Genomic DNA, 234,791 nt, shown 5'->3' on the forward strand with positions numbered 1-234,791 from the left:
AAAGTGTTCCCCTGCGCTCTGAGAGTAGAAATAGGCAGGGAGGTGCAGGCAGAAAGATGCAGCAACCCATCTTCATGTCCAAAGCCACTAACCAGCAGGTCTAAAACAAGAAGGGATGGCTAACAATGATTTCAGTCCCAAATACTACATCACGCGAAAGATCAGTGGACATCCATATAGAATTCTGGTAGACTGTGAGGCACAGGTTTCCACTGCACAGTCACAATTGTGGGAAACAGCCACCCAGGGAGACCAGAAGAAGTTGAGACCTTTCAATGGGGTGGTTCAGGCTGCAGACTAAACTTGTCTCCAGGTGATGGGAATACAGCAAACCACTATAACTCTAGCCACCCTCCGTCTAAGCTGTGAAGTCCTAGTAGTAGAAGAAGCCTAACAGGAAACCCGAATTGGGACTGATTTCCTCAGACTGTAGGACGTCTACCTCAGTTTCAAAAGAGGCCTTTTTATCGTCAACAAGAGACAGCATGCCACAGCACCTGGTGGGGGTGAAGCAGACCTTGGGATGTCACCGTGGAGAGGAATGTGACGCTACCAGCAGGGAGTGAGATGGGAGAAGGGGACTGACAGAAGGTCTAGTAGGCATGCGGGGACCCCCACCAGTAGGTCGACATGAATTCCTGGTGGACCACAAGATCAGAGGCAATAGAAAAGGAAGGAAGGGATAGCTCATCCAAAAGGTACGGGCTTCCCTAGGGCTCTAGCTGGTAACTCAGGCTACGTCCATGCTATGAGCAAGAAGCATGATTCCCCTGCTCGTGTACACATACCCACGCTACCTCAGTGTGAGCTAGTGCAAATAGAAATGGCAGCGTAGCCGCGGTAACCCCGGTGGGGGCAGCGAAGGCAAAGCTGAGCCCTGTCAGGTACATACCCACTCATGCCTGGTGGGTTTGTACTCCGCACGACTCAGACATGCCTCTGCTGCAGCCACCCATGCTACCAGAGCTACATGCTACTTATACTCGTGCTAGCTGGATGAGCACTAGTGCGAGCAAGTGTAGACAAGCAGGAGAATCACACCCTTAGCTCGTAGTGTGGATACAACCTCCCATTCTATCACATCATCTCACACCATGAAACAGAGGAACAATTCTTGTTTTCCGTGATACTATGGCAGCCCAGGGATCGAATTCCAAGGCACACTGCCACTGCAGGACTTAACCTGTTTTCTTTAACCCCAGAAGAAGGAGATGCAGAACGATGTGTTACCTGAACTCCCCTTTCAGTAGCAGCCCCTGGGATCTCAGCTGGGCTTTCTCCACCCTCAGCAGTTTGACATCTAATAAGCGAGTGGTTCAGCTTTTGTGGATCCTGGCCACAGCTGGGGAAGAAGCAACACACGGCTTCATAGCTCTGTGCAAGGACTGCCCTCCCCGCGTGCATACAACGGGCACTCAGGATTTCCATTAAATTATTGCTGGCAGCACTACACTGTACTGTCTACAGATGGTCTCAGTATGCCATGTGTTATAGAATTCATTGATTCATGGATTCCAAGGCCAGAAGGGACCATTGTGATCATCTCGTCTGACCTCCTGCAGAGCACAGGCCAGAGACCTGCCCCAGAATAATTCCAAGAGCAGATCATTCAGAAAAACATCCAATCTCTATTTAAAAATGGCCAGTGATAGAGAATTCACCATGAGCCTTGGTGCTTTGTTCCAACAGTTAATCATCCTCGCTGTTAAAAAAGTTACCCCTTATTTCCAAATAATAATAATAATGCTAGAGGCTGCAACAACTTGACCTGTTCAATGGAAAATAATATGTCATGAAACATCAAGCATTGATTTGATTTCTCCTTCCTAGGCACTGGTGGAAATAGCCATCCTTCACAATCCATGGAATAGCTTCTTCCCCTTTGTCACACAGGTAGCTGAACAAAACGAGCACACAGTCAACCCCATGAAAGGGGAATCATTGACCGTGCCCATGGGTCATGGGGCCCTCCCTTCTGGACTCACCTAGCTCTGTTGTTCCAATCCAAACCCCAACTGCCTTAGTATTAGAGCTGCTCATATTTTTTTCCCAGTGGAACAGTTTTCCATAAAAAACGCTGATTCCACAGAATCAGAATGTTGCGTGGGACCATGCCAATTCCACTGGAAAGAACTGAAAGTAGCTGCTGGCCAAGTCTATTCATAACGGCCTCCCCGTAAGCTGAGACCCAGCAATGTCCGGCATATCCACTGCCATTTTACACACACACACACACACCTTTTACATGCTCATGTCAGGAAGCTTTGGGGATGAGGCAGGGGCACAGCTAAAACTTCAGCATCTTCTATAGAGACAGATGTCAAGCGTCACCTGCTCCCAGCCTGTTAGTAAAGCGGGGAGGGGCTGTCTGTGTTGGGTTCACGAGAGCAGGCAAGGTATGGCGGGAGTGTGGAATCCAGCCTTCTGTTCTTCCCACACCTTGACCGACCTCAGGACTGTGTCACATTAGAGCTTCCCGTGCTGCCCTCTACTCCCCAGCTGATGGGTGGGTTCCAAAATGGATTGTCCTGTTTTTCCAGAAATTCCACAATGGCCACGTTTCATACCGATGCGACACAAAATGTCAACAACCCAGAAATTCCCTTTCCCTGCCAGCTCTTTAGCATCTGTTCACTGCAAATCCTAGTGAAAAGCATCCACCTCAAAAACACTTTAAGACCTGCACCAACTTCCTCAGACAGCATCAGCCAGGAGAGGATGCGCTAGGATCTGTACAAAACAGAACACAAAAGACATTCCCTGCCCCAAAGAGTTCACAGTTGGGCTTCAGAGAGTGGTTTGTTTTCACAGGGCCACAGAGAGACGTTCAGGACCTTACTCCCTACGTCAAATGGCACAGACAGGGTTTAGCATTCAAGGAAGTAAAGTGATGAGAAAAAGCCACCGAGGTGTGAGAGCTATCCCAGGCCCTGGTCTGATGGCCCGTTGTGTGACAGGGTGGGACTCACCACTCTGGCAACTCCTGCTGGCTGTCATAGGAATTAGCTCTACTCCCCAGGGCGCTCTTCTGTTGGTGCCTCACCAGGACCGATGCCACACCCAGGACTGCGGCCTCCTCTTCAGTGACACTGCCTTCCAGCTGTGCCACACTCTGTGTTTCCTGCTTCCGGGGGACCTGCAATCTCTGTCCAGCCACTTCCCTGAGTGGCAACTGCAGTTCATTGTCCCAGGGCCACTTCCCATGCAGCTCCAGGACCCTGTTCTGCCCTTACCTCAGGGCCTCAGCCTGCAGGCCCTAGCAGCCAGCCAGGACCTCTCTCCAGCTCCGCCAGTCTCGGCTTGCGGCACTGCGTTGTCCCAAGTGTTGGTGCTCCTTCTTCCTTCAAGGAGCCTGGTCTTCTCCCCTCAAGCTCCAGTCAGCTACCGGACTCTGCTCTGCCCTGCGGCCCTTCTTATATGAGCCTGCTGGGCCATGATTGGCTGCTCCTCTCAGCCCCTTTCTAATTCGCTGCCTCTGGCGCAGCCTCCCTAGGGCTGCTTTTAACCCCTTTCTGCCAGTGAGGGGCAGCCGCCCCATCACACCTTGTAGTTTGCTTTTTAGTGTATCAACTAATATTTAGGTGAAACTGATTGTACTGATTTTAATTTAGTCTCAAGAGAAAAAAATTGTAAAAGGTGCCTTAATCTCTAATGCTGAAGCACCATTACTAGTTCTTGATTCCAGACTTCACAACTGCACCCATTTTTAAAGCTCTGACATCTAAAGTCTAGTACCTCGTTGTTTTTATTTGATTCTTTATATTCCACCCTTGACTGTAAATAGGAAAAACTGCTAGACTTTTGAGTAACTCGGTAGCTTTAACTAGAAGAGTCCTTATACTAGACAGTTTACCTCGGGTTTTAGTACCAGTATTGTTAGAAAAAAAATCCTTTAAAACTTTAGCCTTTGACGAACCACTGTAGGCTTTAGCTTCATTTTGAATGCACGGAAAATAGGGCCAGACCCATGTCTGTTTATAGAGCTTCTAGCCCAATGGGGTCTTGAACCTTACCAAGGCCTCTAGTGGAGACAAGTCTTCCCATATATCAACTAAATTGTATAATTTATGCTCTGAAGCAGCATTTTTGGTAAGGACACTATAATATACTAAAAACTGGATGCTGTTATCTCATTCATCGTTGAAATCGCAGGAGAAATGTATATAGTAGCAGAGCAATCTATTCCCCCAGCTACTGGAGCAGGGCTTCATGTACTTCTAAAGTCACAGAAATCATCCTTGTGACCATCACCTCCTGTCAGTGCCTGGCCTCCTCACAGTAGCTGGTAAATCTGCTTTCATCGAGGAGAGGAAGTGCAGCATAAGTGAGAAGAAGAGCTGGTTGAAAATTCTCCATCAAAACTTAGTTCAGACAGAAAATACTTTTTCAATTAAAGGTTCTCTACATTTTGGATTCAGTCTTTCATGAATTCTTTCTACTAGCAATGGCGGTTTGCATGGTACAAGCTATTAGTGATGGGCCAAAAACACCCATGTGAACACACACCTGCCCTGAGATTCTGAGGTGGGGCAGGAAACACTGGGTCCTAGCTCCAAGCAACCTGCGTTAACTCCTTTTAGGGCTTTATCTTTGGCTTACATGATTTTTTTTAACCTTAAATCCCATTTGAAGTATCTGAGTTTATCTGTTCTGGATGGTAAAGGATGAAGGAAATACTCTAATTTTGTATTCAGTCCCAATATGTCTTTTGAAACCCTCTTCATCCTTGTGAGCTGATTGCTTCTCTCCCTTTCCTTATTTCCTTACCAGCTCCCTCGACTCGAGATCTACTTTCCTTTGGTTGGGAGTTGGCTTCCTGATCAACAAGACCCTGTAAGCTGTGATAATAACTCTCCTAGTGAGAAGAAGAAACCACCTTGGAGGAAGCAGCCAGACACCAATAAATCTTGAATTCATGGTGCGAAAAGACAGCTTGTCTCTTAAAACCAAACTATCCGTCATATGGGCCCACTAGGAAGCAGGGAATTTCTCACAGGACTTTGATTATGCTGCCAGATAGGGAACCAGGGAAGCTCCATTCGTGATAGCTTATAAGGCCCAGACTTTTTATCACCACGTCATCTAGTCCTGCTGAAAGCAGGGCTAGACAACACAATGGGGAAAGGCCCCACTACAGCTTCTCTTCTGGCTAGCACCACAGCAGCTCCATCAGTGGTGAATTACAAGTCCCATTTCTGCCAATGTAGATATAGCCCATGCCAACTGACTTGGATTCCGGTAGCAAAGTCCTGCTCATGACATGAAATCCAGGAGATCAGAGCATTTGGTCAGCTTCCTAAGCCAGGACTCACTAGAAAAAAGTGGACTCTAGACCAAACTCAAGGGATCAAGAGTGCTAGAAAGGAACAATATCTCATCAAAAAGCTGAAGGAGATTGTTGGTAACTTAGAGTGAAGTTTTCAAAACTTAGGTTTCTAAGTCCCATTTTCAAAAACTGACTTACATTCTTAGGCACCTAAGTCCCATTGACTTTTGAGAAGATGTACGCTCCTAAGGCCCAAGTCAGTTTTGAGACTAGAACTTAGAACTTTTGAAAATTTTACCCTTGGAATTTTATTCTCTCTCTCTGAGACCCTGGAAAACTGCTTCTCCTCTTCGATGTGCAGTCACCAGAATAGATCCGATTAAGAGGCTCAAATTAGAACTCAGCGGACCTTGAAATAGAAAGACATAATTTTCCTGCTAGTGGTATAGCTGGTCAAAAACGGCCCATTTTTCAACCAAGTTTTGTCTTTCTCGTGAGAAAAGAAAAAAAGACATTTTCCATATTTTTCAACCAGCCCGATTTCCAGTCCCAAGGCACATTACCTCCAGAGAGCATGAAGGTAGCCCAACCTCACACCATTCCATGTTCATGATGTTCAGCACTTAGAGCACCCTGCCTCCAGGGCTAAGTCTGGAATCCAGGCAGACTGTGTTTCTCTCGAGAAGCAAGAGGCCTCTCCTATAGCCCAAAACACTTGATTTTAAAAGGCCCTGCACTTCCTTCAGGCCCACCTGACCTCCCATGGGCATGACAGTTTGTGCAATCCCTTTGGGTGTGGCAGGTTCTTTTCCTCCTTCAAGGAAGTTAAGAACATAAGAACGGCCATACTGGGTCAGACCAATGGTCCATGTAGCCCAGTATCCTGTTTTCCGACAGAGGCCAGTGCCAGATGCTTCTAAGGAACTTATTGGATTGATCCATCTTCGGTAATTTTAAGTGATTAGGTATCATCTGCAAGTTTATTAACCCTTTCCTCCCCTTGTTGAGACAGGCTACATCCACCTCACTGCAGATAAGATTCTTTCAAAGAAAACTGTTCTTTTCTTTCAGGGCAACGGGGCAGCTGAAGCAAGCACTGGAGACCGGTCTGAGGGGGTGAGGAGCTGATACAAATCTCCTCTGTACTTGAAGCATCTCTGTACTTGAACTTGACAATGTCATCCCTGCCAAGGCTCTGAGCAGAAGCGGGTGCCCATTTCACACATTGTATCCAAGCTTCGTCCCTAAATAGACCACCCCTTCTCTACACTGCGTACCGCAGACTTCATACACAATAGCATGGAGAGAGGATGCAGAAAGATGTAGCTCCTTACCTAGGCTCCCCTTCCAGTTGCAGACCCTGGGATGTGAGCTGGGCTCTCTTCCCCCTCAGCAGTTTTACATCTAATAATGCAGTGGGTCTGTTTCAGTGGTTCCCTGATATCCAGGAGGAAGAAGCAATCCACCACTTTCTTTCTGAGCTGCTCTTCCAGCGGGGTGGGAACGCCCTCCCCACCTGCACACACTTTGACAATATTGAGTCGCTTTGCGAAATCTGGCTAGGTACAAATTATGGATTCCAGTTTGATTTTATGAACGGTCTGTATCCTTATGTCTTATGACTGCCTTTGACTGTGTTCTGCCTCATGCTCCTTGTGCTAAGAGGAGAGAGGCACCGGCATGTCCATGGACAGGCTGATTATTATAGACTAGCAGCATGAGAACAGACCTTACTCGGGGAGACAACAGGAGTAACTGCATCATAGATCAAGCTCGCTTTCTACAATTTCTCTGCATGGGCACTAGGGGCCTGAAGGAATGGAATTTTCCCAGAAGCAAAACAGAGAGATCCAGTGTTAGCACGGGGTCTTAAAAACTACAGCAGCTTAGAGATTCAGGAGGGACTCAAAGGAAGCTTGGGCAGCAGAGAATAACAGAGGGGCATGCTTTCATAGCTGGGGGGGCAGTGTTCTGTTGAACTGTGGGACCAGCTGAGGAAGAAGGAAGCTGGCTGAAGAGGAGAGAGAGATTGTGATTCAGAGGAGAAGCCACATGCAGGAGAGGGGATCCTGGACTCATAGCGGGCTCCGACCTAAGCCCAAAGAACGTTCAAGAAAGGTTAGCAATTTGAAGCAGGGAAATGCACACAGATGTCATTGTTTGGACTATATCTCTATATGTCTTGAGAAATCTAAAGACATAGAGTGCTTGTTTTGGAAACTTTTGCAAAGTCAGTGTGTTATGTGCTTCTTCTGTCACATGTCGCAAGAGAGGTAACCTGTAACCCAGAGCACCCACAAAGCTGGAGCTCTTGGAAACGGTGAGCTTAAACTACTGGAATGGTCGTGGGGTCCTGGAGGTGTAGAGCAGCTGGACCACGAGCTCCCATTTCCATGAAGAGTGCATGAGAGGCCAAGGACAGAGACAGTGCTGGGGCCTACTCAGCCTTGGAAAGCTTAAAACACATGGCTCTAGTGTGATGGACCCATGCACAGTAGCCTGGTGAGTGTCCAGCAGGGAGAGCTTTAGGGGGCTGTGACAAATATCCACAGAGGCTCTCTGCTACACTGGCTGCAGACGGGCCCAGTTTCCCTGGGTTGCCAACAGTCCCATATCTTTAGAGATGTCCCTTATTTAAATAAATATTGCCTGTCCCAAACAAAATCAGTACTGAGGGCCTTTTATCATCCGTTTCAATGTAGAGTGTTTCCGGAGGAGTCCAGAGCATGGCTCTGGCTGCCAGTCAACTCAAATGTGGCCAGGCCTCCCCTTTGACATGCACGGAGGGGCAGCCAGGTCAAATTTGAGCAGCACTGCCAAGAAACTGCTCCTCTATTTTTTAAATACAATGTTGGCAACCCTACTGTTACTCCATGAGCTGTACAATTCTGAAGGCTGTAACGACTCTCTTTAACTGAAAATACAACGTATGAACACTGAATGGTGTGAGTTTGATTTCTCCATGCCAGGCTCCTATGGAAATATCTGTCCCATTGGTCCTGGCCCTGGCTCTTTTCGATTCCATGGAATGGATCATTGGGAGCAACCTGGGGGCTAGTTTGATTGTTATAAGGCCTGGAACTTATATAGTGCCTCCTATGGGATCTCAAAACAGATGCAGGACTGGCTCTCTTTTCTCCTCTGCAATGTTGGGTTGATACTTCCTCTGCAACACAAGTCCTGCACTCACTGCCTGCAAAGCTCTTTGAGATCCACACACAACGGTGCTAGGGAAGTGAAAGATATTAATAATTCACCCTCTCCACTGCCTGCTCCATATCAACCCGATGGCAGAACCAGAAGGAGCTTTTGGGGGCAAATTCACACCACAGTGAATTCAGAGTAGATCAGTGGCAGTCAGTGGGGTTACACCAGGGTAGATGAGAGTAGAATCTGGCTCAATGGCTGACTCAGGTGTACCGTGACCAAAAGTATTTATCAAACTGTTTAATGTCCAATGAGGTTGTTGGATCTCAGTCAAGTTCCCAGAAGGCAGGAGCCCAAACACTGCCCACATCCGAAAATCACCATCAGAGTGAAGAGTAGATGGCAATCCCAGCAGAGTTGCTAAGGACAGAGATGGTCATGGGTACAGACTCTTCTCTCAACAGCTAGACACGGTCCCTACCATTCAGATTAAAGGCATGCTGGCAAGGGGTGGAATGAGAAAACCTTACACTGCTGCTCTTCATGCTGCTTCTGCATGGGAGATATACAAAGGGTGCATTTTCCCCCTGAAATAATGTATAAAGTGCCCTTCTCCAAAGCAACATCTGGGTCCATTACGTGGAATATCAAGGTTGGAGGGCCCCTCAGCATGAACTCTCACCTTCCAGTGCACAGGTGAGAACAAGGAGCTATGGAGTTATAAATGGAATGGAAAAGCTTTGCACATTCTCAGAGGAACTCAGAGTGGCCTCCTCCATGGGAGAACTGCACAAACAAGACCAAGCAACGAGAAGACTCTGCCCTTGGCCAGATCCAGATAAGGCTTATCTGCCCTCAAAAATTACTTCCTGCTGGAAAACATCTTAACTAACATGATTTATCATTCAGTGTAGTGATGGACTGTTGGGTTTAACATAGCCTCATCTGGTCATGGTTAATCATTGAGTGGATCAGAGGGCTAACTGCAATTTGCTGACACAGTGTTAAACAGGACAGCCCTTGGCTAAGGCTGATGTTAGTTCTAAAATGGAAGAATCATACGAGGCCAATCTGGCTCCATCAGGAGCCCTTTAATGACCTGAAAATATAAAAGGAATCCTACAAAAAGTGGAAATATGGTCAAATTGATAAAGAGGAATGCAAAGAAACAGCATAAGTATGTAGGGACAAAATCAGAAAGGCTAAGGGACAAAATGAATTACACCCAGCAAGTGACATAAACGGCAATAAGATGTTCTTTAAATACATTAGGAGCAAGAGAAAGACCAAGAAAAGTGTAGGTCCTCTACTTAGCGGGGAAGGAGTGCTAACAAATGATGACATCAACAAAGCTGAGCTGCTTAGTGCCTAGTTTGCTTCAGTATTCACGAAAAAGGTTAATGACCACCAGATATTCAACATAATTAATATTGACAACTAAGGGAAGGAACACAAGCCAAAATAGGTAAAGACCAGGTTAAAGAATATTTAAATAAGTTAGATGTATTCAAATCAGCAGGGCTTGCTGAAATTCCTCCTTGGACACTTAAGGAACTAGCTGAAGCAATCTCCGAGCTGGTTGCAATTATCTTTGAGAACTCCTGGAGGACAGGAGAGGTCCCAGAGGACATAGTACCGATCTATAAAAAGAGGAACAAGGAGGAACCAGAGAATTACAGACTAGTCAGCCTAACTTTGATACCTGGAAAGATACTAGACCAAATTATTAAACAAACATTTTGTAAGCTCCTGGAGGATAATAGGGTAATAAGGAGTAGTCAGCATGGATTTGTCAAGAATAAACCATGCCAAACCAACCTAATATCCTTCTTTGATAGTATTACTGAGCTAGTGAATAGGGGGAAGCAGTGGACGTGATGTACCTTGATTTTTTAAGGCTTTTGACACATTTCCACATGACATTCTCCTAAGCAAACTAGGGAAATGTAGTCTAGTTGAATTCACTATGAGCTGGGTCCACAACTGGTTGAAAGATCGTACTCGCAGAGCAGTTATCAACAGTTTGCTGTCAAATTAGAAGGGCATATTTAGTGGGTTCCTGCAGGGGTCATTCCTGGATCCAATACTATTCAATATTTTCATTAATGACTTGGATAATGGAATGGCGAGTATGCTTATAAAATCTGCAGATTACACCAAACTGGGAGGGTTTGCAAACACTTTGGAGGACAGGGTTAAAATTCAAAGTTGGTCTGAATCCAACAAGATGAAATTCAATAAGGGCAAGTGCAAAGTATTTCACTTAGGAAGGAAAAATCAAATGCACAACTACGGGGAATAACTGGCACGGTAGTAGTACTGCTGAAAAGGATCTGGGGGTTACAGTGGACCACAGACTAAATAGGAGTCATCAGTGTGATGCAGCTGCAAAACAGGCTAATATGATTCTGGGGTGTATTAACAGGAGTGTCATATGGAAGACACAGGATGGAATTGTCCAGTTCTACTTGGCACTGGTGAGGCCCCAGCTGGAGTACTCGCTCCAGTTCTGTGCACTACAATTTGGGAAGGATGTGGACAAACTGGGAAGAGTCCAGAGGAGAGCAACAAAAATTATCAAAGGTTTAGAAAACCTGATCTGTGAGGAAATGTTGAAAAACCTGGGCATGTTTAGGCTTGAGAACAGAAGACTGTGGGGTGCGCTGATAACAGTCTTCCAATATCTGAAGAGCTGTTACAAAGAGGACAGTGATCAATTGCTCTCCGTGCCCACTGAAGGTAGCTCAAGAAGTAACGGGCATAATCTTAGGCCAGGGACATTTAGAAAGTTTTTCCTAGTACTTAACCTAACTCTAAGGATAGTTAAGCTCTGGAACAGGCTTCCAAGGGAGGTAGTGGAATCCCCGTCACTGGAGGGTTTTAAGAACAGGCTGAACAAACACCTGTCAGGGATGGTCTAGGTTTACTTGGTCCTGCCACAGTGCAGGGGGCTGGACTTGATGACTTCTCAAGGTCCCTTCCAGCCCTACATTTCTGGGATTCTATCATGCAGTTTGCCAGCAGAGATGAGGCATAGTAGCAAAAACAAACGAACTGGTCTCCACTGCCCTGGTGGAACCTGAGTCAAAAGATGATCCTCAGTTCTTGATCACATGAGCTGTGGGAAAGGGGAACAAGATGGTCTTTCAGGCTCCAATCATACCACAAAGCAAAAAGGGGTGCATTTTAATGCACCACATTTCCATGCTCAGGAAACCTGTCTCTTAAAATATGCCCCTTTTTTCTTTGGGGTTTGATTTGAGCCTGAGACACCAGCTCGTTCCCGCTTTCCCACACAGGGAACTTAACAAAATGATCATTTAGCCCAGTCTGTGAAAGATCAGACAGTGACTGTGCCCAGGAGGGATGTGGAAACCATTCCCCCTCCCCCCAAACTCTTTTGTTGCCATCCACTTCCCTAAATACACAATTAAATTATCTTAATATGTTTCATTGCAAAACATGGTGAATAATTTCCGTGCTAAGGCAAGACCTCAGCCACTTCCTCCTGCAGCTTCAGTGTCGATAGGAGAGAGCTCAGAGAGAAGACCATTTCACGTTCCAGAGTACATTCCAGCAATGCCCCTTCTGTGGGCTTGAAGACAGGCATGGAGCTGAGATTCCTGCTGCTGCTGCTGCTGCTGCTCTGCATCTCAGGTAAGTGGAAGAGTGAAGTGATACTTGGGAAGTTACATGGACAGTCCATGTCAGGGGCAGGTGGGATCTGGGGCTATATTTTCCCTGCTCGGGAATCAAGCCTCGATCTTCTGAATCTCTGGACACTTGCATAATATAAATATGAAATAACAGCTACAAGAATTCTCCCCAAGTGTAGGTCTAGTTTTAACCACGACTCAGGCAATTCCTTTTCTTTTGGGTACTTGTTTCCGGCTCAGTACAGAGTTCCCCCTTCTCTCTGATTAAAACAAACATTATCTCACACACCCGTCCAGAAAACGGCACAGCAGCCATAGGAACTCAGCTGTAACTATTTAGGAACCAATTCTGATCTCCCATCTGCATAATTATTTTGACATCAAGGGATTGACTTCAGTTTTATGCCAGAGAGAGAGGGAGCAGAAATAAACCTTCACTGCCTCAGGCAGTTCCCAGGCACCGTGACACAAGCAGGGCCAGATTTTCAAAGAGTGCTGAGCATCCACCAGTAGCACTGTTCAAAAATTTTCTATCAGCACTGTTTTTGATGGGAAATTGGGTTTTCAACTAAAAAAAGTGTTTGCTCTTCATGGAAATTTCAACTTTGCACACACACACACACACACACACACACACAAACTCCCAAAACCCAAATATTTTCCAGCCAATAACCAGCACTTTTGGGTTTTCAATTTGATAAAACGTCAATATTTTCCACAGAAACGTTCCCATTTTCTGAGCAGTGCCACCCAGCAGCTCCATTTGAGAACAACTCGGCGGATATGGGAGGGATGCAGAGTTCTCAGTGGAAGCAGCTGAATGCTGAGCAATTTTGCAAATACGTCCCTCAGTGTTCTAAGAGTCAGACTACAGCCCAGTGAAAAGCACCAAACCCCCATCGTAGGGCACGTCACACCTGCTCAAACAGCTTTCAGATCCTCTGAGCTACCATTTAAAGCCACAGTTTCTCCTTTCCAAACCCGCCTGTTTAACGACTATACTTTCCTAGACATAGCAAATACGGATACTGAACAGAAGCCCGTCTTGAGTACATCACATAGTCACTCTCCACTATTTGCAGGATATGGACCGGATCCTGGGATGAAAGCTCGCTCCTGGCCCCACTTTTTCATTCAACACCTCTACCTAGGGAGCTATCGATACTGGGGATGTGTGTTGTTAAATCAATGTAGCTGCACCAGTGCAAGCCCCCAGTGTAGACATGCATCACAGGGGCGATATCCAGCTATCCTGGTAGATTTCAGAGTAGCAGCCGGGTTAGTCTGTCTTCGCAAAAAGAAAAGGAGGACTTGTGGCACCTTAGAGACTAACCAACTTATTTGAGCATGAGCTTTCGTGAGCTACAGCTCACTTCATCGGATGCATACCGTGGAAACTGTGTATATTAAAGTCTGCTGCAGTTTCCATGGTATACATCCGATGAAGTGAGCTGTAGCTCATGAAAGCTCATGCTCTAATAAATTGGTTAGTCTCTAAGGTGCCACAAGTCCTCTTTTTCTTTATCCTGGTAGAGCTACACTGGCAGCGATGTCCCCTGTGGAGACAGGCCCTAGCTCCATACAGCTCCAATCAATCACCTCAATCCTCTTGTTTCTTAAAGCATTCCGACCTGTGCACCACCACGCAGGGCTCTGCAGACCAGCAGTGGTCCATGGATTGCCCCTGGAGAACTGCTGAGGGCTTCATTTTGGCAGCCATTGCATTGTTCGCTTTGCTGGGGCATTATATCCCTTTCTCTTCCCACCCGTGGTTGTCCTTGTGTATTTAGATTGCTTGTAGGACTGTCAAGCAATTAAACAAATTAATTGTGATTATTCGCACAATTAATCGCACTGTTAAACAATAATAGAACACCATTTATTTAAATACTTTTGGATTTTTCTACATTTTCAAATATATTGATTTCAATTACAACACCGAATACAAAGTGTACAGTGCTCTGTAACAAAAAACCCTACATTCGTAAGTGACATTTTCACAATAAAGAGATTGCACTTCAGTACTTGTATGAGGTGAATTGAAAAATACTATTTCTTTTGTTTATCATTTTTACGGTGCAAATATTTGTAATCAAAACTAATAATATAAAGAGAGCACTCTATACTTTGTATTCTGTGTTGTAATTGAAATAAATATATTTGAAAATGTAGAAGAACATCCAAAAATATTTAATAAATGTCAGTTGGTATTCTATTGTTTAACAGTGTGATTAAAACTGCGATTAATAGTGATTAACATTTTGAGTTAATTGCGTGAGTTAACTGCTATTAATCGACAGCCCTAATTGTATGCTCTTTGGAGCAGGGACTGTCTCTGCGTGACAGGGTGGAATGACCAGGAAATAGCTAAGGGCTGTCCCACAGGGGCCAGCCAACTCCTGAGCACCCTTTCATGGCCAAAGCTTGCTGTTCAGGGGCCTGCCTCAGTTTCCCCTTTCAAGGGACTTCTTCAATAAACTCCACACTGGCTTTAATGAATCCAAGGAGAACAGCCCTACTTAGAGTTTTATTAACACAAAAAGCCCTTCCCGCTGCAACAAGCTAGACACAGCCCCAAACTCTGCTTGTGTCTCAGGCTCTTCCCAATGCTTCCTAGCTGGAGTCACTCTCTTGGTCTCAGGATCTTCCCTGCAGAAGCCTTTCTCACACCCTGCCACCTCTCTACAACTTCCTATCATCCCCTCTCTGCAGAGTCCTGCTGATCTTTATAGATCAAAAAAATCAATGGTTTGGGCTGTTCCCTTTGCACTTGATCATTCCAAAGTCTTGCAGAGCGAGGGAAGCTACGGATCCTCCACACCCAGCAGGTTCTACTACTTAACCCTCATTCCCCCTCCCCCGCCACTCCCCCAGGTGTGGCAGGTGGGGCTAACTGGACAGGCTGGCCAACTCCAGGCCTCTGGCCCTTAAAGGATCAGACCATGCCATAATGGGCTGCTTGTCCCCTGATTCAGCAGGGTTTTAAAGGGGGGAGTGTCCTTTTACAAGGGCAGAGGGGAAGTTCTCTGGGTCTTGCAACCCATTTGCCAGAGGGGGATATTTTGTGTTATCTTGTGAGAGTCCTAAGGAAAGGGTCTAAAAAGAGACTTGAGTGTGGCACCCAAGTCTTCCTGGGCAGTTGCAGAGTGCCTAGTACAATTAGGCCCCATTCTTGCATGGCCTTTCTGCATTACTGAAATAAATAGTATTTATAAGGATGAACAGAATAAAGGGATGAGCAGAAACTTTCTGGCTAGTTTCATTTTTCTCCAGTTGTGGAGCCGTAGGCTTCACCCATCTAGAGATGTGTCCTAAATAAGATATTGAAAAGATCTACTGGAACATCCAAACCATCTCCGTGTTAGTGCAGAGAACTACCCAGCTCAAAGATCTGTGCTCAGCTGTCCAGCTCCTTAGTTGAGGAGAGATTTTTAAAAAACAGGCCTGATTCTGCTTTCACTTATACCAGGGTAAATCAAGTGTATGACATATCTTCTATGAGATCGGAATAGCTAATGTGACTTACCACTATTATTATGTCTGATGCTGCAATGAATTCAAATTTGGGCTGGTTTATTGCCAGCTACCTACATGTAAATAGGCGGAGATGACACAGGGACTTTAAACCACCAGAGAGATTGAAATGCTGCAAATAAACAAAGAACATGAGAATACACACTTAGAAAATGGACCGTGTGCAGGGGACAGTGCAGGATATGTTGCTGTCTTTGAATGTGCTCCAGGCAGGTGTTAGGAGCAGGGCTGCATAAACTCTCCTGTGAGCCTGGAGCTATTAGATTTTGTGGGGCCCCTGTATACAAGTCTTGTTGCTAATTTAAAAGAAAATGATCACAGTTATGGCATCGAGGCTATTAACACTATACTAAACTTGCCTTTTAAGTAACATACAGCCATTCTGTGGTTACATTTCAGTCTTAAAACATGTCAAATATAGTTACATTAATTGAAAATAGCCTACTTCTTACCTTAGAACAGCTGTTATATTAGTTTCTTTCTGGGAGGGAGTTTGGGTGCAGGAGGAGGCTCCATGCTGGGGCAGAGTGTTGGGGTGAAGGAGAGGGTGCGGGGTGTGGGCTCTGGGAGGAAGTTTGGTGCAGGAGGAGATTCTGACGTGAGGCAGAGGGTTGTGGTGCAGGAGAGGGTGAGCGGTGCGGGCTCTGGGAGGGAGTTTGGTGCAGGAGGGGATTCTGACCCAGGGTAGGGGGTTGGGGTGCAGGAGGGGGTGTGAGGTGCAGGCTCCGTCAGGGAGGCTCTTACCACAGGTGGCTCACGGCCAGCGGCAAACCAGGGCTCAGGCAGGCTGCCTGCCTGCCTGCCATAGCCCCACGCCACTCCCAGAAGTGACCAGCTGCTGGTACATCTCTGTGCACCCCCGTGGGGAGGAGGACAGCATGTCTCCATGCACTGCCCGCACCTGCAAGGGCTGCCCCCACAACTCCCATTGGCCGGGGCCCTGGGCTGCAGCCCCTAGAGCCCCTGCATTAATCCGGCCCTGGATAGGAGAATGATTTGTAATTGCTGCTTTTACTGATTCATCTCCATTCTTCCCAGCCTCTAGTTCTTGGGCTGCGTTTCGTCCAAGCACTGGAGTGCAGGACAGTCGGGGGGCAGCTGGCAGCCCTTCTCCAGCCCAGCTCTAATTGAGCAGGTCTGGTGTCTTCCAGGATTCCAGGAACAAGAGTTTGACGCAGTGGAGAGCAGAATGGAGGGGCAGCGTCTCGTTGTTAAGTGTCTTTACAGTTCCACGGATTATAGTGCAACACTGAAAACCTGGTGCCGGCTGAGAGACGAGAAATGCTCTCCCTTAGTTAGCACCTCTTACCCATCATCACGTAGACACCCAACCAAGTTTACCTTTGGAAGAGCCACAATAGAGGATGACACCCATAATGGGATTGTAACCATCACCATGGAGAAGCTACAGGTGCAGGACTCCGGAGCGTACTGGTGTGCGCGCTTTGAGCCGCCCAATATAGTGTATCGACTAACAGCAATTAAACTGGATGTTTCCAAGGGTGAGTTCATTTCCTTTCAGGAGAACTGTCTTTTCCACTGACTATAATCCCAATTCCTTCCCCCACTTTATCATCTCTCCCCTGCCTGTATAGATTCCTCCTGCATGGCCCCAGAATCTGTCACCCTCCACAAACCCTTGTCTCCTCTCTCCTGTCTCACACTGGGAACTGCTTGGAATCACCATTTTAAAGTGCTCAGTCCCAACAATCAGGGCCAGATTTCCAAGAGCTCAGCACCCAGACTGCACCCCATACACTGAGCTCTTTGGAGAACCTGGCCTGGAAAGGATCCGTAGCTTCCCTCGCTCTGCAAGACTTTGGAATGATCAAGTGCAAAGGGAACAGCCCAAACCATTGAGTTTTCTGGCAAACAGGACCAAATACACCAGTTCACATTCACCCCTCCTGTAACACAGCTGAAGCCAGTGAATGGAGCTACACCAAGGAAGAATTTGGCCATTGGGTATATGACCCACTCATGGGAAATGTACATCATCATACCTCTCAACCAGATTGTACTGACCAGGTTTTGTGTTTTCCAGAATTCCAAGAATACGATGCTATGGAGGGGCAGAGTCTCTCTGTCCAGTGTCCATACAACACACAGGATTACAAAGAGGAGAAGAAAGCCTGGTGCCGAAGGACAGTTCAGAATGAGTGTGATGTCTTGGTCAGCACTGATCACGGGTACTTCACATATCAAAACAGGGCTCAGAAAGGCAGAGCCAGGATACATGACGACACCCAGAAAGGGATTGTTACTATCACCATGCAGAAACTGCAGGTAGACGATGCAGGGGTGTACTGGTGTGTGCACTATAAGCCTCCCAGGCTTTACAGAATAATTGAAGTTAAACTGGCTGTTACCAAGGGTGAGTATTTATTGGTAGGGAAAATCTGGGGTTTGGGATTTTTTGGTTTGCAGATTTCAGCCCCCCACCTTCTCCACTCTCTCCTTCCTCTTTCTGATACTGAATCTGTATCACCTCCTCCCAGCTGATTCCGGAATTCTCTCCACTCCCCACAAAACCTTGTCCCTTTATTCATCGCTCACACTAGGAACTGATGTAGAACATCAGCTGGGATAAGGACTTTGGTCATGTGGATATTTCTGTTTTTAATGACCTATTTAAATATTTCAGAGTAACAGCCGGGTTAGGCTGTATCCGCAAAAAGAAAAGGAGGACTTGTGGCCCCTTAGAGACTAACCAATTTATTTGAGCATGAGCTTTCGTGAGCTACAGCTCACTTCATCGGCTGCATCACAAAAGCTCATGCTCAAATAAATTGGTTAGTCTCTAAGGGGCCCCAAGTCCTCCTTTTCTATCTAAATATTTGTTTCTCGTCTCCCCTTTACTTGAGAGCTGGTTCAATCATTTCAATCTAGGTACTTCTATGACCCGCAGACTCATAGTTTTTAAGCACCTGCGTAGCAGCTGAGCATTGGTTTCCAGAGCAGCTAGTGGAGATACTATTCAGTTCAAATTTTGCATTCGGATGGAGGGAAAAAAATATTTTTTTTAAATTCTGACCCACGTTTTAACCAGCTCCAGGTTCTAGTTATTCCCTCAAATTGACTTTTTTTTTTTTTAAATCAGTGAAATTTAACAAATTTGCTATCAGAGCCCAGCAACTTTCTCTGGCCTGTTTCTGAAGATGGCCGTCGAGCAATACAGACGGGTGGGGATAGTCCTGTGCAAGGGAAGCCGTCAGACATTAAGTCCATATCAGAATTAGAGCTGTGCAAAAATTTGAACTTTTGGTTAGCTACAAGTTTCAAAGATTAAAAACATTTCATTTCCAGCAAAACATTTTGTTTCCATTTTGAGATACTTCTTTTTAAATACAGTTTAAAAATAGAATTAAAGGTAATTGAAAAACAAAGGTTTTATTTTGAAGAAAAAAAAGGCATCATAATACATGTGATTGAATACACAGTCTGTGAGCCCTGATACCTCATGGGAGGCCTGAAGTGATGTGTAGTAAGGGCTCTAGAAGCTGTTACTGTATCAATGTTTGGCATGTTTCTAAGGGTTTGTTTCTTTGCTTGGTTTCCTCATTACTGCAGGGAACTGTTACACAGGTGATGCTAATGGCCTACTTCTCACATGCTCCTGGCTGGCTTTGTCTAGGATTGTTACATGCTTCCTGTTACAGGAGAAGCTTTGCAAAACAGAGCAACCTCCCCATCGTACCATGTGCTTCTCAGTAGCAACAGTGCGAAGGCTAGTGTAGACAAGGCTCAAGTGGCCACTCAGCCTTTTAACCATTGCGTATTTTAGCTTGTTCCAAGTAGGTCTGCATGACACAGCGCCTACAGCACGGCCAGCTTGTCTCCACTAGCCCTGCACCAGTGGTAGCCAGCACTGGTTGGAAATGTTACAGGCTAAAGGCTGGAGTAGACAAGGCCTAAGGTGTTGAAACTGTGTTTGTATTTGCAGCTACATCTACCAGTGACGTCCCAGTTACCTCAACCACAGGTCACACCAGCCTAATCTTTAGTGCTGGGGTCAACCCAGCAGACAGCAGGTAAGGATCCAACCCCTTCCTCTAAGACAGCCTCTGTGTTTGCACACCTCCAAAGGGCTGTTAGTGGCTGATCCCACATTCTCATCTTTTCAGAGAGAAAGCAGCAGCCTTTCACAGTGGCACTGAATGTAGCAGGCCTCCTTTAAAAGGTGCCAGATTGGTGCCCTCTTCCCAGCTGCCAACCAGTGTTAAATGGCACATGATAAAATGGGCAGATGATATCCAGGCCCCGTCTCGTTTGAGAATTTACTCGTCTTGTCACTGTGTTATCATTAACCCTTGCAGCTGCTGCTCTTTGGCGCAAGAGAAATGACGTTAGATCTGGATGCATTGAATCCAAACAGTTCCCTGCATCCGCCATTGTAAAAGCAACGTTGCCCCCTTCTCATTCCTGATGCCAGCCAGCGGCCATTGTGCTCAGTGGAAGCTGCAGAAGCCGTATTAAATATTTCCCCAGCGGTGTATCACCTCCTTCTATTTACTGATGTATTCAGTTTAGGTTTGTTTTTCTTTTTGAGGTCTGTGATTTGTATTGTGGTGGCACCATACACCCCGCACCCTGTTGTGCTAGGCACTGTACAAAACAGAACACAAAAAAGACGTTCCCTGTCCCACAGAGCTCACAGTTGGGCTTCAGAGAGTGGTTTGTTTTCACAGGGCCCCAGAGAGACGTTCAGGATCTTACTCCCTACGTCAAATGGCACAGACAGGGTTTAGCATTAAAGGAAGTAACATGATGAGAAAAAGCCACCGAGGTGTGCGAGCTATCCCAGGGCCCGGTCTGACGGTCCGCTGGGTGTGCGCTAAGGGTTTTGGGAAGCATTCCGCCTGTAACACAGACTGCCATTGCTTCCTCAGCTTCTTGAGTGAGAGAACCGTCATCATCGTCAGCGTGGTCCTGGGAGTCCTCTTCATCCTCGTGCTTCTAGGCTTGGTGATATTATGCACCAGACAGTCCAGGCAGCTGAAGACAAGAGGTAAATAGAGAGCCGGATGGGGCCTCACATGGTCTGGCTGTCACAACACTGGGTTCCCTATTTCTCATTTGCTTTAACTTGGAGTGAATTCAACCCCACTGCTTGATTCCCAGTGGGCAGCCCTGGACAAGGTGGAGAGCAGGTACAGCCAGGGAAGCAGCATTGCTGGCTTCCCATCTCCGTCTTCTCCCCGTGTGCCCCTGCGCTAGAGGGAGCACGTTCAGAATTAAGCTGTCTCCATTCCCAGTCAGGGCTTGGCCTCTGTTTATGCTGATTGTTACCTTCCTCCCATCGCATTCAAGCTGACACTACCCTTGGCATTTTCACTTTTGTCTGTAGCTGGTTCCTCTTGCTCATGCCTGTGCACTAGCTCACGGCTGCACATTTGCACATTACAAAGGCCGCATGGGAATGTTTACATGCAGGCAAACTATTTGGACACAAATTTTTTAAAAAAAAACTTCCTAAAAAATGTCCTATTAATAATAATTTGAGCTTAAGAAAACCTAAATTTTGAGCCTGAACTACTTAAGTGTCCTTCAATCTTTGTAAACGTGCTTTGAGGTCCTTGGATAAAAGGACTGTACGTTTGTGCAAAATAGTTTAGTTTTTAAAAGGGTAAAATAGCATTTGTAAGCACACAAGCAACAAGCCAGGTAGTCAAATCTCGTGTGTCAAGGCACAGGCTGACTGCCCCAAGGGTTCAGAAGGCGTTCTTTCCCCTAAATACACATTGCACAACTGGACAGCTGCATCCTGGATTTTAAAAAAATCCTCCAAAGCATCAGACTGCAATCACTGCCACAGAAAATACCAGATTAGAAATAATTTGCCACATGAGATCAGACCCACGTCCCTAAAAACTTCTCACAGGACATTTCATAAACTCAGCCATACTATCATTCCCAGGGCGGAACTGTAAACTGGACACAACCTGCTCCCTGGATTCAGTGTAGTTTGGTCCCCACTATTACAATCTTTGCTACCATTACTACTGGCCAGTCCATTCTGTGGCTTTCACCTACGCTGTAATGACATGAGGAATGCTCAGGATTGAGGGGATCTTGTCTTGTCTTTATGAAAAGGTGATGGACAAGCTGAAGGCATCTATGAAGAACCCAAGGACGCCACAGTGGTAAGTGAAGCTACTGGAAACATAAAAGCAGTCGCGTGGAGGTTCCCAAACTGCAGTCTGTGAAGAACTGGCTGATCATGTGGAGCTTGCTTCTCCTTATTTTCAGCTGCTAAATTGCATTCAAAGAAACTTGAAATACTTTCTTAATAAGAAAAGGAGGACTTGTGGCACCTTAGAGACTAACAGATTTATTTGAGCATAAGCTTTCGTGAGCTACAGCTCACTTAATGTTACTTTTCCACACAGGCAGTTGTTGTAGTTGCCACGAGGCTTTTATGTGATTGCACGTGAACGGGAGGGGTGCTTTGTTTAATTGTGAACAGGAGAAGTGTCAATGAGACAACCTCTGTACTAAAATGTGAGCCGTGCTCTGGCAAAGTTTGGCAACCCCTGCAGTACAGTGTTAAATGCAGTACAAAGAGAAAGAACAGTCTTTTCGCCATCATGGGGCATTTGCTGTAAAGTGGAAAGAGATGGCCCTGTAAGGCAGAGCTGGCAGAGAGGATGTGAGAGTGAAACCGTGCACTGCTGTTTACTTATATAATCATTTTAAATTTCCACTCTCCCTCCACACTGACAAGAGAGCCATGTGAGGATGGAAATACCATTTTGTGAAGGATTTTGAGATTTAAGTTTCACAATGGAACCCAAAAGATTTCAAAATTCTCTATGAATGCAAAAAAAACCCCATTTCTAGTCAACAGAAACATTTCATTCCATTGTCAACTTAAAATTGTGTATTAAAAATACAAAATAAAAAATTCCAAATGAAAAGTCTTTTCAAAAAGAAGATTTGAAACATTTTGTTCTTAAAATGTCAAAATGGGCCGGAGTTTGGAGTTTGTCAAAAAAATAATTTTGGCAAAACAGACATGATTTCACAAAGCTATTCAATTTCAACAGGAACAGCATTTTCCAATGGAAAATTATTCCCTTGAAGTTTTTCCAACCAGCGCTAGCTGACAGTGATACCTGTTTATAATGGGCTTGGAGGCAAAATGTTGGGATGGTGCATATACAAAACAGGAACCCAAGCAGCATCTTGGTTTGCAGTGGTGGGGACTGGAATAGATCGTGCTGGTTTGGAATAGATTGGATCAGACTAGGCAAGAGTGGAATGGAATGAACTAAATAGAACAGACTGGAATGGACTGGATTGAATCAGTAATTATTTGTATTGTGCTTTGTGTTACGTGCTTTGCAGACAAAAGTGCACAGGGCGTCCCTGCTCTGAAGAGTGTGCAGAGAAAGTGGATTGAAAATTGGGTTGACCGAGAATGAATTGGGATTGATTGAAAATGGAGCAGAATGAAAGGCTGGATTGGATTTGACTAGAAAGAACACATAGGAATAGGCTGAAATGGGTCGGGTTTGAATAGAATGAGCTGGACAGCTAAACAGAGACAAGAGGCTACAAAACTCAGGTGTCCTATGATCCATTTGAGTCCTGCTGACTTGCCAGCAATTGGCTGTGGCCCCTGAACTCTTTGCATTCTCTTCACCTTAAAACCCCAAGGTTAACTTTCTCCAGGGGGCTTTGAAACACTGGATGAGTGGGGGAACAGCAATAGGAAATGCTGCTGGAAATGCAGTGAAGCAGAGAGATTCTAGGGGCATTTGAGAGGCAACAGGGTTGGAAGCCAATGTAGAAAGGATGGGGTCATAGTAGGTTTCTGGGAAGGAGATGGGTGAATAAGGCTCACTCTCCTTCCAGCTTCTCCGCAACAGAGAGTAACATGTTAGGTTGGTCTTTTTCTCCCTACCTGAGTAAATCTTGTGCTTTTGGTATCAGCTCTGCTCTCGCTGAGAAGTGTTTTCCTTTTCTGTGCACAGTCTCAGGGCTTCAGCAACATGAATGATCCCAAGGATGACAAACAGGAGATGGCACAAGACCTAAAATATGTCACCTTGGTCTTTAAATCCAGACCCAGTCCCCCGGAATCTGTCTATGCCAACATCACGCCAAGTCAAGCTCTGGAGACACCCCACACCAGGTTCCCCACTGAGCCTGTGGGATATGCCAGCATTTCACTCAAGCCATTAGCATCAGGCGCCAAATCGTGATCTCAAGAACCCTGACTAGCCCAGCTGTGGAACAGAAGAGATTGAGCTGAAACACTGCTGGGGGTGAAGCATGTGTGCATGCTAGAGAAGAAGTCTTTGCTATGTTTATATTTAACATGTATATTTAAAGACCTGCCTCAGATCAGAGGCTTGCAGAGAAATTTATCACAGGCAATTGGACAAAATGCACCTGCTTTTGGAGAAGATCAAGAGAACAAAGGAGAATCCTCGGGGATCAGGCTGGAGGAATATGGCCGGGCAAGACACTTTTTGCATTGTCATCTCAAACTCACTCAAACATTGTATGTGTAAGATTCTGACTCAGGTGTTACAGGGTTCAGCTTCCCCTTGGGAAAGTGAGAGAGAATGAATGGGGGGGGGGGGAATAAATATACTGATTATGTGTGAACTGCATCATGTTTTGCTGCATATACCTCAATACGTTGCTTGAGAGCGTTTGCATGGGGGCAACGTGTTGCACGGCAGACAGGTAAGTATTAATCACCATCATCACCGTTTCTAATCTAGAATGACTATACTGTACGAACCAAGGCCCCAGAACAGACTTGCAGCTGCAAAAATGATATTTTGCATATATAGACACACGTTAGTGCAGAATAGGTCATGCAAACACCTAAGCAGCTCAAGTGCAGCGATCTGCGTGCGTGTGAGGGAGACAGGGACAACAGGATTTTGGAATAAATTAAATGTTTGTTATTTTGGTGAGGCCTCAGATCAGGAGCTTCTATTTAAAATGAACAAATAGAGTGTACAGGCATGTGGGGTCTCAGAGCTGCACGTGTGTTGGGTGCATGTGTCTCTTCCTTTATGGGAGGGGGCACAGGGCTGCCAGGGCTAATGACAGGGGAGAGTCTCGAAAGCTGGATCCTGTGGCGCTCCCAGCTCTAGTACTGAACATGTGCTCAAGTGTTTGTCCACAGGTTCAGGACATACATGCAGTCTCTATGGCCAGCGCACTGAAAACAGTCACCTGCCGCATTCAAAGCGTTTATTGACACTGCTTCCACACGGCTGCATTGGCACAGGCCTCTGACTCCCCGTCCCACCCCTGAACGCCCCGAAGGAGTGGCCAGTCGTTCTCCGGCTGGGAAAGCCATTGGGTTACTCAGCACCTCTGGCTGTATTGCTGACCTACCCAGGCTGGCTACTCACACCAAGGCAATGGGGAATAGAGAAACCAAGAAAGGAGTCAGATTTCAGAGTGGCAGCCATGTTAGTCTGTATCAGAGGAAAGAACGAGGAGTCCTTGTGGCACCTTAGAGACTAACAAATTTATTTGAGCATAAGCTTTCATGGGCTAAAGCCCACTTCATCAGATGCATGCAGTGGAAAATACACTAGGAAGATATAGATAGATATATACACACACACACACACACAGAAAATGAAAAAATGGGGGTTGCCATACCAACTCCTAACGAGACCAATCGATTAAGGTGGGCTATTATCAGCAGGAGAAAAAAACCTTTTGTAGTGATAATCAGGATAGCACATTTCCAACCATTGACAAGAAGGTGTGAGTAACAATAGGGGGCAAATTAGCATGGGGAAATAGTTTTTAGTTAGTGTAATGACTCATCCACTCCCAGTCTTTGAGTGTTTGAGTGAAGAAAAGAGACGGGACCGCACACGTGCACCCAGGAGAAGGAAGGGCAGGGAAGAATATGGGAGCTTTCCAAACAGAAGGGTCCCCCCATTGCTCTAGCTGAGAGGACAGGCAGCTGACCAGGTATGAGGAAGTGCTAGACGAAGCAGCTAAATTGCAAGGAACATGACGGAGAAAATAGAGGAAGTAGAAGGATGAGCACATAGGGCAGATTTCAACACAGGCCCAAAATCAGAGAGGAAGTGACAACAATCACTAAGGCTAAATAGTTAAGGACTCGGATGCACTGGGTGACTCAGAGGGTCATGCTGAGACTCTGGAATTTTAATTTATAAATCAGTGGTGCGAATCTGGACTGGGTGGGTAATGTCCAAGAGCAGATAGCTGGTCAGTGAGTGATGTGGAGAGAGTTTGCTGGGTCTTAGCCCAGTTCCCAGTGGACAGAAGTGTCCATTTCCCAAAAAGAGCTGGCACCATATCTGGCTGTCCAAGCACCACAGACAGGTGGCAGATTGAACGGGCCTGAACTACCCCTCACTCCAAAAGTAGGTCCCTGCTGTCTTGGGGTTTCCATGGGGAAGCCTACCCTACCAATCTTCTGAGGATATATAACTGACTTTTGTTTTCTGGCTAACAATCAGGCATCTTTTGCCAGCAATAACGTAAATGAGAAAGAAAGCAGAGCCTGAGACCCAGGGCCTGATTCTCCACCACTATATGCCCCTTGTTCAGCCATTTACACCGGTACAATGTGGGTGGAAAATGCTACTCAATCAAATGGCAACACAAGGTGTGATCCCTTTGCATGCACAAGGAAGGGTCAGAAATATGACTGAGACAGGAAGCTCTGCAGCGCCTGGAGATGGGCAGGATCTTCAATGATCAGGAATGAAGGGAGTAAATTGATAGCGGGAATTTGCTGTAAACAGAGTGAGTCAAATATTTTTTATGGTGGAAAATAGCCTTTATTGGTCAACAAGAGGCATGTTTGTGAAAAAGTGCCCAGTTCTGTTGACGATGTTCATGTTTTCATTGAAAAATTGGGGAAGTGGAGGGGGAGGGGGAACAATCAAAGAAAATGTTCAACAATTTTGGTCATTGTTTTAGCAGGGAATTTTATAAATTTCCTGACCCACTATAGCTGTAAATCACATTGTGCTCAGGAGGAGCAACAAGCTGGGGGGAATTACAAAAGAAAGTACAAAAATATTTGCTAAAAAACCCCTAAACTAGACAATAATGGAAGATTTTGAACTAGAACGGACTATGGGGTCTACTTGAAGGGCAGTAGATGTTTCTGGTCAACATGAAGCTGAACTCCTACCTGTTGCACTGAAAATGGAACTCTACACAGAAAGAATGAATCCTATATTGTAGTTGTCGTCATGTTGGAGGACTGTTTCTTTATATCTTATCTAGAAGAGAGAGGGAGAAAGAGAAAAGCTTGTGCATAGAGGATATATCTGCAGTCCTACCACCTCTGGGTGTGATGCTGTCAGCTCCTATAAGCTAAATAGCCTGGGGCTGAATCAGTACTTGGAGGAAAACCTCCAGCTAAAAGCAATGGAGGAGCTCAGATACCATGGTGATGGGCATCATGTGAATACCTAGCTCATTAGATTAGTTAACTCCATAGGTGGCTCTCTTCCAAGTCAGTAATGAACCAATGCCCCAGCACTGTGGTGATGGGCCCTGTACCTGCTGGAGGTACTGTCTTTCAGATGAAACATAAAACTGAGCTCCTGGTCCTCTGACTTCATTAAAAATCCCACAGCACGTTTTGTAAGAGTACAGAGTAAAGATGTTAACCCTTGTGTCCTGGGCAAATTACATTGTGCTGGTCTGAAACACCCAGCAGTCTAAACTCATACAATATTCTTCACTTCCTGTCCTAAACGGTCATGTTGAGTTGCTGGACTGCTTTGTCTGATAAGCTTTTCTGTAGCTCCTTTCCAGTTGTGCCATTAAAGGACAAGCAAAGAGTCTGAATACAACCTTAGGGTTCTCCATGGAGATCCCCAAGGATGTATCCCAGCCCCACTATTCCACCTTTCAAGATGTCTGGGTGATCTTCCTGGCAGAGCCCACCCTGAGATAGTCAAGACACAATCTCCGTCCATACACGGGAAGTTCACATCATGCAAAAGCTTGTCTAGAAAGCCTATTGAGAATGAAAAGCACCATCCCTCGGTGTCAGAACGCCTCTGCATCGCATGGTTTCCTCATCATATGACAACTCTTCTCAGGCTGTCTAGACCAAAGGCTGGTTCACAGTGGGCATTGCTGCTGCCCCAGTTTTCAGCCAGTCAGAGAAGCATCCGTCCCGGGTACATTGCTCAATCCCCAGGAGGGAAGAGAAGCCAAGTTCCTGTTCTCATTCCTTCCTGCAGAACAAGGAGAAAAAAGCTGCTCTTGGGCAAGAATCCTTTTTCTTTTGTTCAGCCTCCCCCCTGCACTGCTGGATAGCGGGAAGAAGAGACATGGAAAAGCTCATGCATCTGGTCTTCTTGGTCTCCTTATCAGGTAAGAAAGCGTCCAGCTCCTTTTGTGTCGGGTTGAGGAGTAGGCAAAGGTTTGGAGCAATGACTGGTTCAATAAGGATAAGTGCAGGGTCCTGCACTTAGGACGGAAGAACCCAATGCACAGCTACAGACTAGGGACCGAATGGCTAGGCAGCAGTTCTGCGGAAAAGGACCTAGGGGTGACAGTGGACGAGAAGCTGGATATGAGTCAGCAGTGTGCCCTTGTTGCCAAGAAGGCCAATGGCATTTTGGGATGTATAAGTAGGGGCATAGCGAGCAGATCGAGGGACGTGATCGTTCCCCTCTATTCGACATTGGTGAGGCCTCATCTGGAGTACTGTGTCCAGTTTTGGGCCCCACACTTCAAGAAGGATGTGGATAAATTGGAGAGAGTCCAGCGAAGGGCAACAAAAATGATTAGGGGACTGGAACACATGAGTTATGAGGAGAGGCTGAGGGAGCTGGGATTGTTTAGCCTACAGAAGAGAAGAATGAGGGGGGATTTGATAGCTGCTTTCAACTACCTGAAAGGGGGTTCCAAAGAGGATGGCTCTAGACTGTTCTCAATGGTAGCAGATGACAGAACGAGGAGTAATGGTCTCAAGTTGCAGTGGGGGAGGTTTAGATTGGATATTAGGAAAAACTTTTTCACTAAGAGGGTGGTGAAACACTGGAATGCGTTACCTAGGGAGGTGGTAGAATCTCCTTCCTTAAAAAGAAAAGGAGTACTTGTGGCACCTTAGAGACTAACCAATTTATTTGAGCATGAGCTTTCGTGAGCTACAGCTGCTCATGCTCAAATAAATTGGTTAGTCTCTAAGGTGCCACAAGTACTCCTTTTCTTTTTGCGAATACAGACTAACACGGCTGTTCCTCTGAAACCTCTCCTTCCTTAGAGGTTTTTAAGGTCAGGCTTGACAAAGCCCTGGCTGGGATGATTTAACTGGGAATTGGTCCTGCTTTGAGCAGGGGGTTGGACTAGATGACCTTCTGGGGTCCCTTCCAACCCTGATATTCTATGATTCTATGATTCTATGACTGGCGTTGTCCAACATCTAGCATGAGTCATAGCAGGGCCCATGAGGCAAACGCCGCATAGGACACAAGGCTCAGCTGCTTGTTCTGGAGCCAGAGAAGATGATTCTACTGTGAACGTTCTTAAACAGACCCACCCCCACAATTATCAGTGGGAGTGCCAATAAAAGTCAAAGCAGGTAGCTATCTTTTAAGGGCAAGATTTACGGCAGGAGGAGTTGAGGGAGTTCAAAACTTGGCAGGAGGTGTTCTGCCCCCTGCAGGATCCAGCTCAAGATCTGCCACGGTACTGAAGAGATGTCGATTCTCTGGGCCTGGTTCTCCCTTGTCTTGGGCCCTGTGCAATAACTGCACCTGTGCAAAGGGACAGTCGCATGCACATATACGGATTTGGTGCCATGATCCACCCACTTCGCGTTCGCTGTGTGAATGACAACGTCAGGTGCAAAGCAATGGAGAACGAGCCCGCCTCCCTCCTGACCCATACGAGTCCCAGAACATGTCTGGCAAAGAAGCCACAAATAGTCTTGAAGCAGCAGACTGAGTCAAATGGAGCCACGGTAACATGTTTAGCGAGTGAACATGCAAACCACAGAGAATATACAAAGCAGGAGGAGGAGGAGGGAATCCATCCCATGACTGGGGAGCTATTACATGTTTGTGGACAAGGAGCAGGTAGTTTGGAGTGGGGGGGTCAGAAGGGCTCCCCTAAACATAAGCCACTACACTACATGCTTTTCAGCAGCTGCATTCATGGTTTCATTTCTTTCCAGGGTTTGTGTTTTTTACTCTTGATTTTTTCCAAAGGACACCGGAGATCCTACCGCTCAGGTGCTTCCAGGGTGGTGGGCTGAGGTCTGTCAGGGAATCTGTAAGTCAGAACAGGAAACACCTTGGAAGAAATAACAAGAGCCTTTAACTGCACTCTCAGCAACTGAGATTGCAAAATCCAGCTTGTGTGACTATTTTACATGCAAACTACAACAGCTCCAGAGATTCCTGGAGAGAGGAGTTTGGGGGCAGGGGGAGGGAGAGCGAGGCATGAGGATGTCAGGCTAACCCCTGGAGATTGTCTGATGCATCTAGGCAAAATGGAAAAAATATAGGGAAAACAATTCTATCTAGGTGCTTATCTGGCCTCCGTCACAACTGAGCATCTTACAACACCTCCAGAAGGCAGGGAAGCGTTAGCCCCATTTTACAGATAGGAAATTAAGGCACAGAAATGTTAAATGTCTTGCCAGTGGTCACAAGGGGACAGTTTGTAGCAAAGCTAGGAATAAAACCAGAGCCTGTCTGAGTCCCAGTCCACTGCTTTAATGTCAAGACCATCCTTCCTCCAGTCCCATGCAAATCTTGTCAATTTCTTCCCTTCTTTTTCTACGGAGGCTGACAAACAAAAATTCCAGCTCTCCTCCAGGAGGAAACTGGACTGGACTTCTCTTCCTGGAACACCCTGGAATAACCAAGGACCACATTACTTTACGAAGGATACCGGAATCACGGTTCTTCCACCTCACTCTCCTATGATACCCACCTAGGGTGACCAGATGTCCCGATTTTATAGGGACAGTCCCAATTTTTGGGTCTTTTTCTTATATAGGCTCCTATTACCCCCCACCCCATCCCGATTTTTCACATTTGCTGTCTGGTCACCCTATATCCACCCATTCAAAACCCCCCTGCCTGGGAGATGGACAGAGAGAAGCTGAGAGCCTATCCATTATGACTGTCATCTAGCTAGCAGCATATATGCGATGCTCACAATCTTTCTATGGGGACTTCATGTGGGAAATAAGACACAGGAATAGATGAACATCTGTAAGGAACAGCTTTTCCTCTCCACCGAGGCATTAGAACTCTCATCCCGATTCTCAACATCCTCTTCTATAGTCTTGGCACATGCAGTCTTACCATCTGTCTGTCCCACCCTGTGTGTGTCTTGTCTTATGCTTCGATTGTCAGCTCTTTGGGCAGGAACCATTTTTGTGTTGTGTTTGTACAGCCCCTAGCACCATGGGGCCCTGGTCTATCATGGGGGCTCATAGGTGCTATCGCAATATACATAATAGTAGATGAACGCTTTCCAAGCACCGACCCTATTTCCATTACACATAGGCCACAGCTGCAAAATCTGGATGAGTGGCCAGAATTTCCAAAATGATGGGGTGTTTGCAACCAACATTCTGGCTTGGGCTCATCTGTATCATCCTCAGTAATAAAGAATAAGGGAGAAGGAACACAGATAACATAGGCTCTGTCAGCAGCATTGTTCTGAAAGATAATGGCTCAGAGTTTTGCATGTGACATTACCAAACCTAAACTGGCAGTCTCTGACCAAGAGTGAAATAGCCGGGGTGCTGCAGGTCAGAACTGAGGTGCACTGGGGTGGGGGTGGAACCCCAAGACTACACTAGCAGGGTGCTGCAGGTCAGGACTGAGGTGCATTGGCAAAGCAGCATATGCAACGCTTGCAGAACACCTTTATGCCTACTCTTTTTTAGCTTAACATTTACTCTGAATATTTACAAATAAGAGAAGATGGTGCATCTTCCCAAACATTGTGGCATTCCCAATCATCTCAGTACAGGCAGCTCTGTGAAGCCCTTATAACGTCCATTCCCAATGTATTCCCGTCTTCAGTTCTATTTAGAATTCTTCTGCAGCAGTCACTCGTGACTGAAAAGCCTTCACCTAAAACAGACTCCTCAAAATAGCACACAGCTTCCTTCTAAATGTATAAATATCCCAAACAATGTGGTCCCTTTGCTTCTGCAGCTCGAAGAGAAACAGAAATTAGAAGGAACTAAGGAGAAACAGCAAAGTAGTCAAAGATCAGCTGCTCCTAGGGCAGTGCTAGAATTAGCAATATCCCAGGAAACAGAGCAAAAAGAGATTTCTCAAAACCAAGGGTGTTAAAAGGTCAGTAACGGGACTAAGAATTAACCCTCCAGCCACACAACTGGAGACTGGCTTGTGCCTGTGGATCTGATTCTGTTATACCAAGACCCCTTAGTTTGCACCACTCTGGCAGCATGAAGGGGCCCTACAGTGGTTGTGAATTTCATTTGCATACCACCAGAGCCGGACTAGGGGCCATGGGTGTAACTGCCAAGCAGACTTTGTAAATTTAATCCTCCTCAGTGTCCCAGGAAAGGCCCAGTTTCAATTTTTGGAAGTTTCTTGCTCCCCGGCCCAGCAATGTGATCAGCCCCCAGAGAATGAAAGGACCTCACATCACTGAGGTCAGCCTGGAATCTCTGTGGTCACTTCTGGCCTTGAACTCTATCACTATGGAGTGAGCCACGTGACCAGGCAAGGTGAGGTGTTGATGAGCTCTGACTGGAGCCCAAGCCAGGCCATGTAACGTTCAACATCATGCAAGGAAGAAAGTGCGGAAGGGGAAGGCTTTTGTGGCATTTCAGGAGACAAATCCTTCACTGGGGAGACAAGATCTCCTCCCCTTTCTCTCCCACAGGAAAACCCACTGGTGCATCAGTGGAGGGTCAATAGGTAAAGAATTAGAGAAGGCCTGAACCAAAATCCTAAATCTGAACATGCCCAAACATTGGGGACTGAGGGAGGAGGGTGAGTAGATTACAGTGGTAAATGGTTGGATGATACCCTGTCATCTACAACAATGGTTCTCAGCCAGGGGTCCATGTACTTTTGGGGGTACGCAGAAGTCTTGCAGGGGATACATCAACTCATCTAGATATTTGTCTAGTTTTACAACAGGCACTAGCAAAGTCAGTACAAACTAACATTTCATACAGACAATGACTTGTTTATCCTGCTCTATATACTATACACTGAAATGTAAGTACCACATTTATATTCCAATTGATGTATTTTATAATTATATGATTATAAAAATGAGAAAGTCAGCAATTTTTCAATACCATTATCCTGTGACACTTCTGTATTTTTATGTCTGATTTTGTCAGCAAGCAGTTTTTAACTGAGGTGAAGCTTGGGTTAGACAGGGGAGGGATAGCTCAGTGGTTTGAGCATTGGCCTGCTAAACCCAGGGTTGCGAGTTCAATCCTTGAGGGGGCCATTTAGGGATCTGGGGCAAAAATTGGGGATTGGTCCTGCTTTGAGCAGGGGGTTGGACTAGATGATCTCCTGAGGTCCCCTCCAAACCTGATATTCTATATCATCTATATTTCCAAGACTCCTGAAAGGGGTACAGTAGTCTGGAAAGGTTGAGAGCCACTAATCTACACTACGTTGCTACGTCCAATAGAGATGGGGAATTACAGGTCCAAATTGTCCTAGTGAGGACAAGGGAAGTAAGTGTGTGTGTGTGTTTGTCTGTGTTTGTGAGAGAGAGAAAAGACACTCAGAGAGAAGATGATTGAGACCTAAGTCAGGTTTTCCTTTCTCTCCTCCAGAGCTGTGTGTGGCAGAGAACATCACGGTGGTGTACGGAATGGAAGGTGAGACCATCTCCATCAGGTGCACCTACAGCCCCAAGGAGAACAAGTGGAGAGAGAAGAGCTGGTGCAAACATGTCAATAAGACTGAGTGCCAGCATGTGGTCAGCGCCCACCGCTTCTGGCTCCAGTTCCTGAAGAAGTGGAAAGGCAACACTTCCATTGCCGACAACATCCACAAGGGGGTCCTCACAGTGACCATGGAGAGGCTCCAGAAACAGGACACAGGGCTGTACCAGTGCAAGACAGACTTCTTAGGAGAAGCAAAGACCTTAAAGAAGGTGAAAGTGGAGGTGCTAGGAGGTAGGTCCCCAGGCTGTGATTTCAATACAACAGGATTTCATGCACTTTCATTTTTTTGCATTACCATAGTATCTACAGACCCCAGCTGAGATCAGGGCCACACTGTGCTAGGTGCTGTACATACCCAGAAGGAAGACACGCTCCCTGCCCCCAGGGGCTTATAATCTAAGCAGACCAAGGAAGTGCTGCTATCCTCATTTTATAGATAGGGAACTGAGGCACAGAGAGATTAGGTGCCCTGCCCAAGGTCACCCAGGAAGAGTCTGTGGGCAGATCTAGGAACTCAACCCAGATCTCCTCGTTCCCAGTCCAGTGCTTTTATCACAAGACCCTCATTCCTCCTCTGCCGTCCTTGTGCTAATGCAGGAGGGGTGAGCTGAGGGGCAGAGCACAGCCTATAAAGTGTGGCCTGCAGCCATCCTCCTCTGCAACAGTAGGGCAAGGACACAGATGACTAACCACAATATTTCTTTGCTAGTGAAATCTAGCAAACAACTGCTATTCCCCCTAGCCGGGAAGGCATGAGCACAAAGGGAAGTGATTGCAAGCTCTTTGGAGGACAGGATTAGAATTCAAAACAACCTTGACCAATTGAAGCATTGGTCAGAAATCAACAAGGTGACATTCAAGAAAGACGAGTGCAAAGTACTTCACCTAGGGAGGAAAAATCAAATGCACAATGGGGAACAAGTGACCAGGTGGTAGCACTGCTGAAAAGGATCGGGGGGCGGGAAGGGAGGTTTAGTGCATCACATGTTGAATATGAGTCAACAGTGTGATGCAGTTGCAAAGAAGACGAAGATCATCCTGGGGTGCATGAACAGAAGCATTTTACATAAGACGCGGGAGGTAATTGTCTTGCTCTATTTGGCACTGGTGAAGCCTCAGCAGGAGTACTGTGTCCTATTCTGGGTGCCGGGCTTCAGGGACAAACTGGAGGGAGTCCAGAGGAGTGCGACAGAGATGATCAAAGGTTCAGAAAACCTGACCTGTGAGGAAAGGTTAAAAACACTGGGCATGTTTAGTCTTGAGAAACAAAAGACTGAAGGTTTCAGAGTAGCAGCCGTGTTAGTCTGTATTTGCAAAAAGAAAAGGAGGACTTGTGGCACCTTAGAGACTAACAAATTTATTTGAGCATAAGCTTTCGTGAGCTACAGCTCACTTCATCAGATGCATTCAGTGAGCTGTAGCTCACAAAAGCTTATGCTCAAATAAATTTGTTAGTCTCTAAGGTGCCACAAGTCCTCCTTTTCTTTTTGCAAAGACTGAAGGGGGACCGGATAATAGTCTTCAAATATATTAAGTGCTATTATAAAGAGGACAGTGATCAATTGTTTTCCATGACCACTGAAGGTAGGACAAGAAATAATGGGCTTAATCTGCAACAGGGGAGACCTAGGTTAGATATTAGGAAAAACTTTCTAAAGATAAAGGTTGTTAAGTTCTGGAACAGGCTTCCAAGGAAGGTTTTTAAGAAAAGGCTGCATAAACACCTGTCATGGATGGTCTAGGTTTACTTGGTCCTGCCTCAGTGTAGGGGACTGGACTTGATGACTTCTCGAGGTCCCTTCCAGCCCTGCGTTCCTATGATTCTGTGAAACCAATATTATTGTCCTGTGTGTTTGATATGCACTCAGACTACATAGATTCATATGCCAAATGTATGAAACCTTGAGATGCCTGGCAAGTTGCTAATGTGGCTCTTAACACAGTGAAGTTTGGGCATCCTTGGATCCATGCAGTTAGCAATGCCAGGTTAGTCCATAGTGAGTAAGCCCCAAAGTTCCCTGTTACCAGGCATCAGGCTCTTTGGATACAGTCATAAATGTGGTGGTGACCTCATGGGTTTCCTGCATCTTTCTCCTTTCACTCGATGGCCCAGAGGAATAGTCCCTGCACAGGCAGGACAGACGGGTTTTACTCATGGACTTTGTAGGCTAACAAGCATTTGCTATTCAGATTACAAGTGTCTATAAGATCCATGTTCCATGCTAGTTTTGAGAACACAGATGGAGTATCCAAGCCCAGGTACCAGAGATGACACCATGGTTTCCTAAATATTAGCAGGATGCTCTTGTCATGTAAATGTCTAATGGGCCTGCAAGCCTGGAGGTTCTGGCCCAGACTCTCCTCTTATTTACCCTGCTTTACAGCAATGGAGCCCACTGCAGTCATTACACTAGGGCAGTGGTTCCCAAACTTGTTCTGCCGCTTGTTCAGGGAAAGCCCTTGGCGGGCTGGCCGTTTGTTTACCTGCTGCATCCACAGGTTCGGCCGATTGCAGCTGCCAGTGGCCACGCTTCGCGAAGCGGTGCCCAGTACATCCCTCGGCCCGCGTTGCTTCCCGCAGTTCCCATTGGCCTGGAGCAGCGAACCGCAGCCACTGGGAGCCGTGATTGGCCGAACCTGCGGACGCGGCAGGTAAACAAACCGGCCCGCCCCGCCAGGGGCTTTCCCTGCACAAGCAGCAGAACCAAGTTTGGGAACCACTGCACTAGAGTATGAGAGAGGTCCCAGACTTCACCTCTCCGCATCCGCGAGGAGCCAGAACAAAGCTGATGACCTCTGGTTATTAATAAACATTGCATGGGAAGCTAAACTGCTCTGTTTCCATCAGCAGGTGTAATGGAGACCCTGGCACCAGAGGAGCCCAGAGCTGTGCACAGCATCTCCAGGTAAACCGGCAGGCTCATTCTCGTGCTGACGTCTCTGTAAGGAACACATCCCTGGGTTTAGTTCACCCAGCAACTGCACCAGCTTTAAAGCAGCGATGGGACCTAGGGTATATCCCTTGCTGGGTGTGTGTCCTCTGCAGTGGCTGGGGGAAGCCAGACGCATTGCCCAGTAGGACAGGATTACCCGGGATGGGCAGTCAGAGATTTGCAAAGAATGCAGCAGGCAGGGGGAGAGAGACTGAACCAAAGAGACATAGGAAAGAACATGGCTGGCTACAGAAGAGGAGTGGGCTGGTCTGGTGGCACAGCTGTTTGAGATGTAAGCGCCTTGTCGTTTTGCTCCTTGTTTGTACAGCCCCTAGCACATTCGGGTCCTGGTCCATGACTGGGGCTGCTAGGTGCTACCGTGCTACACACAATAATAATGTTATAGGAGAGCCTATCAGAAGTGGGGGAAGGTTGGCAGCAGCATCCTAGAGAAAGTGGACAAATGATGCATGAAGGATGGGCTCTGCCCACTGACTGCCTGAAACCACCATGGCAGAAGGGTCACTCTACTCCACCTCAGTACCAGCTTTAAATAAATAAAATCAGGGCTGGTGTAGCAAATGCACACATGGAAATTAACTTAACCAGTCATTACACCAACTATACAGAGGAAAAATACGATACAGATCCCTGTGGGGTAATTCTATCCCCTGGGGGAGCTTTCAAGTGTACCCATTGCTCTCAAGAGCCGCCTCCCACCTGGGAGATATCAGATTGGTCTGACACAAATTGCCAGGCATCATTACAGAGCCCACACTTCGTATAGAATCTGAGAGAGGCTCGTACAAATAGAACAGAAAGAATGAATTCCAACAGCTGACTGTCTAATTGTCTTAGGTATATCTCACTGCGGGGTCTTGGGCTCTGACACCCATAAGGGGATTAGCATTTGACACCCCTCTATGGCCGGGTTTGAAGATCTTTTTCCCTCCTCTCGAGCAGAGGTTCGCAACTTGGGGGAGGATGGAAAGGGGAACATAAACAAATGCCGGGGAGAAATGAGCACTCTGCCTTTTGCACCTAGCTAAATGGTGGAGGGGTAGCAGTTCAATTGGAGAGGGCTCCCCGCTAGATCCTGGGTAGATGAGAGGAGGGTAATGACCCGGTATGGGAAAGGGTGGCACATATGGAAAAGGTCAAGAACCATTGCTCCGGAGGAGGAATTTGATTTGTTTCCATCAGCTGCCCTTGCCTTCCTGGTCACCGTTCTGCCTTTCAGGCTGCGATATCCCTGGGACTCTTGGTTTCTGTCTTGACCAGCCCTGGACACCCTGTGGGCACTTGGCTAGGCACCCAACTCCCATGACAGTGAAGTGCCTAACTGCCATCTGTGCCTTGGCTCATCTCCCCCACCATTCACAGTGGTGAACAACTTCATGTGTCCAATCAGGCTCTGAGGGCCTGCTCTTGCTCCCAATGGGGTCAATGGCAAACCTCCCATTGGCTTCCGAGAGGCAGGCTGAGGGCTACAATTCTGCCTGGTGCAAAATATCCTGTGTGCAGCAAGGTGAAGCTGCTCAGCACCTTGCAGGGTTGGGCCCTATGAGATAAAATTCTACCACTAGGGGGACTGTATAGAGAGCAGATGAGGAAATGTGGCCCCTACGTCAGTTCAGAAGTCAAATGCTTCACCTCCATTGATCACTCCCCACTTTTTAAAGGCTACTACAACCACGGAGTATTTGGGGGCTGTTAAACTTCTTTGATTTTATTTTTTATTAAATACAGTACTATTTATTATGATTTCACACCCGATTAAAAGGTTCAGCTCTTTACTAATGGGATTGTATTGCAATCCCGCTTTTGGATGAGAGGCAAAACCAAGGTCCTGAACATCTGTGTCCAGCACAAGACTAAGGGATATGCTGTGGCATCCTGACCCAGTTCCAGTTTGGGGTTCATGCTGCCTTCCTGCATTTTCCATAGGACATGAAATTCTTCATCTCTTCCTGATCCAAAATTATTCTTTGGAGTTGTTGCGTGTTTGATAAACTGCTGCTGCATTCCTGCCCAGAGCTGGCTGCACTTCAGTGGTTCCTGTATATCATTGTTTATCCATTAATGAGATTCTTCAGATTAAAGCTATTGTTTGGGACAACTGTAATCTTTGCGGCCTCCCATGCGTGGGCAGGAAGAATGTCTGATAGAGACAGTGGTTGTCTTTGGCTTTCTATGTTACCAAAATACAAGATCCACATTAAAAGGTGGGAAACTTCATTTCCTAGTTAAAGCTAAACCGTTGTATGTCTGGTTTTCCATAACAGCCTTCCTGAGGCCCATTTCAATGCATTCATCTGCACCATTATGGTACTCCTGCTCGCTAAATTCCTGACAGCCATACTGATCTTTATCATCGCCAGCCATCAGAGGAGCAGCGCCACGGGGGAGGGGAGCCACAATCTGAACCAACACCAGCTCCTTCCACTCACAGGTGATCTCATGAGCGTTCACATTACAGAATTAACCCCAACTGGGAGACACTCCCCTGGGCTGGGCTACAGACCTAGGGAAACAAGAGGAAAAAAAAGCCCTGGGGAATTGGAATAAGGTTCCAGGGCAAACTTTGCTGCTTGCAAAGGGAGAGGATAAATGCTGAAGTGAAATGGACATGCAATGAGCCTGCCATCCATATGGGAGGTTGTCAGCAACTGTCTCCATTGCTCATCTCCCACCCCATTTCTAATCAGTGTTCCTCTTCCATTTCCAGAACAAGAGAACTGAAAGGATGACGCAGGTAATGCTTGGACAGAATGGGAGGAGGAAGAAGAGGATGGGTGGAAAAATAAAGAACTTCAAGAGTCTGTCCATCCAAACTCCCAACTCCCCCAGGACAAACACACATACATGTAGTGATGCCGCACAGACGTGGACAGGATGAGAAAGCTCTGCTCGGTTTTCCCCGTGCCCCCATGAGGGATAACCTTTGCTTGCTGTGCCAGGCTTTGCCTGCAAGGCTAATGGAAAATGCTTCGCTGCAAAAGAAACCAAAGATGCAGCATTTGACAGTGCATTCACCTAGCGCACAAGTGGGACTTTCATGGCGTATCTTAGTAGCCATGGCGTGTCTCGGGTCCAATCTACAGAGGGTGCAATGGGCTATGTGAATTACTAACCCAGGTGATGCTAAATAAAGGGCATTGTCATGTCTCAGCTCTCCATGTGTCTTGTCCTGATTCACTGAAAATCAGTGTTGTAATGAAAAACTAGCAGTTTTACTATGTGTGTCCAGCCTGGCTGGATGTCTCCAGAAAACCAATGGAATGCTCCCCACATGTCCAGGGAGATATCTTACCCAGGGGTGGACCAAAATAGGGCAATAGTGCAAGGATCAGGTAATCTGGGGCCATCTCACTCCCAGTACATGAAACAAGTCCAGGAATCCATTGCAGGGCTGAGTTAGGGTTTAACAACACAGAGTGGGAGCAGAGGGATGGGCTAAAACTGTGCTTTATCAGTTATATTCTGCAGCTAGGAACTTGTGACAGCCGAATCCCATGGATACCTCTCTGTGTTTCCCCACAAAGAACGGAGGTGGTCAGTGCTCTAAGGTTCACACTGGGTCTGTAGGAACATAAAACGAATACTGCTACCAGGTCTCAGTGGCCCCACTCTGAGAGTTAAAGGAGAATTTTCTCTCTCACCCTATGTGATTTGTAGTTTGTGCAAACATACCCGTGCTCACTTTAATCTAGTTAACATGCTAATAATAACCCAGAACATATGGCAACATGGGCTACAGGGTGGGCTTTAGACACCTGCCCAGGGAGCCTGGGTATATACTTGCATTGTTAGCCTGCACTGAGGTCTATGCCAATGTGTCTTCACGGCTGTTTTTAGCCATGTTAACTTGATTAAAGATAATACATGTGTGTCTACCTACACCTACGACTGCAGCTTAGACATACCCAGAGATTGAGACCTTTCCCATGGCGATAGAAAGCCTGGTGCTCTGGTTGCCACCCGCGGCAAAGGGGCTTGCTGCTCTCTGCCATATCAGTGTGCAGCGTTATCCAAGATGCTTAGCTGCACAGTCTCCTCCCCAGAGGGCTAGAGCTGAGAGCCACCAAACTCACGTCACCTCAGAGAGCAGCGCACACATAGTGCCAAGGGACAGAAACAGTGTCGTCTCTGTTCAGGGGGATTAAGGCCTGTTATAAGGATTCTCCCAAACAATGTACCAGCGTGGGGCAGCCCCCCTTGGTGATATTCCCTGTGTCAGAGGATTAGGGCCTATCTTAGAGCGTCTTCCTTCTTCCAGACCAGGCTTTCCTCTCACAGAATTAGCTCACTCCCTGAGGTAATTCTGTCTGAGCTCTCTCAAGGACTCTAGGGAAGCAATTTCCAGCAGTTTCATTTTAAGCCTTCTTAACAAAACAAACCAAAAAACCCTCACAAACATTTCTCTTATAGTCTTTGCCGGCCAAGTAGTCCCTTCCCCAAGCCAGTCCCTTGTGCCAGTAACTCCGGTAACCCACATTTCCTGGCTCTGACCTCCGAGTCTCAGCAACAAAGGGCTCCACGCAGTCTCCCTTCTGCCCGTTTGGTTTCTGGCGCAATTACTCTTCGCAGTAGCTCCAGCAGCAGTCCAATAGGCTCGCACCCCCTGACCCCTCAGCTTCCTGGAGGGTGTTATAGCCCTCTCTGCCATTTCCTGCTGCCTTTTTTTTTTTTTAAATAAGGGTCAGCTAATTACGTTCCAGGTCTTTCTCAGGTGCAATGAGCAGGGCTAATCAGCCAGCCAGCCCCAGGCCTCTGACCCCAGAGGAATGGTATCCCTTACACCTTTCACACATTGCTTAATGCAAACACAGACGGAGGTTTGTTTGAAGACATAATTCACTGGGCTCCTTGCACATCATTACCAACAGTCTCCCAGGTTCAGGTGCCAACCACATTCTCCAGGGAGCTTCTGTCCAACACAGAGCCTTTGTGGGTCATTTTCCACTTGCCTCAGGTTCATTCGGGAGCAGGACCCACTGACTCTCACCTCTTTCCCACTGGGTGAAGATAAGAGGTGCAACACAGGACTCTCTCTTAAAAGTGCAATAGGCAACCGTAGGCAGTGCAATCAGTACAGGGTTCATAAGGAAGCCAACCAAACTACCCTCCACCAGCAGAGCCCACTGGAAAACTTCTGTTTCATGAAATATTCTGAAGTGAGATCATGGCACTGCAAGAGGGTAGCGGGAAATCCCTGGTCTCCCTACACGCCAGCTGTCCCAGGCTGATGGAGAAGTTCCTTCTTCGCTGCGAAGTTTAGAGCAGCCTCCAGACCATGTGAAACACCTTCATCACCTTGATGCCCCCCCCCGACCCTACCTAGCAGAGATGGGGTGCAGGAGAGGATCTGGCCTGCACTATGTAATACAGAAACTAGGAGCCAACAAAACAACATACACTGATGCTAAAAATGTTATTTGAAGCTCCAACATGCACCATCCTCTTGCCCAGCTCCCTGTGTTTAAGTGTCAATAGCTAAGCTGTTGTGCTTTTTAAAATGAGAAGCGGCTGGCAGTTCAAACACACAGAAGCACAGGCACCCACCCCAAAGACTAAACTGAGGGACGTTGCCCCTGTTAAAGATTTTTCCCAACAATTCCAAACCGACACTGTAACTCCAGAGCAACACGTGACAGACAGTGACAAAGGGAGTTCACTTCCTACCGGTGAGGGGAAATTCATCTTCACAGCACTGAAGACGCCTAGAGGCTGCATTCCACCTCTCCAAGATCTAAACCACTTCCCACCACAGGATGGGTCGCTTCCCAGCCTGGCTGCTACTGCTGGCACTAACAGGTAAGGCACCGAGAGATCGTCCCTCCCCTCCCGGTGGCTCTTGCATTCGTAGCACACTGCGCGTGTTTGCTCTCGCACTTATCACGTTGGCTGGCTGCGAGCAGGCACGGAAATTGGGCTCCCAGCTATTTGTGATGGCAGGAAATGCTCAGCCTGCTGGGTCTCCATATTTTTTTCCCCCGCAGTAAATTACATATTTTATAGAGAAAAGAAAAGCCATCAAGTGGATTTCAGGGAGGATTTGAACACCCCAAATTGTGAAAACAGGCTCCTCTCCTGCTAGAAGGGATTCCTTATCCAAACCCACCTAGGAACTGGGTACTGTCAGTCTGGAGAAAGAAACAGAGAACGTGCTGTAGCAAACACTCCAACATTGAAAAGGCGGTGGACTAGATTATCAGACCAGTGCCAGTTTATCAGACTGTATGAGACAGAGCCAGCCTTGCTCCTGATTAGTTGTTCACACTCTAACCTACTTTGAAGATGGGGTGACGTAAGCTCCAGAGAGGAGCAGAGCATGGACCATTAAATGGGAAGGAGACCGCGGATATGCACTGGCATTGAGCACAGAGGCTCATTTAGGCACGGGTAAGGAGTTTAGAATAACCGTCACAGCAGCCTGAAGTAGTCGCAGTGATGGGCAGGTCATTGGTTAAGAGCCGCTGTCCCCACAGGTCATTCTCACCCCTAACATCAATTTGTTCTTTCCTTGGAAGGGCCTTGCATTGCAGGAAAGGACCTGGAACTGGTGAGAAGAGTGCAGGGAGGCGCGCTCACTACAGTGTGTCCCTACGACGAGCACAAGTATTCACGAAGGGAGAAATTTTGGTGCAAGGAGCTGTCAGATTTGAAATGCCGCACCCTCGTCCTGAGCTCCCCCGCAGTGGGAAGGAATTCTCTAAACCTTCCAATTGCAAGGGTCAGCCTAAAGGACTCGGAAACTGGCTGGATTTCTGTGTCCATGACGGAGCTCCAGGTAGAAGATTCAGGAATATACTGGTGCGGGCTTTCCGATGGTCTGAAGATTATCCCATTGAAGAAGATAAAAGTGGCTGTATCTTATGAAGGTGAGCTATAGATCAGTGAAGAGCAGGTTGGGACACAAATCAACCCAAGGCTGGATATTCCAAATTAAACTCCATTCCCAGTCCTGTTTCTAAATAAAACACATTCTGTGCAGACAGACATGCCAGTGATACTACAGAGTGATGGTTAATGTATTTTAACCCCAAGTTTTTATCTACTTATAGAAACAAAATAGGTTTAAGATGCATGTATATACTTAAATGTGTGTGTGTGTGTGTGTGTGTATACACACACAAACATGCATCTATACATCACATGCTAGCACATACATTGGTAGAAACCACAGCTGGTTAGGAAATTTTTTTGCCCCCTGAAAACTTTCGATAAAAACAAAAAAAAGTTGTCTCATTGTTTCTCAAAACTCTACAAACAAGGGGTTTTGGTCCTCTTAAAAACAAATTATTTGGGGTTAAAACTGAATATTTTCAGTTACGGGTTGTTGGGAAAAAAAATCAATATTTTTCCAGGAACATGAAGATTTTTTGCACACATTCTCTGTATCGCACACAGCCATTTTCCATTAAAAACAAATACCCCTTTTAGACAGAAAATCTTTGGCCAACTCTAATAGAAACCCCATGGAGAAACTTCACTCCCAATTTGAAGTCCTGATTACCAGATTGAATGACCAATAAGAAGGATGGTCAAACCAGCTGCTAGACATCCCAGACTTTGGAGCATCTTCATTTATACCACCCCTGTCCCCATGATACCTCAGCCCTGTCCTGGGTGGTCCCCCATTCCAGGAATGAGAGAGGCATCCCCTCTTCATGAATCATTCAGTCTTTGGTTCCTCAAATGCTAAGACCGCCAGCAGCAGAGGGGCCAGTTGTGAAGGTGCATTTTCAGAGTGGCAGCAGCATCAGGCTGGATTCAGGGTTGCCCTGTGGTGATTGATTGCAGTTTGGATACTGCGCAGTTTTCCCGTGGTAATTGTGCACAGCCAATCCTAGGAAATATATTTCCCTGGGGCTGGGAGAGATTATTTTCATGTCTTTTGCAAGCTCCTGTTGGGCTGGGGTTTGGTCTGATCCTTTGTCTTCAGATTTAAATGCAGGGGCATTTAGACACCTGCAGGACATGTCTCTTTCCTTCCCTCTCTCACAATAACCAGTCACCGGTTTCTCTCTCCAGCTCCCATGAGGCTATCTGCCAAAAAAGGAGACTCAATCTCCCTAAATTGTTCCTATTCTGTGAAGGACGACAGCAGAGGACCTAATAATTTTACCTGGTGCAAAATGGTAACCGCGACCAGATGTCAACCTGTTGTCAGCGTTGAGATCGATCAGATTGTTAATACACAAGGAAGGACCAGGATAAAGATTGACCGGTGGAACCGAGAGATTATAGTAACACTGGTGGCACTCCAGCTACGTGACTCAGGGGAGTATCATTGTGAGACCCATCTCCAGGGAAGTACCGTGCTACTGAAGATGATCACCCTGAATGTTTTGGGTGAGTTTCTCAAAGAAAACAGTCCTTCCCTTAAAAGTCAGCAAATACTCACACCCTGGTGGATGTGGTTACAGGGCAGAGCTCAGATGGGCTCCTCAGAGCAAGGAAATTGCAGGAGACAAGTGAAAAATTCCTGAATGCACCTGTACAGGCTTTTGATACCTACTAGTATCATCTACCAATTATCTTGTGTATTGCCACGTGTTGTGAGTCTTGGGTAAAAGCCCATAAGAGCTATAAAGAGGCTGGGCCTTCACCCCCAAAATTCTGACTTTTTTGAGGCTTAAGGCCGAGCTTGTGCCATTTGCATTTTTGCTTGAATTAACTTTCAGTGTGCATTAAATGGGTGTCGAGCCGAACTGGGGTGGGTAGAATAGGAACTGAGCTGAATCCTGATCAGATCTCAGACTGAACGCAGCCCTTGGTCAAGGTTCATGAACACTGCCCTTTTCTTTGATATTCTTCCTTTTCTGCCCTTCTCACTTTCAGCCAGTGCAGGAAGCAGAAATACAGAAAAGGCCATAGGAAAAGCCATTCTTGTGGAGGGTCCAACTTGGGTGGAAATGGACTCCTCACAAGAAGGTGCCCTTCCCCATAGCCTAATAATAGCAAAGAAGTTTAGCTAAGCATCTGAGCATTTGGATCCTTATATGAATGGGACCTCTGGTCCTTCTGAGGTTTAACCAGCAGTACTCAAAATTTGCTCTCGTCACACCCAGGCTTTTATCAGTCATACAATAAGATTCTGCAAGCACCAAGGCCCAGTTCTTCAAAATAATGTAGGTGCCTAACTCCCATTGAAATCAAGGGGCGTTAGACACCTAAATACCATGGAGGATCTGAGCCTGATTGCTCAGAAATGAGGGACTTTAGCATCTGCTACGAAGCACTTAACACCTTGCACGATCAGGTGCACAGAAATTAGAGATTACATAGTACATCCCTTCTGGCCAATGCACGATGGTTCCTGTCAGTATCTTTCTCTGGGCTTTCTCCAATCTCATTTTAATGATCTCATTTGAGGAGCTTCCACCACTTCTCTTGCAAGATTATTCCAAAGACCAAGAGACCTCACTCATAGGAATATTTTTTTGCTGGTAAAGGGCAAAAGGATAGGGTGGATTTCCACAGGAAACCCATGTTCCATGCTCCCTGCTAACAAACAAGTTAACTCTGTTCTTCTTATTCCTCATGACGAGGACATGGCTACAGGGGAAAGGTTCACTTGTACTATCTTCATCATGGGGTGTGTTTATTTCCAGAATCTTATGACAGGTCAGCTTTTGTGACTACATCCCGTCCTGTTGACAGCATAGGAGCCACCCTCCCAACTGCAGCCAGGAACGATCAGCAGAGGTAAAGACAGAAAGAAGAAAATTCAGGCTCAGCTAAATGCAAGATTCACAGTAAAGGATGGAAATCTCCTTTCCCAGTCAGCCCTAACTGTCGTGCATGTGGTTTCCCATAGCTGGTACTCTGCGGTCAGTCTCAGTGTCCTCTATATCATGGCTGGATGGCTGGGCGCTAAATTCCTGACTGCACTCCTGATCTTTGTCGTCGCCAGTAGAAGGAGAAGCAAAGCCATGGAGCAGGAGATCCACGGCCGGAACAAACACCACCTCCTCCCACTCACAGGTAATCTCACTGAGTGTATATGGGGCGGGATGAATCCCAGCTGGGAGAGCGTTCCCAAGTGCTGGGCCCCAGACATAAGCAAGATAGAGGAGTCTGGAGAGGATGAGCAGTGCGAACCGGGAGTAAGGCTGAAGGATATATCTTAGCTGCTTGTCAAGGAAGACGATAAAACATTTGAGAAGCTAAATGTAGCAATAACCTCTCATGGGTCACCAGCTGTGTTTGACCTGACAGCAGAGACCTTGATTACTTGCACTAAAGGGGTAACTCCATTAGCTGGTGGCAGTAGTAGTCTGTTACCCTCTGTGTGGACCAGCCACTAAAGTGTGTGTTGCGTCACCCTCTAACTCATGCCTCTCACGTAACAGGCAAAAAGCAAGCCACCAAAGGCATTAGTGATATTAACAAAAGCAAAAGTGTAAGAATAATTTTAAAACACACAGGTGACTTTAGTGGATTGTGGAATCTCTCTTCCAAGCCTTTGGTAAAAGTCTTGTCTGGTGGAGAATGTTTGGAGATTTTGAACCCAGTGGATCCGAGTAAGCTACAGGTGCCACTCAGACCTCTAACCCTGCCACCGCGGCAAAAGGACCCTTTAACCGGTGACAACGGGAACTGAGAATTCCAGCAATGCTTAGACTATCCCAGATTTCTTTCCTTTCTTCAGGATAAACAGTATTTACTAGGATCTTAGATTGATCTTTCAGGTTTCTCATGTAAACTGTTTACTCTGTTGCGGGGTGGAGGGAGTTTTCCTCTCTAGGGGGTGAAGAGTCTGTTCATTTGTCCTCTGGCCCTTTCAGTCCTTGGCCTTGCTATTGAAGTGGCCTAGAAAGAGGCCATTTAGTGCAATTCTGGTCATGGTTTTGTGCACGGATGAAGTGGACACTGAAGGGATATTCAGCACTCCTTCCACAACAGCCATCGGAAGTTAACAGTTTCAGTCAACGCAGGCCTGGGCTGGATTCAAACCAGCAGCCTGGAGGTGAAACCATCCCACTCCCGATGAAGTGAGCTGTAGCTCACGAAAGCTCATGCTCAAATAAATTGGTTAGTCTCTAAGGTGCCACAAGTCCTCCTGTTCTTTTTGCGAATACAGACTGACACGGCTGCTACTCAAACTCCCAGACTAGTGACACTAAGAAGAAAGTGCCTAGGGGCAAAAAGGACCAAAGACACAGTGTTTGGCAGTGCACTCATCAGGTGCAGGAGTGAGATGATCTGTTTAGTACCTGAGCCAACGTGTCTCGGGAACAATTTACAGGGTACAGTGGTTGCAGGCTTGGCAGAATTCAGTTTTTTGTTCTATCATTTTAACAGAAAATATTGATGGTTATTTAAGCTTTTATAATATTTATCTATTTAAATTTTCACAGTTGCAGGAAATTATGGGGGAAGTCAGACAACTATTTCATGACAGTAAATATTGAGATTCGAACAGTTAAAGCTTTGTCACAGCTAAAACACAAATTGCCAACATCACGTGCCACAGTATACAAAATAAATACCCTCACATCAAACTGTGACACATTCTCAAGCAGCAGCTTTCTTACTTTGACTATCTGTACATTTAGATGATTATCGATGGAAACATTTTTTGCATTGGCTTGTGTGCGTACGATGAAACCAACATTTACTGATAAACATCTAATCCTTGCCAGGTTATCTATGTGCATAGCTCAAACACGTGATACTAAAATAAAATCCACTGTCGTGTTTCAGATCTCCTAGGCTAGTTACACTAAGGAGAGTCGACCATCACCACAGATGTGACTGTCCCATTATCCACACCAGGGTGACCCTGTTAACTACAATCATTACTATGTGCATTATGGTGGCACCCAGGAGCTCCAGTCATGAATCAGAGCCCCCCCCGTGCTAGGTGCTGTACAAACACAAAACAGAAAGATTTTCAGTGCCCCAAACAGCCGGCAATCAGAGTAGAAGACAATGGACAAGAAATGCAAGCAACAGACTGAGGGAACTAGGTAACAGTAAGACCATACTGACCAGCCTGATAAGCAGTGGTCACAGTCCTGATTTACACTAGCACCAATGGAGACCCAGGCTTCAAATGTGTGCGTGGTGGGAGGTGGGGGGGACACAGAGGCACATTTTCAAAAAAGCAGGCAGCTCCTTGAAACCAGCATGGATTCCTCATCCCTTACTCCATACCTAACCAATTTCCTGTTTTGTTTTGTTCAGGATTAAAGAGAGGAAAGGAAAACACTAGTAAGACAAGGATGTGATGGAAGGAGGAAGAGAAGTAGGCAAAGAAAAAGAATTCCAAGAGCTTTTCCAGCCAAGCTCCCAACTCCTCCAGCACTTCTACGTATACATGCAGAGATACTCACACAGATATTTACACCTGCAGACACACACATGCTTCGGATGAGAAGGTTCTGCTCAGTTTTCCCGGTGCCTCTAGCCATGACAGATAAACCTTTGCTTGCTAAACCCTGTTTTACCTGCAAAGTGAATAGAAAATGCCTAGGTGCAAAAGGAACTAAAGATACCGCATTTGGCAGTGCGCACGCCTAATTCTGGAGTGTTGTATCTGAGCCATCGAGCCATCAGGAGCAATCTCCAAGGGCCACAATGGGCTATATGCATTACTCGCACGTAGGGTGCTAAAATAAAAGGCATTGTTGGGTGTCAGATTGACAAGCGCATTGTCCTGATTCATCCGAACTCAGGGTGGGCCCACACTGCCACCAACAGCGTGACGGCCGCACACGTAGGCATACCCAAGTTCACGTTGATCTAGCTAGTGCCGGTCAGAATAGCAGTGAGCCACCCGGGACCCTGGGTACATGGAGCTGCTTGCCCAAGCTGTTGAGGATTGGCTGCTGTTGTGCACTGGGCTTGGGGAACATAGCTATCTATCTGCTATTAATGTCAGCAGATACCAGGGACAGCGTGCTACGGGCTACATTTCTCTCCCTGATTCAGCAAATCCCTTTCCCACGGTGATAACGGTACGGTGCTCTGGATCCCACTAGCAGCTGGGAGACCGGCTGTTTACCTGGATGAGTCTGCAGACATATGGGAGCTGCTTACCTCTACTGCCTCTCGCAAATGGGCTGTGAGCTGAGATCCACCAAACTCATGCCATCTCAGAGATGATGCTGTTTGTAGCCAATGACACAAAGCAGGGGAGTGATACCACAACTTGACGCACACACCAAGAGGTTGAGCTGGAACCTCTCGGTTTGCTGGGTCCCTAACGCAACATTTCCCGGTGGTGTCACTAGGTTCAGACACAATAAGTGCACACACCAGATACCCAGCTGCAGCCACGTCCTGTCCATTCGGGAGCCTTTGAGCTTTGTTTCCATGGGCCTCGGGTTTATATGGGAGCAGCACGTGCAGCGAGTGGCTGGCTCAGCGAGGAGACATCCACTTCCTACCCACTAGTGATGAGACAGGAACAGCAAGGGCTCCCTTTAAAAGGAGGACACAAGCCAAACCTGCAGGGCTCATTTCACAGCACTGGAAGGGAGATCCCCCACTGCAGCCCTTGTAGAGTGGGAAGAACGGATGGAGACTTGGGGAGGGGAGGAAGATCTGAGGACAGCAGAGGCGAAAATCACCTTATTCCATACATTTGGGAGAGTTGGCAACTCTGTCTCACACACACTGGGGGTGGGCAGGAGACGTCCAAGGACAGACCCCCAAAAAACATATAATCTTCCTATTTAGTCATGATTTTGGGACAAATCAGGATTTTGTGGGGGGGCTAACTCATGATTTTTTATCCTGGCAGTAATGCACATAAAAGCTAGGTACTGTTTTTATTCTCTAAACTCAAACTCACAGCTCATTTCACATGGGTTTGAGGTTCTCTGCCTTGCAATCGTGGAAGAGGAATCCAGGGCCAGGCCAGGGGCTGTAAGGAGAGAGCGGGGTGGTTTGCTCACAGTCTTTGGACTCAGGGAAGGTGAATCCTGCAGGTTTCCTACCCGCAGCCGCTTGGATCTTTGAGGACCAGAATTTCAGCACTATTAGCTGAGCCACAGCACACGGACCAGCTGCACAAGACAGAACAACGGGCTTGGAGCCTGCCCGCTGCTCGGTGTTAAAAGGCCTGTTGTTTCCTGATTTCACAAGAAATCATGCTGCAAAAATAGGGTGACCCAGCTGTGGTTTTTTTCCACCCTCTTATTGCGGTGTCATCGGCATGTGAGTTTGACTCATCACAGGCCCCAAAGCAAAGCTGCATCTAGCCATCCTGGGAAAGGATCTAGTTACACAATGCAAAACACTGACACCAGCAAGAACTCACCCCAGAATGCCAACTGCACCCTAATGGCCAAACCCAGTACCAGCAATGCTCTCCTTTCCCCCACACTGGTTGTGAACCCAAGGCAGAGCCAAACAAAACTGACTTACAGGGCTTGTCTAGACACACAGTTGGTTTGTGGCAAGTTGAGGTGTGAGCGTATGCCGTACTAACCCGCCGCGGACTAACTGCCCATGTGACCCTGCTGGCACTCACTAAGAGTTCGTCAATTCGCTTTGATCTACTCCTCTTTGAAACAGGATTAGATCAAAACACACCAATGAACCGTTAATGCACATCGGCAGGTGCTCAGGGACTAACCGTGAGGGTTAGTGTGGGGGAGAGTCTCACCCCAGCTTGCTGCCAACTAAATGTTTGTGTAGACAAGCCCATACTCCCCCCACCCCCCAAGAAGACTAGAGCTGGTTTTCCCATCCTGTGAAAAATGTCAAGATTTTGAAATATTTCCTATACCACCCTGGGATGAAACCGAGCCCTTTTGAAGTTTTTTTGTGAAAAACCCAATGGGAAGAGAGAACAGAATAACCAATAGCCCAGCAGTTATGGCAGTCACCTCAGATCTGAGTGCCCAAGGTGCTGTTCCAATGAACAGGTCATTATTTATACAAAGTTGGAAGAGCTTTATCAGGAGAGATTGTGAGAGACGCATCCCAGAACACCCAATAGGACTGGATGGATCGGCTGAGCCAAGCCGTGCATTCCAATCTCCCACATGGAGGTGAACCAACATGATCCCGCTTCCCTTTCCTCAGCACCGTAATCCTCCTCCTCTTTGTATGGCTGTAAGCAAAAATATCATCTCCAGGTCAGCATCCCAAACACATTCAGACACAGAGCTAGAGAACAACACAAGGGACCCTGATGAGAAGCAACTTGGGGGATGTTCTACTAAGGAGATGGCATGGCCTAGTGGATTGGACACTGGGCTCAGAGTCAAGAGACCTGTGTTCGGACCGGCTGTGTGACACTGGGCAAAGTAATTTCCCATCTCTGTTTCCTTAATGATACAATGCAGCTATGGCTCATTCCCCCCTTTATAAAGTGCTTTGAGATCTAGGGATACAAAAGTGAAAGCTGTTCATGTACTATACACCAAGGCTACAAATGTTATTAAAAATAGAACATGGGCTAATCTCTCTCTTTCTTCCCCATTTCCAAGAGCAGATCGCCAAACGTGTAAAAATGAGAAACAGCTGATAGCCAAAATGCAGGCTTCCTGTCTGAACGCTCAGATTAGGACTGTGGTAAAAGCATCTTTCCAACAGTTGCAAATGATATTGTCACTCTGCAGCACGAGGACACAGACAGTGACAAAGGGAGTTCACTGCCGACCCATCTTCACAGCAACAAAGAAGCCTCAATGTTGCCTTCCACCTCTCCAAGATCTAAACCACTTCCCACGACAGGATGGGTCGCTTCCCAGCCCGGCTGCTACTGCTGGCACTAACAGGTAAGGCACCGAAAGATTGTCCCTCCCCTCCCATTGACTCTTGCATTCGTAGCACACTGCGCTTCTTTGCTCTGGCACTTATCACATTGGCCAGCTGCGAGCAGGCACGGAAATTGGGTGCCCAGCTATTTGCCATGGCAAGAAATGCTCGGCTTGCTGGGTCTCCATATTTTCCCCCAGTAAATGCATATGTTATAGTGGAATGAAAAGCCATAAAGTAGATTTCAGGGAGGGTTTAACCACCCCCACTTTTTGGAAACAGGCTCTTCTCATGCTAGAAGGGATTCCTGTCTCCAAACCAGCCTAGGAACTGCGTGCCATAAGTCTGGAGAAAGTAACAGAGAATGTGCTGTAGGGAACAATCCTGCAAGATGACTCAAGGATTAGATGATCAGACCAGAACACTTCAATCTCTTTGGTCACTCGATTACAGACCTAAAAGTTGCAATTCTTCAATAAAAAAACTTCAAAAACAGACTCCAATGAGAGACTGCTGAATTGGAATTAATTTGCAAACTGGATACAATTAATTTAGGCTTGAAAAGAGACTGGGAGTGGATGGGTCATTACACAAAGTAAAACTATTTCCCCATGTTTATCCTCCCACCCCCCCACCCCCACTGTTCCTCAGACATTCTTGTCAACTGCTGGAAATGGCCAACCTTGATTATCACTACAAAAGGTCCCCCCCCCAACCCCCCGCTCTCCTGCTGGTAATAGCTCACTTTAAGTGATCACTTTGGTTACAGTGTGCATGGTAACACTCATTGTTTCATGTTCTGTATGTACATAAAATTCCCCACTGTATTTTCCACTGAATGCATCCGACGAAGTGAGCTGTAGCTCACGAAAGCTTATGCTCAAATAAATTGGTTAGTCTCTAAGGTGCCACAAGTACTCCTTTTCTTTTTGCAAATACAGACTAACACGGCTGCTACTCTGAGACCCGTGCCAGTTTACCAGACAGAGCCAGCTTAGCTCCTGATCAGTTGTTCACATGGTAGCCGGCAATGAAGATAGGCGGGACATAAGCTTCACAGTGGGGAAGAACATGGGAAACTGAATGGGAAGGCGGCCGTGGCAATGGATCGAGTCTCAGCACAGAAGTTCATTTAGACAAAGATGGGAGCCTGGACGATGAGTCACAGCAGCCTGAAGTAGGAGCATTGACGGGCAGGTCATTCTCACTAATGCTTTTCTTTCCTTGGCAGGGCCATGCCTGGCAAGAGAAGAGCCGGAACTGGTGACAGCTGTACAGGGAAGCTCTTTCAGTACAAGGTGTTACTACAAATACAAGTATGCACTGGAGGAGAAATTCTGGTGCAAGATGCTGTCAGACCAGGAATGCAACAGAAAAATCTTCCTGACCGTCCGAGCAAAAGGAGGGAAATACCCAAAAAGAAGGGTCAATCTAACAGACTTGGGAATAGGCTGGATTTCTGTGTCCATGACGGAGCTCAGGATAGAGGATTCAGGAACATACTTGTGCGGGGTTTTGAATCATCTGACAATTATCCCATTGAAAAAGATTAAAGTGGTGGTTTCTTATGATGGTGAGCTATAGATCACTCATGGTCTAGTTGAGACACAAATCAGCTCAAACCAGGATATTCCAAATTAGACTAATGCTCCATTCCTATTCCAAAGAAAACACAGGGTATATATATGTCAACTCCCCAGTATATATGGTAGAGAGAAATGGCTAAAATAATAACCTTCAATTACATATCTAGACACAGAAACACCATCTGTATCATATGCATGTATTTAGATGTACGCTTCTCACACATCTAGATAAAAAGAAAAGCTGGTTAGGAACCTATCTCCCCCTCCCTCCAAATAATTTTGACCAAAAAAACCCAAGCAAACGACATTTTTAGTCTTTTTGTCAAAACAACGAAAACCAAAAGGTTTGTGTTGAAAACTCAAAAAATTTCAACTTTCAATTGTTCAATTAAAACTTTTTTAAAAAAACAATGAAAATGAACATTTCCCCCAAATTTCCTAGTTAGTCAAAAAGCCATTTTGCATCAAAAATTGAACCTTTTAGATGGAAAATCTTTGACCAGCTGGGATAGAAACCCCATGGCATGGAGAAACCCCACTCCCAATCTGAAGCGCTAGTTACCAGTTAGGATGAACAATAACAAGACAGGGCTTCTTCATTCGCACCGTCCCTGTCCTGGTTGAGTGTTGTTATCACTGCTGGTGAAAGGTGCTGCAATGACACCCTTGGACCCTTATCCTGACACACAGGGGAGGCCCAGCATGGTCAGTCGCAGTGCAAGTTTCCTCGTGCTGCCCCAGCCAAACTACCTCAGCCCTGTCCTGGGTGGTCCCCCATTCCAGGAATGAGAGAGGCATCCCCTCTTCATCGCTCATTCAGTCCTTGGCTCCTTGGATGCTAAGACCGCCAGCAGCAGAGGGGCCAGTTGTGAAGGTGCATTTTCAGAGTGGCAGCAGCATCAGGCTGGATTCAGGGCTGCCCCATGGTGATTGATTGCAGCTTGGATACTGGGCAGTTTTCCCGTGGTAATTGTGCACAGCCAATCCTAGGAAATATTCTCCTTGGGCTGGGAGAGATTATTTCCATGTCTTTTGCAAGCTCCTGTTGGGCTGGGGTTTGGTCTAATCCTTTGTCTTCCCATTTAGATGCAGGTGGCATTTAGACACCTACAGGACATGTCTCTTTCCTTCCCTCTCTCACAATAACCAGTCACCGGTTTCTCTCTCCAGCTCCCATGAGGCTATCTGCAAAAGAAGGAGGCTCCATCTCCTTAAATTGTTCTTATTTTGTGATGGATGACAGCAGGATACCTAGTAATTTTACCTGGTGCAAAATGGTAACCGCGACCAGATGTCAACCTGTTGTCAGCGTTGAGATCGATCAGATTGTTAATACACAAGGAAGGACCAGGATAAAGATTGACCGGTGGAACCGAGAGATTATAGTAACACTGGTGGCACTCCAGCTACATGACTCAGGGGAGTATCGTTGTGAGACCCATCTCCAGGGAAGTACCGTGCTACTGAAGATGATCACACTGAATGTTTTGGGTGAGTTACTCAAAGAAAAGTGGACTTCCCTTAAAAGTCAGCAAATACTCACACCCTGGTGGATGTGATTACAGGGCAGAGCTCAGATGGGCTCCTCAGAGCAGGGAAATTGCAGGAGACCCAGAGACAACTTCTGAATTTACCTTTTGAGACTTTTGATATTTACCAGTATTAAAAACAAACTCTGGCAGATCCTCTGCCTCACGTAAATCAGAGCGGAATCATTAGTTGTTATGGATCTACACCAATTTACACCAGCAAATGAAATGGCCCCAGAACTGATCTGAATGTTGCCCAAATCTCTGATTGAACTCATTCCTTTGTTATAGTTCATGAATACTAAACTTTTCTTTGATCACTTGATAATTACCTGTTCTGTTCATTCCCTCTGGGGCCCCTGGCATTGGCCACTGTCGGAAGACAGGGTACTGGGTTAGATGGACCTTTGGTCTGATCCAGTATGGCCATTCTTATGTTCGATACCCATTTTCATGGCTCTCCACACTTCCTACTCTGAGCCAGTATAGGAAACAGAAATACAGAAAATAAATTGGGAGAAGCAATTCCTGTGGTCTTTCTGACTAGACTGAAAATGGAGCCTCACAAGGGATAGCCTGTCCCCTAGACACTTCCATCCCAATAACCCTGAAGAGGGTCAGATCATAAACTGTGCACTTGGATCTTTATCCAAGGGGACCTTTTGCCCATATGTGGCTTATCAGTCCCTGCTCACATGTATTCTCTGGCATTAGCCCTTTTATCCGTCATAAACCCCAGACCTACCAGGTCCATCTCACTGGAGGCACTCAGCAACTGGCAAGGTTGGGCACATGGAAACCAATGGTTGTCTAGACTATCCCTCTGGCCATTGCAGGGTTGTTTCCTCTAGTAGATTTTCCAAGGCTTGGTCCTTACTAGCTATAAATGTCTCCAGTGAAAAAGTGTAGCCCAATGGGTGGTGTGGGAGCCTGGGACTCGGAAGATGTGAGTTCTAGTTCCATATCTGCTACTCACTTTCTGGCGGTATCGACACTAAACTTTTTTTGCTCAGATACTACGGTGAGGGGCACCATATAACAACCTGGATAGAATGCACAGCACTTCCTTGAGGGATTATTAGACTCCTCTGGGTGGTAAAGAGCTCCTGCATCACACCCCATTGTCACATTCTCACTGCTGACCAACAAGCAATCACTCAGGATTAGTACGAGGAGGCTCTAAAGATTCGTTGTGATTTCCCATCACTTCCAGAATGTCGAGCAGGCCAGGGCCGTGCGGGGGAGAGCCACTCACTCTTGTGTTTATTTTCAGAAAAAAGTGTGTCTCATGATACAGTTAATGAGGCTACTTCGCCTCCCACTAACGAGGGGGAAAACGCCCACCCAACTGTGGCCAGCAACAAGGAGCAGAGGTATGAACATCTTACAAACAAAAGTCTTCAGGGCTGACTGTAGGGTCCCCAGAGGAGATTTGCTGGGTCTGCTGCAGATTAAAAGGGTGGGATTGTAAAAGACTAACACACACCCCCTCCTCTGAGTCTCTTACAGGGTTTGATCACCCCCAAGGCAGTGGAAAGGCACCCACTGGCTGTAGTAGGAGTGGAACAGGCCCTTAGTGAAGGAGTTGAGCTGTCTGTTCTTTCCACTCCTTAAGAATACTTAGGGGATGAGCGCAGCACCCAGCTGTGCTGTGCCTTCTCTGTCTCTTGCATTAAGAACACAGCCTAAGACCAAACAATATCACATGTCAAATGAGAGCCATTACCAGGCCTGATCAAAGACGACCCTGATAATTACCCTGATGAAAGACAGACCCGTGGAGGGGGTACAGCATAGCAATGAGGTGGGCTCCCTTTGAATTCTAGTAGCACTGCCAGCAAGTGCTAGATAATAATTCAAGCTCCTGAGTCTATCCCTTGCAAGAAGCAACCCTGGGAAAATACAGCAGGCCCAGATCCTCCGGTGGCATCAGTCAGCGTATCCCCATTGACGTCAGTGGAACTGCATTAAGGTACAAGCAGCCGGTGTGATTTTTGCATGCTGAATTTAGATCTTGGAGCCTTAATCCAGTTTCCAACACACAGAGTCCCCTCCCAAATTAACCAGGTCACCTTTGATGCCAAGAATATTAATGGAGATATTGTGCATTTCCTTGCAGAACTCTTTATGTTGTCCTGGCACTGGTCTCCCTCCTGGTTTGCAGTGCACTGATTGCGATCATGGCTATTATTTTCACCAAAGGGAGAAAAAGAGGTACATTTCTATCACTTGTCCAGTTTTCATGCAGTTTGGGTTTGTTTCCCACTGGCCTGGGTCAACAGTGGTGAGGGTCATGCTGAATGGAAATGGGGGGGAGAGAGGTGCTAGATCCTTCACCCCCTGGCCCACTTTTAGTTGTACATAAAATACAAAGGGTTAGGTACAGTTTGTACATTAAATTTAGATTCTGTCTTTCACAGTAGAGAATGGGCTGAATTTTGGTGAACACCCTAACTGCAGGCTAGCAGCACGGCAGGTAGGTTGAAGGTCTGGTATTTCTAGCACTTTGTTCTGTCTCCTCCGTCTAGCTACTTGAAGCAGATGGAAGCAGGATTGTCTAGTGTTTAGAGCAGGAGAATGGGAATCAGGATTCTTGTATTTCTGTTTGTGTGCTGGTAATATGGATATTACCATGACCAAAGCTGCATGAAGTTTAATGTCCCCGAATCTGCAATCTGAACAGCATGGGCTCAGAGGTCTAAACTCAGAGATCCTTGAATGCTAGATGATTGCAATGCATTCATATTACTGAACAAACCAATATGGGAAGTGCCTCAGTCCAATTCCTCAGTCCTTACAGTAGGGATGTTCTGTGAGCACCCTAGAGAAATGTATTTCTCTTTTCCTGTGCCCCCTAGTTTCACCATCTAGAGAGGAGATTTTTAGCTGTGGTAAAGTGAGACTTAATATTTAGGAAGTGGAAGTGTTAAAAAAAGATGACTTTCGATTTATTCTCCTATTATTTGTGGCTTTCCAGAAGGATGAAGGACACCCCAGAGATGCCAACCCCGATGGGGAATTGAAGAACGGTATAATATATGCCATGCTAAGGCACCAACCCAAGCCAAATCCAGACGATGTCACGTATGCCAACGTGGAACCTCCACCAAAGCCAAAAGGTGCCAAACATTCTGCTGAGCCCTCAGCTGTCCTGTTCTCCTCAGGCACCATGGAATATGCAACCATCATCTTTGGAGACTCACCTCCACGGTCTGGGACTAAAGAGAAACAAACCGTCCCTAACTGAACTCAGATCCCATGAAATCTAGTGTCCCCCTCCTAGCTCTTCTCCTAAACTGCTATCGCAGAAACTGCAGTCGCTGACAATTGAATGCATCTGGAATTGAAAGGAAGATACATGCCACACTGGTTGTCACTAGCTCCTCTGGGCATTACCACAGTGCATCATCTTAAATACAAATTGTGGTGTAAGGCTTATTTACCTTGTGGCCTATTGGTAGGATAGGCCTGTGTCTACTTTCCTGTTTCTTGTCCCCATGGCCAGGCAGGTGCAGGGAATTCTGCAGTGGTAACACACTCGCTCCTTGGTAGGGAGAGTTAATGACCTGCATTGCCCAGCAGGGACCTCTCAAACAGGAAGCAAGGATGACAGGTGCTGCAGGGAGTCCCACAACCACAGGAATTGTACAGTAACATAGGACCATGGGGGGTACGAGTGCAAAGCAGGTGAAAAGGAGAAAAGAAGGAGGGGATGGATTCAGAGGACTGGGACAGAGATGCAAAGAACTGGAAAAAACAGCTATACTGCTAGGATGACCCAGTAGCAGGATTCAGCCACTAGGAAATAAATGCAGTGGAAGGGTGGGGTGCATTTACTTTCTCTAGTGGCTCTATTTTTAGTGATAGGCGGCTATAAACCCCCCATCAGGAAACTGGCTCCCTCTGATAAGCCACAGCGCCCAACAGGGAAGTGCTGTGAAATATAGGAACATGCTCCATTTCCCTTTCAGTCTTACAACTTCTCTAACGGTTCAGTTAACTCCACAGTGGCTACCTTTCAATCACCTCCCTCCGTTGGGCCCCAGTTCAGCAAAGCACCGAAGCACATGCTTGACTTTAAGCCTGCGAGGACGCTTCCTGACTTCCGTGAGACTTCAAGTGCTTTGCTAAACTGGTGCCTCACCGAAGGCCATATGATTGTGCAAAGTAAAACTGTATCGTAATGCAGAGTTAACAGTGGGTGGGTGGGTGTGGAAGTCACTCTGTATTCACTTCTATGGCACATTATAAATATGTCTTAAATAAATTTATTATAAACAATACACATTTCAAACTGTTGCACCTTCCATTAAAATCTATGCTATTGATACGATTGTGGCTGGTCCCTGCAGGAGGAGGATTATGTTGGGGAAGATTATTTGCAGGAATTCCCAATGCATTAGCAGGAGGAATGAGTTCCCGGAAGAACAGTGGAACAGATTCCATAGCAGGACTGTTGTTATACACTGCCCAAGGGTTCAGGTGCAAGTTTTCAATACCCCTATCAGGAGATATATCTGCTGGAAGAGGGGTCTCAGTAGGACTCTCACAGAACCTTGTCCCGCTCCGAGGTTATCCTAAGGTATGTCTACACTACAATGAAACACCCGCAGCTGGTTCTGAGACCCTCAGAGCCCGGGCTCTAGCCCAAATAGCTGCACTGCAATTTGATAGCCTCACAGCCAGAGCCCTGCAAGCCCGAGTCAGTTAACACGAGCCAGTCCCGGGTGTTTGACTGTAGTGTAGTCATACCCCTTGAGTACAGAGTTATACCCAATCACTCCAGGGTCCCATAAACACCACTAAACTACACAGACTAAAAGAAAAGAACCCCTTTGTGTCAGTTTCCCCCCTTTTTCCATAGCATCCTTCCTCAAATTCTCTGCTGGCCTCTGAGCCATGACAAGGCAGGTTTTCAATGTACGTGCTCCGTATCCCAGCAAACCCTCCACCCTCCCCAGCAATGTCCTGGCTCTGACAGTCTCTCCTGCCCCCTCAGGCTTTGTCACCAGCACCCTGGGGTTTTCTGGACGTCGAGGGCAATGGGCGGGGTGCAATGCCGATGTATTCCATAGGCTCACCAGCAGGCACAGTGTGGGGGGACGTGGGAGCTTGCCCCGGCTGGAGATGAACAAAGGTCAATTCCTTCGGCATAGGTTCGGATTTCAGCCTCGATGCGGCAGATTTCATGTATTCTTGTGTGCCCTCTACATCCTGATCTTTGCTGTCCTTTAGCTCTTCCACTCTGCCGGTGGCCTGATACTGTGCACAAAACAGGAAATCTTCTCAGCACGGTTAATAACAATAGCAGGGGCTGAGCCAATGCCCAAGAGGGCAAGAAGGGAGAAGGAGAAAATGTCCAGCTCAAGGTGTTGGCCTGAGTTACTGAAGAGCAAAAAGAAAAGTGCACATTGCTTGTCCTCCTATCAGTAGTTCTGTCATGACATCTGTGCCCTGTACAGGGGGAGAGCCAGATCTCTGAAGCACAGGCCACATGGGCTAAGAACATCAGGTCAGATGGTCATGAGAAGGGAAGCTGAAACTCATGTTTCACAGTGGCCCCTGCTGACCAAGTTGGAGCAGCAGTAAAAGAGCTGTAACGGGAATTCTTATCTGTCTTTTTGGATGCACGCGTGCCACGGGGTGTGTCTATAAAGAGCAGGGGGAAAGCAGCAGATGAAACCCAGACCCTCTCCCCTTAATGCCTAATCTCTGAATTTTTTAAGTAACTAAACCTGCAGTTTAGCAGGGGCTGTACCATAGGGGGAAAGTTATGTGGAAGGCAAAATAGTGAACCTGCAACAAAGACTCTTCCCCAGTGGGATCTCCGTGTACCTGCATCAGTTCCACTGCGGACCCTGACAATTCCCTCCGCGAGTTATCCAGTGTATGGTAGACTCCCTTTAAGTAGTTTGCAAGCCCTCTAGCGGTGCTCATCATGGTTTATGTTTTAGAAGCCACCAGAAACCAGTCAGAGCAGGAGCGTGTGCGTAGCTGGGCTTTGCACGTTTGTGTGCCCTAGTAAACACGGTAGTTTGGGATCCAACTGCGCCCAGGGGTGTTGTTCGTGGTGTTATTGTTACGTCAAGAATGAAAGTTACGACAAGTTGTCACTCGATGCCCATTGCACTGCAATTACCATTGCCCACCTTGTTTCTGTTGTTACCCCAGAGCTCAGCTCCCCTGGCGTTCAAAGGGAAGAGTCACGGCTTACCTCGTTGTGGACACTGTCAGGGCTCACACTGAAAGAAGTTTCCTCCAGTCCGGTCTGGGAAGTGGCTGAAAGTTTGAGACCCTTCGACAAAGGGACCTGGCTCTTATCTTCATCTCCCAAGAGGTTAACAGAGGCTTTCAGGCTGTAAACCCTCGTGTGGTAGACTGGACTTGTTGAGCAGCGAGAAAGGAATTCCTCAAAGTACTAAAGAGAGGAGATTAGATCTGCTCTGAGTAGGGGCGTGGTGCTTAAAATGCTGGCAGCAGCCTGTCTACACTAGAGCTCCCTATGTAGCTGATCCCGGTGGAGCTGATTCCATATGAGCAGCCAGGGGAATTTTTGCAAAAGGCTAATGAGGTTCATTGGCAGAATTATATGGGCACGTGGGCTGGACTAGCACAGAATGCTGTGCACTGGCAGAGCCGCGTGGGGTCCGAGTATAATGGACACAAGAACGGGAAGAGAATGGCATGTAACAGATCCGAATGGGAAGAGCTATGCATGCACAATACCTACTCAGACCAGGCCTGGCTGTTACCGGTCCTTCCCTTAAATAAGCACTGAAATTGACATAAAAGAAAAATCACCCCGAGCGTTGAACTGCGAGCCTCCCGGACCTTCTCGGGCGTGTCTTCCATGACTCTCCGGAGCAACAGGCCCTGGCATTCCAGGAATCTAAAAAAGCCGTGAGTGCCAAAAAGGGATGCATTCGTTCTGCTCACCAGCCGTTGGGCCTTTGTGAAATTGTTCTCGAACAGATCCCACTGCTGGAGTCTGCCAAACCTCCAAACAAACAGGAAGGAAGCCGTCAACCTCTTCCATTCACCACCGGCCAAGGCTGCTTTAATATTGCACTCAACAACTCCCCTTTTATTCTTACAGTAGCTTGCAAGGAGCAGCGGGTGGCTTTGCAGAGCTGCTCATAAAAATGGGACAAATGAGAAAAGAGCCTCCCCTATTTTGAGGGTTTAAGAGGGACTTAAATGGCGACAAGTTTTTGTGCTGGCCTCTGCACAGGGGTGAATGTTGCCCTAGTTCCATAGGTGCCCTAGGCAGTTACATGAAAGGGCCATTTCATTTTCAGAGCAGCTGAGCGCCTGTAGCTTCCATTAAAGTCAATGGGAGCTGCAGATATTCAGCCCTCTGAAAATCAGGCCCCTTCTCGCCAAATGCTGGAATTTAGGTCCCCACGTTGGAAAATGTTGGCTTTATTTATTTTTTTAAAACAGATTCCGCAGCAGGGGGTGAATTCTCTGCACCCAATTCCATACCTACAGGATCACGGTTCTTTCCCCACAGCGCACAAAAGAGCGCAAGCTAATGCCCCAAAGCAGAGACATATCTGATGAGACCCCTGTATTACCAGATTGCCAAAGAGGAATATAGACTCAGCATGATGTTGCTCTGAGACTTAAGGATGCAGCTGGCTTCATATTGGTTTATGAACTGCAGGCACTCCTCAATGGGCCTGTAATCAAACCCTGCAAAAGAAATGGGCCTCAGAGAAGCCATTCCACTCAACAGCACTTAACAGGACAGTGTCGGAACAGAAGAGACCTCACAACAGCCATTCACCTGGGTGTGTTTGGTGACAAGGACCTTGGGTTGTCAGTTTAAATCATGGCTGGATGCTGACTGAATCTGGCATTTTTAGTGAAGCACCATGTCCCTGGTGCCATCAGAAAGCATCAAGAATGAGTTAACATGAAGACATCAGTTACCTTTCCTCCTAGAGGAGGCATCCTTACCAGGTGGTGCTCCCTAAGAATAAACCCCTGCACCCCATAGTGGTCTACTCAATGCTAAGGCCATGGCTTTAGGAGATGAAGTTTGTTTTTTGATCAAGTAGGTCCTACAAAAACATATTTTCCCTTATGATGTTTTGCCCATTAATAAGAAATCCTGTTGGTTCCCTGGCAAAAGCCAGACCTAGGGTAGCTTCAAAACCACCAACCCTAGCTTGTAGTGTAGAGGTGGAAACCAGACAAGCTCATCCTGTTGGACAAAGTCAGCACTGCTCTGTGTGCTTCCTTTAAGTAAGTCAGCAATCTGTGTGGCATGCAAATTGGTCCCATCTAATACCTGATCAGCAGCCAAAAATCAGCTTTCAGAACTGTCCAAAAGAAATAAAAATGGCCTGTATAGGTCAACAGAGATTTTCATTCCTTACATTAAAACTCAATATAAAAAACTCATGGTAGGAAGAGCAATGACTCCCCTCTTCACACACTAAGGTCCCAACACAAGAGAAACTGAGAGGGCCTGAGAAAGGCACGGCTGCATGAGAGGCTAGCAGATGCCTTTCCAAGTTGTGCTCTTTTCTGGCCATCTCGGAGTCCCCTTGAACCATCTCAGTCTAGGCGTGCAAGAACAGAGCACCTCAACATTTCTGATGCTCTGCTTCATGACGATGTCGTCTCCCTTTTACATTTAGGGCGTAAGCTCTTTGAGACAGAAACGGTCTTTGCTCTGTGTTCATACAGCGCCTTGCTCAATGTGGTCCTGGTCTGTGAGTAGAGCTCCTAGGTTATAGCCACACAGATACTACTAATGGCCATAGTGGATACTGCTGGTAACACAACCCTCCCAGCCAGTGTAAACACTGCATTAAGTGCCTCTTCCCATCATGAAAACTGCATGAATCCTGGCAGAGGATAGCAGTGTCTGGCCACCCTTCTTAAACTCCAGACAGCACTTACCAGCATCACAAAGCAGCAGGTCTAAACAGGCTGAATAGAAACATGCCAAGACCATGATGCTCTCCTCTTGAGTAGCCAGTTCCCACAGCCACTCTAAGACTCTGATGCATTGGGTGTACCTACAAAATAAGACCTACGAGCTCTAAGAGTCATTATAAACTACCCCTTGAGACCCTGTTGCGCAGCGGGAAAGTCCTAAGGGAGCTCTGACCCTAACATGCTAGCAGTAGTTGGCGTCAGGGCTGGTTCGACAGCAAGCCTTTCCAGCTTGCTGTATCATACTGTTGATCCCGGCCAGGTTAAAATCAATCCACGCCTCCCCCTCCATCTACGTCCACCAATCGCACCATCTCTCGGACCCTTCTTCCATCTCCGTCCTGTCTTTCTTACGCCACCCCATTTGCCCATCTACATGCATTCGTCCATCTCTCTTTATAAATCATCTTGACCAACACAACATAAATACCCCAACTCTAGCGAGTTAACACAGCCAGATGAAATGATGACAGTACTTGTTCTTCAGGAACGCAGATTTGAAGAGAACCGAAAGAACCAGGCAGTGGAGGCTGGTTTTCCGGAGCCGCACACACATTGTATGAGCTTGAAAGCCTGTTGAAGAAAGAATACATATGCCTGTATATATGGTGCGCGGGTTTATGTAAACTCTCCCTCCCAGCAAATGGTTAGAATGGACTCACCCAACTGGATGGATCGGGTCAGGTGACCCAAGCAGAGCTTGCTATAGGCCAGTGCCTGAGCTAACTGTGCTGTCATTAGCAACCTCTCCCTGGTGAAGGTGAAGTTGCACTGGGAACTTCTCTGGATAGCCATCATCTCGTATTTTAGCCACTCGTCTTTATAGCCCATACTTTGGGAGAACTGTGAAAAATCCATATATGTCGAAATGATCTAAGGCATTGAAAAGAAGATACGAAAATGCACCCTGCTGAAATTCACCAACCGTATAAAGAAAATAAAAGGCTGCTGAAGGAAAAGCCATGCAGCAGGCCAAGCAGGAGAAGACCCTAGTTTGGGAGCAAGCCTGGGGATCTTGCCCAAATAGAACATGGTGTCTCATTGTAGATGGTATGTTTAGGTGGAGAAAAATTTCCATATCTAGAGACATCAGCACTGAGCTGGAAGCAGCACCAGCTCAGTGGAGGTCTGGAGCAGGCTAACATGGGGCAGTGTGTTAAACATCACGCTGACTGACACTCAATGGTTATCTGATTGTCACAGAGACTTTTCTAATTAAAAACATAGAGAAAAATTTGACTTATGACTTTGCCCCCTGCTCTCAAGGCTGGGCTAATGGTAACTTCTCTTGCAGAAAGCTTTCTTTTTCTTTTTTAATTGCCAGCTCCGGTATAGTTTGCAATATGAAGACGCAAAGCCTTTCTGTTCTCGATCAACCCCACGCAGCAATACTGCCTGTGCCCAGAGACATTACCCCAGAGCATAAAATGGCCTCCTTTCAGAAGCCTTCTGGGAACTTCCCTCTTCTCAGGGATTATTACTTCTGGAGCCACGCTGATGCGTGGAGGATATTCGCCTGGAGAGGTGAGGTAGCTAGACCTTTGCCATCTATACCAGGACTATTAGGAAAGGGCCCACACACCTGCATCTTGTTCTCAGACTCATCTGCCAAATTTATTTCCATCAGGGCTGCCAGCCGGGAGTACTTCCTGTTGGTGGTAGAGTCCAGGCTGTAGGACTGCCAGAGCAAGGAGAGGCAGTGAATCTGCTGCTGCAGGACAGCTAATGCCTTCCTACTGGAGAGACGGCGTTAGATGTTAGCGGTCACAGCAAGTCAAATGTATACGGTAACTGCTAATGAAATAATGAGAGATCAAGCAAAGGGGCCCATTAGAAACTCTCTTGAACACAGAGTGCCAATCAGGCCTATTGTGTTCAGTTTCCATGGTGACATTTGCAAATAGCTGCTGGCCTGGAGGGCTAAGACCCACAATCATCTGGCTGAGATTCCACCTCTTACTCTGTGTGTTGGGCCTGACGCTGCTGAGCATGATACGCAGAGTGTTTGGATTCTTCGAGTAACGAATGGAAGAAGGCTCCGAGCCAGGTACGGGGAAACCCCTTGTGCAGTAAGCAGAGGGCCCTCTTGATCAGTCTCTTGGCCAGTGCGATTTGGCCCATGTTGAAGCAGACCTGCATGGGGAGTGACTAGTAAGGCAATCGCTGCAACCACATCCCTGTATAATTGCACCTAGAGTCTGACGAGGTCAGGGAGGCTGAATGACATTTTCCTCATTTTAGGATAAAACATGGTTGAAGTGGGGTCCTGTAGACAAATTGACCTGTAGGTGCCCAACAAGGGAATAATGGGGTACTGTGTATCTGTCTGTCTAGGTTCTATTCTGGTCCCTGCTAATATCTGAGTGCCTCACAAACATTGCAGGAATCAAATCGGGAGGTAGGAAGATTTGGAGATGCCACTGTGGCAAGGTCAGCCTCCAAAAGGAGATGGTGGGGTCTGCAGCTGAAAGGGAAGTTTGCAAACCCAAAGCCAGGAGCAGATACAGGGGGGGGGGGGGAGGGAAGATACTGTGTATTCCTTGGGTTGCTGCTGGTACTTGCTCCTCCAGGAAGCCGGGATCCAAGAGAGCTCTCAGATTGCACACTTTATTAGCAAACTGCAGCAGCCCCGGCAGTTAAACGGCAAAAGCAGGTGGGCTTCTGATTTTGCTCCAATCTTTTTTAAGGTGGCAGTGGTGAGATGGATGGGTGGTGGAACCCTGAGGGGTTTGCACAGGATTTGGGGCTCATGGGTAAGGCGGAGAGCAAGAGTCAGAAATCCCGTGAACCAGGTCGGTCATCTTTAGACATCCTTCAGCATCTACCTGGTTCCTTACCTCTCCCCTGAGGCTGCAGAAAGTGGCTTCCTCAAACTGGTTGATCTTCAGTTTAGGTCTCTGCAGACAAGGGAACACTGCCAATGCTGACAATTCCTGTAGGCCACTTGCTTTCTTCAAATACAAGTATGCCTCAAGCAAACACAGAGAGATACAGTGAGAGGCTGGGCCATCGCCTACCCAGAACACACAACTCTGACCCCTCCACCCCCTACTTATTAGCCAGAGGAAACTTATCCAGGGCCAGCTTTAGGGTTAGGTCAGCTAGAGATGCAGGAACATATGGAGGCCCACTCACCATATAATTGTTGGATAAATATAAGGAAGCAGCCGCAGACTCCAGAAGATAATAAAAAGCCCTCCTTCTGTCTTTCACCATCAGACAATGGCGGGCTAGGGCAGAGACCACCAATTCCACTCTCTCTCCACATTCACAGGGTGCCAGGTTTGTGGCTTCCTCTTTGCCACGTTTATGGTACTTAATCAGCTTGTCCACCCTGTCCAGGAACTCCTGTTCAACTCTATGGTGAGAGAGAAGAGAGGGTGAGCCCGCTGTAGCCCAAATTGAAAATCACTAAAGGATCCCCTGGGGATGATCCCATCAGGGCCCAGTCCTCAGTATCCCCATGGGCATAGGGGCACCCCTACTGCAGAAAATATGAAACACTCCAAAATGTAACTGAAAAAAAATATTTCATTTCCTTTAAATTGACATAAAAATCCCCAAGTTGTCTGGCATCACCCACCAACTGAGGAAGGATGGGCTTCCAGTTAAGACATGGGACTCGGAATCAGGAGAACCAGGTTCAATTCCCCACTCTGCCACTGACTGCCTGTGTGACCTTGGGCAAATGCCTCTGTTTCCCCATCTGTAAAATGGGGATAATAGTAATGCCATACCTCACAGGCTGCTGTGAGGTTAATAAGGTGCCCAGATACTATAGTGGTGGGGGCCAAACCTAACTAGATAGAAAATCCAGTATGAAGCATTTATACCACTATCAAAAATCCAGTGTACACAGGCTCCCGAACAGCAATCAAGAATTGCAACATAGGCATTTCCAGACTGGATCAAACCAGGACCAGTATCAGGTTTGCAATAGCAGCCAGCAGGTTATATGTCTCCAGAAGGTGTGAGAACCCCGCAGCAGGCAGATGTGGGATAATCTGTTCCCCCACACCTGTTCTCATCCTGGTCTCTCATAGACAGAGATTGGCTAAAGCATGAGGTTTTATCCCCTTCCTAAATTTGTTGGCATTAACTATTATAACTCTGGACATTATTGTTACTCATATAAATGTCCACGCCCTTTCTGAATCTTGCTAAACTCTTGGCCTCAGTGACTTCCTATAGCAATGAGTTCCAGTTATGCGCTGGGTAAAAAAAGCAGGGTTTTTTTTTATTTCACTGAATGTCCCCTTGTTCCATTGCAATGAGAGGGGAAGAACAGAAACTCCTAATCTGCCTTCTCTAGACCATCGATTACTTTATATGCTTTTATTATGTCCCCTCTTGATCCCAGTCTGTTCAATCTCGCTTCATATGAGAGTTTTGCCAGGCCCTTAATCATTCCTGTCACCCTTCTCTGAACCCTGTCTAATAATTGTACAATACCCTTGCAAAAAGCAGCAATAACTTGTTATCATTGACCCAGGGCCTGATCCTAAATTCGCTGAGGTCAGTAGGAGTCTGCCCATTAATTTCTATGGGTTTGGGATTAGTCCCTGGCTGAGCCAGATCTGAACTAATGGCTTGGAGCTGAAAAGTTCTGTTATCCCATTTCCAGTCCCAGTCTCTTGAGCAACCTGTTCCCAAGGAATTAACTTGCTCTTTAAGAACACAGGTGATCAAAGATCCCCCCCACCACCATACCGGAGATGATCATCTGGCAACACCTGTTTATTCATGGCTGATTTTGCCCTGCACTGTAAATTATCTGAAAAGGAAGTTAAAAAAAAAAGGATTAAATGAATCATGTTCTAGCTTCCAAAATTTACTCTGTGGTTTAGGAGAGGGTATCCTTCACTTCCTCAGCTAAACTATTGTGCTGTGTTCCTGTTAAACAGAAGTGGGTATGACGTGATGCCTTTGTTTAAATTATATATCAGCTAATTAAATCTGTAAAATTGCCGTGAGTGTTCAGCGAGAGGGACTGGACATTACGGACAGATGTCTCTGGGGAACCTGGCAACAGGGAAGGCAAGGTTTAGACTAGCAGAGTCTCAAGGAGTTTGCTGGTGAGGTGGACAGACTGGTGTGGCAGGGAACTGACACACAGTTTGTGCTCCAGCAAACCTCTCTCTTGCTGAGGCAGATGGGTAGCACAGTGGCTTAAGATTCTGGGCGCCCCGGGAGAGTGTCACATCTTGTGCAAGTCACTTAGGCTCTCTGTGCTTTAGTCCCCCATCTGCTGTGAGGAGAACTACAACTGAAAATCACAAGGCACTCAGATACTGTGGTAATTGGAGCCAGGTAAGTATTGACACAGCCATAACAACAGATAGGCTCATCTCTCTCTATCTCCCCCTTTCAAAGCCTCCCCTCATTCTAACAGCGTTGCCAGCTGGGCAGCCAAAGAAGTTTTACCTTCACATGAGGCCATGGGAGTTTCTATGGCAAGTTCCTGCCCCAGAGAGGCATCGGTCCTCTCTGGTGCATCTGAAACAGACAAGACAAAATAACTTCTGAATCTGAAATGCTCCATACAGGTATCGCTATCTTCCTGCAAACAGAGACTGGGGTTGCACTAGTGACCAGGTTTGCCTACTACAAACACATAAGCTGGGACTTTATTTTAGATCTGTGTGTTTGGTAAGTTAGGAAGCTGTCTGTGGTTCCTCTACCCCCTTATGTGATGCTCAGCACTGGAACTGCATCCAAGAATGCTCTAACCTGCATACAAGAAGCATCTGGATATTTGATATATTAGAAACCAGACATGGCATCAGATAAGCCTGACACAGTCAGCCAGCCAGGTGACCTAGTTCCGTATTGGCTATCTGGGTTGCAATGCAGATTTCCGGCTGGCTAATGTATCACTAGTCTTCCAGTTTGTCATTTGTTTGACAGAAGTAGGAAACACATTTGCAGAATTTCCAAAACTGGAAATATCAGATGGACAACCAGCACCTTGCAGGGTCTAGTACAGGGGTTCTCACAATGGGGCTCAGGACCCCTTAGGGGGTCACAAGGTTATTACATGGGGGGTTGCTAGCTGTCAGCCTCCACCCCAAACCCCGCTTTGCCTCCAGCATTTATAATGGAGTTACGTTAAAAACACTTTTTTATGTATTTATAAGGGGGGGTCACACTCAGAGGCTTGCTGTGTTAAAGGGGTCACTGGTACAAAAGTCTGAGAACCCCTGGAAGAGAACAGGAGATCTCAAGACACTGGGGCTATCATTCAACACACTGCAGTGTTATGCTCCAGAGACTGCAGGTATCATCTTCATCCTCTTACAGGCTATCCCATGCACTAGTGTGAACTACAGCCTCCAGAAATGCCAACACCCTGCAATGCATTGTCAGTCCCCCTATGCTATTTCCGAACTTCCGTTTACCTTGTGCTAAGCTTGTCTGAAGCCTCTTCCCGGTTTCTTCAGAAAGCACCTGAGCCGTGCCCTTGGTCTTACTGCCCTGTCCCAGCAAAGAGGCTTCATTGCTCATCTGGGTGTCCAGGGCATAGCGGTGGAAGGAAACGAAATCACCTCCACCGCAGCTTCTGCATTTGTGAGCCTTGTGCTCCAGGAAGGTGGCACATTTGAGGTGCAGGGCCTTCTTCTGATCCCCCAGCCACAGCTCATAGGCCCCTTCTCGCAGCAGGGGAGTGCAGAACCGCATTGCTTGATCCTGCTGCAACATCCCCAGCTCCTCTTGCAGGCTGAAGCTTGGAGCAGCGGCACCGACATCTGGAAAGCAGCAATAATTCCTTTATTGCATGATTGATTCAGATTTATCTGACTGGAAACCACTTAAACTGGCTGTTCTTCTGGGCAGGGACCTGTCCTTTTTTCTTTGTTGATTTTCTTTACACATCCAGGGAGCGGTATAAAGAAATAATAATAAAGCAGATCCAATGAGATTACGATGGCTGTAGATCCTCATGCAAAATTCTCCTAAGCCTCCCAAGGAGTAATTTTCCCGGCACTTATGAACACAAAATATGATGTGGCATTTCAACTGCCATCACTGGCCAGAGACTACGTACATGGGGCCTGATCCAAACTCCAATGAAGTTAATGGAAGGAAATACTTCCATTGACTTGAACGGGATTTGGCTCAGGCGCACAGGGACAAAACAAAGTGACATTAGCCCATCATTTCCGAGGTATGGCCAAAAGAGAGAGGAACAAAAGCGTTCCCAGGGAACAATGGGGGTTCTGGAAACTAAAAACCCTGCTCACCTTCAGAGTCCTCTGGCCCCAGGGATTGCATCGTCAGGGGGCCCAGATGTGTGTGTAAATGGCAGGAACCTACTGCCTGTGTAGCTCTGGTTTCTTTTCCAACATACTCAAACACGTGGGAACAGATCAGGCTCATGAGTGTCTCCTCCATCTTCTTGTTTGTCCACTCCGGGAGGATGTACAGCAGCAGCTCTGGAGTAAACGTATGGCCAATGACAGCTGCACATTTAACTGCCATCTGCTCAGAGGGGCTCAAGCTGTCCAACTGGGCCACAGCAATCTCTGCAGACAAAAAAGGTCAATCTGTTAATCACTTCCTCCCATGAATATATTAACTCATAGGATATTATTCAGTTGGTAGCAATCTCTGGGATGTTGCATAGAGTTCCAGACAATGATTTTCAATTCCCATTCATGCTCATTTTATATCAGTGTAACTCCACTGACTTCAGTGATTGGCATAAGTGAATCAGGCCCAGAGTGTGGTACCTAGTAAACAAAGTCAGATGAAACTGGAACGCGAGCTGTGTGGAAGCCTGCTCACTCCTGTTTGTTTTGTACAATAGGTGCCTCCTGTATAAAGACTGTGATTCCATATATTATGGACCCTCTGGTCTTTAGCCTGAGTCCATTCCAGGATAGCAGCAGAATCCTGTCTGGATCCCTGACCTCTTCTTTCTGTACAAATTAATACATTGAGGGAGCCCCCTCTGTGAACACTGTTGCCTCGGGCAACTAAAAAGAAATCCCAGAGTGCAATTTTGCACTGACCTGAAGTGGGTTCGAGGTACTTTGTGACCAATCATTCAAGTCCATTTGGACATGATAAGGCATCAGCTGGTGACTCAGAAGACCCAGACTCAGTTCCCTGTCACAGACCTACAGTGTGACGAAGCATAAGGCAAGTCACTTACGTTTCTCTGTGCCTCAGTTCCCCATATGTAACCCAAGAATAATGCTTCCCTAGCTCACAGGGGAGCTGTAGAGCTAAATACGCTATGGATCATAAGGCACAGATACTGTGGCAGTGAAGACTGCATGAGTACCTAGGCAGATAAATAAGCGGAAAGAATGGAGCTTGATTTGGACTGTGCACCCAAAAAGCACCACGGGTGAATGCAGTAGATACCCCTTTTATTGAAAGCTCCACACTATCTCAGTCTAACAGAGTTCCCAGAGTCTTTAGCCCTCCTCTGTGATGAGCCCCGGATCTCAGACCTGCACTGCGGCATTTAGCTCCCTAGGTCTTTTTCATTTGTCTCTGACCGCTGCCTCTGAAGAGACACGCTGAGCACCAGCCAATCAGCTGCTCACCTTGCAGCCTCGCCGGGAGTAGAACAGTGTCCAGGTCCACACCCGTCCTGACGGTACAAACGTAAAGCTCTTTGTTTTCCTTGGAGGAGACAAGAGGCGCTCTGTAGGGTATCGATTTCACAGCACTGACTGTGTGGAGAGAAGGAATCATTTGGAAACATTTTACAGTTTGAGCTCATTTTAAAACACACACACACACACACAAATTAAACCATGAGCTAGTGAGAGCTAAAGAACTTGTGCTGGTTTATTTAGTCTTCTGCACTATAGATATTAGAAAGGTCTCTGTAAAACTCATCTTTCTTTCCTCAGCATTTATTCCATCTGTCAGAAAATGCAAACTGCAGGTACTTTGATACAGGGACTGATAGATCTGAGGTCAGTCTAGTTTCTAAGCATCCTCGACAGCCTTTGCTGAAATGCTATTTTGAATCTCCCAACAAGCCACATCGCCTCAGATGAATCACGTCCGCACCAGACCACACTACAGGAGCTGGTTTCCCCCTCTCCAAGCAATGGAAGCGCATCTAGGCTGCGAATGGCAGCGCCGCGGCACGTATCACCTCCTCTTCAATGAGAGCAGCTCCTGCACTAAAGTCCAGAGCCAAAAGAAAGTTCAGCTGAAGACCGAGTCAACCCAATCTGATGTTAGATCATCCCCAAGTGAAATGTTTTTAAAAAGTTGGTGGCTCCGTGAGTTAAAGAAGTTTCCTTTCAGCCAAGATTGCATTTCTGGTCCTGGGCAGGATAGATTCAGAGTAGCAGGCTACAGGTAGAGAAGAACCCTATAATCTATTCTATTCTATGTGTATCCTTGTGAATAGCTCACTGGAGGAGGACTGTGAAACCTGGGTTCTGTTTCCAGCTCTGCCACTAGCCTGCTGGGTGACCTTGGGCAAGTCACTGCGTGTTCTGTGCCTCGGTTTCCCATCTGTAAAGTGGGGGTAATGATATGGAACTTTGCAAAATCCTTTGAGAGCTACTGATGAAAAGTGCTATAGAAGAGCTAGGTATTATTCTATTCTATGGAGGTTCCTATACTGTCCTTACCATAGTATCTAGGTGCCTTCCAGTAGCATATGAAGGGACGTGAGCATGAAGGTGATAACTTCTACTCACACTGAGCTCGATTTGAACCAGGGACACAGAAGTGAAAAGCTCTCTATTCTGTTAGCCTCAGAGACTGAGGGGAAAGGCTCTCTGTTCCCTTAGACATCCCCTAAATTATCCAGACCTGCTCCATGTCTCCCAAGACCCAGCTAATATGAAATAGGGATGTAAACTGGAATTCTGAGTCCTCTGGCTGGGAACAGAGCCATGGGATTTAGATGAGTTAAGAAGGTGTATCGTACTAGACAGCTTATCCCACTCATCCTCTTCCTTCTCCTCCTCTGGGATGCGGCAAAACTCAAGAACCCCATTAGCATGGAGGTCCGTCAGTAAAGCTTCACAGTACAAGGGGACCCCAAAGCTTCTTTGTATGAGGAATCTAAAGAAAGGAGAAAGCCCAACACTTACTAATACAAGCAGCTTCTCAGTGGTAATATGGAATTTAGCACATTTAATATATTTTTAAATAGCTGATTTTGTTTATCTTTTTTTCCCATTTATGATGCATCGATTATCAGGAGGGAAAGCTAAGCAATAAAGGCCAAGACCCTGGAATGAGCAACTGGTCCAGAAGTGGGAGGAACAAATAGAATAGGAAATCCTCAGGAGATGAAGGATTGCCCTAAATTGTTTGTCTGGTTTAGCTGGTGAGCTGAGAAGGGTTTTCAAATTAAATTCAGATTCAGGAAACCGCTTAAGCGGGTGCTTAAGTCCCATTGCAGTTGATGGGATTTAAGCACATGCAATGAAAATGTGCTTAAGTGCTTTCCTGAGTCAAGACCCAGATCAGTAACAATACCAGGGCATACTTTAAACAGTGCTGGCTAAAGTTTAGAGCAGGGGCAGGGAATAAGGACTTCTATTCCCAGTTTGACCAGGCTCTTAAGGCTTGATGTCCCTCCCTGGTGGATTTGTTCCCCTCCACTTGCTAACGCAGATTAGTTGGGTGATAAGGGCACTTACGTTTCCATCTCTCTGGGAATGCTCACCACCCCAAGGGCCTGACGGGCCATCTCCAAGAGTTTGGAAGGCTCCAGTTCCCGGAGGACAATGCCAGTGGTCTTGGGGCTCTTCATGATGCCTTCAGCAGAAGCACAAGGGAGCAGCTCTTTGGAGGCAAAGGGAGACAATGACAGGACTATAAAGATGGGGACACTCAAGAGGAGTTTTGCCAAAAAATCCCAGGAGGTAGCATCGATGTACTGGGCTTCATCAATGATGAAGACCAGTGTCGCTTCTCCCGCTGCCTGAAAAAGAAAAGGGACGAGATCAGCGCATTTGGCCAGGCTTCAAGAGGAGAGAAAAAGAGCCAAGACAGACCAGACAGGGGTTTGCTTCATTTCTTTAAGCTGGGTATTTTTAATTGACATCAGTTCAACTCTCCACTGATTCCTCCCTGCACCTGTTGAGCCTGAAGGTTAAAACTCCTCAAGCTACTTCCTCGGTTTGCATAAAACAGCGTAGCTCTGTTGAGGTCGATGTTGAGGTCAGGTTAAACCAGGTGAGAATCTGGCCCCATATTTCTAACCCAGCATTTAACTGGTAAGGAGATGAACCTTTTTACCAGTTTTCAAGGCAGGAACAAGCGCTATGCGAGGTGATTTTCAAGGGCACCCAGCTGATTTAGGAACAGAAATCCCAGTGACTTTCAACAGGACTTGTGCTCCTAAGAGACACAGCTGCTTTTGAAAATCCCAGCCCGTGTATTCAGGAAGGGCCTCCACCAAGCATCTCAGATTCAGGGAAGACATCCCTATTGAGTCTTTGGGGAAGATAGTCCAAGTGGATAGTCATCCATTAAAGTAAAGCTGTTTGCTAGCCATGCCTTTGTAACCCACTCAGGGTGGTGCTCTGTACCCTCTAGTGGTGGGCTGGGCCACATACAGCGCTTGATGAACCTTCTACAGCCACAGCTGACAGAGCTGGATCTACACTCAGGCAACAGGTGCTCAACCCATGTTCTATCCCCACAGCCGATGACCTATCCAGGGGCACGGTTTAACACCTGCAAGCCCAACCTCTCACTTGTACCTAGTTTGGGATGTCTGTTCACCTCATTTATATGGTGATGGGGTTCGCTCACCTTCCGCAGGACTCTGAGGAAAAGCATTTCCTCTTCTTTTTGCTTTGTCTCATTGTCCATGTGAGAAACCTCAGCTGACATGGGGAACTGGTCAGGAAGACACCAGCACAGTTAGCAAGAGACGCAGCATGCTTGGGAGTTAATGCATATTAGCAGAAAAGCAGCCAAGAACAAATTTCCAGTGCAGCAAGGTGTACATGCATTGCTCGTCGCTTTTTTTCTTTTTTTTTAAATAAACCTTTCCCTGTGGAGACCTAATTACTCAGGATTTGTCATGGGACACCCAATGGAACCTTTTGCTTCCTAGGCCACCGGCTTGAACTTGACCCATGTCACTGTGATGTTCCCATCTGGCCACTGTTTGATGAACTACATTACATGAATTTGCTGGCTCTTAGTCCGATACCTAGCAGGCAGTTATCCACATCACAAAGGTCACCACCCACCAGTGGCATCGCCGCTGTCCGTCAACGGCACTCAATGATGAAATCAGCAAGAAGACACTTCTGCATGCATTGAACTCCCTCCCTCACACACCCCCTTGCCTTGGGCTGGATTGCTCCCCTCCATAAACCCCTCACCAGGTCTCCCTCAGTGCTCTTTAAGGGGTAAGAGCTGTGCCCCCAAAGCAAGACTGAGACTCAAGGAGCTGGCATCAGAACAGCAATGAGGCTAATCTCAGGCAAAGGTGAACAGAAGGTTGCCTAATTCCGAACTCACAGCACGTCAAGGAGGTTTTGAATTCCTTGAGGTCACTGGATGCTCCAGACAAATTCAGGGAAATTTAGTAGCTGTATCCAATGTACCGGTCAGTCCCATCTAGAACAGTGAAAACGTTTTGGCTTTCTGATTTGGAAATTTGATCCTGGCCACAATTTTGACATTTCTGCCAGTGAAATTCAAGGCAAGGATGATAGATGCTGAGACATGGGCCTGGCAGAAATGAAGGAATCAACTGAACCCCCCGCTCCTTGTAACCGGCTCATGTACAAAGTGGTTACACATCACTGGGTCTTCTCCCAGAGAGCAGCTGCTTTCCCCATTACCTTCACAAGGAACTGATTATTGAGGAGACAGTAGAAGGTCTCATCCCACAGCCCACTGAGCTTGCTTTGGAGGATGTCTTGTCTCTTATAAGGTCTACAGGCATCAATCCCGAAGAATATGGCCATAAGTGACCGGATAGCATAGAAGGACTCCTGGATATCTACTTTGGACAGCTCCAGTGCTATCACTCTGTGTTGAAAATTATTATTATTATTTGTGTCATGGTAGCACCAAGGAACCCCAGTCACGGCCCAGGACCCCATTGTGCTAGGCACTGTACGAACACAGACTCAAAGGTCTCATTCTATAGAGCGTCCTCTGAGCAGCTTGTGAAGCTTCTTAGAGATCTGCCCCCATCCTTGATTAGAAGTGTCTGACAGAAACTGTGTCGGGAGGGCAGGGGGCAGATGCAGCCTCTTGAGTGGTATATGGGCAAGCTAGATACACCCAACACAGTACGACATATGATGGTGGTGAGCCATAGATTTTAAACCCTGAAGAAACCATTATGATCATCTGGTCTGACTATAACTATAAAACATAACTTTAACAGTGCACAGGCCATAGAATCTCGCCCACTGATTCCTGCATCAAGCCCCTGACTTCTGTGTTCAGATTTGGAGCTGGCTTCTTGGGGAAAACATTCACTCTTGATTTCATACCCAGCACATCCTGCTATTCATGTCTGTTTTTCACTGACATAGGGAGCAATTCTGCCTGCAGAAGCAGCCACAGGGAATAGAAAGAAGGCCACCTAAACTACAGGACAAATAGAGGTGGGAGATCACATGATGGGATCACTGGCAGCTGAATTACCCTCCCCTCCAGTGTTGGCTCATTGAGGCGATGAGGATGGTATTTTATCCATGATAACGGAGCCCTCACTGGTGAGACCCAGATACAGGTGAAGGTGCTTCACGTGGCATTTTGTCACCGGTCTGAGCTCACATGACGGTCACCAAGAGCCACTGAATAAGTGGTTACACTGAATGACTGTGGTGGTATCATGATGAACACACACTGCAACCGTCGCTCGTGACACCCGCCGGAAGGGTTGATCTGGCTCCACGGATGAGATTGTTGTGGGGAGGAGGCGCTGAGAGAGACAAAAACACCCTAGCAAATACCTTCCCCTGAAACTCAAAAACAATTGCCTAGGAGGTTCAGATAAATAACTACACATAGATAAGACCCTGCTTTATCTTAGGGGTGTATTAAGTCTAGGATACACAAGTCAGGATTGAGGAGCCTTTGCAGAACTGTGTGGTGGCCCAAGACTGGAACAGGGATGCTACTAAGCAAAGTTAAGAGAACTGACCTGTGATTTTCCTCCCTGGCTAAGTAGTCTATTTCAGCAATTAATCGGCTTTTTCCATAGCCCGTAGAGCCTTCGTACATAACAACACGGCCTTCTCTGTGTCTCATAAATTCTTGCAGTGCAGCCTGGAAGATTCTGATCTCTTTCTTGCGACCTTTCAAGAGGAAGGCATTTTATAGACAGTATACTAGGGTATAGGACATTGTTCTTCCTAGCCATGCAGTGGAAGTGGCTGTCTCTAAAATGCTACTTCAGACATTGGTCTTAGGGGGTTGTTCAAAAGCAACAAGAAAAAAAACACTCCAACATGCCGTGGGCCTAAGTAAACCCTCTCTGGGGTGTGTCCAGCTCAGGGGCCATGAGGAAGAGCTCTGGGCCTGAGTTCTAATCCTACATCTGGCATTGCACTGTGGTGCCATCAAGCAGACGAGCTAGCTTGTGAATTGTCCTCTCTCATTTTATAGGTTGCATATCTGTGTCAATCACAGGTGCCTTGCAACCAGTTGGGCTGCTGGCCTACAACCCTTTATCTTGCCTGCAAAGATAAGCATCAGAACTGTGGACACATGGGAACAGGAGAGGGGGAAAATCAGAACTGATATTTTGCTTTAAACAAAAACATATGGCTCTTACTTTCCCTGATGTTGTTAGATGGCAACTCCCCTGCCTGTTTATCCCCATGTCCTTCCTCCCACCATTGCATCCCTTCCTGACCTTCAGGGATGTTCTGCACATTATTAATACCGTGCCAGGAGGATAGATCCACCTACCCAGCAAGGGTCGATTCCCATCCTTCTTCCTGGTAAAGCCCGACTTTCCAAACATTCTAAAAGGAGGAAGGATGGCAAGAGTCAGTGATCACCTACCTGGACTATCAGATGCTAGGTAAGAAATAAAGAGAACAGAAGAAAGAATTTCAGAAGCTCCATGAACCCATCTGGCTGCCCAGAGGCGAAATGAAAGAGTTAGATGGGCTCATTCATTTGCTGCATACAGCCCATTCTTAACCCCAGTGGAAATGCAGGTGGTTGGAGGACATTTCAGGCAGTTGTTTGGAGAAGGATAGTGGTTCTCAACCTTTTCCTTATCAGAACTCCTTCCATCTAGCTGGGAACAAGTCAGGTCCCAGCTTCTATTTAGCAAGATGGGAAGGGCACGGTGGTCCCAACCATCTACGCCTGTTTGCAAGCTCTCTGGGATTGCTTACCCCTGGGTAAGAATATCCAGCCTTTGAGTTAACAGAGTTAGATTTTCCCTTCTCTCTTGCTTGTACTGGAAGGAGCACATAGGAGTGACTTACAGGTTTCTCTTTCTGCCGAGATATTCATAGGTTACCCCAGGGCTCATGGCATCGCTCATCTCCTTCTCTGGAAGCTTCTTAAAAAAACAGCCGGGCAACCCAGATTTTGAGTAAGTCTCTTCATCACATGATATCATCCCTGGATAGTGTGTCAGCATCCTGGAGGCCATCTTAACCTTCGAGCCAGTGACTGCATCAGGAATAGAGTATGGGGAAAGGCTGTGAGCAATCTAACGGATTCACACACACACACACCACAGCTAAGTCCTATCCTACCTGTATATTCTTGTCTAGGACGCATGCCAGCAACTCCGCAGAACGCTACTCCACTTGTAATCCCAATGGAAACAAGCCTAAAATAGAGTAAGAGCAACATGGAATCAGCCGTCTCCTGCTAACACTCTCCATAGCTATAACTTTCTCACCCTCTTTGCTTTATTAGTGATCTAAACTCACTACAGGGCTTGCCACTACTGTTCTGGGCCTGTGATAAACGATTGGCTCATCCACTGGCCAATTAACACTCGGTCCCCGTAATGTCATGAAACACTTTTGTTCTATGCTGATCTCAGAGCAATGGTAGTTTTCACAGGACTGGCAGGCTGGTGATTGGGGATATAACGGCACTGGAGAAATATTATCCCAAGTAGTAATCAGTTCCTTTCCAGAATAAAACACCCAGTGAACATCCAGAATTACAGTGGTAATGATAAAAAAAAAAGTTTTGGAAGGGTTATAAACCTTCCTGCATCAAGGTACAAGCCAATCTCTAATTAATGGGCAAGGTTTCCCTTTGAGCAGGTAACCCCATAAATGCAGGGCTCTTGCATCTTCCTCTGAAGCAGCAATGGTCAGAGACAGAATATGGGACTAGATGGATCCCTGATCTGATCCAGCCTGGGAGTTCCTGTGTTCCTAACACATTTACTTTCAGATATTTTTCTTGTTATTTCTGGTTGTCAATACCCATGACAACCTGTGTCGCTGTACAGCTCCCACTTGTGACCAGCACTGGAATTAAGCCATGACGGAGTCACATTTTCTCAAGCAGCGGTCAGTGTGATCCACGACGAGAGGTTAAAACGAATGAATGTTTCTCTCAGACCCCCTGCAAGTCTTGGCAGCTCAGTTCCAACAGTGCATTGGACCAAAGAACAAAAGAAAAACACAACGGACTCTGGTCCACTAGAAGATAACAGCCAACTACTGCTGCCAGCTAACTCCCTTAGCTCAGTTGGTAAAAGTCAGTGCTGTAGTGCTGAAGATCCCAGGCTGGGAGCCTGCTGATGACCCAGGCAGAGGGTCATTGCACTTACTCAATTTTTATGAGATTCTTAGAGCAGAGATTAGAGATGCTAATTGCACTATCTAAGGCATGGGTGCTCTCCTCCTCCCTCTTATCACCAGGCAGCCCAAAGACACACAGAAACGTGCAGCCCTGTGTTGAAGGACAGAAAAGGAGAAGTGGTTAAAAGTAGATTAATAAGTAACCCAAGTATTCTATTAAGGATATGCCAGAGGGGCTCAACCCAGTTGTGTCTTCAAACATCCAAGACTTCCTTAAATGCTTGAATTCTGAAAAGCTACAGGCATGATGCATTTTGCATGAGGTTACAAAGAGTTTGGGAACAAAGAAGGCTGAGGAAAAGGATGGTCCTGTGATTAAGGCTGGGCCTTAACAGATCTGGGTTTGATTCCCAGCTGCCTGGCAGACTCCCTGTAAAAAACGGGGCAATGATATTTCCTTTCTCCCATCCGTTGTCAGTCAGGACAATAAGCTCTTTGGGGCAGGGACTATTTCTTACTATGGAGTATGGCCAGCGCCCAGCACAAATGGGCCCCATATCTTAGCTGGCCTTTCTATGTGCTGCTGTAATACAAACAAACAACCACAATGGTAAAAGCGCTGCTCAGGCCAAAAGCACCAGGTATCCCACTTGCTCACAAACATCAGTTGGTTCTTACTATTGGACAGATGCCACTGTCTGAGATTTTCTGTGCCTGGCTGGCAGCTGAATGGTCCCCACCCATGCCATCCTAGTGGGCATGCCTCTCCCTAATTCTCACAGTGATCCCTATGCCAGCTGGGTTGCATTTCACAGAGCAGCTAAGCCCTGCTTTACTCACTTTGCCAAACGTGGAGATTTTGATAATTTTGCCTCTCCAGCCCTCCATGATACCAGAGATGCTCACAGTGGCATCCTGGACCAATTTGCACAGCTCTGTCATTTTTGTGTTCTCGTGAAATTGCAGCTTGACAGAGACCGCGGTTACCAGTCGAAGTTCAGATACAAACTCCAGTGGCTGATTGTCGTCAATCTGGAAGATAAGGAACATGGGGGAAAGACTCAGTTCCTCCATGCGCCTGGGATTTACTCTCTTCATTGCCTCGGGTGGGGATTCACTGGGGAGGAACAGCACGTATCAGAACAGAAACATCAGCATCTTACCTTCTTCAGAACATTTCCCAAGACAAACCTCCGCAAGGCCAGCTCGAGTCCATGACTGGAAGCCAGTGCCACAGCATTTCTCAGTAGGACTAGGAAAGGAATTTATATGGTTTAAGTCAGCGGTTCTCAAACTTTAGCAACCCGAGGACGCCCATTTTGATTTAAATTTTTTTTCACAGACCCCCCAAGCACTTTGCTCAGCCCCAGGCCCCACCCCCACTCCACCCCTTCCCCCAAAGCCCTGCCCCCTCTTCCTGCCCCTCTCCACTCCTACCCTCCTCTTCCCCGCCCCATCCCTGCTCCTCCCCCTCCCTCCCAGTGCCTCTTGCACACCAGGGAACAGCTGTTCTCTCAGCGTGCAGGAGGCGCTGGGAGGAAGAGGAGGAGTTGAGGGAGGGAGAGGGAGGAGTTGATCAGCATGGCCCGTGGACCCCCTGGAGTACCCTTCGCAGACCCCAGTTTGAGAAACGCTGATTTAAGTTATCAAGAGGCAAAGGTGGGAGGAGAGAAAGGGGGCAAAGGCCTCTCCCTATTCCAGGGATCCTGCATTCTTGTTGACTCAGACGCTGAATGCGAGGATCTCACCTTCATCGTTTGGATAATGCTGTAGATGGTCTATGCACTTTTCAAAGTGTTCACCAAAATCAGGTGGGTGGAAAATCTTTAGGTATTGCAGCTGAGTACACAGAAAAAATTATAGACAGAATGTCATTTCCCCAGAGTCTGCTCAGTAAAAAATACATCAACAGATGCTGGAATAACCCAGGATCTCATCCTTCACTATGGTCATCATGCCTAAATTGCATCCCAAACTAAGTTTATCATTCCCACTATTGACACCTTCCTGGCTATATTCAGCCCGCTTCTGCCAGAAGTTAAAGGTTCTGGATTTGCAAAGGGGCTGAGCGCCTGCCCCCTCCTCATTGACTTCCCTAGGATTTGTGGGTGCTCAGCTCTTCTGAAAATCAGGCCAAAAGGCCCTGGCATGACACAGTGTACTGACCCCATCTGGTGATCATCAGAAATTGGGAAGAACTGCTAGCCTTAAAAGTAAATCAGTTGCTCAAATTTCCCTCAGAGGGAAGGTACCCTGCAGCAATTTAGCACATGCTCAGCATAGCATGGGGGAATAGAACTCACAATCTTTGGCTGTAAAAGCACAAGCTCAGCTCAAGAAAAAGTCCCATTAGCTAACAGAAAAGGGAACCCTATGAACACAAACCAGCCTGATATATGTTGGCTAATGGACTGATCCAAAGCTCACTGAACTCAATGAGGCTCTCCTCTTTTGACATCAGTGGACTCCATATTACGGACTTCACTGCATAGTAATTGCAAAAGCACTATGGGGCTCCTACCTTCCTGGCTTTTTGGCCTTTAAGCATTTCTGCTTCTAACACGTCCCGGTCACAGAGCTCCCAGCAGTTCGGTGATAGAATCACCTCACGAGCTTGTGCCAGGCTTTGTGCCAGTCTCACATCATCCACTTGCTGGCCAGTCACCAGCCAGTACTGACGCATCTCATCACCGACAATGAGCTGAGACACGTGGCCTGCAGACAGCCCTGAAAGGAAAAGAAAAAGACAGTTACCTTTTCCGTAAGTGGTGTTCTTCACGATGTGTTGCTCATGTCCATTCCATATTAGGTGTGTGTGCTCACTTCCACTCCTGACGGGGCCACAGTCGGTCCCCTACAGATGCTGCTAAGAGAAAAACTTCCAGCACCCGTGCATGTGTCGAGCACACACACCTAATATGGAATGGACATGAGCAAGCACTCAGAGAAGACCAGGTGAGCTGCCAATATGTTTCTTCGGAGCTGAGGTTGCCGTCACATATTTCTTCCATTAGGCATCTGTACCGATCTTCAGTCGGAGCTCTGGGCCCACTTCCGTGTAGCTAAACCTGAACTGCTTCTGCATCTCCAGGCTGCATTTTGCTGCAAGTGTAATGATGTCACTGAGCTGGCTTCGTTCGACCTTCCAGAGCACCAGCAATGCATCCCCTGCAGGGGAGAGAGCAGAATGGAAGGGGGCATGAAACAGAGATGGCTCTTTTCATGTGATTTCCAGCTGGTGAGACCCATGAAGGGCCTGATCCTGTCCCACTGAAGTCAATGGGAGCTTTGCCATTTTTTAACTCCAGTGGGTGGCAAATCAGGCCAAAAATACTGTAATAGCCACTGATACATTTCAAAGGCATAGTACAATGTGAGAAGTACCTGTGAAGTTCAAGATATCACCTCCGAAACAAAGCACATCTGAGGAACACAGAAAATGAATAAATGAGACAGAATGTAACGCCATCTTCATTATATAGCTGCTTTCATCCCAAAGAGCTTTACAAACTATAGATCTGCACAAGAACCACTTTGGCATTGCTGAGATAGGGCATAACTGTTTTATAACGCATAGAAAGACTGCATAACAGTGGGGTATGGAAAGGGGAAACAGCACTCTCATGGGATTCAGTGGGGGGAAATTATTCAAATATTTGCATTTTGGTAGTGCTCAGAGACCCTGCTCAGGCTTGGGAACCTCGTTGTGCTCAGTGTTGTATGAACATGGAGATTGGGGCAGGGTGTGCATCTAAGAGGAAGACAGAATCCAATTATTCTAACTGGAATTTGGCCAGCACCTTAGGACTAATAGCCCACAAATTCATATGCTTGCCAGGAGAGCTAACTGTCACACGTGATCAGGACCCCAGGATTTTCCATTTTCAATCAATGAACTAATTCCTTTATGGATGAGTGTGTGCCAATTTGAGCACGTCACCACTGAAGCCACTAACATGCCAGAGAACTAGAGCCCAAATTTAACTCACTCTCCAATACCACAACCACTAAGAAGAAAAAACAGGGATTTAGCTAGAATAAAAAAACACTATTTTTAAAACACATTTTCAGAAACACAGAAATGGCAGCCAGCAGGGCACATTATTTACAAACTCCTTAGGGTAGGGGTTGCATCTTCTTTAATATATTCCTCTGCAACAGAGCAATGCTGTTTGACCAAGAGTGAACATCTGCTGGCCCACCAAAGTTTCCTGGCTTACAGAGTTAAACACACCACCTCCACCCTCTGTACAGCAATGCTACGATCATCTCATTTCAGAGCTGGTTTCCCCGAAGACTCTAGTAACACCAACATAAGAAGGTTAATACTGTGGGTATATGAAGGCTATGCTAGAGAACTCCCACATAAAACTTAGCAAAAAGTAATGATAAAAGAGATGATAAAGAATTATTAGCAAATAAGCACTAATCTGCTGGTTAAGCAAAAATATGTTTAAGAGCACGACCTTTTGTTATAGCTGTGTAAGGTTGTTTTTAATCACATACGTGCTTATTATATAAAAATATCATAAAAAGCAGGGGAAAACAACAAACAGGAAGACGTGACAGGGTATAAAATTTAATAATGGTTGGTTGAAGACTTGTTTTGAACCCATGTTAAAAGTAGGTCAAAGTCGTTACGCTTCTTTCAAGGGTGCCCCAAATTTCCAACCGTAATTTGTAAGACTTGACAACCAGTTGACATTTGTTAGAGATTGGATGACACCAGCTATGCAGCTCAACTGCAAAAAAGAAGGGAGAAGGAGTCTACATAAAGCCCTGTGTAACAGCCCACCTTGACCCAGTGTGGCTTGGTACTCCAGAATTGGTAAATTAGCCTTTTCTGCCTGTGCTGTTTTTATTTACAATACACAGATTCCCCCTCAAGAGAAAAGATCTGAAACCTCCCTATGACAGAGAAACAGCCAGGTGGTGACAAAAAATAAAACTAATGCCCCTTCAAAGGTATTAAGGGGAGAGTTGCACCCCAACTCCTATTGACTCTGAGAGGTGGGCATCTTAACTGCCCCTCTGAAAGCCTCCTCCAACCCATTTACGGGAGAAACTTTCTTCTGCGCCACAAAAGCGACAAGTGGTAAGAGGTGTCCATCTAGTTACATTTGATCAGGATGACAATTGCTTTATGATATGTGGAGGGGGCAGTGAAGAGTTAGGTGATACTCCTGGAAGACCACCAAGAAAATAAAGGACCAGATGTCTCAGAAAGAACAGCATTTTGGCAGAATCAAGCTAATCTCCAATTCTCAGTTTCGTACAGCCCTGAACAGATACTTCACCTCTCCACCTTTCGGGTGAGGTAGTACTTACGCTCCATTATGCCTTCTATGTAATCATTGAGCATCTGGGTCAACTGTTCCATGCCACAGTTCAGGTCATTGTTTGTGTATAGCTTTTCAAGGAGAGCAGTTAATCCTGTGACACATGCAAAGACAGAAGGCCAAACCGTCATCCTGAGGGAGTTTTCAATATTGTACCAAAGAATAACGGACGCCTACCTAGGGAAGGGGCTATAAGTGGCAGGTCTCAGCTATTGCAGTCAAATACACTTTCCATTACAAATTATAAGAATAATGTAGGGTTTGTGGTGAGTTTGGTACTTATGAAATAAGAGACTGACAGTGCTTTCTAGAGACATGCATGCACCTTCTGTTTCAAGCCTTGGGATTCTTTGAAGAGCTCTATTGTTTGTCTTGAACTTTGTGAGCGCGCCCAGTGGAAGGATTAACACCCACTAAATCCTAGACCAGGGGTTCTCAAACTGGGGGTCAGTTTTCCTCAGGGGGTCGTGAGGTTATTACATGGGGGTGGGGGAGTCTCGACCTGTCAGCCTCCACCCCAAATTCTGCTTGGCCTACAGCATTTATAATGGTGTTAAATATATTTAAAAGTGTTTTTAATTTATAAGGGGGGGGGTCTCACTCAGAGGCCTGCTATGTGAAAGGGGTCACCAGTACAAAACTTTGAGAACCACTGTCCTAGGCTGAAGTTATCATACTCATTTCTAATCATGATGTTGGACAAACTGGAACCTTCCCATCTGCTCAGTGAAGCAAAGCTGCCTCGGGATGCAGCAGGGATTAAGGCCCATGACAGGTAGTCAGACTGGTTCAGTTGGAGAAGAGACACCACTTTCTGCCAGAATTTCACAAGGTCAGATCTCCACTTTGTCTAAAGAAAGGCAAAAAGGGATGAGCCTTCAAGGCTGGGAGCCCACTCAAGCAACTGGCAGAGAGGATATTAAACAAAAGGGTTCTTTTCAAGGACACTCATATAGCACTGATAAAAGAACCTAGATAAATAAGACACAAAAGGGAAGGTCCAGGAGTTTACTGAGGACCAGCCTTAAAGCCTGTAAAGCACCCCTTGCAGAGGGTGCCAGTGCCGAAAACCCTTAAAGGCAGCTGCTGACCAACTGATCAGCTCAAATGGTTGCCCCATCCACAAAGGGAGCACAGACAGAGATTTGCCACAGGCAGCCCTGTTCCTCACCTGTAATCTCCACGCAGAGCAAGACTCCATTGAAGGTCTCCATGGAAGGCAGCATCCGCCGGAGGGAGTGATTGTTATACACCAGCAGGTCTGGGAGCAGGGCAACCACCTGCACCTGCCTGGGAGGGAAGCTCACCTCCACCTCCTTCTTCCCAATTTCCTGAGAGGACTCCTTCAGCACCCCCATCCTCCCCACCTCCTGAGGTGGCCCACAGGAAAATGATGCCACCTCTACCAGCTGTGGGGTCCGAGCCATTATCTCCTGCTTTACCCTCTGCAGGGATTCATATGTCACCTTCCCACGCTGAGGGAACCAGCTGAAGCTTCCCCTGTCCCCTTCGCCCCACGGAGGGAATCTGTTTGGCACAGCCATTTCCCTCCCCTCCTGCAGAGACCAGCTCTCGCCCTCCACATCCCCTGCTCCACTCTGAGGGGGACTATGCGATGCCCCTGTTGTCCAAAGAGACTCGTCAGATGCTGCCGTGACCTTCACCACCATCTGAAAAGGCCCACTTGACATACCCATCTTCCCCCACTGAGAGGGCTCCCCTGCTGGGCCCATGTCCCCAACCCCCCACTGAGGGGTCCCAGCTGACTCCTCCATCTTCCCCCTGTGAGAGGACCCTGCCAACATCCCCATATCCCCAGCTCCTCTCTGAAGGGATCCATCCTGGGTGTTGCCCACCAATGCTTCCCTCCCATAAGCTGCCATCTTGGTGCCAGAAGCAGCTTCAAACACTCAAAAGTTCTGAGGTGAGTCACCCTTCCTCAGCCACTCGGAACTCCCCACTGGGAAGCCAGGCCCCCCCTCAGGGCCAATCAGAACTCCCCACTGCAGGGCCACACACCCCACTTCAGCCAATCAGAGCTCCCCCAGCCCATGACCTGTTAGCTGCAAGTAGCCGTTTAACCGTTATGGCTTGTACAGATTAGTCCACCACCCAATCAAGAGCCTCTACAAGGTACCACCCTCAGCAGCTGAAAGTCCTCATTGTGCTAGAATATGGGGCAAGAGAGGGAAGAATAAGGGAATGTCCTCTGTTTCCTGCTCCCTCATGGTCTGCCCCATCCTGCAGGAAGCTCCCAACAGAGACATCCCCCTCAGGTCCCCCCCCCACCAGCAAAAAAAAAAAAAATCAAACAAGACCTTACAGGCACAGTCCAATTGTCCTCCATGGCTGCAGGCCATGCTACAGGGAGACTGGCTGCCTGAAGCTGCGGTCACTCACAGGTCCCTGGGGTAGTCTGGCCTTCATCAATATTGCATGCCACCTGTTTATAGATGCTGTGAACAGGGCCAGAACTTTTTTGGGGATGTGCGGTGCAGAGGAAAGGGTAAAAATCATCCCAACTGCACCACAACCACTCAGAAAAGTTTAAAGAGATAAGAAAGAAAGCAAAAACCAGGAGCTCAGAGTTTATAAATTTTTTATTCGCTGGATAGTGTACACAGTACTTACAGTTGCATCTATTAAAGACAAAATACACTTGAAAAAATGCATCATATAAAAAAAATTATAAACTTTTGAACTATTTACAAACGTTGCCTTACGTTACACAAATCTCAATACCTCCCGCCCACCCATTCACAAAGTAAGAAACTGACTTTTTTTTTTTTTTTTTTTAACATGCAAAAGCCTTTGAAACTACTTAGCCTCACTTAGGGATCATTTCCCACACCCATTCTACACTTGTATAAAACTGGTTTTGATAGGTTCAATGCTCCAATACTTTAGGGGTCAACTCACCAAGCATCAAGTTTGCCTCATACCCATCATTATTTCTTATATCCTGATCTGTCCTACTGTACTGTGCCCCCAATCTGGAATTTATGTCCAAATCTAGCCAATACACAAGCTAGAGTGCTCACATTCACTTACTACAGGCTTTTATCTCACAGCATCTCCAGTTTTATAATTTATTTGTAAAAAGAGCTTGGAATCTTTTTGTAACATGGTGCTGAGATCTTCAATCTCACTGAGCAAACAAAGGCCTTCAGAAATGTGTCACTGAATACGGGAAAACCAAAACAAAGAAAAAGTATGACACAAACACCCAGGCTTTCACACCACTGTATAAAAACTTACCTACAAGAAATCTATGTAGCACAAATGCATAGGTCTTTATAAACCTTCTACAACTATGGCTCAGAGAATTTATTGGGGGGGGTTATCTGGAAGAAGTTCTAGATGTTTTGTGAAGAGTTGTATAAATTCTTAAAGAAAAAAACACTGGGGCTAATTACGCAGATACAGATATCAGACCAACAACCTCCATTCCCCTAACTTCCCAACTTTTAGAGAAGATTCTCTGGGATAGAAACTGGTAGTAAAATGAAAGCAGAAAGACTGAGAGGCTTCCTTAATCCAGAAAGGAACTACTCTTCCCACCACCCAGCGTGCATCGATAACCCAGACTGACAAAATGTACAAATGCCCTTAAAAAGTATTTACAATAATGTGTTCATTCAAACAAAGCAAAATATTTACTGTTCCTTCGTTAGGAAAGAGTTTGATATTTCCTGAAATAGGGGACATGACAAAAATGTTAAGCAAGGGTTTCATGGTAGCCAAGTGAAGAAGAAGAAAAAAAAGCACCATACTCTAATTGGCCAAAATATTTTAAGACAGAGCAACCAACCAGAGATGCCAACGATGTAAGGGGCAAACTAATGCTTTTTGAATAATAAAATGAAAATGCAAAAAGTAAGTAACAAATACAACCTAAGACAAAATACAAAAATAATGTATTCCTTTATTTGCATGTCATGAATTGAAACTAGGGTTCCATGTCATCCCTTAACTGTGTACAAAACCAACAAACTACAACACAGCTCCTTGCAAATTTTAGTTCGTGTCAACCATGGAGGTGGGGAACATTGAACTAGGTAGGAAAGATCATCATCTTTAATTACAAAATATAGTCTACATGCCAAAAGACAAATCCCAATGTAGCAATTCCCTTCCTGTATTTTTACTGGCTGAAATTTGGGAACCTTCCTAGGTGGCTGGCCCAAGAACTCCAGTTCTCTTGGCATCTGGTCAAGCAGTCTCTCCCCTCCAGGCTGACTGCTGACAAACTGAAATAAATCATTTCCCCCTTTTCTGTTTATCTCTTTGATGCTCTCCCATCTGTTTTTACTATTTTAGGTTTAGTATCCTTTTATCCAAAGGAAAGGGGTCTTCTGGTGGCATTGTTCACCCATCCCTCTCCTCTGTTTGCCACCCGATTTTCTTCCTCCAGTTTACACAACTAAATTGTTACTTTGAGTGTTCCTCCTGTCACAATTTGAGGAGATGGTATATGGCATATTCTCCAAACAACTGTGCTTGCTCTGCTACCTTAAGACAGACTCCCCTGAAATTTACCTATCCTTTCCAAATCTCCTTTTTCACTACTTCACCCATGAAGACTCTCCTCTCCACTGCTTTCATCATTCAGACTCACCCATCACACTTAATTCTGGTGACCCAATACAGTCTTAAGATTTAAAACACAGAGCACCGTAGATGTGTAAAGGGGATCAGCTTAAGTGCGGATGAAGTAGGAGTGAAAATAGGCAGCTAAATTTAATCTGCTAGAAGGCTATAGAAACCTCAGATCCCATTGCCAAATTTCAAAGCCAGGATGATGGACCAAGTTCAAAATCCAAGAGTGGCTAATCACAAAGGTATTCAACAGATGCCCATATAAAGAAGTCACAAAAAAGGGATTCTACTTAAAAAAAAGCAAAGATTCCTCCTTCATTCTCTAAGTGCCATGTTTATAAAAGAGGACATTTCATAAAAAGCCTGAAGGGATCGACAACATTTACCCTCACTGCATAAATAGTCTTTGAGCTAGACCAGAATGCACCAAATTGAGCTGGCCTCTGCTCCAGTTGTGATGGAGCCATCCTTCGCCCTGAATAAGGTCAAAGCACCATACAGAACCATCTGCAATTTAAAAACACACTCAAACAACCACAGTGGGAGATAGTCAATCCCTCCATTCTGAGGTTCCAGATTTCATCTCTTGGAGTAACCAAGTTCTGCACTGGCAGAGTAAAAACCAACATTAAACTTCTTTTAGAAGAGAATCTCAAACTTTTTTTTACTCATTTTTATCCCAGGAGCTGGATTTCTCCTTTCAAGGCATCCATTGCTAGCAACATGCCACCAGCGCCAAGGTTGTTTTCCCTACTTAGCTCTGAGTCAATGATCCACTCCCATCTTACTCCTTGGAACAGATATACAATATTTCAATTCTTGTAAAGGTCTTGCAATATTCACAACAACTTGACAAGATGGCTGAACTTTTCCCAGAAAAGAGCTTGCTGTTTACTTTTACAGGATGGCGCTTAGAGAACCTCTTTCTGTTCTGTTACACAGTTCCAGAAGGGCAAATGCAACTACAAGTGAACAGTTCAGCTGTCAGTAAATGAAGTCCAAAGCTGAGGAGTGGATATAAACAACAAATCTCCACTGGGAAAACAAAGCACTGTGGTGTAGCCATGTTAGCTCTGGTTGCTACAAACTGGATTACTCCTCTGCCGAAGGGCCATGGATCTCTATGGTCTCAGTTAGCCCTGCTTCAGCATGCCAGACTTATTGCTAAGCACTGTGCAGTTGGCCAACCTTAATTCAAGAAATGTAAAAGGCATGAGTTGTCAGACTTTCAAACCCCTGCGTTGAATTACATGGGTATACCAAAAAGGTCCCTATAATTTCTATTTGCGGAGTCCACTGCAGTTAAAATCCCAAACAAACCACTTACTGGAAAGGTGGTTTTTGTTGTATAGAAAAGGGTAGGCTAAGATATGGTGATTGTCCCATTGGAAGGTTTGCTTGATACACTGGTAAGATAGGACACACTTGCACAGGGACAGGAAACTTGCTCGGTTACTTTTTCCTTCAGACAGTGGTTAGGATACTCTGATCATCTGTGTCATTGCTTCTTCATTTGCCTGAGTTGGATCCTGTAGATACAAAAGACAAACAATACTGTGACCCTAAAGTATTTTCCTTACAGCAAAGTACTTCTACTACAGCAGCCAATCCTCGAGGGCAAGTATCTCCCTTTGTCCAAAAGAAAAAAATATATATGAAGAGTTACTGAGCCAGAAACTCAGCTTAGTATAAATCACTGACTTCAGCGGAGCTAACCCAGTTTACACCAGCTGAGGTGCGGGTTATTAAAACCTACAGGTTAAGAAACTAACTCTGCAAGACTCTTCCAGTCAAACAGCACATCTCCGGTAGTAAATGCAAGACTGCATGATTGGGAAAAGATAAGTAACCTTAGACAACAAAAGTAGCTTTGCCAAACAACCTTTTATTGCCATAGTTAGACAGGTGTGAGACCTGCCAAAATCTCCAATATTCAAAGCCAAGTGATACTGTACCTTCAAGCGGCTTTAGAAAGCCGTTGAACGCAAATGAAGCATGCAGTTAGAACAGTGATTTTCAAACTTTTTCCATTTGTGGACCCCTAAAAAATGTCAAATGGAGGTGCAGAACCCTTTGGAAATCTTAGACAGTCTGTGGACCCCCAGGGGTCCATGGACCACAGGTTGAAATCCACTGAGTTAGAATGTGGGATTCTAATTCAGAGGAAACAGTGAAGTTTTAGGTCCTGGGAGTAAAGAGATATTCCTTAAGGAAGGAGAGCCTTAAGTTAACAGCTTAAATCGCGTCTCCCCTTCTCCCTTAAGGAGTAATATCTACATCCCTTTAAGTTTAAAGTGTTGACAGCATTACTCATTCCATCCCCAGAAAATTAATCCTCTCTCTACTACAGACATTTTCCTCACATTTTCAAGGGACACTAGGATAGAAGAGGCATAAATTTACAGACGACAAGAACATTGTATCACACATCATAGAGAATTATGACTTTTAAACAGTACATTCCAGACTACAGTACTAAATTAGATGAATTTCAAGCAAACCAGCTCTGTTCTTTGACAACAGCTCACAACTCAAGCCAATCATGTACGAGACATGGTTTGGAAGGAGTTGGTATGTACTAAAGAGGTATCTTATCCCTAAAGAGAATGGATCTCTTAGATTAAAGATATGCTGCTACCTCGATGCTGTAAAAGGCAACGGTGCTTTCTATTTTCTACCCTATTATATTCACTTTTCTGAAAGCCTCTCCTGCTCCTTTCACTTCATTTAAAACAAGTGTGAAATATTAAAGCTGTAATTTTAAAAATAAAAAGAGCCGAACATGCCCACTTCTGAATTTCACACTGCGTGCTCCTTGACTTTCATCCATCTTTCACTACCCTCTTGAGGCAGCTGACAAAAGGAGCAGCTGACTGCATCTTTCTGTACAGGCAAACAAATACAGCTATTACACTTCTCTCCATTTATAAAACAAACTTGAATACAGGTTTATATTAAGATTACTATGGCCTAGCTACTGAGGACCTGTTCTATACAGTAAGTGAGATAGGAGACTTTCCACATAAAGCCTGAAATGCGGATTGGGGAAAGAGGACAAAGGCCATGGGCTTAGCCCAACAAGGTCAGGAAAGCAGCAGAGGGCTACTCAGAAGGCATGTGCAAATTTCAGCCATACAAAGAACATAGCTGGAAGCAAAGGTTTTTCTCACCTGCATATCCTTTTCCTTCGGTGAGAAAAAACGCCCACCTTCTCCCCGTTTCCTAGCCATGGCATGACGATGTCTAGACTCATGCAAGTATTTCTGCAACAATAAAAAAAAATAGCCAGGAACCATTCAATGCTTTCTAGCTCAGTATTATTACTGCAGCTGAGCACTCAGAACCAGGTCTTTCTAATGAAAAACAAAGTGCCTTTGAGGAAAGTCAGTGTACTCGCCAGTTACAATACAACCACATATACTTTCAACAATTAAGAGCCAAGGAAGTAAATAGGATTGCAACACATGGACTCAGAAATGGCTCTGATGCCTGTCAAAGACAAAATGTGACGAGGAATACCCATCAGTGAGACAGACATATGTATGTTGCACAAGGCAGGAAAAAGTCTATTAGAATCAACTCCAATGTTCTCCATATCACCCAAAATGTCTTCTATACCCTTATAATGCAATGTCATTCCTCCACACTGTGTCTAAAAAGTAACCTTGGATTATATACTCACCCTCCTCTCTTTGGGGATTTTCCCCTCAGCTTCCAGCTTGGCTCGTGCCTGCCTCCTCTTCAGGATTCGATGGTACTGCTTGGCATTTACATAGAGAGGCTCCTCTTCAAGCATCTCTGCCCCTGGCAATGGAATCCTCTGAATAGCTGGTACTGATCCAGCCCCTGGTACCATCTGTGTAAAGAAGAACACTCTCATATGCATACAGTTCACAGCAGAAGCTACATACACAAAAGGAGATACGATCAGTCCAAAAATATTAATGTAGAAGTAACTGAAAAGATGCATGGTCTTAAAAACAATTGTGTCTGCTCCAAAGTGACAGAGTATCAAGTCAACTGCACACCACTCAACAAACTGTCAGTTACACATTGCCAATGTTTCTGATATTTTGTTGTTTGTATAAAAAGCTAAATGTAAATAAATATTACTGTGTAAAGTTTCTCTAAACAAATGTTCACTTTTGTACTGATTGTTTTGTACCTGACATTTACATGACAACGATATGAAAACCTGTTCAGATTCCTACATAACCAGATTTTTTTTTAAGAAAGCTGCACGTCGTTTTCCTGTACAACGTAATGTATTATACTCATCTCTTCTATTTGTATTTTATTAGTGTATGTTCTACTTGTCTAACTATTTCTGTATGTTTATTAAACAAGTGCTACTTATAAAATGTCTGCTGCCATCTAATGGAGCTGAACAGTAAAACACAAGCCAAGAGGGAATCTCAGCACAAATGCAGTAATAGCATGAGCAGAACAAAGCACTTATTTACCAGAAAAAAACATCTATGGGATACTGAAGAATAGCATGTTTTTGCTTGAACTCTTCAAATTTGTATGCATCTCTAATAAAAGTTCCTTTATATTAAAATTTTGAACTTCTTTGAATTCAATAATAAAATTATAGGGGAGAGGAAGCATGATCTATGTAATAACTCCCCACAGAAATTAAATCCGGGATGGTTCTACAGCTAGATGAGTAAGGCGGCCAACTTCTAGGGGACCCCATACCTCGTGTGCGTGCGTGCTATGTTCTGATTGGCTGGCTGGTGGGGTTTTTTTTGTTTTGGCTTTGGGCTTTCGGGTTTTTTTTGTTCAGCCACTCAGGCTGGTGGGCGCAATGAAAATGTTTTCTGCCCTGGCCAGCAAAATGGCTAGGACTACTCCTAGATTAAACATTACAATCTATTTATTCCAGTTTTTTAAAAAAGGAGAGTTATCAGAAGAGGAAGCATGACCTATGTAATAATTTGCCATACAGATTCAACAGTACAATTATTTACTCCAATTTTAAATCCTTATTAAACCAATAGGAAGTCCTAATTACAACTAATTTCTGAGAAGACTGAGCATATTAGGTGAAGCTAACATGAATCTCAAGCCGCAGTTCGAAGACAGAAAACTTTAACCTGTAAAATGACAAAAAAAGTGAAAAAACTTGGAAATTCCATACGTACCATAACCATTCCACCTGAATTGACCACATTTCCAGCAACTGGTAGCGTCACAGTTACAGTTCCTTGCCCACTGCTAGTTGTATTGGTGTTGGCTCCTGCCTGGACAATTTGTGCTCCTGCCAAACTGGCTGCTGGGATGGTGATCATGCCTGTAACAGGGACTGTAACTTTAAGAAAATAAAACACAAAACAAAAACAAAAACACGCACACAGAAAGAACGAAGGGAACACAATTAGTCCCACTTCTATTTTCATTCACTCGCTCTTGCATAACGTACAAGAGGATGGCAAAAAAATGTTACAAGCAAACTACTAACCAAATCCCATCATCTGTCCTTAATATACAAATGCACTCAACTTTTCAACATGTTTATTTGTCACATACATTGGAGTCACAGCCCAAATGTGAAGCCATTTCTCTGCAAGCTCAAAAAGGAAATGTAGATGCTTGCACTCTCCTGACAATTTGTCAGGAACCCAAAGCTCACATTCTATTTAAACATTAAACCTGCAAGTGAAGAACTGAGTCTTATTCCATAATCCCATTTGCACTTTCCACACCAAAGAGCTTTACATTTATATTTGCAGATTCCTAGTAACCAGCCCTGCAAAGGGCTGGGGAGGGGAGGATTAATTTATCTGCTTCACTGTGGTCTGGGAAAAAGGATTTCTGTAGCTATTTAAAAAGATAGCTCTACAAATGTGAATCTATATGGTCAATGTGAAAAAAAAATCTCCTGCACTTATTTGTACGTTTCAAACTCTTTGCATCACAGCTGGTACAACACATTCTGTTACCAGCAATATAAGGCACATCAGAAAAAAAATCTTACTGATGTCAAGAGTAGTAAAAACCTACAATTCCAACTCTAAAGACAGACAGAAGGAAGAGGAACAAAAACTTTTGCTCTTCCAATCGTCACGGTGCTTCTCAACACTAAGCAGCCAAGAAGAAATGAAATGGTATGCGTCTCTCTGGAAACTTTCAACTGTAACTTAAGAGAATGCGCTGCCCTTTATAAGCCAAAGTTCACACCTTGTTGAAGGATAGTTCCATCAGCATTAACAGGCTGATAGACAATGGTCTGGCCTTCTGCTGTCTGTGCCACCTGCTGCCCTTGAACTGCTATCTGCTGCTGGGTCTAAATGGAACAAAGATCATCACAAATTACAAAATGCTGAGAAGTTAAAGATTTCCATCCCTGTTAATATCCATATTGAACCCGAAAACGTGAGTCTCCTTTGATTTTATTACGAATACTCAGAATAGAACTGTGTATTTACACGCCAATTTCAACTGAAGAGTAAAAGATACTTAAAATATATACAAAACTTGTACTTAAATTTGTTGTAAGGAACAAGAGAAATGGGGGACTAAATTAACTGATCAAATCCGTAGATGCATCAAGAACTTCTTGTGATATTATTGTGTAATAGTAGTAGCAACCGCAAGTTTTTCAAAAGTTCACAAGAGACATCACAGAGTTTTAAAAGGGCAGTTCTAGATACACAAATATTTTTAATACTCTGGGAGTATTTTTTTTTTTTAAAAGATCTAGGTCTCATATTTCATGATCAACATGTTAAACGGATACTCAAGTAACAGTAACAAAAAAACCCTGTTCCTAAATAAAAAAGGATTTCACAAAAGTCAAATGTAACTATAACTTTTGAAAATTTTTTGGGGTGAGGAATGTTAAATTCAACAGTACTTTTCATTTTACACATTCCCATTCAGGAAATCCCAAATCAATAATGTACAAATAAGAACCAGTTGGTGAAACTAAGTGACAAATACGGTTATTCTGTCCCAGCAAAGCGATTTGCAAAAAAGAAAATAGCATAAAAGGTGAATTTACTTATTTATTTCAATATCAGATGGTTCTGGAAACTAACTTTCTAACATTTTCTCCCTTATTGAGAGCCCATTACAAATCCTTTTCATGCTGGTGCAGTTACCTGTGTCTGGCCAGCAGTAACTGCAGTCTGTGGCTGCTGAATAATGATCTGCTGGGTCTGGCCCTGTTGACCCTGCACCTGCACAGCCTGCCCACCTTGAATCTGAATCTGACCTGGCTGGACCAACTGAATCTGTGGAAGGAAGAGTCAGAAAGGAACATTAACTAAACCTGTTAGTTTTTTCCCTTTGGCCTCAGCATTATCAAATCATCTTCCAATAGTCATCTACTGCAGCCATTGGGGAAAAACCCCACTAACTTTCCTCTTTTAATGGAGAGGGTTTGTTTTAATTTATTCCTGCCCTGTGACATAGTAATCACTAATGCAAGGGAGGATAAGACTAAGCCGAAAGAAGCAAATATACATGCTCATGTCATCATGCCCTGTCAGCTCTCCCCTGTTTACTAAATACGGCATAATCAGAGAGAGAAATACACTAGCTTTGAGCATGAGACTAGGGATAATACTTACCTAAATCACAGGAGGAATGGGACTTTATGGGTTTATTAAGATAGCTGTAAAGTATTACAAGTGCTAATTATCAAGCACATAAAAGTAGCCTGGTATTTACAAAAGTGTAAGACTAACCTTGCAGAGAAGAGATACTTTCCACCCCTCTTGGTGCACCTCTCAGGATAAACTGGAATACCGTCAGCCCCCATTGCTGAAAATCCCAATTACACACTTTCTTCAAATATATAGGCTGTATAGAGTATGTTACAATGAGGAATGGTAAGTGTTTTCCTAATAAATAGTGCCTTTCAGCCAAGTATACGGAAGTATTTCACAAGTCACTAAATAACCTCACCAACACAGCAAGTTAGTGGCATGGCACAGACAAAAATTCTGCAATGTCAGACTCACAACCCCCATGCTCTAACCACCAGACCACACAAACAGAGGAACATCTTTTGCATGAGTTGCTTAACTTTTCCACCCTTTGTTTTTGAGGAACACTTACCGAGGCCGTGCCTAAAACCAAATGATAGTTCTATCCAACGTGTATTACTGAAAAATAATCCTATCCCACCAAGTACTATTACTCTCTGGGAAGCCAGAGGTTTTAAATTCTCCTCCAGCCTTCATACATCGGAATAACTGAACTTCATGTTAGTCCTGAAGCATTTTCAAGGAATTCTATATTTTTATGGGACAAGCACATGAGTAGGCATGGAACTGCTGTGTGTTACAGCTGCCAAGAACCAGAAAAAGCTCTGGCTGCATTTCAGGGGACTGTGCTGAGTATATTTGTAGCACCCATTGGAAATATACTTGAAATAGAGAAGAAGCTTCACTTTTAAAATTTGGTTGTGACACAGAGCCTCATGGGGGACAGCTGACAAAGAGTTCACTATTATGTAACAGCAATTCCTAACACGACTGACAAATGCACTTACACCTAGCACCTGCTTTCATAGTATTTATCCATAAAGAATGGCATGTGAGGTCTCTAATAAAACGTTTATGTCATACTGATCCTCATAATCATTGCATGACATATGTACGAATGATATTTAAGGAGTTGTGTATACACATTGAAAATATGTTTTGAAGTCCGTCACTGACCAAAGAGAAAAATAGGTTTCTTCAAGAAAGGAGGTAAGAGTATATTTCTCTGTCAAATATAAATTAACCACTGGAAGCCAACACAATGGAAACTCCTTTTAGATATGAAGTCAACAGGAACACAAGACACTGGAGACAGAACTGCAGGGGGCTGTCCTGTCTCTAGGAGCAAACAATGAACTTTGGGGCAGACAAGGGAAGGCAAAAAGACTATCTTGCACCTGGGGAAGTATACAGCCAGTGCATCTACATTCATGAAAACGGGATCTCAACCAGGCTTGGTTGAAATGCTGCAGAAAACATCTGGGGTGAGAAACTTCCTTAGACAGAACCTTAGCTTGCTAAATTAAGTTTAATCTCTAGGAAGTGAGTGATGACTTGGTTTTATACGTAACTGGTTTCCATGATGTTTACTTACTATCTCTTAAAATTTAATCCTTGATAATAAATTCATGTACAGTCATCACTATAAATACAAAATATAACTCCATGCTGTAGTATTATATGAAGAGCTGACACTGGGTCAAATCATTCAAGCCGTACACAGTTGCCTTTGGGGGACAGCTTACCTGGAACTACTATCAGGGTTCAGTCAATAATGGGCTGCACACTACAGGGGGAACACTTCAAAGTGGCTCAGAGATTGGGGTGCACCTATTATTAACCTGCATGGCAAAGTAAGGGCTGGCATAGCCCTGTGGAAAATATTTAGAGGCTAACAGACTGGAGGCTTCAGGTAGTTGGCACAAGTTAAGCACATTCAATTCTTCCTCTCGCTAGAGAGAGGGAGATGTAACAAGGAGACTCTCAGTCCTGGGCACCTCAAAAACTGTCACAGTGATTCATACAATGCTCACTGGGGCAGATCCTCAGCTGGTATAAGTTGTCATGGTTCCCTTGACTTCAAAGAAGCAATGACAATTTACACTAGCTTATGATCTTCCCTGTGACAGCCATAGTTCATTCCTTGACCATTATGATTAATGAAATTAGAGTATACTGACCTGCTGCAATCCTTGCGATCCAGAAACTGGGACTTGCATGATGGTCTGGCCCTGACCCCCGGGCACAGCTTGCACCATGATCGGCTGGCCGGTTGATGTGATCAGCTGACCTCCACTTACTTGTACCATTAATGGCTGACCCTGGACCTAGAGAAGCGAAGAAACAAACAAAACAATGAAACAAAGTCAGATGACAAAAAAACCTTAAGTGAAACTGATAAATAAAGGGCTAAATGTTTATTTATTTCAGTGGAAGGGCCATGAAAACTAAATAATAGTCTCTAAATTGTTTTTATGCACAACTTCCAACAACCAAAATTTCTAAGTGTCTCCATCTTGCGTTGCAGAATTTAGTAAGTTGTCCTTTTCTGCTACTGCCTAATCAAAAAACACAAAGTCCAGATACAATAAAGCATGTACAATATTTATATATTCATCTGGCTAAATTGTGCCTACACTAATATAGACAGCCTGAGAACTGGAACCTTTCAAAAAAGAGCTCACAATCCACAATAAGTTTTTGTATTTCATTAAGATGATGCAGATGAGTAAAGGCTCCAATATAAAGCTACCTTGGCAGGTGGGGTTCAAGAAATTACATTCTCATTGCATCTTAATTTCCAGACGGATATAGCATACAATGTTCTTGGAGCATCTTCTTGTGATCATAAAGGGAAGTTGTACTTGTACCAGCAGGAAGTATGGCTCAGAAAGGAAGAGTGGATGAAAACGTGAACCAACAAGTCTTGGACTGGTGAAGGTTTCTAGATCAGACATAATGGCCCTTACAAATATTCTTTGGGAAGAGGCCTTGGGGAGAAAGGAAGGCAACGGAAAACTCCATTCAGCTATATTTATCTAGCAAGGAAGAAAAGCCATCTCCCCAAAAATATGCCAGATGAAGAGCTGAATAAAAGCCACATCTTTAGGTCTTAAGCTTGGAGTGGGAGGCAATGGACAACAGGATTATTCTTCACTGCACTTAACATATTTCGTAGTGGGGAAGAAAAAGCCTAATAGAGCAACCACTGAACTCTAATTTCAGTTAACATGGAAACTTCAAGGGCTTTCAAAGGCCAATGACCATCACCTCTGACTTCTACCTCCAGATCTCTCTTTTTTGACACTTCTATCCCCCAGCTTTCAACTAATTACAGTGCAGGAGACCAATCTGTGACTGAATCATCATCAGTAAAAAAAATTTCAGAATTTATGAAACTATCTAAAATAGTAAGGTCCCTTAAAGGAAAGAGCTCCACTTTCTATATGCTGAAATGCATTAGCGGCTTATACAATGACACACCCATCAGCAACCCTAGGTATGTATCAGCAGTCAAACTCCCAAATAGGATATCCTGGTTTCATTAAGTCATCTGATAGTCCTACTACTCAGTCTCTTCCACCCACTGTTCCCAACATATAAAAAAACACTTTCAATAATGAGAAGTGAACAGTATGCATTACAATATAGTGAAAGAGATGCAAGCATGCATACATCAGCCACAAAGCAGCAAAAAGTAATTAGCAGATATGCTTAAATTGAAATAAAATGATATCATCAATCCAGGATTTTTGTTAATGTATTTTTAAAAACGCAAGCGAAAAAGGAGAGATGAAAAGCAAAACTTTTCCACAATAGGACTGTGATACAATTGAGCTTCAAGAAAGCCAATTCTACCAGCTCACCCTCTTTCACATTTTAGCTCACATCAGGAAACCACTGCATATACTTCATTATTCGCAGGACTATTCTGACCATCCAGAACATTTTTTCTCCAAAGAAAAGAGGAAGACCCCCCCTCCTCCACAAAGACCCCCAACATGGGTAGAAAACGCTGTATCAATCTTGTAACATCTACCATCAAGGGGTTTTTCATCCCTTTAAAGACCTGTCACACAAACCAATGAGATGAACCTTGTAAGATGCGGAACATTTCACATGAACAGAAATCAGGGTTTGAAATAACCTGCATCCCTTCCCAACTGGTAGTGGGTTTTGGTAGTAATTAAGATGCAATTTATGGATCTGCTTGCGTTGTCACAGTAGAAATACATGGTCAGTAATTATCTCAATCCCATAGCAGGCAAGAAAATCCTCAGTTTTCGTTTCTAGTCAGAAAAAAAATTCTCTTCAACCCCACTTTGGCTTCTTTCCACAGAGAAGCCACACAAAAAGTCTTCATAATCACACCAGCAGAGAGTTTTCATGAGTGGATCAGGGTTTCGCTGCATGCATTTTAGATCCAACAGACAGCTCTCACCGCTTCATTCCTTTTATTGAATGAAACTGCAGTTGACATATGTCCCAGCTGCTACAGACCAATGACACGGCCACTAATTCTGTCCCTATTTCAAACCCTGGTAGGAACAGAGCATGAGAGACGAGGCGATGGGGAAGTTCATGCAGTGCGCACATAGACACAATTAGAGAGATCACCACTACCTGGAGGGTCTGGACCTGCTGGCCTGAGGCGGTTGCCACCTGGGCCTCTGTCTGCAACTGGACAGCAGTGACGCCACCCTGCTGCTGGGAACAGGAACAGGAACAGCTTGAAACTTAACAACAAGGAAATGCAGAGCTGGAGACAAGAGAGAACCTTACCGATGGGACAGGGAGAACTTAAAGTTCTCATATCACTTGTTCTTGGAACACAGGAACGCTGAACATTCCTTTCCTAAGATAATGTGAGCATACCAGCAAACCCGATGTGGGCTCACTGGCAGGAGTCAGCAACCAACAAAACATAACACAAGTGACACTGTCAAAGTATTTTTCAAAATTTGAAGTCTATATTGTTTTTTAAAAATTATCCCATGTTTATTTAAGTGTTTTCCCTTTAATTGCGCGTATTTGTTATTACAGAAGTGTGTCTGCTGTCAGACCCCGACTCTCAAATAAATGGCTCCAAAGTCCTTTATGCAACAGAAAAGGCACAGCATGGACAGCAGCAAAGTAAGTTTTACATACCCAGCCCATGTGCTTGAGGGGCAATCTGAAGAGAATAGTTTAATCTCTAATGACCCGTCTTATCTCTAACCTCTTAGGAGAGATTCCCAAAAATAATCAGTGCCAACTGCAGTAGTGGTTTGTGAGACATGGACATCCATCCACAGAGAATTAGACTAAGACTGAACCATTCATGTTTTGTTAAAACCAGCATTCAAGGATTCCTTTTCAAAACAACCACCAGTACTACATTAACTTTGAAAACCAATACAAGAAATGAAAACTAGGTCAAGGTTTGGTCATACTGCCTTTTGCAAAGTGTTACAGGGCAAAAGATGACAAATCTTTATAATTACAAAATGTCAATCTACCAATCAAAAAGTGTCTGATTTTAGCCATCTATCAGCATCAGCTACATGGCTCTCAACTTTCCACAATTTATTTTCTTTATAACTTAGTGATGGTCTCTGTAAGGGCCACGCGCTGTTCCCACTGAAGTCAAAGTCAATTTCCACAGTGGAAGTAGGGCCTGGCCTGAAGTGTCTGGTATTTACACTGGTTGACAACCAGCAACAAAGTGCTATTTTAAATTGAAAGCGTAATTCATATTGTCTCACTCATGTGCATAGCAGAAACAAACTAAAGAGTTCACTTCCACTGTCCCAAACACAAGCAAATAAGGCTTGAACAACACAGCTAATCCACATAACCAGCTTGAAAATTCATCACAATATGAGGCTAGGTAAAGATAATATTTTAAAAGCATGTTTAACACTTTCATAAAAGCAACTCTACATGCCTGAACATTACTGTACACAAGCCAGAAGTTTGGCGGAATGATTCAGACAGAAACAGTCCAGCAAATGACAGCTTGACCAGTACAAAGCAAAAGACCTTTGTTGCAATTACTTTGTAACCCTGATCTTTCAGTGGGACCAGGAAAACTGATTCACATGAACATGATTGCGAAAGGAAAGCTAGAGAAATTCTCAAAGTTTGCTTGAGACAATCCTATTTCAACCCTTGAAGATAAATACCTGTTTGTGGACATTCAGTGCTCAAATTTACATTTTGTTTCATTTAAGATCTTAAATTTTTATTATTTTTGTTCATGTCAGAATTTAAGGATAAAGTCCCTAATCTAATTCAGCTTTGCATTGTATGTATCAGTTGTTTCTATTATTTTATTTAATATAGATTACAATTGCTAATATTCAAGCACACTCCAATGATACAATGAAACTGCTGAGCAAGGGATAAGACAGTCAACCAGCCATGCATCCAGTCAATCTCACACAGCATCTTGATGCCCCGGTCAAACTGTAGCGAGCATGACACGCCTTGTAACAAATATCAGGACCTCTAGCTCACCCTTTAAGAGAATTTTTCCATACCTGCTGCTGAATCTGTCCAGCTTGCACAACAATCTGTTCTGTGGAACTGTTGCTGTTTGCTGTGTACTGCTCCATAGTGTCTCAGTTCCAATCTTGTACCCAATGCACCTGTCTGGATATCTGACAAGACAATAAAAAATGCATCATTACTGCCCCAATGGCTCAAGATCAGAATCAGTTTACAGCAACTGGAAAACAAGCCATCTAATGACATTTAGATGACACGCCTTAACAGTAAGAACATCATTGTTTCAAGTAAAGGACCTACATTGCGTCATTTTCATTTGTAGTAAGAGACCACATATTTTAATGTGAAAATTACGTATTTTCCTAAAACTCGTGTGTAAAAAGAGGCAGCATCGTCCAACGGCTTGGGAACCAGACTGGGATTCAGGAGAACAGGGTTCTATTCCCAGTTCTGCTGCTGATCTTGGGCAAATTATTCCACCTCTCCCATGCCTCTGTTTCCCCTACTACCATTTGTCTGTCTTGTCAATTTAGATTGTAAACTCTTGGCCAGGGACTGTACCTTACTATTTGTATAGATAGCACTTTGCGCATGGGGAACTCAATCTCATTTGGGTCCTCAATGCACTACCGTAATATACACTAATTAATAAATAAAACATTGCAGTGCAGAAGAGTTCACTGTAATCATCACCTGACCACCAAGCTACATCTCAAGAATTTCATAGATTTTCAGTTAGAAGATGATGTAACATGAGGGGCTAAAATACCCTGTGCTCTTAGGAATGAACAGTTCTCCCCATTTCTTTTCCTGCTTCTCTTTTAACTTGAAAACAGACTGGTTCTCCCATAGCTTTCCTATTCCTGATCCCTCACTCCAATGCACAGGGGAGAAAATGCTGAAGTAAAACCATTCGTTCCACAGCTCTCTTTATTCTCATCTCCATTTCTTCCTTTCCTAGTTGATTAGCAAATGAAGAATTCTGATCTTCACTTGTAATGAAGCATTTGTTCTACTCTACCATTGAACAAGTCACTACTATCCAGTTTCATAGCCACCCTAAATTTTTCAGCAACTTTAAAAAGAAAAATAAAGGAATTAGATTTGATATCTGCACAGGATTTAGTCACAACACCCACTGACTTCAACTGGCTCCGTAATGTAAGAGACAAGGTGGGTAAAGTAATGTATTTTATTGGACCAACTTCTGTTGGCAAGACAGAGACGCTTTTGAGATACACAGAGCTCTTCTTTAGGTCTGGGAACTTTAGTTAGATTCCAGATCTGAAGAAAAGCTCCATTTAAGCTCAAAAGCTTGTCTCTTTCACTAAACAGAAGTTGGTCCAAGAAAAGATATTAACCCCCCCACCTTGTTGCATCAGGCCAACAAAAAAACTATGTGCAGTATGCACCAGACAGACTACATGGTCTAAATGTGGTAACAATTTGCTTATTCCCTCTGCCAAAAGCTTTGCTTGGAATTAAGAAATAACACTAGTCCCTCTGACCAGAGCAAAAATCTGAGTCATAGCACAGAAAGATACAACATTTTGCTGCAACTGTAACTTTATCTGTCCCTGACCCAGTTAGAGAGAAAAGGTGGGTGAGGTAAAATCTTTTAAGGGGCCAACTTCTATTGGTGAAATAGACAAGCTTTCAAAATACTCAGAGATCTTCTTTGGATCAATAGTGTTTTTCATGGCCCAGCAGAATAAGAGTGAATTTTGGCATGGTTTTCAAAACTAGACATAAATATGGTTGCATTTTAGAAAGCCCAGCGAACACATAGCTGAACACTTTAAAATGAGGACCTAAGTCAGACCACCGCAGGCTGTGTGCTTTTCTGATCTCATGAACTAAGCAGGGCCAGGCTTGATAAGTATCTTGGACAGAAAACTAAGGAAAATCCAGGATATTGCAGGAAGTGGTGGTGGCAACATGACCAGTGGTACGTGACTTCAAAGACCATTTAAACCTGTCTTCTGCTTAAAATGTAATGCTGAAATCCTGATTACGTGGCCAGAAAAAATTCCCATCCCCTTTTGCAAGAGTATAATCATTAATACTGATACTAAAATGAATTTGTAGTTGATTTACTCATCTAGTTACATTCTGCCTACCAAAAGTTTTCCCTCTAGTTTCAACTGCATACAGTATTCTTCACTTCTGTCCTAAATGCTTGTGCAGTATCACATGAAACAGCTCCCACATTCCATCCTTCAAGGTGGTATTTCAGCAGTGAGTGCCTGCCTGTTATATAGCACATAAACCAAGCGTAAGCCAAGCACATACTCACAAGAAGTTCCTTGGTTTCCTCTACTCTACAAACAACCTTTAAGCAGAGACCTATTATACTCTAAGATCCAAATGCCAGGCCCCTTCTTCTATACCTAAAGTTCTGGGAAATTTCTTCTCAATCCAGCTTTTTTGGGGGTCAGAATAAGAGAAGAGAATGAGGTTTTAGACATGCAGGATCATGACTCAACCAATGGTGGGGACAAAAGATCTACTGAGGAGGGGAAGCAGCGGGGGGGGGGGGGAAGACTACTTTTTTTTGTTTTTTAAATACAGCTTATTTATCCATAGACACTCATTTAACATTTTGTTGCCTCATAAGGAACAGAGAGAATTTTTGCAAACCAGAATTAATTTTTAAAAATTAATGATTCTGTATTACGCTGCATGTGCCTCCTTCAAACTGTTGGCCTGACTGGTCACAAATCCTGTATAACTTGAGACTAAGTTATTTTCTACACTAGAAACAGTTTGTTGGTATAACTATACAAGCAGACACTCCTCGTGTAGATACAGCGTATACCAGCAAAAGCACACTTTTGCTGGTATAGTTTATATGCCAGTTCCCTGAATGAAATAAGCTATACTGGCAAAAAGTTATTTTGACAATATAACTGCATCTACACTAGGATGTTTGCCCATATAAAAATGTTGCTTAAAAAGCCCCCCACCACACCTAAGCCACATTACCATACCAGCCAAAGTTTCTAGCGTCAACATGGTTTAAGTGAAATGAAATGAATTGATGAAAGCAATTATACCTCATCCTCTACTTCAGTGAGAACATACATGACTAATCACATCCACTCTCTCCAAAGTGCATCAGTGAAAGTCAAAGAAAGAATTCAGCCAAAAATAGCAGCTCAGGAGAGTCATCTTGTGTTATTCTGCAGCAATGGAGAGAGACACGGTGGCCAGTTTTCATGATTAACCTCGTACGGAACCTGCAAGTCCGGGTGCACCTCCAGAGGTTTTCAGTCCAGTTGAGCATTATGTGCCATTTGTCTAGAATGGGCTTTTAACTGTGGTGAGCTGCCGACAGCAGGATTTTCTTAGCCCGCAGAGCGCTCAGCGCTGATGAGGGGAGGGAAAGGGCAGGGGAGCCCCTCTATGGGGCAGAGGGAGACAAACACCTAACTGCTCAGCCCAGCTTTTTTCGCTGCACGGCTGTTCTCCTCGGGGAACGCGGGTCGGGCTGCTCTGTACTGTGGGGTCGGGGATGGGGTGCACGCAGGCTCCTACCCCCCTGGGGAGGCGGGATGCACACAGGGTCGTGCCCCTCATGCTGGCCACAGCTGCACGGGGGAGGGGAAACCCTGGCCGCTCCCCCCGCCCAGGCGCGGGCTGCAGCCGGCTCAGTAGCTCTCCCCCGCGGGGGCACACGCAGCTGGTCTCCGCTGCGCGAGGGGGGAAGGACGGGGGCCGGGGGGCCCGGGCCCTCGCCCACCCCGAGGCCCATGTGCCAGGGAAGCCAGCGGGGACCCGCCAGAGCCCCCTCCCCGGCTCGCCCAGGGCGGGGCCCGCGCAGTGGCGGCTCCCTCCGTGGCGGCCCCTTCTCGCTGCACGGAGCTCCCCGGGGCACAGGGTCCCCGGCCTGGGGGACGCCCCAGAGCCGGGCCCCGCTGCGGGCCGGGCCCCGCTGCGGGCCGGGGCGAGCGCGCCTCCCTCTCCCGCGGGGGCAGAGCCCGGCCGCCGCCTCCAGCCCGGGCGGCGGGCCCCGCTACCCTCCCCCCACGCCCCGTCCCGGGCCCTCCGCAGGCGGCGCAACCGCCCCAGGCCCAGCAGCCGAGCCCCGTCCCTCCGCTCCCCCAGTGCCCGGCCAGCCGGCCCTGCGAGCGGCCTCCTGACTGGTCACTCGGCCCCGCCAATCCCGGCGCTAGGGCCGGCGCTCGGGGGCTCCATATTGGCTGCTCGCACTCACCGTGCCTCGCTCCCCCGGTTCGGGTCCCGCTCTGATTGGCTCCGCCACCGGCCCCCGAAACCCAATCAGCGCCTCCACTCAGCCTCCGCGCAAAATGGCGCCCAACCCTGAACAAAGAGAGGACGGAACTCAGGGCGCATGCGCCCAATAGTTCCGCCCGTCGCTCCTCGACCGGACACGCCCACCCGGCCCGACCTAGACGAAGCTCTTACGCGTGCGCTAAAAAAACACGTTGCCGCTAGTCGAGGCCGCCAATAAAGCGCACGCGCGGACAGAGGCCTCCTCCTTAGGTCTTCTGCGCATGAGCACATTGGCCGGTAAGTCCTGCTCTGCTCTCCACCGCCGAATGTTCTGGGCTGTTACCATAGAGAGGGTGCTCCGCCACTCAGCCTAGATAGGTAAATGGATGGAGGTTGCCATCTTTGATGTCCCACTCGACTGTACCAATGCGGCGGGGGGGGGGGGCTGTTTAGGAACTGGGGGTTTACCCACGCCGTGGCCTGTCGTTTGGGCTCAACTTGCAGAGGCGTGTCAGGTGCTGGCGGGGGTCGCGGGGTGGGGCCCGCGCAGGGGGTAACTAGGGCTTGTCCCTGGTGGCCCGTCGAGGGGCCCTCGGTGTGGGGTGGGGGGGGGGGCTGTGGAGGGCCGGCCGCGTGGGCTCCCCCAACCCTCCCTACCCCGGGGGGGGGGGGCAGCAGCTGCCGAGGAACTCCCTCCCCCAGTGGCTCTAGGCCGGCTCCTTCGGCTTTGGTAAGCCCTGCGCTGGGCCTTGGGCATGGCACCGTGTGCGAGACTCTGCCTGCTCCCCAGCACCAGCAGCCTGGACCCCGGGGGTCCTTGTACCTTGAGCCTGCTTGATGCAGGCTGGTTTTCTGGGGGGAGGGGGGGCGTTTTTCCCTCTGCCTCGTGGGCGCACCCCCCTGGGGGAGGTTTGCTTCTTGTCCTGGTCTCCCGCATGTCGCCCAGCTTAGTTCTGGTTTCAGAGGAGCAGCCGGGTTCGTCTGTCTTCGCAAAAAAGAAAAGGAGGACTTGGGGCCCCTTGGAGACTAACCCATTTATTTGAGCATGAGCTTTCGTGGGCTACAGCTCACTTCCTCGGATGCACGCCGTGGAAACTGCCGCAGACTTTATATACACACGGAGAATATGAACCAATACCTCCTCCCGCCCCACTGTCCTGCTGGTAATCGCTTATCTAAAGTGATCCTCAGGTTGGGCCATTTCCAGCACAAATCCAGGTTCTCTCACCCTCTGCCCCCCCCCCCCCAAACTCACTCTCCTGCTGGTGATAGCCCATCCAAAGTGACAACTCTCTTCACAATGTGCATGACAATCAAGTTGGGCCATTTCCTGCACAAATCCAGGTTCTCTCACCCCCCTCCCAAAAAACACACATACAAACTCACTATCCTGCTGGTAATAGCTCATCCAAAGTGACCACTCTCCCTACAATATGACCGGTTTCAGAGTAACCGCCGTGTTAGTCTGTATTCGCAAAAAGAAAAGGAGGACTTGTGGCACCTTAGAGACTAACCAAAAAAGCTGTAGCTCACGAAAGCTCATGCTCAAATAAATTGGTAGTCTCTAAGGTGCCACAAGTCCTCCTTTTCTTCTCCCTACAATGTGCATGATAATCAAGGTGGGCGATTTCCAGCACAAATCCAGCAGGAGAGTGAATTTGTGTGGGGGGGTGGAGGGTGAGAAAACCTGGATTTGTGCTGGAAATGGCCCAACTTGATGATCACTTTAGATAAGCTATTACCAGTAGGACAGTGGGGTGGGAGGAGGTATTGTTTCATATTCTATGTGTGTATATAAAGTCTGCTGCAGTTTCCACGGTATGCATCCGATGAAGTGAGCTGTAGCTCACGAAAGCTCATGCTCAAATAAATTGGTTAGTCTCTAAGGTGCCACAAGTCCTCCTTTTCTTTCACCTTAGTTCTGTATACTTATCACTCATCTTGAAAGGCTTAATAATCATGTTTCTTTTCTTTAACCTTCTTGCAGCAGACGAAATCCTGGAAATAGCCTCACGTTGGCATGGCCAGTCCCCCCTCCAGGGATCGGGCAGACAGAGTATGTAGAAAACTAACTGTTTAATGCAGGTTCCTGCTATTAAATACCCCTGGTTTTAGTGACAGTTTCGTCCTAATAAAGTTTTCCAATTGGCATATGCTCTAGAGTTGTGATGTAAGAATATTTGGTTCTGGGGCATGGCTATTTTTGGGAAGTAGCAGTCTGACTACGTCAGTGGTTACCAAACAGTAGATTGTGATCGACTGGTCGATCCTGGAGCCTCTGACAGACAATCGCAATCTCCAGCCGCTAAAAGTCTGGTGGCGCAGTTGGGCTAAGGCAGGCTTCCTGCCTGCCCTGGCCCCACACCGCTCCTGGAAGCGGCCAGCACGCCTCTGCGGCCCCAGGTGGGAGTGCGGGGGACAGGGGTTTTTGTGTGCTGCTCCTGCCTGTAGGCACTGCCCCTGCAGCTCCCACTGACCACAGTTCCCTGTTCCCAGCCAATGGGAGCTGTGGGGGCAGTGCCAGCAGGCAGGGGTAGCATGCAGACCCAGGTATGCCCCTCCAGGGGCCATAGGGGCGTGCTGGCGGCTTCTGGGAGCGGTGTGGGGCCGGCGCTGGCAGGGAGCCTATCTTAGCTCCACTGAGTCGCCCAACGTAAGTGCCACCCAGTGTGAGCCTGCACACCTCCCTCACTCCAACCCCCACTCCCTCCCATAGCCAGCACCCTGTACCCCAACACTCTGCCCTAGCCCTGAGTCCCCCTCCTGCACCCAAGCTCCCTCCTAGAGCCCTCATCCCTTCCTGCACCCCAATCCCCTGCCCAACCCAGAGCCCCCTCCTGCACCCAAGCTCCCTCCCAGAGCTTGAACCCCTCACCCCCTCCTGCACCCCAACCCCTGCCCCAGGCTCAGCCCAGAGAGCCCTCTGACACTCCAAACCCCTCAGTCCCAGTCCAGAGCCTGCCCCCACACCCCAACCTCCTGCCCCAGCCTGGTGAAAGTGAGTGAGGGTGGGGGAGGTGAGTGATGGAGGAAGGGGGGATGGATTGAGCAGGATGGGGCCTTGGGAAAGGGGCGGGGTAGATCCTAGGTTGCACTTAAATTCAAAAAGTGATTGCTTAAGTGATCTTTTGCTTAAAAACGTTGGAGACCACTAGACTACATTAAGAAAATTTGCACTAGTTTAACTATACAGATGTGATTAAACTGGTGCAGACTGTTACTACAGAGGTGCAACAAAAAGCGGTTCTCAAACTGTGGGGCTCAGACTTCGGCTTTGACACACACACCCTCCGAAACCCAACCCCACCCCACCCACCGCCCAGGGCTGAAGCGCTTTGTCTTTGGCCCCACCACCACCCCGGGCAGCGGGGCTCAGGCTTCGCTCCCCTCTCCTAGAGTCATGTAGTAATTTTTGTTGTGAAAAGAGTGGGTCACCACACCTTATTCAGCAACAAAAGGGGGTCGCAGTGCAAAGAAATTTGAGAACCCCTGTGCTACATCAACCCAAAGCAGTTTAGCCTAATGCTGTTTACTTTAATAAATTACTGAATTAAGCTGCCCCATTCAATATGTTTGCACTAATTCAACCATACCAGTCCAGTTTTCTTTAATTTAGACTGTTTTTTCATAAAAATGAACTGACCGCACATCATGTAGGTTTTGCAAATGATGTGTAGGAAAGGCTGTGTAGCACTTAGCTAATCATTCATTCATTCATTTGTAAACACTCTCAGTCGAGTCCCCTATCCACTGTACCAATCTGCCTGGGTTAACTTTTTTTTCTTTTGTGATTCTGCACATTGAAGATGGGTCAAAGTTTATTTCTCTCATTCAGCTCCTATTTGTTCTTTTTCAGATCAAGTACATAAAAGGGGACCTTTTTACCTGCCCCAGAAGGGATTCATTGGCTCACTGCATCAGTGAGGACTGTCGCATGGGCGCAGGGATAGCTGTCCTATTTAAGAAAAAGTTTGGTGGCATACAGGAGCTGTTGGATCAGCGTAAGTGATATATGTGGGGAGGGGAGGCCACGTGCAGGCCCGAATCTCTAGTAGTTGTAAAAAGAAGAAAAGGAGTACTTGTGGCACCTTAGAGACTAACCAATTTATTTGAGCATGAGCTTTTGTGAGCTTCACTTCATGAAGTGAGCTGTAGCTCACAAAAGCTCATGCTCAAATAAATTGGTTAGTCTCTAAGGTGCCACAAGTACTCCTTTTCTTTTTGCGAATACAGACTAACACGGCTGTTACTCTGAAACTAGTAGTTGTTAGAAGAAGGAGCTGCAACTGTAGCACTGTAACATAGATACTTTCTACAGCGATGGAAGCGGGATTTCTGTCACTATACCTAATCCACCTCTCCAAGAGGTAGACCCAAAGGCGCTGGGCATTAGGCCGACCTAATTGTGGGGCTCAGAGATGTATGTTTTTCACACCCAGAATGACATAGCTAGTAAATCTAAATTTTTAGTGTAGACTAGACTTTAGACCCTGACCTTCCAAGCTAAAGCATGTGGATGGACCCCTATATGTGTGACTTCAGGATGCCGATATCACCATATGTGGAGTGACTTGCATGATCAGGGCCTGAATTTACATCTTTTTGAAGAATTATTTTTGTGTTTAATGAGACATTTATAATGTCTCTGGATGTAGTTTGTCCCAGGTGCAGCTTCTGGGTGTGTCATGCAGAGAGGGCAAACTTTGTATTACTGTTGCTAGGGGTTGTGAGGACACTGAACTTAATTAGATATGATAAAATCTTAGGCCTCAATTCGGTAAACGCTTACACACATGCTTTAACTTTAAGCATTCATTGACTTAAGAGGACTATTCTTATGCACAAAGTTAAGTAAGGGTAAATGCTTGCAGGATTGGGCTTAGGTGCCAAATGCGTTTGTAGGATTTACTGATCAGTTATTTAATTTTTCCAAAGCCAAGCAACTGCTGGTATAAAGCCTATTTATATGCAAAATGGAGGGAGGGTTTTCTTTCCTCAGCCACTTTTGAATTTAAAGGGACCCCATTAGGTTAAAATCTAATGAGATTAAAAAGTGAAGGTGGGTTTTTTGGTTTTTTTTTTTTGAAAAGCGGCTTCAGCCATTATGTCTACTCCTGAGTCATCCTGTTAATGTTTATGATTTAGCAATCAGTTTGCCATGTTTTTCCTCTCCCCAGCTGCTTTATAAAAGATCTAAACAAAAATAGGAGAAATTGACCAATTAGCCAGGGAAAGTGGTGTAAGTGACTATACACACAGCTCTGTTCCATCCACAAAGTAAACAAGCTGAAAAATAAACACTTTTGTCTCTGATTACAATTACAATTATTTGTAAAAATAGGTTTGTTTTAGAAAATTCTTTATAACATATGTGAATTCATTTCTAATCTATTCAGCAGGAGTTGGGAGAATCAGCAGTGAATTGTAAAACTTTAAACAAAATGAATGTCAATGCTGTGTTTCACATTTGTTTCAGAGAAGAAGTCTGGAGAGGTGGCTGTTCTGAAAAGAGATGACAGATATATATATTACCTGGTAAGAGAGGGATGAGAGTCAGGCATTTATCATAACGGAGCCCCACCTTATTTGCATTGACTGGAAGAGAGGTTTTTCTCTAGATTCTCAACAGACATCTCAGCCTTTTAAATAGAGTCAGATTATGAGGACAAGCCGAGCTAGATTTTTCTTTCAGAACTAAACTCAGTGCAGCTTCCTAACAACAAGTAATTGAAGTACATTTTAATAGTACATTTCATTTGTGGAAGTTACTGTCTGACAGTTGTTCAGTAGCCTTTATGTGCAATGTTGAGGTGTGCTGGCAGGGTAGTGGGGAGATTCTTGTGCTGTTGCCCTCCTGCAGTTCAGTGTTTGGATGGCTCAGTCTCAGGAATGTTGATCTGGTCGCCTTCATAATTTGCTTTAAAATATAAGAGCATACAAATGCACATGCATTTTGATATTTTTTTTAGTTCACTGAACTAACTCCTAAAACTTACTTTCTAAATCCTGGGTTGTGATTTCTCCACCTTCTCTCTCTCAAACTATTGGTAATACCCATTGACACATATCCTGCTGGTGGCCTGAAAACTGGGCCCTTGGTTGTTACTTGTGCTGAAAAAGCCTCTCTAGCATGCTCCAATAGGAAGAGTCTGCTTTTCCACTCCCTGCTTGAAGTGTGCTGTTTATGCTTTAAACAGTTTGTTTGAAACAGGAGCTGCTTGTTTTGGTTTTTTTTCAACAACTTCCCTGAAAGTATCATTATTCAAAATATAGGTCAACTGCGTGAGACAGATGTAAGCATAACCCCAGCATTTGGTAATGAGAGAGATTGCCTTTTATCTTTGGACAGGAAAATTTTGCAGGAAAAGTGTTTTTCTCCAAACCAGATTATTGCCTTTTAGAAATGCAGCATTTAGTGTCCTGACCTGCTGTGTCATGTGGCATAAATTGCAACTAAATGTCTACATGGAAATGGTTGTACATCTTATTTTGAAATAAGTAGTTGAGTCCAGTCACCATATACTAAGAGGTAGTTGATTAGTAAATTGTGGCCTGGATTTTGGTAGAGTTAAGGAGAAAATAGCTTGTACTATTGTTGCTAATGCACTATTGAACTTTTTAATTTGTACACAGATTACGAAGAAGAAAGTCTCCCACAAACCAACATATGAGAATATGCAAAAGAGTTTAGAAGCCATGAAAACTCACTGTTTGAACAATGGGGTTACTGACATTTCCATGCCTAGGTAAGGGAATCAGATACTAAAAGTAAACATTTCATTGTCCCTTGGGCAGAATGGATATTTTAGGAAGCGACCATTTACTATGAAATAGTCACATGCCCACTCTTAATATTGTTATATTCTGTTGGGGTTGTACAGCTGAAATCTGATCACCAATGAAGTGAGTTCTGTGGCCAGCAAATAGGCCTAGTTATTTCCACGTTTTTGACTGCATTAAGTTAATGTCAGATAAATTTAGTTACTGCTATGTAAATTGTAGCTGCTTGAAATTGCTGAAATATCACAAGTTGCAACATAATGGAGAATGGGTCACCACACCTTATTCAGCAACATAATATTGAATGCCTGTATGTGTCTAGCTGGGAACCAATCCCATCGTTAATTTAAAACAAGTCTGGGACTGAACTAGGATGGAGAGAAAGGAGCTTATTTCACCTTTAATTAGGGCCCAATTCTTCTGCAGACAGAATTTACACTAATTTAGTGGTTTTTGTTTGTGAAGGCTGCAGGACAATGTGCAGAGATTCCAAGATCTTTTACGGGAATCTGGAACTTTGTCCCATTTCTTACTTCTGCAGTGTGTAGAGACTGCTGGAGAACACTTTGCCTTTGGGACAGCATATGCTGTATTTACGTTCTTTAGGTAAATTAAGATATAATGGAGAATGTGAATTTGTAGTATTCTGAAGCAGAGCATCTATAACTTACAGAAGTGCTGAATCCTATTGAGGAAATGCTTGATAAGTCTAGGTCTCCAAACAGATTATCACTGCATGTTTGGTCTTGTGACTTACTCAGATTGCTGGCTCACCAGTAATTGTATTCATAACTTACCTCTTATCCTTCCTTTTAGCACCAAATTTGCTGCTTTTTCACACCAGTCTTGTGAAATCTTACTTTCAAAGGGACCTTAAAATCATAGTTACATAGACAAGGTCCTAGGCAGTAATTTACTCTGTTTAGTTAACCTTTGTACAGCATTTTGAAGATGTGCAGTACTCAGGAACTGTTGTGTGTTGTTACTGCTTTGTTCATGTTTTTTAAGTTGGCTGTCCCACAGAGAAATGCATGAAACAGGTCATCAGATACCTTCTCAATAAGGACAATTGCAAAGTGATCCTTCCTAAGTGGAGTAATCAGTTGCACACATACAAAATGGGCAATGATTGCCTAGGAAGGAGTACTGCGGAAAGAGATTGGGGGGGTATTAGTGGACCACAAGCCAGTCAACAGTGTAACGTTGTTGCAGAAAAAGTTATCATTCTGGGATGTTTTAGCAGGAGTGATGTAAGCAAGACACGAGAAGTAATTCTTCAGCTCTACCCCGTGCTGATTAGGCCTCAACTGGAGTATTGTGTCCAGTTCTAGGCGCCACATTTCAGGAAAGATGTGGACAAATTGGAGAAAGTCCAGAGCAACAAAAATGATTAAAAGTCTAGAAAACATGACCTCTGAGAGAAGATGGAAAAACTGTGGTTTGTTTAGTCTGGAAAAGAGAAGACTGAGAGGGGACATAACAGTTTTCAAGTACATAAAAGGTTGTTACAAGGAGGAGGGAGAAAAATTGTTCTTAACCTCTGAGGATAGGACAAGAAGCAATGGGCTTAAATTGCAGCAAGGGATGTTTAGGTTGGACATTAGGAAAAACTTCCTAACTGTCAGGGTGCTTAAGCACTGGAATAAATTGCCTAGGGAAGTTGTAGAATCTCCATCATTGGGGATTTTTAAGAGCCGGTTAGACCAACACCTGTCAGGGATGGTCTAGATAATACTTAGTCCTGCCATGAGTGCAGGGGGCTGGACTAGAGGACCTCTCGAGGTCCCTTCCAGTCCTATGATTCTCAGCCCATGTGAGAGAAGTATTTGGTTAGTTTTTTTTTTCTCACTTTACTTGGGCAAGTGAGTTGTAACTGGAGTAATTTCACTTTCATATTCATAGATTTTAATAAGAGACCATTACATCAGCTAGCCTAACCTGCTGTATAACATAGGCCAAAAGAATGTCACCCAGTTATCCATCTGTTGTGCCCAATAACTTGTTTGACTAAAGCCTATCTTCCAGAAAGGCATCCAGGCTTGCCTGGAAGCCATGAAGAGATGGAAAATGCACCACTTCCCTTGGAATTTTATTCCAATGAATGATCACTGTCACTTGATTTTATTTTTTAAATGCCTTATTTCTAACTCCAACTTCTGTGGTTTTAACTTCTGTTGGTTTTTGCTATGCCTTAAAAAGTACCCAGTATTTTCCCCTTGAGAAGGTACTTACAGCCTCGAATCAAGTCCTTTCTCAATCTTTTTGTGCACTTGTTTGTGAGCTTTACAACATACTCTGTCAGAAACAGCTCATCACAGCCACTTTGGTGTCTTTATTTTCCAGGATCGGATGTGGACTTGACCGTCTGGAATGGGATAAGGTTTCAGCGCTACTTGAGGAAGTGTTTGAGGACACGGACATTAAGATCACAGTTTATGCTCTCTGAACAAAGAGGCCTTATGGAGATGATTGTTGATTTCCCTTGCTGTAGATTCAGGTGGCTTGGGACTTGATTTAGAGAAAAAGCTGTGTGTGAAGTAGAGCCCATCTCCTCTTCTTTGGGGAATAATTTACCATTTGGTTTTTCCCAATGGCAGGCAGTTGCTTCCAGAGAACCGGCTAGTTTGGAATGTGTTGATCAGAGTTCCAGAAGTGAACTATCTAGTATAAACCTTCAGGGTTACAGATATCCCTCAGGGATCCTCACCTGTGAGTCACATAGCCAACCACCAGATGTCACTGTTCCTCCACCCTTCAGAATACCCATCTGCTCGTAAAGAACTTTTTCTTGTGGTGGTAGTTTGTGCATGTGGAAGTTTGAGCTAGTTTGGCACTTTTTAAAATATTCCAGATCTTTGAATTTAAGAGTTATCTGTATCTGTTTAGTGTGTTGTTTCAGAATAATTAAGTGAATAGTTTAAAACAGTACGGTGTTCAAATCAGACATGCAGATTTCTTGTGTTCTTTGAGTTATTAAAAATTAAAGTATTATCTTTTCAAAACATAAGTGAGGTTTCATGCTTTTATCAGGAGTGTCTCTCTTAAGCGTCATGCTATCACATCTCAAGTATGTACCTTTTTAACTCTTGCTGTTGAACCAGAGTGCAACCCCTATGTAAACCCAACTACACCTCTACTCCGATATAATGTTGTCCTCGGGAGCCAAAAAATCTTACTGCGTTATAGGTGAAACCGCGTTATATCGAACTTGCTTTGATCCATGGAGCGCGCAGCCCTGCCTCCCCGAAGCGCTGCTTTACCGCGTTATATCTGGATTCGTGTTATATCGTATCGCGTTATATCGGGGTAGAGGTTTGTTTACATTTCTCTCTGCCTTCTGTAGGAAGGCTGAACTTCTCAAGGGAACATTAGTGTATGGGGCAAAGATTCCTAGGAAGTTCATTTTGCCCCACATAGTACAAGTATCAGCATGCAAGTGTTCTGAGAGAGACCACATATGAATGGGCTAGGATGAAATAAAGTGGACGTAGTATTAAATGCATGTATAGGTTTTCACCTTTACTTTTCATCTAAGGTATTTATAGACTGCTAGTCATTGTGGGATCTAAGTGCCGTTCTGTTTCCACATCTGGCATTGCTAAACAGCAATGAACAAAGCATTAATAGCATATTGAATCTAGCAGGCCAGCAAAAAGTAGTCCATTACTTTGTCGTGGTCAGTAAACTTCAGCTGGAACATCATTCCCCCCATCCTTACAATAACTTATCAGGTCTCTTTCTGCAGCATTTGGTTCAAAGGTTATAATTCTGCTGATTTTAGAACCTTATACTGAAGTGCTCTACCATATACTCTTAGTACTTGTAGATGTTTTACTTCTGATCCTAATTGATTTATTTTTAGGATGCCCATTACTATAGTAACTGAGTGCCGGGTAGGAATTCTAGCATAAAGTAGAATCCATAATAGAGATCTTCTTTTTATCCATGTAATATGTGGAAACCCTTCTCTGTTCAGAAGCTACTAACAGCTTGTGTTGTGTGGGATTCTTTACATAATTGATGGAGCTCTGCAAATCCCCTTCTCTAATCTTTAAAGATGTTACTCTCCTCCTTTTCAGTTGAAAATGATTGAATCTTTGCAGATCATGAATGTCGCTCTTTAATTGGCTAGAGGGGTCGCAACTGGGTGATTCTGTCCTTCCACTCTTGCGTGTATTTGTAACACGTTAAAAAACAAAGCCCACATGATTTGTTGACTGCCCTTTTGTCCCTTGTAGAGTTGTTTTGGGTATAGAATTGCTGTAGCCAAACACGGAAATAACTTTAAAGGATTGAATTTGACAAATAGAAGCTTGGAATATTAGAGCTGTAAACAAGCATAAATATGTACCAAAAATATGTGCATGGATTTAGGTTTTTTGTATCTTATTTATATTGTCTAAATCTGGTAACAAACACAAACAGTAAATCATTAGCAACTATTTTTGTCTGCTCTGCACACTGCTGGTTTCTTATCGCTATTCATGTCCTTTGTATTGAAGGCTTTGCCTAGGGTTTGGTGCCCGTGGGACACTGACATGTAAAACTGTTGGCCATACTTGTCTTTTCCACCTCTTGCCCTCCTATGGTCTGCTGTCCCTTTTGATATTGCCTGGTGCTGGTGATACAAAAACCACGGTGAGTCAGAAATTTAGCTGGAAGTGTGAACCCCATCTGATTCAGCATCTTGGCTGACCAGCCTCCCTATGAGCTTTCCACCCATTCTGTGTAGATTTTAACTGGGAAGTCACATGCTCACATTTTTCTGTTCCCCTCGCACTCATGCTGGCTCTTGAAATTTCTTTGTACCTGGGAATTCCCTCTTCCTATTGCACTGTACTTTTTCAAGTGTGAAACATTTCATGGGTGGGTTGTAAGGCCATGGTTCTTCCCCATCAGATTAAATGTAGTAGCCCCTGTATGGAGAAGGGGATGGGGGTGGAATCACAGCTGCTGTGAGTTTCTGCAGGGGCCACCAATTTATTTAACTCCTTTGCCCTTCCCAATTTTGTAGCATGAGCATTTCATAGGCCAAGGGGAGAAGATAAATACTTGAGGCATTCAGAATGTCACCAGAAGACTCCAGCATATTGCCTGTAACAGTCTAGAACCCCCACAGTGAGCTTTGGATTATCTATACATGGTGGAAAATGAATAATTTTGTTTTCTATAGACCTATGTGTTTGTCTTTGAAAAAGGTCCTTGGGCATTTATAAGACATACGCTTGTTCAATACATTTATTGAACTTGAGGCTTGGATCTAAAGTGGGGGGGGGGGTTATGCTAAAGCTGCCCCTGCTCTCTCTCCTGCCAATCCACTGGAGTCCACTGCATTCATATTGTTAAGCACAGCACATAGCCTTCTCCTGTCCTGCTAACAAAGACAGTGCAAGTTTATTTTAAAAATAAAAAACAAAATGCCTAAATGCTACATGGTAAATGTAGTCCGAGTCCATCAGGGCCATGTCTGCTAAAGGTTTTTGTTGCATTCTGCCTGATTCAAAGCAGCTCTGAAAAGCTGAAGGCGTGTCCCAGATGTCCAAGTCTGTCATGCCTCTCTCTCCACTGGGTGACAGATCTCTTACAAGCTGGCCCTGGAGAGATGAGAGAGAGAGAGACACGTTACCAGCTTCCGATGTTTCAGGGCTTTGTTGCTCAAAATTAGTTATGCACTCTTCAAGCTTTGTGTGTGGTGGAAGGGATGACATACTATAATAGTGCCCTCCTCTGATATTTTTCTAGGGGACTAGAACCACTCCTCCTCTTTCCAGTTCCGTTAGATGTGCAAACATCACCCATCTAGAAAAGAGTGGTACATTCTTGCTATATCTAATGACCCTCCCCTTTGTTTCCTAATGAAAAGTGATTTGGGGCGGAGGGGTGAAATTCCGAGAGGTACTGACAAGTCCCTGCGAGGGAGAGAGCTCAGTAGGCCTCTACATGCCCTATGGTGGGGACAATCACATTAATGGATTGCTAGCTGCAGTGGGTAAGGTACTACCTAGGCGAAGTTCATGATGCTCATGTACTGTCAGACCGAGGGGGAGCTGGAGTCACAGATGGCAGTGACAGTACCCTGAAAAGCCTCTTTCTGCCTTAAGATGTGACACGAGTCTGTCTGCCATTAAAGCAGGAAGCTAAATGAGCAAACTGAAATCCTCACGGTCATGGGTGTCAGTGCAGAACCTCTGATAACTTCTCTTCATAATACAGGAAGTTCTCTTGGATGTCCTCCCAGGGCTCGAAGGCCTTTGCCTCTCCTTCTTCCTGCTCTGCAAAGTTCTGCCAGATATACTCAAAGTCTTGAGGCTTCATAATCTTCAATTTGCATCCAGATGCCTTCAGCTTCTTCAGGGCGGCCTGCATCTCTGGCTCCTCCCACATGAAGAGGCGGCTTACCAGGATGGAGAGGCGTAGGTTCTTGTTCTTCTGCAGTACCTGGGCTATCCGGTCAGCACAGGGCGCACAGGGGCTGGAGGAGACATACCAGGTGACGTTGTAGCGCAGGTTGGGATCGCATGTGGGCAAGATGTTGTTGAAGAAAGCATCTTCGGCATGGGCTGCTGCATGCTCATCTTCCAGATACCCCCGAAAGCTCCCCGGCTCTTTGCCTTGGATCTCCACAACGTAACATAGGAAGGTCTTGTTCCTGCCTGAGCTGTATTCTACGTTCCTGAACTGGAATTTGAAAAAGAAGGCGGGGAAGCGCTCCCTATGGAGAGGGGGAGAGCAAGAGAAATGCCTCAGTGTTAGAACATACCCTATAATAACACAAAGCCTTTAAACAGCAACTCTCAACCAAAGCTCTCGACAAATGTTAGTCAAGCCGCACGCCCGCCCTGCCGCTCTCAGAGTGGAAATAGAAGTACCATGTTTTACAGATGGGGAAAACAAGTCAAAGAACTTGTGACTTGTCCAAGGCTCCCAACCAGTCAGTAGCAGAACTGGAATGAAGAATTAGGGCACTGGACAGGAACTCGGAAGTCTCGGGTTCAGTTCCTCAGCTCAGCCACAGACTTCCTGTGTGGTCTTGGGCAACTCACTTAATACCCTGTGCCTTGGTTCTTCACCTGCAAACTAGGGGCTATATCTCCTGTCTCACCTGGGTGCTGTAAGGATGAAAAATTAATTGTTGTGAGGTGCTCAGACAGTCTATAGTCATCAAGGCCATATAAGTACGTAGATAGGAATAGAACCTTGGGGTTGTGGCTCCCCGTCCCATGTTGTCTCTGCCTGGCTTCTTTGGGTTGTGTGTGACGCATCCGTCCACCCTGCAAATCTCGGTATATTCTCTATTAGAGTATTTCAAGACCAGTCAGCACAAGGAGTGACTTTCTTGAAGCTACTTCGGTGTGTTATTTGAATGTTTCTTTTTTTATTGCTGCAGGAAGCAGGAAAATGACTTCCCTGGGTACAGGTCTGCTAGAGCACTTCAGATCTGAGCTGCACACCTGCCATTCCAATGTGAAGCCCCTCCACAGCTCTGCCAGTGCCCTTTAATGGTAGCCTACAGTACCCTTACAGTCCAGAACTCTGGTCTGTTAACTCTTCTCCATCTAGACTGACTTTCTTCTGAACAGAGGCAGATGACTGGCTAGTATTAGCATATAAATGGCAAGCTTCTGCACACACTGATGCAAGCGTACTTCAGTCCTGGCGGTTAGCCTGCTGTTCTAGTTCTGGTCCTCTAACGTCAACTGTGCTGTGGTTTTGTTGAATGTGGATATAGGAGACTAAATCTAGCCCTGGTATAAATAGGTGCGTCTCCCCCTGAGGTCATTGTGAACTGTTCCTCCCCCGGTTTCCAAATATATTTAATCTCAGTGATTTGTCACCGCTGAGATGAATTTGCTTGTGGTCGTTTTCCAGAAGAGGATGTTCTCTGGAATTGTTTGGGGGAGTTATATTTAGTTCCCTAAAATGCTGTAGCCCTGGTACCTCTGACACTCCCCATTTAAGAGGGGAGGGATGACATTCAAGATGTGACCATGATCTCCTGATTTGGACCCCATTTTGCTAAGGGCTTACATACACCTAGTCAAATGACAGCCCAAACCCTGAATATTTTATAATGTAACTTAAAGTTCTAGGACTGCAGTTCAAATACTCTGCTTCGCATTTCCGAACGGTGCTGCTCCATGGGTGCTAGCCGCAGTGCAAACTCTGCTATATACCGGCTGCAGGGGATTAGGGCACTGTGTTCTCTAATCCTTCTCAGAGCCAGTCTGCGCAACACAGTGGTTAAAATGGTGGTGGTCGCCAATGAGGCGTCTGTTGCAATCGCTGGTGGTACTGCCTCAGTGTGAAGAAAAATAGTAAGGTAGACAAGGCCTCTCCATTTTGACTGAGGAGCAAACAATTCCTCCTGTGTGGAAGATGCTTTGGTGACAGGGCAGTCATAGAGGATTATAAATATAGTACTGTCAAATAGTACGAGGCCAAGCACAAACTGGAAAATATAGAACAGGCAGAGATTTGATTCTAGTATTGAAAACCGCTGAATATATTTTCATTCAAAATATGAGTAAAAAGGAAGAACACTTGGGTCCAGTGCCCCTTGGAGTCAATGGAAGGGCTTCTGCTGACTTCAGTAGACTTTGAATTATGCCTTCATTGCCTATTTTCGTGTGTAATCAAAAAGAAAGGGCCAAAAGGATCAAGGGCTTGTCTAGACGAGGGAAATTTGCATTGATGCGGTTATACCAGTTCAGACATCTAATGTAGATACGCTGCCCAAATTAAGTTCTGTTGTGCCCTCGTGCAATGTGTCTGCATTAGGAGTTTTCACTAATGCATATCATTGCAAATTTCCCTAATCTAAGCAAGCCCCAACAGACCAAGCAAAGTGACCTTCAAAATTCCTCCTCTTGACAGTACTTTCTCCTTCTTTCCCCCTATGAAGATTTAAAGGTACCTCATTAAGAGCCTAACCCTGTTCCTTTGTAAGTGAACTGCAAAACTCCCACTGATTTCATTAGGAGCAGGATCAGACCATAGTGCTTCCCTCGCATGGACTGGGTGAAAGTCCTACTCTCTCATTCCTTGAGTCTGAAAAATTTACATTTGTTTGATAATAGCAAACTTCATGACTTTACCTCTGAGATAATTAGTGACTCCTTTTAAAAATCAAAAGGTTCCACCCAGCACAACAAGACATTATTTTACAAGAAATTAACATATTTAAAAATTTAACAGATATAATAGTTACATACAAATTCATCCCTGATATAATTCCGTTGACTTCAGTGAAGTTACAGCAGGGGTGAATGTCTCTCTTATCTTTTAATGAGTCATTTAATCTGTGAGGGCCAGATCCAAAAGCTCTTAAAGTCAATACAAAGACTCCTATTGACTTCAGAGTGCATTAAATTGGGCCCTCCAACCAGACCTTACATAAAATCTCTTCCCTATCATGTACTAGGCGGGCTGGGATTACCTGGGATGTTAAACCAAATCTGTTTTCCTAGCTATGTGGAATATACACTAGATCACTTTATTTCCAGTAAAGAAGCCTGTAAACAAACCTCGAGAGACTATCTAAGATTGTTCATGGCTGGCTGAGATCTTGGAAATCGAAACCCTTGCTCATTATGGGTGCGGAGAGTACTAATTCTTGAAAAGGGCTTAAACCAATCTCAGTCAGAGCAGTGTGAATATTCCAGCACAAGTATGTCATCTAAACATCTGTAGTGGGAGAACTTAAATCCTTGTTACAGGACTTGTAGTCCCTGTTCTCAGCAATCAAAAACTGTACGAGTTGTCTTTGACTCTATGGCTGTGATATCTATTAGCAAGTGATTCAGCAGGAAAAGAGAAAACCACATGTACCATAAGATTGCACACACTTTGGACCTCTGCCAGTGCATGGTCTGACCTTTGAGCATTTCAGACATGTATAATAGTAGGTAATTATGATACTTTGCATTTCTATAGCATCATTCATCTGAGGAGGTTACAGCACTCTACAAACAATTTGTTAAGCCTCACAATACATCTCTGAAGTAGCTAAGTAAAGGGGCCGAATAGTAAAGTGACTGGTTCTCAGGAGACTTGGGTTCTAGTTCTAACCCTGATATTAAGTTGCTGTGTGACAAGGAACAAGTTATTAAACCTCTCTAGGCATCAGTTTCTCCGTGTGTAAAATGAGGATGATCCTATGTATCCATTTTTGAATGAAAGGTGGTGTATAAATGTTATGCCGAACCAACCAATAGAACCCAGGAGCTATGGTCTCTGGTTATATAGGGCCTACACAAAAGCAATGTTTCATGCTTCCTTCACTGGCTCTGTAGCAGCCATTCAGTAACAAAACTGTGTGGGGCTCACTGATGACAATGGCACAAGGATTCTCTACTGGACCCATCCTGCTCTGTCATGACTGGAGCCTACCACAACCAAGGAAAAGGGGAAGGATTTGCCACTGCCTGTCTGTGCTAGGGATTCTCATTTTCTCCCCAGAGGAATGTAGTGTAAATTAATGTATCAGTTTGAATCCCATGAAGTTGTTACAGCCAGCTGAATCTCGCTGTAACATTGAGAAAAGGATTTTAATGTTCTTAAGTGTAAAGAGCGAATCAGGTTGCCAGCCCCATTTGCAAAGTACAGACTTCTTGGGGCTGTAGGGCAGCAGCATCAAGCACTTGGCAAGGGTCATAAAATGTCCCTAATCCAAGGTTGACAACTGACATGCTTGAACTGTACACAGTGTAATTGAGCACACATGCTGGGGCATTTGGAGTTGTAAATTCTCTCATTAGCCAGATAACTGGCGCTCTCTGCTGAAATTTTATAAATAACTAGAAAATCCAAACGGGGATCACATCCAACAAAGGCACAAAGAAAGAGATTCCCATCTGCAGTCCCAGGACTTCCAAATACAATATCTTAAACATTAGGGTAAATTTGCTGGATTTTTCAGTTTCTTCTTGAGAGTCCTCTGTGATCTCCCTGTTTTCTTCCTTTGCTTTACCACTTCTCGCCCTTAGGAGCCCAGCACATCAATAATAATCCCAGGTAGCCATATCTCCTGCTGGACCTCAGCGGACAGCAAAAGGTAGATCTTTGGGAGCAATCCTCAAATAGCACAGTGATTAGTAAGGCATAAATACCTTGGGTTTTATGGTCTGAGCTCAGTTCCTAGTGGACGCACAGTTCCCCGTCCACATCATAAAAGCCACCATAACAGCTGGCACCAATTATTCCATTTGTTGTCAGTCTCAGTACAGAGGCCAAGGAGTAAAGACCTTTGGTCTCATGATCTCACCCTGAGAGCTGGTCTCCAGAACAGAGATGAGACCCACCGGTGGGGGGGTGTTGGGGAAACTTTCTCCATTCTTGTCCAAAGTTTACCCCTCCTGTGGATAGTAATGGACAGAGGATAGTCCCCGAAGAAGGGCAATCCAGCTAGGGTTGCCAACCCTGCAGGACTGGCCTGGAGTCTCCCGGAATCGGCATCCATCTCCCGGTGACTATTGGAAGCAATCCAGGAGATTTTAATAGGATAGTTTAAGAAAATGACATTGTCATGTTGGGGGGAAAAAAATCTCCCAGAATCTTCAGTCAGAGTTGGCAATCCTAAATCTAGCACCTCTGACTGGACCTATGTAACAGCCATGCAATGTCACAGAAATAAAAAAGTACCTTTGAGGCCACAGGGCCAGATTCTGCCTTGTCACACACCACGTGTAGTAAGTTCACTAGTGCAAAATGGGTGTAAAGTGGAATGGTAGCATTGTACGCCCACTCAGCATTCACCTTATACTGGTGAATATCATGACACTTTGTAGGATTTTCAGAAGCACTTTGCATTGGCCCAACTCTGCTTTCATTGAATACAATGGTATTGACTTAAAAATCCTACCCAAGGGCAAGATGGTGGAGAATCGGGTCTTGAATGTGGCCCGCTATTTTTAAACCATCAAAAATGACAGAAGACTTTGTTTTCTGGTCTCACAATCTCTTTTAAAAATTATTCTCAGGTGAAATCCAGAGAGAAAAACAAGTATTAGAATTTAGGGACGGAGCAATTTAATGTAATTATTTATATCAGAATATCCATTATAGTCAGCAAAGTGACGAGTCAAAATGGCATCTTGTTACTCAACATGTTTGCTCGTTGTGTATCTTTGAATCACATCTGCTGATTTTTTGGACCAAAAGCTTTCACTCACTTTAGCCCTGTGTGGAGGCAACACAGAGAAGAGGGAGAGAGCCAGAGTATATCCTGCCTTATGCATCATCATCAGAATTGACAGCTGAGTTCTGATGGTAGAATCTTTCTTATTAGTGATGATATAACAGGGCAGAAAGGCCCCAGTTGGATTTTCAGTTCCCGGATTGAAGTCTGTGTTAAAGGCTGCTGGAAAATAATCACATTTTGGTTTATTAATTGAGCACGTAGGCTTGGCAACCTTGGGAGAGAATAAATACAGAGCTAGACCATAACATTTTTATAATGGCACTTTTCTGGTTAAGCCACACTTTAAATTATGTATGGTTGCATCTAGATAGTACAGTGCCAGGCAGATTAGAAATGCTTAGGGATGGTAGATTAGACAGACAGATTTTCCTAGCCACGCTTTTCCCTCATATGTTATTAATGTATAATCATTTGTCCATTGATTAATCATCATTCCGTGCTTGTATTAGCTGTATGGTTTATTGTATTGGGATCTTATAAGGATCTTCTTGTAGGCTGTGATTTTTCAGAAGGGCTCAACACTCAGAACGTGAGCCAGATTTCCCATAGAGCTCATCACCCATTTAGACTCCTAAATATTAGACTCCTAAATAAGTGGCCAGATGTCTAAAAGACCCCCATGTCCAACATGCTGAGCTGTTTGGAAAATCTGGCCCTCAGTGTCACAGTGGGAGCTGCTGAGTCAGGGCTTAATTTGTACCAGGGCTGATCTTGGCTGTTCATAATCATGCTACCTCTGGGCTTTGCGGCATCAGTTATGAATATAAAGAAATGGCTTGAGCCCCAGCACCTCTTTCATTACAAATTAAGTGCTGTGCTGAGTACTTTTGAAAACTGACTGATGATCTGGTAGCTAAATGTGAGCGGGGCTCTTTCGACAGTCTGGCCCCAGGGATGGGTGCTGAGCCCGAGAAAATCTGACCCCTCATTTGAAAATCTAGCCCGTATGATCCATAGCGCGGGCAGAACACAGCAGTGGATATTTTTCAGGGCTGATTCTAAGGTCTCATTATTGGGGGAGCAAGTGGGTCTTCTGGGTCCCTATTTAAAAAACAAACAACCTTCCAGGAGTCATGGGGCTCATTAGACCCGTGGGAAATGGTAGATTTTAAGAGTTTAAAAAGTAAAATTTGGCAGCCGTGCCTGTATTTTGCTGTGATTTATAATTTATATGAAGGATGAAGGCTCTCCAGTCTGTGGCTGTTCCACTGCTTAACGCTGGATAACTTTGTACGTATTTTGGCCTTTCTGACAATAATTTGGAGCCCTTTGAAGATTGTTTGGGGAGGGTGGGCGTTGGGGAAGCTTTCACCACTCTTGTCCAGAATCTACCACTCCTGTGGATACTAATGGACAGAGGATAGTCCCCAAGAAGGGCAATCCAGCACCTCTGTAACAGCTGTGCGACTCCACTAAAGTCAACAGTCTCCTTTGCTTGCCCCTCTCCACCCACCCCATTAGCTCTGGAGCCGGTATTTTTCCTAACCCAGCAACAGAGGAACTTGCAAACAAGACCCCTTCAAGAAATCAATATTTCTTCAAGGGCCCAATTCTTCCACCCTTACACCGAGTAGTACCTTACTTGACTAGTGATCCCACTGAAACCAGTGGGACTACTTGCATGTTAAGTGACTTGTCAGCATTGGCAAGAGAGAATTGGTAGAATCAGGCCCATAAATGTATCCAGTGAGTTACACGCTGATCAGAATCCACCCTACACTTAAAAAAGAAACTCTCTTCACCAAGCAACTTTACCCTAGCCACAGGTTCAGCTGTAGGAAGAATTGCAACCTGCACAATATAAAGAAAAGTTCAAAAAATCCCTTTCCTGACTTGCACTGGCCCCAGATTTCATCCTTAGTTAACCAACATTAAAACTTCAGGCAGAAACCTCACCCTGGACAGACTGTGTGAGAAGCTAAGTGGAAATGAGTCATCCTGGCTTTCTTTACTCACTGCCGCTTTAAAACTAAACTCTGTGCACTGAGCTCTCTTACCCTCTCACGATTTCAAAGGGCGGCAGTTTCTCCAGCTCCTTCTTCTTCTCCTCAGGCTTCTCTGCATTTTCAGGCTGCTCCTCACCATTCTGAGTGTCGCTGGGCTCCTCCTGGTTTTCAGCCATCCTCTCCGGTGCTGGTGCACTGGGTTCAGACCACAAGGAAAGAGAGGGAGCAATTTTTCAAGACCAGTGCAGGGAGCAGAGATGGGGGTGGGGAAGAGAGTTGGGAGTTCCAGTCCTAGACGCAGTTGTTGGGAGCTAAATATGGAACAACGCTGCAGTGACAGTGACTGGATGGGGTGACAGAATGATCTGACAACTCTCAGATATCATCACCCGCCCTCGCTTTTGTGAAGGCCTTTTATCAATCTCCCTCACTCCCCTTTTGCATTTAAAACAAAGTGACGAATTCACCATGGGCGGGTTAGGGCATGGATGGAAAACCCAGGAAGCAGAAGTCACCTATTTATCCACAGGCAGGACAGAAAATTGGCAGGCTGCAGGACTGGCCTCTTTTCCTCCTGCCCTGAGTTGCCAGCATTCTATCATCCTTCCCTTGAGGAACCACTTCTAGAAGGAGCAAGAAGAATCCCTGATTTGTTTTATGTAAAGATCACCCTGGATAATGGATGGGGCTGAGCCACACTTCAATGCGGCCCCCTGCAGACATTACAGCTGGAGCCCTCCCAAGAGCCTGAAAATTACACCCTCTGCAAACCGTGCTTTTGTGGAGCGGGCACTGAAAGACGGGGATCCAACAGGGGCAAAATCTAGTCCCATCAAAGCCAATGGCACAATCCCCACTGATGTCAAAGGGTCCAGAATTTCAAGTCAAGTATTAAAGTTAGCCGTATACAGTTACACAGAGGAAATATTTGGGGTGTAGGGCTGGGCCAGTTTACACCAGCTCAGGATCTGGTCCTTGTTCCCTACATTTCTCTCTCCTTAGACTGTAAGCTGCTTGGGGCAGAGACCATTCCTTCTTGGATGCGTGGAAATCGCACTGCAAACAAATCATAAATAATTAAAAGACTTCTCAGTTATTCCTTGGTTTGTTTACACCACCTTTGCGAACATCGGATCAGTAATTGCATCGGGTGGAAGGCAGTCTAGAGACTGGAAGTGGGAGCCTATGGTGGGGTTGAGGATCAGGTTGGAGTTTGTGTGTGGGGCCAGGAGGTTGTACTGTAATAGATCAGGAGTAAGCAGCAGTGGGATTGGGAAGTGGGGTCTAGGACTGACATGTGCAGTATGTGTGAGGTAGAGTATGGGATTGTTCAGGAGAAGTTCTGAGGTGGTGTTTACTGTATTTTGCCTGAACCAGGTTAGCATGGAATCCAGCTATCCTAAAAAGACCACGTAGAATAGCATTAGGGGGTCTATAACGTTTTTATTGATACAAGTTTGGGATGTCTGTATTGCTCTGCAAAAGTGGGGAACCCAGGGCTTGTTTGGGTTTCTTGTAACCTCTAGAAAGGTTTGTTTTTTTCTGTTGAGGATGGCGTGAAATGTTTCCAAATTTCACAAAAAAAATCTCATTCTGAATTTAAAGGGGAAATTTATGCAAATTCCAGGTGCTTCTCACTTAATTGAGCTTGAATACAGATTAATCTTTGAAAACAGTTCCTGACATGCCTCTAGGTTGAAAATAAATAAGAAGCATGTAGCTGCTGTGAATTCACATTTTACTCCTCCAGAGCCAGTTGGAAATCAAACCTCCAGCATCTTGACTGCTGTGCTAAAGGTCAAACCCATAATGACAGAGGTTCAGCCAACCAAACTATTAAATATTAGCTCTGTATTCAAGGAGTAAGTGCTGTAAGTTTGGGGAGGATACACGGCATTCTGCATACATATCAAAGAGGCTGAATTTCTGCTTTCAGTGTAATCTTAATTCAACTTTAACCATGGTGTTGCATTCAGTGCCTCTGTAATTTTATGGTGCCCCACATCGTGACGGATTTGGACCATTCACGCTTGTTCAAAGTTATTTTTTCTTATTGCACATTCTTCAGTTTTTGTCCCTTTACTAACAATGATCTTTCCTTTCTATAGCATCTCAAAGAATCCCAAGGGTCTTCCCAACTCCGCACAGGCTGCACCACTGAAATGCAGCTACTTCTGGGGCAGAGAACAGCAACCACCCTGCATTGCACCAACACTGTTTGCTGAAACTTGGTGAGTGGTAGTTGTTTATTTGATGACTGACACTTCTGGGGTGGATTGTATTGTGACAACACGACACTAAGGGATTTGAGAAGTTCTGAGACAGTCTGTCCATGGGATATATATAATTTTTCCTATGCTTTTTTTTAAAGTTTGGAATACTTTCCTTGGCTAGAGGGTAGAGTATTGTTTTTCCTCTTGACTGGTAACTATGTTCAAATTCCAGATCCCTTGTCCAGTCATTCTCACCTTTGACATTTTGGGGAGAGATTTTGGGGATGGGAATCCTCAGCTGATGAGTGACTGCTCTTTCCTTTTCTCCTCCCACCCTCTAAAAAAAAAAAAATCCTGTCCTCTCTTGTATCCCCCAACCCACTGCCTCTATTTCTGGGAGATCTCAACAGCTAGATTAATCATGGTGCCACTACTCTTGCAGTCTTTAGCTTTCACTGGCCCAGCCAAACTGCAAAGATCAATGCCAGCTCTCATCTAATCTCCGGAATGTGCCGCTGGGATTCTGGTTCCATCCAGCCTTTCCCCAGCTGCTGCGCAGTTCCATCTAGGGCAGTGCACTAAGTAGTCACAACCCCCACCCGTCTGTGCTTGGGCCAAATATGTAAAGGAATGCCAGAGAGATGCTGTCAGTCTGACATTTGCTTTAGAACTGTAGGGGGAAAAGCATCCATCGGTCTGGTCCAGGCTTTTTGACCAGTGGATAGCTCCCCAAAAGCGTGTGTGAGTATACGTGCGTATGGGTGCGTGCCTAGTGACTGCACATAGTAATGTCATGCTCAGCACAGTAATTTATTTTTCCTTCAGCTAGTCAAGAGAGGGAGACTTGGGCCTGGGTCCAGCAGATGTGCAGTTACTGTCATTACAGTCTGGAGGAACAGGGAACACTGCAGGTCAAGGAGGAGGCATGCACGCACGCAGAGCTGTGCGGGGTACAGGCCAGGACAGGGAATGGTTGGTGGACAGTTGTAAGCGGGGACACTAAGGTGACAGCCAGTTCTGGATAGCAACTGGAGGTTTGATCCTTTTGGCTTTTGTGGGTTTTGTCTCAGACTTTTAGAGCTTTGCCATTAACTTCAATGGGAGCAGGATCAGTCCCTTAAATTCATCTGACAAACAAAATTCTTTGTCTTTTTTTCCCGTGTATTAATTTCTCATGTGGGGGAAAAAATATAATAAAACACACCCAAACCCTTTGACCTTTCTCCCATTCAGATCCTTTGTCAGTAGCCTTCTAATCATGAGCATTTATTTTCTGAGGTTAAAATGTGTGCACGTGGCTCTTATCCTATGGTGAGCACACAGGGGGCATCATCTACCAATGCTGAAGCCTCCATTCCAGAGGGATACTCGCAAAGGGTCAGTTCACCTGTCAGTGAGCCAGAGGGTTATCCATTTGCATTAACAGGAGTCAGGTGCTAAGGGTTTTGTGTCATATTTGCAAGAAATGTGAGAGAGCAAAGGAGCCATATGTCAGATCAGACCATTGGTCCATAACTCCAGTATCCCATCTCTGGCGATGGCCAACATCTGATGTTTTAGAGATAAACAGCTTCCAAGTCCACACACATAATGCAGCTGGCCAGTTGTGCAATGCCACACAAGTTCCTTCCTGACTCCAAGCCAGGGATCAGCTTCTGTCCTGAAGCATGAGATTTAGTTGCTAGAATTTTAGTTGCATAATTACAAATGTATTTATAATCTGATCATAACATTATCCAGCATTTTGAAGAGGGATTCAGGAGTCTGGGAATGGAGGAGAAGAGACCTGGCTGCAAAGAAGAATCTTGCTAGGGAGTTCATTGTATTCTTAGGCCAGAGAAACATTCCTTGGCAGGATCCAAGAGTGAAATAAGACACTGGCTGTATTAGTCATAGCTGGGACGTGCTCTTTATTCCAAGGTGACAGCTGATGGCAGTAACAAAACATCTCCCTAGATACATTGTTTGGCAGTGATCCTCCTCCTGTTTTTCCAGCTGTAACTACCGTTACTCGATAAATAAATACCCCCCACCAACAGTGATGTGCAGAGCCAGCTTTCCTTCTCTCAGCCCCCTTGGCCCATCAGCTGTCTGCTCCCTCTCTTCCTCCCCTCTTCAGGACCAGGCCTCATACTGCAAAGATTTCCAAGGGGTCCTTGTCATAGATATAGTCTAAAGGTAGGGATAGATAGAGAGATTGGAGGGAAAGAAGGGGGAGCGTTTCCCCCTATAAAACCTTTTAGCTTTGTGCAAGAAGCTGGTCCCAGTGCATTTCTTCGGCTCCACACCAGACAACTGGTATTAATTGTCTCAGGAGAGAAGCCAAGATTTGAACCTAATCTTATCTATTGTCATTTTGATATCGTGCCTATAACCATGTTATCTAGGCATTATATAAAAACCTTTAGATAGATAGATAGATTGATAGATTGATAGAGAGATAGATGAATGTATGGCAAAGAGCTTGCACTGGTGTGGTCAATGCTGTACTTGTTGGACCATGTTCTGCTCTCAACTAGGAAGATGCAACTCCCTGTAGTTTCAAAGAATGTTGCACCCACATAGCAGAGAGCAGAATTTGATCCTTTCTACAGATGCATAGAGTACTTCAATCTCCAGGGATGTCTATTCCATTGCAGGCTTGGAAGGATTCATTTTTTATTGGTAAACACCAATTTCACCATACACACACAAACCAATGAAAAAATTGCCACTGATAATAATTGAAATTTACAGATCAACGGAGTAAGAAAAATGCTGCTTGAGCTCTTATTAGTTTAAGGATATTTGTACATTTTGACATACGATGGTGACAATTTGTGTTTTAATGGTTATAAAGCTTTAACTTTCTGAATCTTGTCGACTGCCATTAAATAATTATTGTCTGACCCCCTCCCATTTTCTGACTCCCCCAATAATTTCCCCAACTGTGAAAATTGAAACTCATAAACATTTTAAAAATGCTTAAAAGCCATACATTTGTGCCGCTGTGAAAATGTAAAATGATAAAAATTGAAAAAAACATGCTTAGAAATAAACATTGATATTATCCCGTCAAAATTACAAAACAATAAAATAAATGTTCGGCCAAGCATATGTAGGTTTCTATATTGCACTCATCACTGTGTAGGTGAGCATCGTCCAGCAGGGCATTGAACAGTGTGACTACCATCTGTCATGTGTTTGTTCTTTTGTCCTCTCCAGAGGGGAAGAAGTGTGTGCAATGGGTGGAGAATTTTTTTATATATATAAAATACACACACACACACACGCGTTTCAGAGTAGCAGCCGTGTTAGTCTATATTCACAAAAAGAAAAGGAGTACTTGTGGCACCTTAGAGACTAACACATGTTACTCTGTGTTTAGAGAAGTCAAGGTCAAAGAAGTGCACCTTGCACTTGGAGGAGAAGTGATGGGGTTTGTCTTGGTCCTTAGTTCCTATGGGAGTTCATTCCACAGGGCAGATCTACACTACTGCTTATGTCGATATAACTTATGTCGCTCAGGGGCGTGAAAACGCCACCCCGCTGAGCGAAGCCAGTTCCAGTAGCCTAAGCGCTGTCCACACCAGTGCTACGTCGGTAGGAGATGCTCTCTCGCTGATATAGCCTCTGCCTGTCACGGAGGTGGAGTAATTATGCTGATGGCAGAGCTCTCACCCAACAGCATAGAGCGTGTTCACCAGACTAGCCCTCAGTCTTGGGTTGGTCCCTATAGTGGGCCAGCTACCTCCCGTGTGCCCCCTCTTGGCCTAGGGTCCTTCTACAAGCATCCTGCCTCAGTTTTCCCTCTTAGACTGTTCAAGAAACTGAAAAACACTTTTGTCCATTCCCATCCCTTGTCGGGTTGTGCTTTATTAAATTAACAAACTTTAAAATAAAGTTTCAAAGTCCATCCAAAAAGTCCATCCAAACAAAAGTTTCTCATGATTCCTCTTCGTAGGCCTTCCTGCCTGGGGTCTTTCCTGCTTTGGCAGGCACTTCCAGGCCCTCCTTGGCTGGTGTTTCAGTGCTGATGCTCAAGCCTAGCAATCTCTAATCCCTGAGCATTGCCCCTTCGTTGCAGCTTTTTGCTACTCTTTATAGGACAGTCATAGAATCATAGAATCATAGAATATCAGGGTTGGAAGGGACCTCAGGAGGTCATCTAGTCCAACCCCCTGCTCAAAGCAGGACCAATCCCCAATTATATCATCCCAGCCAGGGCTTTGTCAAGCCTGACCTTAAAAACTTCTAAGGAAGGAGGTTCTACCACCTCCCTAGGTAACACATTCCAGTGTTTCACCACCCTCCTAGTGAAAAAGTTTTTCCTAATATCCAACCTAAACCTCCCCCACTGCAACTTGAGACCATTACTCCTTGTCCTGTCCTCTTCTACCACTGAGAATAGTCTAGAACCATCCTCTCTGGAACCACCTCTCAGGTAGTTGAAAGCAGCTATCAAATCCCCCCTCATTCTTCTCTTCTGCAGACTAAACAATTCCAGTTCCCTCAGCCTCTCCTCATAAGTCATGTGTTCCAGACCCCTCATAATTTTTGTTGCCCTTCGCTGGACTCTCTCCAATTTATCCACATCCTTCTTGTAGTGTGGGGCCCAAAACTGGACACAGTACTCCAGATGAGGCCTCACCAATGTCGAATAGAGGGGAACGATCACATCCCTCGATCTGCTCGCTATGCCCCTACTTATACATCTCAAAATGCCATTGGCCTTCTTGGCAACAAAGGCACACTGCTGACTCATATCCAGCTTCTCGTCCACTGTCACCCCTAGGTCCTTTTCTGCAGAACTGCTGCCTAGCCATTCAGTCCCTAGTCTGTAGCTGTGCATTGGGTTCTTCCATCCTAAGTGCAGGACCCTGCACTTATCCTTATTGAACCTCATCAGATTTCTTTTGGCCCAATCCTCCAATTTGTCTAGGTCCCTCTGTATCCTATCCCTGCCCTCTGGCATATCTACCACTCCTCCCAGTTTAGTATCATCCGCAAATTTGCTGAGAGTGCAATCCACACCATCCTCCAGATCATTTATGAAGATATTGAACAAAACCAGCCTCAGGACCGATCCCTGGGGCACTCCACTTGACACCGGCTGCCAACTAGACATGGAGCCATTGATCACTACCCGTTGAGCCCGACAAACTAGCCAACTTTCTACCCACCTTATAGTGCATTCATACAGCCCATACTTCTTTAACTTGCTGACAAGAATACTGTGGGAGACCGTGTCAAAAGCTTTGCTAAAGTCAAGAAACAATATATCCACTGCTTTCTCTTCATCCACGGAACCAGTAATCTCATCATAGAAGGCGATTAGATTAGTCAGGCATGACCTTCTCTTGGTGAATCCATGCCACCCAGGTGTGGCTCACTCTGTAATCAGGGATGGCTAGCCCTAGCCCTCCAGCCCTTCAAGGGTGAGCCACCTGGTTACAGTCCTCAAGAAAGCTCTTTCTTCTGCCCAGCAAGCTTTACCCTTATGGCAGAGTTCCGCTGTGTCGTGTAATACCTTTCACCAGTGGAAAGGACTGATGGCAAGGTTGGATCAAGGTGAGGAAACAAAGTACAGGGCCAAATTTTCAAAAATAGCCACTGATTTCAGGTGTCTTGATTTGTAGATGCTCATTTCACCGTGGGCCTAGTTTTCAGAGGAGCCAAGCACCTGCCACTCCTACTTGCTTTAGTTGGAGTCGGGGAACACAGTACCTCTGAAAATCAGGCCCAAGATGGGTACCCAAAATTAGAGGGCCCTTTGGAAACTTTCGGCCCTACTGAATTAAAGGCGTAGAAACCCAGCCTAGTGTCTCCCAGGGAGGAAAAGGGAGTCCCTGCTGTATTTGAGATGTGGCTTCCTCCATAACCATTCTCATGGCCAGCCATCTGGCCCCATCCTATTGGCATATCACCTCTTTCCCTCCCTGTGGAAGGCAAGATTACCATATCAGCTCGAGCAGGGGGTGAGCAGTTTCGTTTGCTCTAACCTGTGCATTGAGGAGCTTTTTTCCACAAGGTTCAGTGGGTTCCTTGGAACCTTTCACAGAACTAGTGCCTAATGCCATTTCCCCTTCCTTCTGAGTTCCGTGCAAAAGCCATGGGCTCTAGTCAGGGTTCCTTGGAACCTTTCCCAGCCCTTTTGCGAACCCAGAACCACAAACAATGGATTTTTTTTTTCTTTTTGCAAACAAAAAATCTTGGTTTTATTAAAAGCAAATACGTCTCTACATCTGCAGTTCAAACTACACTACCCAAAATAATGCCCTTCACCCTGACAATCAGCTGCCAGTAAAAAGATCCATTAAAGAGATCCATACATGGTTTTTATTTCGTAAAAAAAATAGTAAATCCTATCTCTAAACAGGGAACATCTAATGCCTAGACAGCAGAAGGAAAGATCAGAATGGGGGAGGTTGGAATGGACCTTCCTCTCATAGGGCTGCCAGCCCTCCAGGATGGTCCTGGGTTCTCCAGGAATTAAAGATTAATCTTCAGTTAAAGATTATGTCATGTGATGAAACCTCCAGGAATACGTCCAACCAAAACTGGCAACCCTATGCTCTAAGGGTGTGTCTACACTGCAATTAGACATCCACGGCTGGCCCGTGCCAGCTGATGCGGGCTCACAGGACTTAGGCTAAGGGGCTGTTTAATTGCAGTGTGGTCCATTCCCTCCTTCCACCTCGCAAGGTCCTAGTCCTAGTCCTAACCCCAGGCTCTAGTCCATGCCTAAATGGCTACACCGCAAGCATTTTCTCACATGAGCGGTCCTTATGGGCCTATTTGTTCCATGAATTGGGCACCACTTCCGCTATCCTGGAAAATGCCAAAGTGGTACTGCCTGGGATTTTAAAGGAGTCAGGTGCTCAATTTCCACTGAATTTCAATGGGATTTAGGCATCTAACTCCCTTGTGCACCTTTGAAAATCCCAGCTGCTGTCTGGTAGTTTAAGGCACAACATTTAGAGGGGTTGGTTTGAAGGTTTTACAAAGCATATTAGCAACATAAATGTGTCAGTCCGTGTTCGAGGGTTGTTTTATTTCAGTGAATGCAGAGTTGGGGGGGGAGTTGTGGGGAGGGGTATTTTGGAGGTGGGACAGATAAACATTTCCCTTCAGTACAGTTATTTGTACTCCAGTCATTGCAGCATTGTACAGGGGCATGAGAATCAAGAAGCACAATAGACTAAAAGCAGAAGATGAACCTGGCCATTTTCATTTCGCTGGCAGAGAGAAAGGCAAGTAATGAGCTAGATGGTGAGAAGTTAATGGCTAATGGTAAAAAGTCCAAACTGAGTCCTATGCAAAAATTAAACAGCAGGAATGACAAAAAGCCATTAGGTTTGTAAAAATTGTCCTGTTTTAATCATCTCAGGTGTTTTTCGTCACACAGGTGAGAATTTTTTTGAATGTATGCAAGCAAATTCTGCTCTCAGTTGCACTGATATAAATCCAGAATAACTCCATTGTCTTCAGTGGAGTGACTCTGAATTTACAGTGGCATAACAGAGCAGAAATTGGCCTATGAGATTTAACTTGTGTCCCCTTAAGGCCACCGTACAGCTGTAACCCCAAAACCCCAGCATTGTTGGAGAAAAAGAGAGGCAGGGATTCTCAGGTTAAAGGTGTATGGTAACCTTAAAGGGATATCCCATTGCATTGTGCAAAATTTTCCCCATACACCCTTTGCAAATGATATGTATGTTCAGGTACCCATCTTAATAAAATTAACCACCCCCAGGCTATCAGCTCTTGGTCCACCACATCAGGATGGATTGGTTTCATAGAATGACTTTATTTCACAAGCTTCTCTTTGTCTTAGTCACTCTTTCCTTTTTCCTCCTCAGGATTGTCCCTCCAGATGCAGAAGGTGAGAGAAGAAGCCAAGGTCAGCCAGGCCAGGTAAGGCACCATCAGCATTGTCGCCATCTTGTTAATGGGGTACCAAGAGTACATGGTGCCAAGCACCAGGCCGTATAGGCACAGGATGTCCACCAGAGCCTGAAGAAGAGAGAAGGAAATGATTGAGGCATCGACCACTGGAATCGTATTCTCCCTATGCACTGTAAGAGTAACTCTTATCGAAGGCAGTCCAACGAGAGTAAGGCTGTTATGGACTCTCTTGTTGACAGTGTATTTTATAGGCTGATAAGCCATCCATGAATAGTGTGGCCCCCTTGAAGTTCATGGCCCTGCCTCTGGTTGGACTAGGGTGTGACGCTCAAGGAGGCTTATCTCTCGCCGTAAATTCTTAACAGAAAAATGCAGCAGCCAGAACACTGGCTCCCTAACCGCCCTGCTTTTCGGGTCAGGAATGCGAAGGACTGATAACACGGGTTAGAATCAAGTGCTGTGTGAGCAGATGCAGAGCTCTGCTAAGATGCCTTTACAGCTGACACAGGGTACAGCACTTCCTGGTGCTCGCTGTGGACCTTCCTAAAGGCTCCAAACCAGTGGCGCAGGACACAGACAACACAAGACAAATATGCACAGACACGATACCAGTTTTAGCTTATGAGCTCCAAAGAATAGGGGCGTCCAAGCCCAGTTCAAGGCAAGCTGAGCCCCGTAGAGGCCCAGTGGGATGATGGCTTTGCTGTTGAAGCCCCCTAAGTCATTCCACACCAAGTATGAAGCATAGCTGTGAAGAGGAAAATCACAATTAACATTTTGCTGTCCCACCTGGCTTCTCTCCACAATGCTGTGGGATCAGGCACTATTCTACCAGGAGGCACCGGTTTTGCGCCATAGAATTCTAATTACTGGAAGACAGCTCCAAGGGCAGATCCCACCCTAGCCAAAGGCAGCTCTTATGGCTTGTCTACACCGGGTTTTGAGGGTGAGGGGGCAGGGTTGCACCAATGTAGCTACACTGATGTAACCCCTAGTCTAGACATACCACACGGATGCAAAAGTGACTTGCAGTAATGGGTTTGCACCAGCACAGCCTTGGTGCACCTACATCTGTGGCCTGGCATCACCTCAGACTCATGATCTTTCTTATCTATTTAGGCAGTAAGTTCATCTGGCAGGGAATGTCTCTGTGTATGTGTACAGTGCCTAGCACATTGGGACCCTGATCTTAGCTGGGTTCTCAAAGTTCTACAGTTGTCATCGTGATCCTCTGTGCAAAATAAACCCAGTGTAGACAAAGTCCCCGGCAAAAATAAAAGTTCCAGGTGGAGCCGATGAACTCAGCTCAATACCTAGTGGGGTGTTATGTTCCTCTTCTGAAAATAAACGTCCCTTTCCTGCCCACTTGGTCCATGAGAAGGAAAGCTCCAAAATGAGCAATGGAGGAGAGTGAAGTAACGTCTCCCCTAGAGATAAAGACCCACAGAAGCAGAGAAGGAGTAGTACACGGAACCTCACCCCATGCCTATGTACAGAGAAGGAGTAGTACACGGAACCTTACCCCATGCCTGTGTACAAGGTAGTCCACATGACCGGGAACATTTTGTTGGGTGGACGCCAAGAGGGTTTCTTCAGGCTTTCAAACCAAGTAGGCACTTCCTTTCGTGTCAAGAACCAGCCAAGAAATCCCCCAATATGAGGCAAGGCAGAGAACCCAAAAGCATGAGCCCACATCCCTCCTTACTGGATTGAACTGCACTTTGGGTGGCTGGTCTGGGCCTTTTGTAACTGAAAAGCAATAAGTGAGCATCATTTACAAAGGACATTGGTTATTTCCATATTGACCAAGACCTTCCAGGTCTTTGCTTTACTCTAATCCCCACTCCCTGTCATTGCACCGGCTGCTGCAATTTCATTATTTACCTAACGTGGCTGCATTGAAACCATCCTTAGAAGACAGGACTGAAGACACTTTTCTCAGTGCTTGTCGAAATGCCACAGCTCACAGAGTGGGCAAACTCTCCTGCATGTATGCTGCTAGACCTCTCAATGCAGCTATTATCTCTCTGCTGCATGCTGCTCTCAGTAGGAAAAAACAGGCAGTTTGTTGTGGGACCTCCATTTTCTTCTCTCTTCAGCTAATCTGTCACCATATATTTGTATTTTAAATAAACATCTGTAGTGAGCGTTTTTTCATCACAATATTTCAAAGTGCCTTACTAACATTATTTAATTCTTTTTGCTCTCCTGAAAGGCAGAAAGGGATTATTATCCCCCCATTTCGCAAAGGGGTAAACTGAGGCACAGAGGGGTTTATTGACTTGTCTAGATCATACAGTGATTCCCTTCCAGATCCAGGCACAGAACCAGAACCAAGGAATGTCGAGTCTCAATCCCCTGCCCTAACCATTACACACACCCTCCCTTTTTAAAGACAGTCACACAGTCGTTACATGACTATGGGCAATGTCTAGCATCAGGGCTGAGTGTTCCCCAGTCCTCAACATGCTTCTCACCCTCAGGGGCAGATTGATATGTGCCTGTCTAGCCTCTCAGTGGACCAACCCTTTTCTTTTTGGATCCATTCATAACTTTAAATCCAATCTCATTAATCTGCAGGAATATGTGGAATGTTCTTCCTGGCAGTAAAAGATCATACCTATCACGCTTAGCATCACTGTGAGAGTCTGAGCAAAAGGCTTCAAAAAGGTGGTTGTCTTTGGCAATGTAAGGGAGGGCAGGGGAAGGGGTTCAGAATACATCTTTCAGAAAAAAAAGTCCCTGGGCAGGGGTGCTGGAACAATTTCTATAGTGGGGGTGCTGATGATGGAAACCATGTATTTGGTGTTTGTTATTACTACTTCAAGGCAGGGGGTGTGGCAGCAACCCTTGCACCCCTAGCTGCAGCACCACTGTCCTTGGGAATCCATCTATTCTGTTACTTTGCACTTGTCGGGGGATATAGATCAGGAGAAGAGCACTGACCTGAACAGTCTTCTCAGTTTCGGACTTTGATCCAGAACTAACACTGACAGCCCATACTCATTATTAATATTATGCAAGAAAAGGTCATCTTAAAAACCCGGAGCCAGCAAGCAAAGGTCTGCATCAGTAAAGACCAAATACACACAGGCGTCATAGCAAATAAACAAGACCTTTACCAGACAGTTTATGGACCAGAAAACCTGCCTTGCGCTGAGCAAAACAAGAGGAGTTGATCCTAATTTAAAATTATATAAGGGCACAGGCTGCATTTCAATTTCTCTGCCGCAGAGCAAATTGTTACTGCCAGGGTTTGCAAAACAAACAAACAAACAAACACTGGAAATGCTAGGCTAATTTGTTACAGATTGCTGAAGTAACTAAGGGGTGAAACAGACACTTAATTGTCATAACATTCTAATTTGAAACACAGCTGCTGATACTGACAAGGCTAAATCTATAGGAACAGCAGCCTTCACTCACCTTCTCCCAGTTGATTTTCCCCCTTCGCCAGGAAAACACAACAAGCAAACAGATGGATTTCTGAGGCCAGCCTCTGGCTCTGTTCCTGCTTCTACACAATGAAGAAATTGTCATCGGAGTTACGTTGAAGTAGCACACAAAGGGGCGCGCGTGTGTGGAGCCTGTAGTCTGAAAGAATTATTGAGGATTCCTTCAGTGGTGTTTGTGTAACTGTCTGCAGAGGGCGGATCCAACCTGTCAAATTCACACACACTCAGGCAGTATGTGAGACTCTACATCTCTGCTTGATCCGATGAGGGAATCCCTCTGAGAGTCAGTGAGGGTGTGTGTGTGAAAGAGAGAGAGAATGTGTTTATTCTGTTTGTGTATGTGGTGTGAATGCGTTGTGTATGAGAGACCATGTGTTGAGTATTTGAACATGCGTGAATGGTGTATATATGAGCGTTTGTGCATGTAAGAGTGTGTATGTGTATATGAGTGTTACGTGAAGAACTTGTGTGGCGGTGAGAATGTGTCCTGTATGTGGGATTGTGTATTTGTGTGCTAGTGCGTTAATGAGAGAGACAGATGGCCCGATCCTCATCTGGTGTAAATTGGAGTAACTCTATGGGTATCAATAGAGCTCTGCTGATTTGCACTAGCTCAGGAGCTGGCCCAGTGCAAGTCTGTCTTCTCTATGCACAACAGTGTGTGAGTGAGAGAGAGAACATGCTCTCTGTGTGTGAATGGGTGTCTGCAGTTTTAATCATCCATGTGCTGCATATCAGAACTTTCATTAACCAGAGGCTCTCTGTGATCTCCCCTCCACTTCCCTCTTAGCCAAAATTGGCAAAAGCCTCTTGAATCTAAAGTAAAGACATTACAAATGCATGTTAAATGGCAGAGGGAGGGAGGGAGAGACCTAGAAATCATTAGGAGGCTGCCTGCAAGGGGTGGAGAATTAAACACTAATTCACTTCTGCTATGGGTCATTACCTGAATTTCATGGTCTGAAGCAAGGTTAATGTCTCTTGGGGGAGTGTAATATTTCCATTATAACGCAGACCCAGTCAGATCCTTTAATTTTATTGCACTCAAAAGGAGCAGAAGAAAATTACTGTTTTGCGAAGGGTGGGGAGAAACCCAGACTCTTAGCGTACGTCTACACTGTGCGGTACTGAGTCTCAAAGACCAGGTCAGATGATGCAGGCAGCGGGGCTAAAAATAGTGGTGTAGATGTTCAGGCTTGGGCTACAGTCTGGGTTTTGAATCCCTCCCCACTCACAGGGACTCAGAGCCCGGGCTCCAGTTGGAGACCAAATATCTACATTGCAATTTTATAGCCCCGCAGCCCGAGCCCCATGAATCTGAGTCAGCAGACCTGGCCCAGCAGTGGCCGCACCATGGGTCTTTTATTGCAGTGTAGTCATTCCCTTAGCTGCTGTAAATCAGCGTAGCTCCATTGAAGTGTTGTGTTTCCATAGGGTAATTAAACTATCACTGTAAAATAAGACATGCAACACATACATTAATTGAACTATAGCCACTTGCATCTCATTTTTGGATCCCACCCCAATGAAGATGGAAATGGAAAAGCCCATCATTCAACAATGCTGCTATTGTGCATGACAGAGCAGTTTCTAGTGCGATCAGCCGGTTGGCTGCTGATGTTCCACTAGAGTAGGAATAATGCAGAGCACTGGCTCATGCTTCCTTCATGACTACGCTGGAAAGTACTCTGTCAACAATTTTTAGCTGCCAGTGTTTCCTTCCCAGGGACAGGGTGCAAAAAGATCACTATTCAGAGTAATCTGCTACTTGATGGATTTCGGTATAACCCAGATCATACCTAGGCCTGGGTCTGTCAAATTCCTAGCCCATTTTACAGATTAGGATGCTGGTGAAATTAAATATTTCATCTAAAAAATTAATGGCCCAGTTCATGAGAGCCCTGGCTTCACTGGCACAGAAGCTATAAAACCTCTATAACTGGCCATGGAGAATTTCCCTGTGTAGGCATATAGCTGGCATAATGGCACTATGTGACTCTCCCAGCAGCTTCCCATGTAGGGGTTGTTTTGGGGACATTGCTGGAGAAAAGGAGCATGCAGTGAGCATGCCATCAGAGCTGGGCAGCTGGAGAGCGGCGCCTGCTGGCCAGGAGCCCAGCTCTGAAGGCAGCAGCACAGAAATACGGGTGGCAATACAATGACCCCCCCACTAAAATAACCTTGCGGCACCCCCTCCGCAACTCCCTTTTGGGACAGGACTCCCACTTTGAGAAACACCGGTCTCCCTCATGATATATGTATAGTATAGGATAAAAGCACACAAAAGACCAGGTTTCATGGGGGGAGACCAGATTTCATGGTCTGTGATGCATTTTTCATGGCTGTGAATTTGCTAGGGCCCTGTTCATCAGCCAGTTTAAATCCTCAGCTAGTGTGCACAGAAACAGCTCCATTGACTTCTACAAAGATATGCCGATTTATACCAGCTGAGGACCTGGTCCTGTGCATTTGGGATTTTTACATTTCTTTCCCTGCTGTTAGTTTTTCTTTCTCTCTTTGACACCCTCCGCCTTTCTGCCAGAGAAAGGATCTTGGGCAAGTCAGAACAAGGTACTGTTTACAAAGCAGCCTTTGTCAGTGAATTCGACTCACAGCCGGTATGAGCCAGAGACAGGGGGCGTAGACAGCATTTTTTATTTGGGGGGAGGTTAGTTAAAAATAATAAAATAATAGCTTATGAATATCGCTTTAATGAGCAGTTTTGTGCAATCACTAAATGTGTCCTTGTTTTAAAAAGTGTGCTAAATAAGCTTCCTTTCCAAACTCAATGTTTCCTTTGTTTATTAATGCAATCCTTAAATTGTTTTAGAGGCCTAAAGCCCCACTAAGTGCCCAGCTGTCAATGTCATGAACAAGAGGCCTTTACAGGAAAAAGCAAAGCCGTTCTGCGTGTTTTTGCTGGGCCCACAGCACACCCACCCAATTGGTCCATTCAGAGAGAATATTTCCCCCTCGTGTTTTATGGCAGCATTTGCAAACCCAGCCTCCTACATTGTACCTTTGAGTGCGCTACATGTAAACAAGCCTTTGTACTAGCCTCCAGCGTTTGGGACGGGCACTAAGCAAGTCAATGTTAATTAAAGGAAGCACCAGCACTTTAAGGTATTGCGGTGAGTAATCTTATGAGTTGCATCACGGGAGAGGAACAAAGGGAGGGTGGAAAGCTAGAGCCTGATAGAGTCTGATAGAATCACTGCTAAATACTTAGCCCATCAGCATTGCTGTTTGTGATTTGCAGGGGCAGTGGCCCTGGGACGGCCAGAAAAGATCTCCCTGGTGCTAGTCTGGGACCTATTGGACTCTCCCCAGCTCTCCGGCTCAGAGGCCCTCATCAGTCCTGTTGTTTACTGCAGGCCCCATGGGACCCAGATTGTTCCGGAAACCCTGCTTGCTGGTGTTCAAGCACTGTTCAGGGAACGCGACCCAGGCCCGGGCTTGCACCAGTAACACTGACCTCCTCAGCAGCAAGACCTGGCATCCCGTCTGAGTCAGAGAAGGGATGAGGGCAGAGACCACGAGTGATGAATGCCGGATACACCTCTCTCACTTCAGGTCAGTGCTTTTCTTCTGCTTTCCCAAATGTCTGCTTTGCATCACCATACTTAGCATCCCAACCAGCTTTCCGATCTGTGGGACCAGTTAGGAAGCAGTGTTATCTAGAGATTAGAGCAGGAGATTGGAACCTCAGGACACCTGGATTCTAGTCTCAACTTTCTCACTGACTCGTGGTGTGAGCTAGGGCAAGTCATTTCCAGCAGCATTTTCCAGGAGGGTGTCTAAAATCAGGCACTTAAATCCATATTCAGAGAGTTGAATTAGTGGCCTGACTTTCAGAGGTACTAAGTACCCAGAGACCCCATTGGCTTCAATGGCTCAGCCCCGTTAGAAATGAGGCTGTTTATCCAGCTGTTTAACTGGCCTTGTACCTCAGTGTAACTCTATATAATGAGTATTGTGGTGCTTGGTGCTTTCCTGAGACACACTTCAGAGCAATAAGAAAGTCTCCCTCATGTGCTGGTCTGTAAGGAATCTCACTGCAGGGCCCGGAACCTGCTGGGGCAGAAAGCAGCTGCTCCTTGTGGGCTGGAAGGCCAGGAGGAGATGCGATCCCTATGGGGATCATAACACTAACCTGCCTCACTCATGCCGTGGGAGGCTGGGCTGTGAGATGCTTTGAGATTCCCAGCTGGAAGACGCGTGTTTCTGTTCATAATACTGGAGTTAGTGCCGTTTCATTGGCATGTCCAAGAGCCGCATTTGGTTCTTATAACTCTTTACCAAAGCCCTGAGTTATCCCGTCCCCCTTTGATTTCAGCTTTCCACACTTTGGCCCTGATTCTGCAATGCAAATCGGGAATAACTCCAGTGAGATTCATGGTGTAAATCCTGAGTGAGAACAGCATCCGAGTCCTTTAGTGCAGGGTTAGTATCCACGCGGAATGCACCAGTGCCCTGATTGAGCACAACTTCGGTCACCCTACAGCATTGGGCAGATATTGCAAACAGTGTTCTGTGACTCTTCCTCCCAGTTCTTATACACACTTGCTTTGCCCGGGTTCACGCCTGTCTTGTGTTCACTTCCCTCAAATAGTCTAACGAACAAGTTGACTGTCCATGAACAGAGCAAATTTCAAGCAACTATTGGGCAATTCCCAGAGAGGGGATTGTGAATTTGTAAAATACAAGTGTAACACACCCTGCCATAATGTAGTGCTGTCTCCTTTCATAGAGGTTTATGAGCCCATTACTGGGTTTGTGCTAACAGAGTTGGATCTTTTCGCTCAGGCAGGACAGGCTCATGCTTTTAGACCCAGACCTCCAAGGTTCAATCCCAATCCAGGGGCATCGGGTCACATTACACAGGTATGCACCTTGACTGTCTGATACAAAGAGTATCAAAGAATCAAATCCAATCAAAGAAGAGGAAGATACCATGTGACCCATGTAGCTATTCAAAATGTTCTAAATTTTAAATGCTTCCAAGAAGCCACCTGCAAATCAGCAACACAGCAAGAAATAGTCAAGGACACTGTTCAGAGAACGTTAGATAAAACATTAGATAAAACGTTGTCTGCTTACAGATGATTCATGAGGAGGAAAAGCAAAACTGGTCTAATAAATAATCTGTTAAGAAGTATTCTTCCAGTTTTATCACTAATGCACTGTTGCTATAGGGTACATTAGGGATTTTTATTGTGAATCATTGAGTAATGCAATATTCCTATTTCTGCTGAGAGATCAAAGTCCATGTATCTCAGTGCTCCCGGTTCCCAGGGGATCATAGGTATCAGGAAAGAAGTGAGATTGGTGAATCCATTGCTGTGCATGAGAGAGGGAGCAGGTACTAGATATTACACTGACATTACACTGAATCTCAGCCAAAATGCTGAGGTTTTTCCAGGCAGGTGACAAAACTACAAGTGTCAAGCAAAGAAAACTCATCTGTGACTTGAGAAGTTGTATTTATTTTATTGCTGTTAAATAAAATTATGATGACAATAAAAATCAGTGCAGCATTCTTGGCTCATGCCAGTTCTTGTTTCACTTCCCGGTAACTAACCAGAAAAGCCCACAGACTTTGACCTGTGACAGTGCCTAGATATGAATGACTGGGGGCTGAGAAGAGTGCATTGCCAAATGTCATGCCCAGGGAGTATCTTTCCATGCAGCTCAGTGGGTCTTTGGAACAACCAGAGAAGGGACAATTGTGAGAAAATTCTGACCATGATTTACATGGAGCCTGGTGCTGGCTAAGAAAGGACTTTGAGAGCCAGGTCCTCAGCTGGTGTAAATCAGTGTAGCCCTACTGAAGTCAATGGAGTTGCATGGGTTTACACCAATTGAGGATCTGACCTCGAGAGCATAGTGAGTGCTGTGTGGATCCCCATGCACAATCAGTCGTGCTCAGAGTCACGCACCTCACTGTCAAGTCTCAGTGCTTTGATTCAAGGAACCTAGGGACCAAACAGGGCCTTTACTAGTGGAAGTCATGCTAGGCATCATGCTGAACCAGTGTCATTTTAGAGCTTGACTGTAACCACTTTGCCCATTGCAGGCTGGAAAAACATGGATGACAGCAGCTGCCAGTCCATTCCTCACCTCCACATCGGGCACGGAAAATGCCCGTTTCGCTCCTTTTGTTTCTGGAGGAAGCAGGTAGCCTCCGGTCTGCAGCAGTTTGCCTGACTCTGTGGTTTCTGTCAGTGTAATTGTTCTTGGCCATTTCTCATTCAGAGCAGCCCGTGGAATTAAAAAGTCTCTTTGAAGGGTGTCACCTAGTGGTTAAACCAGGGGGCGCTGGAAAACCAGACTCCTGGGTTCACTTCTGGGCTCTATTATTATTTATTATTTGTATTGCTGGAGTGCTCAGAGACCCTAGTAACACACCAGAACACCATTGTGCCAGGCATTGCACAGTAGAACCCAGAGTTACGAACCCCTTGGGAATGGAGGTTGTTTGCAACTCTGAACTGTTCATAACTCTGAACAAAACGTTCTGGTTGTTCTTTCAGAAGTTTACCTGAACATTGACTTAACACAGGTTTGAAACTTTACTGTGCAGAAGAAAAATGCTGCTTTTAACCTTCATAATTTAAATGAAAGAAGCACAGAAACAGTTTCCTTACCTTGTCAAATCTTTTTTTAAACTTCCCCTTTATTTTTTTAGTAATTTACATTTAACACAGTACTTACTGTATTTGCTTTTTATTTTTTTTGTCTTTGCTGCTGCCTGATTGTGTACTTTCGATTCCAAATGAGGTGTGTGGTTGAGTGGTCAGTTCGTAACTCTGAGGTTCTACTGTATAAACACAGAACAAAAAGACAGTCCCTGCCCCAGGGGTCTAGGAACATTATCTAATGGGTATAGCAAGGGACTATGAGTCAGAGGACTGGTTTTATTCCCATCTCTCTCATGGACTCCTTTTGTGACTTTGGGCAAATCACATCTCTTCTCTGTGCCTCAGTTTCACCCGCTTCAGAATGGGTGCAATAAGTACCACTTCCCAGGGGGTTGCCAGGGCTAACGAATGAATGGCTGCAGGATGAAAGGCATTTCAGAAGGGCAAAGTATTTAATATTTGCTAAGCAAGGGAAAAAAGAAACAGGCTCAGGTTTCTTTTCTTTATTATGACGAACGTTAACTGTTTAGTTGGGGTTTTATTGAGATCATCGTTTTTTCTGAACTGCTGTTTTGACTTGTTTATTTTCTTTCCATTTGAGCCAATCAGAATGAAGAATGGACAGCACTGACCAATGAAGTCATTGTTACAAGGCACAGATAGTGTGAGTTCTAGACTTCTGTCTAAATAGCTACTCTTCCTGCTCAACCCAGCTACCGACCTAATCTAGCTAGTGAACCTAGCTACCTACTTCACCTGTTTACCCATCTCTTCTGTCTACCTGCCTGTGTACATACACCAGCACCTGCCTGTACAAAGTCTACTGAACCTAGCTACCTGTCTAATCTGTTTAACCTAATTTAATCTAGCTACCTAGCTACTCTGTCTACATGCCTGTTTACACACCCCCAACTAATCCCTGCCTTCCTACCCACTTAACCTATCTACCTACTTAATGTACTTCCCTGTCTATCTTTATACCTAATTATCTCTTTACTTCCCTCATTAATACTGTTTACCTACTTACTCTGTCTACATACTCTATCTAGCTAATCTACCTACCTAATCTATTCTGGGCATTTATAATGTGCCCATCACCGTAGAACCTGGGCAGCAATATCTGTATGTGCCAATCTGTGTTATACCTGAAGCACTAAGCTGCCCCATGCTGAGGAGGAGACGGTTTTCACTGTCCAGCATGCACCAGCCTGCGGTTATTTCTCTGTGCTTATGAGCGTTAAGCTTCAGTGTTTTCTTTCACACAGCCCATCTGACCTGCTGAGACCCAAAGATGCCATTTCCAGTGAGAGATGGGTCTGAGTAGCAGTAGTTCAGATCTGTTCCAAACAGCCTCAAAACTCAGGGCAGCTCAGATCCAGAGGTTTTGTTCGGCCCATGATAGAGCTAAGAAACTAGTCACAATGCCCAGATCTGGATTCAGACTTGCCCAGCATTCCTGGTTCTTGGATCTTGAATTCTGGCCCACGTCAGTGTCTGTTTAAATTAGTCAAAAAAGAATCTTTAAAATGATGTGGCCTTTTATTTCTGTTGGTAACTTAATTCAGCTCAAGAGAAGAAGCCCAAGCTAGTGTTATAAGCAGGAGGCAGTATGGATTACAGAGACAGTTGACTTTTTTATTAGGGCCATTTATCTTTTGTAAAATTTAACCTTCCCCTGAACAAAGAAAGTGAGCGGTGGCAGGGTAGCATGTGTATATTAAACTTGTCAGCTAAGTCAGTCGTTCAGAATGAGATCGCATGACCAGGAATACATTGTAACCTCACTTGGGTTTCACTGTGATGGCTCTGAAGTGCCAGTCTGGCAGCTCTGCAATAAAGGTATTTATAGAAGATGGGAGCAGGGGCTGGGGGATATTGTAACCGTGAGGTTTCTGAAGGCTGTTAGCACTGGGAGGAGCCTGAGCTCCACTTCTCTGCACCAGCAATTGTTAAATGGCGCCCAGAGCCCCCTGATTCCCAGGGATTCATGCCATGCTCCACTGGCGGAGGGGATTGGCTTTCCCACCGGCTGCACCGCCTCACACTCTATTTCTTCAGCAGCATGCAGTCTTTATCGCCTACTTTTATTACAGGGGTTCCAGAGGTAGGATCCCTAAATCCAGGCCCCTGTAACATGTTTCAATGGGAGTTGGAGTGAACAGGCTTTGGTGCTACAGTGATGGGTGCTATAGAAAACTCAGAGACAGAGAGATACCCTTGCAATGTCCAGGGGATGGGGAGGTATTGAGCAGCTCTGATTCACAGCTAACCTGGCGAGAGGATGGTGGCCTTTGTTTTATATTCAGGCTAGGCAGTTGCATCTAACTTCAGTGCCCAAAGCTGCGAGTTTTACGCTTCAGTCGTGCCCACCATACCCAGGCGTAGTGCCAACTAAGGCCAGCTTTAAATCTGGGGACCGTATTAATTGTATGCTCTCCCCACTAAACACATGAGTGTGTGTGTGGGGTGGGGGATGTACAAAAGACTGAACAATCCTGCCCCTGGAGTAGAGAAACAATCCCACTAGCCATGCAGAACTTCGTGAAGGGTTGGTAGCAGCGCTCAGTGCAGGTGTGGGAGGAATGTCCTCCAGTTGGCACAGGGGAACAGCATTAGCTGTAGAGGCCCAGATCCTCAGCTGGTGTAAATCAGTGTCTCTCTTTTGAAGGCAGTGGAGCTATGCCGATTTACACCACTTGAAAATCTGGCCCTGTATGTAAGCGCAGGATGAGAGCGAGGAGGAAGTCGTTTCTGGCACAAGGGCAGGCTGCATTCACGATCACTCCTGGCCCTGCATCAGGAGCCACAAGTCTGAACTTCCATGCACCCTCATTCCCAGCCCTGACTCAGCAACGCGATATTACCAGCTGGGTACAAAGTCCTCCCATAGGCTGCTTTCGCTGACTCAGTCGCCACTCCGAAGCTGTTAGCGCTCTGGGGCTGATTTTGATCATAGCCCCATCAGCGTAAGGCCACTGGCTGCAACGTATTGGCACTGGTGTGCACGAAGCAGACACAGGCTCTCTGCCATTGCACCAATAATCTCAGAGCCAGGATGTGAGCCAGCCCTGGGAAGGCTGTTCCCCAGGGCACGCATGCACAGTTCAGCGAAATGACTCTTACTCTGCCCTGTCTCTCTCATTTTCCCCCTTGCTTCAGGGCCTGGAGACGAAGTATGTGGAAATCTTGCGATTCCAGGCCCCAGGGAGCGGCTTTCCGGAGACCAGAATCTCTTCCACCCCTCACTGTAACAGGCAAGTATGGGGTCTGCTGAAGAGAGGTGATTTGTACCTTACTTCTAGCGGCTGCTGGGCTGGGAGCAGTCTCCTTCTACCGAAAGCACTTCTGCCCCATTCCTTACAGCAACTCTAACTGGGGGAGGCAGGAACCGTGGTAGTCATGAGTTTCCCGTCCTAGCCTGTATCCCCCACTGGGTGACATAGGCTGGGACTGGCATATCTGAAGGCACATACCAGCCAAAATTCTAAGGACCCGTGAACTCAGATCAGGAGACTTGAACTCCGTAGCCGCCTGGAAATCACTGGTGCAGAAACAGATCCATATCGATGGGGCTGGGAAGCAGTATCCTCCGTCTCAGAGGCGATGGTCCACCTCAGTATTGCCTGGCCCACAATGGGCGCAAGTAGTGGGTTCTGTGAATGGTCCACCTCAAAGGGACGTGGTGGCTTCTATGACCCAGACAAGCCAGAAAGCTAAAGCTAAAGCAGTGCCAGTGATGGGCTGGGGTGTAGAAGAGTCAGTTCACTGAGCTAGCACCAGGCCTTCAGCTTCAGTGATCCCACCTGGCTGGGTGACGCTGAAAGAGCTGTGTGTTTTCTCCCTTCCAAAATCCCCCGCGAGCTCTTTGAGCAGCTACAGGTGCTGCTGGACCCAAATAGCATCAGTGAGAACAGCTGGTGCAAGCTGGCATCCAGGCTGGGCATGTGCAGAATGAAAATCAGATAACTTGCAAGACTCATCTCAGGTTAAAGGAGCAGGATGGGATGGGGGAGAGAGGAGACCAGGTAGGATCAGGTCTCAGTGAGGGCAAGTACAGTACAGTACTACTGCGTTTGTGTTAAACAGAAGGCAAAGGCCCTGTATTTGGATGCTGTTCTGTAGCAGGTTCATAATAAAAGGAGAGGTAGGGAAGGGGGCAGAACTAAACAGCAGGAGCCCAGAGATCTGGATTTGATATTCAAGAAAAATAATGGGGAAGACTGTGTATAGTATATAGTTAAAGTACCTTATAAGTGCTAAGTACCATAATTACAGCCCCCTGTGGCCTGTTCCATCCTACCTCCCATCACTCAGCTCCACCATGTAACCCCTCTCTTTCCACCATCATTTCACGCCTATCAGCTACTGGTAGATATTATTGCCAACCAGGCTAGCTCTTCACCAGGAAGCCAGTGGCAGCTCTGGGTTTTGTATGTGTCAGAAATGTCCCTGTGTGGCCTGCCGCCGATAACACTGGCCACTTGGAATGATCCCCCTTCGTGTTCCTCTGTCATTGGTTTTCACCAGCAATTTCCCTTGTTGATTGTCTTGAGTCAGCAAGGTGTGGTCCTCTCAGAGATAAGATCCTCATCCTCCCAGCCAGTAGAGCCGAGGGGGTGATGACACAGCACATACTTATGCAGCTGTCCTTGGCCAGGCAGAGGGGGTATCCTTGGGGGCCAGAGGGGATAGTGCACCAGATCTCAGCCAGATGGGAGACTGGGCCCGGAGGATATCTCCTTCTGTCTCATTCTAGGCTTCAGTAATTACTGGAATCCAGAGTTCGCTTGGGACTGAGCACCTGCAGCTCCCGTTGAAGCCAAGGGTAGCTGTGGGTGCTCAGCACCGTCGAACATCAGGCCCTATGTAACAAGTCTGGGAACAAGAGAGCCCGTGTGATGTTCTGGACAGGCAGGCAGAGCCTGAGAGGCTGCCCTTACCGTGAGATGATGGAATTGCACTTTGGCTCCTTCACGCTGCATTGCTGGGGTTCTGGTGGCACAGAGTCCAGCTGAAAGGCCATTCGGGGCAAGCGACCAAGGTGGGAGGGGCACCTACCTGAGCATACTCTGGCATCTGGGCCCCGCACTTATAGGGCTCTGTGGGCTAGTCTTGCTGAGGGAACCAGAAGCTCCATGCTCCTGGAGCGAGAGGGGAATTCAAGGGCTAATTCAGGAGTAATGCCACGGTGAGTGCTCAGCAGCTCTGAGAACCTAGTCGAGATTGCGCATCCAAAACTGGAAGAATATGGAATCATTGGCCACTGTTAGAAAAGGTGGCTGTGTGCGCCAGGACCACTAAATGATCACTCTATGTGGTCTATTTGCCCCCTCCCCAGGCCAGCTTGGGGGGATTTCACCTTCCTCTGCAGCGTGTGGGTCACTTGCCAGGATTGGCTGGGTCTCTCTCCATCATTTCCTTGCCATTGCAGTGCCTTGAGCACTGGTGCATCTCAGTCCTTCCTGTTTTCTGCCTGTGGCACAGAACAGCCCAGTCTCCTGGGGGCTGTAGTACTTTGGTCTCACATCTGTGGGTGGGTTTAGTGTGCGGGTGCTGGGTGATATTGGTGGCCTGTGATGTGCAGGAGGTCAGACGAGATGTTCTGGTGCTCCCTTCTGGCCTTAAGCTCTACGGATTTCAGTAAACACTTTTTCCGGACAACAGGCAGAGTGGTGAAGACACCGACTGGAATAGCTACTGCTTCAAGCTAAGTGGAAAGTTAATGATGAAATCTGCTTTTCCCAGCAAAAGCTGTGGCGGAGAGTTTCCAGGCAGTCCTAGAGAACTTAAATGCGGTTTTATTTAATGAATGTGTCTAAATCCCCTTTGAAAATCTCAGGCCACGTTTTGTCCTGAGCAGGCGTCGCATCTGTTTCCTGTGATTATTCACAGACTAGTTCAGAGTCCCAGCTAACTTGGGCAGCTAGGATTCTGCTTGGAAAGTCAGCATGTGAAATAACACTAGCCAGAAACCTGGACTATGAACTGACGGATCCTCGGCCTGATTCTCAGAAAACAAGTGAAGAGATGCACCAGAGAAACAGGATTTTGCAAGGATCTGAGGTTAATAATTATTCCCACAGTGGACCAGCCTGTTGGCTTCCCCACCTTTCATCTGTTTTTCTGTCAGTCTTGTGGAAGACTGGTTATACTCTTGAGGTCAGCCAGCTGACTGGAGGCTGTGGGGAGAGAGGCTAGACTTATCGCTCCAGTGCCCTGAGTGGTTACCCTTCTGACTGGAGGTTCCCTTGTGGTGGGAGAGGAATTTGATCTCCCCTGATCAGCTCCAATGCTCGTTGACAATGGGAGGTTTGCCACGGACTGCAAATGGGTGTTGGATCAAGCCCCGTGTTCCCATTTGCTGCTGGGCTACGCAAACACACAACCACTGGCCTCCCCACTCGGACCGTTGTATAGAAAGAATGACATCCTTGGTCAAGTTGCCATGGGAGAAAAGTTTTGGCTCAGAAATGAATCTCTCTCCCGTTTAATTGTGATTTGAACAGTTCGCACTTGTATAGCGCTCAGAGCGCTTTGCAAGGGCAGGAGAGATTTATTTATCCCCATTTTATAAATGGGGAAATGGAGTCACTATGGGGATGTGGATGTGACCTGCCCAAGGATAGAGGGAGTCATTGGTAGAGCTGGGAATGGAACTCAGGTTGCTTGAGTCCCAGTCCTGCACTAGCCACTGTCTCCATTTGAGCCTTGTAGTTCCCCACCGTCTCCCCGATTCTGCTTGGTCCAAATGCAGTCGTGTGGAAAGCCTGGATGTTCTGACTGGTCTTCCTTTCGGCAGGTATTTTGCATGCCAGCAAAGCCCAGCGGCTGCCATCTTAGAGGTCTTTGAGGAGCAGAACGGGAACCTGAGGGATCTCTACATCATCATGGTGGCCATGGGCAGGTCAGACTGCGCCTTGGTCATTGAAGGTTTCCTGAATGGAAAAAGCAGAGGGCACTGTTGCACGCTGGCCACCAGTGCCCCTAGCCAGGCAGGCATAGACAGACCTTGGAACATGAATGGCAAGAGCACAGGCAGCCCACAGCCTGGTCCCCTAGGACAAGGATCCTGCCGTCGAGAGCTTACGAAAGGAGAACGTTTAAGCTGCAGTGGCTGGTGCTCCCCAATCTGCACTGGCTTTCCCCTCCACTTGAATTCTGGAGGCAGGCTGCATAGATGCTAAGGAGGACTCTGGAATGAGCTGGAAGAATCTCACCCCTGCACCATTGCGAGCAACAGGAGCACAGAGAGCCCTGCAACTCTCTCCCTGTTGGCTAGACTCAGCTTCTCCATGCACGGACACTTGTGCCCAGTTACAGCCTGTGGTCACTCCCCACCCATCCTGGTTTTTCCCTGACATCTGGGAAGCCTCTTGTGCTCTCTCCCGGCCATGTGGTTAGTAGGCAAGCTTGAGGGGGACATTTCTGAGGCTCGCCAGTGAAGCAAAGTGTCTAAGGGAGGGCACCAGACTCGTGCTTCCAGGCAGCAGAAGGGGGAGCAGGGTACATAGAGAGCAATCTCTGTCTGTCAAGGGGAGGGACGTCGTCGTTCTGCTTAAAGGTGAAGAACTGCAGCAGCTCTTGTGTTTGGGGGACAGCGTGAGACCAAGCATCCTCTGAGCTGGGACCCCTCTTCCTCGCTGGGTATGCATCCCCCTTGTGGGCTAGCTCTGCTCCTGTTAATGGAAACAGGAATGCTCCTCCCAGCTTGCCCAAGGCAGTCCCTTAATTTGACAGCACTGCCCCATTGGGGGTGGCTCGTGACATTGTAACTGCTACCGCTCAGTAGCATCAAGTATGCAGCCTTTGGGTTTTTTTGGAAAGCTGGTACTTTGTGCAAGGGTCTCTCCCTCAGTGAGCAAATGGGCTTGCTGTGGAGTGAAGGAGATGGCATCCTAGCCCATGCAGCAAGTGTAGGGAATAGACAGGGTCTGGCTCTAGTAAACACGACGTTCTAGACCCCTAACTGCAGGTTGCCCATGTCCAGTCCACAAGCTGCAACCGCCTTGCTCAACCAGGCATCCTTAGGCCCTCATAGGCTTGGCTAGGCCAGCGCACCCCTGGGGAGGGAGAGAGAATCATTATCTCCCATCTACAGCTAGAATGTGTGGGAGAGTAGGGACCTGAACCCGAGTTGCAGGCTAACACCCGAACCACAAGGGCATCCCTCCTCCCACTCTGAGTTGGCAAGAGCTGCGGAAGTGGACTAGAACTCCTCCAAGAAAGCCTCACTATACATATGGATGTATGAGACGTGTGCGCTCACACCAATATAAGGGAGACCTGTAAGTGCACATAACTTTTATTTTGGAAAAAAAACCAAACTTTTTTTAAAGACTATTTGCAAGGAAATGGTTTTCCAGGAAAACAACCCAATGTGTTCGACACCTCTTGCCCCTGAGCTGTTATTAAAGATGGTTTACATACATGGGGGGGATCAAAAGGGGATTACCCATGTCTTCTTCAGGGGTACAACCACCACCATGCTGAGGGAAGATACTGCAAGCTCCTCGTCATTTGAGGCGGCATGATGTGTGTCTTACTGCTCCCCATGTACTGTATCCCCTTATCCCCTCACTGGAGGTCCCCTGCTACCCAGTCATATTGGGGCAGTCAGGAATCACTGGAGGGCTCAGAGGAAGTGATCTGTGGAACAACAGGCTTTCCAGAAACCATTAATAAAGCAAAACAGAGTCAGTAATAGCTACAGTATGGCTTTCAAGTATACATGTAACCCCTCCCCCCATCCCACACCCACAGAGTTTCACAGAGGGCCGCCACCAGTCTTGATTGTCAAGGGACAAGTCCCCCTCTAGGACAGTGTTGAGCCCTTCCACGCTCTGCAAGCCAGACTGGCAGGACATTACGAGCTTCTTCCTGAAATCCGCCTGTCACTGCACTTTCCCCCATTCTCGGCCGTCTGGAATTGGGGATGTGGCTGCAAGGAATGGGTGAGTCAGACGTGATCTGTAGCTCGAGCTAATGCCCTTGAACTCCTGACTCTCTTCACACATCACATCAAATGCTCTGATTTAGATTTCACATCTCCCCGCTCTTCTATTTTTGTTTCTACTCTAAACAAGAGTTCTTGGGCCAGATGGCTAGCGCCACTCCGCTCCCTTAAGACCCTTCCTCGGGAGTCCCCAGCAGCCAGAGAGCCAGCCCTTGCCACAAGAGGCACATCAGGGACAGGAAAGGGAAGTGAGGCAAGCATGGTAGCTCTGACAATCCCCAGCTGATGTACGGTCTCTATGGGGACCAGAGCCAGCTGGCACAGTCTGGGAGGGATGGGGGAGCTGCTCTAAACTGCTCTGGGACCAAGGCAGAGAATCAGGGAGCTATAACTGGCTTCCTGCCAGCCACCTATCTGCTGCCACTGAGATTTACAGCTTACGCTGGGCACTGTGATGGCTGGACATTCAGCAGGAAGGGGTGACAGATGGGAACCCTGTGGGCATGCCGTACTAAGGAGTCCATTAGAGGCATGCGGGGAGGGCAGATTACTAGGCACAGCTCCCTGGGAGAACCAACCCCTGCCTAATCCCCAACAGTCAGTAAAACCTCATGGTCACTGGTACCAACGGTTGGGGCTAGAGCTGAAGCTGGGCAGGAAGGATTGTTCCTCAACCACAGTCGATCTCCTGCTCAAATGGCTTTTCCCCTCTTTAGCTGGCTGCCAGTTCAGCACCTGATCAACACCCAGCAATCTGTATTAATCCCTCCCCTCCCACGCCCATGTAAGAACTAGATCACTGCCCAACATTCCTCTTCCAGCACCCACCTGTCTCCTCCTCTCCTCCTGAGCCCCTCACTCGGGTCCAGAATTCTGTCTGTCCCCACTGTGGGGACGAGCATGCCGTACTAGGTGTTGCTTTTGTAGTGGTTTGGCCACAAGTTAGTATCCCATGGCGAGGAGCATTACAGTAGGACTCTGCAGGGAAACCCCTGCTGTTCAGTGCAACAAACACCCACATTTTCTGACCAGGAGCAAGGAGGAGTTACGGAGGCAGGCTGTTAGCCTCCAGCGTACACTCAGACAGTCAACTTCATCACCACCCATCACCGGCATCTTTACACGCTGGCTGCTTTCACCACAGGTTTGTGGGTTGGGATTATTGCAAGGACTGTAACCAAGTTCCCCCTTCATAGGGTTTTCATTTCCTTAGAGCAAGGAGGGTTCCTTTCAAGGAAAGAAAAGAAAAAAAAAAAGACGGGGGGAAAGGGATTGGTGGCATTGTTTAACCCAGAGATTGAAATGCTCTGTGCACAGCACAGGCAGCCAGGGGTGTCATTTGCTATAGGGTAAGGGGGGCAGTTCCCTCCCCTCCCCCAGATTTTTCATAGGTCTGTATGCCCCACCCCATCCCCCAATCCTCTCAACTTCACAGGCTATAATATAATCACATATAATGGTCTATATGCTGACACAACTTTGTTCCACTGCCTGCCTCCCCTGCCCCAGCCATTTTTCTGAAATAACACCCCTGCAGACAGCCCAGCTGCAAGCTTCCCTTGCTGAGACAGCTAATGAGGGCCAGTGGTGGCGGAGGTTAAGGTAGACACCTGTCCACAGCTCTCTGGACTGAGTTCACCCACTTGTTCTACAGTTTTTTGGTCCTCTCTCTTCTGCGCTGGTGTCGAACCTGCAGGGCCAAGGAGAAAAGGCTATCCTGGCCCATTCCCAACCCTGTCCCCCAAAGCATCCAGTGCCTCCCTGACCAGCAGCCCAATTAACAACAGATGAAAATGACATTCTTATTTCAAAGCAGCTCCCAATGAGTGCTGGGTTTAGCAGATGAAACATGGGGCCAACTGGACCAATGTAAGATACTGTTAAAAATCACACAGCAGTTTTCCCCACTGGATTCTCTCCCTGTTCCAAGGTAGGTTCCAAATAAACTTAAACGTAAGATATCCCTTCTCTGCTCCTCTCCTCAATGCCTTTGGTAGCTGGCTAGTTATACAACAGTGCCAGCCAGAGACTGAATACAGTACTGCAGATCAATCATTCATTTAGCAGCTCCTTGCCCTATTTGTCTCATCTCCCAGTTCAAACCTGCCTTCTGTCCACTTAGAAATTAGTGCTAGCAACAGGGATGATTGTCTAGTAAGGTTACGGGGGTAACAAACAAATGCCCCGAGACAGTCCTTGCAGTGGGTTGAGTTTGACGGGGCCCAGTTGAATATTTTTGGAGGTGGCAGAGAATAAAAGTGGTAAAAAAAGCAAAGGTTCAAGTTTTAAAGGTTCCCTTCTTGGGTCCCGTATGACTGACTCCACTGGGACTTGATCACTTACCATAAAGCATCTTATTTTAAAAAATATCTATTAGCCTTAAATCTGGTACCTGGGAAATTGGTTGAAACAAAAAACAGATAACTCACACATCTGGCAGATTCACAGATCGCAAGGGCAGAAGGGACCACTATGGTCATCTCGTCTGACCTCCTAGATAGCCCTAGCCATATAATTTCTCCAAAATAATTTCTAGAGCAGATATTCTAGAAAAAAAAACATCTAATCATGATTTAAAATGGTCACTGATGGAGAATCCAGCATGGCTCTTGGTAAACTGTTCCGGATCAAGATGATAAAGTCTAACCAGCATGGTTCTTACAAAGGAAAATCATGTCTCACTAACCTACTAGATTGCTTGGAACTTATCAACAGAACCAGTTGACATAATTTATTTAGATTTTCCAAAGGCCTCTGACAAGGTCCTGCACAAGAGGCTATAATTAGTCACGAAGAATCATTGGCTTGGGTCAAAAAGATTAACAGCAGAGTGCCTCAGGGTGCTGTGCTAGGGCTGGAGTTCAGTGTCCTCTGGAAGAGAGGGTGAGCACTGCCGTAACAACATTTGCAGATAATACCCAGTTATTTAGGTTAGGCGAGACCAGAGAGAACACTGAGGAATTCCAGAGGGACCTAATCAAGCCCGATGAATTGGCAGCATGATGGGAAGTGATGCTTAGTGTTGATCAATGCAAAGTAATGCACACTGAAGGGAGGGGAGGGGGGAGAAAGAGCTACTTATACAGCTTACAGGGTTCCAAATTAACTGTATCAACTCAGGAGAAGGGCCTGGATGTCAGGGCTCAGTGAGACCTTCACTCAATGTGCAGCTGGTGAAAAATGGCGAACAAGATGGCAGGGTGTATAAGGAATCGGATGCAGCATGCTATGGAACATATTCTGTCTTTAAAAATCTGTGGTTTGCAGATACTGTGTAGTACGTGGCACCCCATTTTCAAAAGGATATTGCATAACAAGAGGGTGGGGACAGGGTCCAGAGTGACCTAGATAAATTGGAGGATTTGGCCAAAAGAAATCTGATGAGGTTCAACAAGGAAAGAGTCCAGCGGAGGGCAACAAAAATGATTGGGGCTGGAGCACATGACTTACGATGAGAGGCTGAGGGAACTGGGCTTGTTTAGTCTGCAGAAGAAACAGTGAGGGGGGAATTGAGAGCAGCCTTCAACTACCTGAAAGGGAGTTCCAAAGAGGATGGAGCTCAGCTGTTCTCAGTGGTGGCAGATGACAGAACAAGGAGCAATGGTCTCAAGTTGCAGTTGGAGAGGTCTAAGTTGAATATTAGGAAACACTATCTCACCAGGAGGGTGGTGAAGCACTGGAATGGGTTACGTAGGGAGGTGGTGGAATCTCCATCCTTAGAGGTTTTTAAGGCGTGGCTTGACAAAACCCTGGCTGAGATGATTTAGTTGGTGCTGGTCCTGCTTTGAGCAGGGGTTGGACTAGATGACCTCCTGAGGTCTCTTCCAACCCTGATCTTCTATGATTCTATAGGAGGAGGTTCAGAGACAGGTGAAGAAAATGGTCAAGGGCCTGGAAGAACACTCATATGACGGGACGTTTGCTACCATTTTACCTTAGAAAGGAAAAGAATAAGAGAGGACAAGTATATAAAATAATGAATGGTCTAGAGAAGGGGAGCTAATGTTCTCCTTTCTTGGAACAAATAAAAGCTGTGTCATTCTAAACTGATAAAAGGAAATACTGTTTCTATATAAAGTATAATTAGATAGAGGAACCAATGCAGATGTTGCTGATGATTAGCATTTACCAGGATTCAAAGAGGGCGTGGGAATTTAGATTGATAACAGGAACAGCCAGAGTTATCACAGTTAATGCTAACACAAATTTCAGAAGGGATATTAAACCTCATGCTTCAGAGTTAAAGCCAATCTCTTAACTATTAGGGATTAGAATGAGGCCTTCATGGGGGCAGATTACCCCACATTTTCCTACGGCGGGCTTCTTTCACTTTCCTCTGAAGCACGTCTGAGCCAGGTTACCAGACTAGACAAGGGTCTGATGCACTCTGGCAATCCCTACGAGATCCACCACTGCAACTGCCTAGAAGAGTAATCACAGCATCCCTTTACCAGCCATCCCAGCTGCCTCCTCCCGTCCTACTTCAGCAAGCTGTGCACCGCAACCAGCAAAGGTTCACGACACAGGTAAGAACGGAAAAATCCCTGAGAACGCTTGAGATACTTTTAGTCTTATTGCTGCTGCTTCTTCTATCCAGTCTCCAGGATAAACTTAAGTAGCCTTGGCCCCAGCTACAGTAGCCTTTAGACAGAAGCCAGCTTCAGGGCACTGAAGCCATGTATGAGCTGAGACCTGGCTCTCCCACTCTCCTGCTCCCTCCCCACTGGCTGGCCGAACAGCGCTAGAAACAGGGTTAGCAGGAATTGGGTCTGAACCCAGTCTGAGGCTCAGGTGGACACAGCCTAAATCCAGTCACAGTTTGCAAGCTTTACACAGTAACCTGAAGTGGGAAGCACAGATGGACCCAAGCCTCAAGGCTCAGAGCCAGATTTAGAAACTCCTGCACTCACCGCACAAAAGCTCAGGGGATTTCAGAGCGTGGACTCTGCTTTGCCACCACTCTGAATAACAGCCGACAGGGAGCGGTTTACATCTCCAATCATGCACAGAGATACAGGAGTCAGGTGAGAGGGGCCCCGCCAGACGGATTCTCCATAAAAAAGTTTATGTTTGGATGAAGACCATCGTCTGCTGTGCCTGTAAGCCAAACACCACAGACTTGGGATGGTGCATCGCAACCCAGGACATTCACTCCTGATTTACCCCAGGATTTTTAACCTGACTGTATTTTAGTGTTTGAAAACAAGCCGTTCCTTTATACATCTGCTGCCACCCTGAAGTTCAGGCTTCTGCATTCCCCTAGGAAGGGCTGGCAACCAGGACAAGTAGCACAGTCCTAGGATGCTGCTCTGTTTAGGTGTCTGTGATGTTCCTGGGTGGGGGGAAAAAGCACATCTCCAAATTCAGATCCTGACAGGATCAGTCTGTCATTTTGTCTGGGGGGCAACTGGATTTCTAGTCATGACTGTCACATGCCAAACAGTGTATTTGTTTAGAGGTGGACAGGGATGCTTTTTAAAAGCAACTGGGAAAGCTAAGAATCTGGGGCTTGGCATGCTGGGAGCAAGAGAAGGTAAGAGCAAAACCTCCCTGGACTCTCCAGCACTGGCTGACCCCCTCCAATGACTTACAAGCAGAGACTGTAACGGCTGTGGCTGTAATCCTGTTATGTGAAGGCCGGCGAGATCTGGGCTGAGATCCATTAGAGGATGTTCCATGCCTTTCCTTGGGAGGGCTCTTGAGAATGCCACTGAGTGGATGCGGGAGACACGTGCATTACCCAAACAACATGTTTGTTCCTCTAATGGGGCTTCTACGGTCTCTGTACACTGCAGAAGCCTGTAACCCTCACCCATCGCTGCATGCTGGGAACGTCATTGCACTGATGTTCCTGACTGAAGCATTCAACCTCTGGATGAGATCATCAATCCCGCCCCACACCCCAAAGCCCCCCATTAATGCCTCTCTGTGTAGTTCTTGGCAGTCTCCCCACAGATGGCAGTCTCTCCGTGGATGGTGCTGTCTCAGAAGAGGAGTCGTCATATCCAAACTGCTCTCCCTTGTTTGTTCCCTGAGCCCCTCTCTCTCAGGAGATGTCTTTATGACGGAGTGGACTATTGAGAGAGAGTTTGGCCGGATCACCGGCCTCGGCCTCCACTCCAGTCATGGGCTGAAGAAGCGTCGTACCACCAAATGACCCAGCAGGACCACGACCAACACCCCCATCATGTACAACACGTAAACGTTATCCAACTCCAGTGCTGCCACCTAGCAGGAGAGAGAAGTGGCAGGTGAAAGACACAACAACAGGATGATCCAATTGCACTTGTGTTGCTGGCATGCCTGGCACTCAGACATCACCTGGGTTACTTTTTGCACAAACTTGGCAGCATTGGATTCATTCAAATATGCTCGTGCTCCGCCCTGCAACTGAATAAACCAGATTCTGATCTGATTTACACCATAGTAAATCCACAGTAACTTCAGATCATTATCAGTGAATAAGCTTTTACATCCCCCAGCCAGCTCTAGGGTACACACAGTAGGCATGCCTGCCGAAGCTAAGGGGTCCAATCAGCCCTTTACTTTCAGTGCAGCAGTTTCGATATAAGAACGGCCAGATTGGGTCAGACCAATGGTCCCTTTAGCCCAGTATCCTGTCTTCCGACAGTGGCCAATGCCAGATGCTTCAGAAGGACTGAACAGAACAGGCAGGGATCCATCCCGTCATCCTTTCCCAGCTTCTGGCAATCAGCGCTAGGGACATCCAGGGCATGGGGTTGCATCCCTGACCATTTTGGCTAATAGCCATCGATGGACCTATCCTCTATGAACTTATCTAATTCTTTTTTGAGCCCCACTATAGTTTTGGCCTTCACAACATCCCCCTGGCAAGGAGTTCCACAGGTTGACTGTGCATGGCGTGAAGAAGTACTTCCTTTTGATTGTGTTAAAACTGCTGCCTCCTAATTTCATTTCCCCCTTCTCGTAACACAAGAATTAGATTCTCTGTTTCTTGTGTTACGAGAAGGGGTAAATAACACATCCCTATTCACTTTCTCCACACCATCCATGGATTTTACAGACCTCTATCATATCCCACCCCCATTAGCTGTCTCTTTTACAAGCTGAAAAGTCCCAGTTTTCTTAATCTCTCCTCATATGGAGGCTGTTTCATATTCTTAATCATTTTAGTTGCCCTTCTCTGTACCTTTTCCAATTCTAATATATCTTTTTTGAGATGGGGTGACCAGAACTGTATGCAGGTGTGGGTGAACCATGGATTTATATAATGGCATTATGATATTTTCCATCTTATTATCTATCCCTTTCCTAAGGGGATATGGCTCTCATCTCTTCTATTATCGGACACTCACTAATGTGGCAGGGGAAGGACCTCACTCAGAGCTACACTTTCTATACTGCCCTCAAATTTGGAGTGCCTCTTTTTTCAGATGTCCAGCTTTAAACAAGCAGGGTGTGATTTGCTGAGCACATTCAACTCCCACCGGAGACAACAGGAGCTGTGGCTGGCTAGACCTCCTAAGAACTGGGTTGCTTGTACACACAGGGAGGGTGCTTAGGGTACTAGACTAGGGCTGGGGAAACCCCGGTTCAATTCCCTGCTCTGCCACAGGCTCCCTGTGTGACCTTAGGCAAGTCATTTAGCCTCTCAGTGCCTCAGTTTCCCACCTGTACAGTGGAGATAATACCACTGGCCTGCTACACGGAGGTGTTGCGAAGATAAATATGGAAAAGTTTGTGAGGTGCCCAAATATCATGGAGATGGAGGCCATGTAAGTACCGTAGATAAACAGATACTGGTGTTTAAGTGTGGATTAAGTACCTAATCTTAGGTTCCAAGTTTGAACATTTTGGCCTAAGTCCTGAAGCATCCCCACAGCTGGCTGCATTCTGAGGCCTCCCCCTCTGCGTCACGGTACCCCGAACTGGTCAGAGCTCAGCTGCAAGCTCCTCTGACTCAATTTGACCAGCAACACTGCTCACAAGCCCAGCTATGCGAGGAATCATGCTGACCCTAGCTCAGCCCAGGCGCCCAGCAGAGAAGAAAAGCCAGGCTCACTTACCCATCCTCCTTGGTCGGCAATCCACTGGGCGATGCGGTTGCGGAGCACGAATTCTGCCACGTAGCGAGCGATGCTCCGGAGGAAGCCGGTCACCCCGAGCTGGTACACATGAATCGCCATCCGGTAACCGAACCCCAGCAGCGCAATCACCCTGCCCCAGTTAATGCCGCTGTCAAACAAGCTGTAACAGAACCAAACCTCCTGGTTAAAAAAAAAACCACAACAGGCTGGCTCTGGTGCTCTGCCGCCCCCTGTTGGGCTGCTCCGTCCATTCACGTTACCCTGCAGCTGGTGGAATGTCCAGGGGTTCACAGGCGTGTTCTCTGCACACCTGGAGCACTCTGGGCCCTCAAGCTACATCCTACCCAAAAAGAAAAGGAGGACTTGTGGCACCTTAGAGACTAACCAATTTATTTGAGCATGAGCTTTCGTGAGCTACAGCTCACTTCATCGGATGCATAAAGTTTTCCAATTTATGCAAAACTTTATGCATCCGATGAAGTGAGCTGTAGCTCACGAAAGCTTATGCTCAAATAAATTGGTTCGTCTCTAAGGTGCCACAAGTCCTCCTTTTCCTTTTGCGAATACAGACTAACCCGGCTGTTACTCTGAATCCTACCCAAACAAATTTACTAACAGCTTAGTGGTGAAAAACAAACACAACTAACTGCGTAGTTCTGCTCTCCCACATGCTCAACCACAACCACTAACAGTTTGCACTCTGTGAGCTGTAGCTATCCTGGAAGGAACACATTCGCCCTGGGGCTTTATCTATGCAACAGAGATATGCAGGTTTGAACCGGACAGTGGCCCAGGCATATTAGGACATGACTTTTTCTTCGCCTGGATGCATTAAAATTAAATACTTCCCACAGGGCTGGATTCTGATCTCATTTTAGCCTGCCAGCCCCTTAAGGCAAGGATGGACTTCCAACATATATCCATGCAGCATCAACCCAATGGGGTCCCAGTCCTGATCTGAGCTTCCAGGTGCATACAAACAACTGCCGTTTATATGGGGTTTCGCACCAGTGTCACTATACTGAGTTACTCCTGATTTACACCAGAGTATGTGTGACAAGAATCAGGCCCTGGGTTTTAACCTGGGTGCCTGTCATGTCTATTTCTGTTCGCACTGCTGCAGAGAAACTGTTCTAATGCAGGTATCTGTCCCGACCCACAGCATAAAGATAAGGCTCTTCAGAGTGCAGACGGGGGCCTTCCAGAGCATGTCATGGCAAGAGGCGAGTTAGTGGAGACGGAGGAAGGAACAACACTGAAAAGGCAGGATGGAGAGTGAGTGACAGAGGTTAATTTACCTGTTTGCTGTGCGTTACCCGCCTCAGGATGGCAAAGCGTGGCTTCCCGAAGAAAGGGAGCAGGAAGAAAGGACAGAAGAGACAGTTAGGCAATGTACAGTGTGTGCCCAGGGGGAAGGCTAGGAGAGGGGTGTTGGTGTGGAGCCTGTCAGCGTCAAGACACTGGGCTATCATTTGTACAAGGCCTGGCCTAACGAGGGAGGAAGTGGATTGGGAATTAGACTGGGCCTCAAGTTTCAATCCCAGCTCAGCCTTAGGCAAATTGCTTCATCTTCTCTGTGCCTCTGATCTCCATCTGCAAAACAGAGCTAAGCCTTCCCCCCATCGCAGGGGGCCTGCAGGGATAGAATCCATTGGTGGTTGTGAGGTGCTCAGATACTGTGGCAATGCAGGGCATGACAGTACCTAGACAGAATGAGGTCATGACCTGGCTAGCCTCTAGGGGCTACCACAAAATAGGGGAGATAGCCGGCGGGCAAGTGGGAGGGGAACCACAGTCTCCTCAGGGGCCTTTCCCTGCTGCCACCAAGCTTTGGGTTCACCAGACATACCTGCTGTCTTCCCCTTCACACCGGGGTAAGCCACCTCACCTGTGGCCAGGCAAGCAGTAGCAGCTGAGGGGTGAAGCGCTTTCCTCTATCTCCTCTCTGATATGGGAGGGACATCTAAAGGGCAGATGGGGCCACTGGACTGCACGGAATCCAGCACTCTAGGAAGCTGCCCCGATCCCCCTGCATCTCTGCAGCCATTTCAACACGGGATGCATTAGTCAACGCGCCAAGTGCATCGGGCTGCTCTTGAAATCGGAAGGTTTCCGGGCACTGCGGGTCCGTTGCTCAGTTTTAGACAGAGGGAGCAGGCTTCTCCCCTGCGTCCAAGCTCTTCTCAGCATAAGGGGCACCGGGAACCGATGAGAGGGTCTATGCCAGTCCTGGTGTGAGTTACAGCAGCCTGGGAGACTGAGGACTGTTGTAACAAAGTGGAGCTCTGCCCTTCCCCCTCCACAGGGGTGGAGCATGCCCAGCCCAGAAGCCAGCGCCACCAGCTTTTTGCCAGCTCAGAGTTCACACAGAGATGGTCAGTTACAGCCAGAATCCAGCCCAGGATCCAGATCCAGGGAGGATCACATGGGAAGATCTAGCCTTGTGCGTTTTCTGCACTACCAGACCAGGCTCCCTCTCCACCCACTGACCTCTGAGAGAGACTCTCCTCCCGCTGAGAACGAGCAAGCTAGATGATCAGAGTCCCAACTCCTCAGACTCTCTGCTTTCACTTTTCACACACCCACACCCAAGAGGACGGACAGACAACACCTTCCTTAAGGGACTGCAGAGTAAGGAGGCCTGCATGGTACCTAGGTCAAAGGCTGGACTGAGCCGGTTCAAGGCTGATTGTCAGAGGCACTGAGCCCCTGCAGGGCCTGCTGCCTGAAGCTGTGTTTGCTTAGCACAGACTGGAAATCAGGCCCTGCGCTTTTAACCGTCAAGCCTTTCTGACTGTGAAGAAAAACCTTCCCAATGGGGGCTGACGCAGGGCTGCCCAGGAATGAAACAGTGACTATATTCCCTTCTCATGCTGGTTTTATACCAATGTAACTCCAGACATTGGTAAACTCCCTCCTGATGTCACAGAGAGGAGAGCCAGGCCCCACAGCTCTGCCCGCTCAACCGGTGTTTAGTTATCATGATTAGGCTTGAGAGTGATGGGGTAGATTTTCACAACAGGAGGCCAGCAGGCCATCCATCCTTCTGCATGCTCACTAGCACGTGCAAGGACTGCCAGTGCATTTAAAATGGGACCGAAGACCCATTTACACGCTGCCAACATCTGACATGGATGTACAATGACAGGCGCAAGAGCAGACAGGCGGAAAACGCGGGCTTATTTCAGACACTGCTTCATGAAACGCCAGCCTTCCATTGTGAACTGGTTCACGACTGATACCAGCTTCTCTGGGGCTGTGGGCTGGGCTTGGGGGCAGAATTTGGGTGCCAGCTGTCCTGGCATTGTGGGCAGAGCTTGGGTAAAACAATGCCAATTTTCGCTCCTCTGATTTTTCACCCTGCGTGCCAGTCGGACCCTCTCTGCAACATCACCAGCGTTCCTTGGGAGTGCGGGGAGCTGGCTGCCTTACCTGGAGGCTATCTTAGTGAAGTACTCGTAGGCATTGTCCTTCGTGGGCTGCAGGGTCTTCAGCATGTTCCGGAACTCTGCGTCATACCGCATGTTGATGTCATCTCCGATGATGGCCAGGCGCCTACCCACCTGGTTGCTGGTGCTGCCAAGAGGATGGAAAGCATTAGCGATGGGCCCAACTTCCAAGCAGGGCCAAGAGGATGCAGGGTCAGGCCACAAATGGGGTGCGAATCCCACCCTGAACATGGATTGTGTTGGGGGACGTACGATTCAGCCTGTAATGGGAAGAGCTTTACCTGCCCGGCTCCTGCTGGATCTCTGCAATCTCAGGGTCCATCGGCACCTCCCCTCCACCCTCTTCCCTCTCCTGCTGGTAGCGGTAGAAGGCATAGCTCCGGAACACCTCCTCGGTCTCCTGGGCCACCTGATCTTCTGAGGGAGAGACAAGGATTGGCAGGGTCAGGCAGGCAGCTCCCCAGGGTGCGCAGGAGTGAGGAAACCCCTCCTTATCTTAAAACACTGGGGAACCTGTGTGGCCTCCCCCATATCCTTTGAGACAGTGTGTCCCCACGGCACTAACCCCTGTTCTGCTGCATTCTCTGTCATTCTGATGGACCAAATGACCACTGTGCTCCTTAGGCAGCATGCCCTTCGCACCAGGAACTGGCTCTGCAGATTGGTCTGCACAGGCCTGCTGTGCTTTGGGGGCTCTACAAACCAGCAGAGGAGCCCTCTGAGGCTTGAAGCACTGCCAGATGCCACGTGAAACACCGGCCGGGTTTGCCCTCCATGCAGAGCTGCACCAGTTTGATTAAATTAAACCAGTGCCAAAGGCGGTCGGGCTGCCCTTACTCTGGCCTGACCCAGTGTTGTTTCAGTTTAGCTGAAGTCAATTAGAAAGGGGTTTAAAATGAACTGAAATTATAATACTCAGATATGCTTTTCATCTCTCTCTCTCATACAGAGGTCAGTATTATCATCCCCGTTTTACAGATGGGGAAACTGAGGCACAGAGTAGGGACATCACTTGCCCAGGTTCACCCAGCAGGCCACTGACACAGCTAGGAACAGAACCCAAGTCTCCTGAGTCCCTGTCCAGTGCACTCTCCACTGTCCCATACTGCCTCCCGTAATAAAGCCACTCAAACTGAAATAAGCATTTCCACACAGGACTTTGTACCCATATAACTAAACCAGTGCCATTTTTTAAGTTAGACAAGGCCTTAGCAACAAGCCTCGCTACAGGATCGAATGAGGGCTGAACTTGGACCTTGGAGGGTACGTATCAGTGGCAAATAGGGTAAGAAAATTAGAGACATTCAAAACAAAACAAGTCGAGGGCTAACTGGGAGACCCTTAAAAACAGGAGGACTCCCATGTCAAAGATACAACCACAGACCATGGGGCTCCCACCCCAAGTTACATGCACAGAGCACGCTCCAGAAGGAGAGGAATTCAAACAGATACGATGCAGTCACATCTCGGACAGCCTGTTTTTTGGCTGCTTGACTTGAGACTTAGATTTTTCAGAAGTGCTGAGAACCCACAGCTCGCACTGATTTCAACTGCAGCTGCAGGTGCTCAGAACCTCTGAAAATCCCGGCCCCAAGGTGTCCGAAGTCAGGCACTGAGAAAAGCCCCAGAGGCTGCCAAAACAAATTCAGTGGTCAACTTCAAAAGTGTTAGCTTCATGCTTTATTGCTTTTACACAAACATGCACCCACACAAACAAACCAAAGCAAACTTTCTTATGAGTGGTTTCAGAGTAGCAGCCGTGTTAGCCTGTATTCGCAAAAAGAAAAGGAGGACTTGTGGCACCTTACAGACTAACAAATTTATTTGAGCATAAGCTTTCGTGAGCTACAGCTCACTTCATCGGATGCATAAAGCTTTCCACTTTATGCAAAACTTTATGCATCTGATGAAGTGAGCTGTAGCTAACGAAAGCTTATGCTCAAATAAATTGGTTAGTCTCTAAGGTGCCACAAGTACTCCTTTTCTTTTTTCTTATGAGTGGCTTTCGGAAAATGAGACGTACTGGAGAATTTTTATCCCTGGGGAGCGATGCCAATTCTCATGATTTTATCACAGGTTTCACAATAGTTGATGTCATTCTTAAAGACCCAGCTGCTGGAGTCAGGTGATGATGTAAAAAAAATAGTTTATGGCCTTTGTGTTTGTGGAGAAAAGCTTGAAAATGAAGATTCCTAACTGTTTCAGAGAGCTAGTCAGATAGTTTATGGCCAAATGGGAATGCTAGATCATGCAGTCTGATCTCCTTTGTAGCATGGGCCACCAACACACCCTGCACCTGCACACTGACCAAACAACCAGAATGAGACCAAAGTATTACAGCTCCCAGGAGACTAGACTATTATGAGCCACAGGCAGAGAACAGGAGGGACAGAAGTATATCAATGCCCAAGGCCTCGACAATGGCAGCGAAAGATTGAGAGACCCCCAGATAATCCTGGCAGATAACCTGTGCCCCATACTGCAGAGACAGGTGAAAAAAACAACAACCCAAGTTCACTGCCAAGCTGACCTGGGGAGAAATTCCTTCCTGACCCCACATATCAGTTAGACCTTGAGCACATGAGCAAGAACCAGCCAGCCAAGCACCCAAGACAGAGGATGCTCAGTGCCACCTCAGAACCGTGGCTCTTCCAGTCCAATGTCCCATCTCCAGCTATGCCCATCTCTGGTGCTTCAAAGGAAGGGGGAACCCTCCCAGAATACACTGGAGCATGGGGAGCAAAATTCCTTCCTGACCCCTGCTCAAGTCTGGCTGAAACCCTGAAGCATGAGCTTTTAGAAACATAAGACATAAACCAGAAGTGAGCCCGAGGGCTGCTGAGTGCTCCCCACACCATCACAAACAACCCCATCATAAAATCAGGCTCATAAATTTGTCCCGCTCTCAAAACAAATTAAATTGCTTAGCCCTTCCCCCTTACTCCTAGTGGGAGCCTGTCCCAGAACCTCACCCTTCCGATGGTTAGAAACCTTCTTCTAATTCCCAGCCCCAGTTTGCTCATGGCCCGTTTACGTCCATTTGTTCTTGTCCCAAAAACACCCTTCTGCTTAAATAACTGCATCCTCCCTGGTATTTATAGAGAGTAATCCTAGCACCATCGGCCTTATTGATTCATTAAACAAGCCAAGCTCTTCCAGGCTCCTCTCATAAGCTAGGCCCTGATCATCCTAATAGCTCTTCTCTGCACTTGTTCTGGTTTGAATTCATCTTTCTTGCACCCAAACTGTACGCAGGATTCCAGACAAGGTCTTACCAGTGCCTCATACAAGGGCATTAATCCTTCTTTTCATACAGCTTACTGTCAGAAAGGACCATTAGATCACCTAGCCTGACCTCCTGCACATCACAGACCATTGCATTTCACCCAGATACTGCTGTAAAGAGCCCAATAATGAGTTAAATTAAAACATTTCAGTCCTCCGAAGTCTAAACCATCATGTGCCGCTGGCAGAGAACAGGAAAGACTGAGGTACATTGATACAAGAGCCCATTGCAATGGCAGGGAATAGGTTAGGTGAGATGTGCCAAGTTCAAACACTGGGAGGCAAATGAAAAGAATTCAATATTGATTAGTTTTGAAAATCTCATTCTGTTTTTGTTTTTTTTTTTTTGGGAGGGCAGAGGCCTGGCACAATCGGGTCCTGGTCCAGGACTGAGACTCCAATGCCAATAATAATTTTTGAACACTTGAGGTTGGCCATACCGCCCATATATATGCCTTGTTGTTCGCAAGTGTGAATGATTCAATGTGAATTGTTACCGGAATTCTATAAATGTCTGGCATGTGGGAGCCAACCCATCAACCCAGCCCGGCATCGCTCTGCAGCCACTGCAGGATTGTTCCCTATGGGGTATTTCCTAACAATACATCCGCTCTAGTTATAAATAGCCACGCAATGGGGCTGCCACCACTTTCCCTGCGAGGATTCTTGTGCAGTTGTATAGATCCGCCAGGTGATTGTGGACAACGAAGGCTTGCCTAAGCCATTTTTGTGCCGTCCCTTCTTATTTAATCACTTGCTGTCTGAGCTCACTTACACCAGTTTGTCTGGCAGCTACAAAAACCATCTGGGTTTCTGTGTCCTTTGTGTGACCTGGTGACAATAACCGGAAGAAAGCCGTGCTCTCACACAGCATTGCTTCAGATGCTTTAACCACTAAATTCCACACACACTCACACCATGTGGCTTCAGCAACATCAAACCAGGGACAAAGAATGTTTCCTTCTCATGGCTGAAATGTCTCTCTGGAGCACTCGAGCCAGGCACAGGCCTTGTTCTGACCCCTCTGCACAGAGGTGACTTTTAGTGCGACTTCAGGCCAGTCGCTTGACTCCCAAAGCCCCAGAGAACTGCGCTGCTGCAAAACAGGAACCTCGCTGAAACCCAGGTGATGCATCTGAAGCCGAGCTGCCCTGCAGAACGGCTGCTGCTCACCCTGCCAGACATCCCCATCCCTGCTCTGCACCAGCAGGAGTCCAAACCCTCTGCTTTGATAACAAACAAAGACAGGAGAGATAAGTCACTAGCTCGGCAGGATGGGTCTGAGGCTCAGCCGGAGGTAGGGGTTGTTTTGGATAAGCCTGTGATTGTTTCTGGACACAGCCTCTTCTTCTCCAGAGTCAGGGTTGTAAACAGCTCTCGGCTTGGAACGCCAGGTATTCTGGGCTCAACGCATAACATGCGGAGCAGTAATGTCACCTGGCTGACTGTGCAAGGAAAAAAACACAAAGCAGGCTCCCACACATGCTTAGAAAGTGAGCCAACTGGGTAAAGGTGGCTGGATCCACAGAACAAAGGCTGGGGTAGTGTTTCCCTGCTGTTGCTATCATGGGTTAAGCTCCATCAGCCGCAAGAGCACCAGTGCAGACAGGCAGCTAGTGTTCTCTTGACATTGATGGCTCCCATGCTGGAAGGAAAAATTTAGTGGACACGAGACCTGTGTTAGGGCTTGTCTCCACTTGAAAATTTGCCATAACAGCTATTCCAGAATCAGAATGTCCCCATGTAGGGAGCCCCCAGCTAAGCATCGCAGCTCTTAAAAACCGGTGGTAATAGACACCTTATAAAGCCCAGTATTACATAGATCAGGGTCCCTATGGTTGACCCCAACCAGCTAATCTGTGTTAAATTACAAATTGCCTTGTCTACGCTTGGATAAACATTTTAAACAGCACAATTTTTTGCCTAGTGAAGACAAACGTATTGGCTCAATTAAGACTATTCACCTGCTTAAATATAAAGTACGTGCATAAGCATTTGTAGAATCAGAGTCTAAATGTCGACACAAGGAGCAAAGCAGTGAAGTACGGGGCCCATATACATTTAAACTCAGGTCTGGACATGGGCCATTCATATGAGTTTCAGAGGTGCAGAGCACTTGCAGTCCCCATTGACTTCAGGCGGATTTGTGGGTCCTTAGCAAGTCTGAGAAATCAAGCCCAAGATCACGCCAATAACACAATTATGGCTGGGAACTAGATGACTGGGTAATTGACTAATGGACAGATGGATGCAGACAGTGAGTCAGAGACATGGTGAGGTTACATAAACTGTAGGTTGTGTAAATAAATGGATGGGGGGGGGGGGCAATGACAAACACATACACACCCTGATACTTTCTGGCGTTGTTTTTGATTCAGCGAGAACAGATTTATTTGGATGTAAACAGCGACGTCGAAGGCAAGGGTGCAGTGCTGGCCAAAGGGGAACTAGAAAACGAAACTGACTGACTCACAGTTTCAATGAAACACAGAAAAGTAAACAAGCAGCATGAACAGCAAGGAGGAGATAGGCTAAAAAACAAAAAACCACTTTCTGTTTTAAAAGCCCCAGATGGTATTGCTAGTAACATAGGGACAGAAGTATTCTGGGACAGGGCCCGTCTTTTTGTTCTGTGTTTGTACAGCCCCTAGCTGGTCCAGGATTGGGGTCCTAGGTGCTCCAACAGTATAAATAACCTTTTTGAAATACATATTTTTCAAATGCTACCCGACATCAGTGTAATACCGTCAGGTCTACCATTTGGAAATCTCCTCCACCCTTTAAAAGAAAAAAGATAGGCCAAGTCATGACCCGCTCCCAGTACATTCTGAGTCAGATTCTTGGCATGCAGTTGCTCTGCACAGAGTGCTGCTTAGAGGGGGATTGTGCAAAGGTGGCTTAAAACTCAGCTCCCCTTCGCACTATCCCCCTTCTAGTGCAGAGCTAGCCTGCTTTACTTCAGCTGGCTACCTGTGGATCAAACTGCAGCCAGGGATCAATGTGGCGTGGGGGCATCCTGGCCACCTCCCTTTCCCTGTAGCCAAGACCCATTTTCCTTGCTATGCCAGCAGTGGGGAGCGGGAGCAGCATAAAAGCCCCTACGCTGGCTCTACGCCCCACACCTTGCACTGGGGTGATCCTCTGGGGCAGCTTCAAGGCTACAGTCTGCCTGCAGAGTGGTGCAAAACAGATGCTCTGCGAGGAAGAATCTACCCCATTGTCTTTTAGGCCATGTCGACGCTACAGACCTGACAGCGGCCCAGCTGTACCGCTGCTTTATGCCGGCAGAAGAAAGCTCTCCTGATGGCATAATTAAACCACCTCCAAGGAGCCGTGGTAGCAATGGCAGCAGGAGAGAGGCGGGGGGGGGGGGGGGGGGAATAGCTCAGTAGTTTGCGCATTGGCCTGCTAAACCCAGGGTTATGAGTTCAATCCTTGAGGGGGCCATTTGGGATCTGGGGCAAAAATTGGGGATTGGTCCTGCTTTGAGCAGGGCATTGGACTAGATGACCTCCTCAGGTCCCTTCCAACCCTGATAGTCTATGACATGTTGCTGTCCACACTGGCGCTTTTGTCGGTGACACTTATATCGGTCAGTGGGGTGCGTGGTTTTTTCACACCCCTGACCGACAAAAGTGCTAGTGTAGACAAAGCCTTAAATTGTAAGGTGCATTTGTTTATACAAAGGCTGAAAAGCACCCTGTTATCAAAGCGCGGCTACAGACCAAACTGTACCTGCTGCAGCTTACCTCACCCTGACAATGGATGCAACACAATCAGATACCAGCGGACGCTAAAAATCCCCTAGCCCATGCAGCTGGTTTTTGTCACAGGGTCCCAAACCCATCGAGCAATTCCCATCACATCTGAAAAAAGACAGGGCCCTTTTCTGGTCTCACCCTGGCTTTACAACAAGGCAGCTCCAAAGCCCAACTTTTCAAGGAGCAGAGTGTTGTGTGTGCCAGATGCACACAGGGTGTGAGGCTCTTACAGCCCCTGTCTGTTTAGCTTAAGGTGTAAAGCCCTACATGTGTAGCTCTGGAAGTCCCCAGTTCAATCCCCACTGCGGAGCACCGGCAGCTCCCATTGCAGCAGGATGGTCAGCACCTCTGAAAATCCAGGCTCCCCCTGACTCCAGCAGTGTTACTCTTTGTCCAGAGTAGAGCACTGGACTAGGACTCAGGAGAGCTGGGTTGATTCTCAACTCCGCCAGTAGCCAACTGGGTAGCCCTGGGAAAGTCACCCCACTGCTCCGTGCCTCAGTTTCCCCATCTTTAAATTGGGGACAATGATGCTAACCTCCTTTGTGAAGTGCTTTATTATTAATAACCCTGGTTTAAGTGAAATTAGAAGTGGGCCAGCAGTTTCATTCGACATCATGCCAAATACATCTCAGGGGGTACCGAGTAAGAGTCTGGCAAGTATACAGTGGAAGGGGTTTCCCTTCCAAAGTACTGGATGGAACCGTCTCCTCTGGCCTAGCTATCTTAGTGAGCGAGGGCCAAATTGTCTTTGCCATAAGGGGACGTTTCCCCTGTATGCTAGCTCTCCCTTGGTGGGGCGGCAGAAGTTGGGACAATATTTGCTGCATCTTGATATCTTAAAACCATCGCTGTGATTTTCAAACTCTGCTTTTTAGAAATCTGCGCAACACCAAGGGGGGAATTAGATAGCTCAGGGGGCTGGAAATGTAATGTGAAGGTGAAAGATTGACTCTAGCCCACATCAACAGTAATGTAAAGTGGCTGCCAGCTGATAGATGTGCAACGGTCTGTGTGAAATGAATTTGGTGGGTCTCAGTTCAGTTCCCAGTGGACAAGCGTCCCCATCATAAAACCCACCACCCACCAGGGGCACTAGCTGACTCCTGATCAGGGGCAAACTCAGCAGAGGCCAGGGATTGAATGAGCCCTGGGGACTGATCCATCTTCTCACTCTAGAGGAGAGTCCTCCAGGTCAGGTCAGGTCAGGCTTGAGTCATGCTGGCATGGCAATGCGGGACGATCGCCATCCTTCTCCAGAGCTGCCAGGCTGTCACAGAACTGCACAGCAAGGAGTAAGCAAAGCCCTGGGGCTGCAGCCCGAAGGCTCACCTTGCTCTGTTCAACCTTTGATTTCAGTTGTGGGTGGATATTTTTCAGTCCCCACGTGGCCTCTGACTCAGGCAGGTCACTTCCCCTTGCGCTGAGGTAGGTGCTAAGTGTTTACTCATTTGCCTCTGCCAGTGAGTTCACCGCAGAACAAACCGACACAGGAAACAGCATGCATTAATATCGCTGCAGAGCGCTTGGACGTAGAGTGGGGTGCACGGCCTGGGGGAGGGGGGAAATCGGTTGTATTACAGCATGGTAGTAGATGGGCCCCGTAAATCTTGCCTGGACATGCTGCTTCCCCAATTGACAGGACAGAAATAACCTGCTTGCTTGTGCATCAGAGAGCTGGGAGTTGGGGGAAGGGATAGCTAGCCCCACAGCGCAGACACCTTGGCCAGATCTCTCTCCTTTGCCCAGCAACAGACCTCCATCCACTCCACAGGGTGCTCTATTACCTTCATTTTACAGATAGAAAAACTGAGGCACAAAGAGGTCAAGTGACTTGCCCAAGGCCATACAGCAATTTGGTAGCAAAGCCGTGGCCAGAACCCCAAAGTCCCAACTCCCAGCCCTGTGCTATACCCACAACATCGCGCTTCCAGATGGATCTATGGCTGATTGGATCTCTGATCAATCATTCCGACCTCTGAGGCAAAACGGTTAGATTATACTGACGGTTGGCTGGCATTTCTGCCTTTGCAAGGTGACTAGTTCATTCCCAAACCTTGTGTCCCATCCAGCAGCCACAACCAGTGCAAGCTGGTATGGGTCAGCCTGTCTCACAGTCACACAAATGACCAGACAGGAACAGACCCAGCCAGCCTGGCCTCTTCCTGCATTTTCCATTGCTTTCTATAGGAGCCAACAGCTTTCATTAAAAAGTACCCACCTCCCATTCCCATCTCCTTCCATGGCGGGGCCAGTCCTGTGAATCAGGGAACAGTCTATAGTTTAGCCTGGACTTTCTCTGCCCTGTGCTGCTTGCTCCAACCCGCTCCCTCCCCTTAGCTTCACACCACACCTGCCCCTCTTACCCTCTTTTCCCCTGCTCTGTCCTTTTCACCCCTTCCCTTCCTTTTTCTTTCCATTTAGCTGATCCCCTCCTAAGTTCCCCCCACCATGGAATTAACATGCCATTTACCGCCATCACATGGTTCACTCTGCTTGTGTGTTCTGCTCGTTCGCCCACCTGTCTGTTGTGTCTGCTTAGTCTGTAAACCGCTCAGAACAGGGACAGTCTGCTACTCTGTTTCTAGAGCACCTCGCACAATGGGGCCCCCCTGTTCTTGGCTGGCCCTTAGGCACTAGCATAATAAACATGATAAATAATAAAAAGAACGAGGAGTACTTGTGACACCTTAGAGACTAACAAATTTATTTGAGCATAAGCTTTCATGGGCTAAAACCCAAAGCTTATGCTCAAATAAATTTGTTAGTCTCTAAGGTGCCACAAGTCCTCCTCATTCTTTTTGCTAATACAGACTAACACGGCTGCCACTCTGAACGATAAATAATAATGTTCATGACCTATTCACCCAGCCTCGCTCTAGCTAAGTTATAGCTGGATCTACAGCCATCTCTAGCCCCTATCGCTCTAACAAGGCGCTAATGTCAAAGGCTCCCTGGGTACATTTAAATGCAGATTTGACAAACACAGTCTGGTCAAGGGGAAAAGCCACCCCTTGCACAGAGCTGTGACTTGCTCGGGGCCCCACAGGGATTTGGCAGAGTCCTGGTTTCCTGTTTTAAGCCCTAGACACCAGAGCCTCCCCCAGACCTTAACTACGGATACAGATTGCTGCACCAGTTGCATATTACAGGCTGCTGTGGTGCTCCTGTCCCCAAAATCTAAGGTGATACCTTAGCCATGGGACTGCAGATGCCCTTTGAGCCAAGATCGGCACTTCCATCTTCCACACTGCTGCCTGACGGCGCATCAATTGAATTGATTCATTTAGGGTATATTCCTTATTTCATTTGACTTCCCACTGATTATATCTATGGAGTAGAAATATAACTTGGTGGGAAAATCCTACAGAACATGCCTATTGGGTGTGTCAGCAATCTGATTTGCAGGGTTGGAAGAAACATAGACTCCGGACTCCTAGGCTAATGCCCTAACCAATGAACCATCCTTCTTCCCTGGTACAATATCTCGCTCCCATTTACGCAGGACCCTTTCCATATTTCCTAGCTTGTTCCTCTTCTTCACCTGGTAGTTGTAGCAAGTTCAGTTCCTGTGCCTTTTTTAAGCAACCAGTGATGCTTTAACAACATAGGGGACATGCCAGAAGCAACCCAGGATAGGCAAGGATGCTGAAGCCCTGATCATGCCCTAAGAGACATTTGGTAGTGCAGAGTGATCCTCTTGGGGGGAGAATTTTTTTTTTCCTGAGCAGCAGATAAATCCCTTAGCTCCCTATCAACAGCAAAAGAAAATGGACAAAGAACCATGAGGAAAATCAGAACCCAAAAAATTAAACCAAACCAGTCACTAAAACTTTCATCCACCCAGCGACCCCACAGCATGCCTCTGAGGGAGACACATAGCTCCATTTGCATTGACGTCAATGCAGTTTTTGCCTGAGACGGGAACTTAGGTTAATTTCAAACACTAAGTTATATCTGGATGTAAATATAGACAGAGCTTCCTCTTGACTTCACTGGGAGCAGAGCGAGGCCAACACTGAATCCCACTCAGATTGCGTGTGTGTGTGTATAACACATGTGGTTATAGTTTACAGCCTGATTCTACAATTTTTATTCAAGCAAAATCCCTCTGGCTACAATGCGTGCTCTGCATAAGGACTGCCTTGATTTTATTTTATTTTATTTTATTTTAATACCTTACAAACTTCGGTAAGGCAGGGACTTCCTTATTATGCGTTTGTCCAGCACACAGAACAATGGGATTCTGAACCTAGCTGGGCCTCCAGATGCTACCACAATGCAAATAATAATATAATCGTGACAGTAAAACAGCTCTGAGCTGGATCTGAACTGCATAAACAGTTAGGTGTAGTTACTGAAGTGGTGTTATTGACAGAGCTGCAGTGACTCATGCTTATTTACAAGTCTACCTGTAAAACAGGTTAAAGAGTCACCCATGCTTAAAAGGTTGCAGTGCCGAGGAATTCTATTTATTTGGGACAGACATGAGGAGCAGATCCTTTCGATTTGTTTTGGTCTCAGTTCTCAGAACATTTTCAATGTTTTGCCCCATAAATCTGCTACTGTGGATGTGACAAGCCACCTTTTGGAAAGTCATCAGGGTTCAATTTTACCGAACAGCTGACGTCCTCAGACTCAACTCAACTGCACAGCCATTAAGCATTGCCTGGCCTGGCACGGGTCTCTTACACATGGAGTACATTTGGCTATAGGAATGGGAGGAGATAATGGCAATGAAACTAAGCAAGAGCTGTGCCAGCTTCCCACCCATCACTCTGCCAATGCACCTCAATCCTCTGCATCCCACTGCTATTGCAGTCCTGCCCCGCCCCCAATGCATTTCAATCCTGACGTGCAGCTCCCTTTGCTATTCCAGTCCTGGACTCCCCCCCCACCTCACCCCCACACACGGTGCTCTGCCAGTGATCTCACTTCTGTCCTGCAGCCCCCTGGTATTCCAGTCTTGGGCGCGTGACAGAGACACACACAAACACGCTCCACCAGTGCACCTCAGTCCTGGTCTGAGCAAAGACTTGGCCGGTGTTGCCACAGATTTGAAACCAAGTCCCCAGAGATTAAACCTTGACCGGCCCATGTACCTCTCCCTCTCCACTTTTTAAAGGAACCTGACAGGATACAAGAATTATAATCAAAACAGAAAGGAATTTAAAAGAGACACATTAAACCCGAGTTTGTAATAGAGACCTTGTTACCTGAATTGAGTCTCAGCGACTGCCTACGCCCTTCGCTGCCCCTGCGCCGATGAGGGTCCGGTGGGTCGCTGTTGTTCCCAGAGGCCATGGTGGAGGGGAGCTTGGGGAGAGGGGATCAGGTTTACCCTGCAGAGGGAGAAACAACGGTAGGCAGGGTGAACCGGATTGCTCAGTGAAGGGCTCTGGGGAGCTGCAAGCTGTGACCAGTCTGGTGATGCTAGAGGAGACAACGGAAGACTCAAGGTCTGTTCTTTGGCCTTGGATCCTTACACACCTCGAGGGACAGTCTTAGGCCCCAAGATAATTCTTCTATAGTTCACCTAGAGTTTCTCCTCTGAGCACTTGGCCTCCCGCCTTCCTATCTCTGCACATCTGACAGCCTCCTGGCTCCTCCCCACCCTATCCCACTCTCAAAAATCCCCACCCACACCAAGGTTCCTCGATCTCTCTGGCTGGATAGCATTAGTTCCCTCAAATACATCCTCAGGCTCCTCCTTCATCTACAGGATCACTCCCACGCCCACAAGTCTGGCAGCTCTCCCTCCCTGGCCTTGTCGCTTGAGGGAAATTTATCATGCTCAAGACAATGAGGTTCCCCTAGCACTCTTGTGAAGCACCTCACGACCACACAAAAAGGTGCTCCTCCACGGGCTGCATGCTCATCTGACACCATCTGGACTGAACTTGCCTTCAGCGAGGCTAGTTACCATTCCAGTCTGTACCATTGAGTCCCCGTGTGGATGGACGTCACTGGTGTCATCCCACAACTGGTTCCAACAGCCCTACTTCTAGCGCACTGGTGACCTTTCAAAATCCACTGCAATCCATTGCTCTCGGGGAGCTGTGCCGCAGAAACTGGGGGACAGTTTCCCAGAAGGCACTGCAGCCGCAACGGTTGAGAGCGGTGCGAGCGCAGATGCAGGGCAAGCTCTTAAAATGGTTCCGCCCAACCAGCTCGGATGCACTGAACTGGTTCAGTGCCCTAGTGTAGACATGGCCATTGTATCCCCAGGAGAGGTTGGAGCTGTTTTCACCTCTCCGGTGCACTATTCACCCAAACAGTGTGCCTATTCTCAGTCTTATTAGTTTCCCATTTCTCTTTATTCTGGAGCTACTATTTCCTCCTGTTCATCATCTCACAGATCCCCTTAAAAAAATAACTACAATTAAAAATTCATTAGAACCCAAATCCCTGAACGCCCAGTCATCCCAAACCCAGGCCTCAATTTTACAGCGAGTGCAAATCTCTACTCACAATGCTTAGCATGTATACAGCTCATTATCGACACTTTATGAACCTGCCTGCCAGGTGGGTATTCACTCAGCTTTTGCAGTGGGCGAAACTGAGTCACGCAGAGGGCTTGCCTGCAGTTGCATGGTGAGTCGATTTTAGGGCTGGGAAGAAAAAACTGCTAGTTCCTAGTCGCCTGCTCGGTCCACTAGTGCAGGGGGTTCCAAACTGTGGTCCATGTACCACTCGTGGCACGTGAGCTTGTTGGAAGTGGTACACTGTATCAGGGTGGTCTATCCCTGGAAGTACTGGGACTGCGGCCAGCCAACCCCTGTTCCATGACATGGCCCTTTTTAGGAGCAGCAGACTAATTGAGGAAGCGGGGAGGGGGAGGTGTTGATCAGGTGTCTACCTCCTCAACAGGATAAAACCCAGCTGTTAGGTGACCCCCAGGAGGAGAGAGGCACACGGGTTGAAGAGGAGAATTACAGGGGAGCATCAAGTCAGGAGACAGGCTCCCTGGGATGGGTGCTCTAAGGTGCCACAAGTACTCCTTTTCTTTTTGCGAATACAGACTAACACGGCTGTTACTCTAGAACCAGAACAGAGACTAGTGGGCTGGGGGAGCCTGCCCGAGTCACAGCCCACCCCAAGGTGGCAGGTTGTGGAATTCCCTAGCCAAGAGGAAAGAGTTGTGAGTCCACAACAGAAGGCCTGTCAGAAAGATTCTTCTAAGAGGCCAGGGTCTTTAGTGGGACCGGCAAAGCTCCCTGGGCAGGGAGCTGGGAGCCTTCCCAAGATTCCCCCACCTCCCTAGCTCCCCTTTGAGGCTTTGTCTACATTGGCACTTTGTCGGCAAAACTTTTGTTGTTCGGGGTGTTAAAACACACACAGACACATACCCGAGCCACAAAAGTTTTAGTGACGAAAAGTGTCCTCCTTCATTGGCAAGAGCGCTCTCCTGCCGACAACGCCGCTGCTGCTCAGGTGGGGGGGAAGTCTTTTGTCAGCAGGAGAGCTCTCTCCGGCTGACCAACAGCAGCTACACTGCAAATGCTGCTAAAAGCCTCATAGTGTAGCCATAGCCTAAGCCTTCCCTGCCCATTTATTTACTTACACACACACACACACTCTCCCCCACCCCCCTCACCTGACCCTAACCTCATTAGACCTGGGCAGAAAGTGGGTTTTTTTCCATCTTTCCAGGATTTCAGAACTTTCCCCCAGACAAACTGAACTTGTTTTCAAATAATAAATACAGTAAATAAATAAAAGTGACTCACCTGCCCTAAAACAGCCAAGAGCACAGTGGTTAGGGCACGATGGGTCACGGGCAATCCTAGTTCAAGTTTATGATTTCCCCCCTCCATCCTCCTCCCACCCCCGCTCCTACCCCGCCCCCTAATTTTATCAGAAATTCCAGCCTGGACCTAGAAACCTGTTCGTTGCTGTGACAAGTCTTGGGTCTGACACATTTTCCTTGGAAAACGTCACAGCATTTCCGTGAAAAACTCCCAACCTGCTCTAAACCTCATGTCCTCTAACCCTCCCAAACGGACTCCCCTAGCCAAACTCCCTTCTCTTCTAATTCCCCCAGGCAGATCTCCACCAGCCACATACAAAACTCATTTGTCTCTAAATATCTTAATTAACGCTATTAAGATCTAAACCAAGAGGGCACCAAAAGGATTAAATGTGCACGGGGTACTTCAAACATCAGTTCTTCACGAAGGTGTCATTTGAACAATAAAGTCTGTGAACTACAGCACTAGTACACACTTCTGGACCAGATTCTCAGTGGCTGTAAATCAGGATTTGCAGTGTCTTCAATGGAGCTACTCTACTGTATTTTCCACTCCATGCATCTGATGAAGTGGGTTATAGCCCATGAAAGCTTATGCCCAAATATATTTGTTAGCCTCTAAGGTGCCACAAGGACTCCTCATTGTTGAGGTGTACAGTAGCTGAAGATAAACATTTGGAAAGGCAGTGTGGCCTAGTGTAAGTTGTACCTCAATTAATAATATATGGGTTGTTTCCATCTGGTATTGGTTAGCCATGTTAAATTAGTTTTGGGTGGAGCCCTTAAAGGGGTTGGATAAGTAGCCAGTCCAGGGCTATCCCTGTTTTCCAAGCCTTAGAGCATATTGTCTCCAGAGGCAGAAGTTCAACAACAGAGGTGTGAAATACAGTCCATCATTCACCACAACGAAGTGACAATGGTGCTGGGAGGGGAAGGGACCTAAAAGAATGCACAGCTTACTTATCAACAGGGCTTAGGAAATTGCTGAATGCTCATTTGCATCTCAATGCTCAGAAGACAATGCCAGCTGACAGGTACTCCTTGCTAGGTGTCTTGGGAACAAACCGGAGGTTTGGATTGTGCCTGGAGGGTGACTTGTTTCAGAGTAGCAGCCCTGTTAGTCTGTATTCGCAAAAAGAAAAGGAGGACTTGTGGCACCTTAGAGACTAACAAATGTATTTGAGCATAAGCTTTCATGAGAGTCTTTCCTGTACGCTATCCCCTCTTTTCTCCTCCCTCCCCCGACTTCAAATGTGCCCAGCGAGGGTGGTTCGATTGTGACCCACGGGTTCCTCTTGCAGCACTTCTCCAAGAGGGCTAGGGAGAAGGGAAAGGCTGTGTAGGGGTTGGAAGGATTAAAGCTGGGGTTCAGAGTACAGCACGGGAGGAGGGCTGGCCTCATCACCCCCTCACGAGGGCTAGACTCCCTAATCCTCTGCCATCTGGCTGCTATCCTGAGAGACTAACCTCCCCCTGCTGGTTTCTGCTCTGGAGCTTGGGTGGAGATGAAGCAGGTTGCCTTCGAATTTAGAGTCCCCATCTTCTGAGTGAGGAAAACCCTCAGTGACCTCCCTCACGCCCCAGCCAGTTCTACAAAGGTTTATACGGTGCTTTTATTGTGCTTTTTCATGTGAAGGGCTCAAAGTGTTTCACAAGGGCACGTGAGAATCATTATCCCCCTTGTATAGATGTTGAAGCTTAGGCACAGAGACGGAAGTGATTTGCCCAAGGTTACAGGGTCTGGCAGAATGAGGAATAGAAGCCAGCAGTCCTGACTCCCTGGCTCTAGTCTAGACTAGCAGTTCCCAACCAGGGGTACGTGTACCCCTGGAGGTACTCAGAGGTCTTCCGGGGGCACATCAACTCATCCAGCTATTTGCCTAGTTTTACAACAGGCTACATAAAAAGCCCGAGGAAAGTCAGTACAAAGGAAAATTTCATACAGGCAACGAGTTGTTTATCCTGCTCTATACACTGAAATATAAATACAATATTTATATTCCAAATGGTTTATTTTATAATTATATGGTAAACATGAGAAAGTCAGCAATGTTTCAGTACTAATGTGCTGTGACACTTTTGTGTGTTTATGTCTGATTTTGTAAGCAAGTCGTTTTTAAGTGAGGTGAAACTTGTGGGTACACAAGACAAATCAGACTCCTGAAAGGGGTACAATCGCCTGGAAAGGTTGAGAGTCACTAGTCTAGACCTCGCTCCTTCCCCTCCTGGAAAAGGGCAGGAAGGAGAACTTCCTGCGTGGCTCTCAGTTAACATTGCTCCCTGAATGGGTAACTTGTTTCACCTCTCCAGACTGAGTTAGCTTAGGGCAGGTCTACACTTAAAACGCTGCACTGATGCAGCTGTGCCGCTGTAGAGCTTGAATGAAGCTGCGCTACGCCGACGGGAGAGAGCTCTGCCGTTGGTGTAGTTAATCCACCTCTGTGAGAGGCGCTAGCTGTGTGGGCAGGAGACGATCTGCCACCGACATCGCACTGTCTTCGCTGCCGCGTAGGTGGGGATAACGGCGTCGCTCAGGGGCTGTGGATTTTTCACACCCCTGAGTGATGTAGTGATACCGAAGTAATTCCGTAGTGTAGACCTGCCCTTAGTGCTAATGGGGGACACATCCTGACGGACTTGGTGAGTGGAAACCCCAGGCCAGGGTGCAGCTTGTGCCTGCCCCTTGGCAGACTGCTGCTGAGCAAGAACTGAGTGTCACGGCAATTCTACCCTGCTGGTATCGAGGGACACCCTCTTCTAGTCCTCCCATTGATTCATGCATCATTAGTTGCTGCTTGGATGCTACTCCGAGACATGCACCCTCTGAAGGGTCTTAGTTTAAAGCAGTGATGCTCAGACATCAGTGGTTCAAGAGCCACATTAGCAATCAACATTACCCAAAAGAGCCACCGTCGTGTGAATTCATTCGTTACTCTAGTACTATAGATCCATATTTAAACAGAGGGACAGGGGAAATAGTTTATATAGTCTCACAGCAAAATGACCGACCAAGTATTATTATTTCATCAACTGCAATTGGTTAATAATATAGTCAAAGCCTCCTGATTGGTCAATCATTAAATCTCTTGGTGTTTTAATATCATGTGTATCTTTTAATACCACAGGAGATGCATTAAAGAGCCACGTGCGGCTCACGAGCCTCAGTCTGAGTCTCACTGGTTTAAAGGTTCAGTAGATCACAGGATACATGAAACACCCAATGTACAAGAGAGGCAGGGTACATTGGACAAAGCATAGAACTAGGAGACTTGTGTTCTATCCCACACTCAGCCACAGATTCACCTTGGGCAAGTCATGTCCCCAAACTGTGCCAGAGTTTCCCCATCTGTAAAAAGCGATAATGAAACTGACCTCCTTTGTGCATTGTTTTGAGATCTGTACCATCAGTTTAGATCCAGTTGCAAAATGGGAAAAACTTCCTACCTGTCAGGGTGGTTAAGCACCAGAATAAATTGCCTAGGGAGGTTGTGGAATCCCCGTCATTGGAGGTTTTTAAGAGCAGGTTGTCAGTGATGGTCTAGATACTTAATCCTTCCTTGAGTACAGAGGACTGGACTAGAAGACCTTTCGAGGTCCCTTCCAGTCCAATGATTCTATGGGGAGACTTAGACTGTAAGGGCTTGTCTACCTGGGAAATTGAGCAGTAAAACTATGCCAGTATAATTACACCACTATAGTTATACTGGTAACTCCCCAGGTGGACTCTCTAATTCCAGAGTAATTAAGTGTCTTTTTCCAGAATAGCTTTAGCTGCTTCCAAAGCAACGTAAGTTAAATCAGAAAAAGCCACTCTCACTCCAGAATTAGACTGTCCCCATGGGGAGTTTTGCCAGTATAACTATAGGGGTGTAAATTCACACTGTATCTTACACTGGTATAACTTCCCATGTAGATCTGCTCTAAATTCCCTGCTCCACGTAGCAGAGACCAGCTCTCCCTCTCTGAACAAAGCACACCATTAATGCTCAATACATAATAATACTATAGCTTGATCGGAGTGTGGAATTTTACCTGGAGTTTATAAAGCACTTTGGCACCTGTGTGATGACCAGGGCTTCTTAAAACCAAGTTTAATATTCTACAGGAACAAAAATTGAGGGGAAATTCCTCAACCATCTTTTCGTTCTGTGTTTGTACCGCACTTCGCAGAATGGGGTTCTAGTCCACAACTCAGCCTCCTAGGGATGCGGTGGTAATAAAAATAACAGGACTTGGAAAGAACAAAGGACCAGATCATCAGCTGGTACAAATCTATGTAGGCCAATTGAAGTCAGTGAATCGAACCTAATGGACACCCAACTGCTGTACTCACTCCAGATTGGTTTAATTTTAAATACAGAATCGTAGAAAAGCAGAGCTGGAAGGGACCCCTTTGTTTATTTGTAAGTCACTCTGGTTCAGGTGCAAGGGTAGGGGCTTGCTGGTTGGTGGATCTGGCCATATTCGAAGGGTGACCCACCACTGGTAACACCTGCAGCTTGCTTGGTGCAAGCCTTAACCACAGATTCTAGCCCGGTCCTGAACACTCGTCATCCTTGTCCACCCTTGCAGCTCAGTTGTGTTTAGTACCCATCCAGCTGTAGTCATTGCCAACACCCACCATTGGCAAGGGGGAATTCTTCTAGTGTAGAGCAGGTTTCTGCATCTGAAAGATTCCTAGTCTCAGCTTGTCCTCGCTGATGCTATTTCTGGGTTCATGACGCAGTTGTTTGCTCTTATTTTTCATGTTTACCCTTTGCAAAACCTACAAGGAAGTGAGCCCCTTTTGTCAGGCTGGTTCCTCTTCTGCTTATCATTTCTAAGAAGGGAAAATTTCAGGTGTTTTTTTTTTTTTTCTGGGGCCTTTTCCCATCACATGGCATTTCTTACACAAATCCCTTCTCTTCCACTCTAAAGTCAAGTCATGCAGGGGTGTGTAAGTCACATTTCTCGAACTCATCGGGAACTACCACCTGCCTCTCACCCATTTGAAACACCAATCCACAGCCAACTGCTGCTAATACGCATCTTCCCCAATGGCAGCAAAGAGGAACGGATTAAGATCTGAACGAGATCTTCGGCTGACCAGAGTGCCAAGCACCAGAAGAGCCTCTTCTCCTTCCACGTTTGACCACTTCCAAGCTAATCTGGAGTCGGACCAATCTAATGGGGACCAATCCCTATGGCCCTGAGAAAGAGTAGAGGAGGACCTGCCACCCACGTTTTCAAGAGGTCCCTAGGCTCCCAGGAACAAGGGCTTTAGTCACCTTGTGGCCCAAAGAGGCCAGGAACGGGGTGGGAGGGCTGAGAGTACGATTCCCCCAGCGTCCATGGGCACCAGGTTTGTATAATTTTTAGTGGTGCCCAGAACGGGTCCAAGCAGAGCTGTCCCATCCATAGGACTGATTTGGGCAACCCCCCTTGGGCCCCGCACTTTGGGGAGCCCCATGCTTCAGGGGGATGCGGGGTCCAGGGCGGCCTGGGGGGTTAGCTGGGGGCCTGCCGCCAGCAGCAGCAAGTGACCAGGCCCCAGCCCACTCCGCCACGCCGGCTCCCGATGTTGCTTGGGGGAGGGGAGCAGAAGCCAGAAAGAGGCGAGGCAGGGGTGGGGGGAAGGAGCGGAATGGGGGTGGAGGTGGGTGGGCTGGGGCTGGGTCACTTGCTGCTGCTGGCCCCAGGCCCCCTGTTAACCTCCCAGGCTGCCCCTGAAGCTTGGGGCCCCCCAAAGCGCAGGGTCCGGGGCAGTTGCCCCGGTCCGTCCTATGGAAGGGATGGCTCTGATTAAATATAAGTCCAAACAATGGTGGAGCCGGGCCCACATTCCTGAATATTGGTGAAGCCCGGGCACCACGGGCCCATATAACTCGCCACCTATGCCAGCATCCCCAGGATTCTGATTTGCTAGGAGCTGTGTTTAGCCTTCACCTACTACCGAGGTATTAATCACCTCCCAGCTTACCCAGCCCTCACTTTCACGAAGGGTTAAAGCCACAGTGACACGTGGGCGCAGCAGCACCTCAGAGATGGCAAAGCAGCTTATCTTTATTGCCCACTAAAACAGACCTTTGCCTTGAGTGCATTTCCCCTCCCGCTCCTCCACTTTGCTTAAAGGTTTCGGGTGAGTTTCCTGTTCTTCCTGGAGCACATGTCCCTCACTTGCCTCCCCATCCGCCAAACCCACTCAGCACCTTTCCCTGAGACCTAATCCTGTCAGAGGCTTCCCCACCCACCTCAATAAAAGGTGATGTGGAAATTCAGCCACTGGCCCTGTGTCGAGGAGAAAGGCCAGCAGGGAGGTGGGAAAACATTGCATATCATGGGGCAAAGGGGGATCCGCAGAAGCACAGAAGGGGAAGGAGAGCCAGAGAGACTCTGAGTAGCAGCTGTAGCTCTGAGCAGAAGCCGGCTCACCCTTTTCTGTGGGAGCAATAAAACTGCCATTCGTGTGTTGTACAGTCTGATGCTGTTTCAGGAACTGCATACATATCTCCCAAAGGAAACATGTTCTAGGCAAGGCCTTAGCCCACACAAAGGAACTTGGGGCAAATTCCACCACTGGATGCACAGCGGACAGGACGGTAACTAAACACTTGCCTGCAGTGTGTGTATGTATGTACAGCACCTAACAGCTTGGGCCTCGGGGCAATGCTGCATTACAAATGAATACTCCTACGGCTAATATTATTCCAGGAAGCACAACTCACAGCCACAGGGCTGGCAAACGAGGGTCACCAGGCTCCATAGCTCCTGACCCCAGAGAAGTAGCCACCCCAACAACTTCCCCATTCCCCTTTACGACTTGCTCTGACAGAAAGCCACACATCTGCCCCCTCTGCTCCCTTCCTGTCTGCACGCACAGGCCAAACAGAGAGTGCTGCTGGCCCGTGCAGCTGGGGGCCCCCCCGCACTGCCACCTGGGAAGGTGCTGAAATGATTCATTAATTTCAAAACCATACACGTGACTGGTTATGTCTGGTAAGTCAGCCTGGGAAGACAGTGCCCGTGGCTGCAGAGACACGGTGAGCCAGGGGACTGCAGATTTCTGCAGCATTAACCCAGAAACGCATCCCAATCCAAATTCAAAAATCATTTGGGTGTATTTAAGCCTTTAATCCACCTTCATTTACTTGTTTTATAAGAAAACACTGCAGGGCTGTCCTGATTCACTGCTGTAGGTTGTCGTGTTTTGGCATGACTATAAAACACTGGAGAATATATTTTAACAAAGGGGTTCCACGCCCCCTCTTCTGGCAGTCAACTTACAGTGAAATCTTTGGCCCTGATCCTGCAAATACTTATTTACACATTTAACATTAAGCACTTGAATGGTATTAACTCATCTGCTCATATGCCTAATTCAAGCATATTTTGTTAACCTCTGAGGATAGGACAAGAAGCAATGGGGCTAAATTGCAGCAAGGGAGGTTTAGATTGGATATCAGGAAAAACTTCCAAACTGTCAGGGTGGTTAAGCACTGGAATAAATTTCTCTGGGAGGTTGTGGAATCCCCGCCATTGGAGATTTTAAACAACAAGTTAGACAAACACCTGTCAGGAATGGTCTAGTTATTACGCAGTCCAGCCATGAATGCAAGGGACTGGACTAGATGATTTTTCAAGGGCCCTTCCAGTCCTACACGTCTATGATTAGGGCCCTTAATTGTCCTGACCAGTGACAGAGGACTGTACATTCCCAAGCCCTTTCTAGTTAACCCTCACAACCCCAGGGGAGGTCCTCAAGTGGCATTAGCCCCATTTTATAGGTGGGGAAATGGAGGCCTGGAGACGGGCGGCGACTCGCCCACGGTGCAACTGGACCAGCTTGGCGTGCCTGTTTTCCAGACCCCTGGGCTAATCACTTCTCCCCACCGCCCGCCCATGAGACCCCCCCCCCCAAACCAAACCAGCAGGACCTGCCAGTGATGCCCCCAGAGCTGTCACTGGCCTCGGGGCTGCGCCTGAGTGCCCCCCCCCCCCACGGGGGAGCCCTGCACCGTCGCCACGCAAGCTCCTAGGCACCAGTGGCTGGATTCCTGCAGATCGCAGCTGTTGCTTTAGTCCTGTGCCCCCCCAGGGGAAACAGGCGCCGCGAGCCTTGCCGCATCCCGGGAGCTGCGGTGTCCCAACCCCAGCGGCCGCCAGCTCGCTGGACCCCTCCCTTCCCCTTTGTCCCGCTCGCGGCTGGGATGCTGCACCCCGGGGCGCTGGGCTGGGAGAGGGGAGGAAGCGCCCGCGCGGCTGGTCCTCACCCAATTCCTCCTCCCGTCTCTGCACCGGAGCTTTGCAGCGCTCAGAGCGGGGCCGATGCGGCTGGAGCTGCCGCTGCGCGCTAGTTCATGCTCCCCGGCTTCCCTGCCTGCTTCTGCGCCGGCTTCCTCGCCCTAGGAAAGCGGTGGGGGGGGGGGGGGGGGAACCGATTGCATGCGAAAGGAAGGAGTGGAGAAAACGAATCGACCATAGATGCAAATCGGGAGACCGCTTCAGCTCCCTCTAGAGGCTCCTTCTCGCCCAAAGCTGCTCACTGGGTCCTTCCAGAGCTCCTTCCACCGTGGCTGGGTGCTGGGGCCATGCGGATTTCAGACACGGGAAGGGGGCTGAATCAGCCACTATGCTCACAGGAACCTTTCTGGGAAATAGCTTTCTTCAGGGAAAAGCAAACACAACAGTATCATAGAATATCAGCGTTGGAAGGGACCTCCGGAGATCATCTAGTCCACCCCCCCTGCTCAAAGCAGGCCCAATCCCCGATTTTTTTTGCCCCAGATCCCTAAATGGCCCCCTCAAGGATTGAACTGGCAACTCTGGGTTTAGCAGGCCAATGCTCAAACCAGGGAGCTATCCCTCCCATGCATCAAAAGAGGAGAAGCAATTCTTCTGCTCTACTCCGCACTGATAAGGCCTCCGTTGGAGTATCCAGGTCTGGGCACCACATTTCTGGAAGGATGTGGACAAAGGGAGAAAGTTCAGAGGAGAGCGTCAAAAACGATTAAAGGTCTAGAAAACATGACCTACGAGGAAAGAGCGAAAAAATGGGGGTTGTTTGGTTTGGAGAGGAGAAGTCTGAGGGGAGGGACATGATAACCGTTTTCAAGTATGTAAAAGGTTGTTCCAAGGAGGAGGGTGAAAAATTGTTCTCATTTATCTCTGAGGATAGGACAACAAGCAATGGTCTTAAATTGCAGCAAGGGAGGTTTAGGTTGGACATTAGGAAAAAGTACTTCCTGTCAGGGTGGTTTAGCACTGGAACAAATTGCCTAGGGAGATGGTGGATTCTCTGCAATTGGAGTTTTTTAAGAGCAGGTTAGAGCAGGGGTTCTCTGAGTCAGGACCCAAAATTGGGTCGTGACCCCATTTTAATGGGGTGGACAGGGCCAGTATTGGACTTGCTGGGACCCAGGGCTGAAGCTGAAACCCAAGCTCCACCCCCACCCAGGGTGGCGAGGCTTGGTCTGCACCCTCCCACCCCCAAGGTCATGTAATAAGTTCGTTGTCAGAAGGGGGTCGCCGTGCAATGAAGTTTGGGTTAGACAAACACCTGTCAGGAGTGGTCTAGTTATTACTTAGGCTATGTCTACACATGCGCCACATGGGATGAAGATGCTCTATGCCAACGGGAGAGCTCTCCCGTCAGGATGAAGAAACCACTTCCACGAACGGCAGAAGCTATGGTGGCTGGAGAAGATCTCCTGCCAACATAGCACTGTGCGCAAGAGTGCTTATGTCAGTGTAATTTATGTCACTCGGGGGTGGTTTATTCACACCCCTGAGTGACATAAATTATGCCAACATAGGCTGTAATGTAGACATGGCCTAAATCCTGCCTTGAGTGCAGGGGGCTGGGTTAGATAACCTATTGAGTCATTCCAGTCCTACACTTCGGTGATTCCTATGGTGGCTCTGCATGGGCTTCCTGGGACCCTGGGTGTGAGAGTGTGCTAAGTGGACAAGAATTCAAGGGACTGGAGGGAGGTGAGAAGACAATACCAGTGAAAGAGTGTCCCCAGTTGTGGATGCGGAGGAGGTAGAGAAAAGAGGAGCAAAGAGTAGGGGAGTTAAAATCTTGGAGGGTGAGTTTGCTGTGAACCTGAGGAATATCAGGAAGCTGTTGGAAGGGACAGAGTTTGGGGAGTGTTATGGTTGCTAGACTTTTTCCCACTATATATTCATAGGCACCTAGCTGAACAGGGCCCGGATCATGGCTGGGGCCTCTAGGTCAGTGGTTCTCAACCAGGGGTACATGCATACCCCTTCCAGGGGGTACATCGACTCATCCAGATATTTACCTAGTTTTACAACAGGCTGCATAGACAGCACTAGTGAGATCAGTACAAACTAAAATTTCATACAGACAATGATTTGTTTATACTGCTCTATACACTATACACTGAAATGTAAGCACAATATTTATATTCCAAATGATTTGTTTTATAATGATATGGTAAAAATGAGAAAGGCAGCAATTTTTCAGTACTAGCGTGCTGTGACACTTCTGTATTTTTATGTCTGATTTTGTAAACAAGTAGTTTTTAAATGAAGTGAAACCTGAGGGTACGCAAGACAACTCAGACTCTCGAAAGGGATACTGCAGTCTGGAAAGGTTCAGAGTCACTGTTTTAGGTGCTACCTCAATACAAAGAGCTAGTAGCTAAAAGCCTGTACAGTGGCTGTGACAGATAGGGCAACTTCCTGAAATAACTTGGGGAGACCATATTGTATTAAGTGTATGAGCAGTTTATGTATCATGGTAGATTCATGCATGACTGTAGCTGTGTGGTGCACGGGTGTAATTCAAAAGGTCAAAATGGCTATGAACTTAAAAACTGGGTGGTAACGGATCGTGGAGACCAGGGATGATTGAACGTGGGGATATTCTAAGCAAAAAGGGCTCTCAGCCATGCTTGTAGCTGCTTCCCGCGCTTCTCACTGACCCAACAGACGTTTGAGGCTTCAGCTTGACACACAGAGCAACATTCCTAGAATCTTATACAGATAAAGGAAATAAATGGGGGGCAAAACGAGAATAATAAGTCACTTCGGGGGAGATTTCCACCCGCAATAGGGGCTAGATCTTCACCCAGAAGCTCCCTTTTGTTACACTAAATTGCCAGATATTTTTGGTTCCTAAATGAGCACTGAGCTCTTTTGAAAATTCTAGCCATATGGGCTGGTGGGGGGGGGGAAGTAAATTAATAAAATCTCGCCTAGCCCTTCTAGTGACACAGCAATGTCACTAGGGATTTCGCTGTCCATTTTACATGGACAGCGCTCGGATGAACAGTGACAAATAATAATAACTGATTCCTGTATATTATTATTGTTTATTACAGTCACACCAAGGAACCCCAGTCATGGCCCAGGACGCCATTGTGCTAGGTGCTGTACAGACACAGAACAAAAAGACGGTCCCTGCCCTTACAATCTAAGCGATAGAATAGTCGTTATTGATAGATTATCTGCATCCCTTCCCTCCCCCGTGGAACTAGAACTCCTGGGAGTTTCTGAACTGTTGGAGGGAGTGGGGGGGAGTTTCAATTTGAATCCTTGGTTCTAAACTGTTGAGAAACCTCAGCCCAGCTGTCCGGGTGACCTCACCAGATCCCCTCCCGTGGCGGCCGAGAGAGATGGATCCTCTGACCGTTGCCCCTGTTTCCAGCAGGCCCTCGGTGCTCCAGCTTGTTAGGAACCTCTTTGGGCTCAGGCAGAGCGCACAGGAGGGCCCAGACACCAGAGCAGACGCACAAGAGCGGAGTAATGTTGGGGACCGAGAAGAAAACAGCTCCCTGGTGCCTGCTGGGGCTGAGTCTGAGACCAGCCAGCCAGTGGGCAAAGAGCTAACTGGCGACCACCCGACCGATGAGCCCCATGGAGATGCAACAGGCGACCTCATAGGGGAGCTCCATGGCGAGCTGAAGGATATCAGTCTTGGGGGCACCCCTTCCAGCCGTGGCAGGAGATCCCCTCCGACGCCAGACCACAGGGGCATGGAGATGGGAGACCCTGGTGACTGGGCCTTGTCAGACCTCTCCGAGAGCGGGAGCTGCATTGGCGCCAGTGTGGACGAGGAGGAGAAGCAGAGCATGGGAAGTGGAGCAACAGGGGAGGCATGCGGGCAGCGCCCTGGGACAGGAGATGTGGGAGGAGCATCTGCTGAGAGATGGCCCTTGGGGAGGTAAGGCATTGATGACACAGACGGCTGATGGGAAGTAGGGAGCAGGGATGGGGCTGCAAATCACATAGGAGTGAATGAAAGACTCGGAAGCACTACGGGCAAAGTGTAACTCCAGCGGCGTGAGTGGACTGAATCCAACCCCTGCTGTTTGTGATTAGTCATAAGAATATTCAGGGTCAGGGGGAGGCAGCTTTGCCGTGCTATTTCCTGAGCACTGGTGCAATGTAACAGCGTTGTCTTCGCGTGCTGTTGATTTAACTTTTCAGTGAGCTCACTTTCTATTTCCTGGTTTCGAAGGTTTGAGTGCAGCTGACCTTAACGTTCTGGAAAGGCACAAGGCAGCTCCAAGCAATCTTATTTCTGCATTAACAAGTTTGTCGTCCGTGGCTCGGTCTAGCTAATGGCAGATCTGAGTTTTAGGCCTGTTTTTTTTTTTGCTCTTAAAACGGCCCATTAACGCTGTTGCTGCTCTGCTAGTGTGCACTGGCTGCTGGTGTTTGATCACTCTGCTGTCCAGACCTGCTCTGAACACGCTATGCTAGCAACTCCACTATCACTATCACCATAGCAAGGGGGAGAGATGGTAAGATAAATACCAGTCTGGACACAGCCTTATAGAAGACGCACTCATTGCTCAGTTACAATCCTATGTTTCTCTTGTGTGGCTGTCCTTAATCCAGTTCAGGGGCTGGAAACAAGGAGGAGAACTTGTATCAACTGATCAGCCGGCTCTTCGTGGGCCACCAGAACCTGCTCCTTGGGCCACAGAAGAGTTGCGAGAGATTCTGCTCTAGGCCTATGAGCTTCCCAGCAATTCCAGCCTGGGGGAAGCTACGATTCAAACTACAGGCGTCTCCTCTCACTAGTAACATGATACATCTGCAAATGGGTGTGGCTGGAGTGTGTGGGGGGGCGGGGGGGGGGAGAGGTATCAAGGATGCCAGGAAATGGGTTTGAAAGTGTTAAGTGTGAAGCGGGGAGAGGTACTAAGACCACTGGGAGATGGTGTTGACAGCTGAAGGTAATTAAGAGCATCAGATCTTTGAGATCCCATCTCTTATGTATCGACTGTGAAGGGGGATCCAAGTACAATGCAATGCTCTGCTGACGTGGGGAAGGCACGGTTTGGTCGTGCAGGGCGATGCGACTGAATTGTGCTGGAGCTCAGCAGCGTCCAAGGTCGCTGCATGATTCAGGAACTTGGTGCTAATGCTGCTTGGACTAACCTTCATTGCAAGACTGAGCTATCTCTTTTAACCGCCTCAGATCAGAGATCCCACGCACCCTGGCCCTGATTCTCCATTGCCCTGGCTTTGCAGAGTCCTGTATGCCAGTGCAAGGAGGGTGGCAGATGCTCCCAGATCAGAATGGCAGTGTTTTATACCCACTGTGGACTGGTGTAAATGGTGGGGTGCAGGACTGTGGAGAATAAGGGTCCCTGATTGTCACGATGCACAAGTGACCTTAGAGCTGATGTGGAAAAATGTTGCCCTGCAAAAAGCAGCCTGCACAACAACTGAGAACTAAGACCCAGGTCTACACTTGAAAAGGTTTACTGGTGTAGCTACACTGACGAATGCTCCTAGTGTAGACGCAGTTCACACTAGTAAAGGATTAGGGCTTTTGCCAGTATAGAAAAGACACCAAAAAAATCACACCCCTACCCACCATTTCCCCTCCTATGCTGGACCCCAGTGGCTTGGAGACAGGAGACTCCAGTGGTTTTGTCAACACTGCTGTGAGCCAGTGGGAGCCAGCAAAAATTTCTAGTGTAGACCTGGCCGAACTCATCCGTGGAGCTGTAAAACCATCAGAAATGGACTTCTTTCTTTGCTTTTTTATTATTGTTGCAAGGAATGAATTATCTCCCAGTGGCCAGTGGAGTTGTTTCCTTTTGGACCATTTGCTCTAACCATACCTACAGCAAAAGTAATATTTTTAGCTTCCTTATTTAACCAGTATCCCTTTCTGGAGCAATTCGCCCACATTTCCGCTGACCTTTCTTTTCCTTCCATCTTGTTGTGACAGTTCAAAGTGGAGAGCTTTCAAATCAATGCCAAATGACTGGGCTGGGGGGTGGGGGGGGAATTCCATATAAATAAGTCATCTTGCTATTACTGAATGTTTCATGAGCGCCCACCATTTCTCTGGCTGCTCCCTTCTTGTACAGCAGCTCAGCTCGATTGGCCTTCCGCCTCCCCTGCAGAACTCTGGGGCAGTTCTGAATTCTGAAGGCGGCCATATTTCAATGGGAATCCCTGGTTCCAAACTGTTGAGAAACCCCAGCCCAGCTGTCAGGGTGACCTCACCAGATCCCCTCCTGTGGCGGCCAAGAGAGATGGATCCTCTGACCGTTGCCCCTGTTTCCAGCAGGCCCTCGGTGCTCCAGCTTGTTAGGAACCTCTTTGGGCTCAGGCAGAGTGCACAGGAGGACCCAGAAACCAGAGCAGACACACAAGAGAGAGGGGACGTCAGGGACCGAGAAGAAGACAGCTCCCTGGTGCCCGCTGGGGCTGAGTCTGAGACCAGCCAGCCAGTGGGCAAAGAGCTAACTGGCGACCACCCGACCGATGAGCCCCATGGAGATGCAACAGGCGACCGCATGGGGGAGATCCTTGGAGAACTGAAGAATAGCAGTCTTGGGGGCACCCCTTCCAGCCGTGGCAGGAGATCCCCTCCTACGCTGGACCACAGTGGCATGGAGATGGGAGATGCCGGTGGCTTTGTCAACGCTGCTGTGGGCAAAGATAAAACAGCCCAGGATCCGTGCAACAGAATCTCTGGCAGGGAAGCAGAGAGGGTGGGAGAAGCTTCTGGTGACACAGGAACATGGGAAAAGTAAGTTTGGTTGTTAGCGACACAAGGCCAGATCCTGGCCTCACTGAGATAGGTGGCCAAACTCCCAGTCCCCCTCCCACACAGATCTGGGACAAGCATTCAGCCTTTAGATAGTGGAGAGGGTTGTGGGTTGTCTCAGAGTAAATATGAATTTGTTGTGGGCCCATATAGACAACGGGAACCTGTCAGATCCTGGGCAATGGTCTTTTTGTAGGGGGCCACTAGTTTGGGTTTTACTGAAGATCACTAAGCAAGCAGCATCTTATTTGCTCTTTACTGTTGCATTTAAGTGAGCCTCTTTGTCTCTGTTGTCAGGCCCTGTCACCCACAGCTGTAGCTGGGCTATACATCCTGGGATGTACAGTCACCGGGCCCCACTCCTGACCTTGTAAGTGAAAGGGCCGGGTTCTGCTTCCAGCTATGCCAGCGTAAATGTGGAGGAGATCCAGTGTAAATGTGGAGGAACTCCAGTGGAAATCTGGACTAACGCCACTGAGGTCCATGGAGTTGCTTTGCACTTAACCTGGTGTACATGAGCGATCAGCATTGTGGCCCCTTCCAGTCCTCGGCCTCTTTAGGTCAAGTCCGTCAACAAGTGGGACAATCAGTGCCAGTTGTGCTGGTGTTTTAAATGTGATTCCGCCTCTTCGCTTTGAACTGGGCGAAGGCCTTGTTCTCGTGGTTGGAGTGAGTGAGCGAGCGTGTGGTCACTTGAGTGCCATCCTGTTCATGAGCACCCAGCCACGCGTAACTGTGTTCTGGGTTCAGGGCTGGGATCTCACAGGTTCCGCGTGCTGACAACGAAGGAATCACACCAACTGCAGGACCCCTGGCACTGACCGCCCAGGACTTCTGTGCCAAGGAAGAGAGAGAGCACCTCCTGAAAGGTGAGGAATGGTAGAGAGGCTGTAGATAAAGGGAATCCCTCCTGATCCATTTGGGAATTACATCTCTTGAGAATTGTCAGGTATTCTGGTAGGTAGATGAGGTTTCCAAATACCTCGGTCTAGTCCTTCACATCCATGCTGATCCCTGAATCTTGAGAACTCAATTACTGTAGGCACTCTGTGCTGTATTGGGAAAGTCTCTGGGCTCGGTCCAATGGACATGGAGAGCAGGTCTCAGCATTGGGGAGGAGAAGCCACTGTGGATGGGTCAAAAGCAGAATAGAAGCCCTTTCCGTAGCCATGAAGAGTCCAGCTGAGAAATGACACTTTGATCCAAGTGCATTTATGTTCCTTATCACCACAGTATGTGACCACCCTTTATAACCCATTTTAGTTCATTTTATATGCTGTCATCTGTTTAAATACCAGGGGCTGAGTTCTCTACTGGCCTAACACCATTCACTTCACTGGAGATATGCCAACAAAGGGGTTGGCCCTTGATCATATAATGTATCTGGGACATGTATTACCCTTCCATATGGGATGTACGATGAGACCGCTCAGAGGATTCACTGCTTTATTTGTGGGGTTTTGTAAACAGAGGATCTAAATGGAGGATCTCCGAAGGCAGAGCTGTCTCCATGGAACAAACTCATCAACATGTACAAGCAGAGATGGAAGCTTCCTGTTCCTAAGGTTGGTTATATAATACAGAGCAGTGGGCTAAACTAACGGTGAGGTACTTTCACTTTTACTTTACAAGCAGGGATAAGCGCTCACCCGTTCGGAAAAGGAACTGTAAAAAGGACAGCCTGGGGCTCTCCTTTATTCCCTCGTGCTGGTCCCAGATATCGTTTGCTCTGCTTCCAAATCAAATCAGTGATTTTTACATTATATTTTTGCGACTGCTAATGCTGTAAACCCAACTGGGATCAGAAAATCCTGCTGGGTCCTCTCTGCCTCTTTCATCCTTGCCCCTAATCGAGATTCTGCAGTCAGGGCCTAGCAAGATTTCTAGATTATGCCCCTGAAGTTCCTGCTAGAGATGACCTAAAGCCGCTGCTGGGTTAGGTAACTGCAAGCTGAGTGGTCCTGACAACACAGCTGGCCTCCCTGATTGCAATACGGAGGTGCCTTGGAGGCACTTAGAGCTGGGAAGGATGAAAAAATGAATGCTAAAACCTAAGTAGTGCAGTGTAGTGGTTAGAGCAGGGAACTGGTATTCAGGGCCTTTGGGTTCTATTCCCAGATCTGCTACTGACCCTCTGTGACCATAGTCAGTTAACTTCTCAAGGCATCTGTAAGATAAGGATACATATCACCTGACAGAGGTGTGCTGTGAGGCTTAATTCGCCTATCGAGTCCTTTGGACGAAAGGAGGTAATGTCTGCAAAAGTCATTTTGCCTTCTTTGACAATCCCATTGAAAAGGCACCTGCAATTTCCTAATTAACATTCCAGCCAGTGCAAGAGGAGACACAATGACTCAATCTGACCCTTCTCCGAGGCCTTCAGTTCAAAGGGTGGCCAAATTCATAGCACTGGATGCTGTACAGTTCCCACTGTCCGGCATTACCTCTGTTAAATGTCATAGCAAGGCAGTTTGAGTGACACCAAAAAGGGTTCTGAGATGGAGGCAAGTGGTTCGGTCTCACACAGATAGACTATAAATGGGTCCAACCGAGCCCCATTTCTCTACTGCAAGGAGTGCTACATTTGACCCTCCAGGCCCCACTCTTACTCAGACACTCAAATATGCACTTCTCTGTCTGGCTAGATTTCTAGGTGCTATCTGTCTTCAGCACTTATACGGCCCCTTTATCATAGTATCTGGGCACCTTGCAGCACCTCTGAAAGGCAGAGCAATGCTACTACCCCCTTTTTATAGATGGGGAACTGAGGCACAGAGAGACTAAGTGACTTGGCCAAGGTCATAGAGGAAGTCTGTAGCAGAGCAGGGACTTAAACCCAGGTCTTCTCAATCCTGGGCCAGTCCTCTAGACACTGGGCCATCCTTTCTTTGCTGCTGCCTTCCTCGATACTGTCTGCAGTACAATATGTTTGTTCAGCCAAGAGACTTTGTCACTTTAAAGCTGACCCAGGAACTGGTAGAGCTGCAGGAAGTGAACTCAGGGTAGCTGAGGAGTTAGCAACTCAATAAAGCAGTTGTGTATGAGCGTTTCTCTGCCTAGGTGTGGAAATGTCATAGCATTTGGGTGCAAGACAATGAAGAAGTCAGGCCCCATCTCTGCTGCAATGTGGGTTGTATTAAGACACCATCTTCAAGAAATGATCTGTTGGCCAGTGACACACAACATGGACAGGGGCAAGGTTTTTAAAATGGTGCAGGGAAACTGTCCTAGATCAAAGGATTTTTGTTAGATTTCCCCTGCCCATGTCAGCCAGCAGAACCACCTTACGGTATCTGAAGCTGTTTGACAAACTGGGGGAGGTAGGAATGTCCAGTGATGAGAACAGGGGACTGGGAGTCAGAAGACTTGGCTCTGAGCTCTGTCACTGGCGCTGTGTGTGACCCTGGGCAATTTGTTCCCCCCCCACCCCATCTGTGCCTCAGTTTCCCCATCTGTAACAGGGACAATATCATATTCTACAAGATAAAATCTGTTGAGATCCTTTGATAGAAATCTTGATATAGAAGGACAATGTGTTTCAAGGTCAGCTTCTGAAAATAGTTTCCCGACTTGATTCAAACTGCAGTGTCGAAAGTGCCTTGATGCAAGTCCCTTTTCTCTATTCTCATCTGTCCTCAACCTCCATTTTCCTGCACTTCCATCTCCAGGAACACCCAGTGCAGCTGGAAATGGAAGAGGGAGCCACTCTGAATCTAACTGTTTATGAATTTGCAACACCCGAGCCTCATCTCATCTCTTCAGAATCCTCCGGTACTGCCCTGATCTATAGGTGAGATCCACCACGCTCTTCGACAAAGAAAGGAAGCATACACACAACCCCAATCAGACACGGTCCAAATTCTGTCTAGTTTCACAAAGCCGAACTGTATTTAAGAATTTTTTCAGGACAAGCGATGCAGTTACCAGTGCAGTTGAAAGAAAAGGAGGACTTGTGGCACCTTAGAGACTAACCAATTTATTTGAGCATGAGCTTTCGTGAGCTACAGCTCACTTCATCGGATGCAGTTAGTTGAGAGAATGTGCTGAACTGGAAGCCGAAGCGTGGTCATACTTTCTCTGACCACTAGGTGGCACCGTGTGACTTAAAAAACCAAACCCAGAGATGGGCTGAAAATGTCTTCAGTACAGCTGAGTGGTATGAACAGGGTCCCTTAGAGAGGGGGAAATTGATCTCCAAACCCACATGGGCCAAATCATCTATTTCCCAAAATAGACTGAATAAATATTTCCCCATGTACATTAGTGAATAAGCTATCCTGGTGTTCAAATACACTGAATACAAGACAGTATAATAGAAAACATTGTGATGCTGTCCTGGCTAGCTGCTTCGAATTTATTGGCAACAACAGGGCTAAAGGAAAATCACAAACTGAGAGCAGCAGGGATCCTGACCCACTCTTGAGCAGTTCCCATTCCATCCAATAGAGGGCAGCAGTTTACACACACACACACACACACTCACAGGCACACACTTGTCTCTATGGGAAGCAACCTAGAGGTAAATATGTGAATGTTTCTGCACAGCTTCCTGTATCACTGAGCTATACTAAAACCACTGATCTCATACCGTGGGCCGCACATTAACCGTGAGCTTGTACTTTGGGGCTGGAAATGCCTCTTTGTTCTGTGTCTGTACAGCACCTAGCACAATGGGGCCCTGGTTCACGATTGGGACTCTAGGTGCTGCCGCAGTACAAATAATAAATACAAATAATTAAGATGTTATTGCAAAAAAGCCAGTGCTTTACCGGGCTGCACATATATAATTCCCCTTTAGCATCAGCCTTGGTCAGACCATAGGTATTTCTGTCCTGTGCAGGTGCTTCTTGATAAGGATTCATTTCAGACAATGGGTGAGGCAGAATATACTCTAGCTCACTCTCCTATAACTGCATCTGCAGGAGGAAAGGTCGGTTTGTGTTAGTCAAGTCACATGCTCTGACTTGATGATACACAGGGCGTTCATACAGTTAGTAAGAAGGTGCCATTTTTTAAAGTCACTGATGACAAGTGCTTTAAGAGGAGTCCAGGTGTACTTCATTCCCAGCTCTCCGGCTCTGAAATGAACTGGTCGCTCTCAGACATCCAAAATGTATAAACCATGACCTCATGCACATCCTGGCATTCTAAGCAGAGGCCAAGAAATAAGTGGGTCAGAGAGAGCAAAATCCCTTTTTGTCCATGGTGGGGATCTCAAAGCTGAAGTTATTATTGCTGTGCTGTATCTAGGCTCTGGATGAAGAGAGGAAATCAGTCTCCAGGCCCAGCACTTTTCACTTACACTAAATTTGCCTAATCAGTTAAAAACACAACAGACCCAGGCCTCCCTCTTATAATAGCTGCGGTACGGTGTGCTACATTAGTCAAGGGATCTCTTTGCCCATGTCCAGAGAATCCAGCCGAAGCCAGGCTGTGCTTTTCAAGCATTTGGAGAGCATCGCTGTTACCTGGTTAGAACAAAAGAATTTACAAATATGTTTTGTGATATTCTGTTGTACAAACAAGGGAACAAAGAGGGGGTGCCTGCTGCCACGTGGAGCTATTGTGTGGCAGCTAAAGCCATGTACGTTCCAAGTGTCCAAGTCCTATAGAAGTTCTTTGTACAGCCACACAACACCTGGGGATGGAAAAGGCCTGCTGATCATTTATCCATCTCCTTTCCCCTCACCTCCCAGTGCAAGATTGTTTGCTATAGTCCATTCCCCAGGGCTTTTGTGTGTCTGTTTGGAAATGTGCCAGGTATCGGTCTCCCACCCCTTCCCTTGGAGGTTGAATCCAACATCTAATGGAGCTTCCTTTAAATCAAGCTAAATCATGAACGGCTACATCTTTGTGGGCTGAGAAGGGTGAAGTATGGGAACCACGTAAACCTGCTGCCTAGACTCCTGCAGACACACAGAGTTCTGTCTCCTCCACATGGGCAGCCACTGGGGAGAGGTCCTACAGGCCTGTAATGTGGGAATCTCTTTGTTGGGCTAACGACCCATTAGCTCCTGAGGGCTCTTGCTGATGCAGGAGAGGTAGTTAGTTCAACTGCTCTCAGGCTGTGGGACAGTCTGACCTTACTGTTTAATAGGTGTATTGTCTGTGAAGTGTTGTTTTATCTATGACCATTATCAGAAAGCTGGTGCATGCTCAGACACTGACTAGGGAGCTTGTTTCTGGGTCTGCTAGCTGGCAGTAAGATTAGAAAGTCTGAAGGTGTAGAATGGGCTTGGGACTTACCCACTTTTCAATGGAGGAGAAACATACTGGTGCACAGACAGTGGGCCCAGTTCTGTTCTGAGTCACAGCAGTGCACATCCAGAGTCACTCGCTGGGCTGCAGGGGAGAGATTCTGGTTCTCACTGCTCAGGATCAGAATTTGGCTCTGTGCCACTTCTATTCAGCGCGTTCAATATCTGTCACGTTTATTGCTGGAGGCAGCATGTTCTAATGACTGTGACAGGGGATGGAGTCAGGACTCCTGGGTTCTAGTCCCAGCTCTGCCACTGAGTCGCTCTCTTTTAACCTCGTCCGTAAACTGGGGATAATATTTAGTTTGCAGAGGATTTATGGGGCTTCATCCACTAAGTGTTTGGACGATGCTAGATTAGTGCAAAGTATTATTCCTAGTTTCTTGAGCACGTGCGGGGTAAATTCCAGTGATTGTCTCTCCTGATGAACTTATTTCTCCAATCCAGGTTTCCCGATGACAGAGCTGGGGAAACTGTTGGCCACTTTGGGAGAGCCCAGGGAGACCTGAGGACCAATGGACTGGAAGCTGCTGAAGCAGACTGAGGTCAGTCAGGAACAGAAGAGCAGTCTGGACTGGGCCACCGAGTTGCAGCCCCCAGGAGCGCTGTGAGATTGGGCACTGGTGCCCTGCACGTTCCCTTTTCTTACGGGGCTGCTGTTTGTCGATCCAAGTTACACTCTGGTGGTAAACGGCTCCTCTGTACGGGGTGTTTTGAGTGTTCAAAATGCCAGTCCCACGCCTAGATCTCCGAGGCTGGGTCTGCACTGCAGATTGCTGGCAGCGGGGTGTAAGTTATGTGTGGCTCCAGGCCACGGTGAACAGTAGGCTGCGTCCGCATGGTGGGGTGTCACTATGTGCCTCAGTGAAAGGCTCCGGCAGAGGCGAGACAGTGGGAAAAGGCTCCTTTCCCCTCTTCCTCCCCGCTGCCAGAGCCTTTCCCCACTGCTGGAGCCTTTTCCTGCAGGAGGGGGAGACTCCAGCAGCAGGGAGGCAGGGGGACGCTACGCTGCTAAAGATAGCGGTATAGATGGGGGAGGCGCTGCTTGGCTTGCAGAGGGCCGCGTAGGGTACGTACCGTCTTTACTCACCTAAGCTGCACCTCACCGTCTACACCGCTGTTGAGAGCCATGCTGGGGAGCTGCTGGGGTGTGTACTCTACATGCTGCCATAAACTGTGTGCAGGGTAGACACACCCATAGAGTTTAGGGGTGGAAGAGACCATTAGATCATCTAGTCTGACCTCTTCAGGCCATTGTATTGCACCAGTTCCCCGGGGAAGCCCCAAAACTTGGGTTAAACTAAAGCATTTCAGTCGTCAGCAGACGACATTGTTGCATGCCACAGGGCAGAGGAGAGGCGAGAGCGAAGGCGGGGGATTGGTTAGGTGGGATATGCCCAGATGGCCTGTGCTCTTCTGGTTACATCAGCTGACGAGGCGGCAGGACTCCTGGGTTCTATTCCTGCCTCTGCTGCTGTTGACTGTGTGACCAAGGCTGAGTCCCGATGGCCAAGGCTTTTGAAAGAAGGGGACCTCAAGTTAGGCTCTAAGTCTATATTTAGGCACCCAAGTAGATGAGCTGATTTTCAATGGTGCTGAACGCCCTGCAGCTCCCACTGAAGCTCCCATAGGAGCTCAGCACTTTGAAAATCAGGCCACTTATTTAGGTGACTAAACGTTGGACTCAGGAGCCTAAGTTTAGGCCTCAACCACCTGTGCCTCAGTTTCCCCATTTCTCCAATGGAATGTATAACAGTTGTTCTTCTCAGGCATGTTGCTGGAATTAGTGCAGTGTTTATAAAATGCCTAGAGATTCTGGGAGGAAGTTCAGCATGCTATAAAATCATTGGTGAAAGAAACCGCCAGTCCCTAGGAGGAGGAAGAGTGGTGACTTTTCAAACATTAGTCTTAAAAAAACGGTACTGTGCTTGTGGTTCCATATCACTCCCATTGCCCGAGTCCAGCGCTGGGGCAAGGCCGGAGCCAGTAGGGATCAGCAAGCTCCCTTATAAAGCGCGGACAAATGGAAGCAAGGACAAAGCTACTTGCTCCCTACCCCACGTGGGAAGAGCCCATCTGGAATGCAGCAAAGCATAGCGCAGCCCTCCGCGAATCAGCTGGGCTCCTGTGCCCACTCCCCGGCCCTGGGCAGGTGGGTGGGTGTGGAATTCTTTGCAGGATTTTGTTTCTCGCTCGATCAAAGTGCAATTGTTTGTCTTTTCTCTGGTAGCTGCGTGGGGGGGGTGGGGGGAGGGGAAGCACCCAATTATCATTTTAAAAACCTCGTGTGGAGGCGGCTGCTTTGCCTTGTCTCATGCAGAACGTGGCATGTAGGGGTTTTTTCCCCGCACACGAGCCTGGACGCGGCTGGCTCTCTGTGTGATGGGCGGGCAGCGGCAGTTTGTATAAGAGGTTGTGATGGCACCTGGGGACTTACTGCTAAGGACGATTATAGCTTCTTCTGCCCCTCCCCTGCCCCAGCCAATCAATGCTCTTCCTCCCCTCCTCCGAACTGTGTTCCCAGGGTGTGGGTGTGATCCTGACCCTGTGCACAGCCGCAGCGCCTGTCCTCTGAGGCTCTTGGAGGGCTCCGCACGCAGTAATTAAGCCAGCGACGTGGATAGGTGTGATCTTCATTTGCAGATGGTAAACTGAGGCACAGAGGTTAAGGGCTGGATTTCCAGGGGCCCGGAAGCCAACAGGGACCCGCCGGTGTTGGCATCTCTGAAACTGAGGCCATATAGCAACTACGGCAACAAACTGAGTCAGTGGGACTAGAACCCAGAGTCCTTCCGCACCCATTCTCACTGTCAAGGGCGGAGCCGGGGGCAAGCGCAGGAGGGGACGAGCGTGAGCACCAGACCAGCCAGAGGGAGAGGAACCCTTGGGCCTCATCGATACTAGTAACTGTAGGGCCCATTTTTCAGCACTGGTGCTAGCAGCGGGACAAGCCAGTGAAGTCCAGGCTCCGCGCCCTTTTCCAGCCCCGGCCTCAGGGCCCCGTGCTGGGAATGCCTGAGCCCAGTCTACACTGACACTCGTGCCCCTGCTCGTAACAGCTTCTGAGGTGAAATGGCAACGAATGGAAAGGGACGTGAAGAGCCATGGGGAAGGGGAGCAACTCTTCAGCTGGGGGCTGGAGCGAGCCGGAGCCAGTGAGGTTTGGGGAGCCGGTGCACACGGCTGGACGTGCAGAGGAGAAGGCTCTTGCACCTGTGATGCCATGATTGTGGGAGGGGAGCGTGGAGGCCATTGGCGGGTGAGCAGAAGGGGAAGGGGAGAGACTCCAGATTCATAGACTTCCAGGCCAGAAGGGACCAGTATGAACATCTTGGCTGACCTCCGAGAACCTACTTCAGTAGAGACTGACCATCCCTCTTCCATACACATGAGACTGGCCCTCGGAGCAGGATTCACTTCTCAGTTCCCTTGTGTGCCAGGAGCTGGTGGGATTGGGCAGCAGGCAGTGATATTGATCAGACAGCTCTGCATTCGCCAGTGTGATTCGGTAACACGCTTTCTCTCTGCCCTGGCCAGAGCCTGCTCCTAGAAGAGATGGGACAGCGGCCCCAAGAACAAGCTTATGTTTTGATCACAGTGAGTCTGCAGATGAAGATGAAGAAAGAAGATTGAGACCAGTTCTTTGGTCCCCACCAAGCTGGTGTCTGGGACAAAGCTTGTTAGCTGCAAGCTTGTTCCTGTTCCCTCTTTCAGTGTCTATGCCTCCCCCCTTTGAATGTTTATCCCCTTGCCTAGGCTGGCATCCACTGTATTTTTAGAGTAAGTGTTTTACGTTGATTGATTGTTCTCAGTTCCCCCTAAGATCACAGACTCCTCCCCCCTTATTAAATGGAGTTCTGTGTTGAATTAATTTCCTTCTTGATTTTGGGTTTTTTGTTGTAGTTGTTGCTGCTGGTTCTTTGTATACTCCGTGTTCAAAAAATCATTTAGAAAATTGCAGGGAGCATAAAGATGGACAAATCTCTCCTGCCTTCCCCCACTCGTGGCCGAGTTTAGAGAGGAGAATAATCTATTGTTAGGTTACCTAGTCCACTTCCTCACCAAAGCAGGATTGACTAGGGATACAGAGCATCTTCCATTCATTTGGGGAAGGGAAAGAGAGGGAACCCCTCTGTTTGCTTTGGGGAATCTCCCCCAATTGCAGAGTGAGAAATGAGATCTCCTCTTCCCTGGCTCTGTCGCTCACTGGAGAGAGAGGAATCCCACCTCCTCCATTTGCTGATGGGTAGCCTGGGTATTAGGGGATGACAGAAACCCATCCCTCTTGTTACGGGGACCCCCGGCTCTGTGCTGGTGTGGAGTCACTGCACCATCAGCAGTGTGCCACAATTGCCTGTCAGACACCCTTACACACAGGCACTGCGTCAAATGGTGGCCACAAACCCCGAGCCTGGGAGGTGGCGGCTGACCTCGCTTCATCCTGCACTTCCACCCCATGTTTGACCAGCGCTGGGCGCTTCAACCAGCGACCTCGGGGAAGTGTTCTCCGAACTCTGCCTTGGCCTCAATGAGGACATTGGGCCAATCCCCGGCTCTTCCGGACAGGCTGTGTGAGCTGAGCTGCAGCAGCGGCTGGCAGCCCAAGGCCCAGGCTAATCTGGGAATTCTATGACAGGAAGCACACGCCCAGCCAACCTGCCAGAAGACAAAGCCTGCAATATACAAATCAGCTCCCAGGGGTGTTCCTGTGCAGAGCTGCGGCTATTTTTGACTGTTTCCCAGCCCTAATGCCATGCTGGTTTAGTTCCAGGGGCTCCATGGAGGCTAGGGTACGAAGCAACCATGCACCTGCTTTTGCCACGTAGCTGTGGATGCAGGACTGTTGTGCTCCAGTATGGACAAGGCACCCAGATGGCTCTCCATTTCTATCAATTCCTGCCCCTAAAACAGGGTCCCATATATTCTATGATGCTGCTGAATTTCCCACAGACACCTTCCCTCACCGCAGAATCGTGCTCCACCATCTAAACTTTCAGTGGTTTCAAAATATCTTACCTAGTTGTTGGGGCCACAACGTACCTTCTAAACCTGTATGTAATTCCTGAACCTGCCGACAGCCTGAAACAATGGCTTTGAGAGGTGTGAACTATCCCCGTTCACCACAAGGGGGCGTTTACTCCGGAACCAGGGTCAGCAGTTTACACGGCAACATGGTTTGTTATTTCACTGCCGATCATTTGCACAGAACTATCCAGCCAGCATGCAACATCCCACATTCCCAGCCTGCCTTCCGGGGTGCCCAAAGCTGCAGGTAACTTCTGCCCACCTGTCGGAACCTCCAGCCAAACCTCCAGACCAGTTCTGTGCCATCAATGCAACAACCCGCAGCACACGGAAAACTAGCGATTGAAGGACAGAGACAAGGAATTGAATTTGACATAAACATAAGTCACTTCTACCCTGCCTGTGTTTTGGGTCGGTGAACACCCCCATTTTGTAATTGACCTGGACTTCCAGCGTACTGCACCAGAGTGAATGCTGCGGTGACCACAGGCCCTTAACCCAAAGGTAACCTTTAGGGAGTGACACTGTCTGTTCCCACAGTGCTTTCTCCAGGATACAGCTCGATTTAAGGCCTGGCCTAGCTTCATCTCCGAGGAATCCACCTCCCGTGTTGTGAAACCATTTTGTGGCCGAGCCGGTCAGTTGGTTGGAGGCAGAAGTGTAACATCTTCCAAGATAGGCACTGGCCCTTCTGTCTTGGAGAGGCACCTCGCTGGACCCAATAGCCCTCTGTGCAGAGAAGGATGGGGCTGGGATTTATTGCTGCAGCAACAGCTCTCTCGCTGTCAAGTGGTAAATGCAGCAGTAATTAAATGGGAGACTAAGGTGATCAGCTAAGACTGACGTCAAAGGGAAATGGGATGGCTCCATGAATCCATCTGGAGGAAACTCAGGTGTTTACCTTGTATGACTGTGATTTCTAACTCAGGCTTATGCAATAGAGCATGCTCTCAGGAGCAGCTCAGGGCTGGGAAGTGAAGCTGAGCAGTGCTTACCTGAAGGCCCTGTAAATCTGGAGTAGCTCCAATCCAGGAAGTGAGGTTAGTCTGAATTTACATTTGCCTAACCAAGATCAGAATCGGTGGAGTTTTATTAGTAATACTTAGCTTGCCCAAGGTCACTCAGCAGGCCCATGGCAGAAATAGAAATAGACCCCAGGTTTCCTGAGTTCCAGGCCAGTGCTCTATCCACTAGGTCACACTATCTCACACTGCCTTTTAGCCTGACATAAGGCCCACCCCTGTGGTCCTTACATGGGCATAACTCCACTTGCCTTCAGCAAGCCTTTAGCAAAGTATTTCACAAGAGGCTATTGAAGAAATCAAAGTGCCACAGGTGAAAAGCAAAGGGCCGTCGTTGATTAGAAAATGGCTAAAGACAGCTTTGGAATAACACTTGTCAGGACAACAAGGAGTCCAGTGGCACCTTAAAGACGAACAGATTTATTTGGGCATAAGCTTTTGTGGCTGCACCTGAAGAAGTGAGGTTTTTTACCCACAAAAGCTTATGCCCAAATAAATCTGTTAGTCTTTCAGGTGCCACCAGACTCCTTGCTGTTTTCATGGATACAGACTAACACGGCTCCCCCCCGATACTTGTCAGGACAAAAGCTTATAGTCAGGTCCCCCTGGGTTCGACTCTAGGGCTGCTGAAATTTGGTATACCTGGTGTATATATATATAAAAATAACATATATGCCTGGATAAGGGGTGAGCAGTGAGATGGCAGAGTTTGGAGAGGACACACCATTATGTAGGTCAAAGCCAGAGGAGCCGGCAAGGAACCTCAGAAGTTCTAAATAAAGCCAGGTGAGTGGACAAGCTGATGGCAGATGCATGGTAATGCACATTGCAGTGACCAACTAGAATTCATTGCCACAAGATGTCTTTGAGGCTATGAGCTCAAAAAGGGATTGGACATTTATATGGCCACTGAGAACAGTCCTGGCTATCTTAAATGGGTTAAAATGTATAAAGGATATACGAATGTATAATAGAAAGACAGTGTTGCTTAGTGGCTTCAACACTGGACTAGGATCCAGGAGATCTTTGTTCTATTTCTGTGGCTCACTTGCTGGAAGATTGTAGACAAGTCACTTCCCTGTTCTGTACTTCAGTTTCCCCATCTGTGAAATGGGGATATTGACACTGAACACCTTTGAAAAGTGCTTTGAGAGCTACTGACAAAAAGTGCTAGGTAAGAGCTAGGGATTATTCCAAATCCTCCTGTTGGGACATAAACCAACAAGGAAGATTTTCCTGTCAGCAGGTTCCTCCATAATGATTCACTACAGCAGTTCATGCACCTTCCTGTGAAGCAGATGCTGTTGGTCGCTCTCAGATGGGAGGCTGGACTAGATGGACCTCAGGCCTGATCTATTCCTGATGGGAATCTTTCCTGCGTAAAGATAGTAGGATTTGACCTCTGAACTTTATAATATAATTCTACCTTGCTCTTATCGCTAGATCTCCCAGTACTTTACAAAGTATCATTAATCCCATTTCACAGGTAGAGAAACTGAGGCATCCACAGGAAAGTCATTTGCACAAGGTCACCCAGCAGGCCCGAGACAGAGCTGGGAATTGATTCCAAATCAAGTGCGCTATCCCCTGGACTATGCTGCCTTCCAGTGAAATTTAGACTCTGAAAGGAATGGTCATGGAATATAATTCTCCAATTAACAAACCCTTCTGCCCTCTGCCCACCCGACAGTCTGAAGGTGCTTGTCATTAACAAAGTGGTACAATGTTTGCTTTGCAAGTAAATGTGTGTCAACTAGTGTGAATGTCAAGGTTTGGCACTCTTGAGCCGTATGTCCTTAGTGGTGTTAATTGGAAGTAAATTTACTGAGTTACTCTGAATTATTCCACCATGAGTGAGATCAGAATCTGGCCCATTTAGTTCACAAGAAGCTGTAAGATCACAGCGCATTCCTACATTCTGTAAAATGTATTTTAAGAACTTTTTGTTTACAAACATTCATGTGACACTTGAGAGCAAATCTGGGACATGAACAAATGCTGTGTAATATCCAACCCTCTGTTAACCTCATTTTTTCCATCTGTTGATATAATTAGATTATCAAATGCTGGAGCACACAAAGCACATCATATTGAGAAGATCCAGGCTCCAGTGGTAGGTGCCACCCTGGGATTTGGGAGCCCTGCGTTTAAGGCCCTTTGCTGCCATAGATTTCTTGCGTAACCTAGTGTCATGAAACACTCAGTCTCTTTGGCCAGGTCCTCAAAAGTACATAGGTGCCTAACTCCCATTGAAGTCATCAAAATACCTGTGTGCCCCTGGAATGTGTCAGGGTTCAATCCAGAACAGTGAGGAGTTGTCACCCCTGCAATTTAGGGTGGCGTAAGTTTTATTCTGCCGTGGCTCACAGTCCTGACACCTGCAGCCAGCATACAAATCACATGCTGGCTTGTACTGACCAGTTACTTTTGGTAAAGTGACCTCAACACCTGCCTCTCCCAACTTTTCCCCAAACCGTCTCCCTGCAGAATTCAGCTGTCTCACTGAACGCTCACAGAAGTTAAGTCCATTGCTCTTTTAAAGAGATAATACACTGCAGTTTATTAGTTTAACTGGGGTTTGACAAACATTCTTATTTCAATCACAGCACTGGATTGGTTTATAGTGTAAAAGTAAAACAAGTTTATTAAACAAAAAGTGAAGTGATACCAAGTATGAGGAGTAAGGATACAAATGGTTACAAAGAAAAGTAAAAATAGGTATCTAAGACTAAAATGTAGTGTCAGCCAGTTACAATCTTTTCCTATGCAGGTTTCTCATCTATATTCAATTCCCAGAAATTTCAGCCCTTTTGGTTGAAGGACTCAACGTTCTGTGATTTCAAGAGGTCCATCCTTAGAGGTTTTTAAGGCCCGGCTTGACAAAGCCCTGGCTGGGATGATTTAGTTGGTGTTGGTCCTGCTTTGAACAGGGGACTGGACTAATGACCTCCTGAGGTCTCTTCCAACCCTAATATTCTATGATTCTATGAGCTCTGGTTCCTTGAATCCCCAAAGTGGTGGACCCCTATGGGGTTCTCTTCCCTGTCTTTTTATACTCCAGTCAACCTTTGTAATGTATTCTTTGAAAAGTAAGCCCAGACCAAGCTTTTCTCTCCTGCTGGAATGTAGATGCCATGCTTTCGTCCTGAAGTTCATTGGCCCGGCTTCAAGAGGTAGGAAGGCTCCTAGGGATGCAGTCTCCATCCCCCTGTATGCAAATGGGGCTTCCATTGTTTTGATTCCTTGCAGCTTAATTGACATTGGAGACAGGTAAATAGCTGCCTTTACTCCTGTCTGGGAGAAAACCTATTGCTCTCTGTGTTTGGTCACAGACTTTAAAGCATAATATCAGTGAGTAGCCATAATTCCTCACATAGTGTTAATGCAGAAATTTCACAATGATGTTTAATCCACAGTGTGTCACTTAAAAGACCTTACAGAATACATTTGTGTAATACGGTAACATTGTATAGAATGAGTTGATTCAATTGCTTATCAGTTGAGGTCCAGACCCCCCTGATTATATAGCTAAGAGGCTATCTCCCCCACTACTGGTTTGATGGCTTTGTTTAGCTTGCATAGAGATATACCTTCATTGTTGACCAGGTCGGTCCAGACAAGCAAATACACATTTCTTTGTCCAGGACAGACTGGGCTTATGCATTGCTCACCAAGCACATTTTAAGAACATAATTCTAGCAAGTATTTATAACTCTATGCACACCCTGTACATACACCATGCAAGAATATTAATGATCAGTGAGTTATGAGTTTTCCAGTGCTATATTACTGGACACCTTTGGGGGATGTACTATGACAACAGTGTGTTTTGTGGGGCTTGGTATACTCACCACACCTGAGTTGCTGACACAGAGTAGTGAACCACCAATGGACCTCTTTGTCATAGTTTCACACAAGAACAAATTTACAACAGCTGAGGATCTGGCCCACTATTTTCCAGGAACATTCCTGCTTCTCTAAGTGTACATCCCAGATTTCCTCTTTCCAAGGCATTAGTGCAGAAATAGAATCTTCAGATTCAGTTCAGATGTGACCCTGATGATGTCACAACCTTAGTTGGTAGCATGATCACTGGCTGCTGTGAAACTGGATGTAATTTAACCAACAAAGGATTCTTAGGACTCCAAGATGGAGGAAATAATGAGCAGATGCACTGTTGAGAAACAAAGATCCTGTTTTCAGGCAAATCCTTCCTGTCATGCTTGGAATGAAAAGTAATGTAAATGCTGGAGGCAAGCTGCAAAAGAAAACAGACATTGTTGAGTAAGAGCGGAAGAGCTCAATTAGTCTACATGAGTGAGCTTGTAAAATATGCATCATGGCCCTTCTAGAGGCTTGTCCACATGGGATAATAGCCTACTACTGCAGCAGGTTAACAGCACTTCTTCTTAAGAGCAAAAAGCAGAAGTATATGCTTTCATGCTGAAGGTGCTGAATTCAAACCCTGTTGTGGTGGGGCACATTACACCAATACACTCTGTTTTATTCCAAATTTTAATCCACACCCTCACCAACAAGAGATTGATCGATAACATCCACGGCTGGCAGACCGTGAGGCAGAAGCAGGACAGCACCAGAATGTTCCCATTGGCTGAACACGTCCTGAGGGCTGGACATTTGCACCTAGCAACTTCAGAGAGCTGCCTATGCAGGCCACTTGGGTAACAAGAGGAGGATGAGAAAGAGACATGAAGTTTAACCCTTGAAGGGCTGAGTCTGAGCCATCTCAATTCCAGCCTGTTAGCGTCTCACTTCCTATCGTTTGGCATGAGTCCTGGCAGTCTTCCTGGTCCACCCCTGAACAAAAAGGAGAGTCTTCCTTTCTTTTCCCAACTAAAGGCCTTGGATTCTCCTCCTGTGGGATCTTGCAAACATAACTCCTGTGTCCCCAAGTGGGTCATCAGAAACAGGGATCGAACCTGGGAACTCTGGATCTCAATGCATGAGCCACTACTGCCTGAACTGAAAGAGCCAGCTCTTAGACTATGTCTGCACTCCTGGCAGCATGCGCAGGACAGGTACCACACATATAGCTGCACGCCACAGTGCAGGCTGGCCATGTCCACACTTGTCTCTGTGCAGCGCAGCGACATGCTGCAGTGAAAGGCTCTGGCAGTTCCCCACTTTCAGAGCCTTTCGCTACGGCAAGGAAAGGCTCTGGTGGGTGAAAGGCAGTGGGGAAAGGCTCTGGCAGTGGTGAGCACTTCTTGGGCACGTAGAGAGCCCTTCTAGGATATATACTCGGGGGTAGGACACTTTACTCACCTGAGCCATGCCTCACCATCTACACGGCTATTTATACCCATGGTAGCTGGGCCTGCCGTGTCTGTACTCTAATGCCACAGTAAGTGTAGATGTTCCTTTAACCATGGTTCTAGCAGGTACATCAACCTCCATGTGGCTTAGCCACCACTAGAGGGGGACAGAGTGCCATAGGGAGTAGATATAGCGTACATAAACTTAGCAAAATTGGGTCTGCTCGATATTTGCATGGGAGATGGCCAAGGAAAATTCAGCGTGCTGCTACGGTGTGTGTTTAAAGCCCTAGCAACATCTTTTCTATATTCCTGACCAGAACTGTGGAACAACCAAAGGACCAGCCCCCTGAAAAGCCATCCCGGGTTTTATAATGAGTGCAGTGTGGAATGGGAGAGGACTTTGGGAATTTAATCATTGCCAGGTGCACAGCCAAGCGGTTGGACAGGATCAATGAACTTCAGTTATTCACCTCTCAATCCATATTTTTTACACTGCATTCATCACCTGCTGTGGTCTAATGATATCTCACCAGCAAGTGCTGTGGCTTGGATTGGAGCAGCTCCCAGTAATCTGAGACACAACCGTGTTGTCTCTCTGAATTAATAATGAACTAATGTCCCAGCACAGGGCTAGGGTTTGCGGTGCTACCAGAGGCCTTTAGATGAGATGTTCATGGTAGTCCTGACTGCTTGGGGCCATCAGAGAGAACATGGCGCTTTACAAGTCGGTGTGATTCACGTCCCAGTTCGACATTCCAACTGGGGCAGTTGCATTCACACCAATAACTGTGCTTCACTTCCTGTCCTAAAGAGTTGTGAGTGCTGCTGCCTCCTGCCCAGCTGAGGCCAGATTTTCAGGAGCTCGGCAATCCACAATTAGAGCCAGTTTTTCTAACCAATGTTCCGCACCCAGCATGCTGGGCTCTGAGCCCATCTGAGAAGTCTGCCCAAACGGCTGTACCTTAATGGTAAGTGAAGGGATCCTTATCTAGTGTCTAGTGCTTTTGGATCTGGTGGGCTGGAAGGTGCTGTATACGATGTAACATTAATCTGTTACTCACAATCCAGTTTTTAAAAGCCATCCATGGTCCTGTAAATAAAAAACTCTCTGTATTTCCCTTTTTAATAGCCTCTGAACCTACTGTCCCTTCTGTTAGCTTGGGATGGTCTCCTATGTTTTAGAACAGTGATATTCATACCTCTGTGGTTCAGGAGCCAAATTAGGGATCAACATTACCCTGAAGAGACACAACAGTGTGAATTCATGGTTTCATTTACTCTATTGTTCTCACAGCAAATTGACAGACCAAGTTATTATTTTATCAACTACGGTTGGTTAATAACAGAGGAAAAGCCTCCTGATGGGTTAATCACTAAGTCGCACAGTGTCTTAATATCATGTGCTGCAAAGAGCCGCATTAAAAAGCCACTTGTGGCACATGAGCCTCAGTTTGAGTATCTCTGGTTTATCGCACCATCAGAACGTCCTTTGATGGATACACAGCTCTCTGCCCCCACTCCTCCTGTTCCACACTGGGCTCTAGGGGTGTTTAGTGACTCAGCAGTTGTGGAACAATAGCATGGTTACCTGTTCCTTTTGCATTAAACGGGAGGTTAAAAAATGTTAATAGCATTCTTCAGTGGGGAGTTAGGTTACAAGATGGAGCCAGGGCATAGACATCAGGACTCCTGAGTTCTACTGTCAGCCTGACTGTGTGAGGACAACAGTGCCTCAGTTTACCTGTTGGTACAAGGATACATACTGCTTAGGCATAGGTGCTGGAACTAGGGGTGGGGGGGGGGTGCTGGCTTGAAGTAGTCATAACAACCCAAATACATAGTTTCTGCTTTCAGTAGCCCCCCCCTCCCCCATAAAAATTGTTCCAGCACCATTGTGCTCAGGGATGCTGGGAGGCTTAGTTAATTGGACAGGACTGGGAGACCCTTGGAGAGAAGATGCTATCACTATGCGGACACGGTAGTGCCAAGCCATGAGTCAGACTCCAACAAACCATGAGATTGACTTAAAATCATAAGACTGAAAAAATAATACATTTTGAGGTTCTTTTAATTCGCCGTATGGTGTTTGAGCCTTTAAATTACACTTGGGGCCTTCAAGTGTTTCTCTACAGCCACAAGGACAAGGAAATGAAAGTTGAGGCTCACTCGTAATCACTTGGCTCTCGGAGGCAGTGCTTTAAAACCAACCACCACCACCACAAGTATCATGAGAGTGATTAAATCACCAGCATTGGCAACATCGGGGCTTCTCTGCTTGGGGATGGGATTTGGATCGGTTTGGTTTCCAGTTCACAGCAAGCTTGACCACACAATAGCCTGGTCCAGTTGGGAGATAGGATTGTAGGATTAACAGCACCTGTGCTTCATTAACTTGCCCTCTCACTCCAAAGCAGGCAGGTTGCCAGCGTAGGTTGAAGGGAATTCTGAGCTCATATCTTCGTGTCTGCTAAGCTGAGTTTAAAGTACCCTCAAAACCAGGTTAGAGGTTCTTCTGTGTGGTCAGCAACAGGGGGCTATAGCCCAGGTTAATGCTACAGTGAAGACGTACCTTAGGAGGCAGGGCATAGCCCTTAGCACCACCAAAGCCAGCATCTCCCTTGCTAGTTTATGAAACATGAATTGCCATGGTACAGCAAGATGTCTGCTATCAAGTGGGGCAGATGAGGAGTAGGAGCCACCACAGGCCTGAGCTAGGATCTCTGCACTTCCCTTCTCCTTAAGTTCTCCTGCTTCTCTCTTGTTTGAGCAGGCTCCAGGTGGGAAGAAGAGCCCCTGAGTACATTGCCTCTACCTCCTTAATTAGATGTAATGAGGCCTTTAAAAGTAGTCCATCTGCATTCTGCCTGAAAGGGTTGAGACTACTTCCTGTGGGAGCCAGGTGTGGAGATTTGTCTCACTAGCCAGCAGCCCGTGCCGCCCTCTATCAGGAAAAAGCAACAAGTAAGTGCTCGGACTCAAGGCCAGCCTAGCTGTACAGCATGTACTCCCTGCCCTAGAGAGATGAATAGGTGAGACCCACTGTGCACAGGTGTGAGTACTTTGGCCCCTCAGCCTGCCCCCTTTGCGGGGCTCAGAGCATTGCAGGGTTTTGGCATAGGCATGCCCTTGCTAAATGGCTGATGCATGTGCGTGTGGGGGAAGTGTTTGTCTGGGACAGATGTCTGAGCAGCATTTGTGCTTCAGTCTTGCATGTGGTGCTTTGAAAACTGACCCCTTCTCTGCTCATTTAACTGTGAACAGGGCTGGGCTCTGATGTATCTTGATGTAGAAATATTGGTGCGTTGTTCCAGTGTTCTCTAGTCCTTACTGCGACTGGTCAAATCTTCTTCCAGGCCTCCCAGAGTAAGGGGCCACCCTCCAGGAGAGGGCAGTGATTCCCAAGTGGCTTCTATGGAAGATGGGGACTGATATTCAGTGGCCTGCTGCAGAGAGTCCTGTCCTAGACCCATTAATAATAGGACAGAGAGAAAGCCCTGGCTTGTACTAGTCAATAATTCACTTCTCAGGGGCTGCCGTGTGTGTCTAACTGTTGCATGTGTCTGACTGTAGTGCCAGGTGAGTCTTGTGCAGAGGCAGGATATTGGCAGTCTCCTGTTCCTTGGTAACTGTCTGTGCCCTTTTAAGAGTACCCCAGATGATCATAAATTGATCCTGTGGGAATTGGCAATAACTTATAGTATGTCATGATCTGTTTTGTGCAAGAGTGAGCTAATTAGTCCTCACAACTTCCTTGTGAGGCGAGCGGTGTTATCTCAGTTTCATTGTTGGGGAAAGTGAGGCATAAAATAGAGAGCCTGGGGTAGGGCCTGACAGGACTGGAACTAGAAGTTGGGTCTGTCTGACTCCTCGCTCACTGCTCATTCCCCCAGACCATGCTGTGGGAGCTCAGCTTGGTGAGGTCAGGCTCCTGGGGGTCCCCAAGAATCATGCAGGTGGGCTGCAGAGTTTCAGAAAGTGCTACTGGGGTCAAATTAGGATCCCATGAAATCCAATAGCAAAACTCCTCCAGCCACACTAGAGCCAGGATCTCTTCCTAAGGCCTTGTCTACACTGGCGATTTGTCCCATGTTAGCTGTCAGGGTGGGTGCAGCAGTGCTTATGTAACCCTTCTGCCCGTCAGAGTTGGCAGCAACAAGGGCCGGGTTCAATATCTAGTGGTTCCATTCCAATAACACAATGCAAACCGGCTCGAGCCCCACCCAGTGACCTGGGACAAATCTATACCACCCCCGCTGGGCGCCTCCAAGAGGCAATCCTTCCCCTCTCGCAAGCACAGAGCCTGAGTGTAGCAAAAGCCTTTTAATAACAGAGAGAAACAATGTGGCATTATGTTGGGGAAACACCACCAACCGGATTCATAACACAACCCATGAGCAAAAACAACCCCACCCCAGGCAAATTGGGGCATGCCCTTTTCCCTTTGGTTCTTGAGTCCAGCAACCCCAAAAGTCCAATGCCCCAAAAGTCTCTGTCCCTGGTCAGGGCAGCCCCAGAGTTCGAAAGTTTATCGGCGGAGCTTTACCTCCCAACCTGGGTGGAAATGGGACGGGGGTAAGAGGCACCTTACGTGATCTGAAGCTGACCGCCATAGCTCCATAGCGGCGCTCCGCTCCGCCAGCCGCCCCACGAACTCCTTCGCTCAGCTGCGCTCCGCTCCGCCAGCCGCCCCACGAACTCCTTCGCTCAGCTGCGCTCCGCTCCGCCAGCCGCCCCACGAACTCCTTCGCTCAGCTCCACGGCCCACAAGCAGCTCCTGCCATCCACACACTGCTCCGTGTCGAACTGCTTCACCAGCCCTCCCACAAACTGCTCCACAATATATCTTCAGGCTCCCCCACTACTTAACACAACACTCAGTGATTTCAGCTCTTAGGTGAATTCAGCTTATAGTAGGGGAGCCCCAGTGCTGGGGCACTGTCAGCCCAAAGTGAGCTCAGCAGCCTATAACTAGACTTCTAATGAAATCAAAATTAGCTCTGATATTCCACAGTGGAGAGAGGAGGAAGTGCAATCAGCATGTAAGGCCCTCACCAAGGGGCCCATGCCACCAAGTATTAATACTTGTCCCCAGCCTCTCTCCATTCACACAGTTTTGGAACCCATGACCCTTGCCTAGCGAGTGCTACTTAGATGATGGTGAATCCCTCCATCGTAACAAAAGGCCACGTACAGTTCCAAGCACAGTTCCCATAATCAGGGTAATAACAATTTATTCTTCCTGCCCCAATAACAGAGACACTGGGGATCCCACAGCAGCCAAAGTGACCATTTGGGCAGCTATGGTCTCATTCTAGGCGTGGTGGGTGTGCCTATGCAAATGAGATCTGCCCCTGAAGTTCTTTTCCACAACTTGCCACACCTCACCACCAGATGTCAGGGTGGAGCTCATCCTGACACTGCTTACACTTAATTTGTAATGAAAGAGGTGCAGGGGCTCAAGCAATTTTAATTATTTATTTATGTTTTACTTTCATAACTGATGCAGCAAGCCTAGAGGTGCCAGGGCTGCCCTGGCACAAATTAAGCCCTGGGTTGCAGTGACACAAACCCTTATGGCAGGCCATGCAAGCCGTGACTCTCAGCAGAGTGGCTATCCCCTGCTGGAAATGACAGTGAGCTCCTCCAATGCAAATGGCCTTGTTTGCGCTGGTGAGATGGAGGCGTATCCCCAGAGCGTGCAAGGCCTGCGCAGAACTCCTTTGCCTCTCAATCCCATCCAGCAGTGTGCAACTCCCACACAGTGAGCCAATTCTCCTTTTTCCCCTGGTGTGACTCCAGTTTACACAGTGCAAACTCCATGGATCCCAGTGCCATAAAATGGCTGCATCAGCCCATTCCTTCCCACAGTGCGTTTCCTTTCATCCCCACATCAAAGAGGCCCATAAAACCGATCCCAAATGCAAATCTTGGCAGCCATGCTTCCCACAGGGCTACTTAGCCCTTGTTTCTGGCACTTTGTTGCCTGGGGAAAGCTAAGCTGAGAGGTAATCTCTGATTTATTTTTATTTTTATTTATTTATTTATTTGTTTTCCCCTTGAGCTTCTGCATCTTACCTGCTTTCCCCAGGGAGCGAGTTGGCCATAAGCCCGTCTAGCAGTAACCCGAGCCACTCAGTAGCCCAGCATGTGGCTATACCAAGGCTGTAATTTAAACTTTGTTTGGCAGTCCCTAGTATAAAAAGTTACCAGGGGAGGGGACGAATCTAAAACCGGCTATTTTAGATAAAGTTTTAAGGCCAGAGGGAAGGGAGGAAATTGAGACCTCTTAGGGCTTGTTCACACTTGAAATGCTATAGCTGTAACGCTTCAGTGTAGACACTATGCCAACAGAAGGGATTCTCCCATCACCATAGGTAATCCACCTCCGTGTGGCTTTTTCACACCCCTGAGTGATACAGTTAAGCAGACTTAATTTTCTAGCTATAGACCAGGTCTTGGCTTTCCCCCTCTTCTTAGGCCTGGTCTACATTAGAAAATTAGGTGGGTTAAATGACGTTGGTCGGGGTATGAAAAATTCACACCCTTGAGCAGCGTAGTTAAGCTGACCTAACCTCCAGTGTAGCCAGCGGTAGGTCAGTGGAAGAATTCAGAACTGCCCCTTTCTGAGCTCTGAAGCTGTGAGGTTGGAACGTGCACTTTCTCTGGAACTCTTCCTCCCTGTTATGGGCATGGTGCCCATGGCCTGCACTTATAAGCTGTAGTGGGAGTATACTTCCCATCCGTTCTCTGATAAGAAGCATTTTCAATGTTGTGCGCTGAGTGCAATCCAGGCAATGGGGCTGGTGCAGGCCCCTGGGATATAGCGGAAATGCTAATTGACTCGGTAATCAATCTCTCCGGGCACATGGGAGAGCTGTTGAGAGAGGCAGTGTTGTTTTATCCTCCAAGGTGGCCCTGTTCAGTGTGGCACTCCATCATTTTCTTCTTGGGGATAAATTATGTTCTAGAAATGGCCGGTTTTCAAGAGAACTCGGCTCCCACCTAGGCCCCATAATAAGTGGCCAAGTTGGCAGCAATGCTCAGCATGTTGGGAGCTGGGCACTTCTGAAAATCTGGCCATAAATGTCGAATGGGTATAAAAACCATCAGGTTATGAGCCGACTGGCTGGGGTGAGGAAGACACTGCCTCTCTGAGCAGGTTATTATGTAATTTTCAAGTGTGCAGGTATCTTGCCTTCCAGTGAAGCATCTGATCCTGTCAGCCATCAGGGACAGGATATGGGCCTATATGGACCACAGTCTGATCAAGAATGGCAGTTCTTATGTTACGACCACTGTCATTTTATATTTGCATTACAAGAGCACCCCACAGGCCCCAAATAAGTCTGGGCACTGTGCAGTCTCTGCCTCAAAGGGCTTGTAGGCAAATGACAAATGACTTGTGAAGAGTGAGAGGAGAGGGGTACAATCAAAGCCATGCAATTCTTACCTGTATGCTTGCAATCTGTGCGTGTGTGGTGGGAGAGCTGGGATGGGGTGGGGGGAGTGTTACTGGAGGAAAGAAGGAGGTGGCAGAAGAGGCCGTGGAAATATGGGGGTGGGATGGAGGTAAGATGTGCAGAGGCTGACAAAGAAGAGGACATGGAAGATGTGGAAGAGAGTAGGAAGGAAGGGGGACCGTGAGGGCTCAGCGTGGTTAAAGGGAGATCTTGATTAGGGTACAGGTCAGTGAATGTACAGCAAATACATTAGATGAGGAGCCAGTCAAGTAATCAGTGAATCAATTAAACAGGAGCCAATGAAATGGCCAGTGATCAACAAATCAGGCAGTTAGGTGCAAAGTAGTTAAGCATGTCCACATTGGCTCTGTCCCCCATTGGCAATCTGCTGATCAGACCAGGCAATTAACCAGGAGTGATCAACTGACGGTCAGCCAGTGGAACAAGAGTGCTGAGTAGAAAGTTACCAGGTGTCGGGGGCAGGGGGGTGTCAGCAGGCTGAGGGGTGAAAGTTGGGTGGAGGGGCAAAGAGAGGAGGGTTGAATGCTTTCCCCTTGTCTTCCTGTCCCTGCTGGCTGCTCCCTGCTTAACAGGGGAAGGGCCTATGTTAGCACTCCACCCCACTGGAGAGCTCAGATTGTATTCACCTACCAAGGAAGTTACACGCACAAGCAAATTGTTCTTGGACATGTTTGCTTTTGATAGAAATGCTACCAAATTTATATGCCAATTACGTGTGACTGCCCAGCTCTGGGCAAGCTGCCTGCAGGGCCTTGGCGGTTCCAAGCCTAGAATTCCCTTGTCCAATCACCAGGCCCAGCCCAGCCAGGGAGTGAAAGAATCTCTGTGCCAAGAGAAGCTGGCTATGATTTCCGATAGCCACTCTTTAATGTTTCCCCCAGCCTCGTCCCTTTCCACCCAGCTGCCGCGCCCATCCCAGTGCTGGCCCAGTGTCGCTAATGGCAGCTGTTAATTGTTTTTGTTGTTGTTGTTGTTCCATATTTTATTTAATTTCCCACTATTAGTTTTGCCCCTTTAATCATACAAAAGCCTAAATTTCCCTTGGGAAGGTTATTGGCTCAACTATGGAAATTTACCTGCAACTCACATAGAGCTAAGCAGACAGGGGATTGAGTATATTTTTAAACCCAAGTACAAAGTGTCATCAGTGCTGAATTCAATTTCACAGCATGGGAAGATGAGAATTCTGGTTTGTGGTTTCTCTCCTTCTGCTCATCAGTAGCTAGGAGGTGACACTTCATAAACATAGCTCTTCCCCCTCTCATAATTTCCTCACTTGGCCGGACCCCCTTCCTCCCCAGGGCTGATACACCTCTCCTGACTGCAACTAGATCATCTGATTCCCAATTACCAGCTTCCGGGCACGTATTCCCAGCCAAGCTACATTCTGGACATGGTGATTTGTAAAATGCCAAAGGGAAAGAAGTTAGCTGTGGAGAGGGGGTGGAGAGACACACGCTCACTTGTATAGTGTGCGTATTGTGCCCCCTCCAGAAGCTAGTCTGTTCAGAGGATAACCGCTTTCTGTGGCCACCTAATGGAGTTACTTCTTTAGCTCAAGTGGCAGAGGTCTGTGCTCTGGTGGTGAGGTCTGAATCCTGCTGATGACTCATGGAAGGGGCTATTGGTCATGGCCATAGAGATCAGTGCAAAGTCGGGATAGCTCAGGGTCTGATCCTGACAAAAGTTCTGAGCAGCAGATGGGTGGCAGGTCTGGATCATCTTCCTCGATTCTTGATGAAGCACCCCCTATCAGCAATATCCCTAAAGCACAAGCATCTACCAGCTGGAAACAGCCATAAATTAAGAAATGGACTTGTTGGAAGCTTGAGGGACTTTCTGGGTGAAATTGACAAGAGAGAAGAACTTGAATAAGAGAGCAGCATGCTTTGCCAGTAAATGTGTGTTTTCCCCCATACCGTACCGGTATCTGTCATTCCCTCTCTGCCAACCTGACTTCTCATGCCTTAACCAGCTGATCAGATGACTTCATCCCCCAGGATATTTCATCAGGGTATGTTGCCATGCAAAGGACCCCTTAGGATGCTACAAATCCTACATTATGAGCAAGCAGAAGGAGCAGATGGGATGGCTGGGAGGAAACTGGCCTTTGTGTTAGATGATTAATCAAGTGACCATAGGGGATTATTAAACTCTGCACAAGGAAATGTTGATTTCCCCCCCCTCCCTTTTTTTAAAGGAAAATTATATTTGGTTTCTCCAGTGTGCAGCGCTGTAGAAGTTGAGATCAAGCTTGCTGATGGGATGGCTAGCAGGGATCACACCTGCAACCTTCAGCATTGACATTGACAGTAGCAATTCCATTAGATGGAAGTTGCACTGAGCTCTTATCCTCTCTACTGGAGCAGCCCACTAGAGGGGGATGCAACACACTTTGCCAGGAGGTTTCGTAGCCCATTTGTGTGTTCACACCCACAGTAGATCTGCTGCAACAGATTTCATGGACCTTTCCTATCCTCCCCTCCCATCTTCCTCTGCTCCAACCAGACCACCTCTTCACATAGCATCACCACTGATGGGCAAGAGTCTTCTCCCCTGTGTGCAATAGCCTTTCCTGCATCTTTCCCTCTTATTGTCTTGCCTAATTCCCAGCAGGGGGCTCAGAAGTGGATGGGGCTAAAGTAAATCTCTGGATCCAAGTAGCTACGAACTTTGGACTAGTTTGGATCTGTCCCTTCTCCCACCCTCCACTGTTCTCTGAGAAATGTTTTGGGGTGGGAGGGCAGACCTTGCTTGCGTGAAAGCCGCCACACAGAGCCCTGCCTCATTTCACTGTATGTCTGGGCCGCATTTGAGCTCAGAATGTAGCCAAAGCCAGTGGGGTGGGAGAGAAACTTGTCTCGCAGCCTAAGAATCCCCCTTTTATGTGCTCTCCTTGCCAGAGAATTCCTTCCTCTCTGATTCTGCTACGGATACAAGGGCCCCAGTGTCTCCTCCTGAAACAAAGGAGCCTGCAGTTACTTTCTATTTCACATGGTGAGCTGCTTCACTCTTCCAGTGCCCCGCAGTTGCTGGCTGAGTGACTTCAAGTTATTTGTTATACATTCAACCCTGACTTATTGCACCAGATGGCTAGAGCCAGGGCATTGGCCTGTGTGCTGAATTGTCCCCGGCAAGCTTAGGAAGATATGCCTCCGGCAGGCTTTATACCCGCTATACCACCTCCTAGCGCATGCCTGCACTGGCTCGGTCTTGTCTGTGATCCCTCTGGGGTGGCTAGTGGCCCAGGTGATGCTATTGGGGAGCAGGCTCTGCACAAGGCCCGTTCAGAGGCTGCAGTTGGTTCCTGCCCCCCCCCATGTGTCTGTGATGGCTGGCACGCTGTAGACTGGACCACAGATCTCCAGAGCTAAAAGCATGAGCTGCTCCTGCTCAAGATAGAGAATCAAGGCTCCAGAGCTGGGGCTATTGCAGACTCATGCCCTCAGTGGACTGAGCACAGATGGGGAACTGTAACACACACTGACTAGGAGGAAGGTTATTTGGCTCCCGCTTTGGTCTCTAGAGGTATGTCTGCACTGCAGCTGGGAGCAAGGCCCCCCAGCCTGGGTAGAGAGACTTGCACTAGTTCACTAGAAATAGACCCCCTGGATGGTGGCAGAGACTAGGCTAGCTAGCGACCCGAGCCACAATGCTGCTGTTTTCAGTGCATTAGCTCAAGCAGAGCTAGCAGGCGTCTGTCTGGGCTGGGCAGCTCCATCCCCGCTGCAGTGTTGATGTACCCAGCTAGCTCCTTAGCTTTCCCCTGTAAAGCTACAGCTCCCAGATATAGATCTATCTACTCCCTGTCTCTCTCCTGAGCACCACACTCCGGCTCTCACCTACGTGCTAGTTGATGGGGAAACTGAGGCACAGAGTGGGAAGTGACTCACTTGTATGAAGTCATATAGCAAGTCAACAGCAGAGCCCAGGCTAGAACCCCAGGCTCCTGAGTGTGACCCACGCCCTAGCTGCCTGACTGCAGTATTTTACCTCTGCCTTTTCCTCCTTATCTCCACCCCTTTACCTGTGGAGGAGCTCTCAGCCTTTGGCCTGGGCCAGCTCTGGCTTCCCTTTGGCCCCACGTGTTAAGGGCACAATGGCTTTGGATGACAAATGCCCATTTTGGTTATTTAGTGCTGTGAAGGACCATTCCCAACAGGGCCTCCCCTTGTGCTAAGGGCTCATGTTCAGGTATCGCCATGCGGTCTCTTGTTCCCTATGCAAAGGCCCACCTCTGCCAGGCAGCCCGCTTTCACCGGTCCCTTCAGACAGGTCGCCCCCTATGTTCCCATCCTACAGCCTTGCCCCACCAGTGAGCGCTTCCCTCCCTGGCTCTTTGCCATGCCATGAGGACACAGAGCAGCCCGTCACAAACTGGACGTGATGGACAGCCTGGCTGTGGTCCCAGGCCTTTAAGAGGTGTTTAGCTCTGAACTGGTCCTCCATAGCCACCCGAATCTGGGTCTTGCCCTCACCTGTGTGGGAGCCTGTTGGATGAAAAGGGTCTGGCTGAGCCCGTACAGATGCTGGCAGCAGGAGTAGGGCAGGTGCCTGGCTATGCAAGGCAGTGGTGTGAAAGTGACCAGCTTAGCAGGGCGTGTGGGTGGGCGGAGAGGAGCCTCTAGGGCGCTGGGCGAGGCGGGAAGGACCCGGCGCTGAAGCAGCGGCCCGTGGAGGGGTGGATTGCACCACCGGAAAGGAATGTATCTGCAGCTGTGCCAGGCATGGAGACCACACCTTGGAGCCGGGGGATGACTCTGCTGTTACTGCACTGAGTCACCAGCCTTGCATCCACAGCCGCTTCCTTTCCGGGAGGGAGAAACTCAGTGCTATTTATCATGGGGCTTAAAGGGGGAGGAAGGAAACTTATTTATAACTACCCTATCTCCCCCAGCCATGAGGCTCAGGGCCCAGTGCCTGGCGGGAGTGGGGAGAGAGCATGGCAGGCAGGGCATCCCCATGGTGTCCTGTGCCAAGGGGCTGCTTTGCTTACGTGCTTCTGGCCTAGTTTGCCAGCGGTGCTGGCCAGCTGCAGCTCCCATTGACTCCAGCTGGAACTGTGGGTGCTCCACGCCTCTGAAAACCAGGCCTGTAGAGTGAAGGAGTGCAGAGGAGAGAGAGGGGGCCGGGAGGCCCAGAGGTGGCCCAAACAATGGCAGGTTTGCTGTGGCCTGTCTCTTGTCTTCTCCTTCCTTAACCCCACACCCTTTCCACCAATAGCCCCTATGCACTCGCTCCCTGGGCCATCTCCCCCTCAAACAGCTCCCTCTTCTAGAAGCAAATCAAGCCCCCCCCCCAAGAATGAGGGTCCCTTTTAAAACACAAAATGAGAAATTAGACCCCTGTGATGAGGCTACCTCTCCCTCCACCACCCCTCAGGGGCCAACCGCAGGCTCAACAACCTCTCAGCTCAAGCCCAGCCCTGGAGGGTTGAACTATCAAGCTGTTGGGTCTCAACCCAGGGCTGAGTTCTACAAGCATGAGTCATTACAGCTTGAGTCAAAGAGCTGGGCTCTGGAGTGGGGAGCAGCAACGTACCCCTACTCTCTTGGACTGGGGACACATAACCCATGTGTCCAGTGGCTCTCACCTCCACTTGGCTGGCCATCTGTCTGACCAAGGAGTTAACTTCTATTCAGACCCAAGGAGCTTAAGGCCTGCCCTAGTTCTACCTGGCTATGTAGTAATGGGCCCAATCCTGGCCCTTTCCTTAGCCCAAATGCCTGTTGAAGTCAGTCAGTAGGGACTAAGCATCTGTTGGGAGCCCTGGGTCCTCTCTCTACTGTGCCCTGTGCGTACAGTACATCCTCTGCTCATCTCCTGCATTTAATCCAGTATCTTAAACTGAGACCCGACGGGTACAAAACCCACCCAATTTCATACTCCCCCAGCAAACTGTAAAAGTCCATCAGTCTGAAAGTGAATAAGCAGAGATTCATTAGGCAAAAGGCACTGCCTGCCATGTGGCTTTCTGAGTGATTCTAGCATGTCTGGGGTGGTGGCTCAGCCCCTGAACCACCAGACAAATACAGTAATCCCCTAGAAATTGTCTGCCCGCAGTGCTGGATTCTTGTTTCAAATAGTTTGAGTGGTTGGTGAGGCCCCTCCATTTACTGCGTGCCACGGGGATCGATCTATTTGTATCCAATATTGATGTATGTGAAGTTTAAGGTTTGCACCAGCTGAGCTCAAAGAGGTTTAACCCCATGGGAGGAGGGGCTGAGACTGAACTTTTGGATTTTGTGGATCTGATCTGTCCTACAGTTGCGGGGGATGTGGGGTGACTGGGATCCTAGGTTTTGATTGGTTTCAGAGTAACAGCCGTGTTAGTCTGTATTCGCAAAAAGAAAAGGAGTACTTGTGGCACCTTAGACTAACCAATTTATTTGAGCATGAACTTTCATGAGCTACAGCTCACTTCATCGGAGTGAAGTTACCGATGAAGTGAGCTGTAGCTCACGAAAGCTCATGCTCAAATAAATTGGTTAGTCTAAGGTGCCACAAGTACTCCTTTTCTTTTTAGGTTTTGATTGAGGCTTCTCTGTTCTATGGATTAACCATTTAACTGAAGAGCTGTCCTCTAGGATGCAGCATGGCCCAATTGTTAGAGCATCAAGTTGGAGAAGCAGAGGATTTGGGTTTTACCCATAGCAGAGCCAGGAAGAACACTGCATTATGTTGGGTAAGTCCTATCACCTGCATTTTAGCCACAGTTTCCTTATCTGTACATATCTGTTCCCTATCTGGCATAATGGGACCTTCCCAGCATTGTAAAAGGCTCTGCCTGTACGTGCCAAATATCTGAACCTGTTCTTTACCCCCCCAGCCCTGGACAGCATTTTACAATACAATGAGGTGTGTTGGGAGCGTGTTTCCACCTTCCTTCGAAACATAAAGTATTGGCCAGTACTACCAAATTGGATGGGTTGCTGAGCTGAGCTAAAATATCCAGTCCTGTGATGCTGTGAACCAGACTGTGCTAGAAATGAGGTCTGACTGTCTGAGCTGGGTCTTATTTATAACATTATTTTAAATGGATTCTGCTTCATGTCCCCTATTCTCTTGGTGAGCAGAAATCAGGCCAGCCTTGCATTGGTTCAGTACAATATTTTGCACTTCTGAAGCGGGTTTCACTTAGGGATCTCAAAAGCACATTGCAAATGCTAATTAACCAAACCCCGTGTGAGTGACTAATGTCATGACCCCCATTTTCCTGAGGCATAGAGAGATCACGACTCGTCCAAGGTTATGCAGCCAAAGAGTGATGGGGCCAGGAAAAGAATCCAGGAGTCCTGTGCTCTAATCCCTAGAACAATATATTACACCTGACGTGATGTCTGAGAGGCTGTTTCCCCTTCTTATCAGAGCAGTTGAGTATTTGTGGGTAAGCTTTCATCTTTGATTCTTGGAGGTATTTTCTCTGAGCCAGTGTTGAGAAAACTTCTCTCCCCTCCATCACCGTGAGATAGGGGATGCTAAATTTGTCCTGTGTTGAAAAGGCAGCTAATCCTGCTGGACCTGAACTCACAGCTTCCCTGTAGGAATTGCACTAGATTTCCCTGTTCTGCCAGGGGATTTGTCTGTTTCCTAGCAGAAAAAAACAAACCAGCATATAGGGCAAGATTTAGATTTCAGAAGTCATGGGAGGGGTGTTGGCAAGGAAGGGCAGGGGGAAATGAATCACAAAAGCATGTTTGTTTGTTTGTTTTTTTTGTTTTGGTTTTTCTAATGTTGCCGATAGCAGGCAAGAAAGAGAATTACATTTAAATGTGTGGAACTGGAATGACTACAGTGTCCATCAGATACTCTGAGAATATCGTGCTGTTCCGCTGATGCTTTATTAGGAACAAAGGAGCTGCCAGATTGGGTCAGACTTGGGATCCCTCTAGTCCAGGAACCTGGCTCTGGCCAGCAGCAGATGCTTCAGAGGAAGGTCCAGGAACCCTGCAGTAGGCAGATGTGGGATATTCTGCCCCCACATCGGTCTCCTCCTAATCCTTATTCTTGCATGGGCTGCAGTGGCCTCACAACTCTGATTCTTGGCCGTGTTGTGTGCAGTGAGGTATATTGTGCCAATAAGACCCAGCCAAGCTTTGGGAACAGCTCCACCCCACAGCTCTCCAGAGGGTGTTCTAGGGTAATAAGACTACCTCTCAAAGTGCCTTGCTATGCATGGCCCAGATTAGAGCCCCAAGCCAAACCTCCTCCCAATGTGCTGAACCTGGCACGGTCCCGGCCACAACTGGCCAATTCCACTTCCCCCAAAGCCCTCTGGGGTGGCTAGTCCTCACAGGTTGCAAGAGTGGCCGGTCCCTGCCTCAGACGTGGGTGGGGACCAACCAGGCCCTAATTGAGGCTTTATCATCATTATTTGTTTGTAGGCTGCGGAGACGAAGGCTCTCTTATCCCCTAGGGCCGGACTGCAGGACAGAGGGAGGGCTGGGGATGGATGAGCCAAGGGTGGAGAAACATCAGATCTCTGAGGCAGGCTGGAGCAAGCTGGCAGAGAGCTTTGCAACCAGTCAGAGGTGACTAGCTCCAAGGATTCCCATGTGCAGTGGATGCTGATTTCATTTTTTTTAATTTAATTTTATTTTTTCCCCCCAGCAAGTTCCAGAGAGAATGCCATGGGTCAAAATCTCCCTGTTTAATAAACCCTCATTGGCTTCTCCAGCTGTGTGCGAAAAAGCTGTTCTCTCCTGAACACTCAGCTCTTCCTCCCAAATGTTCCTTCCGTGAGGGAACTTCTCATCCTTAATCTCAGCACCCAGAAATCAGAGCAAGGAGACCAGGACTCAGGGGTGTTCAGTTCCTAGCTCGCAGGGATTAGTGGATTAGAGAAGGGTGGGCTGTGAGTCAGGACTCCCACATCTAGGAGGGGAGTATGGTCCAATGGTTAGAGCAGTGGACCGGGAACACGCACTCTGGGGTTGTTCCCAGCCCTGTGATGGGAGGGGAGTGTGGGGGTTAGAAGAGAGGAGAAGCTGGGAGGGCCAACTCCTGGGTTCGGTTCCTGGCTCTGAGGGAGTAGTGGGGTCTATGGGTTAGAGCACAGGGGACCAGGAGTCCAGATTCCTGGCTTGTACTTCCAGCTCTGCCACTAACTGGCTGTGTAACCCCTAAGTGTGTGTGTATGTCAGGGGGAGATGACTTTAACCAAATCACTGAGCTTTTTTTTTTTTTTTTTTTTTAAGACAGGGTGGTACAAAGTCCCATTGCACAGT

The 234,791-nt window shown here is 46.9% G+C and overlaps 12 protein-coding genes across 31 annotated transcripts; 7 read left to right on the forward strand and 5 right to left on the reverse strand.

The window, feature by feature from the left end:
* Positions 1 to 11,937: 11,937 nt before the first annotated feature.
* LOC140901357 (CMRF35-like molecule 8) lies at positions 11,938 to 24,188 on the forward strand. 2 transcript variants are annotated; one of them, XM_073320075.1, is made up of 7 exons: positions 11,938 to 12,070; positions 16,755 to 17,105; positions 17,648 to 17,977; positions 19,547 to 19,634; positions 20,493 to 20,611; positions 21,697 to 21,746; positions 23,580 to 24,188. In XM_073320075.1, exons 1-7 carry the CDS (start codon positions 12,022 to 12,024, stop codon positions 23,808 to 23,810), a joined length of 1,218 nt encoding a protein of 405 aa, XP_073176176.1. In that variant the 5' UTR covers positions 11,938 to 12,021; the 3' UTR covers positions 23,811 to 24,188. The 2 variants fall into 2 exon arrangements, with proteins under 2 accessions (XP_073176176.1, XP_073176177.1); XM_073320076.1 differs by lacking the exon at positions 16,755 to 17,105.
* Positions 24,189 to 27,772: 3,584 nt separating this feature from the next.
* On the forward strand, positions 27,773 to 39,612 carry LOC140901308 (triggering receptor expressed on myeloid cells 2-like). Of its 2 annotated transcripts, none has more exons than XM_073319916.1 (5): positions 27,773 to 27,960; positions 33,392 to 33,736; positions 36,354 to 36,411; positions 38,724 to 38,890; positions 39,167 to 39,612. In XM_073319916.1, the coding sequence occupies exons 1-5, from the start codon at positions 27,918 to 27,920 to the stop codon at positions 39,178 to 39,180; spliced, it is 627 nt and encodes a 208-aa protein (XP_073176017.1). In that variant the 5' UTR covers positions 27,773 to 27,917; the 3' UTR covers positions 39,181 to 39,612. The 2 variants fall into 2 exon arrangements, with proteins under 2 accessions (XP_073176017.1, XP_073176018.1); XM_073319917.1 differs by having other exon boundaries at positions 36,357 to 36,411.
* Positions 39,613 to 42,127: 2,515 nt separating this feature from the next.
* LOC140901261 (polymeric immunoglobulin receptor-like) lies at positions 42,128 to 49,205 on the forward strand. Its single transcript, XM_073319770.1, has 6 exons — positions 42,128 to 42,255; positions 42,972 to 43,322; positions 44,476 to 44,796; positions 46,059 to 46,152; positions 46,265 to 46,431; positions 48,637 to 49,205. The coding sequence occupies exons 1-6, from the start codon at positions 42,213 to 42,215 to the stop codon at positions 48,678 to 48,680; spliced, it is 1,020 nt and encodes a 339-aa protein (XP_073175871.1). The 5' UTR covers positions 42,128 to 42,212; the 3' UTR covers positions 48,681 to 49,205.
* A 2,798-nt stretch (positions 49,206 to 52,003) lies between these two features.
* On the forward strand, positions 52,004 to 58,973 carry LOC140901322 (polymeric immunoglobulin receptor-like). Its single transcript, XM_073319952.1, has 7 exons — positions 52,004 to 52,184; positions 53,396 to 53,737; positions 54,921 to 55,241; positions 56,553 to 56,652; positions 57,399 to 57,493; positions 57,700 to 57,755; positions 58,257 to 58,973. The coding sequence occupies exons 1-7, from the start codon at positions 52,142 to 52,144 to the stop codon at positions 58,524 to 58,526; spliced, it is 1,227 nt and encodes a 408-aa protein (XP_073176053.1). The 5' UTR covers positions 52,004 to 52,141; the 3' UTR covers positions 58,527 to 58,973.
* Positions 58,974 to 62,852: 3,879 nt separating this feature from the next.
* On the reverse strand, positions 62,853 to 87,625 carry LOC140901486 (adenylate cyclase type 10-like). The gene is made up of 24 exons (XM_073320412.1): positions 87,439 to 87,625; positions 86,257 to 86,361; positions 84,313 to 84,351; positions 83,953 to 84,096; positions 83,450 to 83,655; positions 81,769 to 81,960; positions 79,549 to 79,613; positions 79,112 to 79,167; positions 78,342 to 78,495; positions 77,023 to 77,212; positions 75,977 to 76,063; positions 74,857 to 75,140; positions 74,136 to 74,272; positions 72,784 to 72,912; positions 71,470 to 71,751; positions 70,627 to 70,974; positions 69,653 to 69,724; positions 68,939 to 69,002; positions 67,442 to 67,586; positions 67,066 to 67,125; positions 66,787 to 66,846; positions 65,811 to 65,906; positions 64,891 to 65,071; positions 62,853 to 62,974 (listed from the first exon to the last, which is right to left on the reverse strand). The coding sequence occupies exons 1-24, from the start codon at positions 87,623 to 87,625 to the stop codon at positions 62,853 to 62,855; spliced, it is 3,405 nt and encodes a 1,134-aa protein (XP_073176513.1).
* Positions 87,626 to 89,394: 1,769 nt separating this feature from the next.
* NFYA (nuclear transcription factor Y subunit alpha) lies at positions 89,395 to 109,226 on the reverse strand. Of its 11 annotated transcripts, none has more exons than XM_073320302.1 (10): positions 109,068 to 109,226; positions 104,884 to 105,003; positions 102,983 to 103,069; positions 100,543 to 100,689; positions 97,973 to 98,104; positions 97,050 to 97,155; positions 96,014 to 96,180; positions 94,549 to 94,722; positions 94,037 to 94,129; positions 89,395 to 92,395 (listed from the first exon to the last, which is right to left on the reverse strand). In XM_073320302.1, exons 2-10 carry the CDS (start codon positions 104,956 to 104,958, stop codon positions 92,342 to 92,344), a joined length of 1,035 nt encoding a protein of 344 aa, XP_073176403.1. In that variant the 5' UTR covers positions 104,959 to 105,003; positions 109,068 to 109,226; the 3' UTR covers positions 89,395 to 92,341. The 11 variants fall into 11 exon arrangements, with proteins under 11 accessions (XP_073176403.1, XP_073176402.1, XP_073176406.1 ...); XM_073320301.1 differs by lacking the exon at positions 109,068 to 109,226 and adding an exon at positions 107,908 to 108,983; XM_073320305.1 differs by lacking the exon at positions 109,068 to 109,226 and adding an exon at positions 107,908 to 108,982 and having other exon boundaries at positions 102,983 to 103,066.
* Positions 109,227 to 109,282: 56 nt separating this feature from the next.
* On the forward strand, positions 109,283 to 120,239 carry OARD1 (O-acyl-ADP-ribose deacylase 1). 4 transcript variants are annotated; one of them, XM_073320319.1, is made up of 6 exons: positions 109,283 to 109,384; positions 111,075 to 111,143; positions 112,944 to 113,088; positions 114,564 to 114,622; positions 115,721 to 115,833; positions 118,211 to 120,239. In XM_073320319.1, the coding sequence occupies exons 2-6, from the start codon at positions 111,108 to 111,110 to the stop codon at positions 118,311 to 118,313; spliced, it is 456 nt and encodes a 151-aa protein (XP_073176420.1). In that variant the 5' UTR covers positions 109,283 to 109,384; positions 111,075 to 111,107; the 3' UTR covers positions 118,314 to 120,239. The 4 variants fall into 4 exon arrangements, with proteins under 4 accessions (XP_073176420.1, XP_073176418.1, XP_073176417.1 ...); XM_073320317.1 differs by having other exon boundaries at positions 109,380 to 109,465; XM_073320316.1 differs by lacking the exon at positions 109,283 to 109,384 and adding an exon at positions 109,494 to 109,602.
* Positions 120,240 to 121,236: 997 nt separating this feature from the next.
* On the reverse strand, positions 121,237 to 131,714 carry APOBEC2 (apolipoprotein B mRNA editing enzyme catalytic subunit 2). Of its 2 annotated transcripts, XM_073320314.1 has the most exons (4): positions 130,528 to 131,714; positions 130,064 to 130,207; positions 122,031 to 122,579; positions 121,237 to 121,461 (listed from the first exon to the last, which is right to left on the reverse strand). In XM_073320314.1, the coding sequence occupies exons 2-3, from the start codon at positions 130,186 to 130,188 to the stop codon at positions 122,042 to 122,044; spliced, it is 663 nt and encodes a 220-aa protein (XP_073176415.1). In that variant the 5' UTR covers positions 130,189 to 130,207; positions 130,528 to 131,714; the 3' UTR covers positions 121,237 to 121,461; positions 122,031 to 122,041. The 2 variants fall into 2 exon arrangements, with proteins under 2 accessions (XP_073176415.1, XP_073176414.1); XM_073320313.1 differs by lacking the exon at positions 130,528 to 131,714 and having other exon boundaries at positions 130,064 to 130,514.
* A 7,847-nt stretch (positions 131,715 to 139,561) lies between these two features.
* On the reverse strand, positions 139,562 to 144,258 carry TSPO2 (translocator protein 2). 2 transcript variants are annotated; one of them, XM_073320477.1, is made up of 4 exons: positions 143,539 to 144,258; positions 141,635 to 141,861; positions 140,722 to 140,860; positions 139,562 to 140,220 (listed from the first exon to the last, which is right to left on the reverse strand). In XM_073320477.1, exons 2-4 carry the CDS (start codon positions 141,805 to 141,807, stop codon positions 140,038 to 140,040), a joined length of 495 nt encoding a protein of 164 aa, XP_073176578.1. In that variant the 5' UTR covers positions 141,808 to 141,861; positions 143,539 to 144,258; the 3' UTR covers positions 139,562 to 140,037. The 2 variants fall into 2 exon arrangements, with proteins under 2 accessions (XP_073176578.1, XP_073176579.1); XM_073320478.1 differs by lacking the exon at positions 143,539 to 144,258 and adding an exon at positions 141,997 to 143,516.
* Positions 144,259 to 145,549: 1,291 nt separating this feature from the next.
* UNC5CL (unc-5 family C-terminal like) lies at positions 145,550 to 158,973 on the forward strand. The gene is given in 10 exon segments (XM_073320413.1): positions 145,550 to 145,583; positions 146,827 to 146,957; positions 146,959 to 147,140; positions 147,904 to 147,953; positions 149,644 to 149,754; positions 150,810 to 150,870; positions 153,259 to 153,265; positions 153,368 to 153,464; positions 154,059 to 154,167; positions 157,005 to 158,973. Coding segments are annotated over 10 exon segments (1,170 nt in total). The 3' UTR covers positions 157,393 to 158,973.
* Positions 158,495 to 193,870, reverse strand: BAK1 (BCL2 antagonist/killer 1). 3 transcript variants are annotated; one of them, XR_012155856.1, is made up of 7 exons: positions 193,725 to 193,870; positions 182,942 to 183,067; positions 170,961 to 171,096; positions 170,663 to 170,806; positions 167,210 to 167,390; positions 164,753 to 165,389; positions 158,495 to 160,388 (listed from the first exon to the last, which is right to left on the reverse strand). XR_012155856.1 is itself a non-coding variant. In XM_073320300.1 (6 exons), exons 2-6 carry the CDS (start codon positions 183,027 to 183,029, stop codon positions 165,285 to 165,287), a joined length of 651 nt encoding a protein of 216 aa, XP_073176401.1. In that variant the 5' UTR covers positions 183,030 to 183,067; positions 193,725 to 193,870; the 3' UTR covers positions 158,495 to 165,284. The 3 variants fall into 3 exon arrangements, 2 of the variants coding, with proteins under 2 accessions (XP_073176401.1, XP_073176399.1); XM_073320300.1 differs by having other exon boundaries at positions 158,495 to 165,389; positions 170,961 to 171,093; XM_073320298.1 differs by having other exon boundaries at positions 158,495 to 165,389.
* Positions 193,871 to 197,096: 3,226 nt separating this feature from the next.
* LOC140901488 (uncharacterized) lies at positions 197,097 to 210,581 on the forward strand. Its single transcript, XM_073320414.1, has 7 exons — positions 197,097 to 197,644; positions 200,015 to 200,482; positions 201,251 to 201,369; positions 201,971 to 202,065; positions 204,169 to 204,290; positions 207,205 to 207,302; positions 210,295 to 210,581. The coding sequence occupies exons 1-6, from the start codon at positions 197,097 to 197,099 to the stop codon at positions 207,299 to 207,301; spliced, it is 1,449 nt and encodes a 482-aa protein (XP_073176515.1). The 3' UTR covers position 207,302; positions 210,295 to 210,581.
* Positions 210,582 to 234,791: the final 24,210 nt, after the last annotated feature.

Source organism: Lepidochelys kempii, chromosome 21 (genome assembly GCF_965140265.1).
Source record: "Lepidochelys kempii isolate rLepKem1 chromosome 21, rLepKem1.hap2, whole genome shotgun sequence".
Taxonomy (NCBI): domain Eukaryota; kingdom Metazoa; phylum Chordata; order Testudines; family Cheloniidae; genus Lepidochelys; species Lepidochelys kempii.

Bases quoted from the DNA above. Each gene is read 5' to 3' on its own strand.
- NFYA (XM_073320302.1), bottom strand. From the start codon at position 104,958: ATGGAGCAGTACACAGCAAACAGCAACAGTTCCACAGAACAGATTGTT. The intron at 97,156-97,972 runs GTAACTGCACCA...TGTTCCATTTAG, and splicing joins TTACTGCTGGCCAGACACAG to ACCCAGCAGCAGATAGCAGT. The intron at 94,130-94,548 runs GTGAGTATATAA...TTATTGTTGCAG, and splicing joins AAATCCCCAAAGAGAGGAGG to AAATACTTGCATGAGTCTAG.
- LOC140901486 (XM_073320412.1), bottom strand. From the start codon at position 87,625: ATGGGGGTGCTGAAGGAGTCCTCTCAGGAAATTGGGAAGAAGGAGGTG. The intron at 67,126-67,441 runs GTGAAAGACAGA...CCTTGTCTGCAG, and splicing joins TAGCCCGCCATTGTCTGATG to AGACCTAAACTGAAGATCAA. The intron at 65,907-66,786 runs GTACCAGCAGCA...TTGCTCTGGCAG, and splicing joins CCGGCTTCCTGGAGGAGCAA to TCCTACAGCCTGGACTCTAC.
- BAK1 (XM_073320298.1), bottom strand. From the start codon at position 183,029: ATGGCCTCTGGGAACAACAGCGACCCACCGGACCCTCATCGGCGCAGG. The intron at 171,097-182,941 runs GTAACAAGGTCT...TCTCTCCCTCAG, and splicing joins GTCGCTGAGACTCAATTCAG to AAGATCAGGTGGCCCAGGAG. The intron at 170,807-170,960 runs GTAAAGCTCTTC...TCCTCTTGGCAG, and splicing joins ATCCAGCAGGAGCCGGGCAG to CACCAGCAACCAGGTGGGTA.
- LOC140901357 (XM_073320075.1), top strand. From the start codon at position 12,022: ATGGAGCTGAGATTCCTGCTGCTGCTGCTGCTGCTGCTCTGCATCTCA. The intron at 17,106-17,647 runs GTGAGTTCATTT...TGTGTTTTCCAG, and splicing joins TAAACTGGATGTTTCCAAGG to AATTCCAAGAATACGATGCT. The intron at 17,978-19,546 runs GTGAGTATTTAT...TTGTATTTGCAG, and splicing joins TAAACTGGCTGTTACCAAGG to CTACATCTACCAGTGACGTC.
- APOBEC2 (XM_073320314.1), bottom strand. From the start codon at position 130,188: ATGGCTGAAAACCAGGAGGAGCCCAGCGACACTCAGAATGGTGAGGAG. The intron at 122,580-130,063 runs GTAAGAGAGCTC...CCCTCTCCATAG, and splicing joins CCCTTTGAAATCGTGAGAGG to GGAGCGCTTCCCCGCCTTCT.
- LOC140901488 (XM_073320414.1), top strand. From the start codon at position 197,097: ATGGATCCTCTGACCGTTGCCCCTGTTTCCAGCAGGCCCTCGGTGCTC. The intron at 197,645-200,014 runs GTAAGGCATTGA...CCCTGTTTCCAG, and splicing joins GAGAGATGGCCCTTGGGGAG to CAGGCCCTCGGTGCTCCAGC. The intron at 202,066-204,168 runs GTTGGTTATATA...TTCCATCTCCAG, and splicing joins GGAAGCTTCCTGTTCCTAAG to GAACACCCAGTGCAGCTGGA.
- OARD1 (XM_073320319.1), top strand. From the start codon at position 111,108: ATGGCCAGTCCCCCCTCCAGGGATCGGGCAGACAGA. The intron at 111,144-112,943 runs GTATGTAGAAAA...GTTCTTTTTCAG, and splicing joins CCAGGGATCGGGCAGACAGA to ATCAAGTACATAAAAGGGGA. The intron at 113,089-114,563 runs GTAAGTGATATA...CATTTGTTTCAG, and splicing joins ACAGGAGCTGTTGGATCAGC to AGAAGAAGTCTGGAGAGGTG.
- LOC140901261 (XM_073319770.1), top strand. From the start codon at position 42,213: ATGGGTCGCTTCCCAGCCTGGCTGCTACTGCTGGCACTAACAG. The intron at 42,256-42,971 runs GTAAGGCACCGA...TTTCCTTGGAAG, and splicing joins GCTACTGCTGGCACTAACAG to GGCCTTGCATTGCAGGAAAG. The intron at 46,432-48,636 runs GTAATCTCACTG...TGTTTTGTTCAG, and splicing joins CCACCTCCTCCCACTCACAG to GATTAAAGAGAGGAAAGGAA.
- LOC140901308 (XM_073319916.1), top strand. From the start codon at position 27,918: ATGGAAAAGCTCATGCATCTGGTCTTCTTGGTCTCCTTATCAG. The intron at 27,961-33,391 runs GTAAGAAAGCGT...TCTCTCCTCCAG, and splicing joins CTTCTTGGTCTCCTTATCAG to AGCTGTGTGTGGCAGAGAAC. The intron at 33,737-36,353 runs GTAGGTCCCCAG...TGTTTCCATCAG, and splicing joins GAAAGTGGAGGTGCTAGGAG to CAGGTGTAATGGAGACCCTG.
- TSPO2 (XM_073320477.1), bottom strand. From the start codon at position 141,807: ATGTGGGCTCATGCTTTTGGGTTCTCTGCCTTGCCTCATATTGGGGGA. The intron at 140,861-141,634 runs GTAAGGTTCCGT...TCCTCTTCACAG, and splicing joins ACCTTGTACACAGGCATGGG to CTATGCTTCATACTTGGTGT. The intron at 140,221-140,721 runs GTATCGTGTCTG...TCTCTTCTTCAG, and splicing joins GAGCTCATAAGCTAAAACTG to GCTCTGGTGGACATCCTGTG.
- LOC140901322 (XM_073319952.1), top strand. From the start codon at position 52,142: ATGGGTCGCTTCCCAGCCCGGCTGCTACTGCTGGCACTAACAG. The intron at 52,185-53,395 runs GTAAGGCACCGA...TTTCCTTGGCAG, and splicing joins GCTACTGCTGGCACTAACAG to GGCCATGCCTGGCAAGAGAA. The intron at 56,653-57,398 runs GTATGAACATCT...ATTTCCTTGCAG, and splicing joins GCCAGCAACAAGGAGCAGAG to AACTCTTTATGTTGTCCTGG.